The sequence below is a fragment of the Polyodon spathula genome, chromosome 16, assembly GCF_017654505.1.
Source record: "Polyodon spathula isolate WHYD16114869_AA chromosome 16, ASM1765450v1, whole genome shotgun sequence".
Lineage (NCBI taxonomy): Eukaryota > Metazoa > Chordata > Actinopteri > Acipenseriformes > Polyodontidae > Polyodon > Polyodon spathula.
Genome location: NC_054549.1, coordinates 33722028 through 34010385, shown reverse-complemented (window position 1 = coordinate 34010385; position 288358 = coordinate 33722028). Strand labels below are relative to the sequence as shown.

Sequence of the window (288358 nt, the reverse complement as noted above, 5' to 3'; positions counted from 1 at the left end):
TTATTCTGAGCACAGTACTGTTTTCTTCCGCCCATTGGTTTCCTCTGATATCTGAGGACTCCTAATTTCCATTTTGGCTTCAGATCGCTACTGCTTGTGGCTGTGAACACAATGCCGGATGGCTGCTGACCTTGCCCTAGTAAAGCTGCATTTTATATGTCTTCCGATATCATCATCTGCTGCTAGAACAGTGAAATATCAGCTGTAACTGTGTTTCCTTTCCATTAGAGCGAGAAAATGAATTACAAATGCTTATGTATTCAACTCAAAGAACAAACCTTCATTGTGACAGTTTGATACCACTCCTCCAACACTGGAAAAAACAACAAGAAGATGCTTATGGCTACAGGGAAGTCAAAATGACAATAAGAAATCTAATTAGACACATATATATATATATATATGTATAATTATTACTCAAATTAAATATTTGATATTATAATTTATATTATAAATACATTTAAACACTGCTTATTGTACTGTTCACACAATAAAAACAATTACTGATCAAAACATTTCACTTGTAATGGGTTAAGGTTTTACTGCTAGTGTTTTTTGTGTGCCAAGCGCTACTCTATCAGTTAGTAATTCTTTGTTTTGTGTTACAGTCCCTCTAAGAATATACAGAAGTTCATCTGTCGATAGGTTCTGAACAGTTCACACTCAACAGGAAGGAGTGTGATTACCACTCACACAATCCCAATCCTTTATTCCAGACGATGAGACCAAGGGATCAATCAAAAATAGAAAGAAGCCACTTTTAGGCCTCTCCAGAAGAGTTTGCTGCCTCTTACACGGATTTAAAAAAAATCCACACTGGAGACAAGAAGAGCCTGGTTTATAAAGCTTTCACTCTGGAGTGGAACAGGGTGCAGGCTGGGTGTGAACCAGCGATCCCACACACTGCACGCTAGCATCTTACCCACAATACAAAAGGCTCATCTGCATAGAGCTTTTTACCTTATCCCGCTACATAAGTTTTCACCACTTTTTTTTTTCCTCAAGAAACCATGATGACAATTTTATTTAATAAATAACCAGAATAAGGCATTTGTTTAAGAAATCATAAAGATAAACTTAGGAGTATGTTTTACAAGCAAAACCGTTTTATTTTCTCGAAGAACTAAGAAAAAGCTGTCCATACCTACCGCTTTTTATATATAAAAATTCATAGCTAGCTGCTTTTATTTTGTACATTAATAATGTATAAGAAGGTTGCTAACCCTAACCCTAACCCTAACCCTTCACCACAATATAAATCAAAACCTGTTACTTTTGTGTCCCGAAAGGCAAGCATGAGATATGTTCCTTGACAAAAAAAAAAAGAAAAACAAACTTTAATTATTTTTTGTTGCATATTTACAAAAGGTAAACTTTCCAACCATTGCTGCTTTAATGACCATAGTGGGACTTTATGTTCATGAGTAATGTCTCAGGAATGAGATGCCAGGATTCTTGTCTGGGTGCCCAACATCCTTAAGTGGAAAGTCTAGTTTTTTGGCCTTTAACTGCTGTCTGCAAAGCTGGATGGCTCCCAGCTGGCTGGGAATCAGTTCTTTTCAAATCTATTAGACACAGAACAAGTTTCTCTATTTTTTACCTTCCTTTTTCTAACAGGCCTATTGAAAATGGAAACCAAAGGATGGCTTTGAGAATAACAAGAAGAGCAACTGTCAAAGGTGAATAGAAGGCTTTATCCTGTTCCGAATCCTCTATTCCTGTCAGCTATCCCTTAGCCCCAGTCCACTAGAAACAGTCCTGTTTCAGTATTTTACTTAAAACCTATGCTGAGTACTATAGACATGGTTTAGAGAACCTACCTACGTTTTAATAATGTATAACAAGTAAAGGTTTAGAAATAATAAACATAACCACACAGACACCTTAACTCATGACTTTATTAAGAACCCAAATAACCGCTGGATTAGTCTGATAATATCAAGAGAACAATATGCAAGCCTATGAACTAATGCATTCAGTCCAAACGTGTAGCCCATTAAATCTATTAGCTGAGTTACAGAGAGCAAAGCTCATTATGTTTCTAATTAGACGCAAAGCCTGTTGACATTTCACTCAAAAAACATTTCTTTTCATTTCATTTCATCGGCGCAGAATAGATTGGCTAGACCTTATTAATGCAAACCCCACGGTATTATTCAATTGAGTTTTCCTGTCATTTGCTCATTGTATTCTACTCCTCAGATCAAGAAAAGCACTGTCAGCTGCTTTTTCACACTTCTCTTTTGGGGGCCCAATCTTACAAGCGCTACTCAGACCAGCTCATGGTTAATGGAAGACATAGGAGTAAAATATGACTTTTGTACTGGCTCTGAAGAGACGCTGGAATTGTGGTCTTGCTGTGCCATCTTTTCCAGGCAACAGTGAAGACAGAGCGAGGATGGAGACAAAGTGTGCATGTCACTTCCTTTGGCACAGGAAATGGAGAAATAAAAAACACAGAATGTGGCGGACACAGGAGCAAATGTAAATATTTACTAATCAATGACAAGCCATTCCTCCAATTGACTAGCGGGAATAAAGCCAACCTCTGTTCCTATTCTTTAAGAAAACTACTGATGCTGTACCTGGATTAATGTATTCTTGCCTCCCCCATCCCTCCCTCAGCATGGTAGCGGTAGTAAAAATCTCACATACTACAGAGCTTACTACCTTTACAGCCCTCTCCCTCCCAAACCTTCTCAATTTTAAGAGAGGAAAAACAAGTTTGCGTGTGTGTACGCGTGAGAGGAAGACAGAAGAATGACACTACACCACAGGCAGGCATTCTACAAGTACATCTCGAGAGATTACAGGTGCGTTTTTCATGAAGATGAGTGGCAGAGCGACATAATCACACAGGCGTCAGGACCCCTGTTGACTGCAGCCTGGTAGCCTCTGGGTGCCAATGTGTTAATTGGTCAATTTGAATTCTTGTCTTCTAGCTGCCTGACTAGCTGCCTTGCCCTGGGAGGATGTTGTTGTAACATATTAAAAGGTATTAAAGGGATTCGTCATCTCATCTCCATGCTCTTAATATTACATTTCCTACCTGTGAAATGCTGTAGTTTCTAATACAGTTAACAATTTTTTTTATTGAGCACTGCATCTTCATCCTGGAAAATTACATTCACTCAATTTAAGTCAACATCATCACAGCGGCCATTAAAAAAAAAAAAAAAAATCAGAAACAAAATCAAAACAAAATTTGCGGTTATTAAAAGGGCAAAAGTTGACTCAATAAAATGTGTTTCCAAATTCTATGAATTGTGATCCAGGTACGTTTGTCTTGTAATCATGTAAGGAATGAATCGGTATGGAGCATAATAAAGTGTTTACATCAGTCTTCTTAATGCATTCCTCGTTATCTGGCAATCAGCATATGTTACTGTTGAAAATGCCTTAATAGCCACAACATCCTGTGTACCATTAGATATGTAAGGTTGAATTGTATATGTTTACTAAAACCATTGTGAACCCTCTCCTCCAAGTAAGGAGCCAAGAGCAACAAAATATGTGATGTATAGTGAAATAAAATGCCAAAACCAGGCACTCTGGCAATGTAAACATTTTTACAGAATTAGATTATGCCATCATGAGAAAACTGAATTCAGTACATACTCTGTTTATTGTTGCTGAGCAGAGTTTAAAATGGCAGTTTCATGGAACGTGTGACTTGCTGTAGCATTGCATACTGGGATACTAAACCATGTCCAGAACCAACCCTGTCAGTTTTTTGCAAAAATATATGACGCAAGAATGGATGTGCTGAACAGTATGACTGTGGTGGGGTTCACCCTGCCCCTGTAAGCATTTTGTTTGTTTTCCATTTGTGTCGTGTTATTATTATGGAAATGTATGTTATGGTGGCACTGTTGTTTTGGATTGCCAACGAAAGGTTAATTACCTTACCTGCCAAATCACCTGTGCTGACTGTGCCAGGGCTTGAATTATTAATAAGCACTCGAGCTCAGGCACAGCTGTATAAACGAGCAGTTCGACCGCTCATCAAGGTTAAGTGTTCAGAGTGGAGAACGTGAGAGAGATAGTAAGATTTGTAAAAGTAAACAACTGCTAGTCGTGCTGGCTTTAAACCAATACCATACTTGTTTGTTTTGGCCATCATGCCATTTATTTTGTATTCAGTGTTTTGTTTTGTTTAAACATTTTATTTAATAATTACTCGCACCAGCTATTCACCCGCAGTAGTTGTCAATTTCTTCCTGGTCTGACGTCACTACAAAGTCTATCTGTGACAATGACTGAGACTGAATGTTATATGTATATCACTGACTACCAAGAGGAAGTGCAATTCTTATTTTATAATGACACTTCTTGTGAGATGTTTTTGCGACACTAGTCTATACAGTTTTGTACTGTATAAGGAAGCAAAACAGCCAGGAAATGATTAGATTGGGTTAAATTGCACATGGTTGCAGCTACCTACAAATATATTATAATGCAGATTGTGAGAAAGAGGCAAACCCCAAGCTGCTAGTAAGATGCCATGATGAACCATACCGAAAGGGTAACCCTTAGCATGTTGAAGATGCATTGCACCAGCCCTTGTAAAGAGTTTCTTAATAGGTTGGCTTTTCACAATGTCATCCATTTTGACTTCCAGATTTTCGATAGCTCAGAAATATTTTCCGACTTCTGCAAAACTTGACTCCAGCCGCAGGGCAGCAGCTGCCTTCACTCTTGTGAAATAAGGTGAGCAATGAATGTGTAACAAAAATAGGATGCTTGTGGTTTTTACAGCAAAGTGTGCGGTTATTACTGCACAAGTCTGATGAAGAGGAAGCGGTGCAGTGGCAGCTACTAGCTTATGCCTTTGGGTCCTTTAATATTGTATACTTGACATAACGTTAGCAATGTCCTTATCAGTCTTCTCAGAAAAACGAAAAACACCACCTTCTGATTTGCTTATACTGAAACTACAACAAAGTCATGCAATTGAGGTCACAGATAAATATAGTAATCTATTTTAATATATAGGCTAAAAACTTCTGATTTGTGTTTGACATAAAAGGAGTGGATGGTAAGAAGGAGATGTGCTTGCAATGACTGTCAACTGGTCCGTCTGAAATCAAAAGGCAATACAATCACAAGACAAAGTAAAATCCCCAAACCAACTAAATTTGAAGGTATTTGTAAACATTGGGATCGTAAGGAGAGAGAGACATTTAAATGTGAGAGTAGCTTAATTATGCCAACTGTCATACTAGTAAGCCAACAAACAACACCCAACACCAATTCGTTTCCACGTGTTCTACTAACCCTGTTTTAACTATATCAGCTTCCTTGTCATCATCATCAAAGGGAATAATCAACAGGAAGGGCCAACTTCATTATAAGTAAAAATAATATGTATTCTGCTTTAGATGTCAATATAACTGGGTTAAGGCAGGCATTAAAAGTGCTAGTTAAAACCAGGTAGTTACTAATATTACCTACAAACCCACTCATTCTTTTTATTTTATCTGAACTGAGAAGTCTTGTGCAGTAGAATCTAATGTACATAATGTTATCTCTGAAGCCAGAATGGGGGAAGCATTTTGACAGATAAGTAAAGCATGGGTATTAAATGCACTGTGACTTATGCACCTGCAGTGTGAGGGTTAAATGCTTTCAACTGGACCCTGTGGATCCTCTGATACACCCCATTGATCTCTCTCATGTACCCTTTCTATGCTGCTGTATCAGCAGGTCATTATATGTTTCTTATTCTGTAGGTGCAAGTAAACCCAGTTCATACATATTTGACTATCTAACATGTTGCAGATTAAGTGGAAGTCTATGTTTTCAACCCTTGTCCACCAGTTTTGTTTCAACCCAGACCTAAATATTTGTTTCAAATTGTGTAAATAATGGGGTTTGTTTAATTATTTTGAATTTAGGCTTGGCAGGGTTGGGGTTAATGGCAAATACAGGTGTGGAATGTGGGTGTGTCTTGATTGAGTAATTGGTCATCAATCAAGCCCCAGCCACATGGTATATAAAGGGATCCAGCTCCCTTGTTTGGGAGATTAGTTTATGAAAAGGCTAAGAGCAGCAGGGTGTGCTCTCAGTCCAAGCACCGAGAGCTTGGGTGTGATTTGGGTTTTGTTTTGTGTGTTTGTTTAAACCTTTTGTTTTATCTTTATTGTTCTTATTGAAAGTGCACATCGGCGCTCAAACTGCAGCTTTTTTGACTGGGTCTACTTTCTGCCGTTGGTCAGCCTTGGCCACATAACGCTGTTCTTTCAAGCAAACATGTATTGTTTCCCAGTGCACATAAAAGACAGCACTTAAGCTGTGTGTGATTACAGAGATGGCTCTTCATCAGATATTAATACAAATAAAAATGAAACAAAAACCTTGGTTGTTATGGAGACTTGAGGACCTGGGTTGCAAACCACTAAACATATAAAGTATAACTACTATGATATGTATTTACTTTTTTAATGGAATTGAGTGAAATGAAACAGATGACATCTTTTTCCTTTCTTTACAACAAGGAAAAAAAATAAGTTTAGAAAAAGGCTAATGCTGGGAAGTAACTGGGAATTTACATGTCCATTTAACCCATGAATAACAGTAGCAACTCGTTCACCTTTAAGGAAATGCTCTGTTAATATGGTTTCAATTACTCAATCACTGTCCTTGCCAACACACCCAACAGCCTCTTCCATAGCTAAAGCTAGTAGAATGTAAAAACAAAAATGTGTGATTCAATGTCTGTGCCTCTAGGTTAGTACACCTGAAACAGGTGTTAAATTCCAATTCATTGAGCTCTGTGGATCATAAATAACACTTAGTCTAAAGGAAGGTATTTAGCCTAAGGCCTTCATTACCTGGAGCATTCTAATTAACCTTATACTTATCTACTGAAACTTGAATTTTCCTGCTTAAGTTCATTACAGACCTCCCCCCTCAATAAACACATATCTAGAGCAGAAAAATAACTGGGCTGAAATTCAACCCTCTAATTAACTTGACTAGATCAAGGAAGCTTTTTATAACAGGGCCAAGCAAAAAAAAGAAAGAGTTCAGAATGCTTGTGCTTGCAATCTATGTGTGATTTTAAACTGCGTCCTAAATGAAATTACTAAACAACTAGCACACATTACAGGTCTGGCTGGTGAGTTACTTATATGGTTAATGGAAAGCAAACATACATTCATGAAACATTCCACAGTTGCACTTTTCTTTTTTTTTTTTTTGTCTTGTTTCAGGAGGACTGAAGAAAACTTGGCCAGTGCAGCATTCCCTGTGGGTCCCCAGCCAATCAGCAACTCAGCAGAACCAGGATTCTAACCAGTGAGCTCCTGACTGCATGACTCACCCTGCACCCTGCACTGGCTGGATGATAAATAGCAACATATCTACCAGCTTATTTGACACCCACTGGTTTTATAATACTTTTATTCTTAGAACGCCTCAGCACTTCTTTTTAACGAAAGCATTAACACACCTGTAAACTGTTGGGTTTTAGGTTTGTTTGCTTCTCATTTACTAAAAACAGAAACAATAATAATAATAGGTCAGCATGACATGGAGCACATCTCTCAGCCACTACATTAAAAACCAAACCTGCTGCTGACTGTGCAAACAAACTTCATCTGACACATGTTTCTACTCAAGTTACTTTATTTTACTTTACCAGTCTGTTCTTCATCTCATGTACTGTACTGTAGGTTACGTACATTACATATCCAAGTGATATATGGAGACATAGTCACTCCCAATGGTAAAAACATGATTTACATTTAGCTGTCTTCATCGTCGTTAGTTTCATAACTTTTAAAGTAGAGTGCCCCTCCCTTTAAAAAGCTTAGCAGTTGGGCAGGCTGAAACACCCAACTAGTTGTATAACCAATGTACTGAATTGACATGCTGAAATAGTTTTGCACAATTAGAACAACTGGCTGTTAGGAAAATCACCTTTCTTGGCTACCAGCCCAAGGACAAAAGAACTCCCCTACTAACACTGTACTGGTGCGTGAAATAACATGCCTGGTAACACCTCCTACACTATATAGGTTGGGCACGGGCAAGCTCCTGGCTTGGCAGAACCTGATCGGCCACATAACTTACAGACAGAAGAGGAACTCTGTGTTTAAAGAAAGGCTTTAATTTCTGGTTACAATACAAGTAGTAAAGAGGTATTGCGTGCAAGATAAGTGCAGCGCTGTCAGCTACTTTAAAGTGATGGGGCTGACAAGACAGGTACAGACTGTAAGTGAAATCATGGAGCACAGGGGGCCCTGATGATCGTGAAAAGAGGTCAACATCCCCCGGCTCAGCGTTGCAGCTCTCCAGATAGTGATCTGATCCCGATCAAAAAAAACCAAAACAACAAACATCATTCATAATCATTGGCTGTGGAAATTCCATTAAGTACTTTCTACAGGAACAGAACAGGAAAAGTCAACCAGAGGCAAACCCCTTTCCGGTTGCCCACTGACACATTTTTGCTTTCCTTCAAGCAAAACTTAATTCTGAATATTGATGTAGTGTACATATGAAATTTAAAAACAGGTGCTGATAACTACAACTACTTTTCAACAATTAAATTGTTCTGCAATATCTTTTCTAGTTTCCCAGTGAGATAGTGACAGCTCAATCTATTCAAGATTAGACCTCCTGACTTTCTACCCACATGGGGTGATCTTTACTTTTAAAGTCATTGTACACACAGTACAAATTATATATATGGCTATAGGTTAAAGATATGGAAAGGGCCAAATGCTAAATGCTAAAAATGATGTCACATGCAGCAACCTATATTTATTAAACAGTTGGTTGGTCTTTAAGTCTTTATATTAATGTATTGAACTAGTGAGGGAGAGAAATAAGCAGTGATCCCAGTCAGGCTGAAATAGCAGATCTATGAATCCAGCACGTACGCAGACTTCAGCCGCAGAGGGTCATAGAGTACGTTATGGCCTCATGTCATAAGAAGATTCAATACAGCACGGACCTCTCAAAAACTACATGTGGTAGGCACTATGCATTTTCTATTTACTTCATGAGAAAAAAAAAAAATAATCAAAAACCTGAGGTTTAAAACCAGCAGCAACAACAAAAAAAACTTGTAAGAGAATTGATGGCGGTAAATACACAAATGGGCTTTAATGTTTCCGTTCATCCTGCTGAGTGCCTTTTTACAGAATGCCCAGTGACACTAAAGGTAATGATATGATTGCACCTCTTGAGAGTGACATTGCAATGAGTAACAGGCAGCTATAAAATCGCATTTCCCTTCAAGAAACCACCACAGCTGTTACTGTGTGGAATTTATGATTATAGCAGACTGTCAAATCATTCTTGGACCTTGAGTTCTGAAATATCTATCGATGCAATTTGGAGCTTTCAAATGTAACTAGGCTCAAGAAAAATCTAAAATTAGTACCCCACACACACCAGGTAGCAGGGCCTTCAATTAAAATTTCACGTGTGTGTGCGTAAGCTTGTATGTACTGTACTGTATGTAAGTCTGCATGTTTATCAAATCACGTGTTTTCAAAAACATTATACTTAGGAAGTCATTCTTGTTAATAAAGCTACGGTTATTGTTTTATTTTGTTGGCTGGAAAAGTAATGGAAAATGCAGCATCAGCACAACCTATATCATGATGATTACCCTGCAATGTTCTGGACTTTGTATTTGTGGCGTGGACAACAATCAAGCAGACAATCTTACAACCTTATCTTATAAACTTTGTCCTTTCAGGAAGAGCCACTTGGCAGTGGAGTAACATAATAAAAAAAAGTCTACTAAACATTTGGCTTGTGTCTCGATTCCCTTTTCAGCAGTTCCTTTGTGTGTATCTTTTTTCTCTTGTCAGTTTTTTAATAATCTTGAAAATATTTAAAAGGAGGAAATCTTTCAGGTTTGAATTGCAGTATCTAGCAAATTAAATAAGCACTGGTGTTTGAACGTGACTGCCACTCTTATTATATTTGACCAAAGAACATGGTGTTTGCTCTCACTTTATTGGACTTTCTTTGTGTCAAAGTCGTGCTGTTCTTTTTTACAATGCACTTTCACCACTATACCTTCTCGTGCACATGTTTTAAGAATATATAAACCAAGTGAGGGAGGGTGATGGGTTAAACAAGTGCAACAAAGGTGCCCCCTCCTGTCAGCTGTGAGCAGTTATCCTTACCAAACCGGAGATAATAATCTCTGCATTTTTTGTCTTACACTTCAGCTATAATACTTTATGTACTGAGTTTTGATCAGAAGGAATTCCTGAAGTACACTGCTCATCCCAAAGCGGCTACAGCAGCTTTAAGCTGCTACAAACCGCTACAAAGTCATGAGCAGCACTCACCAGATTCATGAGATTCAGCTCTGAGCTTTTGCAACAGGGAGTGATAGCTGCTGACAGCCCAGCCTCTGACCTTCTTCAAGATCCTTGGTTGTAACACAATGTTCTGTATCGCTCTAAGACCCTTGAAATGTACTGAAACTGTGAAACAACAAAAATAATGTAGAGTGAGTAATCAGAGCTCAGCTGCGATCAGTTCAATTGGGTTTCACTCATTCTATACAGCAGATCTACCCCTCTCATGCTTATTGGGGTATGAAAGGTATTGCATGTTGGTTCATTACCAAGTGGAGTGGTTTGGTGTTTTTTTCTGTTTTGAAGTGCTCTGAACAACAAAGGAAACACAAACGTGTGTCTGTAAGGCATGAAGAAGACACTGCAAACCCCTTGAGAGATCACTACAAAACAGTTTAGCTCTTAACAGTGCACAAGCTGCAGGATGATGTAAAGATGTAAAGATGTTTTGTGCTATACAGTAGGCACCGCTTATTATTTTCTGGCCGTGGTCTTATGTGACTTACTGAAATGGATTGGATGGGAAATCATAGCAAACTGTATTTAGTAGTGGGGTGTGAAAAGAGGCCCTGTCACTAAAAGGCCAGCAATTGATTGTATAAAGCTGAAATATGAGGTGTTTCCATGTTATTATTGGGATTTGACCTGTAGTTTATTATTTTTCTTTAATTCTTATTCTTTTTCTTTAGTAACACATTATCCTTCGGTGCAACTTTTGACCTTGTTTGGCTCTTCGGATGTGCTCCAGATTGATTCTTGTCACAGATTTTTAATGTTTTTTTTTTTTTACTTGCCTGCATATACAGGAATAGGTGCACAATAAAAGTCTAGCAGGGTTAATATTCTCCCACACTCAAATAAACAAAGCTTACTCGTTTATCTGGAGGGGCTCTGAAATGTTTTCACAGTTAGCATAGTTAATCATTACTCCAGACACTCGTGAGTTTGACTTGGTCTGTTATGTGTTGAGTCTCATTAAACCTGTCAGGCCAGACTTGCTTTTGCTTTATGTAACGAGACTGGATGAGGCTGGACGCTATTCACGACAATATTTTATATTTCTTACATTTAAGAAAATGTATTCATGTATTTATAATTTCGACAAGAATAAAGAACACTTATTTTTCTCATATGCGTAAATATTACTGATGATATACATTACTGTATTATGCAGTTTTTAAATCTATCTGGGCAATGCATGCTCTGTTTATTTTGTGCAATGTAACTAGATCGCACATACCTTTACAAAAGCCACCTTGGCACTGTTAGCTAAGCTACTAATGTGCCATCTTGGTATTGTGGTGCTTGTAAACGTGAAGAATAAATCTTTGTGTCGGGCAATAAGTACCTTAATTAGGCATATGTTCGTATGCTATGAAAAAAATAGTAAGTTCTAACACAAGTTACAAAGTGTGTTATACAGTCGTTATACTTTAAACATTCTTTGGCTTTTATGCACTCCAAATACACAGCTCTGTCATTCTAAAAAAAGTTTTCATTGCACCACAGTCCAGAAAAGACAGCTTGCAACAGGAACTCCTTCACGACTTTGGCTGCCTTTGGGTGCCAAGTGCAGGCATTCCTATTCAAATTAAAAACAGGGACCTCTGCTGTTGATGTAAATTACATATTGTGTTATGCAAGAATAACTGTTAAGGGTGCACTGAAGTGACATCAAATACTAAAGTTTTTTTTTTTTCCATTTTAAATATCAGCACAAGCAAAATATAACCCAGAAAACCAAATGTGATAGCTATCAGTATCATGTTTGAGTTAAGTAGTATGACCTACAGCTGTGTACATAATCTGCAAGAGAATGTAAGTGAGGCATATGGAAGGATGGACAGAATCGCTCCTCCTCATATTTTGATACTCTCAATAGCATAGTAATGCTATTAATGCTATGATATACGCGACTATGAATTGTATGCAGATCAATCCTTTTATGTTGTTTTCCAGGCCTAATGAAAATTAATTTTGTTCTTATAAAATCGCAACTCTATTCCTGCTCAGTTACCCTTACCTCTTCTTGGGTAATTGGCAAGGCTTTCTGTACCGCTCACCCATCAGGGTCAGTGTGCTAGGGTCCCCATCCGTGAGATAGACAGTTTTATTAGATGATAACGTGCTATCCTTTGGAAAACGATTGTGTAAAGAGACCAGCTGGGGTGATGATAAGAGCTGGAACATCCGACAGTTGGTTATACAGTAACAGGTTATTACACAAACCAAAAGCACCTTTGGCTAAACTTTAACAAGGAGTAAAATGAGGAAACAAAGCCATTTCGAATGGCTATTTAGTTCATCTCAAAAGAGCTGTTTAACTATTTATCAATGAACCCAATGAAACTGTGAACTAGTGAAAGGTACTGGTATCAGAATTATTATCTTGAGATATGTTTCCTCTATAGAGAACAAACACATTTCAAAATGTGAAGCCACATAAAAACTCAGAACTACCACAAGCACACTGTAATAAAAGAGACAAGGAAATGTAAAAAAAAAAAAAAAAACAAAGAACAAACTTGTTCAATTGACACAGCTTAATTAAAGGTGTGCATTTTCTAAGAATCTGATTTCACTAAAATTATTGCTTTTTGTTTTCAATGTACAATATATAAAAAAACTCCTTTCACACAGATGAAAGATCAGTAATAGATAACATCTGTTTTTAGAAGTTCTGTTCTTTTGAACATGAAACACTGTAAGATATCTGTATAGTAGTTCAGTTGAAAGTGTGGCTTTATCAAGAGTGCAGTACCAGCTGATAATCATCAGGCGCTTGGCATAGAGAGTTACAATGTGGTGGAACCACTTCTGAGTTCTCTCAAGCACAGCTATAAATGCTGAACTTTTAACTAAAAACTAAATGATGAAAAAAAAAAACTTTTATTGAAGTGTGCTGCCACTGGGTTAGTTTGAGGTGTAGCGAACTCTATCCATTTGGAAAGATGAAATACTGCGAGACGAAGAAAAACTCTGATTCCACCTATATATGAAAGATAAGTTGATAGCTATAACTGCCTCAGCTAGCCAAGTTATATAAAGCACAGCACAATATTGAGTATATATACATATATATACTATACTTTATATTTGAATTTTCTATAAAGTCAGTCACAGATCCACTTTTAACACATCATATGAAATGTGTCAGCGTCTTGCACTCTGAAAAAATACTAATTGCTGCATTAGTCACTTAGGAAACCGACATGTTCATTTGACAGTCCGACTGCAGAACAAAAACTCCAGAACAACAAATATTTATCTATGAGGAGAGTTCCTAAGCAAAGGCTTCTTCAAGAACAGGGAATGTTTTAATGGAGATACACCTCGCAAGCACCCAGCCTTCTATCACATGCATTTTACTGTATAACATATTTCAGGGATTTCAATTAGACAATTTTTTCTCAAATGCCAATAGAGTCAAATTTCATTCCTCGCCAAAAAATACCAAATTAGTGTTATTTAGATATTAATGTACCCCATTATGTGGTGGTTTTGTGATGTGGACTATTGTCCACTGGGGGCTAAGTGAGCAGTGGTGTAGTCTAATATGTTGGCTGACATCAGCAGCAAACTAAAACCAGACCTGGCAGAACTGCTGATCTACATAGAAGATAGATACTCTGTGAAATCATTCCAGCATTTTATTTCCTGCTTCACAGGCAATTTACACACTTATGATGGATTTATGAGGATTTTATCAGCATGACTTTTTAATCATTAGTTCCTGGATAGATGCATCATACCGAATAGGTATGATTGGGGGAAGGGAAGCCGGCTGGACAGAGCTAAGGGCAAGGAGCCCAGATATTCTAATGAGTTTCAATCCCGACTCCTTACATTGTTTTTTCATTGAGCAGAAATGCACCGGAAACAATACAGTAGGTGCCATTACTATTATTAGTTAAAGAACAATGGCAAAAGTGAAATTCTCCAGGTAGGGACAAGGGGAAAGGTGTTGCTGAAATTTAAGAGCTTATCATATTTAATTAGATTAATAACTATCATTTCATGCAACAAGCCATTAGTGTTATATTAGCTAGCTATACATGACATACCCAGTAGAGCAAGGAATACTCTTCAGTTTGGAAGTTGGTTAGGCCCTGGCACTATTGGAATGATGTCCCCTTCATTTAACTCAAGCAGTGTCGATTACATGGTGTAATTAGAGTGTCTGTAAGTGACAAGGAGGTTTCACTGATTATTCATCTCCTTGAGTAATAATGAGGCCACAAGAACAGAACAAGTGCATGAGGATAAAGTGTAGTATATTAATAAGGCGCTAACAGAATGATGAGCTCCAGCAATTGTATATACTGCATTGGTGCATCAAAATGTGTTAAATTCATTTATTGTTTTTCTTTTGAAATAAAGGTCCATCAAAAGCAGTGCCAGATATTATAACTTTGATTTGTAGATTGTCAAGCATTATTATGAACATCCCTTGGGAATCTTAATTTTACTAGTACAATAAATAACTTTTAAAACCACATTGTCATTTCTGAATATGCAATCTGCTATTGGTAAACAAGTTGACCTTGGTTTGTTTGTTTTTTACAGTAATGTTCACAGTTTATTTATTTTCCTTTAATGGAGTATTTTTAAAATTAGTTTTGTAATAATTTATTTAAAAAAATATAAACACATATAAACACTAGTGATGACTTCATAGATTACTAGAATTCTATTTCCCAAAATAATTGTGATAAATCTTCCCATATTAAATAGAATCTAATCAGATCATGAGTTGATGGATGTTACTTACCAGTATTGCATCAGGATTATGTAATATCCAAAACAAATTATTTCTTTGAATATAAAATTAATTTGTTTTCAAATAAATGTTAGGTCAAGAATTGTTTTTGCAGTTCTGTTGAATTACACAAGCCCAGAGATATGTTTTATTGAGTAATTCACATTCATTGCAGTGCAGTCTTTTCCATATGGGGTCTGATCATTTATGTTATTGTTATCTTCCAGCATTATTTTTACTTTGCCTGGGATAAAAATACATTTATTCTTCCTATTTCCTGTAACACAGGATGTTTTAGCTTAGCTGAGTAAAATTAAGTTCTGAAAAACATATGATTCATGATGGGATTTCAAGCAACCCTTTCATTTTCTCTTGTTTTCCAGCAGTCAAGCACCCAAACATGGGCTACAGAGTACTACTAATTAAAAACTCCCTGCTTTTTACAAAGCAGACGGGCCTTTATACCAAAAGTGCTCCCGGTGGAAGTCTCTTCAAGTTCTCTTCACACACAGTTAATTAATAATTCTTCACATTCAGTGTAAATGTAAACTCGGAACAACCCTGTCTCTTGTGTAATTCAAACTGCACCACTGAAGGCAGGCTACATTGACTGATTCTATACATTAAAGGAGTTAAAGGCATGACAATAACCAATGTTTTAAAACAAATTTGTTCTCTTTTATTAAAAGCTGAAACCTTATTACTGTTTAATGGTGGTCTGTCAGAATGAGAGCCATGGGGGAGGTAACAGAACATGGACCTGCACCACAAATAGAAGAGTAACAGGAAGCAATGTCTTAAACTTTATGAACCTATACTGTGTATCTGAAACATCTACATCTCCCCAGTCAAAGTAAAAAACTAAACCAAAAAAAACATCTTTGGCACATCAATACAGGGACAGTGACAATGCTACTCTGGCTAATAAGACATCAAGGCAAGAGAGCAAGGAAATTAGGAGCAGCAGGGCACCATTTCCTTTTTGAAATCTCTGCGACTTAACTGCTCCACTGCTGCATGTGCGTTTGCAGCCCAACAGCAAGTCAGATGGTTTGCAAATTCATATTTTTCTTTGCCAATGAATCCCCTGTGCAGAGCTTTATGTGGCAATGTACGAGATGGTGAAATTGTACGCTCAGGAATAGGTCATAGTTAACCTTGCGTGATTGTTGAGTGAGTGAGTGAGTGAGACATAGCGGTAACACTTTACATTAAATGTCTCTAATTACTGTGTATTTACCTGGCAGTTAGTAAATAATGTGTACTTACACACGATTATAATCTTATTACAATGTATTAAATGTGTAAATCTTTTTACATGCTACAAGCCTAACCTTAAACATTTTCTGATACAAATAGTTACATATATTGTGCAAAAAAATATGCACATTAAGTAGTACATGATGTAGCTATGCATATTAACCTTGTACTTGTGTGTAAGTACACATGTATGTACTGAGTAACTACTATATAAATACACAGTAATTAGAGGCACTTTGTGTAAAGTGTTACCCAATGTACTCTGTTGTTGTATGCCTTGCTTCACTATTGTTACTAGAGTGATTCAACTCAAGAGCCTATGTCTCCAGCTCTCATTTCCTGATAGCGTTTGGGATAAGTTGAAGGTGATTTATCATGATTGAGAAACAAAAAATCTCTCCTCAGTCTTTCTTCTCAGTGTCTATAAGACAGAGGTATATGGGGGTTAGTTTCATAACTGTGGAGACAAACACTGTCCCCATTCTCATCTTCAATTTATAAAAGACAGAGTTCAAGGGTTGACTAATGTGTAGTTGTCAATTGCTGGTAACAGCCGGATAAAGACAGAGATGCCAAGGATCATTCATTAAACAGTTGGTTTTGGTTTATGGTTTGTTTTTTAAAGCTTTTCCCAGAACACCAAGTCCTAAACACCGCGAGGGGAAGTTAAGAATGACTATTATCATAGTACCGGTATTATACATTTTCCATTCAGCCTAATTGAGGAATAGATAAAGAATATAACTACTGTATATAAAGGTTATTGTAGGGTTTTGTAATATGCACCTGGTGCCAACAGCATTGGAAACGAGCCATGAGTCGAGCCATTACAACACAGAGATGTCTTGCAATGTTTGTGGGTGTGAGCCTGATCTATCAATTTTCCACAATCATCAATAAACAGAATGTCAAGGACAAACTTTTGGAAGCTTTCATAACCAAATATATCAGAAGAGTATACAACAATATGAAAACTTCATTACTGTTCAATTTAGACACAAAATCCAGAAGAAGAGAAAATACATTGTGAGCAGACAGAGGGTTAATTTCCTCCCTGTTAGAAAAAAAAAAAAAACATGTGCGGGTGCACATTTGGGTTTGTTTAAGGGTTTAATTAATGATATTTGTGTTAATTGTTTTATTGTTAATTATCCCCTGCACCTGGCTATCATTGTAAATTAGAGCCAGGTGCAGGATATTTAAGAATTACAGCCAGTCTGTTCATGGCTGCTGTGAAGAGAGAAGCAGGAAGGCGTGTGCCCTGTTTTTGAGCAGTCACAATGGGTAGGACTCTGTGTTAAACTGTGTTTTTGTGTACTGGTAAATAGCTTAGCTGTTATATATATATATATATATAACAATCTGAAAAGGACATCCAACAATGTAAAATGTTAGATGAACATACTAAACACCAAGGTGGATTAGATATTGCTTAGTTTTATATTTTGCAATCAATCTTAACACATTGTACACCTGCAATATTGTTGAACTGTTATAATTGGAGCCAACAGTGCAAGTATACTGTCACCTGAAGTTATCTAAAATTTCATGCTGCATAAAATCTTCCAAGAAGCATTTACAGTAGCTGTTCAGAGCTAAAACTTTTGAAACTTTTTCTGTGAAAAGAAATTGGAGCTTATCAAGTACTTTTCATGTTATGATGGCTTTAATTGTTATATATATATATATATATATATATATATATATATATATATATATATATATATATATATATATTATATATATATATATTATAGTAATTTATTTTTTCTAAAATGAAACCATGCATAGATACTATCTCCAATCAATGAAGTGGTGTCCAAAAGTGTTCAGCAACCAAAAAAAGTTAATAAGCATGGCAAAGATTGCTTCTTGGCCCTGGATTGGCACAGAGGCAATAAGAGAGTGGATTTCCTCCATTATCCACTAATGGAGCAATTGCAGATTCTGGAAAACTACTACTAAAAAATAACTACAGTTTAGCCATTAACCTTGGACTATTTTTGTTGAAACACAAATTTGTTAATAACTAATGCAGTTTATAAGCTCAAAGGCCCCCGCTCATTGAAAAATGTTGATCATGCAAAACATTTTTGTGAGACTGTGATCAATTCTGTACTGGACGTTTAAGATACGTCTAGAATAAAGTCTATAGTAATCTACATTGACACATGAATATGTTTAACAAAACACCTTCTTTAAAATGTGGGTGGGGGTATACAGTATAGAGTGGTTTCATGAATAATTACTTTTGAGTAATGGAACGCTCATGCACAGGGGAATTACAGTCAAAAATCAATACCTGAAACAAACAACCACACAGGCATTACATTTCTTGATACTAAGCAACAATCACTGATGATGACATCATTGTGGCATTGATCGTGGTCAAGATGCACATGTAGACCACGTACTAATGTATTTATGAATCATGCCGTCATCTCTAGACAATGAAGGCACTGCACATAATTCCATAACAGCATCTGATGAACCCACAAAGCCCCTGTAAATTCTAAATTCCATTATAGCAACTGAGAGGAAAGATCAGACATATTAGACAGGGCAGCGGAGAGGCACACTTTTAACATAGCTCTGTGAGCTGGACCAAGAAAGACCGACAGTAAACGACTTGGCAGACTTGCCCTTTTGTTAATGAGAGGAAATTAAATGAAAAAGCTTTTTTTCCCCCTTTTAAAACTTGTCTTGATCTGGAAATGTTCTGTACACCTTCACACTGCAAATCCGCCCAATTTGTACACCCACCTCTTCCACTGGAGACTAAGATGCCATGTTCTAGTTAATTGGTTCCCATTTACCTCAATTGACCTCCAAAAATTGCCTCGGAGAACCTTGCTTCGATGATCTCATGCAAAACTCTCAAGGGGGAGATTAATGTCCATTAGTGAGATTGCATTAGCCAAGCACTTTTGGTAGCTTCTTCATTGCTATGCTGTCATGTATATCCAGCATACCACTGGGAGTCCACAGAAAGCCATATAGTAATTATCCTTGGAAAATTGTAAGAGATACCCAGGTTCTTTATTTGTACAAGATGTCATTGTTACAACAGAGCAGAGGCTGTTCACTGGTTATCTGCATCTAACTTGAGTTTAGTACTCTTCAGGGGTGAAAACCTCATAGCAGTAGACATAGGAGCCTCCCAGACTAGATCCTAGTGTGGTGAATAAGGTAGCCACGTTCAAATATTAAGGTTCACAGTTTAGCTAGTTCAGGATCGGCAGACATCCTCCCCACACATTTCTGCTATTTTTGGCTATAGTAAATTGTAAGCTTTTGTCAATTAAATTGATAGACAGATAGACACAGCAGATAAATTATGTATGTACTGAACAACATGAATCCAGTTTCAAACATTGAGTCAAATCCTCACCTTTTATTAGTTTGACTACTTTTCTACTGCTTCATGTGTTCCCAATGCTTAGCAAAATGTATGCCTTTCAATCAATTTTTGTTTAGTCATGCCCGTAATCATATAAGCCAACCATAAAAAAGCATATTTAATCGTTTTATCAAGCAGAGTCATGGAGCCGCTGCGAACAAAGCATATTCAGGAAACCATGGAGTGCAGCTAGAAAGGAGAAGACTGTGTTAGGAGCTGGCATTGCTGCCATGTGGAAGTGGATGAATAGAGATTATATTTGGGATCAGCAATTGGAAACTTCTGCAATAATGTGTAGGGTACCCAAGGATGCACATCTGCTATAGTTACATATAGATGCAGGAAGTGGGTGGACGTACTGTACCAAAACAATCATTGTTCTTCTTGGCATGCCACATTTCCTGTATGCTGAGAAGGTTGAGCGCAATGTCAAATATTAGCAATCAAAGGTTGCTCAAAAAAGGGTGATATTTAAATGCATTTGTATGCTGTTGATTGTATTGGAAGTAAACTATAGAATCACAACTAAATAAAACAAATAAATGAATAAATAAATACACAAATAAATAACATATACACACCCCAGTTAACAAATATTTCATTTGAGAAAAGGCTTTTTCAGAAAATTTAAATTAAGGTCATAAACAATCGTTACTTTGATTTTCAATTCCATCTTCAGTGCTTTCTTCCCAGCTGTTAAAATTGGAACAGTTGGTCACTGAGCTCTGAGATGTTTCTAAGTTAAAAACAACAATAAGAAGTGAAAAGTTGAAGTAAACATACACAAGGCACTGGAAAGCATGCAGAACTGAATGCAGGACTCTTTATAAAACTGCTCAAAGATTAAATGGACATTTTCAATCTCGCAGTATGTATAGGCACAAATGTCATTCACTTCTCAGAGGAACAGTTGCAGAGCAGGTATAGGTTAGACAAACAAAGCATTTGAGCCAAGCATTGTCTAGGGATTTCAAAAGTGCTGCTCAAAATAGCTCATGCTTCTTTTCAGGCAACAACTGGAATTAATCACAGTCTTCTGTGAGTTAGAAGGAACAATCTTTAGAGGGTTTGGTTGGAAAGTAGGACTAAAGATTATATTAATATTCCCTCCACCACGCAGAAGAAACAGAAATTCAAGCATAAGATAAAAAACAGTATGGCAAGATATATTTTGAAAAAAGTAAGAATGAAACATTTATAATAAAATATATATATATATATATATATATATATATATATATATATATATATATATATATATATATATATATATACACACACACACACACACACACAGTGTATATAAAATCTGAAAGAATAGAATCAATAAAAAACTAAAAATCTGTGAAAATTGAAAATCAATGGTCTTGAGGGTACAGTACACTCAGTATTACTACAACAATAGAACAATATGTTACTACAACAATAGAACAATATGTTGCCATTTCCATGAGACATACTTCTCATTCTGAGAGGAATTTTGTTTTTTGGGATTTTTATAGGGCACCACAATCAGATTAATCTGACACTTTGATGCCTTATTTTTGACAAATTGGGTAGTCAAAAATGCTTGGCTAAGGAAAACATCATATGAAAAATCGTATGTGTAGACTTGTTGCTAAGACAAAGACAACGCACAGAAACGCAGCTGCTTATTATAGCGGTCTCTAAAAACTACAGCCATTGTTCTATACTGGTGTACATCATAATTTATTTACATATCTGAAATCCTTTTTGTCAGACATGCCTCAGCCCAGTCACGATAGGGCCTTCCTACTGCATTGTGGAAGAGAAAGGGTCATTCAGACCATCAGTAGTTCTCTGTCAAGGGCATTCAGCCATGCAAATGTATGTTGTGGGGTCTTAACATTTTTACTTCAGTCAAGTAGGGATTGAGATTCAATGAATCGAAACCTAATTTCCACCCGTACTGATTTTGCATCCAGAACAGAAATCCGTCAGCATCTTCCACAGTTTATTCAAGGTATTGTTACCATGGTTTCCAAGTTAAAGGAAATGCTTTAACTATTTCCATTTGATCGGTATGGAATATATCCAATGAAAGTAATTGTCCATTTGCTACATAGGCCTACAGTGTGCAGTTTTGAAAGAAACACATGCTATAGCACACATCTTTCAATTTAAAACAGGACTTCAGCTTTTACTTTAAATATATTCTCATTTTCTATGCTTTTTTTTTTTTTATAGACTTTTGCACTTCTTGGGTCAGTTCACCCCAGCAGTGTCTTCTGGGTCATATTACTGGCTGACAGTACTGTATGTCAGTCAATAGGGAAAGCAGCTGGTTGGTTTATGACAGGAAAGAAGCCATTGAAGGGGTGGTGACAATTTCACCCTCTAGGTGAAATGACCATGCAAGTGCAACGCTGACTGAAAGCATGGCTTGAAAACAGATTTCATTAATAAAGTGTAGTACTGTGTATTACTGTAACATGTGCTTATTTTGAAACTGGACTTTGGACACCTACAGTATTTAGCAAATAGAAGTGTACAACAGGTAATATTTATGGAATTACTGTGTTCGTTAGATGACTTTAAATTGAATCTTCAGTTATATCTACATTTCTATCTAAATGTATTGATGCACATAGACTTTTAGATTCTCCTTATGACCAGATGTCAAACAAAAAAGATTGAATTTTAAATTAATCTGATCTGACTTCAGTCATGTCTATGAGGCTGCACCTATCTATACGGAGTTCAATAATCCCTGCAATGAAATTCTGGCAAAACCCCACATACTGCTGGACAGGGGAACTAGCTGTACCCATGCATTTTCACAGGGAGACTTGGATTCTATCCTGGTATCAGAAAGAACCTGTGGCAGAGCAGGGCAACGGATTTCTTTCCTTGGATTTCTTTTCCACCCAGTTGTAGGATTGGGTTTCAGTACTCATCTCCCTATTACTAATCTGGGTTTTAAATAAAAATAACAAAAACACAAAGTACTGGATCTCAGAATCAAAAGCACAAAATAAGAGCCATGCCCATGCTAAAATTCCATTTATGGTCAGTACTTGTTTTTAGATACCCCCAGTGCCATTCAATCAGTAGCATTATGTGTTTCTCAGCTGACAACCATTAATAGCAACTCATTTTTTCTGTATACCCGACCTGCTTTATTGGAAGCACTGCATGAAACCTGGACAGTGTGTTCCAGTTCCCACAACTCAGAATACACAGAAGCAATACGCAGTTTAAAGCTTAAACTGTAGATCAAATAATTGGTCTGTGAGAGGTGGAAGAAATACAGCTCTGTGACTGCTGAGTTAAATTCATGCTGCTAACCCGGGTTGGAAGATTGAAAGGCATTGGCATTGAAAGAGAGGGCTCACAGCTTCTCTCCTCTGTCAGCTTCCTCCTGAATCCCTTTGAGTACCGAATAAAGGGGGTTTAGGGGGAATTACAAGGTCCAAAAAAGACTTACTAAAAGATGCAGTGCCTATGGTTGCCATACAGCGGACAAATTGTCTCATTTTCACTCTCTGCTTTCAATTTCCAGCGGAAAATATGAGTTGCTGTATTAATTTCCCTGCGTTTTCGCTCAGCCACTTGCAGCTGTTAAATGTATTACACGTCTGTATTGTTCAGCTCCTGATTTCATTTCCTGTTGTTGAGGGATTACAGTTTAATCCCATGAATCACTGCTGTAGCCATTAGCATTGTCACTCTGAGTAATGGATGGAGGGAAACTGATAATACGGGATTAGCATTAATTCTCTAACACAGCTGGAGGAAGGAAGAGCAAAGGCTGATCCAAGGGGAGGGGGGTGCATTTCTCTGGACACAATGACTTGTCAATAGGCAAGCACTTTTTTTTCTTGATTTCTCCACTTGGCTGTTGAATGAGAGGGTAATACAGCTATAGTGAATATTGATTCTTGCTCCATAGAGGTAAGATTCATGGATTCCTTTACATAAATTTGTTGTGCCATGGTAAAAGCATACCAATGCATAGAAAAGCAGGGTAAAAGTACAGTACAGCATATGTAAGCAAAGTACATACATGACAAAGCAGTAAAGCATGCGTATGGAAAAGTAACTTTAAATTGATGTTCTATTCCCTTTGAAGGTTTGCATGAAAAATTGAGTTACATTAGGACAAACCATGCATGATGAACCATCAAGTATTCAGAGCTGGATGATCAGTTCTACTGGTCTCAGCCCAATTCCTAACAGACAGGTAGAAATTGGCAATATGAGTGGCTAAGCATGCAGATTCTCCCGCTATGGACTTGAGCAGGAAAAGCGAATGAACTCTCACTACTACTTTCTCACTACAGTATATCGAAGCTGTGAGATTTTAAGAGGCTCCATTTTCGTAAGAAACCAATACAAAGCAATGGAATGGAAATGTATAAATAGCAATTGGCTACAGTCCATTGATCTGATTTGTGTTTATATTGTGTTTCATTTACACAGTATTGTCAAACGGAGATTAATCAAGCAGTTTTGCTGATTTACAGCAATGTGTGGAGCTGCAGCAGGAGGTTCAATAAAGCTGTCATGATTTTGTATGGAACCTGCCACTTCACTACTGCCTTCCAGTTTGTAATGGTCTCTGTAAGAATGTTTTGTAACTAGCATGAAGGATAGAGCTGATGCTGTCACACCTTATCATGAGATGCTAACCCCAGACTGGACTGTGACGTCTCTGGCACAACACTGCAGTGTAACTAGAATATTCATGTGAACAGGCAGGCTATATCATTGCTTCTACTTGGCCCTTGTTAACCTCAAAGGCAAGAGCAATGACTAACTAAACCTCTACAGTAATCTTATAGATACAGTAACTTGATATGTCTGTCTTTCCTACAGAAATCTGAGACCTTGTTTTCTTTTACAGCATGTTGTTACAATTTGTATTGTATTACAAGACATTTGCTACGACTAAACACAGTTGGTTTCTGTGATACGTTTTTAACCAGGATAGATTTCATGGATTTCATGGGCGGATGAATCTAGAGCCCTCTTTTTGAAAAAGAAGCTGCTTGTTTGCTACCGAGGACAGCCACTTGTAAGGGAGCTGGATTAGAATTGTGATATTCAGGGAACACAAGTGCCAAAGGACCAGCTGGTTTCAATAGCACATTACACATAAACATTGACTGCTTGCTGTTTATTAACATTTACTGTCAGGGGGACCCTGCTAGGAATTAGTGAGCTCATTTCATATTGGGATTTTCCTGGAAACTAAATTAAATCCTAATTAAAAAAATTAAAAAAAAAGTCTGGCTAAATTGTGTATGGCTTTTACAGGAAGATCTTCAAAAACCCAGAGCAAAATGTATTTCATATTTTGAAGGAAAATATTTATTTTAGAACAAAAAGATAGATGTTTCTGTAAAATGTTATCATTTTATCAAGATTTTTTAAATGTACATTTGCTCGATAAAACACACTTTGAAACAAAGTAGCTGGAGCCTGCCAGTTTGGCAGTTGTTGCTAGCAGGTTTAATTGTAGATCAGTTGCCTGCATGTTTGACTTACCCTTTAATAAAAATTAGAATTCTTGAAGACCTGTAGATTGAGAGTTCTGACATCAACCTGGTATTTGTCAATGACTGCCTCCCCCTTCCTGCCTCCCTCCCTCCTCTCCTCCCCTCCTCATCTCTTTCTCACACATACTCTCCCTCATTCTGAGAAAACACCTGATTTATGAATGTGAATCTTGGGCTCATTCACACTCTGCGGACAGCCAGTGTGAATAATTGATAAGCCTCATAAAGCTGCTTCACTCGAGAGATTTCTGGAAATCCTGCTTTGCCTCAAAGCTCAGTGGCTCACTGCCATGTGTGATACGCAGACAGACATACACACATACAGTACATACAAACATACACATATACAGTATGGTGTACTGTTAGAATATAAGTAAGGTTGTACATGCAGGTTGCCAGATCATGGACACAGTGTTGACACTGATATACACAGCCTGTTGTATGGCTACATCAGCTCCAGGTTTGTCTGTTTATTCCATGTGCGTTTTATGCCTCTTTTTAAAGCTATATTTAAAGCACAGGTAGTGAGGACAGCTGCTGTTCAAGACATGCTTCTTTCTATGCACAGAACAGTCTCTGTTTGTGGAACAGTACAGCTGAGCTCAGTCTACTCAATGAGCTTTATAGTGCATCTTTGCCATGATTCCTTCTCAGGGACGTGGCACATGAATTGATATAATAATACATCGATTTAGCAGATCCTGCGTTGAAAACGCAGATATTCCTTCTCCTCTGATTTCCTGGCTGTAAGGATTACAAAATGAGGCTAAGAGTAAAACAACCCTTCCTTCTACGAAGCTGTTGATACAAATCGAATGCTCCTTTCTCTGAAATGTGGTTCTTTCAAAGCCAGTAAAAGATAGACATGCTAAATTAATGTATAAGCTTTATGTCCTTTAATGACCATAAGTGCTTTATATTGGTATATTTATATACGGTATACTGGCAACCTCTCATGGGCAATTTTAAGTATAGTCCATTAAAGGTGCAATTATAAAAGCATCTCAGTCCCTTCATCATGCCTCGTTATTATATTTAATCATTACCTCATTGCAGTCTGTGATTACAGAGGCTGGTAATACATTACCTTTGAAGACAAAATCTCATTTTGCACTGCCTCTCAGTGCCATGGCACTTGTACTCTCATGCTTTAGTTTGATTAATTGTTGATGTCTTCAGCCACTGATAAAATCCTGAGGGCTACCCTTCTGTGGTAATGAGGCATCTGGAACAAACTGTTTAATAAATGCACCAGTATAGTGGGTACTGTGGCTGCTTCAGCCTTTCCAGTAGCAATAAGTTACAATTACGCACATTGTAAACTGTTAACTGTAGTTTAGTTGAAATAGTATTACTGCAGACTGATGTGTGTGTGTGTGTGTGTGTGTATATATATATATATATATATATATATATATATATATATATATATATATATATATATATACTGGTCCATGTATTTTTTTATGTCATTCCGCGTACAACCATGTACCACACTGCTAGGGCTTGGGAATTAGTCATTTCCTGTGAAAATCATCACTATTGTATTTAGTGCCAAAGTGACATGTTAGGCTGTGTTAATGCATGATTCACTTCAAGGTCAAAACAAGATGTCCATTCATTCAACATGAGGGGCTTGTTTACCACTGCATAGTTACAATGTACTTAATGTGTAAATCTTTTTGTACAATATAACCCTAACCCCCTAACCTTTTTATATGTACATAAATTGTGCAAAAAGATTTACACAATAAGTACATTGTAACTAATAGCATTGTAATTATACGCAAATACTAAGTAACTACTATGTTTGTTGTTTGAGGTTTATCAAGTAATAAATACTATAAATGTTAAGTTGGCTAAAGCCTTATATTGTTGATAAAATAATATTGTTTATACAGCATTTTTATAAGAAACGTAGTCAAGCACAGAAACATTTTGACTAGGCTAGTGCCTTCATCAGTGTAAAAGAAAGTTTTCAAATGTTTTGGGGGTTTTTTGTGCTGGAGCAGTTCCTCTCCTCTTGTCACAGTTGCAATCTCTGCCATGGTTGTCATGGTATCAAGTCCTAAAACTGCTAGTGATACCCTTTAATGAAGATACTGTTTCTAAAAGAAGACACAACTCTACAACAAGTGAACACTGGCGGAATTGTTATTACGAATCCTTGTCGTCCCCCCCCCCCCCTCGTACTCACTACTTCCTTCCTTCAAATCTGCTGTCTAACAACAGTATCAAATTCTCTGGAGAGAAAAAATAGCAGCATCTTTAAAATTTAGGATGTCAACAAGTCACCTCCTAGCTCTAAGGTTACAGTAAATTATATGGTGGGAGCACAGGGGTTGTATTCATGCTCATTTAATGAGCTACAAATCCTTTCATCGCTGTGAGACGAAGACTGTACAGAAGCACTGGATCCCATCGATTTAGACATTAAGATGATGCTAGAAATGGCTACACTTATGCCAAAATGTTTTGATTTTTTTAAGGACATGAATAATTTAAATGAGAAGCGTGATTTACTGAGAATTGATCCTGTAGGATCAAGACTTTTCAGACATATTACAGACCACATAACTTGATGATGTTTCAAGGTAATTATGATTTTCCTTTGAGAATAGAGACTCACTAAGTGTGCTGTACTTTACGGTACAGGAGAAACAAATAGTCACCAAAATGACAATGGTTAACACTGTTACTAATACAGTATTTTGTTTGTACACACAGGTTTAAATATGTACTTTCACTTTCTCTGAGTTTTTTGGAATGCGAAACTTCCAGTGTTGTAATGTGACATTTATCAAGTTATTGCTTCTTCACAAAATTGCAACTCCTGTACTGGAAATGGTGTGCAATAAAGTTAAAAATACTGCTAATGTGATATCATGGTTTATTAGTAAAAGGAAAACCAAGGTACAGTATGCAACTGTTAGCACAAGACGTGGCAAGTCTTTGTTTAAACAATGACAGCATTTTATGACAGCGCTCTTGCCTACATTATCCACCAACAAATCCACCAATCAACCCACATATACATTCACAAATAAACTGTTGAACACCCAGTGCACACCTATGCTGTATTTCTTATTTGAAACTTTTTATGGTGTAATGATCTTTGTTTTGCTAAGACACAGACTCCCCAGCCGCCCTGATTGCCCAGAGGATAACTGATAAAGCTTGAACCTGTTGCATGCATGCTTCCTCTGTGCAGTACATGCACTAGATAGTGACACATTCTGCAGAAGGTAACACTCTTGCTTCCTGAAAGCAGCTGAGCAGGGGAGTTGGGTTGCAGCTCTGAACCTGAAAATAGTCGCCGCATCGAAACTTCACATGTCAACAAGCCGTTTCCTGCTGGTGAAAACCCCAGTTCTAAGGTTACAGTATCAGATCCCTTGTTGAGGTCGAAAGCCTTGATTGGAGGATTTCAGTGACGCTTCTTATTCTTCAGATTGACGTTTTTTTTTTTATCGGCCTGCTTCTCGATTGCTTTTATTTACACTTGGCGAACAACTTTTTTAAAAGTTAAAAAAAAAAGATAAAAATACACCTTTAACGAATTTCGGAATCTCTTTTTTTTAAGTAGTTCAGAACTACAGTGTTTTGGGTTTTTTTTTGTCAGAACTGATAGTACACTTTTCCACATGTATTGTACTGTATATGTGTTTACATTGAGGTCCTAGGGTCACTTCATCAACATCTTTAAAAATGATTCAGCATGTAAATTCAGCAAATAAAGTTTGCACAGAAAGCGTATGTAGCTGTGAAAGAACACAGTATATATCTATACTCATCCAGGATTATTCACATGATGATGCATACAGCACATGGCTTGCCAGATCACCGTGTGGTTTTATATTGAATCACAAGGGGTGGAAGGCTGTTTCATTATTCCTATTATTACACTTTAAAAGGAACTTGGTAAGACTCTAAAATATCAGAGTTAACTTATGTATTCATCTTGGACCATTAAAAAAGATATAGTAATGTGATCTATTTAATCATTATCACTGGTGTTTGGGCATTTTTATTGAGACTGAGAACCACTTTTGAGCTAAAACTGTAAAACATTTTGCTGTGTTTTACAGATTATAATTTAAAGCGGGTGTATTGTACAAAGAACTACTTAAACTTCAAAACCAGATCCTACTGTAGCTCTCCCATGTATGTTGTTCATTAAGTTCATATTTTATCAGCAATGATCTGTCTAGTGTCCCAAGATGTACAGTTATACCAGTGGCAATGGACCAAGCAGCTGTGTAGACAGCGGTGCCTCATTAGCTCACAGACACCACAAGGCTATTAGAGTCTAAGTTCGAAGAATCCACACCAACAGTAAGTCAAATTCTCTAAGGAAAATAAATTAACACAATCATTGCCTAGATCACATTTTAATTTGAATATATAACTTATACCAGGAACACCTGGTTCTCAGCACAGCGTATCACCCAAGGTATGAAGCTGCATTACAATGTCTAATTACAGCACCTTTAATTATGTCCTGAACACAGACTTATTACTATAGTCTGCTATTAATAACCATGTTCTTTTGGAGTGTATGCATCAGATACAGTAATGCTTGTCAGCTTTTAGCAACACGTTTTCTTTGGCTGCAATACCATAGGGTTTGGACTAGTTTTATATTTTTAAATCTATTTAAATGAACATGGCATGTTGATAACATTCATATCCACCACCAAATACATGAGCAGTTTTAAAAAAAGTGTCCTCATTAGCTCATTGCAATTGGATATGTGGGTCTTAGGATTATTGTATAAGTGAGACCTATCACTATGAAGTCTGAATCCCCAATGGAGATTAATTAAAGCCTGCCAAAGTCATCTTTATACTCCACGGGAGCCAGGTGTATCTTTCATTTTCTGCATTCATGTTGGAAACCTGAGCTCTACCAAAGCTTGTTGATTTTTGCCAATTTGGAATCCTCCTTTGTCCTTTATCTGACATATTAGTTACACTGAAACATGTATTAATTGAAAAGCAAGAGGTGTTTCTATGAAAGTAAGCCCTATTCAACTGAATGAATTCAATAATTGCTGGGCCTCCTCCAGAAGGTCTGTGCTTCACAATCTCCTCATTACTAGGGCTCTGCAATGTCCTTTGACCCATCTTCTGAGTTTTTCCAGAAGGCTCTCTTTCGCAGCCTTGTATTTAGGTTTAGTCAGGAAAACTCATGCGATAGAAAACAATATTTATTAAAGCTTACACAACCAATACTAAGTTATACATATTTCCATATTTGGTCTTTGGCCTCACCTTTCGAATTACCCCTGCCCATAATTTAGTTTGCTGATAGTGGAGAGGCTGACTGTAGGGAAGCCATGGGCCAGGGGGCAGGATAGCTGCCCTCCCCCTTAGACAAGGCCAAAAAAACATGTGGAGACTGGGGAGGAGGAGGCAAGCTCTGACGTTCAGCGGTGACAAATGGCTTGAGGTAATATATAAAGCCCTTTCTAGCTGATCATTGGATGTGTGGTTTATCGAATGAGCCATTTGACTGACGAATGTTCTGGTAATGATGGTGTCTAATATGCTTGATGTTTTCGATTTTAATCTAGCTTAGAAAGTGAGTTCCCTGTCTGAACCACTGCTTTGCAAAATTTAAATAAATTCCCACTAGCTGGTGTCATTTAATCTAATCTCAAACATCTGCAAGCAAATGCTTAATGATAGGTCCAGCATCTTTTCTTGACAAACACTGGTAGCACAAAACGTTTGCCCAGCTGGGTTTCACATGTGTAGCCTTGCCTAGGGGCATATACAAATAATTTTCTTATTGAAACTCTAACAAAGGAATACAACATTACTGCTATTTGCATAGAACGAGAGAACAGGTGTTTGGCTTGCTATTGATTTTAATCATTGAAATAAAAAAAATTGGGTCAAGACATAACAAGGCCATGTACATCCAATTAAGTCAGCAGCAAACTCAATACAATAGCAAGTTATTCAAGAAGAAAACAGTACCAGTATACTTTGCTTAAATTTGCATGTTGGCGATAATGCCCACCTGCAACAAGCCTCAATTCAAATTTAGGTTATGTATATGGGTGCCCGACCATCACTGAAAGCTTCCTACTTTAGTTTTTTTTTTACTGTGTTCAACAAACCAAAAAACATTCGAGCAGTAGATTAGCATTGGTCTAAAAGCTGTGAAAATCTTTGACTTTGATATATGCAATGTTTTTTTTTCTTTCCAGCTGCTTCTTGAATAGTCTCTTGTGCAGGTTAATGTAAGTTCTCTGTTAGAGTTCAGAATTGAGTGAAATCCATTCCAAAATGGTAGTCTATTTTTAAGGCCTAAAGTTATATACGATGTTTGCAATGGAAGCCCTGCCGATGCACGGGTGTGTGTGGGGGAATATTGGGTGGCAGGGAGGGGGTTAAAATCCTCCCTACAGAAACATGTGGGGATGTGGCTGGGGCTGTCAATTGAATACACAATGAAATGATTAATTAGGCTCCATCCACAAGTGTATTTAAAGGGTGATCACGGGAGTTGGAGATTAGCGACGGTGAGGGAACGGTGCTGGTTTTTGTATGGTAAATGTAAAAAGCACGTTATCGCTTAAACTGTAGTGTTTCTGGTCTCCTTGCTGACGCCACCCCGTCACACACCCACTTAAATTTTAACACATGGAGAATGCACATTCTGTGAATCCTATGAAGAGTGATACTGCAAATCAAATAGAGCACAAGCGAGTCACCAGAGGGTGTGGGAGTGCATGGACAGAGCAGTAAATAGAAGTGTATTTCAAAACAGATTTGGCAAAACAGTTTGAAAACGTTCACTCAGAAAGAAATACCCCTCAGAAATAACCCTTGGACAGATAACCCCCAGGCCCCATACTGGGTCTTTCCAGGTAAAAGAGAATCTACCCACAGTGCTTTACCAAATTCGTTTGAGTTGCTCGTAAAAGGGAACGCTTCACATGAAAAATACTTTCTGAAACTGAAATTTTGAGATCATCAATTCACCATATTTCAGCCCCTTTACTAAACATAAATAGACATATTACAGTATATTGTGGCTCTTTACATTGTAATAGGTATACTGCTACCCCACCGCTGCCTGTGTTTGTTATTACAACTTTACTTCTGTCTGACGGTTTAGCAAAGGAATTAAATCCCTGTCATTGAACTAACAGTTGAATCTCATTATGGTGAAGGCCACTGAAATATTCTAAGCCGGTGACCTCATCCCTCAGGTAGCTAATCAGTGTGGAAGCAGCCTAGGGATTAACACTACCTGCTCCCTATGTGCAGTATATACAGCCATGGCTAAAAGTTTGGCATCACCTAGAATTTTAGAATTGAGACATAGTTCAACAAAAAAAAAAACTATATGAACATAATTTAGATATTTTATTTAACATTGCGTGATCAAAGAAACTACAAAACGATATCGCAAAGGTCTACCAGAAACTATAACAGTAGTTCAGTAGTTTTTGTATTTTATTTATTTATTTATTTTTGATAAGTATATGGAAAACTACAAAGCGGTATGCAATTTAATATGTTAACGTAACATTATTCAGCAGGGTTCATTTGACTTTATGAAGCAAAATGAGTTCATTCTATAGCGTGATGCTAAACTTCTGGCCATAGCTGTACATTACATTGCACCTTGTATGTAACATGCATTCTGCATTACGAGTTGTCTGATTACTGGCACTTTAGGGGTTAATATATATATATATATATATATATATATATATATATATATATATATATATATATATATATATAAGACTTTATTGTATGCAATAAGACTTTATATACACGTGACCATCTTTCTGCCGCCTAAGACACGTCACACATCTTTTATTCACCACTGGAAACATCTTTTTTTATATGGCAGCGGTCGGTGATATCCTGCCTTTAACTTCCAGCGACCGGGAGATCTGCCTTTTTGATTAGAAGAGGAAAGTAAATGTATAATTCAAAGCCTACAAATGAATTGAAAAAAAAAAAAAAATTAAACTGGGTTACATGTTATCAAATTGGAGCAGAATGACGCAGGTTAATATAACCGTTAACTATCTTAAGGTCATTTTCTAATACCTGCTGAAGTAACAATTTTTTCCACTGCGCAAAAGTGTGATAAGCGTAACTTGAAAAAATTGCTTGAAATTGCAACTAACACTGTTGCTTCAATAGTTACCAGTAAAGTCTTATTGCCTAAAGAGGTGCTGTCTTTCAGAATAGATTTAAAACCAAGCAGCTATGTTTACACCAGTGAAGATACAACAGATCACACAGTACAAGATCAACGGTCCTTTTTTATCTCAGCATTCAAGAACAAACTATATGAATGATAAAATTGTTGCACTTCATAGACCATTTCAATCAATCTAGCTGTGAAGTTGCCATGGAAATACATGTGCTTGCATACTGAAACTCTCTAACTAGGCTTCTACCATTCATGTGAGGTGGTCTTTACTGGGTTATTAATCTCTGTCTTTAGCTCTCTGATTTATTCAATGAGAAAACAGGAAGCATATTTCCTGATCAATTGCCTCCCTGCAGTGATGTAATTATACTTGAGCGCACGATCAATTGAGGACTAAACAGCACTATATCACAACCTTGAATATACATATATATATATATATATATATATATATATATATATATATATATATATACACACACACACACACACACACACACACACACAGAGTATTTTTTTATTATGTTGCTAGATACAAAACTCAAAGGAAATTTTGATTTAAATTTTATCAGAAACTAATTAAAAAGTGTTTGAAACACATTACCATACTGTATGCCATTGCTTTGTTCTGCATGCTCTGAGTGATAATGGGGCAAAAAAGTACTTTGTTGAAGGGGGGTTTATTAATAAAAAACAAAAAAAACATTAAAGCAGTTATACAAATCTCCCCCGAGTTCCTCTTTCTCTATGGGTTCACTATCTGCATCACCGCTTGTCATGGAAGACCTTTTGTTTTTAACAGAAGAGGTACAATGTCCAGCTGTGGCATCTCTTTTTCCACTCCAGCTCTTACGCAGAGGCACTTCTTTGCTCAAACGAAATCTTCCTTCTTTTTAGGTTGTCACTGCCCCCTTGATAGCAGACCTGGTCAGATCAATAAGGTTGTGTTGGGTCACCTCCAAGGAACTGTGTTTGTTTCTACCCAATATTTCTGTTGGAGGAATGCACAATGCATGCAGTGTAACAATTTCTTTTGTTTCTGATAAAGTTTAAATAGCAGGATCTTAGAATGTCAGCATAACTTGTTTTCAAGAATGTAGATATAATTGACATACTGTACTGGTACCTTATAGTACAAAAACTGAAATAGACAATGACGTAAAGGACCATTGAAGCCAAGGGCCTAAAACTAACCATGACGTACCTTTTTTTCTATTTCTATCTATTTGATGCAAATCAACTGGAAAGGTGGGTAGAGGTATTTTAATATGTAAAATGAATATTTAAATAGGATTTTTACCTATGTGCACTTTAAAATTATCTTTCCTTACCATGGCTCAATTACATGAAAATATTGAAGCTTGATTGACTGTAGGACTGTGTTAATCTGGTGGCATGCTATCTATACTCACACACCCCCACACACCCCCACACCCACCCCCCCCCCCCCCCCCCCCCCCCCCCCCAGCTTCTAGCAGTGTCCTCATTCACATTCTTAATTGAACAGAATCCCTGAAGTGGGTAAGCCGTCAGACTGCACTGCCTCTTACTCTGGTGTTGGACAGTATGTCCATTCAGGATTGGAGAATATGGTGTCACAGAGGTCTGACTTGCTCTCTAAAGCTAAGCCAATCTGAACCATGGGCTGGTTTAAAGCATCTCATTCAGTCCACAGCTAATGATGTTGTTTTTATGGTACTTGAGAATGGAACCTGTAGGTGGATGTGCAGTTGTACATAGCCTACAGTGTTTTTAAGGTTAAAAATACACATGGAATATCTCATTATACTACTGACTAAGAATATGGGCTGTACCATCAGAATTCTTGCAGTACTGCCATTCATTCAGATGAGTTAGAGAAAACTTAACTACAGCTGAAAAAATACACAGCAACTATAGTTAAGTAGTCTATTTTCTACAATACTAAGAGTGAAACAATTGAATTACCGGCAGTTGCTTTTAATTGGGGTCTAAGCAAGTGGAACTAAATCATGGGATTCTAGTGTGACATCTGAAAATACTTAGATAAAATTACCATTTGAACATGAAATATTTGATATTACTGGGGCTAAACCTAGACTTTATGGTCTGGAAGTTTGAACCTATTGGATCTTTGCTATAGGGCCAGCCCTGGAATAAAATACAATGCAAACAAAAACAAAGGCCACTGGGTTGGCCAGCAAGTTCAAGGAACTCAGAAAGAAAAACAATACAATGTTGCTATCCAGTTCTCTCAATGTATTTATCGTACATGGGAGAATTGTACAACTATCAGATCTCACTCTCATCTATATGCCCAATGTCATACCTGGCACAGTGGAATGACTGCTGTCAACAGATTAAAGGATTGTGCCATATGCCTGCAGTTTCTTGTTCGGGCCAAGTATGAAGAGGTTCTTGAGGATTTGAGAGACGGCATTCAAAACAACAAAATGAAGTTGTCAGTGCAAATGAGGAGAATGTAATTGAAAGCAAATAAATGAGTCAGAGCAAGTTAAATAATAGTTTAATAGTGACTCACCATGGTCCTCAGTTTTAAACAATGTGAATGAAACTGGGAAATAAGGAAGTGAAAACTTACTTTTTACTTAATGTCAAGGGTTCTTGATTTAACAGTCAATCTCATTGTAGGACCGGTTCAAACAGACCCCCCCCCCCCCACTAGGACATAAAAGTGGTTATCCACAGTTCAGTTTATCTTCCTATTAAAGTATAAAATTAGCGGACCTCATCTTTGGCAGGTAACATTAGCTGGATGTTTCCTATATTTAAAAGGTGATGCAGTTGCATTTGGCAGGTATTGTAGCAACAGCAGACCACGGTGCTAGTATAATTAATGCCTTGCGTCCTAGGAGTCGCTGTCATACCACCATTCACTGGTAACCTATTAAACAGCTGGGAACACATCCTAGGAATTATTCATTGGTTGACAGAAAAAGTCTGTCTCCACCCTTTTGAACTCAAACCTTAGGTCAAGGTACAGTAACTATACAGCCCTGTAACCATTAAGATAAAGCAGAAAGAAATACTATGACTCTTTTGTACAGTGGTTAAGCCGCTCACTTGAGGAGCGAATGGTTCCAGTTTGTACCCGCTCTTAGCTTTGTAACAATATCTAACAATTTGTATTGCTCTGCAGGGCTTACTTTGCTTACTTTGTGAACTGGTTACTAGTTTAAAACCATCCTGTACATTTTACAACATTCTTATATCTTTGTATTGGCTGCATTATTAGTATTGGCACAGTGTTGGGGTTAGTGTGTGGACAGTAATATAATAGTAATTGAATTTTCTTCTGCATTTCCATTTCCTGCTGACAGTCCTACCACAGTTTACAGCGTTGCCATGCCAACTGTTCCACACAGGGTGAGTTCTGTGGGTGTGGCGGTATTGATTTCTCAGACAAGGAGGTGATGGTGCCAAGTTCAGACAAGCTCATACAAAAGGCCGGGTGAGAGATGGGTAATCCTAGCCCAAGCTGCAAAATGTAACCACTGTAAAGACGTTTGCATTGTCTTTGTTACATTTTGCAATTATCTACATCAACCATCTCCACATGATTATATTACACAATGTACTATGATAAAAGAAGGACCATTTAAATGCACAGCACAGTTCCGTTTTAGGTACTGTAAAGGCTTAGTTTATTTTTTAAAACAGACCACACAGTCTAGTACTTTTAATAATAAAAAAGAGTGTTTTATTGAATTGAATATCAACTGTTTCTTTAGAATAAGGTTCATTGGTCCAGAACATGGGTCTTATTTCCACATCCAACATCTTTCCAGAATACCCTAAACTGCTGCAAGATCATCTGGAATGAACATTCTGTGAGTTCTTGTGCCAAGGCTCCAACCTCTTTAAACTTGAATTGCAGCACAGTTCTTCAATAAGCATGCATGTTCTAATATTATATTCCTCCTGTAAAGATCCCTTTGCCCTTTGGATGCAGTGTACTGTTTTCTGGGAAACAATAGTGCTTAATCATTAGAGTATTTCACATTAATTCATCCACTCTCTCTATCTAGAGATGCAGTACTGCACGCATTTTATTGGCTGCCGCCACCACCGTGATCACAACTCTCTGTATTTGTTAACTTTGATTTAACCTAGGTGGGACTATTGAGCCTAGAAAGGGGACAGTAATGATCAGGATCATGGGGTGCTCTCCAGCATTTACAGCAGCTCATTGACATTTTAGTTTCCGCAGCAGGCAGAAGAGAATTGATAAAGAGCAGATGAAGGAAACGAAACCGAGAGAGGGGGTGCTTAAAATATCAGAAGCTTTTGCAGTGATAAATACTGCTAGTTTCGTGAATCTCATGAGCTGTGTAATCAAAGACTATGATTAATGCATGTTTTAAATTAAATAGATAAACAGGTGTTGATGCTGCTTCGTTCTAGGGACATGTTTCAACATAATAGCAACCAAATGTATGGCTTCCATCATATACAAGGGTTACAATTTTGTTCAATAGCTTTCAACACCCCCCCCTATAAAAATTGTTACAGCGTCACTGCAAGAGATGAAACGTCAACAGATTGAACAAGCTAGGCACTACTGTAGATTAATTAGAAAGCATTACAGCCAGTTGAGGAACTCTACAGAACAGCAGGTTTGATGTCTCAGGAGAAGATACGGGAGAGAAGGAGGAAGCTATTCCGGTCTCTTATCTCTATCTAATCCCACTGGGAAGCGTACTCCCAGCGTTTATGATGTTGAAACACACATAAGAGTCTTCCTGGTGTCTCTTCAAAGCTTTGCAAACTCCCAATCCGCCTCCCTCCCTGTTACAATGCAACTTGGTGGCTAAGGGGCGCTTTCTTTTGAGCAGGGACTAGACGTCATGTTGATCTGCAGATAAACAAAGGCGTATAGTGCCAGGAATTATATAAGAGAAAGCATTAGAAACTACTCAATTATAAACTTTTATAAGGCTGAAGGAACCACAGTGTATGAATAATGAACAGGTTTTTCATTGCCAAACCGATTTGATGCTGAACTTGTCAAGTTATGAAATCTGTAGTGGTGTGTGCAAGTGCAATCAACACAAAATTAATTATCAGCTCCACATGAATTCATGGGAAACACAGCAGTGAGGTGGAAGGTGAGAAGCTTCTGAGAAATAGCACGTGCGACCCAGGACTGTGCAGTCTACCTCTTTCACAGCAAAACTTTCAAGATTATAAAGCCATTTTATATACAGAGAGCATGTCCCATTTGAATATGGCCAGTCTGGAAAATTAATTATCTGAAGCGATTCATGAGTTTTAGAAATTATATCTGATGCTGTTCAAACTAAGGTTTATTAAGATATATGATTAATGTTTGACATTCTTTATTTGGAAAGGAGTGTAAATAAATCTAGCTGTATACATTTAAATATTAATAGCAAGCTCCTACTTGAAAAATGAATGACATCACAATATTAATTCAAGTTACTAGTAATACATAAACATGGACTTTTATCTCTTTCTTGTTTTTGAGGACTGGTACATCATTTTTTGTTTATTCTTTTTATGGGTGATGTTACTATGGTGATTATGTTAATACTGATGTAAATGTGGATTCAATAATTAGAAAAATTGTTTATCTGTGCAAATAGATAACTACACCTGGAAACATGTAGACATATCTGTTTTATTGGTATGGACAAATGTTTAATACCATCAATGCAAAATTAGCAGTCTATACCAGCTGTACGCCAGCCCTGTACATCTTTACAACATAGACTCCACACCTCAGTACGAATAAACATTTCTGAGTAGGATTAAAAGTTAACATGGTGACCAATTCAGGCTTGAATAAAACAGTGTGTCCAAAAGCTGTGTTTGTTAAAACTCTTTTTCATCCTGTATTGTCTCTTTGTATTGCCCGTTAGGTAAACTTCATTTCCTTCCCCACATTGAGTGGCAAGTAAGTGTGGAAGCCACCACAACTGGGTGTAAATTAAAACTGGAAGCTGCAGTGAAACTCGAAAGGTCATTATGACAAAGGCTGCAGAAGTACACTGCTAGTGCAATTAACTGTGGTGCCATAAGGGGAATGGCAGAAATAAATACAATGTATCCCATCTGAAGGCTATCAAGTCAAGTGTAAAACTGTAGTGCCTAATGGTGCCATTTCCAGCAGAAGCCTGAAATCTGAAGTCCATAAAGCTACTTGCTTAGGGTTGTACTGGTTAATTTTTCTGAATGATTTCAATGTTCCAAGTATGAGCAGATGGGAAGCTTGCAGACAGACAGAACTCAGCTAAACATAGCATGTTTGTTGCAATCTTCCACTCACTGACTGCTAGCTTATCTTTGCTTCATATGTACAATATAATAAATATTTATCTAGCCAAGGACTCAACTGCTCTGTGAAAAACAGCACACAAACGTACAGAGGACAGTTAATCTGACACTAATCTCTAAACTGCCGCACACTCTCTACATTCTATTCATTTTAAATGTATATGAGGTTAGATAACTATACAATATTGCACATAATAGTTATATTAATCTCTAGAACACCAGCTTTAAAAAAAATAGATTTAACAACATTGTAATTACTAACAACAGCTGTTGCCGCTAAAGCTGTAAAATGGTACAGAACATAATTCATACAATGAAAGATTTAGCTTTAGATAACCAGGCATACACAACTGTATAAGAACATGATAATAACCAGGTAACTACCAAGGGTTCCTGCTCTTAAATTGTAACTAGTGGTGGAATAAGCGTGTTATTACATCAGAATGGTTTGTTTCATGGTTTTAATATGGAACTACATTAGGTAACAATATTTTAAGAGGACAAATTCCCATGTAATTACACAGTATTTACCAATAAGAGCAAGAACCATTGGTAATTTCATAATTATAACAATGGAATTACGTGATTACGCCATGCTCTGTAAAAAGTGCCACAGATAAAATAAGAAAGTATACCCACATTTAATATAAAACTACTTAATTAGACGTGTATGATTAAAGTTGATAGCAGATGCAAATTCAAGGCACTTACCAAGTTCAATATTTAAGCTGTGACAGATCGAATGATGGCCCTAACTTGAAACTTAACTTTGCTGTTGTAAAAAACAAGACTCTATAAATCAGTCTTTACATAAACTAGTATTTGTGGTTGGTTAATTGCCTGTTGCTTTTAAGACCTTAAGCCTGAGACATCTTAATGTGATAACTTCTCAGTCATGCATATTTTATATGGGCCAGTATTTGTTGTGCCTGTTCACAGCTTATATTTTTCATTCTCAAGGTGCTGTTATTGAGAAAAGTAAATCATGTAACTAGGATTAGTGAGCTTTGTCAAAGAAGATTAATAAATAATTCCACTTTTAAAAAGTCTCTCAACTGTTTTGAAAACAAAGTTAGATTTATTTAGCATGAGACAATACCTGACACAATGCTTTCAAGTCAGAATAATTATTGTCAAATCATATACAATATTTTGTAACACCACTTACAGTATAATAGGTGGATCGGTATTTGGCCGAAGCATTCATATGCAATACAGCGTTGTTCCAGAAAGCCTACCCAATTTGTAATAACAATTACCGGTATTATAATGCTTTGTTAAAGTAACTGCTGGAAAGAGACATTTCCTTAATCATCAGCAATATAAAGGATATGAAGCATTATAAATTCATGGAGAGCCCAGTTTTTGTTTTAAAGAGTAAATGCCAAGAAGTCAGGGAAGGTTTGCACCAAATACATTGACCTTTGTAAAAGTAGGAAGCACCTTTTTATGTGCCATGAAATTATAGATGATATCTCAAATCACAGCTGAAGCACAGGCACCAAGAATTTTTATTTTTTTTTAAAGCGACTGTAAGGTTTGAGAATATTGTTTCTAGATCAACAACTGCACTGTACCCTTGACTAGCAAATTATAGGTTTTAACTAATGCAGGATTTGACTATTTGACTATGTATATCATTATCTGTTTTGAGGTACTTTCAAAGCAATGCGTTGGATTATTTCCACTGACAGCAGGAGTTACACTACGGTGTCATGTTAGAAATGCAGTAGACTAATCTGAACTGTATAGTTGCTCATGGACCTGTTTAAGCTTGTGATTTGTCTGGAGTACTGGTAGCTCCATACAAAAGCTACCTTGTCTAGTCTTTATTAATCAAGATCAGTTATAACACTTTGGTTAAACTTACAGAGACATACTTATGATACTGAAGTTTTGTTTCTACAGCTGCTATCTGCATGCATTTCTTGAGATAGCATGACTATAGGTACATTTTAACTGCCAGGCCTTGGATGAGCAAAAGTGTAACATCACTGAGGGGGCTAAACAATGGGGATTTAAAAAGAAACATTTTGCAGCTGGTTGACCCAAACTGTGTTTTAAAAGAGTTACATTCCAGCCATTCCCCATCTGACTGATTAGAACTCACTGAATCCCTCTCGGCTGTTTAGTCTGTGGTATATATGGTTCTCTGTTCCAAAACATGTTAGTTATCATGCCATTGGCAGGGACGTAGCGAGCATCAGCCAGAGGTTTCATATGGTACTTAAGGTGCTGCACTACAAACAGGACCATTTTCATCGAATATGTTACTTAACCAGCAACTGTGTTTAGGGGACCATGTATTCCTTTTTTAATCTGACAAATTTGTAGCACTGTAACTGTTGTGAACCTGTGAAAGAATATTGGCATTATTATCTTTTTTACTGCCTGTAACTGGATTGAGTTCTTTTTAACAATATTTTTGGTTGATATTTTAAAGCCATAAAACTCCAGCACTATTTCAAATAGTACCAAATATATGCTCATATTTCAGAAGCATTTTTTGCCTGAGTTGATGAACCAGAAAGAGAAGTTGCAAAGGCTCCAGGAGGCTTCTAGTCATTCAAAAAGCATGTGTTCCCTTTTCCGGTTGGTGTAGGAAATGGCTGGAGGGTTGTTTCTCAGTTCTGCTCCGCACTACCTTGGCTACCTTTTCTGCAGGAATCTAATCATTTCTAAAGTAAATTACATTCCCCCTGTGACCTAATTTGTTTCTATTGTAACCTACAGACACTGGCAGATGTACAGGAACCTGTTGTACTCTGTGTGTGTGTGTGTGTGTGTGTGTGTGTGTGTGTATAAAAAAAATATTTTATCTGTGTTACCATTACCACAGTATAAAACATATTAAACTAACAGGCCATTATAACAAACAGCACATAAAACCTTTTTAGAAACTTGTATGTGAGTGCTTTTTCAGTGACATTATTATCTGTTTTGTACACATCAATACTTGGTCACATTAACCCAATATTTCTAACTGTTATAATATTGCGTTTTACTTTTTCTTCCTGCAAATACCAATGTACATCAGAACCCTGTATGAACCATCTGAATTAATCTACCATGATAAACTGGATAAGAAAGGGAAATGGCTTTTAAGTGAAGGGAGCATTTATTTACTTTTTTTTAACTTCTGTTTCTTGATTTTTGTCTTTTCCCCCTTGGAAACCATTTCAGCGTTGTTCTGGGCAGATCAGATTGGATTTTCACATGTCACAGAATTCCCTCATGTTAACAGCTGTCTGGGTCTTTGTAATTGTTCTTTTATCTAATCAGCATGTGCCTCAAAACTCATAACTCAGTAGCTTAACCCCTTCAAACCACAATATTCCCTTGTCTTCTCTATGCCTAAAAACATGTGTGTAAACTACTGTTTCAGTTGTCTGTTGAGATTTGTGTATTATTAACAATAACTAAGCACTGACTTTCGCTTGATCAGTAGCCCAGTGAGGTAGATGTGATTTTTAGACAGTACAGGTAATGTGCATTACTCATTTGTGAACACCAGCAGATACTATTACAATTATACCTCAGAGGATCCACAGATTGATGTGTTACAGCAATATAAAGAACAGCAGGGGCATTATTAATGCACACGCTGATGCGTTACAACAGCACACTGTCCGCTCAAGGGAACTCAAATTCCACTACACAGGTAAAACTTGAGACCAACAGTTCTCGAAAAACACTTAAATCTCCTCTTTGGTTTTTTGGGGGTTTTTTTCTTTTTTTTTAAGCACCAGTGGTGGAATAGGATTACATGCTGAGGTCAGGTCTGTTCAATTAAATAGCGCCTTTAAAGGATAAAATGTTTTCCAGCCAACATTGTGTCTGACTTTTATGACCGACGCCTATTTCAAAACGTACCGAGGTTTGATCACATTCAAAAGGAATTCTGCAGGAACCAAACCAACCAATGTCTGGTTGATTACTATTTTTGCATATAGTAATTAATTTGAGTTCATGCATTTTATGAAAGAAGCCACTGTACTGTATATAAATGACCATTTTGGTCCTGTACATTCCATCATTATCAAAGCTCAAAAAACAAACCATATGCTTGGTATTTATTACATATTGCTTTTTAAAGATCAGAATTGTATTCCAGTGACAGTAATATGCAAGAAGTCATTTTGATGTGGAACAGCTGGTAAGGAAGAGAGCATACTAAAGGCATTCTCAATTAGTGGGAATGCAGATTACAGGTACAATGTGTAAAACAGAAAAGAAGCTGTTCTCTGCAACAACGACTATTCAGATATCATCTACTGCCTGTGTATCCTCCTTAGTGAATCCTATACTTTTCATCAAGATTGCCTGGTTTTCTACAGGCATGAAACTGGATATGACTGAAGGAGTTGATTCTGACCAGCAAGATTGCCCAAGTCTGAATACGTTCAGACCCCACCCAGGTATTTTTACTATGATTTGATTTTCTGAGGTACAGACATGTTATTAAATAATTTAGCAGTGTTACGTGGTCAAAAACACAGTCTCCGTTTCACCCACAAGGCTTTTCTATGGAAGCCACTAACAACTGTACTGTGGCACGTACAATTTCATTTCTGTGATTTTACATCCTCACCACATTGCTTGTGTGCTGCTTTTTTTTAAAAAGACAGACTCTTGGACACCAGCACTTAAAACAGACAGCCTGAAATCCTAAGCCTGCTTTTAGTCATATGGTCAACATTGTGATTAACTTTGCAAAGAACACACACACACACATATATATATATATAGAGGATGGTATTAAACACATGTATTCTAAACTACCATTAGCACAATACTAATGCTGATTTCAGATTCCAATGAAGAAATATTATACTGACATAAATATAATAGTTTTTGTAATATACAGACCCAGTGCATAACCTGCACTCTGTGCTTTCCACTTTTGTTACACCCCTTGCATAACCTATACCTCTTGTATAGCTCACAGCCTAGTATTTAAAAATACACAATTTTATTGAAATTCCGTGAAATTTTTGTTTTGTGACGTATAACCCACATAGCACGTATATAACATGTAGTCTGGGGAAGTTCTGCTGTAAAAAAGGCGGTGTGTTATATTTAGAAAATGACGGTAATTTTGTCATATCTGATAGCAGAATGGAAAACTCGTGGAAGACAAAGTTTAAACACTAAGCAGGTTTATGCCCTTAAATGCTAACAATCAGCAGTTTACTCTCTAATTATACAACGCAATGGAAACAGGTCAATGTGAAGGTATTGTGCCTACACATGCAATGGGCTCCATGGTTTAGACTTGAACTGATTTTTTCCATTCGGTAAACTGTGTTTTTAAATGCATCACTAAGTTTTATGCACAGAAATCCACACAAACAAATAACCTGTTAACCATTTTTGTACTTTTCCACTGGAGAGTACTGTACATAACAGTAATTTATTTCACTAAATTATCATTCACGTGTTAAAGGAGTGCTAACCAATGCTTGCAAATCTATTTTCCATTAAAATGTTATTAACAGCATTGTATTTATCTTTTTATTGAGGTACGACCATTAAGGTTATTATTTTGTTGTTGTTTTCTTTTACATTAATTTGGGATATTCACGCATTTTAAATGCAATAGATAGATTGCTGCATCCGAGTACCTTTGCTATGGGCCACGTTTTCTAGAGACCACTGGTCTGAACTATACCACAATGGGGTAATAGGCCCCAGGAGGCAACCACAGCATAGCATCAACAGAGTCGCCTTTGAAAGATCTTCATATGCAAAACTGAAATAGAAAATTGAAACAAAGAACCAAAAGATTTTTAACAGAAGAAAAAGAGGACCAGTGAATTGCTTTTGTTAATAAGAGGTAAGGAATTGAATTAAATTATTGAAGATAAAATAATGTCCAGTGTGACATTGATGTAACTGAAGGAAAAAAAAAAAATCTTCAGGGTCTAAATTCTTGAGCTTCATTATTAATTCCTATTTTTAATTTTGTTCAAAGCTAATATATACTGTCCTTGCCACATTCAACTCAATCCTGAGTTCAATCCTGGTATATATAACATCTCAGGGAGGTAGTGTATGTTCGTCTTGTTTTCATGATTTAATTAAATGGTTTTGGAGTGGAAGCACAAGCTTCATGTGATTACCAGTATAAAAATGTGTATGTAACAATGGAGTTACTGTTTAGATTTTCTGCAGGGAAATCTAACTTTATCTGCACATAAAAAATAAAATAAAAAAACAGCCCACCGGTTTAATTAACAGACTTAATAAGCTCTGGCTCAAACACAGGGCTGTATTCATGAAGCAGTATGGTACAGACGATCACATTGCAGCTCTATGGATTTACCCACAAGCACATATAGATAAAATACGCAGATAACACGTTTCGATCAATTAAAGTGAGCGCTTATAGATATTCTGATTAACACTTTATATTAAAGTGCTGCTTATTAACATTTATAACCCGCTCATCACCGACAGCACAGCATTACAACAATATAATCTGATCCCTCATCTGGTTCGAACCTATGGCTTTCAATATGGGGATTCGGGCTTGGTTTAAACAATCAGGTGATCGAGTAGCTGAACGTGGAGTTTAATGTCAAGGTTCAGCCCTGTAGGCAAGGGTGGTTATTAACACTATGATAATATAGTCTCCACATGGAGGCAATTGTCACATGTAGCTGAAGTAGAGCTTATTACTACGTGCCAGTCATCGCAATTTATTTACGTGCGAATATTGTCTTTATGTATCTAACTTATTGAAATTGTTGTAATATTCTTCCCAATGAGTGTAACAAATCTGGATCTTCTGTAATCGCCAGGTGATTGCGATCTGATCCTCCGACCCCATCGCGAAAATCAATATCCACGTGTGAGATTGCAATGGCAAAATGGTCCAGTTGAATATGCTGATCGTTTTATGATTTTAGTGTTGGATAGACGCGATACCCAGGACGGTGGTAGCCACAATGGCCCGAGAACAGATCTTATAGGGGCTAAAATTGAGCGCCACGGCCGGCAGCCTCGCGGCATTCTCGACCTGCTGAGGGATGGGTGGAGCAAAAAGGCTCGTCATGTGACTAAGAGATCGCCTATATTTGGTTGTCGTTTGGCCCAGGACAACTTCAGATTGGCTCAGCACCGACAACAGCAGCATTCCAACAAAAATGCACGGATTCGAACCTTTGCCAGGGGACAAGGTAGTGCTGCTACTTCCCTCATCTGAATCGAAACTGTGTGCTAAATGGCAGGGGCGTAAAGGTGATTCGGGATAGGGAAAGATATGTGGATCGCCAAAATTAACGTGAAATTTATCATGTCAATTTACTAAAGCCCTGGGCAAGGGAGGCATATTTATAGCCCCAAGCTAGAGGGTTAGGCCCCTGTCAAGAGACCCCGAGCCGATTTCTATGTGGGAACAGGATCAGCAAAGAGAGCTGTGGCTTATTCAGTTCCGTTTTTCTGACTTGCCCAGCCAGACTAACTTGGTTGAATATGACGTTATCTCTCCACCAGGTGTCGCTGTGCAAGAGAGAACGTACCGGTTCCCGGAAAGTCGACAGTGGCTCCAAAGAGGTATGTGATATGCTCGAGCTTGGGGGATTTCCAGGAAGTGGTGAATCGTCATAGTGGCTAAGAAAGACTGCTTCTGTGTGGATTTCAGAAAGGTGACCGCTATTGCTAAGTTCGATGCATATCCCATGCCTCTGGTCGACGAACTTTTGACAGACGAACGAGGTTTATTCTGTAACACTTTTATTGCCACGCTGCCTTCAGATACTGATGGACCCGCCCACTTCATGAATACAGCAGCCGTTTATATTGATGAGGTGCTACCTTGTTAGCCGTTCTTTTATAACTGCAAGACTCATGTGAGGTCACTACGTTATGGATTGTTAATAAATCATTATAGATGGTTTAAAACCATGCAATAGCCATAGATGGGATTACGTTTAAACATCACATAGTAGAATAGGTGGCTAAAAACTGTCCCCTTTATAAAACTGTAATTCCATCTATGGCTATTGCGTGGTTATAAACAATCTGTAATGCGTTATTAACACTATATAATATAGTTATTAACCATCTGTTATATCCATAAAACATTCATAAAACATTAATAAGCAGCACCTTAATATAAAGTGTTACCGATATTCTTTAGACTAGAAGACATCCAGCCTGTAGTTTCTGCTCGATTTAGGAGCACACTGCTGAAGGTCACTTTTACTTTAGGACTTCCACACAAACAACTTTTCTGGCCATCTGTTACGACTTATGTAGACAATCATATTCCTTTTCCTGTACCTCCTGTTCACTGAAAAATAACAATGAAGTGCTTTAAGTGATACAGTGAGCATCTGTGTTTGGACAGCATTGTTACATTTAGTACCAAAAGAAATCAAAATGCAATATACAGTAATAGAGGCTATTCTTGGTGCAAAGACACACATTACACTCTTTATTTCAATAACTTTATAGACAGAAGGAGTTCAAATAGTATGATCAAGTGAAAAAAGCATGGTGAGCTTTTGGTAGTTAGTACATTAACATTAAGTACAGTAACTATGCATAATAACACACTAATTATGTGTAAGAACACATGTATTTACTAAGTAACTACAAATACACAGTAATTAAAGACACTTAATGTAATGTGTTTCCTGTATATGTAAATATAATCATTATCAATCAATGACCCCATGAAAAGCTAACTATAAATGATTCTAAAGATTCTGCTCAAATAATGCTATGAATAGTCTATTGATTTATTAATATAAAGGGAATACTGGTTCTTTAATCGCAAACAGACAGATCCATACAATGACCAGACAGCTTCAGGTAGAAGCAATTGATTGGCAGCAGGAGAAAACCAACCCAGATGACAACAAGGACCCTTGTGGCAGACATAGATATTCATTAACCTCCTACTGATGTCCTACTGCAGGGCACTGTACACCACAACTGAGGGCTAGAGTTTTATGTTGTTCCCATAATTTACTAAGTTTTTCTATGTTTTGCCATACTTTCACCCTATTTTTACAGCAGTGAAATACATTATATTGCGCGAAGTACCATGAGAATATATTACTGCATCAATGACAGAGAGCATATTTCAGAATTTTTTTTTATTTTTTTTAATAAGCCTTCGGCAAGCAAAGATTAATGTCACGCTTACTGTTTGTCCACATAGCTGAAAAAAACAAAAACAAAAGAACCACTTCCTGTTTTTTTAATGCAAATGCCATAAATATCATCTATAATCATTTCCCTCAGGCAAACACCACACCACAGCCCCACACATTGAATAGCATTGTAATTTGCTGACATTTACCCAGCCTTATCTTTGTGCAGTACCGTAGGTGTACCAGACAGGTGATACCCTGGGGAACCCTTTGGCTGATGTTCAGCAGAGCTGTCAACTCTCCCTTATTTACTGACAGTCTCCCTTATTTTGGGCCCTTCTCCCTGACAGCTCCCGGGACAGATTTTCTCCCATATTTTAAACACCTTTTTTTTTTTTTTTGCAAAAGTAATTTTCCTCCTTAACATTTCAGTTTATAAAACCATGGTTTACCCAGCATAATTCTATCTGGATTTGTCCCTCTTTAGGACCCAGGGGAATTCAGGCTTTTCAACTCACACCATAGTGCATTCTGGTACATTTTACCTGTCTCAGGTATCTCACAGCAGGACTACACTTGCCAGAACACATTTGGGCATGAAAGGCCTGAACTATCCCAAAACTGTCCTAGTGCACATACAATCATATGGTAACCCTTCCAGTGGTCTGTTTTTCGGAGCTCTGAGCTGTTCACCACCTAGTCTCCCTTACTTTGAAAGCTCAGTGTCGACAGATATGATTCAGCAACCCAACAAGTAGCATAACATGGCTCTTAAATAATGAAGCTCATTAAACTCCATGGTTAACCTGAATGGGCACATATGTTATTATGTCAGGACAACAGGTCCTTTCATGCCAGTAATGATCCCAGTGGAAGACCTTCAATTTACAGCATCCAGCTTACAACATATATTTCCCCTTTAAAAGTAATGTAAGACAGAATTGACAATAATTAACTCCAATTATCTTTTGTTTCTTGCCTGACTTCCAGACTCAGTGGAACAGAGCACAGCACATTGGAAAAATATACTCTTTGTCAATTTCTATTCAGCATGCTTCTTATTGTTGAACAAGAGTCGTTACAGAAGCACGCAGACACTGCCTGGACTGTTCAACAACAACAACAAATGAGTTATTAAGGAAACAGGATGGATCCCAACAACGTTGGTGTAATATATGCAGGAATTATGGACTTTGCCACAAAAGAAAATCCCTGGAAGTTTTTGACACACATATTCAGACATCACTGTTATACTAACACTGCTATTCCTTTTTTTTGTGCTCATATTGAAAACTGAAAGAGCAAAAAAAAAAAAAAAAATTGAAAATTAACAAGATATGACAGCTTAGTGTGAAGATTTTCACCCCATGCTCTTCTTGTTTTATTGTCTTTACCACAGTCTGCATTAGTTACAATCATGATCACATTTCCTTGCTGTTATAACAATTAGCTTCTTCGAACTGGCTTTGTAAATTCCCAGAAGATGCGTTACATTACTCTTTGTGTTAACAAAGTGAGATTTTAAACACATTCCACCTCACCTCAGGGTTAGTATTACATACCGTTTTCCATTATTCACTCATAACGTCTAATATCACATTTCTTTCTTGCATACAAACATTCTCGTTAACTAGCATGCCATTAAAGAGTGGATATTTTCAGACATTTTGGCTCCATTAGAATATATTCAAAGTGAACTGATGCCAACAAACCTAACCAAGCCACCTACACATTGTAACGGTGTCTATCTTAAATATAATCTTATCCTGGTAGGATTAATGCTGCTGGTGTGTTCTTTACCTGCTGGCATATTTAGAGGAGAGACTTTAAGTGTAAAAAGTTGCCAGGATGTTAATAATGAAAAGAAAAAATACAGGTACACTATTTAAACAGTTGTAGGAACACATGGGTACGTGTAACGCTATATTTTTCGGGGAAACCACTAGTTATTCTTAATGCCACAGCAATCCCAATGCTAATTTTTGTCATACTCCACAGATTAATACCATGTGGAATTTTATAATTCTATAATGGCCACAGATAAGATATAGCATAAATGAACAAAGGAAACCCAACCTGAAATATTGTTATTGTAGTTTTTAAACAACAGCAAGATTGCATGCGACTTCCTGGTAGTTGGCATGTAATTCGAGGAAGAAGGGCATCAATCATTTTAAATATCCTCCTTCCTCTAGCGTTGGCTGTTGCAACGCCAGGCGTCAGGTAAGGTTTCAGCTATGAGAAGATGATGTAAACGAGACAGACGATCAATAAGAGTGCTAGCTACAGGCTGCTGTCCCCAGCTCATAAATGATGAGTGTGTTTAGAGAAAATAACTTTTTTTATTGACTGTCATTAGATGTTGATAGCAACAATCAATGAAGATATATGTTACTTTGGAATACTAAAAAATATATTCCTGATTGCGCAGTGTTTCTGTCTCATGGCAAGACTGAACTTGATAAGATTTACTGTATGACACATTTGACCATACAGTGTAGTAGTTATAAGGCCAAACTGCAGTGCCCCATTGGTGCCACACATGATCTGCAATCCACAAATAAAAAACCTTCTCTAATGGTACTAGAGCTCTGTGCATGTGGACCTTTGTGCAGCTGGCTTTTGTTTTATTGAAGTTCTTGTGGTATCGTGATATCATAGTTTGACTATGGCTTGATATACCACTAAAGGTAGATTCTTACTCACTAAACCACAAAGAATTTCACCTTTGATGAATGGCAGGTGTGGTTTAAACATGTGACCTGCTTGTCTAGTCTAGTTTGTCACCTCTGCAATGACCAGAATATTAATAATGTAATAAAACAGTCATACTTTAGTCATACTTGTATCTATTGTTGTATTTTTTTTTTTAATTACAATAAATCAATTAATTGATAATATTTAATTTAATGTATGCCAATAACACATGTTTGGGGAGCAAAGGGTTATAATGCATATTTAATTAAATGACTATCCTTTTAAGCACTAATACTTAAAAAAGAATGCTGTTTTCCTGTACTAATTTATTTTAAGCAACTGAAACGCTGATGCCCTTAATCCTAGTCATAAAATTCCCAACACTACTATAGTGTTTACCAGGAATGCTGTGGGTAGTGATAATATTTTAATAATCCATTCTTTATTTCCTATTCACCAATTGGGTATCTCTAGAAACGAATGCTCCTCTGCCCTTTCTCTCTCTCTCTCTTTCTCTCTCGCAATTTGAAATTTACAATCTGGATTCACTCAAAACCGCCAACAATGCATGCTACACTATTTTTCTTGTTTCATAACACCATAGTGTGTTCCTCTACGAAAAAAAAAACAAAAAAACAATGAAACTTCGCCTACTGCTCTGAATGGTTTCAAACGCCCACAAAACAGAAGTCTGGAGAGAAGGAAGGAAGAAAATAAATCATGTACTGTGCAGTACACAGCCCTGGTAAATTTACTGTACACTGGAATACTGTGTCTCTTCTCTGCCACAGGAGTGTGGCTCCAGCCCAGCAGCTTCATTGGGTTCTTTTAAATAAAGCTATTAAACCTTATAATTAGAGTAAACTGAATCATCTGTGACTGGGGGCTGTGTAACAGAAAAGGTAAACAAAAATGCTCCTGAGGAATCAGTCAGCAAGTGGTTTTAATCATGTGCTTCTGGAGACAAACTGGTATTTCTGTAAAAAGAAAAGTGATTCAAACTGACAATATTTGTTCTTCTCTTTATATCCTTGATTAACAGCTGTTGGTGGGAGGAAATTAATCATTAAGAGTCACGCTTATCATATGCATTTTATTATGAAAGGTGATCAGATTAAAGGTGGTATCCCACCCATTCCCCTGTGACTTGGTATAGTGGGTTTAGTGTCTTAGAAACTGCACCCTTAAAATTGTAAATATCTTTTCATGGACCTTTTTTCATTGTATTTGTTGCTATGTTAAGAGAAGGTACAGTTGCAGGAAGTCCTCGTGTGTTAGATTTGTTACAATTCGGCTGTGTAGCCTTTTTTCTTCCAAAATAGGCTGATAATAAAAAGGACTATGATTATCCATTTGTGAGTCTCAAGGCTTCACCAGCCTGCCAGGAAATCACAATTTCTGTTGTATCTGAATCTGTCACAGACACAATACATGGAGAGTAAATCATGTGAACTATAGGTATTAGTCAATACATGCCAAACCTAAAACCATAGATAAAATAAAGACAACACAAAGATCTCCATTAACATACATGGGCTTCAATAAAATGCTAATGTTTCATATCACAAAATGAGGTTTGTGATGCTTTTGTCCAATTTAACTATACTTTTAGTATTTTATTCAGAAAGCAAAACTAGTTCTATGCTTTGACAGTAACACCTACAACACTCTTAATATAATAATAATAAAAAAAAACACTTCTGTGAGCAAAAACAAAGCATCACTAGTGGGATAATGTAGGGAAATGGAATATCTTAAAGATTCGTTTCTCAACATGAAGAAATATGGAAAATATCTGAAATGTCTTAAAGAATATGGACACATGTTAAAACAATGTGGCAGTGGAAATTAATAATACATAGGAACAATAATTTTTTTTATAAAACTTTCGTGTTTTACCATATTGTTATACATGGTGGTGGCGCAAGACCAGTGTATAATAAGATTGCCTGTGTATAATAAGGTTGATGATAAAACTGCTGACCTTTTTTAAAACAAATTCTACCACCAGTACATGAACGCACAGAGAATACCAAAACAAGCAACAATGGCCTGCAGACTTAACGTTTTATCTGCAGAAGACTGGGAGAAATTTGTGGAAGAGCAGACTAATGCAATTACTCATACAAAATCAATAAGTGACATCAGTTTTGTAGGACAAATGGCAGACTGTAGTCAAACATCCTGTTTGACCGGAGTCCTCTGTACACGGGAGGTACTCTACAATCCGGATGTCGTCTGACTACCAGAAGTTTTTGTGTCTCCGAGAACTCGGTACGTTTCGATTTGTGTAAAAAATGAGACTAAGATCATTATTATGTATCAAAAGTTTTAAAAAAACCATTGTACTATTTTGGTTAGTCCAATCACGAGAGTATAAATATATAGTGGTCTTTGGGCACTATCTTAATGTCGGATAATACATGTCAACCCACATGTAATAAATAATCATAATAAACACTTATTAACATAATTTTAAAATTTAATAATTAATATATAATTATATAATATATATATATATATATATATATATATATATATATATATATATATATATATATATATATATATATAGTAATAGTGGCAGGGAGGGGGTTAAAATCCTTCCCTGCCTGAAACATGTGAGAATGCAGATTTGGGTGTTTAATAGTTTTATTGTTTAATTATGAGTCCCCTGCATCTGGTGTGTATTGTAAATTAGAGCCAGGTGCAGGGTATTTAAAGAAAGCAGTCAGACTGCTCAGGGCTGCTGGTGTGTGAGGAGCCTGATTGAAGGTGTGCTCAATTGTAGTTTAAAAAAAAAAAAAAAAAAAAAAAAGGTAAGTTACACACTTTTTCGGACTCTTTGTCCAATGTGTGTTACGAAAAACACCAAAACAGTACAACACAGTATAGTCCATTGTGTCGAATCGAGAGGACTCATCAATCAAAGAATACACATTATCAATCGAGTTCATTAAAAGTGCGCTTTCTCGATCCAACAAACACAAATTTCCTTTCACGCGCATTCGCAATTGTTTTAGGTCAGACCCAGGACCTTTGATTCCCAGTTGCTTGGAACTCTCAACCCCTCCTAGATATTATATAGCTAGAGAGATATATAATATATATATAAAATATATTATATAGTTTTAAAAAATAATTATATTATATAATATAAAATATAAAAAAAAAAAATGAACAGTAAAATAAAAAGGAATCAGTGTTATTTTGACCCTATTCGGAACACCTGAGATAGCTTCTCTGGTTTTTTTTATGTTTTAAAGTTTTGCTGATACAGTGCGAATCAAGCTGGCCTGCATGCTGCAAAGATTCTCAATTTCTGCCCTGCAGTGTAAATTGAACACGCTTGCTGTTTTAGATGATCTGTCTGAAAAGCTTGTGAGCAGGTCCTATAAATAATTTGCTAGAAGCTGACAGAAGTCACACACTCTGATTTAGCTGCTGCTTGAGTCTGGGTAAAAGCACAATCCCAGACACAGTTATATCGATCCCACATGGTCAGAAACTCATTGGGGGGGACAAGCCTCACAAAATCATAACAAAATCCTGCAGCTCATTGCCAACACTATCTCTACAGCAGGGGTCTCCAACCCTGGTCCTGGAGAGCTACTGTGGCTGCTGGTTTTTGTTTTAACCGATCTTTGTTACTTAATTAATCCAGTTATTGACTTAATCAGTCAAGATTAACAGGTGTTCCAGATCTTTAGCCACTGATTTAATGTAAAGACACCTATAAAACCTGCTGGATACGGCCTCCCCAGGACCAGGGTTGGAGAACCCTCCTATAGATAGTCATGAGAGAGCTTTGGACTCTGAAACAATGCATTGATGCGACTGTTTCATTTAGTCACGGTAAACAGCCATTTGCAATGATTTCCATGTGAAAGACATCTCACAGAAATACAGTCATGGGAGTCAGATAATGGTTTTAGGGCTAAATTAAACGGTAATTGTTTTGTTTTTTGTTTTGTTTTTTCAAAGAAAAATGTGTAGGTTTGATTGCTGTAAGTCGTCTGGTTTTACAGTGTTGCCTGAATAGTGTACAGGCGTTGCCAAGCTATATAAAATATCGCCTCATATCTGAACTCTGAAGTCTGAAAAGGAAACCTCAAGTCAAGAGGATAAGGCTGGTCCACTGAAGCATACTGAAGGTTAAGCAGCTGGTTTGTCAGGCAGGAAATGACTTGATAGTTTTACTGATACAAAATATTTATTACAGGCATATACCCCGAGGACAAAGGTGTCCCCCTGGGTAATTATAGGCTTCCTCATCAAGCTGTATAAATCTTCTACTGAAAAACACGAGACACTCAAGAAAAAACTCCTCTCAAACCAGTCCACTGGGTGCCAAAGTGCTCCGCCTTCAGGATCACCTCTGGTCCGGTCATTATTTTGTAGCTTTACATTCACAATAACAAATTTGGCATAGTATTTTTAGCTTGTGATATTGCCAGTCACCAATTCACAATACTGCATTTGAATCACTTGCGATTGTTCGATTTTAAACATTTAAAAAATGCTAGAGATTATAGTAATAATAATTTTAACAAATCTTACAAAAAGGGGTATAATAAAATCAAAGACAAATATAGTCACATATAAAACCGGGTATGAATTCAATAAACATGTTTTTACGCTGAAAGTTTCAATGTTACTAAACCCGCTTTAGCTTGGAATGGAAAGCATCTACCACAGCATGATGGTAACCTGATAACAGCAAGGGTTATAGTTATTCTTCATCTCTCTATTGTTATATTGTATGGTTATATTCATGATAAACATTTCTTCTTGAGAACACTGGTTTGATCTTAATGCTTGATCCCCCCGGACATGTCTGTTACAGTATGTCTCTCAAATTTATTGTTGTTGTTGTTGTTGTTAAAAGATACATGCGCAAATAGACATTTCCAGGCAGTCTGTTTGGTAGTGTGATGCATTAAAGTGAAGGAGAATGGAGCTATGATCAGACTGTCTTATTATAAACAGTAGCGAGCATAGTCTCCTAATGCACTGAAGACATATTGTTCAGTACATTTTCACCCCAGCCCTGTGTTTGAAACAGTGATTATACTGTAATTGAGGCTTCATTTCAGTTCAGCTTGGGTCATTATTTGCACAAGCCCTGCTTTGAATCTCCCTCGCTATACAGAAATGACACCTTCATTTTGGTGGTCAGTTTTTCATGGCTGTTCCATTACATTGCTGAATGTAAATGTCATTTTCAAATGCATATTTTTTGTGTGTTTCCCATGTCTCTTGCTTATTGCTGCTCTTGCCTACAGTTGAATGGAAAAATTAGGAATTGATAGAGTAAAATGTAGGAATTGCTTTATACCTTGCTACTGTGCACTACAAATGGAACTTAACTTTACAACCTTTATTATTTTGTCACTACTTCGATATAAAATGTACAGAATAACAAGGTAATTATTTTTTTTCTAATTAGATGTATTATAATTTATTTTGGTCATATATATAATAAATAATCACAAATAATTACTAATATCTAATAATATTATTATATTATAATATTAATAATTATTATTAAATAATATATAATAAAATATTTTCATATCACAGGCATCAATAAGATTGACGATATTCTTTGCTCTCTGCCTCTGAAGTTGATAGTGCCACGGTTAGTGAGATAATTATTATTATTATTATTATTATTATTATTATTATTATTATTATTATTATTATTATAAACATATATACCACCTTTCATCGTGAATGGTCTCAAGGCACTTCACAGTAAAACCATGAAAAATAATAAAACAATATCATGGTGGTCGTAATAGAGAATGGATATATATACATGATAACGGTTTCTGCATACTGAACAACCCTCTAATGCAATAAAGGCAAAAGTCAATTCAAATTGCTGTGTAGGTCACAGTGAAATCAGTTTGACAGTTTCAACTTAACCCCAATTACACTTTTGTCCAGATCACAAACCCATCACACAATTTGGCACAATTGTCAATTTTAGCTTAGTACTGATTGCCAGGATTGAGGTGTCCTCACAGATGCCTGACAGAATTGTGCCTGCCTGTCCATAACAAACCTTTTTCAATTACTCCTGTAAAATAAAATTAAGTTCCAGTAGGTGACTTAAACATGCTCTAATGAAGTTTCTGATTTTTTGTCACACTGCTGGTGTAGGTCAGACAGGCCCTATGTCACTCACAGTAAGAAGGACTGTAATTACAAGACAATTACATGACAAGGGAGGTAACTGGAATAACTCAGCCTTGATTAAACTTAGCATGCTTCAAACATACCAACTGGATAGGCACTTTCATGTCACAAAATGAAATCCGATCTGAGAGATTTGATCTTCTTGCACCTGCTCTCCTTTTGAGCGTTAACTTTAAAAGGACATCCCTGTCTTTTCATGCAGCTTGAGGCCCTTGTGTTTGAATTTTTCATTATGCTAGAAGCAAGTCATCATGTGCCTTCTCTTTCAAAACTGACAAATTATTGATTATCATATTAACAGATTTCTTGTGCTGACATGCAATAATTTACTTTCTTTTTGAAATGATTGCTACCTTTGATTAGTTTTTTTATACAAGAAAAAAAAAACATTGCAGAGCACTGCCATATATATATATAGACTTATATCTATATGTAGAATTATAGCTCTAGTAATATAAATATTGTCCTATTTATTTGTCTGGGATTTATTTGGATCCAGTAACACTTTAAAATAATGGCCTCAAATTCATAATGAATACCATCTGAATATCATAAGCACTGTGGCAGAGCAAGAGCCCTACCTGTAAATAGTGTTCATGTTTCTATGTGTTTTGGTGGTGGTTGGCAGGGAAGGGATTAATTCCTGTCCCCACCAAAACATGTGAGAATGTGGCTGTTCCCGAATGGAATAATTGGTGTTAATTGGGAACAGCCACATCCTATAAAAATAAAACCCAAAGCTTGATTAGAGAGAGCCGCTCAGGGAGCTGGAGTAAAGAGAAGGGACAGTGTTTTGATCCACTTGTAAAAGTATATGGGTTGTTGTGACTGGTAGGCTGCTTAGCTGTCCAGTATAGCTTATAACTGAAAAGTTGGAAGGAGTTTTTGGTTTTGTTTATTTTGTTTTGTGTTTAAAATAAAAAAAAAAATACAGGCCTGCCATGTTTAAAAACCCACCTGTGCTTTTGGAGTGCTGTTCCTTTTTATACAAAAAGATTCATTTATGCATGAATGTGTGCCTTATACATGTGATCAACATCATTTGCTACAAAGAAACATGGAAGGATGTGCATAAGATATATGTGTGTTATTCCTGTGCCATTCAGCTGGAATTCATTCTGAATTTGCAACTATTGTTACCTTGGGTTGCCTCTAAATAGATCTGCTTGAGCTTCACAAGAAGTCAGTTCTCTCCACAGGCTGGACAGGGTTGGACCATGACAGACCCTCTAGCGGTGCTGGAACAAACAGGACATGTGTTATAAGCCATAGCTGCGTCTGAAGGGTAAAACAAATAAAAAGAATACTTAAATGGGTCAATGTGCAATCGGATTACAAACCCGCCTAACTTATTCTGACAACAGAAACCAGTAATGATGAGTGATGGAAAAAGGCACATTCAATTTGTTTTCCATGTTAGAAATAAGACAAATGTTTAACAGATCCATATACAACAGAACAAAGTCATTTGCCATTGAACAGAGTACCTATTGATGTTTATAATACAACATTCAAATAACTAGTAACCGCTAATTATTAATAGAACTGTTCTGCCAGTTCATGTTTATTTTAAAATTGAATTGTATTTTCTTTTTTTTTTTATGAGCACACTATGACTGTATCTTCTGCTGGAAGGACAGCAATATCCTGGATTAACCTAGTTAATATAGAAACTTGTCTCCTACTCACAAAAGGTCAATACATAAGACAGATTTTTAACACCTTTGCAGCTACATGAATCCTGAATTCATGAGGAATGCAGCATAGATAATTAGACAAACACAATTACTTCTTAAAATGGTGTTTATGGAAAGTAATCAATATGTTTAATTATATTACACCATGTGTTCAAAAAATCCAGAAGAATCACCAATTTAAAGAAGATAAATAGAATGATATAATAACTGACAGTCTAAGGGGGCTTCAATAAAAAAAAAAAAAAAAAAAAAAAAATTCAAACATTGTAGCTGTTGGTTTAATAGCTGCTTTGCTAAAATGTATCATTTTACCTGGAGGCATCGTTCCAAACCTTAATTAAAACTACTTTTCATAGGTTAGTTTGTGTTCCAGGCCAAACATCAGTTATCCAAAGCATTATTTTGGTTGTTTAGTATCAATTTGTGTATCATTTTTGAAACTTGAAACCTGATTTCAGGAGACCTAGTTTGAGGCAACTTTGCAGCATCAAACCCCAAATCTCCCCAAGGGTGCCATGTAGTGGCCTGAAACCTAATCTCTAAGCCCCAAACTGCATCTCTGCCTCCACAAAGCTGCTCCCTCTTTCTTGTTCAGTCTGACAATGGGGGACTGTCTGAGGTTTTGAAGTGTGAACGCTTTCAAGCCACATCAAAGCAATAACAGGGACATCTTCTGAAAGATATGGTGCAGTAAAAATAGGTCACAGCAAAATGTCACTGCTAACTTGAGGTATATCATTAAAATAACTTGACATTTACTGTATTTTCTGGACAAACTATAAATATACAGCATGTATATTTTGCATTCACTGCAAATATGTCACCCAGTATTCTTGTTATCCTGCATCACAGCTCCTGTGTCTGAAACACGGTGGTGCTCTACCCTTGCAAGATGTTTAGACTTTAATGCTGCATGGGCCCATTCACATGAGTTGCACTGAACTACTTGCCTCAAATCTGGTAGGCAAGGGGTTAAGATGAGTGCTTGCTGCTCGACTGCCTTCTGCACACACATCTCACAGCTGACTCACCTTGTGCAGTGAAACAAGCCTGAGAGTCCCACAAAGTCACCTCCTCAGTTAGCGTACTGACCACATCCTCCTGGGCCCGCTGGGTTGGCAGCGCAGCTCATGCATGGAAACCCAGGGCTGTCAAATCTCTCAATCAACCGCCTAAAAATACTTTGAACCTCAGAACAGGTGCCTTGGTGTGGTAATCACGACAAGACAGAAATACAATAATCAAGTCCTGTGTGTACGCTGTGTGCTTCATTTCAAAACAGTTTTAGTGCTTTTGGTTCTAAGGTCCGTAAGAAATACAATATGTCTAAATGTTTGAGCTGTCGATTGATTGCGTGCTTATTTAATTAGAAACGCATAAATCAGCTGTACGAGTTTTCCGCAGTGAAAGATGGTGCAAGCTATTTAGAACTGAAAATATATGCAAGCATACTGAATAATCAAGAATTATGAGCACAGCCTCAGAAATAAACGTAGTCTAGTGTGCAAGGGGTCCCTGTTTACTCAGCAAGCAGGCACAAACAGAAGAGATTTTCAAAACTGCCCACATACTTTTATAAACCATGTCTTTCTCATATGTTTATCCACATCTAGCTAAAAATACCATTTACAACAAAGGGTTTTTTTTTTTTTTTTTTGGGGGGGGGGGGGGGGGGGGGGGGGGGGGGGGGGGAGTGATACCTTTTAATAGGATTATGAGTGTGCAATAATGCTTTTGCTTTTGAAGGTCTTCTGATGAGATGTGGAAAGTGAAGGATAAGAATGTTTCTGCTACAGGTTAGTGCTGCCCCAGAAAGTAATATAAAACTCTGTGGCCTCGAAAGCTAGTGTATTTTAGGCATTGGTGCAGAAAGACAGGCTACGCTCTTTAACTGGTACAGAAAGACAGGCCAGTGTAAAACTGGACTACATCCTTTCGAACAAATGACAAATTCTCTTTGAGCCGTTGTCCTAACCATAACCCTAACCCTAATCCTTACTCGTCCCTAACCCTAGCCCTAATCCTTACCCATCCCTAACCCTAACCCTAACCCAAATATAAGAACTTAGTTAAATCTTAAGCTCAGTATTTGAATTATCAGCTGGCCTGTCGCTGAAAAACCTTGCCCATCTTTCTGCACATATGCCTTATTTTATATACATATTCAGCAGATGCTATTAAAAGGCTGTACTTTACTTATAGTATGTGGACCAGAGCATCTTATCCAGTTCTATATGAATACCACTTGAATTTTAGCCAGGCACAGTTGACTCAGAGGAATACATGTGCAACTCTTACCCACATCTAAAGTTAAACACCCTTTCATGAATATGTCACATTATTACATACATAATAAATGTATAAAAAGAGTTACATGCATTAGAATTCCAAAATGTTATCATCGCAGTACATCCAATTTGATAATCCTATGCTTGTCTCTCATGTTATTTATAACTTTTCTGTCAGTTCAGTTGGTGCAGTCTTGTTAGCTCTCGAGAAATGCAAAGCAGCTGGGTGACACCCAACATTCTTGTTTCTCATCGGTTTGCATTATTAATGCTTTCTGCGGTTTCTGATGTCTGCATCACATAGTCACGAAGTACTGATACACTGAAGTTTTAATGGAGCGCATCTGTCAGTACAGGTCAGAGAAGGACTGCATAGTTTTGTTCATCGGATTTGCTAGCCACAAGATGAACAATATATCACTTCCCATTTTTAACATTTCCAGTGCCAATCATGCCATTTTGCTTATCATGGATTTGACACAGAAGAGGTTAATAGCACATATTATGTGTTCTAGCAGCTGTTTCTGACATGTGCATGTATATTGTGTATGTTAAAATAATAAATATAATTAAATTTAAAAAAAAAAATGCTTGCTACACTTCTGCAGTAAACTACATGGTACTATCAGCCTTCGATAAAAGTTAAAATATAGAATTATATGTAATTATTTTTGGAAAATCTGCTGGTTGCAACTGCCACTCCGAAAGCATCATGACATGAGAGAATGTAGCACACCGTTCTCCTGCTTGCATTTGAATACAGTATTTGAAAACAGCTCCTGTAGCAACCCATGGATGTTGTTTCCAAATCTCAATTCAGTTTATTAATGTATTTTTAATGTATGAAGCGAAAGGGGAAAAGAAGAATGAAGGGCCAGATTTGTGTATTACAGCAGGAGGTTCTAATAACTTTTAATTTTGCTCTTATCTATTTTAGATACATCTAAAATAATCCAAGGCTCAACAGCATTCACTTTTCCTGTGACTTTGGGAAAGAACGATTGCCAGTAAATTATCTGGTATTTTAAAGCACGTGCGCTCACCCTCCCTCCGCCACACGCACACGCACACGCACAAGCACACGCACACACTCTATATTGCTATTACAATGGAATGCACTTAAAAAAAATTAAATAAATCTTACCGGGGGTCAGTGACCAGTACAACCAAATAACAATTGTGACAGCTCACTGTGGTAAGTAAAGCCGCCTAAAGAGATTTCAATAAATCACCTTCCTACTTAACTGTCATGCTGTGTATTTCCCAGGCTATGCTTGCTCTTAATCTGAAGAGAGAGGTGGTGGTTTACAGACTTTCTCAGGAAGCTCAAGGTGGATTCTGTAATTATTAATCAGCTTGTGCCACAGAGGAAATTTGCATTAATGTTTTAACACTTATTAGCAAGCCGAGACTGTCAGATCAGAAAACGTATGGCTTTGTCGCGAGGAAGGTTCTCACACTTCGAAGGCAGGTCATTTCCCAGCCTGCTCAGTTTTATAGAACACGTCACTCTTTTCTGCTTTCTCACAGTTTTTTTCTTTTTGTTCCTATAACAAATATATAATTATCGTGTTGGGCGTGTTATCCAATTAGTCAGTACTGAATGGATTGTGTTTGCATGCAGCCACATGACAGACGTTCAGTAATTCTAAATCCCTCGCCCCTGCATTTAAATCGTCTAAATCTAATTTGGTTTCTAGCTTCAATTGTAGCAAACAGTGGATACAGTTTTTACTTACAGTATGTGCTGTTAACTTGCATTAACTCTAAAGCAATGCGTTAAGTATGGCAAAATACATTGAATTTGAGGCCAGTTTAGTTCCTAGTATGGCTGACTCTGGCATTTCAGTTTGGCTACATTTATAAAATAATAGATAACAAGCCATGTATTACCACAATGTAAACCATTATTTATTTTTTCATTCTCATCAGACCCTGAGATGGATTTACAGTGTTAAACACATGCCAGACACTTCATCAAAGTGTTACCGGGTTTTGGATATTGATTGAAAAGAATAATTTCTTCTGTATTGATTGTGTCAGGAAATTGCTGATTAATCTTGGCCAACATGGGCAGGTTGTCTCTAATGAAATGCACAAAAGTAAATTCCATCTAACTTGTAGTTGCTATAAAATAGCCTCACTGTTGACAAGCCCAGGACCTAGAGTAAAGGTCCATTTTTACTGCTGCTGGTCCTCCTTCTCCGTCCTTGAGCAGCAAATGAAAAACGCACATGCACCTTGTGTCCTGCCTCATAAAATATCTTCACATGTGGCTGTACTTGACGATTGAGGTTTTGAGAGCAGATGCTACCCTAACTTCAAAATGCTTTTCGAACTTGTAAAATCCTGATGTCCGAGGCTTCCAGTTTACACGCATCATCTGGAGTTGACTTTAATTTAAACCCTCCTTCCCAAAGCTCACATGTTTTACTTGCGCCTCATTGACTCTTTCAGTAGATACACACAGTTAAATATAGAATTACATATGTACGATGGTGAATAAGTCAGCAGGAAGGAATAGGCGGGATTTAACCTGAAATTAAAACCGACATTGAAAACTATGACTATCTTAGAGAAAAATCATACCCTTAAGTCCCAAGCAACCATAGAATAAATACTCACAGATATAAATGCATTTGCTGTTTAATAACTTAACACCTGGATGGGAGAAATGCAAAAACCCTAATAAAGTACTCAGAGCTGCAGGGGAAAGAAGCATTCAATTCATTTTTCTTTATCCTTAACAAAAAAAAAAAAAAAAAAAAAAAAAAAAGTTGGGCTGGTGACACTACACTCTCCCAGCCAGAGTGCCTAATGCTACGGTAGCCTAACGGAAACAAGGCATATTAAAAACACGTTCTAACAGAAGCTGTGCTCATCTTCCACTGGATATCGGTCATGAGAAAGAGTTCTGGCCCTTGGTTCTATCTTGCTAGAAGCAGCAAAGACTACAGAACTATTCAGTGAAAAACTCTGGTTGAACACAGGAATTCTGCACTGTGTATGAATTGTGTCAAAGCTGATAAAACTATCAACATCAATTGTTTCTGGTTTGAGGCATTACAGGAAAAGCCTAACTTAAAGTCACGCCTCCCTACCCCTTGCAACTTAACCCCTGTCGACGCATGGCTACCACTGACTGTGCTGTGATCACATTTGGTATCTATGACCTTTCAGCCCCAACAGTTCCCATAAACACTGCTAGTCGGCTCTTTCCACAAAACATCAGGATATGTACAGAGTGGGACCAAAATCAATCCAAACTTATTTTTCTACAAATTTCCGGTGACTCACCAATGTGAAACTGTACATATCCACAATCTTTTAATTTGACATGCCGGTGCTGCTGATAGTCAGCTTACAGCAGATGGAGGATTTTCCACGGCTGCACTGTACTGTGCTGTACCTGCCAGTCTCTCTCCCTCTCATCACGCTGACTTTGACAGATTTTGAGGAGAATTAACGGAAGTTAGCTATTTTTGTGATGAGTAGGAAGGGGAAGTTTGCATTAGATTAATTTTTCACACTTACCAAATAATTGTCTGAGTGGGTGGAGGATATTGGATCCCAGATTAAGGAACTATAACAAGAGTATGTGTGAGTCATGTTGGCCTCTTCTAAGTTGAACATGAAAGGTGAGGTCTGTGGTGAATGAAAGCAATAATAGCAGAAGCAGGCAGACATGTGATTCACCTGTCAGTGGTCCCTTGTGGTTGACTCCAGAGAGATGCTTTTAAACACCTGGTATCTGTTACTAGAAATCCAGTTAGGGCATTTACATTACAACCAGCAAATAATGAAGTAGCTTCTTCCATTTTGGTGCCTTTTTTTTTTACCAATTTTTTTAAATGATAAATAATGACAACAAGGTTTGATTTTCTTGATTTATTTCCCCAACTGCTTTAAAAAAAGTTTAGAACTATTTACAAACATCTGAGCAAAAATATAGGGCCCAGAGTTCTTTACAAACATACACACACAGAAGAATAACTTAATTTCTCTTGAAAAGCTTTTACTTAATTCATTAAGGCATGTGAACAAATGTTGAAATGTTTCAACCGCCCAACACACTTGCAGTGTCGTGAACATCAGTCACCAACCAATTCAAAGCGATTCGTGTTTCTATTTTAAGTTTCACAATGCATATTATAGGAGGCACTAAACCAGTTGTATCTGTTTCTCAGTAATGTAATTCAGTATTTCAGACTGACTTGTGTTTTCTCTCATCACTGGCAGCCATGATACTCCTTGTCTTAAGACAAAGTCGTGAGTCATGCTGGGAGAGACAGGGATGTATATCCAGCCTCTACATGAGATTAAGGCTATTGAAGCACCATATTCTACTTTGGCTGTTTTGTTTTTAATATTGTAAACACACCTGAATCTCACATACCCTTACATATGTCTAGTTTGTATTTGGCCTTGCATGGCTTGCATACCTACTGAATTCCAAAGATTGTCCAGGTGTTTATCCCCAAATCACAGTACCAGGTTTGCTTCCCTATAACAAAAGGGAATTTGCTTAACTCACAAAAACAGGCAGGGTTATATAAACTACATTAAGTGCAGATATGTTAAAACTACTGCATGAAACAGCTTGATCCAGACGGTCATTAACAAACCTAATGTTTGTTTCTTTCAGTTCCTACTGTAAAAAAAGAATTGTGGTGTGTGCGAGGGCAGCTTGGGACAGATTCTTTTCTGTATACAAGCTGAAATCCAATTCCCTGAGCCATATTTATTATGCGTTCTTGGCTCTTGAAAATATGTATGTTAGTCTGGCTGGGAGGTTGTAACATATAATTACAGCTTTAAATATTCAGGTGGAGGAGCACCTTCTCCAGTGATGGAAGCTACACACAGTGCTGTAAACCTCCCAATATAATGCAGGGTGTTTTGTGACAACTAAAACGTTGAGAGATTTGGCATGCAAATCCTGCATTTGGCGGAACAGTACACAAAATCCCTAAAATACTATAATTCACCAGCTTGTGTTTTTATTTTAGTTATCAGTTCCTCAAAATGGAAGGTGCACCTTTTAAATCCAATGTTATTCAAGAATTACATAAAACAAAACAAAAAAATGATCTTTTTCCAGGACAAATGTGTAAGAAATCTGCCTAATTCTGTTCCATTTTACTCCACTGTCCTGACAATGACATCCCTCCCAGGCAAAAACTGGTTAGATCTAGTTCCTATTAAGCCATCTTATCTGTAGCTGGGCAGGCTTTTTGTCACAAACCCAGAAACTTGATTGCTACATAATGACATTGGGCTACACTCCAAGTGCTGCTGCTGCTACTGCTGCCACTGCCTGTGGTGCTGCAGAGCTTACTCTGGTCATGTGACCTTCCTCGGTGCTCCATTCATACTGGAGCAATCAATGGAATAATTAATGTATGCTGTTCATGGAGCCTCTCCCCACGGCAGACTCGCTTTCTTTAGATGAATGATAAACAGCGGTGGATGCAGCTGAATGAGAACAACTCTTTCCCTTGCTCTAATCAGCAACACTATTTCAATAAATGTGTTACAGAGGGAATGATCAAAGGGAGCACTAATCTTTCCTGTGCACACTTCAGCTTTCACTGATGCGCTAAAACCATCAAAGCTGTCAGCCTCTCAGCATTTGCTCAGGGTAGAACTAACGTGCTTCTCCCTAGCCTGGGGGTTTGATTTTGTTTCTTTATGCTGGAATTTATTTATTTATTTTTTTAATAGGTTCTTGATGACTGAGAAACAGAATAGCTAGTTAAACCAACCAGCGTGTCTGTGTGAGTGTGCTTGTATTTGGAGAGAGGGGTAGCTTTCAACACAGTGAAGTTAGAAAGCACAATGCTGTTTTTATCACATGGCTTCTCTGCAGGAGCACACGAAATACTGCAGGAGTTATGTGACCCCGGCATGTCAAGTTTATGCAAATAGCTGCGGAAGAGTAAAGTAAAGAAAGATAGTACTTCTCTGAAACCCATCTCGGTTTCTCAGGCTGCATTCTCCAGCTTTTGATTACAACACATCTCAAACAGTTAAACAGAGCTATAAGGCATGTTACTGCCTTTAGGTCAATAACCCACTGGATTATTTTGCAGTCAGTTTTACTACAAATGTTATTTTTACAATAGGCTCTCTTAACCCTATACTGTACTCCTATATGGTTGTCTACAGCAACGTGTTGCATAAGACATTTTTACAGCCTATATTCCTGAAATGAAAAACAATGCAACCTTGTGCACAGTGAAATAACATGCTACAGATATGAATGGCCCAGGTAAATGAAGCGTGAAAGTACAGTTAGTTTGGCTAAGTTACTGGAATAATTATGTGTGCCTGTGAACAAATGCGTGATCAAACACTGGTGTCAAACCATCTCTCTCCTTTCTGTTGCTGTGAAACAGTGTTAACTCTTCATATTCAGAATAGTCGTTTTGATTGGATTTATGTTTCTGAGTTAGATCTGTACAAGCCTTCAGCTTTAATGTGGGCTTTTCCACCACTGCCTCTGCTCCCTGTTTAAAGGGATCAAGTCTCAAGCTCAGCAGACATCAATCTTTTTGTGAGATATTAGTACGCAGTCACAACAGCATATTAAAATGTGTATTTTGTACAGTGTACAATGAAAAATCTAGTTACAAAATCAAGTACAGTTTGAACATTACTGTGCTCGAAGTCATGGCTGTTGCTGTTGTCTCCCAGGTGTTTATGTCACCTGATTATCTAGTTAAAGCCTGAGGTATGTGTTGGGCCTACTATCCTGATCACATACGAAAACAACTTCGGGAGAAAAAACAACTTTTAGAGGCAAAAATATGCAAAAAGATTTTGATATTGTAACTTTTGAATATAGTCACTGATACTTACTGATTCTAAACACAGCAATAGCTTTATATTTGACAGGCAGTATGGGCTAGGAACATTGTAAGCTCCTTTACAAAATCCCGTTGCTCTGAGTCACCCTGGGGGGGGCAGTGATGCTTGATGATGCCATCTAGCAAGAGCTGAGCTAAGTGAATTCAACAGCTTTGTGTTATATTGCTAGGCTCACTAATGATAAAAAACATGAACTACCCGTTTCTTTTGATTGTTTGTTTGTACATAGCGCATGCAATTTAACAGTGTCTGCATCACTTATTCCAAATGGGACAAATATCGTCACTCTGTTAATAATACATAAAGGGTTTAAGGATCTAAACAGCGGTGGAGTTCTTATCCCTCTCACTGGTCTCAACAGGCTTAGGGGTTTTACAGTGGGAGCTTTAAGACTGCTTAAACACTGTGTAGATAATTAAAAAAGAACTCCAGGGAGTCAACTGGAATACATGGGGTGGGGTGGGGGGGAATCATTACATCTGCACATCAAACAGGAATTAGATACCCCACATCATGCCTTCATTTTACAGCATCAAAATAAAACCTACTGTGGTTGTCAAACAGATTCTGCCTCGGTGTTTGGGTGTTTTCTTCATGAAACAGTTTGTTCCTTCCACAGCTTTTGAATCTAGTTCTGCTGCAAATTCAAACTGTGGTAATGCACAAAATGGTCCAGATATAGATATTTGCAGCCCACAAGCTCCTTGTGAGCGTTGGCTGTGAGAAAAACATTGTAATCAAGACAGTGCAGATTGATGGGTTTAAATGAGTCACCCTTCCTAGAAGAGGCTCAAAATCACAGGGTCAGATCGGCATATTGAATGACGGCATTATCCAAAGCGTTTGAATTGACTTCATTTAAACCATTTCATTGCAGGAATTCCATCAAATGATACATCTTGCAGAAGCTTAGCTAGACGAAAACCTGTTCCAGCAATCTTACTGATAGTGAAGCATATCTGCTGTCTACTGATTGTGAAGCAACTACTTCTGTGCACCTGGTTCATTAGCTCAAAAACTTCCCTCATGTTGTCTCCTGGTCAATAATAAAATATACATAGTGATGCCATTGTGCTTTGCCTGTCTAACACAGATATACCAGTTTTATCCTGTTATTATTCTGTCATACACATTTTTAAGCTATAGGCTGTTTGCCCAAGTTACATAAAACAATGTGTGTCATGTGATGTTATCCACAGATCTAAAAAAACACATTATACTGCAGTATAATTTCATCATTCAAAAGATACACAAATACAACGCATGCAAAGTAATTACAATTATTTAAAGCAATAGAGTAAACAGTGTATTTCTGAACTGGCATCTCAATCTGTGTAGGCTGTTCAAAAGCCTGTTCAGAAAAGCTGATTGGCAGTGTGTTACCTTTGTTTGTGTTAATAATTTGAATGGTTTGGCACATTTTGTACTTTAGGTAAATGTAATTAATCTAATTTCCTTATGCACACAAAACCTTAGACAGTTACCAACTGCTGCTTAGGACCTGGTGTTGCTGGTGTAACCGATGAATTGTTATGCTTCCTTTATGTGATATATCGTATTGCAGTAGAGGCATATATATTGTGATACAAGACCAAAAGAATAGCATAGCTCCTTGCAGTTCACCAAGTGGTTCTTTGAATAATAAGTGGGTTTCATAATTGGTATGATGAATAGATACTCTCCCTAACTCATTTAATATTTGTCTTTTAACAAAATAGTTAATCATTAAATGATCATTTGATTTTATAACGCATAATAGTAACCCATCAGGACCGTGACTTGTATTGTGCTGCGATATGCATCACGACCTGCATATCGTGATACATATCGTATCGTGACATTAGCATATCGTTATACCCCTGGCACTGAAACTAATTGAATGATTATCCCAGTCCAGGCCCTTCAGTGGTGGAAAGGAAGTGGGTGGTTTTGGACACCCGAGTGTTAAAGCAGAATAGTTGAAGCGTTTTTGTGACTCTAGATGATCTTTGGCTTGCAACCTGTGTAACAGGATATATGCAGACTAAATCCAGCATACAGAGTTAAGCCTTCCGCACTGCTGGCAACAATATGATTAAAATAGCAGGCTATATGAAAGCCTCAGTGTTGTGACAGGACCTCACATCCTCTAATCTCCAGTAAATAATCTGCTACTTCCTAGTGGTTTCTCCAATCTGCCCCGCCATCTCTGCTGGAACTTCTCGTAAACAGTGTGACTCTTAAAGCCAAGTGGGCACTTGCAGGCTTTTTCTAAATCAAGCACTACATGACCACATAGAAGGATACAATGAGGACGAGGAGGAATGCAGCTCCTCTTTTAGACGAAAATAAAACAGTCCTTTGTGCAAGAAAACAAAGCAGATTCCGCGCCAACACATTGCACTGCTCAAATTGGTAAACAACAAAGACACATTTCCTAACTTCTATAACAGAACATTTTATTTGACGGTTGTTAATGTATTCTTCTTTATGAAGTTTGCTTTTTTTTTTTGTTTGGAAAAGTGTTATTATTTGTAACTGGTAGAGCTCTGTAGGACAGAAAGGTCTCCCTTCCTGGAATCATGTTATGAAGGCTCAATTAACAAATAACTTTTTTTTGTGTGTTATATTCCAATAAAAGTCCATTGAATTGCCAGACAGAATTGTCCAAAAATATTTATATATTTATATATATATATGATCTGCATGTGCTACATTCTGCTTAAGTCCCTTTCACACTGGCATGTTCTACCCGGGTCAGAACCTACCCGGGCAGGACCCGATATTATGCAGGTCCCTTATGGAACGAAAATATATTTAAATAAAACATTTTGTAATATACTACATTATATTTCTCAATATATTTAAATTCATTTTCATTTCATAAGGGGCGATTTCACACTGCTTTTGATAAAGCAGGGTTGACCCGGGTGACAGATGCAAGTACACTATGCCCCGGAAGCAGCTTGTTACAGACTCTTTCATCCATGCTTCTCTGGATTGAACCGTCAGCCCAATTGTTGATTAGAAGAAATGTTTCTTCATCCCTGCTGCAGTCTGGCTCATGATATGTCTCAAACAACACCAATCTGGATAAACAAAATAAACAGAAACGTTCCTTGCAGAAGTGAAACCTTCACAGAGGCGTGGCTGTTTGTTATTGCATCGGCTCAAGAACGGCCGTCAAGCATTTTGTCTCACTCAGCCCAGGTCATAGCGTGTCAGCCCACATCCAGGTGGGTCACTGGGACCCGGGCCAACCCTGGTGTAGGGCAATATGAAAGGTGTATTAAAGTTTTAATTAAACCTGACTCATAACAGGGAGGTTTATCTTTTAAAGTACATATTCAATTTGCACAAAAGTGTGCGCTACAGATGTCTGACTTGTACTGTATGTGCATAAAGGCTGGTTACTCCTGTATCATTCTTAAAGACATCAAGGCTATAATTACAGCAATTAAAGCTGTTAACTTTCAGAACCGCAGTTCATTGCAGACTGGCAATAAGCCAAATCAGGGAAACTGTCTGGCCGTTTCATCATTTTCTCATAGCTGCTCATTTCAAACAATTTAATAATCCAATGAATCTGCATTGTTTAAACTGAGCTGAGAGGAAGATGACTTCATTTGACTGTCCCTGTCACTTAGTTTAACCCAAATTCTGCCAAGGCTCTGGAATAAATGGTAAGGAGAAAAAAAGAATGAGTTTCTTGTCCCGAACAAGCGTAGTCTTCAGCAGTATTACACAGGTAGAAAAAGTCATTTACAAAATCGGAACTACACAACACACAAAAAACAGAATGCTTTCATTTAATGTCATGTTTTCATAACATATGGCTCCTGAGTAGTCCATTTTAGAACAGTCTAGTGAAGAAAGTAAAAAAAAAAAAACTGATTTAAACCTATGTTATTTTAAAAAAGAAACAAAAGTGTTAAATCTGGCTTGCTGTGATTCCTCTGTAAGGTAATACTGGACATAACCTTCACAAGGTCATTATGATAATACACACCAGTACAGCAGGAGCTGACAGAGAGCAGGTCCAATATTATACACCCCCCCCCCAGCCATCCCTGAGACGTGAGATCTCAGTGCCATGTTCTAAATACAAGGCTGTCGTTTTTCTTTTTCTGTGACACGATCAATGAGTCACCATGGCGATCTTACATAACATACACTGATTGTGCAGTAACATTTCTGCAGCCCTCTTTTAAGCTGTTGTTGTGACATACCATGGTAACTCTAATGTCCTAATCAGAGCACAGATCCCCACAGAGAGACGAGTGATAAGGGGTGGCTGCTGCCTTATAGCAGCTATTAGTGGACTATAATGATAACAATACACCTTATCATTTGGGGCAACGTAGTCCAGTGGTGTTTTTCATTCTGTTCAGGCCTACCTGCATAACATAGCCAGACTGATAAGATGGACAAAATACATGTTTTTTTAAACATATATGTGTTTTCCCTTATCCTGTTAGTGCATCAAGTCTTTTCTCATTGAATACTCATGCAAAGCTGGTGTTAATGCTATTTTGGATAAATAAGGTACCGAACAAGTTATCAGTGTTATCCAACAAATAACCGAATGTTTTCCTTTTTGCTTTAGTGTATATTACAGTGTAAGAAATAAATGCTGGTAAGCAAGATAGATCTATGGCATTCCAAAACTAACCCAGAAATCAGCCAATTGCTCATCTCCCTCGACGGTTCAGTACCAACCCTGTCAAAGGCAGCACACTGTACACTGTAGTGTGGAACAATGCTGTGAAAAAATAAAACCAAGGTATATCAATGATCCCTTTCCAGAGCCACTGAAGCAGACACTCTGCCAGCTGACAGTGCGCGCTCATTTAGGCAGTCGTCAGACAACCCGCACACCGGCAGGGCTCTGCGAGTGACTCATCTCTTGCTGCAGATCTTGCTGGATGCCTTCAGAGGTCTCGGTGACTCGAGCTCCTGATGCGCAGTGACAGCTGGCAGCAATCCAGGTCACTGAGATTTCATTCACTTCCTCTGCCAGCCAATGGAAAGGCATTAAAACACAAAAGCGCTTCATCTGTTCTATTCTTTTTTTTTTGCTCATTCTACACTGTAGTAACTCGCTTGCCTGCAGGTTTCCACGAGTGCTTCTTACAACACATGCATACGCTATGGAGCCTATCACTAACTCAGAGCTCTGGACTGAGGCACTTAAACTGGGATGAGACCATTTGCATTGTAATGATACACTTGGCCTGCTTGAAGCAGCTTAAACACTGGGCTGGAATTTATAATTTTTTTATGTGGATACCACACCTCATTTTTAAGGAGGAACTTGATGACAGGAATAACAGTTACAATTCTAATAAAAACTGATAGAACCATCTGTGTAGTTGGTTATAGAATGTTTGTGCTTTTTAAACAGGACAACATTTTTTCTGAAAGCTTGTCTTTATAGGTGTTCTGGAAAGCGCAAGAGTAAAACATAAAAAAAGAGGCTTTGGACTAACAATACCCCCCCAAAAAACATTTAATTCCTAAATTCTTTCACACTTTGCAATGGGGTTTCACATTGTAGGGTAGTGAAACTCTGCTGTGTGGTGAAGATCTGAAGCCTCATCACAATACTGCCTGTTAACAGGCTTAACATGCAGAGCTGGGTATGGTTGAGTGTATGTGAACACAGGGAAGATTAGGAATAGTAAATGGAGCAATCTGCTGAAACAAGATGGTTAACAAAGTCTGTCTTTGAAAAGCCCTTACCAACTTTCTCATCTCTGGAATCACCGGCGGTTTATATTTTTTATATTCACAACATAAGACAACATATGATCCATGCCTTGACTTCCCCATGCCATGTGTCACAACCCTGCTGAAGACTGAAATCTGTATTTTTTATTTAAGCTTTACTCTGTGGGTACAGTGTAATGGCTGTACTTACAGTATAAAGTGTGGGTGGGTATGGATCTGTTTTTGATACACATTTTATATCTATGTTAGCCTGACTGCAACATCTGCATCTCATTTTCTTGGGCGACAGCAGCAATAATAGAGTGCAGTCTTTTGGTACCATTGGTACACAGATACAGTACGTCATTATTAGTGACAGGAACTGATGTAATCCTATAGCTGAAAAGATGCTAACATTCAAAAAAGACTCTTCCCAAACATCCTAGCAATATCCAAAAGCATGCAGGAAGAAGTGTTGAATTATTAATCGCAATATCTGTTGCCAGTGAAAAAAATATCAATGAAAAAGCCTTATGGCACTTCAATGCAATGCCGCTGATGTTCAAAGCAGACTATCCCACTCGTATGCGAAAAATCTACCTCCTGTTTGTGAATGGACTAGCTCACTACTCTATTAATCTGTTTGTCAAAGCATGTATTCCAGTAGCATGCGGATACAGTAGCACTCGGCTGGTTGGTTACAGAATTAGTAGATTTGTTTGTCAAATGTGTAGAATATATCAACACTTTCTTTGCAGATAGGCATGACAGTGTGTCGATGCATTTGCATAATACTGTCTCACTATCAGTGAAATGTGACACAACCCTGCAAGCTTGAACTCTGCCATGTTTTTTTGCCATCTCTGTGTATTGTCAACAAAGAGTGCTGCTGCTTGTCCAGTAATGAGAGACAGAGAGCAAAAGAGAAAGATAACGACAGAGAGATTAAGAGAAAGAGAAAGGCTGGTCTTCGTTATCAAAAACGTTCATTCCCTGACCATTGGAAGCTAACCACAGGCCGTTCTAAATCTGCTTTGTGTCCTCATGCAGTCAGAGATTAACAAAGAAAAACATTTCATAGCAGACTGCTCATTGAGGCTTCTGAAATCCTGTAATGCCAGTGAATCCCCTTCTGGCGGATTTACTTTTTATTTTACACAGGGGGGTGGGGGATACCTGGTCTTGTGAAAGCTGAGGTTTAGCACGGACATCAGAAAGAAACTTTCTCAATGAAATGCAATTACATGGGGATTTAGCTTTTGTAAAATGACCGTAGAACAAACACAGCTGACTGTTGTTGTTAAACAGTAAAATGATGGAAGTGAAAGGAGTCAAACCACAGGCGATTGGGTGGGATACTGAACAGCACAGCAGCGTGGTTCTTGAGGTCAGGAGTAACGCTTTGGGAGAAAGCAGGTGGAGCCCCTGTATTGCTGACTATTAATCACAATGTATCGCCAAGACTCAAAGGTGGCTGCTAACGTTCAACAAAATTAGGCAACCCCCTGGAGAATGTATTCCATGCATGGAATATCATCCATTCACATCTTAAAGGAGAGTGCATTTGGCAGAGATTGACCTTTAAAAAAGGACTGAAGAGGAACATCTGTATGTTGCTTTGTACCACTTTCATGGTGCATGAAATGCATAGAAATGCATAGCACAGCACTAAAGGACATGTTGTAGAAAGTGGATTGAAATTGAAACTCTAATGTCTTCTGATAAGCTAAAGGCAATTTCCATTGCTGATGTTGACTATGTACACAAACTCATAATCTTTTTTGCACACTAACAGGACTGCCAGCAGGGCTGTTAATGGCCTCCAGTCTTATGTGTTACCATGGGCTGATTTCTCATCAATATAAAAACAAGACCAGCAGGGGAAGAACTTTAAAAACAGCTTGAGGTGTTTTGAAATAGATAGCAAATGTGCTCTATTCAATTTTTCTTCTCTCTAATACAAATAATTTCTGCTTTATATTATAACATCTGAATAAATTATTCTAATAAAGGATTTTAAAAATAGATCCAGTTGGATGAAAAAAAAAGTTTTTGCAATGAAATGTAGTAGCACTCCACTTGTAATCAAAGTAACCAGTGACACGTTTAAAAGACCACAGACATATTTAGGTGGATGGAGGAAGTTCTGGGGTTCCTTTCAGGGAAATAACACAGCACAATCTTATTTTAATCTTAAGCAATTATTATATTCAACGGGTTGTATGGTGTCGTGGTGGTTAGCGCTGCTGCCTCACAGCGCCAGGGTCCTGGGTTTGAGTCCAGCTTCAGGGGTCAGTCTTTGTGGAGTTTGCATGTTCTCACTGTGTACAAGTGGGTTTCCCATGGGTGCTCTAGTTTCCTCTCACAGTTCAAAGACATACTGGATAGGTGGATTGGCCTCTCTTAGTTGCCCTGGAATGGACTGGCATCCCATCCAGGGTGTAGTCTCGCCTTGTGCCCTATGTCTGCCAGGTTAGGCTCCAGCTCACCACGACCCTCTATAGGATTAACACTTACAGATAATGGATGGACTATATTCAGCCACCAGATGGTGCACTATATGCCTTATAGAGGAACAGCAACCATTAAATACTGTATGCAAATCAAAAGATTTCTTTGTGCGTTTATGGTTTTAAAATGATTTTTTATTTGTCTTTTCTAAAAGTTACCTGTAGTATGCAGTATTATGAAAATACACAGTAAAGCCTTGTAAAGTAATGAAAAAACATAGAGAAAGCATTGTAAACTGTAGTGCTATTAGGCAAAAGGACTGAAACTGGTATCTGAAATTGGAGGCTTTGACAGTGCAGAGATGGCAGCTTTGTAAAGTAAAGGGTTATTATCTGGACTAGGCAATTCTTTAATTACAATTGTGTACCACATATGAAACCAGATACATTTTAAAATTTCGTAACAAACTATACACAACATGGTGTGTGTAAATGAGATTAAACCGTTTCAGCTGTCAACTAATTCCTGTTTTTCAAACATTCAGAATACATCTCTGTGTATTTATGCTTCTCAATGCATCCTCGTTTTTAAAATGCAGACTGGGGTGAAACAGTAGTTTTTAGCCTGCTTTGCCCAACAGCATGAACAGTATCTACCCTGTAATTAAACTAAATGTTTAATATACAAAAAGCAACAGTTAGAGGCCGCTTTTGTACATTAAATCTGTTTTACAATAAAAAGTTTTTTTTTATTTGTTATATAAGCAACAGTAAAGAATTTAGACAATGAGGATTATATTACTCTGCTGACGCTGTGTGCCCTAAAGAAGATGTTTCGTCTCTGCTTTGTTTCCAGAACAACGATGAATCTAGTAAAACCAGAGTGACTATATTACTCGATATGTATATATATATTTTGGTATATGATATAAATATATATATATATATATATATATATATATATATATATATATATATATATATATATATATATATATATATATATAAGCTCAAAGAGCCAGCTGCCCAAGTATATACATAGGATGGTGATCGCACCATTTATGTAGATTATACGCAGAGATTCCTGGGAAATGCAAAAGTTAGTGAATGAAGTTGATAATTGGTTCTGTTTCAAGTCAAATGTACTTCTACTCTAGTACTGTAAAACCACTGTCCTAGGCAGTATAATATTGCCAACTATGAGGGGCTGAGTTTAATCAAAGGTAATTACATTTTTCCTACTGTAATTATTGCTAAACCAGAAGCTCATCATAAATGTAATCTGACTTTGTGTGTTAGCTGTTCTAATTTTTTCGCAATATGTGATGCAAAGATCAAAGGTTGAAAAGAACATGCCATCTTTCCTACAAGACTCACCTATGGTCATTATCACACTGCAGATATGGGAAAATGTATGGTGGTTATATATAATGAGGAAGGTGATTTGAATCACTCAGACTCTATGAAACCTTTAGAAGAACACATTTAACTTTAGCATTTACTTTATATTTGTTGCTTAAGATGCTTATTGTAATAGACATTTTATATGGCTCTTACACATACACTATGAGAAAGGTGATACAGTCGTTTTATATCACCCCTTGTGCTTGTATTAGTGTGTGTGTGTGTGTGTGTGTGTGTGTGTGTGTGTGTGTACACACACACACACACACACACACACACACATATATATATATATATATATATATATATATATATATATATATATATATATATATATAGATAGATAGATAGATAGATAGATAGATAGATAGATAGATAGATAGATAGATAGATAGATAGATAGATATGCAATAGGGTGGCTAGGGAGGTTGTATTAATAGTTGGGCTAGGGTACATATATGTTACAGTCTTATAAGGCCTGAACAAAAGTTCTAAAAACAAATCTTTGTGGTTTGGCAACACTTTACATACATTATCAAAATGTGAAAGAGTTGTTTTGTTATAAAGAATTGAAGACCAGTATTTCCCACTTTTAATTCCTTCCACATCACAGGGCTACTCCAAAACCACTGACGAGTACTGACACCTACTGGAGATAATGGAGTATTGCAGCATAGACTCCCACCAGAGCACCTGCCTAACCCGTCATTGTTGCTGATTTCATTTTCACTCATTATACAAAATGTAGCCATTTCTTTAACAGTTTCTATAAAATACATAATAATGGCATTTATGAATGACTATCAAAAAAAATATCATATAAAAGAAACTAATACATGATGATGTCTAAAATAAATAACCTATTCTCCACGGCATCATCTCAAGTGTTTCTAAAGGTCATCACACTCTATTACTAAAGATACTAAAGCAGCAGTGCATCAGACACTCCAGATAAGATATCACACTGTTTACCCCATGGGCACTTCGGCAGTGCGCGCCTTCTAAGATAATACGGTTGCATAGGACAAGATCTTGTTTACTTATATGTCATGGAAATAATGTTTCAGGCCTCGCAACTAAGGCATTCTTTGTATCAATATCAGATTCAACCAACAGAAATCATATCAAACCTAAAGCTTACTTCAAAGAAATGTGGATGTTCCTATCCCCAACAATAATATAAATAACACATTACAGGTGACAATGCATTGTGACTCATCACAGTTTTTATAATAGCATTTCATAACAAATGTATATGTACATTTTTCATTAGCTGAGAAAATTGTATGTCATAACCATTAAAAAACAACAACAATTATACAGCTATACAGGTAAGTCCTTGTAAAAAATAAAATCCTGCAGTATACAATAGTAAAAGTTTTGTGAATAAAGTAACGCATGATAACGCACAGGCAATCCCGTTAAATCACAATTATACAACTGACAAAATTAAAGCATTGTCAAAACCTGGTTATACCACAACAAAAAGCATAGCTAAGCACAGTAAAAGCATGGAAAACTGCAAAATTGACTTATTATATGGTAAACTTTGCAGGGGTGTCCCTGCTGTGCAACAATACATGTTCTAAGTAACTGAGCCTCTTAGAGTGAGAATCCTCAGCAAGCTCGGTCACCCAGTTCACTGATGAAAGCTGCTTAGTAGTGATCTGAGCTTCAAAGGAAGAGCGACTCAGTTACTGTACTTAATGCATCTAATGTAATTTAAATCCACTTATGACAGCATGGTGCAGTGACTTCAAGCCATGACATCACCGTTGAGTATAACTGAATCCATGGCGGTCGCTGAAAATGTGACATCATGGTTATTCAACTCAATAGAGACACAGCTACCATGTACACTCCACTGGTGTTACTGCACCTCACCATTGAATCTACTTCCCAGTAGCACAGGATAACAGACCAGTGTGAAGTGTGCTTTCCTTTCATTAAGCATGATCTGATTATATTAGAAACAATACACCATGCACACCCGTTCATTGTCTCAAATGTGTAGTTTTGAAAGTAACACATGTTATAGCAAATATGTATTTTCATTTTAAAACATAATAGTTTGCAAGCCATGTTTTTAGACTGTCTTGTACCTCCTGGGTCATTTTACCTGGAGAGTGAAATTGTCCCCACCCCTTTCCTGGCTTCTTTCCTGTCAATAACCAATTAGTTACTTCTCCTATTGACTGATATGCTTTCAGCCAGTAACATGCTTTCACCCAGAAACTGCTGAGGTCAAATGATGCCAACAAGTAAAGTGTGAACAGGTAACACAAGAATAAGGAATAGAAAGTGAGAGTGTCCGTTAACCAAAAAGTAGTGCCAGATATCACGTTAGAAAATGAAAAAAAAAGCATGTGTGCTTTAACAAGTGTTTCTGTAAAACTACTCCAGATTTATCTAGCTAATGGAAGTGTAAAATGGCTTCGATTTGTTGAATTATTTTGTTAGCTCCAATTACTTTGACTTAGTTTAATAGAAGAGTAAAGAAAACTCTTAATTACAGATCACGGTTAAAAAAAAAATTAAAAATCCATGTTATGAAACAAAAAAAGCAAAAAAAAAAAAAAAAACTTTTGCAGACAGTTACTGTTTCTTGCAGCCATGGATAAGAATACAAATATGAGATTATTATTGATTAAACTGGGCTTAGTAGCGATTGTTTTCAGTGTACTGCAGGTGGTGTAGCCTGTGTGTGCTACACTATGTTAGAACACAGGCAGATTCTTGTTTTAGCTGTACATCAGTGGGAAGGGTTGACTGCACAGTGAGTGTGCACTAACCTGTAATTCTGAGCCCAGTGTGATGTCTGCCTGTGGTTCTGCACATGATAAAAAGTGTCTGTATACCTATCCTGATCATACAGCACATACCACAGGAACCTGCACAGTTTCACACTGTGCCATGGTCAGCCCTTTTCCATTACTCAGTCTGCCTTCGTGCACCAAACCATCATTGCCATTATAGTTCAGGAGAAGCACATTTCCCCGAGATTAGGGAATGGCTGTTTCAATGTGCTACTGCAGTTGCAATAGGCTGTCTTATCTGTTACATTGAAAGCAAACTGTCCAAGCGCCCTCAAGTGGTGAATTGAGATATTTATTTTACTCTTCTTAAAAATGTATTTTGCAAATACACGGACACAGATCATACAAGTACTGATATTAATTTCTGGCCGCACAAATTATGTTGTTGTTTTCATAACAAGTAAAATTCAGAAGCTAAATGTCACCAGTTTAAATGTTTCTGAGTGTTGTAATAATGTGTTAGATAGGCGATAATGGACCTTATTCTCAAAACTTTGGACTGTTTCTGAGAAACATTTTGGTACGGACTCTTTGAAGCCCATTTGTATTAATTATGCAACATAATGTTGATTAGAAGTAAACAAAATACAACATTTTGCAGTGGAACCTTTCTTCTACAGACGAGAACTATGTATTGCATGTAACCGAGTTGAGTGGGGAGGGTTTTAGATGTCGTTCCGTGTCTGTATATTCCCATGGTTCCTTGCAGTCGCCCTTTCTCTTCCTGTTGAAGCTCTTCTTAGGTAGAAGGTAGAGAATGTGTTCATAATTAAACTGTCTATCTGTAACAATCCTCTGATTTAACCAACACAAACGAAAATCTGAAAGCGGAGTAATCACAATTGAAGCCCACCAAAACTACTCGGTTTTAAATTGAACATAACAAAAGCAGATGTAGTGTAGTTTATTTCTCATGTGTTTTTCAGCAGGCAGTGATAATTTCGCTGTAGTTAGCATTCATAATTGAATACCATCTTTGAGCGTTTTTGGACTTGTGTTGCGATAGAAAAGTAATATCTATATCTCTCTATGTCTTGTTTTTCAGTGTCCGTATTCTAACCTTTTTTTTTTTTGTTTGTTTGTTTTTTGGTTTGTGCTTTTTCTTTCATACGCCGGTGTGGTTACGGGATGTATGACTGGTTGCATGTTTACTTTTATGTATCGAAAATAAAGCGTTATTGTGTATTATGCGACCAAGATATTTAGAATGTAATACTGTAGTGGTATTTAAGAAGGGCGCATTCCAGTACCGCTTTATAGAATTGAAACTCCTAATTGTGTGTTTTGATTCTTGCTGTACTAACCAGACCTTTCTCTCTTCAGACTTCAGCAAAACTAGAAAATGGCAAAGTCCAAGAATCACACCAGCCACAACCAGGGTAAGTGTTCATTTCCAAAACATACCTGCATTATAATATATTGATACCAACTAACTTACTGTTTTAAAATTGCTTTTGGTGCCAAACAACTTATGTTGACGTTTCAACTTTCCCCAGCCCGCAAAGCTCACAGGAATGGCATCAAGAAGCCAAAGTCCCAAAGATACGAGTCCTTGAAGGGTGTAAGTGGAGTATATTACTTTTATATATAATTGTTCACTAAGTGTAATAAAAACATTTTGTACCAGAAAGGGGTTATTACCAGTTTAGGCACATATGGTTGTATGAAGTTTGGTATATTTAAGGACAAAGTGGAAAATTGAGCTCGAATTTAACATTTTGCCTGCAGATTGGGTTTGCTTTCCCACAACATGTCTTATGCATAAGCTGCTAAATTTATTCTGTTTCTTTATTAAAACAGTTGATTTTGGTGTTTGGTTGTTGCAGTTGCATGCCTTCAAACGTTTGGACATGCATGTTTTGTAATGACTCTCAATTACAATCATTTTTAATAAGGATGTTTATTATATAATCATGACGTGATCGCACTTTTAGATACAGTAAGGAGTTAGACATTTAAACGTCTTTCATAATGTCTTCAGTGATGAATCAACACTTCAGGCTAAAGCTTTTCTTCGGACTTCATCCATAAAGGGTGATTTCTTTGCATTTTTAGATGGCTGGCTTGCAGTGGTTATGAAAGTCTCTAAGCCTGCGATAGCAGTAGTTTAGTGTACTATGTATTGAAAGAAATGCTGTGACATTCAATTCATTATAATGTAAAGATCTTATTTGTGCTAAGTATTTTAAATGGGAACAGGCTTTTTTTTTTCAGTCACCTGTCCAATAGGTTGCAAACACTGTTAATGCCGTGTTTGTCTTTTCAGGTGGATCCCAAATTCTTGAAGAACATGCGTTTCGCTAAGAAGCATAACAAGAAAGGAATGAAGAAAGTTAGGGCCAGAGAGAATGCAGCGAAATAAACTGGAATACATTCCTGAGATGAAACAACCAGTGTGCCGTCTTCAACCCGTTGATATTCTTGTTGGACTGTGTAGCGTTAATACCACCTGAAGCTATTTTTCTAATACAATAAAACAGTGGGATATTGAAGTCGCAGAACTTGTGTTTTGAATTATTTTTCACTCCATCCTGAGGTGTTCTGAACAACCAATGTAGAATGTTTAGAGCTGTGAAGCAGAATCTGACACATCTCCAAATTTCTGTAGAAAGGAGGCAGGGTAGTGCTATATGTAACACTTGTGTTAAATTGTGCCTTTATTACAAGGGAGTCTATTCCATGAGTGAAAGTGCTGCGTTTTAGTAGTTGAAAAATATAATTTATGGAAATATTTGTTTATTGCAACACCTATGGTAATATCACAAAAAAAGGTTATTTCCAAGCTCAAATTAACTGAACGAGGTTTGAACCTGTGAAATCAAAGCAAAGCAAGAATATTAACTGATTGAGTGTCACACTGTGGAAGAAACCTTAAGAAAATGTGCAGATCTGCAGACAATATGAACCAGAAACAGGTCAAACAGTTTGAATGACAAACATGACCAAACTTGTTTACATAGCCACTTCTTTATCTGTAAACTTGGAACTTCCATATACAGTACAGGCGTTCAAAAGCATCTTACAAATACTGAATCACTGAGCAAGCACTGAAGTAAAGTGGATGACTACATTACCACAGCTTCCTTTTTTCCTCAGAATCTCACAGATGAAAAGTGTTTTAAGTACTACCTATTTTATGGTTGTGACAACAGCAATGATCTGTCGTCTGCAACAGCAACCTACTGTGTTTGAATACTGTAAGGGAGCACTAATGCTTTTAGCAAATCAAGGAAACGAGTTTCAAAACAAGGGCATGCGTGTTGAAAAACAAAGCCGTCTTACGATGGCTAGCATGTAGTCATGATGTGAAGGAGCGCTATAATGTTTGCTTGGGGTTGTGTGTTTTTGGTGCTTCCTCTGGAGGGGTGTATCCTGTTTTTTTTTTTTTATTGTGTGATCCGGTTTTGACTTGAATTTTCTTCTTGCACGCAGCTAGCACCTGAGACAGCTGACCGAAGTAATGAGCTGATCACGATATTAACAAAAAGAAGGAACAAAATTAAGATTTCCTTTTCATTTAGTTGCAATTAGAAATCTGTGATTTATAATCTCTGAATGCGAGGAAGAAAATATAAAGCGTAGTATAAATACAATACATAGATATAGATGAGAGGGTTGTAGGTCTGACCTGTTTTGGCCATGTGCTTGGAAATGCTTTGTACCCTCCGATCAATCTTGGTCTCGGCACAGTACCTTAGTCAGGGCGAACAAAGCATATTGCATTCAACTGAAGAGGAAGGCCAGTATGATAATAACGACTGTCTTGGTCACCTATTCAGCTCTCTGGGTGGTCACACAGCACGAGACCAGATTAGGAGACCTGCAAAATCAGGGCAAAAACAATTACGACGAGCTCTAAGGTAGTTGAAGAAAATGCTCTATTTTCTGGTCTTTTTTGTCCTATTTTTGGCGTGTTACGTTATAGTCTCCTGCATAGTTTTTATTCACTTCACGGAGTTTAAATGTATTGCACCCAAAAGCCTGCCATATGCTTTAGAAGGCAGGGTGGTATACATTGCTTCCCCACCAGTGCACTTAACCATGTTAGTTGGTTCCAAGCTTGGATTTATTCCTGTGTGTTGTCTAGATCAGGGCGGCAGTGAAAACCAATTTCATGCTGCCCTGTTACTGTAAAGCTTCTTGTCAGGCTTTAGGGAGAGATACATTAAAAAGACAAGGTGAGAGTCTGAACTATAACATACAGGGATGGGAACTAAATGGAAGTGCATGCCCCATGCAGTACACACCTTTGTGTAAATGGAAATGCATTCCCCATGCAGTACACACCTTTGTGTAAATGGGGTGACTGTTGCATTTAAAATGCAAACATAAGCTGCTTTTCCTTGTTACAAGTCATTTTAAGGCACAGAAGCTAAATGACCTTTCTTTTGGCTCGTTATCAGAATTACCAGTCAGATTGAGAGGATTAGTTTAGTATGTTGTTACAGTACAACTTTCCATCCTGTGTAGCCCAGAGCTGCATATTCTGACAGCTGAATCCTCTTGCTAATTTAATCCGTCTTTTTTTTTTTTTTTTTTTTTAATGACCCAAAGAAAATCTTCCCCATATAACAGCAATGAATCGATGCTTACAGATTTTTTTTTTCTTAGCAAAAATACAAATTGCTGTATAGATGTAGAATTACTGTTTTAATGACTGGATCTGTCCTTTTCAAGTATTTCTGGGATCTGGTGCAGTCATATACCTGGCTGTCAAACAACAGGCAACAAATCTCTTCTAATACATTCAAAGTAGATTGAAGCTATGAAGATATTTTTGTTGGATAACGTTTTCATCAACGTTTAATGTTATCGCATTGAAATGACTGAAGTAACTTCAGAACTGGTTCAAGCAATGCCACCAATACACATTGCAATCGCTCGAAATCTATACAATAGTTTGGTAGCACTTCCACATAAAATCAAAATGAATTGCATCTTATCACATGATACACATAAAGAAACACATAAATATACAATGCTGGCAAATTCTTAGAATGTTCCCAGCAATCCTAATACACTCACATATCACTTAAAACCTAGAGTAGCCATAAAGCATATGATACTGTAATCACTTCCTGCACTTAGTTATTGTCTGTGGGGTGGTGATATTTGACTGTCACAGAAGCCTCATTTAGCTGTGTTATTTCCTTCTGTCGATTCCATGCATCTTTTTCGCAGAGAGTGGTACGTTTGAATCTTATCTGCTTGAGAGTGTAATTGAACAAGAAGCAGTAACTGCGGCTCTTCCAGTCCTGCCGGTGCCTGGCGGGGGCACAGTTCAGGTTCTCGCCCTCCTGGACATACTCACAGAGGCTGAAGAGGGGAGGAACGATCAGACCCAGGTGAAGAGCAGGGCGAACACTGCATGCTTCTTCCCAGACCAAAGAGCCTTGAATGGGCAGCACACCACTAGATACCTCCAACAACACAGATCATGACAGACCACAGGGCCCACTAGCCCTGCAAAGAGACAGCTGGTCAGAAACACAAATATTATCTCACACGTATAAGTCTATCGTTTGAAATAAGACATTTGTAATGTAATTTCCACATGTGGCTTCAAGGTTTTTTACATTGTAAATTAACAGTCGCAGGTGTAAATACAGTGTAGTTACAAACGACAGCAACTGTCAACAGTTTTGTAATTAAACGTGTGTAGTTGTATTGTAACGACACCGTCATTTTATATAATTACTGTGGTGTTGAAAGAAAATTGTACCCACTCCTTTGGTATTTCTTGAACTGCAATGGGCTATGCTATACTTTCCATTGGAATTTTCTGATGAGGGTCAATTCATATATACTTTCCTAGTGTTCACTCAGGCAGGGGTGATTTCTCAAGGTAACAGGATTGCTGAACCTTTGCTATTATAGTCTTTTTTTCTCTGGCACTTTCTGACAACGTAAAAGAACTATCAGCAGACGATGGAACTGCTGGTGTTATTTCAATATGTGAAGGAAGCTTTCATCCATTCTCATTATCAGAGACTCGATGATACATGCCAGAAATGGTGGGATTAGTGTGGAACATTGCAATACATGAGTGCAGCCCAGTAGGTTATGCTGGCTTGTTATCACCTGCTCTATTCATAGTTCACAACGACTGTGCTAAACACAGTAAAGAAAAAAATATTGCAAATGAGTCTGGTGGAGGTATTCCTTGGGTGCGCAGGTGAAGGGAGAGTTATTGGGATGCATTGTTGCTACGTAGATTTAAACTGTTGATCCAAATCTTTTTGAAAGTGAACAGAACAGGCCAGTGCAAAAGCTCAGAAGTAAAAGATCAAAGCCTATGCAACCAGTGGTTTGAAACTGGTTTCTAAGATATTTACTCCAAATTATCATCATCCCATAAAACTACCAAATCAGAAATAAACAACACAGGATGTGAATAAAGATCATACTTACTATAGTTGTATACAGGGGGGATTGTGGATACTAGGGTATTGGGAATACAGGTATTCAGAATATGCTTTCCGGATGTGGGGTTTACATGATGGCAGAAGATGTCGTGTTTTTCAGTTCCTCCTTTTACAGTACCTTTGGAATGTGTGCACAGGTGAGCATGGGCTTGAGGTCCTATTGGCAGTACCAGAATTCTGAATACTATTCTGAAGAACTTAGAATTAGAGTGTTTGACATACACTGCACACAATACTGGTATCTTAAATACAGTGTCACAATGTGGCTACCCAGTATATTCTATATTATGCTGTTATGCTATAATGCTAAAAATGACCATGAAAATTGCATTGGTAAACTTTAACATTATCCCTATTAATTTACCACTAGGTTACTTATAGAGTAGTTTCCCAACACACACACACATTTTATTATTACATCTGTTTGAAACAGATGTATATATATATATATATATATATATATATATATATATATATATATATATATCCCATATAATATATATATATATATAATATATATATATATATATATATATATATATATTATTTATAGGTAAATTATATCTTGCTATGAAATCAGGAAACCTACTGTAGGAAAGAGAGATAAAAAATTAACTTTAGCCCACAACTGTTCCTATTGATTCCCTTTTTATTTTACTGACACAAACATTGTTAATTTCTGTTTGCACCACACGTAGATAACATTAAAAGTGATTGAAAACGTACAGAACAGGAAGAGAAGACTATCAAAATATTACAGACGCAGACCCACTAATCAAGATTCCTGGCCTGAAAGCTGCAGTGTCTCAGTCATGTTTAGTTTTATATTCTAATTATATTTTACCATTTTACCTTATTCAAAGGTGCAGCAGTTTTGTCTTTAGGGACTGTACAGCTTTCCTATGTCAACCTGTGTGCCAGATAGCCTTGCTATATTGCAACAGCAAATCGGAAAGGGTATTAATCTTTTTTCTAATGGTGCTTTTGTTATGCAGATGCATGTATTTCTATTTTAATATTTAATCTGTCACCTATGTGGTGTATAACATAAAGTTTCTAGAGAATATGCTTGAAGAAGAGCCTCAATACTTTCACCTACATCTCACGCTGTAGCAACTTTCAGGATTCATAGCCATTATTCATGCCAACAAGTTCCTGATCAGCAGCCAGTAGGGTTGTTTACTGCAAAGATTGTTGAATAATTTCCTCTTTCAACCGCACATCCCTAGCGGGAAGTAAGATTCTATCACTGGGGAAGGCAGCTTCCTCAGCTGTGCATGCTCAAGACTTGGCAGTTTCATAGTGGAACAAAGCTCGAGAGATGGGAGTCATACCCTTGACCTTCTGGACGCCTCTGCATTTTTAAAAACAGACTGTCCATTCAGCAGCGCAACATCACCTGCAGAGTAAGGAAACCCTTTGACATCTAAAAAAAACAGGATTAGAACTTGCAATGCAAACCGGTCACTGGTATGAATTCCACTGTGGCCGACGTCGTTCCACAATTTTAGATATGGTTGTGAATAATGTGGTTGAAACTCTGAATACCTGGTTTCAGTGACTGGGATAATCTTGGATACAAATTCAGTAACTGAAATGAATACAGTATTGTTAATCCTAATTAATAAGAATAGGAGAATCTGGAAAATATTATAAACTGGTAGTTAATTTAGGCAGGTATTTCTATACCAATACTGCTGATTATTTCAAAGCTAGAGGGTAAGTTGAAAACTCAAGAATACACTTTTGAAAGTAATATGACTAATGTTATTTAATTTAAGAAAATATGGGTATTTATTTTAAATGCAGTTTAGGTTTTGTAAATAAGGCCCCTGTATTTAAAGTTTTGAAACTATGGACCCATTGATAAAGCTTTAAGCCAAACTCATCTCTGGATTGAAAATGCTTGAAATTCATAAAATTGTTGTTGCCTTCTTAATCAATAAGTTTAATGAATTTAATCTATCAAAAAACAATCTTTTTATTGTTCAATCTTCTTTTAGCAAAAAGCACTAGTGTTGTTTAATGAAGTAAAATTGCATTTAATTAAAATCTTTTAAGATTTTCAGGAAATTATCAATACAAAACTGTGTTATAAAATCATTGGGAAATAAAATATCAATACATTTTACTGACAGAGGTATTGTATTATGATATGTAATGGTGGGCATTGATAGTTATCTTTAAATATATTAAATTATCGGTGGAATAGCCACCTTTATATATATATATATATATATATATATATAATATATATATATATAGAGATATAATATATATACTATATTTGGTATAAACCATCAAAACATTAGCATCATTAGAGTATCATTTTTCTTAAATACTAAAGGCTATATCCTGGTATTTCAAATAACACCTATACACAAGTATCCTATACAGCATTTACAATATCATATTGAAATAATATAGTGGGTTAGCTGGTTTCAGAAAGTACAGTTCATCACAGTTCAAAGGGCGGGCACAGCGTTGGCATCATAGAACAATCCTTTTGCTTCACAGCCGTTCTCTTCTCCTTTGCTTGATGTTTATTCCACTCCCTTCATGAACTCAAGGAACTCTAGAATTAAAGAACAGAATACAGAATGAGTGATGTAGAACAGTGTCAGAGATGCATTGAATACCATTAGAAACAACATTTCCGCAATAGAATGTGACTGACTTTAAAATACAAGAGGAACAGAAGGCTTTCTTACATCTGGTTCCTGACTGAAAGATTTATATTTAGCACATTCCATGTATAGGAAATGGCTTATTAAGCTGTGTGTGGTATTGTTCAATTAATAAACAATGCTACACACAAAGAGATATACATAGAAGTGTGTCATTGTCTGTGGTATACAGTGTCTTACTGCATATAAAAAAGGACACAAAAGCAGCATCTTATTATTGACATTACAGGCTGGCAGGATTAAAAAAAATGAAACAAGAAGTGGTTGCGATAAGATAAGACTTAAGACTGCAGATTTCCCTCTCTATGTGTAACAGCATCAAGTATTCATTCATTTAAATGGGGTATTAAAATTTAAATGTTTCCAGAAACACTCCTTAAAGTTTTGTCAAGAGGGGCCTATATTTGTCATGCACATTGCATTACCATCGTAATCAATCTTTCCATCATTGTTTTTGTCACCATCTTTCATCAGCTCTTCTATATCATCTTCGGTAATAGTTTCTCCCGTAGTATCCAGCATGAACTTCAGCTCCTCAAGGTCAATGTATCCGTCTGTATTTCTGTAACCCCAAGGATAAGAAAAGGAGTTACAGAACTAGATTATTACAGAGCGCTTGCAAAGAAACCCCATTGCAGTTCCTTGCTAATTTACAAATGTAAACATATATAATATACATAATAGTTTTTCATCTTATCAAAGTTAACTTTAGGCAAAGAAAACATAACATCCATAACTATTAAGCATTCAACATTGCTGAATTTCTAAACAAAGCTAACATAAATACAGTTGCTGTTTGTTATACAGTAGTATTGCAGCACTCTATATCGCCCAGAGAATGGCTTCAAATGTATTCACGTTGTTTTGCTCCGGATGCATAGTGACTTACTTATCAAACATTCTGAAGAGTTCTGCCAGTTCCTCTTCTGATTTTCCTTTGTTGTCATCTTTCATACACATCACCATCATGACCAAAAACTCGTCAAAGTCAACTGTGCCACTGCCTGAAACACAAACGGATAGGCTAATTTAGTAGTAGCTTAAAAACTTGCTGTGGGATGTCTTATTCACTCCTTTTTGTGTATTTTGCTTAAAGCTTTTATTTTGTCCCTTGTACCGTGTTTGTTTGTTCCTGTTTGTTTGTTTAATAAAGTGTGCAACAGTGCTTTCTGTCTGCTTTCTGTGTTTAATTCCTGCCGACAACTAGCCCGGGCGGCAAGGCTACCCAGTCACAGTATAGAACTAAAGTTTCATTTGATAAGATAGCAAACCCATCAGTGCAGTATTTAAGTTACCTAGCCAGAGTAAGGACCTGTTAAAAACAATTACAATCACGGACCACCAGAAACTTCAAAAAGGTTTTCTTGGTATTTAATAGATTATGGCTTAAATGATTACTTTCTAAGATACTTTCTAGTACATAATAAATAGTGAGTGGAACTAAGTAGAGCATGTTGGTGCTTTAAACAAAGAGTATGAACTAAATAGAAATATAGTTTCCAGTGATTTTGAGGGCATATACACACTGGAGAACAATTTATAGCCACAAGCAATTATCAAGTAGCAGCCTTAAACCTCATGAGACTAGTAGAAGATCCGTGCTCGGCTACATTGTCAAAATAACTTGCCATCTTCATCCACCTCGTCGATCATCTCCTGCAGCTCCTCTGGGGTAGGGCTCTGCCCCAGCATCCTCATCACCTTCCCCAGCTCCTTGGTACTGATGCAGCCGTCCTCCGCATCCTGCACGAAGATGTCGAAGGCTGCCCTAAACTCTGTAATAAAGGGGGGTTATAAGGATGACAACACTGAACACACAGGGTGAGGTTTGATGTAGCAGATTAGTAACGAGGTGACTTGAGCAAGACTGCATGCAAGGTTGCCCCTGAAACTCCACAGTAGCTGTACCCCACTGCTGTTTGTAACAAAGGAACCTGTGTTATAATGGAGTGACTGACATTAGCCAAGCATTTGGTTAATGCTGATAATTTACCAGTATTGGAAAAATAAACTATTTAGGATTGGCTAGTCAGTGTGAAAATAATGTTTGTTCCCCTTTCTGTGAATTGAAGTTGTTATTATTCTTCAGTTTATCCCAAATGATAGCAGAGGTGGAAGACTGTGGTACGGTAAGACATTAATCTTTCATAGAGAATACAACATGTATATCAAAGCATTGCATTTGGGAACATTGAATACAATGTGTGTAATAGCAAACTGGATTACTCACCATTTTTTTGTTCCTCTGTGAGCTGCTCAACCTGCAGAACAGAAAGAGATCAAGTATTTATGCCTAACAAAAACATATAAGCTATAGGCTGTTTATCTCTTGTTTCTGCTATACAGTTTTTGTTTTGCAGTCAGACTTGCACATTAAAATTAGCCAAGGAGCCTACTGAACTGTGTAAAATACTTGTAGGAATTTGCCATCAGCATGTACTAGCCTTGAATTAACTACATTTGTGAGGGAGCACTGTTGTTTGTTGAGTCTGGTCACTTTACAAGCACAATTGATGCTATTTCAATATGGTTGTGTTCAATAGAATGCACCTCTTATCAAGTGACCAATTAAAAACAGAATTAAGTATAATTTGTATCCACTAGTGTAAACCGCTCTCTCCAGCAGAAAAGCCAGCCACTCGTAAATATGAATCTATTTTAAAAATGAAATGTAAATCCAAGAACAACTGTGGGGGAAAAAACAAACAAACAGAAACAGCTGTGTTTTTTTTTTTTTTTTTTTTAAACTTCATTGTCCGGGCTCTTGCTTGGACAGACTGGAAACTCCGGAGATAAAATACATGGCAGAGTAACAAGCCCTGCGGTGGTCCTTATGTGCCTTGTTAAAAATCTGATTGTCCTGCGTGTGGCTGTTATTTTTAACCCAAAGCGCTTGAGTGAAAGATAAATAGTTTGGTTGCCCCCTGATGATAGCACTGGAATTCAGCCTTGAAGTTTTTATCTAAACCACGGGCTCTTCTCACTGGCACCAATCTTAACAAGTGATAGCTGTAGGAAAGACTTACCAAAATTAGCCACTGGAAGTGAGAGAGCCATTTGTAGGCATGAATAGAAGCCCACACTTCAGCTCATTGGTCACGATGCTTAGATTTTCCACAACCTCTTTCATCAGATGTGTTCAATTAAAGTGAACATGCAAAGCTGATCTCTTTTCCCAGAATAGATTATATAGATATATCACATGTTATTAGAGAAGGAAGGCTAGGAGTGTCGGTGGGCCCTATCCACAAAGCTTTACTTACTGAAAGAATGCTTTGATCAAAGCCTTTTTTAATGAATACAATAACGCCTGATATTAGATTAGCCATTGAATTAATTTTTCAGAAGCATCAATTCAATTGTATTCTTACTTGCACCTATTGGTGACACTTATTCTAAGTGTCTATTCAGTTCATGTTAGAGTTAAGGATCAACATAAAGACTGTATATCTATTTATTTTAATTAAATAACAATTCTAGGTATAGAAAATGTTGTCCTAGTAGCCATTAATTAGCAAAATACTCTTACAGAAAATACAATTAGATATCCCAGGAGGATGCTTCTATTTTACTATCTGACATTTGAAGATTAAATTAAATATCAGTGGTTGTTGTCTGAATGGTGTTGCATTTGCATTTCTTCAAGATGAGTTTTTAAGCACAAACACAAGTCTTTACAACCCGCAACAAGGAGCTTTTAAAACTATTCTGTTCAAAGTTAACCCTATTCTCAGGTGTTTGTCCACCTGACAGCAAAGTGAACTGCATCTGCTAATATAAATCATCTCCACACTGTTACCCTTTTTCAGGTCATTTCCTGTAAACAGTTGGATCTTATTATGGGATTTAAAGCATTTAAAGCAGTCTTCTTGAACCTTTTTCTAGTAGCATTTTAAAAGGCTAGAAAAGTGAGCCAAATGTACATGCTTATATACAGACATTTGAAGCCTTCTTTTCAGTTGTGAATAATTTTTTGTAATAAAATTTAAGAACATTTTGCCTTTAGCTTTAATGATACATCACAATCTCACTTACCGCTGCTTTGTAAATGTCACCCATAGCTGGTGGCTGTCAGTTGAGCCGAGGTGCAGCAGAGAGAGAGAGAGAAAGAGAGAGAGAGGTGTTCCAAACACAGAGAGCAACAGAGCGAGACTCCCCCCAGCCAGAGCTTTTATGTGAGCCCCTCAGTCACAGCCTGTCACTTACTCCTGACTACTGCACTCAGCTCAGATAAGAACACGTTGGCTCTTGGACAGCATACTTCAGAATGGAATGATCAGCATGGGGGGCAGTTCTTATCCTCTTTATCCTAATCGTGACTAAATGATCTGGGGACACACACTCAGCATTCCATTGCACGAGCAATATGTGAACTGTGAGGATACAGAACCCCCTGCTAAAAATACGTCTTACTAGTCTTTATTAATAGAGCTAATTGACATTTCTACCCAGATGCATCAGAGCTATTTTACAACTGAGCATTATTCGGACACATGACGCTAACTCTTTCTTTCTCTCAGCAATAATATTTTATACGGTCTAGCTGACATCCAATGATTGGGTTGGCTAAGGTTACGGTATCCTGCCAGTGCCCAGAATTCAAATATGAATTGGAAAAGTAACTGTGTTATAGGTGACCCTTTCTGATTGATTACATCCTACAGAGCGGTTTGGATAGCTGCGTCAAAGTCTGTTCTCCGGAATGTACCATTACTTTTCAGACTGTTCTTCTGTAACATCAGTGCTGTATGTGATGTTTCCATCAGCCCATATATGTCTATCAGATCTGCTGTCTTGCCCATTGTGACTGAAACTCACTGGCTACAGAGAGATAGACATTTTATTTATTTTATTTATTAACAAGTTCTTGTGTTATAAGTTATTAGTTATAAGTTGCACATAAATCTGCCATCTGCATTAGTCAGGTCTATAAACAGATGGGCAAGGTACTGTAGAAGCAACAGTGACTCCACATATCATGCAAAGAGCTTCTGTTGTGGTATTTTTTTTATGAATGTTTGTGAATCAAGCAGTGCATGCATCACTCACATAATCATTTGTATGGACATTTGTTATTCAGCTACCACTGATTGGCATGCTGTTAACAGTTATATCTGGAGGCCCATGTATCTGGTTTCAATTAAACTGTGCATGGCCCTGGGTATTATATGATGCAATTCTAAATACTGTGCATGCTGTAGGTTATGGTAGTTTTGGTGGTACTTTGCATGGTTCTGCTTTCGGTTTTACTGTTTTCAAATTTATAGAATTGCATATCTATTAAAAAAAGTCTATTTCAAGGTATTTTGTTACTCGTACACTTGAACTTAAATCACATGCTTCCAGTTTAGCTAACTAAAACGGTTGTGCAATAACTACACTGTACTCTATTCTCCTGACGATGATTATCTTCCAAAACGAACAGGACTGCTGTGGGCAGACGGTTTGAATAAAGTTTAACCAGTTTGAATCGATCTCCTTGCAGCTGTGAAGAAAAACAAAAACAAAGATGGAGATCGGAGGTCTGGGAGGAGATGTTTACGCGACAAGGAGGGTCGGAATAAGCAATGTGGTGTATTAAATAGCACACAGCATCGTATTTTATATTATTTGTTGTTGATTTTAATTTAATTTATACAAAATGGAATGTGCGGTGTTTCCTGAAGAGGCAAACGAAAGGAAGGAAATCTGCATTGTGGGATCTGAGCTCGTCGTAGAAAACTACACGGTATGTTTAAATGTAATGAGTGGTGGTTGGGTTTTATCATTATTCTACCGTCTGATAATCTATTTGCTAGAAATGTCTGTGTTTGACTGTGAGACGTGACACTAAGCCTGCTGCAGTGTCTGATGTGAAGTAAGCCTATTCTTGCAGGAAGGTTGTGAACGCGGGTTGCGAGGATTTCCTCTCTAAAGACAAACAGGGAGTTAACTTTCTTCGATTATTGTTTCCGATGGCTGTAATTGCTTTTATTTGAAAGGTACATGTATTTAAATGTCCATTTTAAAACTTAAATGTTATACTTTACTTTGCGTCTAGATCCAGATTTATAGACTGTTATTAGACTCCAAAAATAATACCATACTAACTAGGTGATGGTTACAGTATATTCTAATCTCACTTGTCAATGGCAATGTCAAACGGGAGGAAGGATCTACAGTAACTGAAGTTGCAGATGCGCTGTGCGCTTATTATGGGGCTTGCTGGTTCCAGTCTTTTGCCACAAGTTAAAATGTATTATGCAGTCAACTGTAGCACCATACTGTACTAAATCATTTGTGCGTTTGCATGCAATTTTCGAATTATTACTTATTGCTGTTGCCTAACTTACAAATTACGGGCAGTATCACGCATACTGTAATTAAGTAATATTGTATGCCTATTTTTGCTGACTGAAAACTTATGACTTATTCAGAAAATATTTATAAACCGTGTACAGCATGGGTTATAATCTGTAAGCTTCCTGCTTTATAATAAGTTTATTGATTCACTTTTTTTATTATTATTATTCAGGTTTACATAATAGAGGTGAAAGTTGGAAACCACAAGTGGACTGTCAAGCACCGCTATAGTGATTTTCATGATCTGCATGAAAAGGTGATCTTTGAAGAAGCATTAACATATGCTGATAGAATTCTTTTTTTCTACCGCCTCCCATTTACACTTGCAAGCTGTTCCAATAGCAGTTTCATGCACTACAGTCTACCCGGCATGGTGTGATCAAGGGGAAAGATTACATTATTTTCTCACTGCTTATAAGTACTGTGAAAGCAGAATGTTTAGTGCAATGACGTGCTTAAATTGTAGGCAAAAACTCATTATATAAGAGTCTAAAGTCCTTGCTGAGTGCAGACAAACAGTGCCCAAAACACCATGTACTCTGACTGCTTTAGACTTACCCTGATCTTATAAAACCATTTTAGAGGAACAAGGTTCAGGAGAAGGTTGATGTTATTGTTTGAACTTAGGATCTTCTGTATTGCAGTCAGTGTCTGAACCACTGGACACTGGGAAAAAATTTAAACTGCTGCTGTGATACGTTAAAGCTAGGATATTGCACAATTGTTTCCACTGACACAAATGGTGCAAAAAGTAAAGCACTCTCAGACTGTCAATCTTTTGCATCCAGCTCACCGCGGAGAAGAAGATCGACAAGAACCTGCTTCCACCAAAGAAAATCATTGGTAAAAACTCTAAAAGCCTGGTGGAAAAGAGACAAAAGGAACTCGAAGTATACCTGCAAACTCTGCTGGCCAAATTCCCTCTGGCTGCACCCAAAGTCTTGTCTTGTTTTCTGAATTTTCATCTATATGTAAGTTCACTTTAGTTCCTTAATACTTTTCTTTCACTTCTATGTATTGTTAGGCAACAAGGCCAAAGCTTAGAATTGTGTTAATCATTCTTTCTTGAAGATCTCTTTTCATTTGAAATGAAATCAACACTTCTACAGCAAAACTACCCACACAGAGTTTTTGCATATCTGTATGAGCATAAAAACTTAAGTACCTGACCATAAATGTCTGTGGCCACTGTGCTGACAAATGAGACACATACTGCTTTGTGCCACTGTGGAATTACATTTATTGCCCTTATACATGCAGGTATGGGTGGAATAAATTGCTTAAGAGTTGTTTATGTTCTGTCAGGGACAAATAATGTACAGTGTGTTAGTGAGAGGCATTGGCAGTACATAGTATTATAATCTAGGGACCTCTATAATGTGTATGAAATATTTATCATTACCAGGAGTGTCTTAAATCTGTCTATTAAAAGTAGTTATCAGTTATGACCTGTTTCTTGCGACACCTTTCACAAATACGAATGCATCAGTATTGCTAAATTGAGACTAAACTAAATTTAGAAACTACACTGATAAGTGCTAAGTCTGCGGTAACGTCTTATGATTTTAAGGAGACCTTAAAATTGGTTTTTTTTTCCACATTCATTGTAGGTTTTCCAGCATGGCAGGGTTTGCCTGCTCTTTGCCAGATGAGCACTCATTATAGTAGACATGCTGAGGCCTTGCTTTTCCTGCATTGTGACAAGGTTCTCTGTCCTTGGACAACTCCCAGTTTTGCAAGCCAGCATCTGCCTCGACTTGAGGCAATTTTTGTTTCTTAAGTTGAGTCGGACATGTATCTACAGTAAATACCTAATTTGTATAAACTTTAAAGTTCAATGTCTGTTTGTAGCGTGACCATGGAACATGTGACAGACAGCACTGGAATTCTGTGCATTGTTTAGATAATTGTAGAACATGGTTTATTAAACAGAATTGCATCCTAGACTTTGTATTTTAAGTAATGTTACGTTTCTTTTCTGTATTTGTTCAGTAGGTTTAAGTGTTTAGTTTGGGCTGATTTGCAAGGTTACAGAGGTGTTGATTTGTTGGTTGGCTTTAACTCTTAACCCAAGGGAAAGCTTAAAATGTGTCATGCATCATATATATGTTGACTTGAAAGCTGTCAGCAAGCTCTGTAATTCTAGGGATAGCCGCAGTGGAATAGTGTTGGACTTATCGTTAATTAAACACTGTGGAAAATATCAGTACTGCGAAAACCTGTCACTGTTTAAATTATTAAATGTGTTTGTCAGGTTCCTGCAAGTTAAATCACATGCAGACTTGTATTGCTCTCTCTCTCGCTCTCTCTCTCGCTCTCTCTCTCGCTCTCTCTCTCGCTCTCTCTACCTGTATATAGGTAAACCTGGGCCATTCTTTTGCCTCTGATTTGGTATGTAGGGGTACAGCAAAAAAAAAAATGTCTACTGAAGGGAAATACGCAAACACAAAGTGGACTTGTTATACTTGCTTTGCTTTATAATCCTGTATTCGTATGTAAGGCTAGTCTTTTAATGGAATGGCAGTTACTGCCTTTTCATGAAAGTGTAATTCATAGCTCAAAAAAGTGTTTGTTTTATGTTAGCCAAGCCCTTAATCTTCCATCCTCAGTAATGTGTGCTGAAATGTAGACTTACCACATTTAGTAGCACAGTACAAAGTAAAGAATCAAGTTGTTTTACCTGCTGTGCTTAATTCATTATTAAAGCCTTTCTCTCTGCTTTGCAGGAAATAAATGGAATTACAGCATCACTGGCTGAAGATCTGTTTAATAAAGGTACTGTATTAAAATTGCTCTGATCTCTCAGTAGACAATTAAAATAAAAAAGATACACGTGAAAATGCAGGCTTAATATAAGATGATGCTTTTTTGATAATTAATTTCTAATTAAATATCTGAACAAACTTGTATTTGAATTGACTGTATTTTATTTTATTTTTTACTTTAGGAGAGCAACTTCTTGTGGCCGGACAGGTATTCTGTCTCCGGCCTTTGCAGTTATATGCAATCACCCAGCAGCTCCGACTGGCCAAACCCACCTGTGCTAATGGGGATGCTAAGGCAGACCTGGGGCACATTCTAGATTTTACCTGTAGGCTCAAATATTTGAAGGTAAACTTTTGTAGAAGTTGAATTATTCTAACTAGTAAGAAATATAAATGTTCAGGACTACCTGCAGAAAGGAAAAATAAGAACGTATTTTTTTCTCTCCAGGTCAGTGGCACCTCTCAAGGTTCTGTGGGCAGCAGCAATATCCAGGAGCATCTCCTCCCATTTGACTTATCAGTATTCAAGTCACTTCTTCAGATAGAGGTATTGCAGACTATCAGCAATCACAAAAATATTAAGACTAGTTTGATTTAACAATTATTATATTCTGCAGTAAACAAATTGGCTTTTTATTAGCCTACTTCAAGGCTTGCTAATACATCTTTTATAATAAAAATAAATCATATACAGGTTTTGTGTGTAAATCCTGTTGTAATGCCCATGCTTTTATATTGTTCTTTTACAGATTAGTCACTGTGAAGCAAAACAGATACAAGGACTTCCTTCTTTAAAGCCAACCTTGGCTACAATGGGTGTGTGCTATTCAGCATCATCAATGAAGGTATAGCATCTGGATATATGGCATGTATAAGTATTTAATCATTTTGAATAACCATGTAGTTGCACAGTTCTATTGCTGATTAATTTGCTATGGATTTCAGAAAATCAAAAAAGGTTCCCAGAGTGTAGTTAGCATTGACATTTCCATGGATCAGTAGTGTGTGTATGTTTACTACGAATTTATATTCCTGTGCCATGATGCTTCATATTTAGGGTTTTAATTTTTCTGTTTAATACTGTAATAAATCACTCACCTTTTAGAGGATAGACATGTAGCTACACAGTTTTGTTTGGATCTGACTCTGGTTCATTATCAGTGCGTTTTACATGACATGAAGTAATCAGATTTCCCCTGAAGTCAGATCCCACACAGTCAGATAAGGAAATCTGAAAAGCATTTAAGTGAAGGAACTTCAAAATCTGATTGTATTCCCTGTTCGTATGAAAATTCCCTTTATCAGATCTCAGTAAGCTTTTGCTGTATTCCTTACATTTTTTTATAGTGATGTTTTGCCTTTTTTTTTTTTTTTTTTTTTTTTTTTTTTTTTATAAATGTCTGGCGAGTTTAGAAGTTTCAAGAGGCAAGGTAAATTATTACTGTCCGCATTCATACAAAACATAATTTACAGGACAAATCAATGTTCATATTTGTAATTCTACAAAGCGACACCTCCTGTTGAAAAGGAAAATACTGCATTCATGTGCTGTAATGTGCCAGTTAAACATACTGACTGACAGAGGGTAGGCGCTTGTTCTTGGAGTTACACATGATGTGTTCTAACAGCGGCATACCAGGTGTAGCTTTAATTTTTGTGGAGAAAAAAAAAAAAGAAGTGGAGCGTGATCTTCCCCCAACAATAGGTTTCTGGAGCACCATCAGGTAAACGAAAGAATATGCATTGTTCATTGTTAGACACAGACTCTGATAGGCTCCTCCCTTACATTTCCCCAAGCTGTTTTTACATATTAATACTTCTATCCCCTGCTTTCATTCACAGGATATATTGGTACCAGAATCCTCTGAATTCGATCACTGGATTGCTGAGGGAGTGTCATCAGACTGTCCAGTCACAGCCGTCATTCCAACTTGGAAGAACTTAACAACACTTGACATGAGTCATAATCACATAATGTGCATTGATGAGTCCGTGGTAAGCAGCCACAAAAAAAAAAGCAGTTCGTTTTTAAATGGGTGTTCGCTTATATTTTAATAATCCGTAAATGTGATTTACTTTTTCATTTCCATATTGAAGAGTAGTTTTCAGTTTTTTGTTTGATTCTGTTCTGGATATTCTTTCATTGTATTTGTGGTCATAGACAGACTGATTTGATAAAGCTAACTAACTGTGTAGCTATTTTTTGAATGTAGTATGATACTAATTTATTTTACAGAAATTGATACCAAAAGTTGAATTCCTGGACCTCAGTCACAACGAACTGTCTCTTGTAGAGAACTTGCAGGTAAGAGCATAACCTTGTTTATTTGAGCTAAATATATATTCTGTTAGTAGGGGGCTCATCTGTTGAATGAGAAATCCCTACAAATATAATATTTCTTGTCTTGTTACAGCATCTGTATAACCTGGTTCACCTGGATCTGTCCTACAATAAACTTGCAGTATTAGAAGGTGTTCACACAAAGCTTGGAAACATCAAAACGCTCAATTTGGCAGGAAATCTTCTGGAAAGTCTTTCTGGTCTTAATAAACTTTATTCTCTTGTAAACTTGGATTTAAGCAACAATAAACTAGCCCAGGTAATGTATTTTCTCAAAGCAAATATGCATTCGTACACTAAAGTATGTAACGTCTTGTTTTACCCATCACAAAATAAAGGGTATCTTTTCTATTGTCTAGAACTTCCAGTGCTGTTTTTTTTTTTATTATTCTCTGGCTCTACATTACAGATTCACTGCAGGTATATGTAAACGTATACTGTAAAATATGATCAAATATACTGATGGATTTTCATTTGGTTTGGTCTGTATACCTTTAACAGGGATTTGTGTGCCAGTTACATACATGTTATTTTCCCCCCCCCCATAAAAGACTATTTTGTTAGTTTTAGTAAGGTTCTCTTTTTACCAAATTTATTTAATGAAATAAATATATAAATAGATAATTGAGAATAATAAAATATAGTGTTAACATAAATTTCACGTATATGTTACTATGATGTTGTTTTTTAATCTTTCAGTTAGAGGAAATTAAACACATTGGAAGTTTACCCTGTTTGGAAAAACTGAATCTGTCCAACAACCCCTTGAGCATCATTCCTGATTACAGAACCAAGGTGCTTGCACAGTTTTGGGACAGAGCATCAGAGGTATGTGTCATCAGAGCAGAATGGTGAATGGGCAGTGCTCTGCTTTATAATACTGATACAGGTAACTGATGTAGCTGTGATTTTGTGCACTATAGGTATGCTTAGACAGCACTGCTCCAACAGAGAAGGAGATGGACACTGTGGAAGTGTTAAAAGCCATTCAGAAAGCCAAAGCAGCAAAGGACAGGATGAATAATACAGAGAAAAAGGTGAGGCAGACAAAGAAACTAAAATACTAAAAAAATCCATCTGCTTTTACACTGTTCATGCTGTAGTAGCATTAATAGATTTCCAGGGTGATGGTACAAGAATCTCATTTTTCCAGAGATTATACTTCCTCTCAACACGTATAGAAATATAACAAAAAATTCCATCATCTGTTGTGTATGCATGCATAAACAAGCCCAGGAAGAAGATTCTTTCATAGATCATTCTGTTTTCCTAAACCTAAGTAGAATGCTTGAGTCAACTTATTTATGAATTCCTGCTTCATTTCTGTGTGCTGTTGGTATAGTTACCAGTAGGCTTTAAAGCATTACTCTTGTCACAGGAGATTAGTTTTAGCATGTATTACAGTACACATACCCCTTGTGCATTCATCAGTACAATCTTCGTGCGTGCTTCAAAGGCGCTTCTTGTACTGTGCAGATGCTTTGTAATATCAGTGTTGCCTGTCAGTGTTTTACCATGTCCACGATCTCTTTGTCAGATCAGTGAGGACTCCAAGCTTTCTGCTGCCAGTTCCAAAGTCAACTACTCCTCTTTCACTGCTCCACCCTCCTCTCCCTCTCTGCCCCATCCTGCCAGCTCCAGCCAAGGTAATCATGTATGTATCAGGCTGCTGGGGCTGGGCTCTTTCCTGGGTCTGCTCTTCTGCGCTACCCTGGTGCTTGCTAGGGAAATAGATGTTAGAAGTACTCAAGTTTGTAAAAGAATAAAGATTTGTTTAGTTTGTTTAAAGATTTAGAATACGTTCTAAGCTTAATCAATTTACTGATCAGTACATGATGTGTATTAAAAAGTTGCCCAATATATTTAAAGATTACTAGAATGGATAGGCACTTGTGTATGAAGTATAAACTATTTTTGTGATATATAGACAGTGTATTTGGTAAATTTGCCTGCAGTTGACTGGTTTGTGTACTGTTTAACAAAGCATGTTTCTAATAAGCTGGCAAAGATTTTCTTATGAATTAGATCATGGTGTTGTATGCATTTTCCAACTTGCATGCCACGCTGAGCTATTTGAGCGTAATTTGTTATTGTTTTGAAGACTGATTCTTTCTTTTCTATCACTTAGTAGAAACTGTTGTTTGTTACAGATGGAGTAAACAGTTTTGTTGTGTAAAAACTGCAGTATTTTTTATTTTATTTATTTATTTATTTTTTTTAACCTCAGAAGTAGTTTGTAAAAACACAGCCCTAGTTAGCAATGATATATCGACTCCTATGGATTCTGCAATTACCCAGAGATGCACCAACATACAAAATTCTGCTTGTGAGGACACAGTACAGGTAATTTCTCATATGCCTTCATAATATATTAATCGTGTACAATAAATGTAATTATTTAATCTAAAGCGTTGTCTTTTTTAAATTTATCATGTATGCTTAATCTTGTTAAATATGATTGCTTTGCTTTTTAAAAAGGTAAATACTGAATTTGATACTTTTTTTTTTTTTTGGTTTGATTTAACTGCAGACTTGTGTTGTAGTATTGACTGGTCCTGCAGTATTTGTAATGGGGATAGAACCAATTTCACTAAAAAGAAGTGTATATTCTAAGTGTTGCTGTTCAGCTATCTTTTTCTTCTTTCCTCTGTACAGGTTAAACATACATATGGATCCAGTTTGTTACCCATAAATGTGACTGAACAGCACTTCAGGTACAGAGAATATATTACATTTGATGATGAAAATTGTAAAAATTAGGGACATTTACTTTTAGTTGCAGCATTTTAAAGAATTTTCTAGTACTTTGATTGTAGGGGCTGTCAATATTTGTTACATTATTTTTAGAAATTATCGCTCTTGATTATGTGTAATTATACTTCATTATTTGCTCAACAGAAATGCTTTCCACAACCCTAAATGTTAATGCTCTTGATTTCAACTGGCTTGCTTGCTTGTTGGTGTTTTTTTTTTTTTTTTTTTTTTAGCCCCCCCCCCCGCCCCAGTAGTTTTTAGTAGCATTTTAAACAGCATGAGTGCATACAACCAGATTAATACTTAAATATATGAACTCTAGAGGGCAGAACCTTACAACTAAACAGTTTCTGCATGCATTAATCTGAATATAGTAATGTGCTTGGTATAGTTTACTCATTTTTTAATAAGTAGCACATTAAAATGTAATTACATTCTTGTTAGATTTAGTAAACCCCTCTATATATAAGTTTTACAGGATTAAGTTTGTGTGGGTAAAAAAAAAAAAAAAAACACAAAAATGGTTATATAGTACAAGTTGTTAGTGATTTGGATGACTGCAGTTACTTATTCACTAAACCTATTATTTTTTTCAGTTACAGTTGCCACTGTGCAAAAGACGAAGACAGCATGTGGACCAATTGGAAAAAGACCCAAGTGCTACCTTATTCTTGTGTCTCTTACACTGCTACTAACCTGGACTTTACTTCACATTTAACTGGACTTATTAGGAATGCCATGTGGGAGGAACATTTCAAAGCATCCAAGACCAGCACGCATGTAGATACAGTCCATGAATCATTGAGCCAGGCTTCAGGGGATGGCTATTTCGAAATGGGACTTGATGAGGGGGAGCATGGTTCAGGTTGCACTGCCTCTCCAGATGCTACGGCTGAAAGTTGTGAAGATGCAGGTGAAGAGCTTATCCGAATTAAGAAAGTCTTTTGGGTTTACTGCATTCAGGTGAGCAAAGATTTAAGCCAGTTTGCATCTTGTGTTGTGTTGACTGACAATCTGCTGGCTGTGTTCCAAATTACTCATCAAGAACTGACTGGAAACATGCACAGTGTCACGGGAAACATTGAAAACGTCTTGACCGTCCCATTCGTAGAGATAGAAGCAGTTAGCTTTGATGTTCCAGAAACCTGTCTTTCATTGAAATTGAAGACAAGTGATACTTACTGGTACTTTCTTTCGGATTCCCAGAATTTGAAAGAGATCTACTCTTGTTTAAACATGTTTAATTCGGTTGTGAAAAATTCCAATTCAGCACAGGATTTTATCAATCAACTTTTGGAGTCCCATCAGCTAACAGATGGTGACACTGTTGTTAAAGGTGCCTTTGCCGCTCATCTTCTTAACATTGCAGAGATTGCCCCCTGTAATCAGCAAAGCCACAGCTTCCCCACTGACTCTTCAAATGAGGCGAAGAACTCTCCGTGTCCGAATATCCTCTCATTCACGCGGCAGTCGGAGACACACCAAGACTCTGATTATGTGCCCTGCCTGCTCTTCTTAACACCCAGTCGGCTGTCTATTATAAAAGTGGACTTTGTTTCACTCGCAAAAAAAGCCAGGACACTTGAAGAGAAGAGATGGGTGGAGTTCATTCAGATCCCTCTTGCTTCTGTGCTTCTCCATCCCAAACAAGGCTGCAGTAGCAGCACCCAGCCAGCTGGTGCCTTCAGGGATGGCCATGTCCTGGAACTTGTGACCCGGTACAAGTTTGTCACTGCTGTCTTTGTCCTGCCAAATGACAAGTTCTTGTTTCTGAGTCTGTTCAGGCAGCTTAGAGCCAGCCTGCAGGATGTGAAGACCATTGCTTTCTTCAAGGTGAAAAAATGTCACAGTTCAACAAAGAGCTGTCCCTTGAGCCCCACAGTGACCCAAAGAACTCTTAAGAGCAGGTACAGTGAAGCTACTGTGTATTCACACCATGATAACTGAATGCTAGAAAACTTTTAACTGCACATCTAAAGCTTGTAAGTGACCAACACCTAAAATTCTAATAATCATATTTAAAGTTTATGGAAATATTCCTTTTGACACTTTTATGGAATGATACACTGTACTGATGTTACTATGTATTTGCCAACATGAAAATCAAGAAAATAAACATCTCATGGTCAGTTTTTGCATTTTAAATATTGTGTGACGTTAGGCCCTATATATTGTATCTTTTTGGCTCTGTATTGGTTACAGTTGTAAGATTGTAACTTACTAGTTTATTGTATTGTGTGTACATGATATTTGTTGGTTCATATTGCAAGATGTTTCATTAACTTTTTTTTTCTTCTATTTTTTGTTCCTGCAGCCCTCAGGGTCTCCAAAGGCCTCATTTAACCCTGTCCTTGCTGTATCCTTCAGACCCTTTGATACAGAAACTGACTGATGAAAACCAATGTCCATTTCACCTGTCTGTTTCCCCATCTCTTCGCTTCTTAACAGGACTGAAAGGGAATGATTTGGTGGAGTTTTTCTATAACAGTGTTGCTGAGGTAACTTTTTTTTTCTTGACACATAAAAAAAATGATAGACCAGTATGGCTCCATAGTATATTGTCTGTTGGTTTCTAAACAAACTGAAGTTGGGCTGCTTTTTTGCTGGGGTGTCCCAGCCTGATCTTTTGCTGAGGAGCCCGGAGAGGGAGAGGGAGAGAGAGGCCGAATTCATTACTTTAATTATGCTACTGAAAAAGGTCATCCAGTTAAAATACTGTACCCTTTATTTATCTTATTTTATTACATCAACTAAAAGCATGACTAACAGCTTCCATTATTACGTCATGGCTAACTGTTGCAGCACCATTATAAAGAATCTGATGATTCTATTTTCGAAACACATTTATGTTCCAAAACTTTGGAGGATATCTTATGATTTTTTAGCTCCAATCCACAGTTCTGGAGGGTCAAAGGTTTGAATCCTAACCAACACCATTGGTAGCATTTTATGGTTGGAAATTATGTGTGCTTTGGATACAACTTACAGTTCATCCTATACCTTGTCTTAATAATCTGGCTAATGAACAGTGGGGGGGAGAGATCTCAATGTGTTATAACTGCCGAAGGTATTTCTGACAAACTAAAGAGTTTTATGTTGGTCCCCTTTTATTGCAGATGGGGAATGAAGAGATAAAGCACATCTTATGGTCCTCTGTGGTGTTTTATAAAGCTTCTGATGTGGAAATCACTGCCTGCATTATGCTGTCTACAAAAGCGGTTTATTTTGTTCTTCATGATTCTGCTGCTCAACTTGGTGATCAATCATGTAAGCATTCTCCCATTCTCCAATTTTGCACAATCAAAGAATGCCTGATAAAAGATGCACATCACCTGGAACAAGTGGACTTGTCTAATTATTTTAATGCACAGTTTAAATACAGATATGTTTGCATTCCAAAATTTGAGTGCCCTATACATACCACTTCCTTGAAAAAGAGGCTTGTTTCTAAAGGTGACTTCGTATCCGTGCTTGCCTTTTGATTTGATTTGAAATGCTTTGTCTTTATTTTTTACAGTAGTTTGGGATTGGAAGCCCTCTGATCATGAAAAAAGAGACTTTCACCATTCTTACTGCTTCACAATAAAGCTGAATGACCTGCAATCAGTAAAGGTTGGGCTTTTTGATCAGTACTTCAGAGTAGCGGGTGAGTAATGCAAGAAGTGCTAAATAACAGTCTACACTGAACTGGCAGTAAGCAAACAATTGTAACCTTGTAGTTTTAGTACAAAGGTTTTTGTACATTTTGTTACATTTTTCTTTAATGTACCACATCCACATGATTGTAAGTATTCTTAAAAGACAGTTTGCAACAGCTTATGATTTATATTTGAAATTGATTGAAATACTGTTTTTGTAAATCTAAGTGTTTATTAATTGAATATAAGGTAATTTAATTAATTAGTTGAATATACTTTTTTTTTTTTCAGGACCTTCAGCAGATCACATCATCTCCTGTCTGACAAGAGACAGCTACGGTACTCATGCCTTTATACAACAGCTCATGTCTGTCCTGTCCTTCCTAGCAAAGACACCATCTCCAGAGCCAGTTGAACAAGATTTCTACACTGAATTTGGAAACAAAAGCACAGGTAGGGAGGGGTCACTGGCTCTGTCGTACTGACGTACTATCTTATTGATGCACAAACTAAAATGTTTGTTCTTCTCAAAATAACTTCTGAGTCTCTGCTATTGGCTGCACACTTCTGTTAAGTGTTTTGATCTCCATTCCCAATAGGCAAAATGGAAAACTATGAGCTTGTTCATTCTAGTCGAGTGAAGTTCATATACCCAAGTGAGGAAGAGATCGCGGACCTGACCTATATTGTTGCAGAGAAAATGGGAGACCTGGCTAATCTGCACGCGTATAACATCCTTCTGTACGTACTAGCCTTTCAAGTGTGTCACTCCAAAAGCACAACATCAGAGGACCAGCATCTTCTTCATCCCAAAACACTAATTCTCACCGGCTCGGACATGTTCCTGTTTGATGAGGATTATGTCAGCTACCCATTGCCTGATTTTGCTAAGGAACCCCCTCGGAGAGACAAATACCGCTTGACCGATGCCAGGAGAATCCGTGACCTTGATCGGGTGTTGATGGGCTATCAGACGTACCCGCAAGCACTTACCTTTGTGTTTGATGATGTTGAAAGTCCTGATTTATTATGCAACTTGACAATGGACCATTTTGCCAATGAGTTTAATACTTCAGGCATAAAAACAAGAACGGGCAGTGTTGACAAGGAGATCCAGTGGTGCATTTTTGTGCCTGGTTCAGACAGCCGAGAAAAGCTTGTTTCCTTGTTGGCTCGCCAGTGGGAGCTACTCTGCAGCAGGGAGCTACCACTGGAGCTCACTGGCTAAAGCTTAAAAGCACATTTAAGTGTTTACTTATTAATGAGCAGACCGCAGAAAGTTTACTGACTGTCTAAGATACTTTTGCTGTATATAGTTTCTTCACTGTGCATCCTGGGAAATATGTACATAAACCAAAGGAGTCTTGAGCTAATTAACTTATTTTCTTTATCTGTGTGTCATGATTGTCTTACTATTTACAATAAGTATTGTGAATTGTATATAATAGTTAAAGCATGTTATGTGTCCGTGTGCACGCTGTATTCATGTCAAATGCGCTATTTTATTTAGAAATCTGCAGATGTGTTATTTAATATGTGGGGGAACTGCCTTGTAGACCCTTTTGAACCTTTTATTGTTAAATATTGTTAAACTTGTATGCTGTGTTATTTCTGTGTGAGGTATTTAATCATGTAGGGTATTAAAAATAAGTCATACTCCATACCAATTGGTAGATGTTTGTTCTGCAGGTCTTTTTTAGGTTAGTGTTAAACTCTAGAACGCTTAACAGGAGAATTAAGTTTCATTTTGTTTTAAAACTCGTGCATGACTGGGATCTCTTTGATAGAGGCAGTGCATATTCCCTGTCTCTGGCTTTCTGATTCTTTGCAGAACTGTCTGTATGTAAATATTATGAGGAATGTCCAATTGGAAAATGTGCTGGAGGGTGTATTTAAAATATATATACTTGGTCATAGCACTGTTTTGCAAATTGCATACACCCTTTGCACAGAGATGTGTATAAAAAAAATATTAAGCAAGAGTACAAAACATAGCATATTTCCATTATGTATTGAACAATACTACAATTGAGTAAATAATCTTGATACAAGTATCATTTATAGCACATGACTTTAAATGTGACTTACATTGTTTTAAAAACTTTATAACTGCAACATTGTATATAATATAGTATAAAACAGCTGCTAAAATTCTCATACAGAAGTTCAGTTTACTATTAAAAACGAAACTACTGTACATACAATAATCATCACCACATCATTTCAGGGAACTGAAATCCTGCGGCACAATTAATGAATGCACACCTCAGGAGACTGCTTATTCACATTCTTGGCATTCATCAGATAATTAGTTTTGAAAAGTTGCTACAAAAAATAAAGAATTTTAACCAACCACTTTTTTCATCGTACGAGAAAAGAATTAAGGTTCAAGAATGAATCTTTCTACGGCTTGCATGTCCATTTCTTTTCTGTTCCCTCCTATTCTGTTGTCGGCTCTGAATGATGCGGAGGTCAGCCGTGCTGCCAGCATTCAAAATCTCCTCCTGAGCTCCAACGCTGGGGATGAGGTGTTTCTCCACATCGTTCTGTTTGAAGCCCAACCTTCTTGTTACTCCCACCTTGGGATCCCAGACGAACCCGGTCACTCTGATCAGGTACTTGTAGCTCGTGTAAGACCAGCCAGGGCACTGAATTTCTGGTTTGTCTGTTCTCACTATTGTGTAATTGCAACCTACTCTCACTCTCTCACAGCCCATTGGCCAGGCAGATGGTCTCATTGGACTGCAGTGGAAGAAAGAAAACATTTCAGAACAGGAATAATATTTTTTTTCTTCACATTCCTGTGGACCTCATGATAATGATGGGAAACTGGAATGTGTTTTACATCTACCACAGACAAGTACAGGTTATTAGACACAGTCTAACAGTAATCAATGCAGATGCAAAAGTAGGCAGACAACAAAGACAATTCAATTAGATTATCTATTGGTCTAATGTTGTCTTTGTACTAGGGCAGGTAAACATATTGCATAATATTTAAGATGCAATATTTAATATGGCAACCTATAATATATATGTTTAGCATAAATAAGTACATCTCTAAAATAAAATAAAAAGAATGACTTAAGTACTTGAATCCTGAAGTTGGTAAAGAACAGGCACGCAGGTATTTTGGGGATAAATTCACAGCTTTTTAACACATGCTAATATTAGTCTGATTGTGCTCAGTTCACATGTCATAGTTTCAAAAGTAACTTGCAACGAACAACCACTACAAATGAATTGTTTTGCAATAAGCAAATGTGTTGTACTCTGGAGAAAAATTACTTCAAAGACATTTTTATATTATTTACAAATCACTCACGTTTCGCATTCCTGAAAGATGTCTCTCTGAATCTCCACGCAGCGACATGCTTTGCAGCCTTGGGACTGTGACTCGAGCCAGGTATTTCCTAGAAGTCTTGAGGAACAACGACCTGAAATACCAAAACAGGTACAAATGCATTTCAACTGTTGTGAATCAAAGGTGCACAACTAGTGGCTGCAACATTTTCTTTTATAAGAGGCAGCCACTGCAGCTGGTGTCCAATCCTGTTCACCTCCAGTGCATGTCTCATTTAATGCAATATGGGGTATAATGAAAGATAAAGGTGTTCTACTTAAAAACAACCGCAGCTTGTGCTCTTTATGGGAGGGGAATATGCTGTCTCTCTTAAATCTTTAAAAAAACGTTTTTCTTAATTTTTCTCCTATATTATATAACATTTTATTTGATTATATTATACTTTATTTGATTTATATTCGGTTATAACAAAAAGGCACTTACTTAAATCAGAACGAAGCAGCATTCCCTCTGTGGTCCATGACAGTGAAACAGCAGTTAAAAAGCAGATTAAATTAATCTTGTAATATTTTATTATCAAAGGTAAATAACTTAGCACACAAATAAACCCCATGTTATTGGGCTTTGAATCGCTTTGCTGGAAATGAATACACAGCTGAGGTTTGGTGGTATTTAAGCTCTCCAATTATTACCTCACTGGAATGCGTAGTGTTTTATAACAGAGGGGCAGCAAGTTCTCTTTACATATGTGTTGGGCTAAAGCCATAAACAGTTTGACTATGTCTAAGAACGTATAATGCTCATGTAAAGAACATTAGCATCTGTTGTTTTCTGTAATGTTAAGATCCCAAATACAGACGCAAGGAAGCACATCATTTCTGTACAGTATATTGTAACCCAACTGGGTCCAATGGAGTGGACCATGTTTACCAATCATTACACAGAATCGTAATTCTGTGACATTTATTCTTTCAGATGATACTACTGTGTTCCAAATATTTTTTTTTTTTTTTTTTTTTTTTTTTAATTAAACAGCAAATTGTTCTCTTATTAATTGTCTATCAAACACAATTCTCCAAGAGACACATACACTCGACTTGACCCCAAGGACTGTTTGGACATCCCTGGGCCCTGATGCTTTTACTGAATTTACTTTTTTTCATGGGGGACCATTTCAAAAACACAAGCAATTTAGAATACACTTAACAAAACCACAAGGAAGTTTTATTTTACTGCTGGAACAATGGCAAACAGACAAAATAAATACTAATCCAGAACTAAATGTTGACCATGCTTCAATTCTAAATCGATAATGTTACAGTTGGAGAACTGTTTTATTTATAGTTTTATTTGTTGAACAAAAGCAAAGAAGTAAAATGTTCCTATTCATTTTTTTTAAAAATGAAGGCTTACATGACATTGGTTTTATCTAAACACTATTGACTGAATGTGTTTAACTTAAAAACCGTTTTTACAAGACCTGAACATACAATTTATTCCCATACATTTAGCATTGCCTGTAAAAGTATGTCGTACATGCATTATCCAAAGCATTATTTTCCTTTTAAACTTTATGTGATGGCCTAGTGTAATATGAAAGAAAATTGTAATTGGACTACTATTTTTTTTTGTAGTGATTGTTGTTTACATAACCTTAATTATTTTTTCTTCTCCATTTTATATTTTGATATCATCCACTGTACAGATAGTATTCACAGAGTAAAAAAAAAAAACAGCTTGAAAATAATGTAAACTTTTTAAACGAACTACCAATAATCAAACTTCAATGTTAGTGAATATAGTTTAACTGCTCCACCAATAAAATCCTGCTGTGTTTCACATTTCTGTATGCCACATATAGAAACACACAGTAATACAACCAAATGACATGTCTGATGAATTCCATTTCCATTTTGAATCTGGCGTATTCCAAATGGATATTTAATTGTACTTACGGTATTAGTGGGCCCAAAAAGAAACCTGGTAGCAATTTAGAGAGACATTCCAATGGCTTTATCAGTGTATTCATTAGAAAATGGCTAAAGATTTTCTTGCCAATGTTTAAATTCTATCACCGATGTGAGTTGAAAATGTGTATAGATTATGTAATAAGGGATTCCACTCAAGGGTTAAAACATGGTTGCTTGTGAAAGATTTCAACTAGTGTTTGTTTATGTTTTGTTGTTGTTGTTGTTGTTGTTTTTTAATCAAAATGGAATTTGAGAAATGAATAACAGGAAAGAGAAGAGAGCATCTTGGCAGTGTCTTTGGGTTTTAAAAGTTGTTTTGGATCTTTCCATCAAAGTGCAAGCGAGAAACACCCACCCCCCCGCTTTTACTATACATTTGTGTTACATGCTTTGTTGAGTCGTACTCATTTTGTCAATGTCAATGCATCATGCATTTTGAATTACTTTGCCTGTAAACAAGGTTGAAGAGCATTCACATTTCCATGTAAACACCAATTCGCAATACTTTAAATGTCAGAACATTGGCGGTTTGTCTGAACTGCTCCAAGTAACATTACCCTTAGCATTCCAGACAAACCATCACTTGTCTGTGGAACCATCATTACATTAACTTCCTGGTGGTTTATTTGTTTACATCTGTGTAATACCGCCAGCAAAATATCATAAATCTCATGACACCTAGAGGCAGCTTTTACTCCTTAAGTGTTTCCTATAAACATTCATTCGCATGGAATAAACAACTGCCTGTTCCTGGAAACACTTTTTCAGTGTTGTGGTCTTTGCTTAATGTTGGGTCATACCTGCAGTTGTTTATACTTGACTAGATAACATAGGACAGATGAACAGTAATTATTTCTGCATTCTGTGATGGACTCATAAACTTCTCAACTTGTCATAAATGCTGGGGACATATTAATTCAAGCACAAAACTGATTGCCAGTTTTACTATTCTAGATACTAGTTTCATTATTCTCATTTCCTAATGCTGCTCATATATAGACATATAACGCTGAAGGGCTCAGATTGGTGTTTTAGCAAACCAATCCAATATTCAGCCTTAAATTCACTGAAACTTGAATTCCTGGCTGAAACTCCTGAACCAAACCTCTAGATATTCCTCTGTCTTCTGATTCCCAGGTCCGCTGGTATTCCTGGCTTTGTTCTTGCCTGATTTTGTATTGGATCAATCAAACTCTCTTCTGTGGTGATCAAATTAACAGTCATTGGGTCAGTGACTTTTGGTTCCTGGAAACAGGAAAATGTGATTTAGTTAACTTGTAGTAAGCCTCTGGTTCAGCTGCTCACATAATGTTTTTACAAGCTCAAATTCTGTTGCAGGCAATGGCCATGGCAGATGGTTCAAACTCAAGTTGGATATGGCAAACATCTTTTACAGAACACGAGACTGGGTGTTTAATTGGGCCTTAAGCTACTAATGTTTGTAAAAGTGGCTTTGAAGAGGGGAAATTTGGCACAAGTAATGTATCGTATTAATGCTGTTTTAATGAAGGCAGACAGGTCTCATTAGTAACCTTCTGAATTAATGACCTTGACATTAAATATGGTACTCTGTCTATGGTTTCAGATACAGTTAAGCAACTGGAGGCTACCTTTTACTAACCTTTTCATGTATGTTCTATGCCAAAAGAAACATGGTCATTAGCGAGCTGAGCAGGTTGTAAACTATTAAAATACCGCCGATATAAAAACCAGTATGAAAACTGATTAAAAACACATATTGTTTTCTTTTTCTTTTTTAGCTCTAGCCATGCTTCAAATCATACTTTTTCAAGGTTGCCATAGTATGTCAGCCAATCACAGTTGTCACTGAACATTTCCATTGGTTTGCACTTTTTATTATCTGGCTGACAAAACGGACACTTGCATTTCAAAGGCAGTAAGTGGGACACATGTCAAAGCATTGGGTCCCATGTTGCCACTTGACCTCTATGAGTGTCATCTTCACTGTGTTGGTTAGTAAACCCTCCTTTAATGGAAATCTCAAATCAGTGCTGTTTTAACAGGATGGTGGCTGGGCACAAACTAGGTGACCCCATGTACTGCAAGCAGGCTCGTCTGCATTCGTGGTTAGAGCTTTTAACCTCACTGACAGGGAAGGGAATCTGTAATGGCAGTGTATCACACCGCATTGCCAGTTACACTGCTCTCTAGGACATTGAAAAAGAACAGTACATTCTATTCTTTTGTTGTCAGACGAATACATGATGTATCTTTGAAAAAAAAGACAATCTTAAATCTTCTGATAAGAAAAAATGTCAAGACCTGTTTGCTTCTTGTTTTTGTTTGATTTATTGCTTGTCAAGGGTAAATTGGTCTTTGAAGGAAAACTTAAACATCTTTCCTAGTCCTGTTTGTTAATGTTGTTGCCAGTTTTATGCTGATGTTGTATAAAAGCCGGAAATTTTGCTCCTTTCCCAGGGGTGTGTTTGAAGCATTCTGAAGTTCTTGTAGGCTGTGGCCTTGACCCTAAGTTCCTGTTATTCTTTTCTGCTGTAGCAAAAATACTATAAAAGCTGTGTCACATTCAGTGCATTAGGGGGTGTAATTTTTATTTTTTTAATTATTACATTTTCTGCACCAGTTAACAATGTTCAGTGACGCTGTTGTGGACATCATATAGTATTGTACATATGGTGTGGTAAATAAGCAATCCATTTTCAGTGCTGGTTCCTATATAGGTGGAAAAACTACAAAAGGAAATTTCTTATTTGTGTTTGTTTTGGCAAATAATTCTACATGCTGGATTCGTAACTACTAAAGATGTTATATTTTTAATGTTGGCTGCTGCTCAGTTGTCTGAAATAATGGATTATCCAAATAATTTAATGTTTTCTTATATTAAGTATATAATCAATACAACCGAAACACGTGATTATCCATCAGGGACTTGAACTAGTCTTGTACTATTATGAGTGATCGTGCAGTTGGAATAATATATTTAACATTGAGTAACTTTCCTGGCTCTTGGTCATTTAAATAATATAGTTTGAAGGTAATTCTAAATTCCAGGACTGGTTGCAGGACTGGTGTGAGTTTCTAACCCAGTTATCCCTGTTAACCCTGTGTGTGTCTATAGAGAACTTTAGATAATTGTCAAAACAATATCTCCATATTATTTTGAAACTATGGTTCTGACAAAGATCCAAAATAGTAGTGTGTGTGTGTGTGTATTATATGTATAGTGGCAGAGCAAGAGCTCTGAGTGTAAATAAAGCGTGGGTGTTGTATGTGTTTTGGTGGTGGTTGGCAGGGACTGGGTTAATTCCTGTCCTGTGCCAAAAACATATGAAAATGTGGCTGTTCCCAAACAAGATAATTGATGTCAATTGGGAATAGCCACATACTATAAAAAGAGAACTTGCAGGTCCATTAAGAGAGATTACCAGGGAGCTGGAATGAGAGGAAAACCACTGTGTTTAATGAGAGAAAGGTATTGTGTAAAGGTTGCACTTGTCTAAGAACGTGTTGGGCTGGTAAATGGCTTAGCTGTCCAGTGAGTAGTCAGGGTAGTTAGGTAGGCTCTACATACGAGCTAGGCTTGGTTTTGTTTGTTTTATATTGTTTGTGCAAATAAGTGTGCGAAAGTGCTTGGAACTGCAAGCTCTGTAGCTGGGTCTGCTGCTTCAGGGTGAAAAGGTGCCTGAGTACAGCGAGGCTATGTTACAATATTTATATCTTTTGGTCTCCCCAGTGCTGTTTTCCTATCTTCTACACGGGCATCACAAACATTACTGGACATGAACGCCATTATTCACTGGACTAGAAAGAGTTAAAGATGTGCATTTTTGTTATCAGTAAAATCCACACACTTTTTTGCTGACTGGGGGGAAGGGGGGGGGGGGACAACTAATTTCACAGGAAATCACATTGTGTGCCAGACACAGAGACACTGATACACCTGGTGGCAATGCTTTCTGGGAAATTTCTTGTGAAATGGTTTCCTTTTATGTTCTTGGTATTCATCTGTGTGCTTGCTATCACAGGAGCACTGAATAACCCTTTAGGTCTGAAGTGCATCAGGCACTGTGAATGCTAGAAGAGGCAGCGATATGGTTAAAAAAACAAACAAAACAAGAATAGCATGTGTTTAACATCTTTCCTGGAGAGAAATGATGTAGGATTTTAATGTTGTTTTCAGCATGGCTTGCCTCCCATGTCAAAACACAAAAAACTATACAGTATGTATTAACCCATCAGTTTAGGAATATTAAAATAGTTTATATAGGTTCCTATGATGCAAACAGGGGGTTCTATTTTCAGTCCTGGTTGCAATATAACACATATCTAGCTCTCTAAACATATAAATAGAGCTATTTTATGTTTTGTCTTTATTACATTTATCAACAAACACACCTTTAGCAGGAGAGACACTTCTCTAGTACATAGTTTACAGCCTTTTAGCTTAACGAAATGAACTTCACCTTAACTCTTATACCTCCCCAAGAACACCCTCCTGGAGTCTCAGATTGTCAAGACAAGACGTCTGTGTCAGTAATTGTCAAAACTGAAATGAAGCTTTCTGATTTCACTGAGCTCTATGAGGGTGACACAGCATTCTATCCACCTACACACCAATTGTCTTGCAAAATAAAAATAAATTCCCATTCCATTTATTTCCTCTTATTCAAAAGATTATTAGTTGAGAAATCACTACCTTGGCAATTTCAGATACACTATAATAAGGAAACTGAGGTTGCAGAAATGGTGAGTTGCACATAGTTTACTGTAAGGAGTTTAAGACATTTAGCAGTTCCTCTTTTTTTATTTGAAATAGATACTTGGAAACCGTACCAGTCTTGTGTTTTTATCAGACAGATATCTTTCTCTCACACTTGACTGGAAACAATAAATTGCGTGCAAATTCAATAGAAGGAAATGGGCATCAGCAGCTTTGTTCAAGAACTGATGATGGGACATTTTTTCTTTTGTTTAAAAAACATTCCAGCCGTTGAATTCCGTATGTAACTTTAATTTTGAACAGGCGATGGAACATTGCAATCTTTTGGCAAGAACAGTCAGGACCCAGTTGAAAAACTGTTGACTATCTGCTATGAATCCTTAACTCTACAAAGCAGTCTGAAAACACTTGATCGAATTTCTCTGTGTTATTGTCCCAGAGCCTAGACTTGCTATACTATAGGAAAGCTAAAACCTTAACAATCAGTTTTGAAAGGGATTTCTTTCCTCACTCATATAGGTTTGTAAGGGTCTTAAAAGTTCAGACAACAGAACTTAAGAATTCTTTATATATATATATATATATATATATATATATATATTATATATATATATACACACACACACACACACACACACACACACACACACACACACACACAACACACACACACACACACACACAGTGTACAAAACATTAGGAACACCTACTCTTTCCATGAAATAGACTGATGAGGTGAATCCAGGTGAAAGCTGTGATCCCTTATTGATGTAACCTGTTAAATCCACTTCAATCAGTGTAGATGAAGGGGAGACAGGTTAAAGAAGGATTTTTAAGCCTTGACACAATTGAGACATGGATTGTGTATGTGTGCCATTCAGAGGGTAAATGGGCAAGACAAAAGATTTAAGTGCCTGTGACAGGCTGGTCAAGGTAAGGAGACTCGGAGTCAGGAAATGCAGGGAAAATAAAGGACTTTAATTAAAAAAATACACAAAACAAAAGGCACAATGGCCAAATAAAAAGAACAAATACAAAACACTATTAACAACAAATTCTAAACACAAAATACACACCAATAAACCACCCCCTCTCTCACACAGGTCTTCTCACTTTCACAAACACTCACCAACTAATACTCCCAACCACTTCCTTTTATACAGGTGCTGCAGTAATTGGGCAATTCGCACAGTCAACTGACAGTCCAGTACAACATTGGTGCCGAAAGACCCATAAAAGAATGCATAACTCGTTGTATCTTGACACGAATGAGGTATGGCAGCTGACGACCTAACAGAGTTCCATTTCTTTCAGAAAACACAAGAAACTGTGGTTGCAGTGGGCTAAGGAATGAAAACACTGGACACTGGAGAATTAGAAAAATATTGCCTGGTCTGATGAATCCTGGTTCCTGCTGTTTCATGCTGATGGGAGGAATAGGGTATGGAGCAAATCACATGAGTACATGCATCCATCGGTGGCGGTGTGATGGTGTGGGGTGTGTTTAAATGGCACACATTGGGCCCCTTGATAAAAGTGGAGCAACTTTTGAATGCCACAGGATATCTGAACATCATTGCCAATCAGGTGCATCCCTTCATGGTGCATGTTTCCATATGTTAATGGATTTTTTCAGCAGGATAGTGCCCCATACCACAAGACTAGGAATGTCCAGGAATGGTTCCACGAACATGACAGTGAATTCAGTTTATTGCAGTGGTCTGCCCAGTCACCAGATCTCAATCCAATTGAGCATCTGTGGGATGAGATGGAACAAGCTATTCGGAGTAGAGATCCACTAAAAGCCAACTTGACACAACTGTGGGAATCATTAGAGTCAACATGGGCCAGCATCCCTGTGGAACGCTTTCGACACCTTGTAAAGTCCATATATATTAGTAATATTAGTATTACTAATATATATTAGTAATCAAGGAAAGAACTTGAGTGGTATAGTTTTGTATAAGCCATGCTTACCATTAAGATTTGCCTTCTAATGCAAATCTTCTACTTTTAAAATGTCTAACTTTTAATGCATTTTTTGGTATGCATTAATAAAAAGACACGTCACATAAAGGAATGCTGCTATTGCGACTGCAGGATATATATTCTTGCTCACAAAGATATACTGGAGGCCCGTGTCTGCCTGTTTTCTCTGAGTGTCACACTTGTATCAATGGAAGGCATTACACTGTGATCTAGGCTGTATTGACATTTTATAAAGGGCTAAGACCTGATTGTCTGACCAGTTAAAGGGTATGTGTTGGAACGTTCAGTGGATATTTGCTACACAAACTCTTACATATACCATGTTGTTGTGATATTGTTTTCTTCCATTTTTATTAACCCCATATGATTGGTTGCACTGTTGAAGGCTATAATTTGAAATCTGCTTCTCAGGATTTTAAATGAGAAATTGTCATGCTAAAAACATTGAAGTACTGTTGTGTGCTGGTGCTCACCAAAAATGTGGCTTATTTTTAGGTGGTGCAGCGTGCCAATAAACTTTCTTGTGATTGGAATGACTGCTCTGTTTTGTTTTTCACAAAAGCAGACCAAGTTCATTAAGGCAAACTATTAAATATGGTGACATCAGATCTAAAAAGTTGGCATTGTTAATTAATTTGTAATACGTTCTTTCTTGTGTAAAGATGCAGGATCTTGCCATCCAATCAGCTGACAAAAAAGGGCTTCCTTCCAGTGCTGCGAGTTGATTTAGGAAAGGAAATCCGTAGTTTTTCCTGTTTTTTGTTCGTTTTTTGTTTCACCCTTTTCTGCTATTAAATGTAAATCAGATCCCTTCGATGAAGGTTGTTTGTGAAATCTGAAGTGTTTTTTCATTCACTGAGGAGTCTTTCTGCATGCAAATATTTGTTTGTGTCCCTGAGGATCTCAGACTGAGCCATACAGGCTTATCTTGAGAAGTTTTTTTTTTTTCCTGCAAGTTTTAGGTGGGGTTGGGGGGGGGGGGGGGTGGCTTATCAGTTTCAAGATGGTTTTCCTTTTGGTTATATGTTTGATACTCTCAGCTGAGGCACAAGAGAAAACGGTAAGATGAGCAATAATTTCTAACTTTTTTTTCCCCAACAGTTCTTGAAAGGAAATGTGCTAATCTGCAGCTGTTTAGCAAAGAACAAAGGGGATTCATTTCAGTAAATGATGTCTTATTAATGTGATTTAAGTATGCCTAAACTGTCATATTGTTGATTTTGTGTTTTTTTGTTTTGTTTATTTATTGTTATTTTTTTCATTGGGATTTTCTGTTTGGTTTAAACATAAAATAATGTTACAAAAATGAAAGCTTTGAAAATGAAGAGGGTCTTCTAGCAGAATATATTTTATAGATTGAAATAGGACCCACAGTAATGTTAAGATTGAAATTTGTATACAGTAGATTACTGTCGTCTTAACAATTGCATATTATATTGGAGTACACTTCAGATGTATGCACTGATGAAGACATCTTATTGAAAAGTGCTATCAAAATGAAATGTTGAAATGCAATTTAAAAAGTCAATACTATGTTACTTTTAAGCACCACTATTCAACATAAAAATATTTCTTAAAAAATGAACAGTTTGTTTTTTTTTTTTTTTTTTAACTGTTCTTAACAAAGAATTAGCAGCTGGACTGGATTCAGTAAGTGTTTAAAGTTATAGACGAGTGAATAAAACAGACGGCTCCAGACACACTTTGTATGTTTCACAATGGTAGGTAAAGGTCACAGACAGCCATGTTTGCGTTTTGCTTTCTTCAGAGACCCTCTAATACAAGAGTGGCCAACCCATGTTCCTGGAGATCCTCAATCCTATAGGTTTTGTAGGTAGCTCTAAATCAATCACTAAATACCTGGAACAAACAGTAATTCTGACCAGTTAAGCCCAATCATTAAGTCAGTTACATCATTAAGAGGTTGGGGTAAAACAAAAACAAGGACACCCTGAGGCTCTCCAGGACCACCTCTGCTCTAATACAATTAAATGTAAGACTTTTAAAAAGATACAGTGAACACTGCTGTGATTACAGTATAGCTCTGCAAAATTCACGCAACACAGGAGCAAACCAATACATGCAATATCTGACCAGGTTTAATCATTTCAGCACAATGTGAACTCAATACTACCAATCGAAGTTAAGGTCAAATGGTACACTACACACAGCTCACATGCACCAAAGTAGCTGTATGATATGCTATTTTAACATTAGAAAAAGCACTATGACTTATTTGATCTGGTGCTGAACCAAGTTGCACGGTTTTGTGTTTAGTATTCCTTCTTAGTTATTGAAATGGGTTTGGATGGGGCGTGAAGTGAAATGATGCACTGTGATTGAGTAACCCAGACCAAGCTGTTTCCCCAGGCACAGGACAGTCGGTGTGATGCACACAATACTCTCCAGTTCAGCACAGTGTGCACCTCTTGCGCAGCCATTTCTAGAGCATGGTGTCCCCCAGGTTCCAGGAGGACCACCCAGATCACTGGAGTCAAAGGCTGCAGGTAAATGTACATCTAAGGGGATGTGTTTGCACTGTTGCTGATGGTAGACATTAATTCATTTTTTATTTCATTTTCTTTTTCATTTATTATCATGCATTTATGTTTGGAATTCCTTATAACCAGGGTTGGGATCAATTCCTGTTTTTCAATTCCAATTCCTTTTTAAAATCAATTCCCAATTCCAAATCCCTGTTCCCTTTTAATGAATTCCAACGCACTATTGATCAAAATTTCAATTATGTTAAAAACAAGCTTCTAACACTTGCAACAGATTGCTTAAATTGAAATCCTTGTTAGTCAAATAAATTGGCTGCAAAGCAGTTAAACAATCAAAACAATTATTATGTCTCTAAAATATCAAAGGAATTGGAATTGGAATTCAGAATCGATTTTAAAAAGGAATTGGAATTGGAATTCAGAATCGATTTTAAAAAGGAATTGGAATTGGAATTCAGAATTGATTTTAAAAAGGAATTGGATTTAAAAACAAGAAATTGACCCCAGCCCTGATTATAACCTGGGTATGTCTTCACGTTTAAGTTACCTTGTAGACATGGGAGAAGAGACCCTGACCCTGTCCGGTTGCAGTCATATGTGTGAAAAAGATATCATTGAACACAAGTGCTGCCCTGGGTTCTGGGGACCTGACTGCATGCGTAAGTGTTATTATTTTATTTATTTTTTACTTGTGTTTAACATTGATATGATAGGAAGGCATCTGTATCTGTGTCTGTAACTGTAACTGTGACTCTGCCTTATCAGCTTGTCCCAGCATGTCAGGCAAGCCCTGCAATTGGAAAGGTACCTGCATGGATGGAGTGACTGGGAATGGAACTTGCATTTGTGAGGTAATTATCATACTTGTTTATTCATAATTAAAGATGGAATTTTGTTAACTTGAACACCAACTTGTATTCAGTGGTCTTAAAACGGAAAATGTGTTCGTTTTTGTTTCTGTAATAAAATCTCCAGAAAATATTTTCCTGGTTGTTTTTTTGTACCTTAGGCTGGGTTTAGTGGCTTTGCATGTCAGGAGTGTAAAGATGAAAATGTATATGGGCCAGACTGCCAATTAGGTAAGCAGGCTTTTCACCATATTTATATTTAGTTTTTATACTTGTGTAGCATAACGAGTCTGTGTTTGGCTTTGTTAGAAAGTTCCCTGCTGTTGCCACTGTATAAAACTATTATTTTCAGTTTTGCGAATATGTAGACATCAATTAAAATCAATCAAATGTAATGTTTTTATCAATAAAATGTAATGTTTTGTCTTCAACGTTTGATATTAATTGTGAATCTGTCTATCAGCAAGGCTTCCTCATAAGCTCAAGCATGAAATAAGTTACAGTATATAGGTCTACAGTATATAGGTCAGGTACTATTTTACTACAATTATTTTTTTTTTTTTTAACTTTTACAACATTTAAAAATGCAATCATTGAGCACACCTGTCCGCTTCCTGTGTGTTTAGTTTGGGAAGGGTGGTGTCCTATGACTTATGTTAATTGAAAGTACCTGTGTCCACTGTGTGTTCCCTCTGTTGTAGAGTGTGACTGTGTTAATGGAATATGCAGCTCTGGCATTGGAGGAAATGGAAGCTGCATTTGTGAGACAGGATACACTGGAGTAAGGTGTGACCAAGGTATTTGGAGATTACTGTCGGCATTCAGGACTTTTGAAGTTAATTTGCATACTGTGCAACAATACATTACTTTAAATGGTATGGCCCCAGTCCTCACCCATGTAACATAATATATAATGACTATCTCTGTACTTAGCAATGTTTGCAGTGTGTTATGCATATGCACTGTATTGTCTTTTCTTACTGCAGAATCTCAACTTTGTCATGGTATGGCCTGTGGGGAGAATTCTGTTTGCAGTGAAGGTGCTGGAGGGACTACTGCCTGTGGCTGCATGCCTGGCTTCCAGAAAAGCGGACAGCAATGCCTGCGTAAGACATTTTCTAAAAGCACCACATTACTCAACTATACAGTAAGAAAAAAAGAAAACAAAAAGGCAGTGCGGTAACTAGGCCTGCAGAAGTTTTCATTCATTATTTGTAAACTTTGTCCTTATTGTTTTTATCCTGCTGGTTGTGATAGTTGTTGGTTGTGTGTTTATATAGTTCTGCTGTGCTTAATACTGTACAAAACCTTCTTGGCTATGAACTTCTAAATTAAGTATTTTATCAAAGACTTGATTCTGCTTGTTGTTACTGACTCACCCATTGATACCAGTGAAGAAGACAGGACAGGCTTTTTTATCAGAAATTCTCCCAAAGAATGTGTTTACTGCTTTTTTTTTTTTTTTTTTTTTGCTGACGGCACAATTTGTACTCTCTGAAGGGGAAGATAAATTGGAAATCGCACTGGAAATAAATTCTAATCCATGTTCTAATCTTGTATTAATGTCGCAACAGTAGAACACATCCCTTTTTTTCTTGTGTAGGAGATCCTTTCTTGGTGGTTTTTTTTTGGGGGGGGGATATGCAGGTATTTCAAGGACAGTGATGTTGCTTCCTGTGCAATACTTCAGTATGCTAGTCGATATGTGGTGATGTCACCTTCTGTATAAGAGGTGATCAGAAAGCAGGTAGAAACAGTTTGCCTGCCTTGAACTGTACAACATATCCGGACTTGCAGTGTACAAAAACAACAAATAGCCAAAAGACAAGGCAGACCAGTGGATAATGCTGCTACTACTGTTTTTATAGGATTAAAGAGAGCACAATTATATCACATTAGTAGCGTAATTTGTTGCATGTTAATGGGTGTTTTGTGTAGCTCAATAACAGTGTTTATTTTTATTAGTCTTCCGTTTGTATTTATTTTCTACACCAATAAATCATTTGCTTTTAGCTCAAGATCCTTGTGCCCAGAATGTCTGTGATCACAATGCTGACTGTGTAAACCACGGACAAAAGAAATATGATTGCAGATGTAAAGAAGGCTACCAAGGAGATGGGAAAGTGTGTGTTCCAGTAAACCCATGCTTGACTGACAATGGAGGCTGTCCTACAAACTCAACAAACTGTGTATATGAAAGTGTAGGAAAGGTATATTTCCCTATCCTTTGTGTTTTATGGAAATAAACAGGCTTACATTATGCATAAGCATCATCATTTATTATTTAGCATAGGTGTCAAAAAACAGAAATAAATATAAGTAATGTTTTCTGGCCCAGATAAAACAAACTTTCAAATCTGTATGTGTACCCTACTTTGTTAGCAAGAGGATGTTTTATTTTGAAAGCTGTGCTCTGGAAATTAATTTTGAAACTTCAGCACGTTTATCATTTTATTTCAAAGGCAAAGTGTGTGTGTAAGAGTGGGATGGAAGGAGCCAACCCCTCAGCTGGCTGTACAATAAAAGATGTGTGCAAGAAAGACAGCTGCGATAAAAGTGCAAAATGTGTAACTGGACTGGATGGGATGGCTAGGTAAGAGTCCTGTGGGTTTTAGGCACAACACATTTCAGAAACAGTATAATTGTTTCTGTGGAATTCAGAAGGGAAAGGGTTAAACCATGTGTGTAATGTAATTGCCAGATATATCAAGTATATATCAGTAACAGGTTATTATTATTATTATTATTATTTATTATTATTATTATTATTTTTTAGCTGGCCGGTAATATGATGTGAACATCTTACAGTATATTCAGTTTGGGTGTTTCTTTTTTTTAAGCTGTGTTTGCCAGAAGGGACAGATTTCTGATGGTACGTTTTGCTATGGGAACATCATTGAAAGGATTTTGGAGCTGAACACTGAGTCGAGACATAAAGGAAAACTTACCAGTGCGATTAATATGTTCGGTATGTCACTGTCTTCTTAATAGTCTTAAACATGTTAGCACAGTAACTGATTGCAGAGTGACTAAAACAAGGACACAGCTGTCTGTCTTAAAGCTGGAAATTCATTCATTGTTTTGTTACAGTTAGGGGTACAAAATAAAAATGTGTAGTATCTAATATGGATGTTTCATGAATGGTTTTGTTTGCATATTTTATTGCAGAAAAGGGATGTGAACTTGCCTTGAGCAAAAGACTGTTTACAGTGTTTGTTCCAGCCTCAAAGTTCACAGTAACTGTAAGTATGTGTCAAATAAAAACAGCAATTCTAAGCATTAAGATTTTGTCTACATTTGAACTGCAGTTAATAGTGAAACAGCTATATCTTTGTCTACTGTAAAACATTTGTTTACCTTGTAAAAGCGTCCATAGTAAATCTATAATATGTATGTATTTTCATAAGGAAGGAAATACTTTAAACTTTTTTTTTTTGTGTCTCCTGTACTTTGGTGCATTTTTCAGGGGATGTCAGAAAAATACTTATGCAAACTCCACATGATTATTGGCCTGCATGTGTTCAGTGATTTACAAGACAAAGTGTTCTGGACACTGGGGGGGGAGCCAGTTCATTTCGTGGCAGACAAGGTAACAACAACAAACTGATATGTGCCCATGCTTCCTCATCACTTGCTTTTGGTTTAACTTGGTATAACCCTACAGTGTGTTAGGCTGCCTGTCCAGGTAATTTGAGCAATGTGGCCTATCATTACTACAAATTAAAAATGAGCTTTCTGTGTCCCTGTATAATAATAATAATAATAATTTATTTTTTATAAGCGCCTTTCATAGTGGAGCACCACCACAAAGCGCTTTGCAAGATACGAGACTAGGGTATGTGAACTATCCATCAGCTACAAAGGAGGTGTAGTGACTTGCTCAGGGTCACACAATGAGTCAGTGGCTGAACTGGGATTTGAACCTGGGACCTCCTGGTTATAAGCCTGTTTTTTAACCACTGGACCACACAGCCTCCTATAATGTTTCTAACAGGTCTAAAAGCAGCATTAACACTAATAGTACAGTATGCAAAAATATACCCGAGCTACACTTATGAACTTTAGTTGAGCTTTAAGTCACCAGTCATTTTGTGAATTGCTATTAGTGAATTTATTTTCTAACTGCTTTCTTTGTATTGTTATTTCCTGTGTTGGGGCAGAGCTTTAGCTTCCAAAGAGATCAAAATAAAACTTATCGTATACTGCAGAGTGACCTTGTCGCAGCCAATGGGATAATTCACATTATCAACCAGCCAGTAACCAACATCAGTCCAGAGCATGCAGAAGATGAGCAGGTAACAACAGACAGTTAACACCACCCCTCATTGTCAAATCACTCCACCCTACCCCCACTCCTTCTCATTTCTCATTCTTCCACCTGTAACACTTTCCTTAGCATGTGGTAACTATTGAGCACGTTGATGGAGTATATGATTCTCTGCAGCGTGTGGGTAACAGGTTGGATGGTTTAGACACATATTTATTGCGGGTTTGATCAAGGAAGTGTCTTATTTGCAGGTGCAGTGCTCATCTACATTTTGGTAAGGAGGTGTTTCTGTGGGACAGCAGAAAATAGTGGCTCAGCGCTCATGCACTTGCATTGGGCAAGAACAGAGACCCGTTTCACCTGCTGGGATAGTCATTATTGAATTGAAAACACAAATCAGTAGACTGGGTTGTTGTACTTTGTATTAGCAAAAACTATATATATATATATATATATATATATTTTTTTTTTTTATAGGATTCAAAGAAAACAATTGAAGAAATCATAGCAAATCAACATATGTTCAATAGATATCGAACACTGTTAGAGGTATGTATCATTTTTATTGATGATATTCTGACAGAGTGGTGTTACAAGACTCTGCAATTCATTTTGTGAAGGTTTTGTATGGAGACTGTATAACTAATCTCTTTTCATAGCAAGGCATTAGTAAGAGGCAGGAGTGCTTGTTGATATGTGTGCTTAATGTTTTATAGAACTCTGAAATGTCTCAGATATTGGAAGGTCCCGGTCCTTTCACAGTATTTGTACCTACCAACGAGGCAGTGGATCAGCACAGAGATGGCACTATCATATATCTACTTACAGATGTAAGTATGATCGTTGCTCTCACACCCCACTTACACACATTCAGGAGAGCTGCAATGATAGCAAATAATCATTTTTAAAAATACATTGCCAAATACTTCCAAAGCACATGTTGGGGTTTTTTTTAAAACATTTTTTTTTTTTTAATAAAGACTTGAAATTCTGTAAGAAAAGGTCCACTCCACTACAGTCAGTTCTGCTGTCTTTTTTCACTGCTTTTTGAAAATGAACGGAATATAATTGTACAGTTTTTATAAGCATTCTTTTTTTGTTTGGTCTTTTAGGGAAAGAAAAAACTTCAAGAGCTTGTGAAACATCACATTTATACATCAGCCTCGGTAATGGGTTAACACTTTGATCCCCAGCTTCGTAAACTGACAGCATTGTTTGTTTTAAAAACAGTATTCACATTGCAAAACTATCTAAAGGAAACAATCAGAACATGGTTTTATATTAAAGGTCCAGCATTGTTCTCAAACAAAGAATTTAAAATGTTGTATTTTGCATTAACACTTCTGTCTTTTGGGCTAAACTTAATTGAAATGCCATCAGAGCAATTTCATCTGACCTTTTTCATCATTTTGGAATCAAGGGTTAAGACTTATTGTCATTTGTATTTAACGATCCCTTGCATTTCAGAATATCCGTAATATATTTTACACTTCATGGATACTCTATTACATTTCCTGTGCACATCCTTTTTCCTTCTCGCTCTTCTTTGGTAAACCTCTCTATTACTGAGCTACTATAGATATGTTCTCTTTATTTGCACATGATGGTTATGTTGACAAGATTTGCTGGTCATTAAGGAGTAATGATTTCATACCTTTTGATTTAAATCCAGGTACGGAATTATTATGGGAATTTGGGAATGAGTCCTTTTATTTGTTGCTGCTCGAGGGGGGTTTGGTTTACAGCCTCTTTCAAATCCCGTTATTAGCAGCTTCCTTTTGATTCCCTGCCATAATGACATGCTGATCTGTAATTGTGTTTCTTTTTGTAGGTTACTGTAGACAGGCTGGCTGCCATGCCCCAGATCCTCTCCATGGCAAATCAAATAATCACTGTTAATGTTACCAGTGATGTAAGTTCTTCAGTTTGGTTGACCTTCACCAAAGAGTAGTTGGTACAAAACTGCTACGGTAATTTGTTAGAGAAGCATGTTTTCCTTGCACAGGCACATTCATATGATTTTCTTATGCCTGGTGGGATGATATAGTAGAAAAAAAAGAACTAAAAAAAACACAATAATTCATAGAAACTGAAACAACACGAACGTCTTAGTTTCTTGGTCTATTTAAAAAATATACTGCATGTCTTCTAAGTCATTTGGGATAGAAAAATCCTGTGTTAAAATTAACGGTCTTAATGCCTTAATATTGTGTTGTATTTTGCTTTTGAACAGGGCAGAATTGTATTGGGCGACAAAGCAGTGGTTTTAAATAAGCAGGACATTGTTGCATCGAATGGAATCATTCACGTCATTGATGGAATTTTAATTCCTCCTTCAATTGTCCCAATCCTGCCCAACAGATGTGATGTGACCGAATATAACATCATAATGGTAAGATGTTTTTATCTCCTTCTGTATGACACGCCACAGTGCCAAACCATGTTAGCGATATCTAATTGAAAGTGACAGTAAAAGTACTTGCTACTTTCACTAATAACACTTTCACCTTTTGTAACTGGATTATTGCTCCAAACTAGTATCAATTATTATCCTAGCCTGGCACGGGTCCTACATGCGAACAAAATCAAGGGCACTTAATGAATCAGCACCATGGTTCCTATCTATTTTTTCAGTAATTTTTGCGCAGCCAGGGCCTTTAAACAGCAGGTACTGTTCAGTGGTTCCAATCACTCCTATTAAGTGACAATGCACACCCCATTTCCCACTTGAAGGATGGGAGCTGTGGACAGCTTCTCGGGGTTTTAGGCTTCTAAGACAGTATTGGAGAGAGATGACTTGTCCTTATGTTTATATCACTGCTGTCTACCTCTGGAATACCCTTCTTGTTTTTTGTTTACTCAATCTGAGAGTCTCTGTTTTAATGAGTTTTGTTTTTTTTCACAGGGTCAGTGTGTGGATTGCAGTTCATTGGACACCACGAGCTGTCCTTCAGGAAGCACAGAGCTGGTAAACCTTGTTGTTTACTATTGTGCCAGCTTTAAATAATTCTTACAGGATGTCAAATATTGACAAGAAATTTTAATAAAGCAATTAGTCAAGCATGCTTTTGTCAAGCACCCGTTTTTGTGGAACATTTAATAGCAGGGGAGACGTCACATTTCTTTCTCCTGTGTGTTTTTAATGAAAGAGGAGGAGCTTTAACCTTCAGCCAAACTCAGGCTGCATGTGAAGAAAGCTATGAAAAGCATGCATCACAGCCACATCAAAGATGAGAATTTGAAGCTCAGTGAGCTTGTTGGCATGGTGTTTTACTGCATAAGTGTGTAATTTTTTTGTTTAATATTTTTGTAAAGAATTTTAAATGCTTTAAAACCTCAATTGAATTGTATGAACAGGATAAAAACACAATTCCATTAATATTCACTGAATTTGTAATAAAAATAATTTAAATATAATAAGTCAAAAAGCACTTGCTATAAGCTTTATACTGTAGGCTGAACAGATGCACAGCCAGGCAAAAGGATGAACATGTAGTTAACATGAGGCAACACAATTCAAGAAGTTGCAGATTGCAGGGCTCTCACGTCCAGGAGGCAGCTGACCATTCTCCATGTGAAAGGTCTGCGCTCAACCCTTCTGGCAGGCAGGCAGACAGGCAGGCAGCTTCTCTTAAACTGAGGGAACACAAAGACACTGTTTCAGGAACATTTGCTTGAAACCTGGTTCCAGGAGACCTAGTTTGCGACAACTTTGCTGTATCAAACCTCAAGTCTCCCTGATGTGCCTTGCAGCGGCTTGAAACCTAGTCTCATGAGTTCCAAGTGGCTTCATGTTCCCTCAGCTTCAGAGATGGGGTTATTGTCCAACGTGCTTGTAAATAAAGTATGTTTTTTTTATTCACAGGACAAGTTTCATAAGGGCTGTGAATATATCTCCTCTGTTATGAACACAATCACTAACAGGAGAGGTTGTGCCAAATACTGCAACAGGACTGTTGTGGTAAGTATTAATATTGATAATTGAGAGACCCATAGTATTGATAATTGAGAGGCCCATAGTATTGATAATTGAGAGGCCCATAACACCTTACGCATTCAATGCAAGCTCATTTTAAATACAGTTAGTAAATAGTTAACTGTTTGGAGAAAAACAAAACAAATACAAATTAAATGAATCTCAGCAGCATGTTTTTTTTTTGTTTGTGTTTGTGTGGGGCGGGTAGGGGTAGGGGGTGGGGTGGGATTGAGTGATATAACTATTTTTAAAAATGAATTGTAACTAACAAAGATTTCCTCTGATATATATATACATATATCGAATATATATATATATATATATATATATATATATATATATATATATATATATATATATATATATATATATATATTTATATTTTTTGTCCCCAGAGACATGATTGCTGTAAGGGCTTTTATGGCCCCGACTGTAAAGCTTGCCTGGGCGGATTTCAAAATCCGTGTTACGAACATGGAACAGTAAGTAACAGGCATATTCTTCACACATGCAAAGTCTGTGTGTTCGATGGTCGTCTGAGTTGTCACTTCAACTGTTTCCTCTATGTTGCAGTGCAATGATGGGATTCAAGGCAATGGCACCTGTAGCTGTTTTCCAGATTTCAAAGGCATTGCCTGTCACATTTGTTCCAACCCAAACAAACATGGTGAAATGTGTGATGAAGGTAGATAATGTATTATAAAAAAAATGTTAAAAAAAGATTCCTTGCATAACATTAAATGTACACTCAATGAATGTAATCATTTTCCAAATAATAAGTTGTTATCAAGTTGCATTTTTTATATAAATGAAAAGGGGGGTGGGGGGAATTCAAATCTGTCGCGCCTCAATCAAGTCGTTGTCACTTCAGGTGCTGTTGGCAGAGGTTTTGCAGGGTAGTACTCAGACTTGGTGGGAAGGTTGTATCTGAAGATGTGGCGCACTGTGCTTATCTTGCTGATATCAGTGATTATTTATTCGGATTTCAGATTGCCAGTGCTTGCATGGTGTTTGTGATAACAGGCCTGGAAGCAAAGGGGTGTGCAGGATCAATACCTGTGCAGAAGGTTACACAGGAGAGTTGTGCGACAGAGTAACAAAGCCTTGTGGCCCATCTGGTTTGTCTCAGTATTGCCATGTAAACGCTGTCTGTGATTACAGTGATGATACAAGGTAATGTATTTCCTCTTCTTCATGTATGTATGTATGTATGTAATACTCAGTGATAATATCTACAAAATATATTGACAAAGACTTTTAGCTGCAAAGTCAGTTTAAATATATTATTTTTCTGTTTAATACCACCGTGTGTGTGTGTGTGTGTGTGTGTGTGTGTGTGTGTGTGTGTGCGTATTGGACTTGTGTTTTTAAACAATCTTGTGTCTTGAAGGTGTGTTTGCCAGAATGGGTTTGAAGGAGATGGCTTTTCGTGTCTGGAAATTAACCCCTGTCAAAAGGCTGACCGGGGTGGCTGTTCTGCAAATGTGAGCATCTACTTTCTTGTTATGAAGCTCGTTTCCAATATTGTCACATTTATGTCAGCATTCATTTATGTATCCGTGTGATGTTGTGCTGTAGAATCTTTTTATTATTCAAAAGTATTCACCTAACAGTAGTGTCCATCTAGTGGTCAAATCTAAGTACAACATAATGGACTTTTATTGTTGTCTGCAGTAAATGTCCATTGTGTATTCTTTTCTGTAGTGGTGTATGATTTCATTCTTTTCAGTAAACAAGTGGATAATGCTTATTGGATTAATTATGATATGCAAACACTAGCTTTCAAGGGTTTAAAAGTCTCCCATGCAGGTGTAAGTGGAAATGAAAAGTTCTTGTCGTTTATTTTATTTGTCTTTTTATCTGTTTTTGAAGGCAAGGTGCATCTACATAAGCCCAGGCAATGCCACCTGCATTTGTAATGAAGGCTGGTCAGGGGATGGGCAAGCCTGTGTGGAGATTGACAACTGTTTACTTGAAAACAGAGGAGGCTGCCACGACAACGCAGACTGTATAAGCAAGGGTCCTGGACAGGTACCTGTGCATTTCTGTAATAATAAAAAAAGAACTGACTGTTTTTTGTAGTAGTGTGGAACACTTAAACTTGTTCAGATGGATCGATACGTAAAGAAACGTAAAGATTTTGAAGGAAACACACATTTACCTCAGCAATCTAGATATTTGGTGAAGGGCCTTTATTTGTTTTGACAGATAAAGCCAAGGAAATGTGTTGTTTTTTTGTGCTAATTGCTGCCTTACAACACTACCAGTAATATTGAAGGGCAGGTTTTTAAAGCATTCTGGGTATTTTTTCATTAGCTCCATTCTTTGCTACAAATCCCAATGTTTTTAAAAGGAGAACATTTCATGCTGCCAATTAACTTAGAAGAGACCAGCGTTGCATTCTGTATGTATTTTTTATATGTTTAGTTTTAATTAAATATGTTTTGATTACTTAATAAAGATTCATATTCATGGGAACTTTCTTGACTGTTGTGTGAAGATAAATGTCCCTTGTAGTTGATTCCGTTTTTTTTTTTTTCTTTTCAGAGCGAGTGTGTGTGTAAGAAGAACTATATGGGAGACGGTTATAACTGTGACATAGTAAATCTCTGTTTGCAAAGCAACGGAGGCTGTCATTCTTTGGTTCGTTCAACCGTTTATTTTTTTGTGCTGTTGCCCAGCTTGTTTTATATCTGTAGTATAGTTCTTAAGTGGTAGGGTTATGGAATGGGCTACCTAGGCATGTTGCCTAGGCAGAATCGCTTGGATCCAACTAGGAACCGGACAAACTTTCATGGGTTGAATGGTCTCCTCTCATTCATAAATGTTTTCCTTCAGCCTACAAAATATACATTACTGTATAATAAGAATACATTAAAACAGTCCTAATAATTGTTTTCTCCCCACGGCAGGCTAAGTGCAAGCCTCTTGGAGATGGTGAACGAGAGTGTCTTTGCCCAGAGGACTATGGAGGGGATGGAGTTATATGCTACGGAAACATTTTAACAGTAGAACTGATTTTTATATCTCTTTTTCATTGATGTTGTTTTTCATGTTTAATAAACTAATTACTTAATTAAAAAAAAAAAAAAAAAAACATGCTGCTAAATGTTGTAAATCCTTCTGAGGATTAATTACATTTTGCTGTTTTATTGATCAGTAATTAATATTGATAATACAAGTGTTGCTTCGACCAAGCCATCACTGAGAATGAGCTGATTTGTCTGTTTTAAAGAACTGAATTTAAATAACTGCATTTCTAACTTGTGCACGTCTGCTTAGTGCACACATTCCCTAATGTATTGCTGTTGTGTCATTTAGGAACTGGCAAGCAATTCCAACTTCTTCAGTTTTTTTCAGTGGATTAAGGTATGCTGTCTCATGGGTTCTGAAATAGATTCTTAATTGAAAATGGTGATGATTCGATAATTTAGTATAGACCATTCACTTTTTTGATGTACAGGTTGATAGGGAAATAATGAGGGAGCATTGTATGTTATGTCGATACCATTTCCATGCTAAAGAAAAGAGAATTAGGACGAATTTAGGCTCAGCAAATTGTGTTTGTAAGATAACAAAAAAACTCTAAACTAACAGTAAAGCTTATCAAGAACAACAGCGTGACACGTTTGTTTAAAATGTAATTGCTAGATCTGAACTACTGCATATCTTGTCAAAAGCTGTTGTTAAATCAGGCTGGTATATTATGTAAGGCAGCATGATAATGCAGGTTGGGAAGATACATTGAGGGATTTTTTTTTTGGCTTTCTGCTCAACACAGAGCTCCTCATTGTCTAACCCAGAAGGCAATGTAACTGTCCTGGTGCCATCTGAAAGTGCCATAAAAGGTTTGAAAGAAGAACTTCGACAATTCTGGATGAGGCCTTACATGCTGCCGTTTCTAGTCCGGTAAGCGAACCAATAGTCACCCTCTGTCAGATTTCCCATGCCAATATACCACATTCCAGCTGTGGCCTTACTTCCCGTAAGGCCATCTTTAATTTTCATTGGACAGGGACTTCTGTTGTAACTAAATATGCATTACAATGCATATCTGTTTGTTGTATAGGCAGGTGGTTTTAAGCAAAATTATTTTTTACTATAGAAATGTGAAGCAGTTGTTTTGCTGTCTTGTCAGAGTGCACTTTCTGGAAGGCGCCTTTACCATTGATGATCTAAAGCAGCGTGGAGCTGTGGAGCTGTCCACACTGAACCCACGCACGAAGTGGGAAATAAAGAACACCAGTGGGGTAGGAGAAGAGTGTTGTATGCTTGCATGTGAAGCTGTACACTTTGATTGTGACGTGCTTTCTAATCACACACAAAGACACACATGCACAGAAACCCCATACAGTATCTGCAGGATTTTATCAGGTACTGCAATTGAGTTATTGAAGGAGATTTACCAGGCTGCAGAGAGACCACTGCAGTTCAAGTTCAAAACTGGTGCTTCTGTTTGTTATAACCAGACCTAGTTTTTATAACATTGTTCTTCTTTTCACAGACTGTGATGATAGAGAATGCCACTGTCCTCATTTCTGACATTCCTGCGGTGAACGGTTTTATTAACATCATTGACAAGGTACAATTCAACACCTCTCTACAACATAGATTGTGATTCAGTGATTCGATGTGCAATGATATTCAACGCTTGTAAATACGTCTCTCTCTATAGGTTTTAATACCCTCGCTGGCAGATATTCCCCCACCACCCCCAGATCTAATGCAAGTCCTGAATCAAACCACCTCCTTCAGCTTGTTCAAGGAGGCTTTACTGGTAAGGTTGTAGCACTGCAGGAGATTGGATCCTTAACACACCACACTTATTACAGGAATGGAAATACAACTCCCATTGCATAGCAGATCCATTCCTGGTTTTACTATGAGTTTAATAAGACACACCTGAGCTTGTTACCTATACACTGGGGCTAATCAAGCACATATTAAAACCTGGAATGGGTGAACATGGCTATATAATACGAGTCTATATGTATTCTACATTCCTAAAATATAACTTCTGTGATAATGAATATTTTTTTTCTCCATAAAGCCTTTACTCTGCAGTTTCCAATGATATGTAGAAACACAGATTACAATAATTTTCAATGTTTAATACTATTTTTGTCTTTTTTTTTTTTATTTAGTGTATTTAGTGCATGTTTTTTCAAAGCCACCTAAAACCTGATCTGTTTCGCTTGTCTCCCTTTTAGCATTACAACCTGACACAGAAAATTGACTCATCACAAAAGTACACCATTCTTATTCCTTTCAATAAAGCAATAGAAGACCATTTCAATGCAACAGGTTCAGAAGAGCTGGTATGAATTTATTTTATAACAGTGTGTTAGCAGACGATATCACAGAATTTACATTGTAATTGCCCTTTTCTTGGTTTATTTATTAGTGAGACTGGAAACATATTAAAATGCATACAAATTAGGCAACCTGTGAACAGATTCTTCCTGTTTTCATCAAAATAATGTATGCTGCTTCTATTTTCATTTAATTTAATTTTATTACCAGTTGCCATTCAGTTTTAGAACAACATGTGCTTACTGTGATGTTGTTTTTATTTAAATTATTTCATGTATTACTTTCAGTTGAAACTCAATTGATTTTTTAAACTTTACTTTGCAATACATGCGGTTCGTGATAAATGTTTGTTGTATTTATTTGATTTTTTTTAAATTGATGACATTGATTTTGATATTTTTCATGCAACACCATGTCACTAAAATTAGTGTTCAGTCATACTTTTGTTCAGCTTCATGCATTAAAGATTCACATATGCATGCTTCTTGATTAATTGTGGCTCAGTAATTAAAATAAAATACATGTAATATTTATTTATTTATTTACAAATATGTTATTAAGGTAGGGATTATCAGGATACCTTTTTTTTTTCAGCTGGCTATCAATAACACAACATTTCATTATCTTTTAACCCTATTCTCTGACCCTTCCTCTACATTGATTGACAGGATGAAGACTTGGTAAGGTATCATGTTATAGTGGAAGAAAAGCTGCTGCCTGGGAATCTGAGGAACGGGATTCACAAAAGCACTATGTTGGGATCCTCTTATCAAATAATGTTTCACAATAACAATGAAAACCAGGTAAGATGTGGCACAAACTGAGAGGGTCTTGACTAACAAACTGAGAATGAAAGGAGGCAGATAGTGTAGAACACTGTAGGTAGTTGGGTTCAGAACAGAACAAATAACTTGCTGGAGTACTATTTAGTCTTGGCTGATATCATCTTAAGCAAGACCAAAAAAAAAAGGGGAATGTTTGTCTGTCTTTGTCTTGTTTTCTAGACCTATGCCAATGAAGTGCCACTGAATGGGGTATTTTATAATACTAGAAATGGGATGTTGATGGGCATTTCTCAGCTTTTACACATTCATAAGAACCGGTGTGACAGAAACGTGACAGTTCTAACAAAGGTAAATGTGGTAATAAAGTTCCTACAATTTAATGTTGTTCGTCCTAAAGCAACTTTGCAAATAGACTAATCAAACTACAAGTAAACAGTTTATTACTTTTTGTTTTGTAATGTCACAATTGAATATAGTGGCTATTTTCTCAGTGTGTGTGTGTTTTTTTTTTACATGCGGTTGCATTATGAGAGTGTGACTTTGTGCCTAATACCGTCCTCATACTGTGCTCTAACTCATGCTTCTTTGTATAAGGGGTTCTGTGGACGTTGTGATGGAAACCACAGGTGTCCTAAGGGAGCAATCCCAGTAAGTTGTTTTTGATCTCATATGATTTTTTAAGAATTGTAACATAGATTCTGTATTGTGCGTATTTTAAGTTATACTAGCATTGAGTTACTTCTGACCAAAAAAAAAAAAAAAGATCCACAGGTTACTGATTGACAAAACTAATTATAATATTTTGCTTTTCATGTGAAGCTTACTCATGTAGCAGATATGGCAGCTCTGAAATCGAACTGCAAATACAGAAAAAAGAAGACAGGGAAAAGTAGAGCAGTGAGCGGGTGTTCCTACCAGTGTTTGAGTGTGACTGAGGTAAGCAGGGGCCAACAATCATGCTGTAACAACGTTCTACTGTATTTGGAATGTGTGTGTGTCTGAAAGGAGGTACAACTGCAGTTCACTGTACTGTCTTTACTTTACATAGCTGAAGAAAGGATTTTGTCCTAAACAATTTTTTTAATCATTTAAATTAAAAAAGTTTTGTGTGTGTGTATGTGTCTATATATGTATGTCTGTAGCCAACTTCCCCAGCGTTTCGTTATGCATAACAAGGGAAAGTGTGTTTTGAAACAGACAGTGGAGGTGCTTGTAGGCTTTTGATGCCACATAATATCAATTAGTATTTGTATTGCTCTTGTATTTAAAAGGACCATAATTGTTGTCCGGGCTATTTTGGACTACATTGCTTTAAGTGCCCAGGAAAGCCAGGGAACTGGTGTTCCAACAACGGCATCTGTCAGGATGGTGTTTTGGGCTCAGGGGTTTGCCTGTGCAAAGAAGGGTTCCACGGTAGCGCCTGTGAAGATTGTGAGCCTGGACGACATGGAACCAGCTGTGAATCAGGTGATCACAGCATACACACAGCACACGCGTTCCCTTGACGTGACATGGTGTATAAGTGGTTGAGAGTAAGAACATGCCATGGATTTGTGCGCTTTTGTTGTCAGTCTAAACTTGTTGAGATCACAAAGTGGTTGTTTTCAGCTTCACGTTAATGTGTCTAAGATATGCTGTAATACCGGTAAACCTAGCACAATGCATGTTCACGCCTTTGTCTGTGTTTGCATTGATCTGGAGATGTCCTGTAGAGAATTACAGTGTGACTCATCTGTTCATGCTTAGAATGTACATGCATCCATGGGAAATGTCTCGATGGAACAGGAGGCGATGGGAAGTGTGTCTGCTACAAAGGGTGGAAAGGAGAAAACTGCACTGTGGGTAAGTCACAACTAACTTAGTGTGATCAAATAAACATTGGGGTATTTTGCCCTATTTGCTTACAAATGGTATTCTTGCTCAGTTTTCCAATTAAGAGGTATTGAAATCGCTGAAAGAAAGTAGAGCTACTGTACTGGTTTTGCCTGCATTATACATGCCAAAGATCAATGTAACTAATTGTTTTTTTGTTATCAATCCATACATTATTTCTGGCAAAATTTTACAAAAAATATGGTTGTAATTTAATGGTAAAGAGTTATTTTGAGTAATTATTATTATTATTATTATTATTATTATTATTATTATTATTATTATTATTATTATTATTATCTTTTTTTCAGAAATTGTCGCTGATCCATGCAATGACACATGTGACCCTAACGCCAAGTAAGTGCCAATGCTTAATGCCAAAAAGAAGTACAAACAGGTTTATTTGGAATGTATACCATGTGTAGTTGCTTGATTACTGGGTTAGGCAAATGGGCAGGAAAAAAAATCTCTTTTCCTACAAACCATTTTCAAACTAAAGCAATGGTGATTACGTTTTCTTGGGATTATGGTTCGGGGGTGCAGGATTGGAAGCCTCCAGCTGTGGTTTTGTATTTACTGTAGTAACTAGAAGTATCCTTCTTCCTGTAATATTAATAAACCTGGCAATGTTTTGCAGCTGCTTAACGGGCCTCCCTGGGTCGCTCCCGACTTGCTCTTGCTCTGCTGGATACGCTGGGAACGGAAGCTTCTGCTCAGGTCCACTCGATCTTTCGGTTCTATGAAAAATCTCCTGCACTTTTTTCCAAACATATTGACACAGTCTCCATTGACCCAGATATGATCTGCTTTAAAATAATAGGACATCACTTTAAACAACCACGTGCTACCATGCCATTCTACCAGGTACAGGGACACATAACCTCTCTGTGTGTTTATAGGGTTTATTTATCACCAACAATAATGGAAAACCAGGAGGAGGCTGTGCACTTAATTAAAATGTCTGCAGGTGACAAGCATATGTGTATAAAATGCAATACCATCACTTTGTTTTAAATTGAGAAAGCATAGTAACTTATTCTGTGGATGTTGTCTGCAGAGATGAATCCATGCGATAGTGCTAATGGGGGATGCTCAGAGCATGCAAACTGCACTAAGATCTCCCCTGGGGAGAGGAGCTGCACATGTACTGAAGGCTACTTTGGTGATGGGGTGGTGTGTATAGGTAAGTGCTAACGCATTCAAATACAGCAGCTTATTTTGAAGCATTCATTCTATCTGGGTGTGATACATGGAGGATGTCTGTGTGTTGTAATCTTTTGTAGTGATATATCAAATGCATGAATTGTTATTAGAAGGTTGAAGAGGGTACCAGAGCTGTAATGGAGGAACATTATAAAATGAACTGTATGTTTATTAGAAGGACCAAGAGGGTTTATTGGAAAATGGTTACAAAATAAATAATTGTTAAAGAATGATGTAACCACAGGTTTGGTATAAAAAGGCTTGTATAGAGCGTATTTGTTGGACCAGAGTAATGAAGCGTGCACACTCTGTCATCCCCGAAATTGGTAACAATGTTATGTTATGCTCCACTTTGCAGAGAAAGACGGCTGTCTAGTAGACAACGGAGGGTGTCATCCTCTAGCTGAATGCATCAAAACAGGGCCTAATTTAGTAAGGTTTTTTTTATTTTCTCATTATTCCAACTGAGGAATGCTTGCTGCATAATTCACTCATACTGATTTCTGTGTGTTTTAAAAGCACTAAGCAGTTGGTGTTGACTTTAAAGCAAAGGACCGTCACCATCTGACCTCCTCCATAACATTCCCCTCCTAACTCAGCAATACGTAACAGTGACAATGTAAAATACCCGAGAATCCGGGCTTGCTTCACTGTCCTTTCACCTCTACACCAGCTATCAGATGGCCCTCATCTCATCATTATACTTCAATGAAGATAGATGAAGCCCAGGTCGTCTCTTTCTCTACGGGGACAATTATTCCAAAATTGTCGTTTTTTTCTTTTTTCTTTTCTTACAGGTTGGTTGTAACTGTCCCCCAGGCTACAGTGGGGATGGTAAATTCTGTTTTCCAATCAATCCTTGCAAAACGGTATGCTGCTTTTATATTCCATAAGTCATTAATCAAGTATGTGTGGGTGAATTGCATGATAAGAATACATTTATGTAAACTACACACTTTTAGCATTATACATTAATTGATGCTGTTTGAAATAATAATGTTGTGTGTTTCTTTTTTTAATTTTATCATATATTTTTTCCTTTTTATTTTTACAAAATCATTTACATTACAAATAGAGTCAGTGTCAGCTACAGTATATCTGTAATCCTTCATATATTGATGCAACAGAATAGGCATTTGGAAATGATAAAACCTGTAGTATATTGCAAATTTGATTTGTTCAAATGCTTAGCTTGGATGAAGTACAGGAGTGTTAAGAATATTCTTTCTGTTGACTGTTTATGCCCGATTGATTTACCTGCTATTCTTCATGTGTTGCAGAACAATGGAGGCTGCAGTAATTTTGCCTGGTGTATATACACTGAGCCAGGGTCCCGCAATTGCTCCTGTAGGTTTAGCTATGTTGGAGATGGTGTGACATGCAGAGGCAGGTTACATCGGGTAGGTGTTTCTTCTTTTGTTGCTGGGGGGGGGGGGGGGTTGGGTAGGTTGGCTGAGTTGTGCTTATTGATCAGCTTGTATTGCTATACATTTCTATGACTTAAAAGCAATGAAAAGTATTGTTAACTAAGGCCTTATAGCTTGTTCCTAACACAGTTTTAATTTCCTAGGAACTAGACAGAGAACCAGCAGCTTCATGGTTTAACAAAAAGGCACAGGTATGTGACACCTAGAGAGAAGCTATATGCAGTACGTATATCCTGAAAGGCAGAACAGCTCAATTGGGTGCTTTGTGGTTGTTGCTGTTATACTTTTTGTGACAGAGAAGGACAGCTGATGAAGTATGTTGTACTGTTCATTTGGAATAACATTTGTTGACACACAACAAAAATAAAGCTTTCACGACTGTTCTTTGCTTGAGCCTTTAGTCTTACTAGCTACTGAGCTGAGAGCACCACACTCAACACCTATTTAACACAATCCTCGATGACAAATAATCCTTCAGAAATTGAGGTAAATCCTATAAGAAAAAGTATATAGGAATCCATTACAAAGGTCATGTAGGATTTTTTTCACCAGGGAAAGCCAATAGTTATCCTTTTTTTTTTTACTTTACAGATGCACATTTTGAAGGAGTTAAATGGAGAAGGGCTTTTCACTGTCTTTGTTCCCCATCAGGATTACATTAGCAATGACATGGTAATGCCTTTCATTTACTTCGGAGCGGGTCCTGTCCTGTTCACTTGGTTTGTGTAACCTGATGTGAAGTTAAAGTAAAACAAATCCTACAACATCGACAGTGAGAGATGTACAGATTAAGACAGTTTGTTAGGATTAAAGGCTAGTTTTCCACAAAGCATTACAGCTGACCATCTTGTATGATTTCATGTATTTCTTTTTTCTTGGTATCCTTATGCTTCTACAGTAGCCATGTGTTTCTCTTCAGGAACATCATTGGACATAAAGCCCATATTATTGGGAGTTGTGGAACCCTGAAAGGGAGATCAGTAAAGGAAAATCTATATATATATATATATATATATTTAAGCGTTTACTGCAACATGCTGATCATCACACAAGCTAATCATTGTTAAGTGTAGGGAAAGAGCAGAGGATAATACAGTAATGAAAAGCACCTTATGTAAAACTAGAAGAAACCTAGTCAAGCAGAACAACAACTCAGCTAGTGCCTTCTTCAGGGTCCTTATTTAATTGAAACCACGTGCTCAGTTAGCTTCAGTGGCTGAAGGATTCATTTCAACAGCTGATATCTCTTCGAGCAGACAGAGGAGTGGAAGACCAAGAGTCTGACTGGTCACATGGTGCGCTATCACATTGTCGGCTGCCAGATGCTGCTGCTCTCTGATATTCAGTCCCTCAGAACACTGGTCACCCTGTCTGGAAGCTCTCTGCAGATCACGGTGGAAGAGGTACGTGTCATCAGCTTGCATATTATGATGAACCTGCTCTCCTGTCCTTGTGCCAGTATCATTAAACCATCCAGGACCTGTTTGAACCTGAGAGAGAGAGACATTTATATACTAACGTTCTCTAGACCATGAAAAAGGGAATGTCAGGGATGGTCCAAAATGACCTGCGGACGGCTGCATAAAATTCATCAAGTAAAGTTTCCCTTATTGTTCAGTTTCAGGTTGTTTCAGTAAGTAGTTAATACACTGGATTTATCCTTTAGGAGTTGTACTTCATTTTACTGAATGTAATTGTTAAGGAGTCTTCGGCAACTGGACCCAGGTCAGTATATGTAAGTCATAATGTATTTCACAGTTGAAGCTAATGCCTGTTGTGTGTGACTATAAAGACAGAGCTGACCACGAAGGTGTATGTCAATATGTTTCTTTTTTAATTTTATGTAGGACACCGTTTACCTAAACAAAGAAGTGAAAATCATCAGCAGTGACTTTGTGGCCTCCAATGGGGTTATTCATTTTATTGACAAGGTTTTAGTCCCCAGTGATCTGCAGAACAAAAGTGACTTACATCAACCTAAGGTATGTGACCATGAATAGGCAACCATTCCCATGTGACTGAATTATATTTTGGGTCAAAAGTTTTTTTTTGTTTTTTTGGGGGTTTTTTTTTCTGTCAAGTGTAAATCATATTGTGATGTTTTCCATTTCAGAAAAATGTTACTGAAACAGCAGAGTCTCACGGATATACTATATTCAGCAAGCTGCTGCAGGTAACGCTTGGATTCTTAAAATACTGTTTTGGTTACATTAATGATTAATGCTCAGTGGTGTTGTCCTGAATCTCAAGGTTCCTGGAACACCACTCCAATATAGGTTTTTCTTAAGCAAGAATTATACCAATTCACATTGTCTTCTATATTGAACTTCAAGTAACAAGGTAATGCATTAATCTTATTTCTACAAGGATTTCCACAAAGTGTCTTTCTCCATCTTGTCAGAATGCTTCACTTGGCGTGTCTGTGTGTCCGTGGCTTCGTTTGTATTGGTTTCCACAGTCATAGTCCAAGTCGATGTACCGTGCTGTCGTCTTCGTCAGCATTTTTAACCTCCTTAGAAGTAGTTTATAATAAAATAAGTTTCTAATACTCTTTTTATTGCATCAAGAGGACTACTGTCTCAATCAGTTGTGTGGGAGATGTGATTCATGTGACTTGGCTAATATGCGAGTTTCAGCTTGACTACACCACTGCTATTGCTTGGATAAACGATGAAATATGGCATATATTGGAAAGCCAAGTATTACTGACTATGCTGTGTCTCTTTACCAAGACATGATGATGGGATAATGACCTTATCTGGGGTTTTAGCAGTACGCATACCTGTTCTAAAAAATGTATTAAGGCTTATCCTGTAAATAAGAATGCATGATCAAAAGATATGGTGAAGTTTGAAATATACATACGTTGTTGCCTTGTGTAAGATACATAAAAAAAGGACTACTTTGCTTTTTTTGTAGGATGCTGGCTTGCTGTCGATGGTACAAAATAGTCTCCATCACCCTTTCACAATGCTGTGGCCTACTGATAAGGTTTTTGATTCTCTTCCTGATGAAAGAAAGAAATGGCTCTACAGTGAAGATCACAGAGATAAGCTGGCAGCGTATATCAAAGCTCATATCATAAGGGATAACAGGGTAAGGGCAGCAGCACTGAGAACACAGATTACGGTCATTAGACTACCTGCTTAATCTGTTTTCATTTCAACAAAGGATTCTGTGTTTGTGTGCTTTCTCGTGGTTTTATCAATAACCTTGTATTACTTTATATTTTAGATTGTGGCTGCTGATCTGCCAAATCAGAAATTCCTGAGAACGATGTACGGGTCACTAATCTCTTTTGCCTGCAGCAAAAACATAACTGTAAGTGGAATGTTAGGCATCGGGCATGAATAGATTTAGTACAAATTTGACAAATATATATGTTGTGCGACACACTGCTGTTACAGGTTCTGTCCTGCCGGTGAGATGAGGTTAAAAGCTCTAAAAACCACAAGAGCAGATGAGCCCGGCTCTTTTCCATTGTGGTTAAGATGCTTGTTGCCGGTTCACGCCCAGCCTCAGCCCTGTAATATAATCAATCAATCTTTATTTTACATAGCGCCTTTCATAGTGAACCACCATCACAAAGTGCTTTACAAGATGCAGTAACAACAACATAATTAATAATACTTTAAATATAGAGAAAATGCATAATACATGATATACAGTAAAAAAAAAAAAAAATTAAATAAAAAAATCATAATATATTAAATACAGTGGAAAGTGCACAATACATGATAGTAGCATAATACATGAAATAGTAGCAGCAACACAGCAGCTATCAGCCTTAAAGAACATGGAAGGCAAGCGAGAACATGTGGGTCTTGAGAGTTGATTTAAAGCGAGCGACGGTGGGAGTATCACGCACCAGAGCTGGGAGAGAGTTGCTAACATGCTGTTGTTTTTCTTGTAAGGGTGACATTTTTGTGGATGATGGGAATGCTAAAATAGTTGACCGGATGATAGAGTTTGATGTTGGGATTGCTTATGGGATAGACCAGCTCCTGGAACCTCCGAACATGGGGGCCCGCTGCGACGATTTTGTAAACACAACGATTTCTGTGAGTACTTACATTAGTAAAAGCCATGTACTGCATGTTCGCAAGGCTGACAGGTAACTAAGGAAAGCAGATTAGCACAAAGGGGGAAGGACGGGGTTAGAGAAAATGAGGCCTGCATGGAAAATACTAGTTCAAAATAGGAAAGGATAACATCTGCAATAGGTATATAAGGAAGGAACCCAAGTAAGGGATATTGTTTGAGCCTAAATTAAGTTTTACAGCATGTTTAACTTTATTAATCATTCCCTGAGGGGAAAATGATTTTTAAATACACCTTCGTGACTTGTGTAAACTGAATTGTCTTTATCTCGGTATTCTTTTCTCTTTCAGGGTAGGTGCGGGAGCTGCAGCTTTACACCTCCATGTCCTATTGGATCGATTATGGTTGTAAGTTTTGTAAGATTTTCAGAATAATGTCTGTAAGCCTGTGCCGAGTCTTCAGTCTGTCTTCTTGAGAGTATCTTGAGGTACAGTTTTATTAGGTAATACTAAGAGCTAAGTAGCCAAACTAATTAACCAAAAACACTGTTGCTGATTAGTAGTTTTAATACCAGTTCTGAAACATTAGCAGTTCTAGCAGACACTGTGATAATGCTTTGTTAAAAAGTCCCTGGGATTTTCACAATGTGTAAGTTGCTCCAGTTTCCTGTGTTAACCTGTGAATAAGTCACTTCTCTTGTTTTTATTACAGAGTATTAAGCCGTGTTCAAATCCTTACTATTATAGTTCTGGCTTGTTTCACTCACCTTTTGGGTACCGTAGAAGATACCATCATTTGATGAATCCCTTCCACCATCAGCTTTCAATTGGTTGTATGAAGGAATGCATTTCTACACAGTGGGCTGCAAAGTGTTGTAAAAATCATTATGGAAGGGATTGCCAAGGTAAGCTCTTTAACACATCAATATGATTAGTATTATTTTGTTTTACTTTATCGCAATAAGATTTTGATGTGTGATACAATACTGTAATGCTTGACCAGAACATTCGTATATAAACAAAAACAAAGAAAAGCTCAACAATAAACCAGGATATCAATACTAGTAAACAACAATAAGTTACAGAGTTGCAAATATAATTTTTATTTTATTATTTATTTTTTTATGTGTTTCAGTGTGTCCTGGTGGTCTGGAGGCTCCCTGCAGTAACCATGGTGTTTGTAATGATGGGATGGCTGAACAAGGCCAATGCAACTGCTCATTGGGGTTCTCTGGGACAACATGTGGACAGTGCGCTCCCAACCGATATGGACCAGACTGTAGGGGTGTGTAGCATTCACAATTGCACTTTCAAGTCTATGACTCAAGGTGAATCGATTGGCTGACAGGACTGTGCACATCTATGTATCCCATGATACCGAGCCTGTGTGCGTAGAATGGAAGTTGAAATCGGGTTAAAAAGTGTGTTGGCGAACAGGCATGCTTCCTTGTTTGATGTGTACAGTGTTATGTTTCCCTTTCAGAATGCAATTGCACTGCGCATGGGAAGTGCGCTGAAGGGGTTGATGGGGATGGAAGCTGCTTCTGCAAAGAGGGCTGGATAGGAGAGAACTGTGAACTCCAGCTTGGTGAGGCACAAGACAGTTAAATGCATCTAACACTAGCACTAACTGATCAAGCTGTGAGATTCATGTCTTGCCAGTTTCATTATATTTGACTTTACATTTCTGTCAGCTTCAACAGTAGTCTGAAAAGTGATTCTGCACTGTGTGAATGTAAAAGTAATGCCAAGTTGAAATGAAAGCTGCACCAAGGTGACAGGTGTCAAATTCTTTGTCTTTTTTTTTTTTTTTTTTTTTTTTTTTTTTTTTTGTTACTGGTTCTTAAGGCGTGAAGCCTGTTTGTACACCTGGATGTGATCCCAATGCTGTATGCCAACCTAACAACATATGCGAGTGTGATACACTGTATGAGGGGGATGGGAGAAACTGTACAGGTAACAATTATTGTTTTTCTTCAAAAAATGTATTGTAACTATCAATGCTGTGAAACGACACGCAGTGAAGGAAAGAAACCGCTTCTTCCTTCGTTTCTGCACCGCGGATAGCTCTGGAGATGAAATGGGTCTATTTTGTCTCAACAGTTGTGGATTTGTGCATGGATTCCAATGGAGGATGTCATGAGCACGCAACATGCACTCAGAACGGTGTCAATCGCACCTGTACGTGTTTGCCTGCCTATACGGGAGATGGCTACTCTTGTACAGCAATAAACCGCTGTGTATCTGATAATGGGGGATGTAGTGAATTTGCCACGTGTATCTTCACTGGCCCAGTAAGTAGCCTACAATATTGGGTTATGGTACGTCAGTCTGTAAAATAATGGGTTTTAGAGGTAGTTGTTTTAGAACAATACGTTTTACTTGAACTCAGCACAGTTACAGTGCTGTTGCTTCAGTGTCTGACTGGAACATAACATCAGAGTCAGTGAATTAGGGTCCTCACAAAGTAAAGCAGGGCCTGTGAAGTAAACAGAGACTATTGGAAAATGTACATAGTGATCCCAAGGCACAATCAGATGAATATGATTAGGCCATAATATGTACAAGTATGTTTCAGCTTTTATTTGTGATATTTGGGCCTGTTCCACTTTGTTTCACAGAATGAACGAAGGTGTGAATGCAATGAGGGCTTTGTGGGTAATGGAGTGCAGTGCCTAGAAAAAGCAATTCCTCCACTAGATCGCTGTTTAGAGGAGAACGGAGGCTGCCATCCACAGGCTGTTTGCACAGACCTTCACTTTGAAGGTGAGAAATCACTAACCGTCCTAATATATACTAACACGTTGGTGCCCAAGATTTAGCGAAGACACAAATCACGAGGCAGCGGCTTCTGCCTCATACAGACAGCAGGGAGGACAGTTGTGGTTCACTGAAATGAAAAATGGAACAGACGGATTTATATCTGGAAATGTTGGTCAGGCTGTTTTTTTTTTTTTTCTCCTAATTTGGCATTTGCTGTACAGTTTTAAGCAAGTCATTTCTAAACACATTTCAGTACCTTTTTTTTCATACTCGCAGGGTTTCTTTTAAGCTTGGGTTAATGTGTTACAGAGAAAACGGCCGGAGTGTTCCATGTGCAGTCGCTGAAAGGGAAATACAAGCTAACTTACAGCGATGCGCAGGCAGCCTGCCAGGCTGAAGGAGCTACCATGGCAACCATTGCTCAGCTGTCCGCAGCACAACAGGTACCATTTGTAATGCCATGTTAAAAACGTATTATTATTCAATTCAGCCTTGCACACAGATGAGCCCCCTGTGTTTATACAATATGTGTAAACTAATTGAGACCCCAATCCATTTCAGTACTGACTCTTCTTTCTTTTTCTTGTCTAGCTTGGTTACCATTCCTGTGCAGCAGGCTGGCTGGATTCTGAAAAGGTCGGGTATCCAACCACAAACCCCTCACTCAACTGCGGCTCCAATCATGTTGGAGTTGTACTCTATAATAAGCCAGGGAGCCTTTATGATGTTTACTGCTACAGAATTAAAGGTATCTTGACAAACGGAGCTGGTTTTCATGAATCGCAAGTTTACACAATAGCTACATATTCAATCTGAATGCTGCCTAAACCTTCAGGTAATCAACAAATAGTTACCAGTTAGTGGCAGGGTTTTCAGATATGGGTTTGTGTATTCAGAGAAACTTAATTAAAGCGTAACTAGGGCCTCCCTTTTTATTTAGCAATTTTGTTTTAAAATTAGAAGAGGGGGGTGAATTGGAGAGTGCCTGTCCACAAGGCTCTAAACTGTGTAATGTTTCATTTACCACCAGTTTGTACACTTAAAGTTTTATACTGTATTTGTATATTAGAATACTAAGTAATGGCCAGTAAACGATATAGATTTCAAGTTCCACATATCTGTAGTTAGAGAAGCATTGACTGCGTATAACTACATCAGTCTCTGTGGTCATTGGCTAATGTTTGTTGTTTGTAGATGTCAGTTGCATCTGTCGAGACGGATATGTAGGGGATGGGGATTTCTGCAATGGAAACCTGCTGGATGTCGTAGCTTCCAATGCTAACTTCTCAGTGTTTTACTCTGTGAGTACGGTCAATCTACGTTTTATGAACAGCACAGACAACAACACCTTTGTAATTGTGTAGCAGAACTCAAACTCAACTGAACAATGCTAGCATTGATTTCTTCATTTATTTAGGGGGTTGAAATAACAAGCAAACTGGTCAGCAGCCTACAGTGTTTCTTTGTTTCAATCCCACACAGTTATGTTGACAGTACATTACACTTTACACAGCCTGTCACGATTTTGTAAATGTAAGTTAGATTGCTAGTCAGATTATTGAATAGTCCACAATATTTTTTTTTTTTAAAGCTGAGAAGTGAAGTAACATTTTTCATCTTTTGCTTCCCTAGACATTACTACAGTATGCAAACTGTTCAAGGGGAGTAGAACTCATGGATTTTCTCTCTGATGAGACCACATACGAGACCCTGTTTGTGCCCGTAGACACTGGATTTGGAGAGAACGAGGTAAGCTCAATCAATGGTGTGTCTTTTTTTGTTTATTTTTTATTAAACTGATCTAAAACTGATTTAAGAGTTTGCTAAAATGTAAAAACATCTGGAAAGTGGTGTTTTCAGTACTTCTAAGGTTTGTTGTGAAACGATATTTTGTTCTATAGACTTTATCCTTGAGAGACCTTGAGTACCACATCTCTGTCAATGACAGCTTTGTCTTCTACGACGAACTGTCTCATGGTACAGTTATACCATCCAGACTGGGCTACAACCTCTCGGTGACTGTATCCTCATTTAAGAGATGGAAGCTAACCAATGTAAGTAACACAATGGAAAGTATGTGTGTTTGCTTGCAATTATTTAAGTATCCTCTTTCAAAACTGCACAGAAAGGTTACCTCTTAACACTAGGTGGCTTCAAGAAATATAAAACCTCGATTTGTATAGGAACTAAGCAGTACACATTTCAAGACACATTTAGTCACAATTAGGTGCACTCTTCTCAAAGTTTAATATATTTTAAACTGTATATTTAAATCATACCGCTATTAGAATGCAGTGATATGAAAAGCAATAATCAATGTTCAAATGTTTTGGGGTTTTTTTTGTAACAGGGTTCCAAACTAATAAACGACCATCTGATTGTACAGTGGGATATCCCTGCTTCCAATGGAATTCTCCACGTCATTGAAAGACCTTTGAAGGCCCCGCCTCCTCCGGTAAGTGCTCACAAAGTTGAATGAAGTCATGGTTTCCTTTTTGGAACTCTGAAACTTAGAAATGCAACAAGAAAGCTTGCTGTGTGTTTCCAGGTCCTGTCTGCTGTGGCTCCTGCCTCTCCTCACAGCTCTGCTGCAGTCGCTTCCACTGTCCTCATGGCGTGTTTGCTGGCTGTGGCTCTTGGCGGGGTGCTGTGCTACTGCTTCAAACGCAAGAACGAGGGCTTTCACTTCCGTTACTTCAAGGTGTGTGCGCTTCTTAGAATAATCCTCATCACAAAGTTCAATTTGCAGCCTCTAAGATAGTGGTATACATCTTATTCAAGATTAGTTATTCGTAAATGCTTTTCTTGCACTGCCATTTCATCGCCAAACATCAGCAGCCCACATTGCAAAGGCACCTGATTATTGGTGTGCTTGGCGTCTGTGAGGCTGTCACAAAAAAGAAGTAATTAATTGGATGGGCATGGATACAGAACCATTCTCCAGCCCGTTAATTTACTGGCAAAAGAAAATCCAAGCAGGAGGGCAGCAGGATGAGTAATTATTTATTTTTTCTCCTGGTGTAAATCCTAAATGTGTCTCCCTAAGTATTTACCCCCCAACTGCCTCTTGTTCAGGCGGACGAAGATGAAGACGATGGAATGCCTTCGCCAGCAGAAGGGAGATCTTCATTGGTTTCAGTACCAAATCCACTGTTCAGTGGTTACAGTGCATTTACAGAACCTTTTGAAGTAAGTCCTCTTCCAAGAACAACTTTTGAGGTGCACAAACAAATAATTCAGATCCAGCTTTCCACAGCAAACAGGTGGGGACACCCAGGTGAGGGATAATGGGGTTGATTTGAGCTGGTTTTCCATTCTAGATAAAACAATGGAAGGAACAACTGCTCTGTGGAGATTTGTGTAAGCAAGCAGCTGTTTCTTCAATATATTGGCACATGAGCCCAATCAACAGCATGGCCTCTCATCAGATCAACAGGGGTGTCTGCCAGGATGGTGTGCTCAGTTTAGTTTTTTTATACAGTACAGTAAGCCTGAAATCTACCTGCAGATGACTGTTTCATTTATTTTACAGTAAATGTTGATTGGGGCTCTAAAAAAATCCAGCCTTTTACAATTTTACTGAAATGTAATTGTCTCTACAAAATAACTGTAAGAAGCTGGTTACCAAGAATGCTGACATGCATATTTTTGTTTGCTTTCAGGAAACCACAGACGTTGATTATTCAGACACTCGGAGCATTCTCGGTTAACCCAAACGATGCAGGAAAATCTCAAATCACTGCCCGATGGCCTGTTGTTAGATCAGTTTATAGTCTCAAGGCCTGGGTGGTGGGAACACGGAGTGCACATACGGGTATTTAAAAAAAAAACTAATTAGGACATGACTACTAATACTACTATTTCAAGAGAGATCTGAGGATCGAAGGGAAAGCTACACTACTGTTAAGTGATTACAAACAGCTTTGAAAAACTGTTTACACTCAAAACATTAAGCACTTTTACTTATTATATTCTGTGCATTTTCATAAGACATTACAAATTAATTAAAACTGGAACGTTGTTATTCTGGTGAAATTAATATACAATTTTGTTGGTCGTTTTGTTTGAGCAAATGCATTATTAAAAGTTTGATGGACTAATAAAAGTATTAAAGCTGTAGAAGTTGTGTTTGCTAATGCTTTTTCTTTTCTTCCATATATTGCAGAAATTAAGATTCTCTTTCTCAGTGTGCAGCACCTACCTTGTTTCTCCAAATACTGTCTCAGATTCTTTCAATAATTATTGGACTTCAGCTTCTTACAGGTACTAGGTTTTAGAAAGTTGTTCTTAGGAGTTAAAAGCAGTTGTCATTGACTGAAACACAAACTTGTTTGATGTTTTTAATTCAGTTAATGTTCTCCAGTGCACATGAACATGACTGACGGCATCCATGAGGTGTTGCACTGTAGTGTTAGCAGAGAACAATATCCATTACACAAAGAGATGAACCAGAGCTTCCACGATACAGAGCACACGCAGAGCTTACCAGCAGCAAGAGAGCACCTGTTTGTGCATCTACAACTGATTAACGATCGATCACCATATAAATACATCATATTAAAACAAGAAGCACGACAGCGATGACTGTCTATCTCAGTGCAGCGCACAGCACATGACAAGGAGAGAGAGAATGCAAAATACGTGCTTCTTAATGTAACCTGGTTTTAAATAGATTTTTTTTTAACAGTACTGGGCATGTGATAAACGTTTCTGTTGCCAACTCAAAGGCTAGAAAAGGGTAAATCAAAACTGACAGATGATTGAAGTAGAAGAGATTTAAATAGGGGTCAAGATACAGTCACTGGAATAAGTTTCACGTTTCAAAACCTATAGCTTGTCATGGCAGGTGACTAAGCGTACCTCAGTATGGGGGAGTTCTGTCCATGCAGCAGGCAGCTTTGTTAAATGAAAATAAACAGCAATTCATTAGAGGCCAGTTCATTTCTTCAACTTTTGAACTTTCTTTCTCTCTGGTTCAAAACTACTAGATGTGTAACATCTGGCACAACCTTAGCATACGGTCACTTTCACACGGGAACAACATAACAAGTAAAACATGTTACTCACATGAATACATCATTATACAACACTGCTGAAGAAAAACAGCAAACATTAGGATATTCAACAATGAAGCTATTGGAGTCCGAGTTACAGGTGTCATGCTGTCATTTACTTTCTGTACTGACATACTGGAGTTATTTTATTGGACACATTTTCTAGAAATCTCAATAAATAGGTTTCAAGACTATTAAAGATGCTGTGGTTTTATCTTAAATTATACATTATCAAACCCATAGTTTGCATAAAAGAAATGTCATGGAGCAGATGGAAACACAAGTAGAAAAGGAAATCATACACATTATGAGTGTGTGGGAGTATATACTATCAACAGGAAGTCCTTCAAATGTCTTTATGTCCCACGGGTAATACAGAGTCTAAACAATGTACAGCACCCTCTTACAGACCAGACCCTTGACTGTGGAGACATTCGCATCCTTACAGACTGGTCAAGGACAGTGAGGGGATGAGTATTATACGCTGAAACTACATCTTCATTCTCAAAGGCGTGTGATGATACAGGAACACAGAGCACTCATACTGAAACTGTCTTGCATTCGCATAGGCTTGTCAAGGTAGAAGAACACACACGCAATCAGAGAACAGCGATGGGATGAGGGTTAATATTTACTGGAGCTGCTTCAGATGCATGAGAGTAGGTGTTAAAACTTCATGCTGATATTGGACTCCGCCCTCACCAAGACAAGCACCAACTAAAACAAAGCTTATTTTACTGTACTCGGAAGCGCTTGGCCATTTAACTCCAGGCTTGAGGTTCTTTAGGTATAGCATAATAGCTTTTTAATGTGTTGCTTGTAAAAGTTGATTTGCAGATTGAAAAAAAATAAAAATAAAAATGAAATTCCTTTGTGAGCAAATCAGGAGTCCGATACTTAATGTAGCTTGTTTTTGTCAAATCGGATTGTTGAAGGCAGTTTCACTTCCTCACCACAGGATTGGGATTTTGATATATAATATATATTGCACGGAGAGTTAAAGTTAATCTGAGTCATTTCAAAAGGATACTAAACTGTCTTCAGAATATAAATAAATAAATCCATCTATCAATCCATCCATCCATACATACACACATACATAAAGTTCTACGGATTGGCCACACGATGGCAGCATTGGATAAGAAATGAAAGCTAAAGCCAAGTCTGTCTCAATGGAGTTCACTACCTGCACTATTTACGTGTTTTCTGAATCAACAAGTCGCTCATGGCAGGTCTTTGTCTCGTTTTATTTCTTCTTCAGTAGGTGTTTTTGTATTTTTTTACATCGCACTCCCCCCACATGCTTTATTTGATTACATTTTGGTAAAATATAACATCAGCGAACTTGCTGTGTGGTCCAGTGGTTAAAGAAACAGTGATTTTTGTCCACTCCTTGTCCTGAGAACCCATTTGTTCTCATTTATTTACGTGTTTTCTGAATCAACAGGCTCATGGCAGGTCTTTGTCTCGTTTTATTTCTTCTTCAGTAGGTGTTTTTGTATTTTTTTCAGCCACTGACTCACTGTGTTGCTGTGTAGCAAGTCACTTGTGCTCCGTCTTTCGGATGAGACTTTATTGTAAGTGTCTATGCATAGTTCACACACCCTTAGTGCTTTAGGAAATATCTTTTTCATGATTTATGAATTGTGAAGAATGTTCTACACAATGTAGTATTATTAGATTTTATATTATTAATATCATCAGGCAGGGTTGCTCCAGTAGTTGAAGTTTGGCACTGTTAGTTGGGGGGGCGTCCTGCACTTTTATCTCTATTTGGACCTGTCATGTATTGATACTTCAGCATTATGCTTATCTCAGTTTGGACCTGTCATGTATTGATACTTCAGCATTGTGCTTATCTCAGTTTGGACCTGTCATGTATTGATACTTCAGCATTGTGCTTATCTCAGTTTGGACCTGTCATGTATTGATACTTCAGCATTGTGCATTGCAACTCCAGTGAATATGTTTTTCTGTTTTTATTTCACAGGTTGCTGTTCATTCCAGAGCCGATGCAGCGCTCCGTGTGGAATCCCTAGTAAAGACTGGTGACTTCGCACAGCAAGGATGTGACCCTGCACCCTGGTGACTGTACTACGCCCCCTCACACAGGCACAGCACTGGTGCACTCTCCTTCAAAGATTTTATTTAAAAATATATAGATTTGTAACACTAGAGTTGTGTGATAAAACTATTATCCAGTCTCAACCTGCTCCTACACATTGTACAAATAACGAATTCAAGTACTAGTTAGAATTTTACCAAGAAGCAAGCATCTTTGGTAGAACCTTGCACTCTGAACAGCAGCATTGTTGGGTCAAGTCCCACATGAGGCACAAGTGTTAATCCCTAATTTTCAAAAATATTGTTTAATTTACATTAAATAAAATTTACATCCCCATGTTAGTGGATTCAAACCCTGTGTCAGGAGCATGTTTTTCTTTGTCCTTTTTGGTAGACTCAGTTTTACAGAATGGGACAAGGTGTCAGTGGTCTTAAGCATAAAAATAATAATATAAAGAGGTTGCATTGGCAGATTTACACATGGAACCACTGGTGCAGTTTTATCACTCACTAGTGCTGTTCCTCCTTGGGTTAATTGGTTAATTCCCTGTATGTTCAATGAAAAAGCAAATTCTACAGAAGTGAGATGGTGCAGTGGGCTAATTCATTGCTAGGTTGTGCGTTTTTTTCAACCTTTGGGGGAACGGGGTTCAAATCCAGTGTTGTTCTTTATTTCCAAATGATTGTTTAATTGACCTTATATTCAGTGTGAAACAGCTATTTCCTGTGGGAGCTGGTGGTGCAGTGGGCTAAGCCCATGGCCTCCTCTCCCTGAAGACAGCAGTTCAAATCCAGCTCTGGGTAAGTTCCTCAGGTGAGTAATGATTGTTGGTTGTAAGTAATGATGTTGGTTGTGTTTCCACAGGTGGAGGAGGCAGCAGTGGTGGAGCCAGGAGAGGATAAAAAAGGGGGGGGTCTGGCCCCCCCACCTGGGAGGAGAATGCCACGTTGGGGTGTTGCTACCTGAGAAAATAGAAGTGTGCCAAACTGTAGCTTTTAGATAGTCTCAGCTGGTAAATCAAGCTCAATGTGTGGTCTATCATCTTACTGGCAATAATGTGCATACTAATCAACTGTCATTCTAGTAAAAGAGACCACACATTGAGGATCTTTACCAGCTATCTAAAAGCTACAGTTTAGCACACTTCTATTTTCTCAGGTAGCAACACCCCAACCTGGCATTCTCCTCCCAGGTGGGGGGGCCAAACCCCCCCCTTTTCTATCCTCTCCCACTACCACTGCTGCTGCTACCGCTACCTCCTTCTCTCACCATCTGTGGAAACACAACCAACATCATTACTTACAACCAACAATCATTACTCACCTCAGGAACTTACCCAGAGCTGGATTTGAACTGCTGTCTTCAGGGAGAGGAGGCCATGGGCTTAGCCCACTGCACCACCAGCTCCCACAGATAATTTCTCTTTCACACTGAATATAAAGTCAATTAAACAATTATTAGAAAAGAAAAAAACCCTTTAGATTTGAACCCAGTTCCCCAAGATCAAACAGCACAGCATGCTAGTGAATTAGCCCACTGCACCACCAGGCTCCCCATGATCATCTAGTAATCTAAGTTTGTATATGATATTAACTTCCCTTTTCAGAGCACAAACCTGCAGTTGAGAATCGTGTATCTTTTTGCAGAGATGCAGTGTTTCATGCCACTGAAGAGGAGGGATTATCAAACCCAAACCTATTACACAGTAGGTCTATGATGTAAATACCATATATATATATATATATATATATATATATATATATATATATATATATATATATATATATATATATATAATATTATATATGAATAAACTGTGCTGACTTCCATAGGAAAACCATTTTTGTATATTGTGTCCCTGCTCAAGCAGTGGAATCTGACACTACGCAGCAGAAATAATTGTACTTCTAGCAGGTTGACTTAGTTGAAAGTTTCTTCGTGCTGAAACTGTACAAGCTGGATGCTTTTCTTGCTATTCCATTATGAAGTCAACTTTCATATCCCCTACTACTGTACTGCCTCCACTTTGACTTCATTATTACTGATGAAACAGCAGGAGTGACAGTCCTTCCTAAACAGGCAAAGTGAGCACTGCTGTTTAGTTGTCAACATGCCTTAGCACTACCAGCAACCACTGGTGACCAAAGCAGGAAAATAACCTTGATTTATTGACTTTGCGCGAGTGAAGTGAGCTCTGTTAACACTTTCCTTTCTGCAGAAGTGGACCTGGAAAGAGACAAAGTGGATTGAGAAAGGAGAAAAGGAAGATTATCATGGAAAACTACCCCTTTAGAGTAAGAGCAGCTGTTATGATCAAGGACAGGTGAAGGCCCATGAAAAAGGCTTAAGCTAGTTTAAAGTAACAGTTTGAATAAAGAAGTTATATAGTGTGTTTGTACCTGCGATTATTGGTTGGTTATTTAGAATAAACAGAGTAAGCATGCTGGTATGTCTTGTTTATGTTTACCCTTTTAGGGCGTGTTACTGTTATTATTACTGTTACTGTTTTATTAAACATAAATATTTAAAGAAATATACATTTTGTTTGAACACATGCATTATTAAATGACAGACTAATAAAAGTATTAAAGTTGTGCAAGTTGTGTTTCTTAATGCTTTTTAAAATTTCATATATTGCAGAAATTAAGATTCTCTTTCTCAGTGTGCAGCACCTACCTTGTTTCTCCAAATACTGTCTCAGATTCTTTCAATAATTATTGGACTTCTGCTTCTTACAGGTACTAGGTTTTAGAAAGTTGTTCTTAGGAGTTAAAAGCAGTTGTCATTGACTGAAACACAAACTTGTTTGATGTTTTTAATTCAGTTAATGTTCTCCAGTGCACATGAACATGACTGACAGCATCCATGAGGTGTTGCACTGTAGTGTTAGCAGAGAACAATATCCATTACACAAAGAGATGAACCAGAGCTTCCACGACACAGAGCACACGCAGAGCTTACCAGCAGCAAGAGAGCACCTGTTTGTGCATCTACAACTGATTAACGATCGATCACCATATAAATACATCATATTAAAACAAGAAGCACGACAGCGATGACTGTCTATCTCAGTGCAGCGCACAGCACATGACAAGGAGAGTGAGAATGCAAAATACGTGCTTCTTAATGTAACCTGTCTTTAGGTTATGTATTTTTACAGTATTATGCACGTAACACATATTTCTAAAGGGCTAAAAAAATAAAAAAAAAAGGTAAAACTTTTACGGCACCAAATATGTGGTTAACTTACTTGTTAGGATACACATCATCAAATCTGAACAGCTGAGTCAGGGAACTCAGGATGAAGTTTAAATTTGTGACAGCGGTAGGACTTTTATTGAAAAACAAAAATTAAAACAGCTCTCAGAAATCTGCACAACAGCATGCTTTAAATTTTAAATAACTGGTATTTATAAATAACAGTACTCTCCGGCTAAGAGAACAGCCCTCGGGAAGCAAGTGAAGTGTTCTCTTAGACGAACTGTTCTTTAAGGTTGAGTTGACCACCAGACACAATATGGAATGTATGAATGAATAAATAAATAATAAATAAATAAATATGTATTACTTGTCTGTCATTTGAAAACATTGAATAAACCATTTGAATTTCATTATGATGACGATGAGTTATCAGGTTACAACACGGTACTGTATCAGTTGTGGACGAATCGCTAGCTGTGGCAAAAAGGTGTTATTTTAAATGAAATTCCTGTTCCTTTAGGCAGATCATTTCCAATGGGAGAAATCAGTTACACCACAAGGGTGTTCTCTAAGGCGAAGTGTTCTCTTCGGAGGTGTTCCTATACATGGAGACTACTGTACAGAAAATGCTTGATAATTACGAACTATTAACTGACTATTGACTCACAATACTAACACGCAGAGCGAGCTTTATATATATATATATATATATATATATATATATATATATATATATATATATATATATATATATATATATAGTATAAATATATATATATATATGTGTAGCATTTTGTGCTAAGTACAGTACTCGCCCCACTCAATTTACAGAATTGGCCAGACTAAGACAATAAGTGCTGGTAGAAGAGTCTTCTGACTCTTCCCTCTCCTGTAAGTCTTCAGATTGGCAGCACCAATGTGCAGAAACTAGATTATTCCAGTGAAGGGATCTAGTCAAATATATTGTAGTGTGGTCACTCTTTTCCCTTTTCTGAAAACAATTATTTTCTAATAAACTGTCATTTGATTTAACTCATTTAAATTGTTTGGTTTAAATTACAAAAACAAATCCTATTCAAATTAGACATTTTATAAAACCATGGTGCAAAACCAACCATGTTACAGTACTAGTTTATATCAGCATTAAATGCATGGCAATTCATGATTTGAAAGTGGCACTAAATTTCAATTATATATATAAAATATACAGTATATTTAAAAAAAAAAACTGACATAATTATCATAAAGTAGCTGAAAATATAACTTCCAAAAAAGAACAATCTTTGGAAACACTGCTGTTAGGACTGGACTGATGCAAGGATCATGCGTATCTCCTACGGTTTCTGTCATCATACAGTAACATACAACTCTCCCTGTTCTTTAAGATTTAACAGTAAAGAGCTGTAAGAAGCTGCCTTCAGTCTCTAGAAAGAGGAGGCAGGAGAGACATTCACAGTCATTCCCTATCCATATTGACTGGTTTACACTGATCTGAATGCCTGCCTCTTGCACACCTTTACCGGATTTGTCCCATCTCTTCCAGGAAGGGCGTTTTCATGCAGCCAGTGCACAGCTGGTCTATCCAGAGGGGGGCCTCATGCTGCAGGGGGGTGCGCCGGGGGTAGAAGGTGAACTGCAGGTCGTAGTTGAGCAGGCAGCTGATGGAGGCCATGTAGAGGTCTGAGAAGCGGCATAGCCTCCGGGAGAAATAGGTGGGGTTGTGGTAGGTCCTGAAAATACTTCCAAACTGAGGATTGAACAGGTTCTTTGTCACAGACCTGTTGGATCGAAGAGGGTCATTGTAACTAGTGAACGCGTTAAGACTTTCTATTTAAAAATAGAGGAGAAGCCATTCTTTTTTTTTTTTTTTTTTTTTTAGTAATTATAATTAACAGCCTGCGTAACACACATACAACAGGAGTGATGGTAGCAGTCTTGAGATCTATAGGCCTGTGGCTTACCTCAGCTCATGTCTCTCCTTCATCCATTCCTTCAAAATTGTTTGCGATTCAGCATCCTGATGCACCTGAAGGAATAAACCACGCTTAAAAAATAACAAAGACAGCACAGAGCTTTCTCTCAAGCAGGGCAATCAAGATTTTTTTGTAGCCTGCAGTTTGCATTAAATCCCATCACCTGTCTCTAAATCAAAACTGACAGGCGATTGAAGTAGACACTGTACAGGTGTGTAAAGACACAGTAATGCGAGCTAGCCTGACTCTCTTCAATACCCATAGCTTGTTGTGATGTGTGTTCTGGGGTCTCTTCCTCGTGTACCTGCATCCTCTCAAGCAGGCCGGTGAGGGCTTGCAGCCAGGTCAGGGTGTGCAGGTACTGCTCAGTGTTTACAATCCGGACCTCTGTGTGCAGCTCAGGGACGATCGCTCCAGTTCTCCAGCCATGTCGAAGCATCAGATCCTGCACCAAACAAAGAGTCAAGCTCTCGTTTCAGTCTGACTTTGACATCTAAGAAGCGGTAGTGCTTGAAAGTGAATGTAAAAACTGTGAATGTAGCGGAGTCGACTATTTATCTTTTTCCTTTCCACTGTTTATTTGTATTACTAATGTAACAAAAGTCACATTAAATACAATATAATCCAATACAGGGAAGGTACCAAAAAGCTGTTAAATTCGGGTTAGCTGCCAAAATATCCCAGTACAGCTATTTCTGTCTGAAGAAAATTGTACTGCTTGACAGATGAAATAGAGTATTTGTGGAAAACTAATATTTTCCTGAAGGAACTGAAAGGGGATCAAACTCGGAGAAAGAACAGTACCAATCCATATGGAAAACTATGGCGTTGCTATTGGTGACTGACATTAGTTTAAAGGAATTCCATGTTCTCAAGTAGTAATGGATTAATTTATTACAGGAAGACAGGCATGCAGCAGTCAATATGTTGCTTTAGTTATCTGGCTTCCTCAAAAAGGCAAACGTTTGGCAGCAAACCAATTGTAATATATCAATAGAACTGATGTTTACCAGATATATACTGTCCTGTACAATATGGGGGAGCTCTGTCCATGCAAGAGTCAGCTTTGTTAAAGGAAAATAAACAACAATTCATTAGGGGCAAGTTCATTTATTCAACTTTTGAACTTTCTCTCTGGCTTAAAACTACTAGATGTGTAACATCTGGCACAACCTTAGCATACGGTCACTTTCACACGGGAACAACATAACATGTAAAACATGTTACTCACAGGAATACATCATTATACAATACTGCTGAAGAAAAACAGCAAACATTAGGATATTCAACAACGAAGCTATTGGAGTCCGAGTTACAGGTGTCATGCTGTCATTCACTTTCTGTACTGACATACTGGAGTTTTGTTATTAGACATATTTTCTACATTTAGTATTTTTTTATTTTCACTTTAATGATGTGTTACACCTGGCTTTCTGGAAGGAAGAAAGACATGACCAAACAAGGAGGAGCAGAATGCTCTGCAGCAGGTCGTATCCTCCTCCTGTACACCACTGCTAAAATGTGAAAGCACAATACTAAATATCAAACTTAAATTCCATAAATGTAATATTGTATATTTCATTCTCCTTTACTGCTGTTATGCTTGAAGGTCACAACATGCCTGGGAGGCAAGCCTGTTTGAGAAAGATAGGCAGGGAAAACAAAGCGCTCCTTCCCGTAATTCAGTAGTGCAAGGGAGGCATGGACTAAAAGGCACTGAACAGCAACCTGCAAAGTACCTTGCAAAGGCACTGTCCTGTTTAGTTTCAACAATAAAATATGTATGAGTTAATAAATAAGTACAGTGCGCATTGATCCCATTGAACACTTGCTTTACAAGTCTTTTACGGCATAATAATTTTGATTTGTGAGGTATGTTAAACAGTTGCTGAAAACATGCACAATTTATTACACCAGTCTAATCCCAGTATACTCCATAAACAGAAACTCAAGTCCTGTCAGATATCCGTTTTGCACGGTACTGTACTTACTGCCAGATCGCTGTAAAGATGGTCTCCAAAATAAAGCACCTTTGATCCTCTCCAGCCTGTCATCTGGAGGAAATCAAACAGGTTACCCTGCACAGAAAACGAAAGAGTGACTGTGAGAGCAGCCAGATCAGAAACACTCATTCTTCTGCAGCAGGTACAGGACAGAGAGACAGTTCTGTTGATTTTGTATTTTCAAAAGCAACGATCATTGCAGACAGTTGCACATTTTACATCACTATTTATTTTATTCCAATAATTCTTGGCCTAAAATATAGTGATGTGTCTGTGCACAGAAAGGTCTTCCAATGACAAAGACAACATCAATTTTCTCGATGTCACATACAAAAATCAAACAATCCCGATAAATTGCTGTGGAGTTCAAACCGCCATAAGTATTTTAATAATTAAGGCGCTGACCAACACATTTTACAACAGGTTCATACCCCACTAAACCATGCAGACACTTTACCAGCCCCAGCTCTAAAACCATGCCCCCAGAGGATAGCACTGAATATTTGCAGTTGTAGCTATTTCCAGACATGTGTGAGTTAAATGCAACTTGGCCTGCATTTCCACATGATGAGTCATCAGGTCACCTTTGCCAAGTCACACAGACATTTCCAGAAACATTTTGACCAATAAGGAGCGATTCTTTGAGCTTGTCACTTACTGATTGTGTGATTATGCCCATGCTAAGGCTAAAAACCTACATTTGTATTGATACGTCCATAGAAGCTAGCACAATGGAACCACTTGTTGCAATATTAATTAGTGCGTTACTCAATTTCAGACGATAACCGGGAATGATTTACTGGGAAAATATGAAGACAGAGCTTTCCTTGTATGTGAACTGGGCTGTGGTGCATAAGGTCCCTTATGTTAAATACATACTAAACTACCAGCCAGGTTACAGCCTCTTCATGGACAGACAGACTGATTTGCCTGCTGATTATTATTATTTTATTATTAATTAGTCATTTAGCAGACGCTTTTATCCAAAGCAACTTACAGAGACTAGGGGGTGTATGCATCAACAACTGCTGCTGCTGCTGAGGACCTCAGTTTGATGTCTTGTTTGAAGGATGGAGCACAAAGTTAAGTGACTTGCTCAGGGTCACACACAGTGAGTCAGTGGCTGAGCCGGGATTTTAACCAGGAACCTTCTGGTATCAAACCCTTTTCTTTACCACAGTACCACCAAGCTTACATAGCAAGATTTCACAGCTAAACAAAATCCAAATGCAGTTTAAATGAGCTGACCTCAAAACAAAATGAAACAAGTTGTATAAAAGCATTTGCAAAATTAGACTGCATGACTGTGTCTGCTGGCAATCAAAGCAAAATGTGCTTGTTACCTGTGGTGTTCTAAAATCTTTTTAAAATCCATTGTGAACTGCTCCGTTCCAACTGGGGACTATGCAGTCATTTAAATACCAGTTCATCAGATTCCCACGCATAAATGTCAACAACATGGTTACAGTTTCTAAATATTTTATCGTTGCACAAGCACCACTGTAGTTCAGCACAAGCTGGTCTACGGTCAACCGATTCTGAGTTTGTGCGTCCAAGTTTTATATAACTAGAGTTAAACCTTGTTATACCAGCCACTGAAATCAATTACATTCTGACAAAATCCAGTCAAGTACACCTAGCCTACTGTTCTTTCTTGCACACCAGTATCAAAAACACAAACCAGCTCACCACCTTGCTTCTGACACTGGCATCATGCAGTCATGGGAGTTTATTTTACTGTTGTCTTTATTCCCTGCTAAAACCCTTTCAAACTCCCCATAGTCGGTTTGTAAATGAACGACAGTATGTGAAGTGCATTGAGTGGTGCCGCTGTGCATGCAGCTCATGTGTACAAAAATCTCTTCGCTCACCTGTCTATAGATCTGCCCTTTTTCCAACATGCTGATTTTGTCCCAGTGAAGGGATCCATTTTCATTGAGTCTCCTGAATGGTCTGTGAAAAAGGAGAAGCCAAAATGTAAAAATAAAAACTACCGTCTAGGAGGTGGTATGCTGCTTCCTGTAGCACCGCATGTAAAGGGCTGGACTTCATATGCATGTAACATCATAGCAGAGGAAAGGCAAAAACCTAAGTATTCCTAACCCCCAAAACTTTCAACAAATAGTTTAGAGAAAAAGTCACCTACTTGCGTCTGTCTGTGAAGAAGCTGGGCTTCTCAGCCTGGATGATAATCACATCAAAAAGATCCCGCCAGTTCTTCCCAACCATATACTTCATCCCTTTATCACTGTCACAGCACAAAGAAACACGCTGTCACATGTACACCTGCTACAACGGGGCTGTATTCCTATAAATGTAGCCTCTACCATGCATTTCGGTGAACAGATATCACTTCATGTTAACTCATTAGTGTTAACAGATCTTTCAGTGTATACACTGGCCTCTTCAACCTTCTTATCTTTGGTTTCAAATGCAATGTAAAAGCGAGCTGGTCACTCACACAAATCTGAAAGGACTGTTGGTTATGAGAAAGAGCTTCTTCCCGTTATTCACTAGCCTGTTTAGGACAGCGTACGTCTCATCCCCATGAAGAATGTATTTCTCTGAAACACACACAAACACACAATGAAATGACCCCACTGTACTGTAATTATAGACAGCTTGGTAGCTTCCACTCAGTTTCAGAACATGTCTTTTTACAGGACTGGGGGTTCTGTGGCACAATGGGTTCTATTAAGTTATCCTATCCTGAAGATTGGTAATTGAGCTTTTGTATATTATACAAATGTTTTTGGGTTTTTTTTTTTTAAAACAAACTTTCCAATTCCCGCACACTCCCCAGAGACTACAGTGGCCTGGAATTTCACTCTTTGTGTGTAGAAGCAAGTTTGTTTCCTTTTAAATGCAGTGCTGGGTTCCCATAACTGCCACTTGTAACCTAGCCCAAATACAGATAAGCTAGGAGTCATTCTTACACTACTGCAACTAATGCTAACTTTGCAAGCATGAGGAGTCATGTGACTCGTGGCATACAGAAGTCAGAATAGCTGATCAGAGCCATATACAAGTTTCCAGTGTTAAGAGTTTCAACATTTAACTAATGTGGTGACAGGAAACAAGATGACCTGAATGCTTACCCGTTTATTAACTGGGAATCTTAGACACATGCTTTATCAAGTTCTGTATATAGGTCAGAAATAATTTAGAAAAAAATACATAACTTCAAAAAGGAGCTTTTCCATAATGGTACATATAAGGAATAATCTAGTATATTGGGCATCCTACTGAAAGCTGAGCCTTGATAGGTTGAATGCTCCTGGGTATCTTGGCTCTCAGTCAGGAACTTGGGTTGGTTCCTATCTCACAAGAGGAACGAGAGGTCACATACCCATATCCTTCTCTATCCATTTGTACATCAGTCCTTTGATATGAACATCCTGGATTGCATCCTGCAACAACACAAAGACGCCGGTGTAACTGACTGCCATGTTTAACTGTTCTTACATTTATATCAGCCACAACTTCAAGCACTCAGTCATAAAACCTAGAATCAAGGCATCAGCTAAACATCTGTAAAATCTATTTTACTAACACCTCCAAAATGACATTTTAAACATAAAGTAGGCAACAGAACTGTATGATTGGAAATTCTTTCTAAACCAGACTAGAACTTTTACTTATTGTTTAATGGAGTTGTTTCAGTAGAATTTGAAACCTATTGCTGTTGTTGGCTGCATACAATTCAATCTGGTCGTGATTTGCTCTTTCTTGCCAAGAATATTCCAGTGAAAAAAAAAGCACCTGTATTAACTTGACAGCTCTTCACTGGAGGGCTGAATGAAAAAAATTGATTTGAACCCAGGTGTGTTCTGGGCTCTTCTGTGTTGAATGAATAGCATTTGTATTAGTTTCTATTTTAATTAGGCTCTCAGTCTCTCTGAATTACTCTCCACAGCTCAGTCCAGCTGACTTTATTAACTCTGACAGCTGACAGCCAGGACAAATCACAAGCCTTTCTGCAAGTCCAGCACAGACACAATGTGTCCTAATCATTGAAGACCTGACTTTGCATGCTACTGTGTACAGCTTTGGCCAAAGGTTCTGGAATTAACTAATTTTGCTTCATAAAGTCATGATGTTAAATAAAATATCTAAATTACGATCTCATATAAAGAGCCAGCTGCCCAACGTTTTGATATGTTGCACAAATCTTTCTCAAATCTTTCTAAAATTCTCAGTGATGCAAAACTTTTGGCCATACCTGTATATTGTTAAATGAAAAATAAAATAAATAAATAAATAAATCGCTTGTTCTCTTTCAATAAAACGGATTTAATTACCTCGACACAATACAAATACAACTGAAACTAGACTGTAAAAATATTCACACGTAAATTCAAAGACTCTGTGGTTGTTGAGATTCGGATATAGCCTTTTTATTGTTCATTTGAACTGATCAAGCATGAGAACACTCTGTGTACCTCAAGACATTTCATTCCGTTCGCGCTTATCAAGCTGCTTTTTAGAACATGTTATCTACATAACGCGTGCCTTTGTTTGAATGCTGCCTCTGTCTTAGCTTAGTTCTATTCAGGCTGCTTTTCGACACTATTAATAAACAAAGTGAGCTCATTGCAGTTTAACCAAGACGGCCTGTTGTGAAAGAAAATCTCTGTCAATAAGAGACCGTGTCTGCAGAGGATCAACTTTCTCCCAGCAACGGGAGGAAAAGCAAGCTTTATTTTGTCATTACCAATTCATTAATTTAATGTTCTGACAGCATCACAAAAGAAAACAGCTTTCAGTGTCTAGCCTGCTATGCTACTGTACAGCTGCTGGCTGTCATTTAAAGAAAGGGGAGTGAGATTAAATACGATTTTTCTTAAAGGGAATGCCTAACTCGCCCTTTCTCCAAAGCTCTTGCTGTCAAGGTGGTGGCTTATTGGTGCGTTTTAACAAAATAGTCTGTTCACTTTGAATTAGCATCCAAGTCATTTAAGCAAAACTGTATTGCTACTTAGAAGATCTAAAAGATGTGTACATGCAAAATTAAGTGGAGTGGTTTATATTGGGTAATACGGTGTAGTCATTCACAGAACTCTTATCACCAATATACTGCAGCAAGCAACACTCACAGTAACGTCTTTGTAGAGATGCCCCTGGTCAAACTCAATGTTGCGGGCGATGAAATAATCGTTCACAGAGGACAGTAGAGTCATTTCGGGGAGAGAGAAAATATCCATGAACTGCTTAATGGTGGGACCCTAAAATACCAAAACACAACACACATCTGAGACGTCCACGCCAGCCTGGGATTAGTACTGGCGTCAGAGGAGATGGTCTTCCCTGGTCCTTCAGGTGGCATACAGATTACAAAAATACATACATTTCTGTTCATAAGAATGGTAGTTTTGGCACAATGAATCAAATATACACAAACTGAACAAGAAATAAAAGCTGTACAGTACCTTGCCATAAAAGTCACTCATTTGGTATAGAGGGATGTGCTGGGTGCCCCCATACATTTCAATGACCTCCTCGTCCGCCACTGGTGTGAACCCTCTGCATTAAAAAAAAAGAGAAAAGACAAGACATGGCTTGAATAACCTGGCTCTGTGGTTTACAGGGAAGTCACACACATTAATATATACAATCACAATTCCTTTCAAACAAGACCTCCAGGATCACTGTGTCCCCCTGGCATGGGCAGATCAAATCATCCCCAGGTTTAGAGTTATTGCTTTTGGCCAGTAGATGAATAGAGGCTTTGAAGAACTATTGAAAAGGGTCAAGCTGAAGCACTACCACAGGTAAGTCTGTAGGTGGGACAAGTGCAAACCAGAAAGGCAGTTATAAGTAATTTTTTTTTTTTTTTTTTTTAACCTATATGCTGTTCCAGACTGCACATAGTGGAAGGCGTCAATCTTCATCAGAAGGCCCTGTTGAGAAGGCTATTGTCATTAATATATATATATATATATATATATATATATATATATATATATATATATATATATATTGTATGTCTGTCAAAATATACACAAATAAAAAAACCAGGATCAAGCCAGACCTGTGACGGTGTATTCTTAACAAAGCTAACGGACCCTTCTCAATATGAATATTAACCTCGTTCCACTTTCTTAATTGCTCAGACAACACCACCAAAGAAAAACCTGAATATATATTTGGTACAATTACCTTCTGCACATCATAGTGAAGACCCCTAATAGCGAAACTGGGAATATATTCATAGCTCCTAATGCCTTCTGGATACTGCAAAGGAAAAACATTACAAAACATCAAAACAAGACATATTTGACATGACCTGACACAAAGTATAACAAGCTGATAGAACGTATTGGGCTAGTTCTAGGATCTCTGCCCTACCTTGTACTGTTCAATGAGGATTTCTCTGGCTGTGTTGAAGATCATTGTATGTAAGGAACTAGAATACTGGGCCAGTGTGTAATCGTAGTCAAAGCCATAGATCTCAATGTCTTGCAGACTGATCTCATTGTTTGCATATATTGAAGCTGGATTGAGGAGGTTACAGACACCAGGAGGAAGAAGATCTGAAACACAACACACACCCATTCTGAGGTTACACTTGACACTTCAAATAAACACAAGCATACATTTTAAAATCCACAAAACAGACCGTGCTACTTGTAGTGCCAGCCAGCTCTCCATATTGAAAATGACAGCGGTTTAGAAAATCAAATCTAGTGTTTAAACCTAAACCATACTCATGCCTGTTTTTTTTTCAACAGCTGTTCACACACATTGATTTTTGTTAGATTTACAGCAATAGGTGTTGATTAACTCAGCTACAGTAACTACAGGGAGTCTAGCACCTTCTTATCAAACCTTGCTTACAAAAAGAGGGTCGCTTTGGGTTGTAGATGGATTGGAATGTTTTCTATATTTATTCCATTATAATAAAACAATATTTATGCACCTGGACAGTACTGAAGTGACTCCTGCTGTCACTTTGCAATTTGCCAGACAAACGTGACAAATCCATACACCTATATATAAAACTAACTGTTACGTGTTTGGTTAGAAAATGTGTCATACAATTAAATCTAGAAGCCAGGTTTTGCTCGACGTTGCCTTTTCTTTAATCATTTCCATAAATACAAATTGCCATTAGCCTGCTGTGTTTATATAGAAATTAAAAACTTCCTAAAGTGTTCATTACAAAACGAATTAATATGCTAACTGCTTTATACTTTTTTTGGCTATGGTACGGTAATTATTGTAATTAAATTACAAATGTCATTGTAATAATAATAATAATAATAATAATAATAATAATAATAATAATAATAATAATAATATCATTCGTTAAAGATGGCAATAAAAAAACACTAATAATACAAATATATAAAACTGTTACTCAAAGCATTTATTTTGTGCTATAAAAATTATATCTTCTGAGCAATTCCTCTTACCGTACACAAGCCTTTTTGTCTCATTGTACCTTGCCCAGAGGTACGTTTTGTTGTCTGATTTCTCAAAGGCTGAGCCCTTGCCAGAGACGCTCAGGTCCGAAGCTCTCGCCTGCTGATGCTGGTGGCAAGTACTACCACCAGTGTCCTTCCCTTCAGCACTTGTGCAGCAGACATTCGTGCAGCATTGGCAGGCAGACACAAGCTGCACACGCGAATATGCCACCGCTTTCTGCTGCAAACCAAGACACTTAAAAACTACAGCTGCCATTCGCTCTATCAGTACGAACACAATTGTCAGCTCAGCAGCGCAATACACAGCATGGCACTCCCTTGACACCTCCCACCCCTCTCAAAGTATTTGGCTTGATAAGATACCCAGCCGCGGTTCGTTTACAGCTCATCAACCAATCAAAATGCGACTCTTATCTTTCATCACCCAAACTGGATTTTAATTTTGCTGATAAAGTGCCACCTCCAACTCAGTCTGGAAGTTGTGGTCGCGTAATGTCTTTACATTATTAACTATTACGGGCAATGCATTACAAAAAACTACAGTCCCCAAAAGCCATCTCGACTGGGATATTTAAAAGGTGCACCAAGTGTCGTTATTATTTAACATATTTTAAAATAATCTATAGTTTGTTATCCTGGCAATGTAAACATATTTTAAAGTAACAATATATGTTGCCCCCCCCCGAAGCCAGGCTATAAAAATACTACAAATCAAAGGGCAGTGGTCTACAGAGGTTTTTTTTTTTTTTTTTTTTTTTTGAACAATATTAATCCGAAAAAGTTTTAAACAGTGAGACTTTACAGTGTGAAATGTTACCCTCATATGATCGCATTGAATCCTTCGTTGGTTCTATCTGTGCCATGTCTTTATTTTTTCAGTTACGAAGCCAGTGAAAATAAATAAATAAATAAATAAATAAAAATACTGGTGATTACCTGAAATCTGATTGGGTTTGTGAATACACACTGGAGCCAGACTTGGGTTGCAGGTCGATGACAACTCAAATTCGTAAGATCAACTTTCATTTAAAGATTGAAATAGAACAGAATAAAAAGTTTATAAATAAAAATAAAAATATAAAAGAATAACAAATATTTTTTAGAACACGTCTTTATTTTCCATAGACTTGTTTAGAAAACATTCAGAAACTAAACAGATTAAACAGATTGTTGTGGCTTGAACACGAAACTTAAATATGCTTGAACCACATAGATCTGTAGAACAGTAACATATCACAGATTAGTCCGTTCATTTATTTGTTTCCCCAGTTGGAGCAATCAGTCCATCCTCCAATCTCTGCTGGTATCCCCTCTCTGCTTGTTTTCTTCGGTAAACATCATCTAGGAGGAAAAATAAAACACACTTTCAGTTTTCAAATTCAATTTGGACTGAATATCCATATAGCCCTACTATTGTATTAGCATGTTGCCTTGTTGCATCACACCAGTGTATTTCTGTAACAGCACAGGGCAGCCTGTTACTTCTTGTAATGTTAAACAGACTGTACCGAAGACAGAAGCGGTTACATTTATTTTATAAATCCAGTGGCATGCGGTTTGTATGCTTGTGGTCAATTCGAGCAGCAGCGTTTTCTGATATTGTTAACATATTGTTCTAAAATATTTGACTTTTTATTTCTTAAATAAGGTTCGTCTCGCAATGACACCTGCAGGTGTCGGAATTGATTGGGCGTACAAAAGTCTCAATAGGTTCCAGCTTCTCTCTGTCGCGTTCAATCAGAACAAAGCTTGGTGACAAATGTACTATAAACATTATATTTTACCACTAAAACTTACAAAAAGTTTCTTTCCCAATTCTGACATTGATCATGATCCACTCCATCGTTCCTCCCAACACAAAAAAGAATGGAAGAAATCTGTATATCCCAAAACGCCTTCTCCCGGGAACCAAATCAAGAAGCTGTTTAACCCCCCGGTTGAACAGCATTTTTTATGTTCTTCTGTATACTAATATGAAGAAAATGTTACATTCTTTGCATAGTGGGTCATTTCAAAACGCACAACAGGATTCAAACACAAAGTTCAATTCCTGTGCCTTACCAAGGATAATATCCTTGAACCTTACTTTACGTCCTCTGTCAAACGCTGACACTCACGTTGAAAAGAAATAAACGCAGCGCTTCTTCCTGGAAGCATTTTCTCCTGACGGCAGCTCAAAGGGGACAAACCCCTTCGTTCACAATGCATGAACTCTATTGCGCAAACGATATTCTCCTGAAATTCCCTTTTTTTTTGTGCAAATTTGCTTTATACTTGCTTCTTTGAGTATACGTGTATATATTGCACGTGTATTAATGCATCCAAATTCCTAATATACATTATAATTGCTTGCTTCTACCAATGATTACAATGTGTCCCAGTCAGCTTTATAATAGCCCCAACTATTTTGATTAAAATTCACCTTAAATATGTTTGATCAATACAGTAATATCCAGCATAAATAAAAGACAGCTGGAAAGATATATAGAATGCTCCTGGGTGCTACAGTAACCCCTAGTTGTGCCAAGGTGTTCTTTAAAGCCCTCTTGTGCATGACCCACTTACATTGTGTATATATTTTTAGCTCTTATCCAATTGTGATAAAAGGGTGTTGGGGTATTCTTTAGTTAAGGAGAGCATCAAAATCTAGAGATGTTTATCACACTTACCCATACGTTTGATGGGTATATGCAACTAATGACAGCTCTAACTGTGTATTTACAACTGTAGTAACATTTACACATTTTAAATGACCGAGTTATTATCTAACTTGGGCTTTTTTTTGCTTCACATTTTTGGTTGGATCACCATCCACCCCAACACTTTCAATGCAAAGTAACTACTGAAAAGTCTACCCTTGGATAACTAATGAAATAGTTCCAGGGTCTTATACTGAAGAACACACCGAGGTATAGTTGATTAGTTTACTGGTTTGACTGGAGGCCCCCTTCCTTTACCACTAGAGCGGTCTGCAGCTTTGAGTGCATTTATCTTTCATAGACCTGTACACAACTGAGCAGCGTTGAGTATAAAGCATCACAGAGACAGAAGTGGCTTTTCTCATCAAGCTTTTTATAGGAAAGTGTTCAGATGAGGTTCAATACAACAAATACAGAGTATTTCCACAAAGTTAACCAGGTAAGAACCATAACAACAATTAAAAAAAATTAAATTAAAAGGTCATTGCCTTAGCAAACTTGGGAAAAACAAAAACAAAACAAAGCCAAAATAAAAATGTCAAAACCAAGCTTATTTTTTGGGCATCTCATATAAAAAACCTCACATAATTGTTTTTATAATATACAATAAAATGACTGCCTTCTGTCACATTTCTACACATGTATGAAGCTTGAATTGAATAAGACATGTGTTAAGCATGTTCTATGTTGTAAGCATGGCGGATATTCAAAGTATCTCGTAGCATCAGGTCTCGTAGACGCCACAGTGCATCGGCCATGGTCGTGTGAGCCCCCTTACTCTTTAACCAATGAGCTGGCAGACGGCTCTCCTGCTCTTTCGTCAGATGGACGTCTTTTCTTTGTGCTGCAAGACAGACGGAACGCAACATTACACTCGCTAAATTATATTTAGAGTTTGATAAACAAGGAACATAAGTCATAGCCATATTGTAAACAAAATGCAAAATAAAGATATGCAAGTCTTTTGCATTCACAATATTTCATTCTGTGCAATGTAGTTGCCAATTTGTATATACATCTTGACCATATATATTTAATTTTACTTAATTTTAACATTTACCTTTTTTCAGTTCCTCTTTGTGTCCTGTTTTTTTTTCTTCTTTCTATTTGCTGCAGCACCTTAGACATTCTAAAACAAACAAATCCTTACCTGTAAGTGTCTGGTCCCATTTGCTAACAGTCCCAGTCTCAGAATGAAGCCCCTCGATGTACTTCAGATAGGCCTCCGAGTGCAGTAAGCGCTGTGTCTTTGGAGGAGGTGCCACAAACATTGGTGTGGACGGCTGCTGCAGTGCTGGCTGCCCTGTCTGACCTGGGTAGGGAGGTGGAGCTGTCTGGCCCTGCCCATGCATGCCCATCTGAAAACCACCACAAGCATATTGCATCAGAAATAAGCAGACGGTTTATTTTCATACACTCCATGTTTGTTTTGAAATGTACTATAAACTGCAAGTCTATGTTTATTAATAATAATAATAATAATAATAATAATAATATAATAATAATAATAATAATAATAATAATAAATCAAATACAACAACAAAGGGTTTAACAATTTTGCAGGTCTATTACAAATTAAAACACGGTAACTATTAAAAATAAAGGTACAATCATTTTTGTATTTAGGTACTCTATGCTCCTAGGTAGAATTACCTGTCCATATGCACCTGCGGGACCTCCCCCCATGGAGTTTACACCTACAAACACATCGACAAGGAAGAAGGTTAATGGTTACATTTATTATGGAAATTTATTATGGAAACCCTTACTGGACAACTGCATTTATTAATTCAGCTTAGGTCAACTATTTAAAAGAACAACAACAACAAAAAAAAAAACCTTGTGGGGCATCACCCAGATATAAACTTTTAGGAGATGGAAATTAGATGATTCTTGGAGTGGACACCTCAATAAACACACACACTAACAGAATCACAGGACAGTTAGAACTTTGGGATATGGGCCCAAATAATCCACTGAAGTCTTTGTTGCACAGCAAGGTCTTCAGACCCTGAATCTCACACCAGAAGGATGAAGAGACTGCACGGTGACAATGAGGATGTTCTTACCCGAATAAGACAGGTCCGGTATGCCTGGCATACCTGGCTGAAGATGATGGGGTAAAGGAGACACCCCAAGGTGATGTGGCTGCATGCTGCCCATGCTGAGCATGCCATCAACTGGGCCTTGTAAGGGTTGCATGGGCAGCCCATAGCCACCCATCATGCCTTAAAGGACAACACAACAAAGGTCATGCATCAGTAACATGCAACACTACCAGTTAAAAAAAAAATAGAATACATGCAATAGAAATGGATAATCTACTTATTGTTAGTATGTAAGATTTGTTAGCAGTAAAACTAAAAAAAATTAGGAAAAGAAAAGTTGATGATTATTTTAATGAACATGCTGTTGACAGGAATCTAAATCTTGGTCCAAACCTGCATTATTCGGAAGCGCAACTTGTTGCTACCAAACAAATGGGTCAGTGTTAGCATCAGCGCAAGACACTTGTAGGGAGCGGTCCCGATTCCTGACTTTCCCCTCCAATTTCACCTTTTCATTAGATGCAATAAGGTGGCAGATGCACGGTTGCACAAAAAGTCGCTTAAGCATTGGCTTGTATTTTTTTTACTTATATCAAGATTAAATAACTATTACAAGTTTTATTTTATTATCTCTTATTTTAAGTCCTGTTTATACCCAAGCAAAGTTTGGACACTTTCGCACCTAGTTCACTTGCAAGTGAGTTGAATCGCACTTGCAAACAAGTTTGCTTCGGTTCGTTTCACACCAGAAAAATTCAAGTGAACTGGAGTGTCTTTTAAAGTGCTTCAGATACGTTTGTTTGATTCACTTGCAGCTTTATCCAGGCTAGAGTTCTGTTGGTTTCACGCTGCACTTTCCAAACGCACTCGGCTCTGTTGCTAATTGCGGAAGTTCTCTCTGGAAAAACTTTTTCCATCATGCCCAACATGGAGAATTCTTAACGTGATGTGGTTGTGCTGCTATCCGTGTTATTTTGGTTTATTTGGTGCTAACGTCAAATCACTGCCGAAGTAACGTAACATGCCGAAAGAGTATTTGTTGGAAAAACACTTATTTTGGAGGAAATGCCAAAGACAATCATGATTAAGAAAAAGATGGACAATGAACCAACTGCAATTTAGCTGTTATTGATAATAATAATAATAATAATAATAATAATAATAATAGCTTCTTGTAAATGTTGTACATGTGACAGTGTGGCAAGATAAAGTTGCAGCAGGAGCTGGTTTACTAAACTGAGGTGTTTGGAGCAGTTTGCTGTTTGGAGTGGTTTATTTCCAAGTGAACTGGAACAAGTTTTGTTTCACTTTGCAAAAAGCTGAAACAGAGCAAAGTGGTAAACGTCCCCTTATATGCGAACTGAGACCACTGTTTCAAGTGATCTCAGTTCACTAGGTTTGATGCGCATCCTGGTGCGATTCCATGGTTCTCAGAGGTTTCAACACACCAACCGAACCGAACCTCAATCCGCATCAAAGGATCAAATGAACTAGGTATGAAAGTGCCCTTAAACACTTTTCAAGTAGGAAGCTGTTCAACAGAATCTTGGAATGCGAAACGTGCTAGAGGTAGCAAGGGTCAAAGCAAAATACCTATAAGATTTTCATTCTCTTAAACCTTTGAGCCTCATGAGAAATGTGTTTGTCAGTTCAAAGGTTTTCCAAGTGTTACCTGACACAGGATTTTGATTTAGCATTCCCATGGGGGTTGGGGGAGGCACCACCCCCATTAATGCACTGACTGGGGTACCTGCCCGAGGAGAACCAGACTGCTGCTGCTGAGCTGCGCGCTCTCTCTCTTGCTGCTCTGCCACCTTTGCTGCCCGCTCTGTAAAATAAAATGGAACAGCTTGAAAAGACTCGTCAAATGTTTTCATACAGCTCCATAACACTATCCTTCACATCAGAGTCTCGGTGAGAGTGGTGCTACTGTTGTTCCTTTCACTACCTTCATAGTCTGCCTTCTTGGTTGCTTCCAGATTTCTCCATTCAGTCCCCACCAGTCGACTGAGCTCACCGAAAGAAAAGTCCGGGTTCTGGGATTTTATAACTGCCCTCATCTCGCTGCTGAACAGAATGTAACCACTCATGTTGATCTTCCTCTTGGAGCCTTCCTTCTTACTGGTGCCTTTAATGGATTTCGGAGTGGACTGCAACACACACAAAATAAACGGTATTCAAAATGACATCCTACCACTTCAGTAAGTGTTCTAGGACTACATGCTGCTTTTAATAAATTCAAAATTGAAGAGAGTTATGCTTAGGTTTCCTTGAGTGCATCCTAATTAATTAGTCCCTCACATGCAACAGTTATCCTGGAATGATTTATATTGATTGACAATATATTTTATTTTAAAGTTGAAGCAAGGCAACTTTGACCGCTCACCTGGGGTGGAGTATATGGCATTATGTCCAGTTCGCTGGCCATAGGAGTTTGTAGCTGAGGCAGAGTTGGAGTTTCAATAACCTCTCCCTCCTCTTCCCCAATCTCCATGTCATCGTCAGCTCCTTGCTCAGCAAACTTTGCCTCCAGCTCTTGAATCTTCTTCTCCAGCAGTGGAGAAGGCTCCTTCTGAGGTACAACTGGCTTTCTAAAAGAGGAGAGGAGAGGAGACAAGACCAGGTTTTTTTTATAAGGTCTGGACAAAATATTTATTTGAGATACACATGTAAAACTGTATGCCCAACCTGAAGTAATATATTTCATCATCTATGACTTTTGCAGACAGGGAGAAGCGTTTCAAGCCTTTAAACTTCTTCATCTGCTTGTCGCTTTCATTGTAGCGACTCTCACAGAGCAGTACATCATCTTCCGGCACTTCAGTGGGCCGGCAGGAGAGATAGTCCTTAAACGAGGACACGGCACACTTCCCTATAGAACAGACAGGCGACAGTGGTAAATCGCTGCCTAAACTAAAGGGATTTGTTTTAAAAAGTTTGCTTTTAGAAAGTGAAAATGCAAAATAAAAATAAAAAAACTGTTGACTTTTTACCTAGTACACAGTTCATAGGGCAGGTTTCTTCAAGGTTACTCAGAAACACTTCTTTCTTGTAGAACATTTTGGTTGGCTCATGCTCAGTCTCCTCTGGGTGGATAAAGATAGGGCCAAAGAAGTAAGCAGCACCGTCTCGAACCCACATCTTCTCAATCCTTGAAAAATAAAGAAAACACAAAACCGTATTTGAAAAATTTGAAATGTGTTCTCAATCCTACATTACATTAGACTATGGAAACGCAGTACCGAGGATACATCATTTCCCATACCTTCCCACTCTACGACGTACTAAGCCATGGGACTTAATAAAGACACAATCTCCCACCTTCATCCACATGTCATTGTAATGGAGCTGTTCATAATATATACAGCCAGGCTCCCCATTGGGCATGTCAACGGGTACATCTTCTTTCTCCTACACATAAACAGTATGGTTATTTCACATAGAAGAATATATTCCTACAGATTTTTCCATCATCAGAAACTCATACTGCAAAAGGAACAGTTACATTTCCACTATGTGTCATCCCTCTACACACTTGTACCTTATCAATGATGCTGCTGGAATCCACACCTTTGGTTTCGTCTGTCATGTCAGAAGGCTTTTCCGCTTCATGTTTAGTAGCACTGGCGAACACTGAAGCAACCCGAACCACTGGCAACGGCACGTCACGAGGGACAAACTTCACGGAACTTAGGGGCATGGTCCACATTTTGATTTTCTTGAAAGACTTGGTCTTGGCTGAATAACGTGACTCGCAAACAAACACATCCTCACCCCTAAACCCTTCAGGATGAAGCTTAAAGTATTCCTGTCAAAGAAACAAAATATAATAAATGAAATGCATCATTTAGCATAAGGTTCTGTGGTTTAAATAATTTAGTGGTAGTTAAACAAAGGTAGTACTAGACTATTTATGAACTTATTTAATATGTACTATGTTTAATACCTTGTTCTTTATGTATTAAAGTGAAGAACAATTACCTTTACAAACATAACCACACACTTTCCAAGTATTTTGCTGACAGGGACTTTGCTGTAGTAATCACTCTTAAATACTTCTTTCTCCAAGAACTTGCGTGTTGCCAGGTGGAACGTTTCATTAGGTCTGTAAAACCAGCAGCCATACAACCACTTCTCACCTGCAAGATAAATAAAAAGAACATTAGTACAAACCCTGCAATGCTTCCGATTTCGACACGTTTCACCAAACAATACAATCAGATGCATTACCAACAATTATATTGCATACCAGTATCGTCCTGCCAGAGCCTCTCAATGCAGACTATATGAGGCTGCAGGTTTGGCTCTGCTGGTTCCACGTACACATAGTCTCCTACATGGTACATGCTGTTCTTAAAGCTGCAGTCCTGGCTGTATGTGCGCTGAAGCCCAGACTGCCAAGCACCTCCAGCATGATCATCGCTCTTCTCAGCTTCTGTTATGATTAAAAGAAACATTTTTAAAAATCTGAATATAACTTTACATAGTGTAGCACTGGAAACAGCATACATTTATATTACTTATTTGATAGAAATGGTTCAGTTAATGAAACTGTAAAGTACTCTGCCCATCTACAAATACAGCCGTTTCCAAAATGCTTTAAAGTAAAAAAACAGAATGAATGTAATTCTCGAATAGATGTTTAACTGAAACACCTTTCTTTTCTTCTTCCCTCTTCAGTTTATCTTCTTCCATCTCTTTTGGTAGTTTTTCCTTCTTCTCCTTCTCTGCGTCACTGTGGAGGTGCTTGGTTGTATAGCTGAGTGCTGGAGTCAGCAGGATCTCCCCGTTCTTGCACAGTTCATCGCGGATTTTAATGAAGAAGTGCTGCAGCTCTAAGGCATCCTCGTAAATTTCTGAATCCGTTCTAAATTACAAAGGATAACCAAATCAGAATTGCTTTATTAAACTGAATGCACAATAATAGTTTTTGAAAAGTAATCTTTATTACTTGTACTCCCCTAAGGAAAAGTTTTTACAGCACTAGTTGCTTAATCCATAGTGTAGACATGATTACTAAAAAGCAATTCTGGACATTTATGGTTGATCACAGACCCTGAGCACCACTTATCTTGGACTATCTCATCTAGGTGGTAATCAGCATCTTTTTTTTTCTGAGGTCTCTTACCTGTTTAGTCTTCTTGCTTTCTCCAGAACTTCAAACATATGTTCCTGGAACACATCAAGCCTCCTGTAACGGTTGTTGTCAATGTTCCTTCTGATGATTTCAAAGTTTAAGGGTGGCTGGCTGGGGTTAGCAGGGTCTCTTCCTGGAATCTCTGCCAGAGAGTCACTGTAGCAGCGCCCTTCATCATCCTGGTGGTTCAGCACAGACACAAACAGGTTATGGACCAGCTCCTGTATCAAAAGGGACACATTGGGGACATGATATTCTTCCCCTCCTTCCAGGTCTCTTCTAGTCTCCAACAGGACCTTGTGGAGCACAAGAGCATCTTTATAAATCAGAGATTCTGGCTCATTGTAGGTACAAGCGTTATTAAACATCAGCACAAAGTCTTCCACCAACGAGTCTACATCTTGGAACTTGTTGGCCATCATGTGGCTCTTGATCTTCTCCATGTCAACTGGCTTTTTGATGGTGACATAGTAGTCAGGGAGCTCCGCTCGGGACGGTAGCCTCAAGAAGATTGCGCTCAGGCGACGGCCCCTCTTGTCTGTGTAGTTCTTCACAGCTTCATACAACTCATTTAGTTTCTGCTGCAAAGGAGTCAGGTATTTTGACTTTTTGGGAGAAACACCAGTTTTTCTGCCTATGAAAATGAAACAGAAATTAATTAAAAGATTTTTACAGAGGCTTAAATTCAAACCATTTTAAATGATACTGCTCAATATATTGTATTAGCATAAACGTGGATATCCTTATGCTATGCAATACAAAGCAAATATTTCAAAACACATTTTTAAAAATCGACCTTTAAGGCCAATAGAGAAACCTTTAGTCATTTCCTTCAGCTCATTTTTGAACAGCAATAGTGTTGCATTTACTCACATGTAAATAGAGTAAACAAGCCTTTTTAAAGAGGCAATACACAAGTGCCTATATCTGTATACTGATCATAGTATTAAGAACATAAAAAAGTTTACAAGAGAGGAGGCCATTCGGCCCATCTTGCTCGTTTGGTTGTTAGTAGCTTATTGATCCCAGAATCTCATCAAGCAGCTTCTTGAAGGATCCCAGTGTGTCAGCTTCAACAACATTACTAGGGAGTTGATTCCAGACCCTCACAATTCTCTGTGTAAAAAAAGTGCCTCCTATTTTCTGTTCTGAATGCCCCTTTGTCTAATCTCCATTTGTGACCCCTGGTCCTTGTTTCTTTTTTCATGTCGAAAAAGTCCCTTGGGTCAACACTGTCAATACCTTTTTTGAATGCTGGAAATCAGGTCGCCGCATAGTCATCTTTGTTCAAGACTGAATCAATTCATTTATTTTAGCCTGTCTGTATATGACAAGCCTTTTAAACCCAGAATAATTCTGGTCTCTCTTCTTTGCACTCTTTCTAGAGCAGCAATATCCTTTTTGTAGCGAGGTAACCACAACCAAACACAATATTCTAGATGAGGTCTTACCAATGCATTGTACAGTTTTACATTACTTCCCTTGATTTAAATTCAACACTTTTCACAATATATCTGAGCATCTTGTTGGGCTTTTTTACTGTTCAAAACTAACCTCAATAAGGTATTCAAAGGAAACAGAATATTTCTATAAACAAGCGTACTTATTTTCAGTTTTGGGGAAGCCATTTCATCATCTTCAGGTAATGATCCCAGTTCTTTTCTCTTGTCCTTCAATAATTTTTCCAGAATGATGGCATCATTGTATACCTTTAAGACACCACATAAAATAACTACTTACAGGGGTAAACTCACATTACAGTGTAATTTAAAGCTTGCTTAAAACCACCAAGATATTAGAATCTGTGCTGAAAATGCAGGCATAGGGGGATTTAAAACATACAACAGATTAAACAGTTTACCACCTGCGAAGGGCAATCTGTTTGATAAAAGTGATCACTAACAGTACAATGGCATTACACTGAAATTCCCAACATACCTGGGAGCCTTCCTCATTATAGTGCCGTGCATTCCGGAACATCCGCTTCATATCCTCGATCAAGGCCTCCTCACTAAGGTATTTATCTGAGCGAATGTTGTGCTCAATTGTTTTTAGGTCCACGGGCTCTAGGATGATTTTATAGTAATCCGGATAGTCCTTCTTGGAGGGCTTGACCATGAAAAGATCACACAGCCGCCTGCCTGAGCCAGGCTCACGGGCCTCTGTAACTGAACTGTACAGGATTTTCATCCGATGCTTCTTTGCATTTTTCTTGATGCTGACAAAGAGATAGAATTTTTTTTTTTTTTTTATAGTTACAACTTAGTTAGTTGTTCTTCTTGACTTAGTAGATATTCTTGTGCTGGACCGGGTCTTTGTCTTTAGCTAAACTGAAGCGGTATAATAAATTAAGATGTAAACTGTAGAAGTGTAAGTCCTACACTGTGCTTTAATCTCTAAACATCTACCATTCTAAATATTATACTATACTTTAAAACTATCTAAACAAGTTCTTAAGTTAGTACAAGACAGGTGAGTCTACAAAGAAACTGAGCACCCATTTAAAATGGAGTTACTCAAACACTGTGCAGAGTGTGGTTTGTTTGTTTTTCCATCCTTGCTTCTAGCACAAAGTAGATTATTGCATTTTAACAGCCAGCAATTCTATTTTCATCCCTACATGAAATCCAAAGGCTATGGCCTATATTGTTGTTGGTAAAAAGGGAATCACCGCAGTTAGCTGGAAGCATAGCGTTTTTATTATTTTTTGTTCTTTAGGAAGCAGACAGGACTCTGTTTAAATCCTTTAACAAGGTGATTATACCTCTTCCTCTTTGCGCTGCCCGTGTCGGATGTGGCTGAAGAGAGCATGCTGTCTCCATCCTCAGTCTCGTCTCTCCTCACAAGCTCCTTTTTCTTCGCCTTAAAAGACAGCAAATCCCAGGAGTTAAGCTTGCTCTGCCAACCACTTCCAGAACACATTAATATTAAAATGGCACAACAGATCTGCTGCACTCAGGCAGAGAGGCTCAGCATACATGGATATTAAAACATGTTTGCTCACAAGCAGTACAAGCACAAAGAAATCCTCAACCTGACTTTAAATTAATTGAATACACAAGTGACCTTTAAACACTCCTTGTCCGTAACCTTCAGTGCAAGTGATGCACATCTATCCCAGAATAGAGCAACGTACCTGCAGGAGCTGCTGTAGCTTCATGACTCGCTTGTAGATGGCAGAGTTAGGAACATTGTAGCGCTTGGCATTTTCAAACATGAGATTCAGATCTGCATCTACTTGATCCAGATTCTCGTATTCATTGTTCTTCATCTTGTTTCTATGGAGTAGAAACAATAACGACTGCATGTTTCTCTAATTAAAATGATATATTTTTATTAGCACAGTACCATGCATATAACGCCTTTCAAGTACCAAATGGCAATGTTATATTGTCCACCCTTGAGCAGTCAATAGGGTATATATATATATCATCCCATTAAAAGAATAACTTCTCAGCACTTAACATCCTTTGATCTTCCAATTAAATTATTCCACAATTCAACTGATGAAACCACAGTAGCCACAAAAATAACCAAGAAACTAAAGTTCATGCCATTGTTGTTATTTTCACATTGCACTGCCAAAAACCATGTGTCCTGATTGTCTTACCTTATTTGCTGAAGGGAGATTGGCTGTTTGATTTGTTGGTAGTAATCTGGATATTCCTTCCTGGAAGGTAACTGGAGAAAGGGCTCTGCTACTAGCTGTCCTTGGCTGTTGCGACCACCTCGGACTGCCTCATATAGCTGGAAGATGGGGTTGGACATCTCCATGCAGGAACTCATGCTCTCTACTTCGGACTCCCCTTCATCATAACGGACAGCTCCTGTACAAATGTGGAAGATTATAATGCAAATACAATGGATAAGCAAACAAGCACCACGCAGTTACAAGTTACAAACCTTAAATGATAGACTGCAGATTGCCACAATGCATCGGAGTCCCAGATGTTTTCATTCATTCAGTGTTTTCATTCATAAAAAAAGGTTAATGGAATTCTGGGTTAAGCTGTTTTAACACACAGCACGGGATTGCCAAATTGAGAAAACTAAATGTAATTCAGGTTGGATTTGGAAGACTGTAAAAACGAATCCTGCTTCTTACCAGCTAGAAGCGCATCCTCGTCACTCTCAGAACCGTACTGTAAAGCCATGGTTATAGCGGACAGGCGGTCCCCTTGAGCAGATCTCCTGTTTCTGCCAAAAACAAGAGATTAGTCATTCCTAGAAAACAGTGGGCATTTATAGAGAGAAACAGTATATCCAACACCTCCTGAATGCAGACCTCTTTTGTTGGATTATATTAATGATCTGTCCACCACCCCCCCCCCACTTTGCTCCTTTTACGTGTTATATAAACGTCATTTAAAATACTAGTGGATACCTCCTTTCTGCATACAAAAAACATAACCAAACTTACACCAACAGAACTCCAGTAGAAATGTATTCTGGTCAAAACAATCCATTAAAAAATTATACCTGATTCGAAGACTTGACTTAGTGGGCTCTGCATGCTCAATTTCAGTTTTCTTCTGAATAAAAATTTTCTTGATGGTGTTTGCATCCTTTAAATTAAAATTAAAAACAAAAATAAACAGGATTCACAAAGCCGTTTTAGTATGTTACAAAGTCTAGTGCTGCCTGGATGCACATAGTATAAGGGTTCTAGGATATCCTTCATTTAACCCTTTCATTAAGATTATTGCTGCTTTTATGGATAATAGCATTGAAAATCACCAATAACCTTCAATGCATCGCATCATTACTAACATTTTTTCCTAATATTTATTTACTTAAGGTTGTTTTTACAGGACAATTAAAATTATTACTTTTTTTTTTTTTAAATCAAGGTGAATATGCTGTAGAAGACTGATATTAAATTGATCCCATTCCCTTAATTCAGTCTCTGCGTATGGTACATACCTTAAAAACCTGGGATCCTGGCTCATTGTATGTTTTTGCATTTTTTACTAAAAGATCAATGTCCTTGGCCATTGCAGTCACGCTTTTATAAAAACCACCCTGGAAACAAAAGACATTATGTCAGTATACATTGTACACTACTCACTCAGCTACACAAAATAGTCCCTCTGAAAGTTCTTACATACCTGTATCCTCTGAGCAATTGTTTTAAGATCTATTGGCTCTTTAATGATTGCGTAATAGTCTGGGTAATGCTGAAAAATAAGCAGAGTTTAATGACATTTATTGAAATATGGTTAATATTTATTGAAACCTTGGAGTGAGATTCAGTTTTTACAATAGTGTCAATAAAATAGCTACCGTTGTATGTTTTAATACACAGAGACAGAAAACCGCTGTTTAATAAACTACAGGTAGCAATTATAATAAATCCTCTAATATTGGCACAGCAAATGATCAACGAAAACTGCATAAAGCAGCAAGTTCTGTACCAAAATGGTATTAAATGGGAACCAATGAAGACTATATTTCATTCTCTTCAATACTTAACTACTACAAAATGGGCCTCTCATATTCAGACAATTAACGGCGTAATGTCTCTTACCACTTTGGAGGGCAGTTTCTGAAACAACTCGCTGATCAAGCGTCCAGAAGGCTCAGCACTAGTAACCACAGCTTCAAGAAGCTGCTCCAGAATCTCTTTTAAACAGCTTGGCGGAGCCTGGTGTTTAAAATGACACAATTACGTATGGGATGATACAGAATGATATAACTCAGTGTTTGTTTTGTGGTATTTGTTTCATTATAAAATAACTGGATGTTCCAAAGATACAGCGATCACCTTGATAGAAGATTGAACAGCACTAGTTTACGCTATCAGCACATTCCCTTTTCACAGCATTTATGGAACAGAATAGATTTTCTAAGAAAATCACAAGTGCGTTTCTCACCTCCTCCTCAGTAGACGTTCCAGGGTTTTCCTGTGTGTCTTCCCCATCCTCATTATCCTCCTCATAATCTCCTCGCTGAACAAACTCATTCTTTGTTCTCAGGTACAGATCCCACAGTCTGCAGGCTGCTTTGTACTCCGGGCTGTCCGACTAAACACAAGAAATATATTAAAGAGGTTTTAAAGATTGCATACACACTGTATGTATTCCTATTGCAGATTATCTGGTCTGTGGGCCCTTGGGTATAAAATATCAAACGCATGCTAAAAAACACTTTTGTACCTTGTAGTAGCTCTTTGCATTGTTGAACAACAACTGAAAGTCTGCAGTCAGCTGATCAACGTCATCATATTCCTCCGTTTTCAATTTTTGTTGTATTTTCATCAAGTCAATGGGCTGAGTGACAATTTCATAATAGTCGGGCTGGTTCCTTAAACAAAGACAATGAAACCGATGAGTGAAATAAACATTACGGTATTTAAAAAAGGACACTAGACTAGCAAAATATATGAAACCGTAGACTAGTCTACCTTCGTTTTGGAGCTCTTATAAAGAGTTCACATAGAAGTCTTCCGTGGTCATCTTTGTAATCTCTGATGGTATTATAAAGTTCGTGGCAAACTGCAATCTATCAGCACAAAAGCAAGTGATTAACATCTCTTAAGACTTGATATCACAAAATAATATTTATTATATAACAAATAATTTTTTTTGTAAAACAAAGCTTCAGATGTTTTAAAAAGGCTATAGGACATATTCTGTTAATTATTTCTGATAATACCTTAAAATACACTTAGTTTTCAATTCAGATTTAAGATTGATAAACATGTGACAAATAATCCTAGAATATAAATAGCATTTCAACACTATCAAACGTTAACAGTAGTCATGATGTAACAACAGCCATACCCATCTAAGTGCTATATTATAATAAACAGTGCCAACATACTTAGATAGGGGTTTTTAATAAGCACTAGAGGTTAACATAATAATATCTTAAAATGAAAAGTTAAGCTGTAGAATAAGAGACACACCTTTTTCCGTCCGCTGTGCTCATTGTCTCTTTGTAAAGGCGGTACAATACTGTGAAATCCACTTACTGGATCGACAGTTGGGATATTAGATGCTCTTCTCCTCTTTCTGCCACTCACTGGGGTTGAGGTTGAAGTCTGTCCTTCATCAAAGTCCCCCCCACTTACACTGCTGGAAGGGGATGTTGCCCTTCTCCTTTTGGAACCCATAGAAGCAACACCTTTGGATCGATGCATAATACAACCCTGTATCAAACATTACAGGCAGACACGTTCTTTAAGTATAAAAAAAACTATTTTGTTCAGATCCACAGCAACATTCCCTCTTTCACTTACGTGCACGTTTACGTATCTGAGAGGCAATAACAAAACGTATTATTTGTTTAAGACCAGTGGGCATAAAGAAAGTTCACCGAGATGCAGTAACTGCATTTAGTGACAAATGGGAACCGTGAAACGTAAGCGTCACCTGTTAGGTGCATATACTGGACAAAACGCAAGAACCATAAAGTAGCGCAACTTCTACAAGTCCATTTAAAATACAACGTGTCACAGAGAGGTTGTATGGTTAACAGGTGCTTATTTGACCGAACTCTCTATGTTTTAAGTTTGGTATTATTAACCTCCAATGGTGAAAGATACGTGGTATAAACAGGTTAATATTATATTATTTATTGTTCAAAATGTTAACATGAAGGGGTTTCAAGAGTTTTAGCATGTACCCAGATCATACTGTACTTTGACAACTCAACGTGTATACGTCACTGTAACGATGTTATTCTGATCATTAAAAACAGTTAACCAGTACACAAGTGATACAGGCTTTACTGTCCAAAATAGTTTTAAAAAAGGGTAAATGATAGCGCATGGGAATGGTTTTAGTTTAATGACATTGTGATGCATTTGTCAACATACAACAATGCCGCTTCAGTTTGAAAAGAGTACAATACAACTAGACCCACTGGTGCCTGGGTTATAAACTTGGGTTTACTCGAGTCAAAGACAATAGTAACATATCAGGAGATGCAGATAACAAAGAAAGGCGGCCTTTCACCCACACATCAATAAGAATGATACGAGATAGCTGTACAACTGAGCCTGAAAACATGAGAAACAAAGCATTAACATAAAAAAGGCCGTCTAAACTTACCTATTTCAAGAGGGGTAATAAAATCAAGTGAATTTAGAAATGTAATGTAAAACCAAGCAGTTTGACGCACTAGACGCACACAGAAAAGCCGCCTGTTGTTATTCCCCCACTTCCGGCTAGAACTGCAAACCGGATGAGGAAGTTAGAATTTTTTTTTTTTTCTTTACTGCAGATGAGTTTTTACACGTGGTGACCAGTGATCGTTAAGAGACTGCAGCGAACAGGAGGGCAAGAATGAAGAGGCCAAGTAAGTGTGCGACGGTTCTTTTTAAACTAAAATGTTATGTTTCGCTTATGGATTTATTTTGATCGTAGTATAAGGTTCGTAATCCGTGATGAATGTTTTGATTGTCTTTTGTAGTTGATGGAAAGTTTGGTTCTATGGTTTGAGAAAATGACGGCCCTTCCATTTGAATAACATTCTGATGGAAAATGATTTGACATAAATAAGTTTTGAGATGTTAATACAAAAATATTAACAACCCATGACATGTTTTTTCTTTTTAAAATATAGAGTTAAAGAAAGCAAGCAAACGTGTGACATGCTCCAAACGTTATAAAATACAGAAAAAGGTAAGACTTGTGCATTCAAGTTTTATTTTGTTATATGTTAGAAAAAGGTCTTCGTATATTATTTAGCTGTTTAGTGTCTGATAACGTACTGTATACCGTGTGTAAGCTGTTTTTTAAGAGTCCGAGAATTACATGTGCTACGCAGTTTAAGTTACACAGTCGCCTATAACAACGTGATGCACAGCAATGACTCCAGTCTTTCGCAGTGCAGGTTATGCTATGGAGTAATCACGACAGTTTCTTATACAATGTTGTTCCCTCTTTATATTTCTCATACACATCAGAGATAGCACTACCTATTTTATAGCGACCTGTCTAAAAATCCCTTGGCGGTAGACATAGTTTCTCTGTTTGACTCTCCAGTCTGTAGTAAAGACCCGTTCAAAGTTGGAACTTCAGAATATGTGTACACGGTGCTTTCCAGGAACGATGTAGCTTGATAACTTTATTTCGTGCCGACAGGTCCGTGAGCACAACAAGAAGCTCAGAAAAGAATCAAAAAAGCAAAAGATACGGAAGGTGAAGAAAGATCCAGGAATACCCAATGCCGCTCCTTTTAAAGAAGAGATCCTCAGAGAAGCAGAGCACAGAAAGTTACAGGTAACTTTCACTATAGAACAAATATAGTAAAGACAGCCTATTGAAAGTGCGGTGAATGAAACGGTTACACAAGTACCTGAACTGTTTTGTTCCCTGTAGCTCGAAGAACTGAAAGAAAAACAGAAGCTCGCCAAACAGAAGCAACGGGCAAAGAAAAGAAAACTTGAAGCTGAAAATAAAGACCCAGCAACTAAAGCTAAAAAAGCAAAAAAGGTAAAAAAATAAATATGTTTAACACTAATGGGCCATTGTTTATACAGTACTGAACTTAAAAATATTTAAACTAAAAAATCCCATAATATTCACTATGTTGTATAACATTGACAGGAACAAACTGTCAAGAAACAGCTGAAGTCTACCAGCAATAAAGATAAAAACTCAAAAACATTATTCTGCAGTGAACTGAAAAAGGTAAGTCGGTTTCATGATTTCTTTAAACTAAGACTAGAATTGATTGACAATGCTCCAACTTGTATTGGGGGATCACCAGTCTATTATATCCCTGCCAGTATAAAATTAGTTTAGTTTTTTGACAATACACCCAACCCTTCTGTTTTTAAACCCCCTAAAAGCATTGTGAGGAAAGACACAAAGCACACGGCGGGCCCCTATTGCCCTATCCACGCTACCTAAATAATGCACAGTCATGACACTTTGAAAACGTCATTGCGAATGGTTATCGTGTATTATGTATGTCAAGTGGATTGGGTACGTGTTGTACGAATGTGCTTGAGTGAAAATGTTCCAAGTATTTAGTCCTGCTGTGTTTTCTATAGGTCATTGAAGCCTCAGATGTCATCCTTGAGGTTCTGGATGCCAGGGACCCTCTCGGTTGTCGTTGTCCACAGTTGGAAGAGACAATCTTGAACTTGGAAGGAAAAAAGAAACTCATTTTGGTTTTAAATAAAATTGGTAAGGAGTAGTGCGTTTTGTTTAACTCCACAGCTTCAGTAAGAAAGTTCATATGTTAAAGGGCAGTTGCCCAGGTGAAGGACAAACGTTTCACTTGGTACATTGTTTCTTCTAAGTTTTGATTCCAAACCTGCTTGGGAGGGAGTGAGAAATGAAGAGAACAGATAACCACCTGATATCCTAATGAAGACTGTTCTAATCCAACTCTGATCTCACGCTCTGAATATGTGGCAGGAGTTACACCTGAGGCTCTATATCTTTGGTCCTGTTGAGGGGTGCAGCTTTTTAAGGGATAATTTGACTGGCATGCTGGTTAAGGGGGTTCATTGGGTTTAACTGTAAAATAAAAATAAATATAATTTCATTTTTTGTATTTGCTAACAGTACCTTTTTACATTCTTCTATCTGTTAGATTTGGTGCCCAAGGACAATGTGGAGAAATGGCTGAAGTATCTTCAGAATGAATTTCCAACTGTGGCCTTCAAAGCATCGACACAGCTTCAGGACAAAACCGTGGTGTGTTTTTGCTTGACGCTTGTGACTTTTTTTTTTTTTTTTGTGCAGGGTAAAGGGGTTGGCTTAGTTAAAACCAAAAATGAACTGAATGTATTGAGGCTGTTCCATGAAAATCATAAGTGTGTTGGACTGATCAGACCAATGACAACCTGATGTTTTTGTGTTGTCAGGTCTATCCCAATGAACTAAAGTTTAACCGTCAGAAATTGGTGATGCTGTATACAGTATAACTAACATGGAATGTTTGTTTTCATGGAATGGCCTTTGGCTTTCTTTTTGATAAGTACAAGATCTAACTAGGATTTCACTATATTGGTATGTATACATATTTTAAATGTGGTGTGTTTTTTTGTTTTGTTTTCATTTCATTTATAGCAACAAAAGAAGCGTAGAGCTGCAAGTGGAGCTGTTGATTTAAGTAAAGGTGTGACATGTCTTGGGAGTGACGTCCTCTTGCAGCTACTGGGAGACTACTACCGGTCTCGAGGGACAGACGATGCCATAAAGGTTGGAGTTGTGGGTAAGAACCATCACAAACACTGGGAGACCACAGACTAAATCATTACTGTCTGTTTGCTGAGCAGTTCAAAAAATGTAAATATGTGTTCAGCTACCACTTCAATGTTCTATTAATCTGTCTTGTTTGCAAGTAGATGTTTAGCATAGTGCAAAGCAAATACCTACTGAATGTGCTGTCTATACACTGTTTGGGTGTAAGTATGATACAAGGTCTTTTACATGTTATACTGTATCAGACCTTTTATCAAAGGTCAGGCTGCATGGGTCATGGTTAGGGACCTTGTTTGAGGTGAGAAATGATGACTGTTGTTTAAACTGAGCATTTTGATGACTTAAATAATCCAACTCTGAACTCGCCTGTTGATTTATTTATTTTTTTAGCAGCATGTATTACCCATCAGTTTTTGTGGCTGATAAGTTTCTTTTCTTCAGGCTTTCCAAATGTGGGGAAAAGCAGCTTAATAAACAGTATGAAAAAAGTGAGAGCTTGTCATGTGGGAATATCAAGATGTACTACAAGGTAAGCACATGTTATTACTGTCGTCTTCAAATCTTGTGTTGATTAGCAATGTGTACAGAGTGAATTGTGAAGCATGATTGAATAAATTGCTCTGACCCAACCATGCAGTCTACATTCAATCCAACACTGAAAGCTTCAAAACACTTAAACAATCTGCATTAGCAGGAGAGAGACTGGAATTTCAGTATATACCTTTTCTGTTTATTGTTTCCTGTTTCTGGTGCTGTTGCTTGAATTTCGTGACACATCCTAGCTAGTCTATTGAAATGTGCTGTACACTTTGCCCTGATGTTGATTTACAGTGGCAATGTGTTTGTTTCATGCAGGTGTATGCAGCTGGTGCACGTTGATAAAAGTGTGAAGATGCTCGATAGCCCCGGTATCATAGCGGGTTCATTAAACTCTGCGGTTTCTTTGGCGTTAAGAAGTGCATCAGAGATGGAGAAGTTGGGAGAGCCGCTAGAGGCAGTCCATGCCCTACTGAAACACTGCAATAAGCAGCAGGTAACTGTGACATATGTTGGCGGTGTGCTTTTTTTTTTTTTTTTTTTTTTTTATTGAACCTGTCTTTGTCTAGAAAAGCAAGTGATCACAGTATACATGACTCATTCATACACAGCAGATCTTAACTACCAAGTTAGACTAAAGTGAATACCATAGTGAAAAAATATCAGTCCTTAAAAGAACATGTTTACTCAGATGAAATATGAAGATGACAATAAGGGCAGTCAAATGATTAAGATTTGCTCTTTAGTTACCGGGGCAGCAAAGACCATTTATTAGGCAAACTAAATTAAATCTTCTTTGCAATGTAGTAAAAGGAATACATAAAATGTCATATGGATATGGTTTAAATTATCTAACCTTTTTATTTGTATTCTTGAAATATGTTTCATTCCACATAGGTAATGCTGCAGTATAATATTCCTAACTACAGAAATTCCCTGGAATTTTTAACACTGTTTGCCATGAAGCGGGGTTCTCTGAAAAAAGGTGGTGTTCCTGACACACAGAAAGCTGCAGAGACCCTGTTGAATGACTGGACTGGGTAAGCCGTATTTTTCACAGCGAGGTCTAGCAGCCCATTTACAGGAATTGTATGTCTGCAGCAGCAGTGAAAAATGAGGATAATTAATGGTCTTAAGTTATTAATGAAGATTTCAGATTCAACTCTGATCTCACTGCAGTGGCACATAGTGATCATTTCCTCAAAACCAAATGACTAGTTGGAAGATTCTGAGGGTGGAATGTACTTCATACTTCATGTTCCGGACAGGATGATGTTACGTTGCTGTCGTTGATCCAGCTCTTTTCCAGTTGCCTTATTTAATTAGACGATCGAGACACGTTGACTTCCTTTGTTGTGTTATATTTAAGCCCATTCGTTCAAGCCTTCAAAGTACATTTTCAAAAAGTTGTGTATCTTTTCTTGGTACCAGACATACATTTTCATCAATTCATTTTGTTTTCCTAGGGCTAAACTGAGCTACCATTCTAAACCCCCTGAGCAACACAAATTTCCCTCTCGCCTCTCTGAAACTGATGTAGCAGAAAGGCTGAAGGAATGGGGGATGGAAAAGCTAGAACAAGGCAACTTGAACACCATCAAAAGTAAGTTGAAATGCCAGAACAGAGTTTCCATGATAGAGGTTGATTTCTTAATAACTAGCTAGCAGCAATCACTAGACTGTTGGACATTTATAAAACCTTCCACCTCCTTCCCCACAGATGTGAAGTGTCCCAACATGGCGAGCAGCATCGTATTTCATTCTACAGGCCCAACTGATGGAGTTCTGGAAGAGGGAGAGGTGAAGGAGCCAGATGAAGGGGAAGATGAAGATGTGGAGCTTGGTAGTGAGGAGGACGTTGAGGAGGAGGAGGAGGAGGAGGAGGAGGAGGAGGTATGTTCACAGCATTTAAGGTTTGATACTAAAGGAACCCTCTGACATGTTGCAGCGAAGTGGCCTGTTCTCCAGAATTCTAGAACTCCAGTCTGTCATAATGCTATCCTGTACAAAACAGTTTTGGTACATGCTTTAAAGACCTAAGTTTAAACAGCTTTGCACTGAGTGAGAAATGAGGATAATCAATCAGTTCTGAGTTACCGATGAGGACTTCAGATCCAACTCTGATCTCACTACAGTGTTACACATCTATGATGGTTTGCCAGAATTGAAAAATTAATTGGCTTTTTCATGAGTATTCATCAGTCAAAGCTGTTTTTGTTTTAGCTGGAGCTGGATGAAATCAAACCCAATGTCAAGAAAGTGGAGAAACCATCAAATGGTAAATTAGAAGAAAAGAAAACTGGTATGTATTGTAGTTAACATACACAACTTGTATACACAATTATGTACAGTATGATTTAACAGATCGTAAGAGATTTTACTCAAGTGAGAAATGAGGAAAATTTAATTGAGTCTTGAGTTACCAGTGACGACTTCAGATCCAACTCCGATCTCACTCCAGCAGCAAACATCTACAGTATGGTAGATTTAAGATGTTTCTGCAACACAACAACTAATTTTGAAAAGCATTCCTGGTGCAGCAGCATGCATCAGAATATTTGTTCTGCTTAGTAAATGTTTATTTTACAAACACTTTTTAAAGTATTAGACTGTCAATACCTGCACACATCCAAAGGGCGCAATATGTACAGTTGTCTTATTTTAGTTTCTTTTTGTTTTGACAGGGGAGCAGTCAAGACTGCAGTCACAGGTGGTATCCATTAGCATAGACTTTTCTTCATCCAAGAAAGATGATGATGCATATGACTTTAACACAGACTTCAATTAAATTCGCGTTTACCAGAGAGCTTCCTTCATTGGAAGCAAACGCTAGTGAAACAACAAACTGTCCCAGTTCTTCCATGGCCTGTATACTCACCAGACATGTCACCCATTAAGCATGTTTTGGGATGCTCTGGATCGACGTGTACGACAGCGTGTTCCAGTTCCCGCCAATATCCATCAACTTCGCACAGCCATTGAAGAGGAGTGGGACAACATTCCACAGGCCACAATCAACAGCCTGATCAACTCTATGCGAGGGAGATGTGTCGCGTTGCATGAGGCAAATGGTGGTCACACCAGATACTGACTGGTATTCTGAACCACGCCCCTATCTTTTTTTTTTTTTTTTTTTTTTTAAGGTATCTGTGACCAACAGATGCATATCTGTATTCCCAGTCATGTGAAATCCATAGATTAGGGCCTAATCAATTTATTTCAGTTGACTGATTTCCGTATATGAACTGTAATTCAGTCAGATCTTTGAAATTGTCACGTTGCGTTTATATTTTTGTTCAGTGTACACTGTTTCATGTAAAAACAGTATTGTGCCAATGTAACTTCAATGCACAGAAATTAAAGGAACTGTTCATGTTGAAAATAACGTTTTGTTCATTCTAAAGCAAAATTGAATGTAGCTCTAGAAAACAGATTGACAACTGCAAGTACATGAAAGTGCTCATTTATTTTTATTATGTGTACAGAACAGTTAAGTGGGCGTAATAAGAAAATGCTAGTGTCAGTAAAATATATTAATACTGGTTTGTAACTTTATTGTAATCAACACTACCACAGGACAAAAGATGGTTTAACTTCAAATTTTCAACAACCGATATTTGTTCATTTGCAATTTTTCAGATTTCTTGCTACTTTTGCATTATTTTCCTAATCAATTGAGGGGGAAAAAATGTTATTCTCTTTGTGTTTGTTTAACTTTAAGTATCTAACGCCACGTTAAACATAAAACAGTAAGAAAATGTCATGTGTTGTGTTTTTTTATTTAGTAAATCAACAATTATTTTATTATTTTCTCCCAATTTAGCATATCTGTTTATTATCCCAATACAATACGGGCAGCAATACAATAGCCTGGACTTGAACCAGCAACCTCCAGGCAATAGGGCGCATCCTGCACTCGACTCAGAACGCCTTCACCAGATGCGCCACGTGGGAGCCTCTATGCATTGTTTTACTGGGTTAAATAAATAGACAGTAAAAAAAAAAAATTATAAAAACCTTGCCCAAGAGGTTGCTTGTGTTAATTATTCAAATAATCAGAAAGGTATAACTTATTTTTATTAACGACATTACTTACATTTCATGTAAAGGTAAAGTAACAATTAAGACATTTTTTGTACTGGAGCAGCAAAAACAGACTGCATCATCAAAAATGCTGCATCTTAAATGGTGATGGCTATGAAATGCATCAATTACAAACGTACTGCAAATGACTTACCACAAATTCCTTAACTGCTACTGGTTAGTATACCACCAAAAGTATAAAAGGTGAAAGTGCAAGACATGTTTATCTATCACACAGGATCTCGGCAAACACCTTAACGCAGGAGTAAGAATGATTTCACACCCCTCGTGTACCTGCAAACGAGCAGACTGTGGCCTCTGCTGCATGCACAATACAGCACATATAAAAAGATGTTATAAACAATACCAACTCCCACTGTAGTCATCCTGCTCAAGTGTAACAAGCTGTCCTGAGAAGTCGCTAATAACACATCGGAAGGAAAGAAGTAATCTCAAATCGTGTAAGCTTATTTGTCTTCAGTGTGTTTCCGTACTGGGTGGAATTTGCCTGTTGGATCTGGGATGTACCATTTGTCCCAAATGTCTGTGTATGAAGATGTCCTCCCCCAGGGTTTGTAATGACCATTCCAATGAAGCAGTTTGGCTGCTTTCACAAATCGAGATGAATAGCGGTTTCCAGCACCAGTGGAACCTTTAAAAAGCGACAATAGCGTTAAATTCTAACTTTGCTGCACAACGTGGTGAGAGAAAGCTGCATAGGTACAAGCATCAATCATGACATGATTTCAGACCTTGGCACCATAAATAAAAACAGCCACCTCTAAAACAGTATCCTCTAGCACACCACCTGCATTGCAAATTGCCTTACCGAGATGCCGCACATGCCACATTGGATCAATGCTGGAGTGCTTCTTATAGAACACAATAAGTAAAGGTGGTGTAGTAATACTGCCAGCGAGGGTCCGACTGTAAAGATCCTCTCTGCAAAATAAAATAAATACAAAAGATAAAATGAACATTACATTGCAGGCAGCTATGGCTTTATATTTGCACACTTACGCTACATTAAGTTCCATCCATTTTTCAAGCTGCTTTGTGATATTCTGTCGTTTCCATTCAGTCAGGTTAGCCACAAACACTCCAGGATTGAAAGAACAGGTGGTGGCCTTCATTCCCAGTTTCCTTATGGAATCCTTTTTATAATCCAGGAAACCAATGTAGTTGTACTGAGGAACAGAACAGAAATGTTACTTGCTCATCTGCATGGCCATTAGAGGGAATTACTGTTTATGTTCAATCCCTACTTACAATTTTGGTAACTGTTCAGGTTATATGTTTAAAGTTAAGCAATTTAATTGATGATTAAAAGAAACATTTTAGGAACAAAAAAAAACTGGTTGAACAACACTTAAGTTACTGGGCAAGTCAGTTAAGAAATATAGTACAGATGCCTCCATTTCAGAGTGGATCAATATTTATTGGTTTGGTTTTACTCCTGTCCAGGGGGATACGTTTCAATGAAATCAATAGTACCTGGTTACCTGCTCCCCTGACTAGTCCTTTCAGAGATGCACTGTCACAGTCATCAGAAAAAGCAACAGCATGGCCTGCCTTCAGCTTGGTATTATACAGCTCCTGGATGTCACCTAAAACACAGACAGCATATTCAACAGTGTTAAAGTAAAAAAGAAACAGCTTTTTTATTTGTAAATACAGTAGAAGCTCAAGCTTACATGTATAGTGTTATTATGACCAGGACTCTAGGTCATCAATGCGGCAAAAGAGGACCAGACCACTGTATTTTTAGGGGTCAGCGTCCTAATATAATATTCAAGGAGTGTATATTGCATTGTTCCATACAAATATTCACCAGGAACTGTACTGTAAGTGTAGTTTTAATATAATTCACTTCGCTCTACCAGTAATTTCTCATTTTTATAATGTACATTACCTTGCACAATGACATCATCATCCAAATAAATTGCCTTATTTCCATCTGGAACAAAAGTAGGTAGAAAAAATCTGGCAAAGGTTAGCTGTCAAAAAACAGGAGACAGTTATTAGTAATTTTATCTCAAGAGTACAGCATGCTGTTAGATCAGAAAGCAATGAACAAAAGTATATTAGTTAAAAAAAAAAAAAAAAAAATGACAGTACAGTACATGTTTAATACACACCATAGAAGCAGTTAATTTATAATTAAAATTCAAGTTACCTGTACAACAGTCAGTAGGACAACATTTATGAGAATATAAATGGAAAGATTTAACCTGACAACGGGGGACCAAACTACTTGCATGATTTGATCACTTTCTCAGTGGTGATTCGGGATTCAATAAAATAAATATATATATATTTAATTAACTACAGAAAACAAGAAAATTTGCATCTATGTACCGGTTTAACAGGTTCTGATTCTGCAGGATTGTGTTGAATTTTCCCCTCTAAAACCTGTGGATCAAACTGTACAATTCGGTACTTCACATCCTTCAGCCTAGTTTTACTGAGCCAGTTTCTGAAATTGAATACAAGTGGTTTTAAATCAGATAAACCAATTTATATAAACTGCAGACATAAAAAAAACATTTACATCAGACACCGGTAAAAAAAGCTTTTATAGTAAATCTCCGACGTAGTTTAAAACCAGACATTTCTCCTCATGTCAAGTATAAAAACACTATTGTGTATACTTCTACAGATCTTGCTTCTGTCCACTAGCTATAAAATCATTTGTGACTATATCAAACTATTGTACCCATATGGCACTTACTTTAAGTGATCTATCGTGTCATTCATTGTGATTATGTGGAAGACAACGTTGGACTTAGTGTTGCTGTATATGCTGTTCATAGCTGCTATTAAAGCTCCTAGTCTCTCTCCTGCAGCAGTGATAACCACAGGAACCTCTTCACCTGTCCTAGCAACTTCAAAACTCTGAGGTGCTTCAATCAGAAAGTCATTTGGCTGTAATCCCATATTGCGAGAGTCTGGAAATAAAATTATAATGCAATGAAATCATACCACTTCTTCAGAATAATAGCACATCAACGAAGAAGATATTTTTTGTTATTCAAGCAAGGATTGCTGTTAACTAATACTCACAACAAACAAATTGGTTCTTGAAATCAGTTTACACTTTAAACCATGTCCTCAAAAAAATTCAAGTGCACTTACCAGAACTTACACTCCTCAGAAAGTCATTCAAACTTATAAGATTGCGATGCACAATTATTAAAAATGCTACAGCAATCAGCAGCAGAATAACAACATTAACTGAAAAGAAAAGAAAAAGAAATGAAATGCGTTCACAACAAATTACTCACAAAAAAACATTACATATGGTTATCTTTCAAACAAAAACACCTACTTTTTCTAAATGCCATTGTTTTCTTCCTCCAGTTCTGTTTTAAACCTAAAACACACATATAAAAAACAATAACAACAAGAATACATAATCACACGTGGATGAAGAGCTTTTTTGGAGCGCACAGCACACCTTTATGGTACTGGTACATACTTTTATGTAGTTTGGAGTTACTTCAAAATAGATGTATTGGTTTTTCTTATACCTGACTAAGTTTTGGGGCCACATTATTATTATTTGGGCTATTATTAAATCAAGTTTTGTTTGCATTTTGTTTGCTTGAAACCAACACGCAAGTGCGTGTGCATGTACTCTATTTTTTAAGGCACACAAACTGACTCTCTGGAATCGGGAATCATAAATCCATCACCAAAGAACGTTTAAAGTAAGTTAGCGAACTTGTACAGAGAAGAAACACAGATATTGAAGCAACAAAACGAAGAACCGCTCGAGTCGACATTTGAACAAAGGGACTTGGGGGGAGGGGGGCGCTGAAGTAGGCTATCCTTTAAATCTTGAAAGTGACAACTGAAGTGTAGTTCTAAATGGTAAAGGTTGATTTGCACAATTATTTCACCATGCACACGACTTGGGCGAGGTATAGGTAGTCCATGTCCAATCTACCCCTGCAACGAAAATTACAAGCCGACGGCCCCATCTTTAATTCTACTACATAATTTATGTTTATGCACGCTAGGTAATACCACGTGTTATCGATATAGTACTACTCATTGAAATAACTTCACCTTCTAAATTGTAATGAAAAATTACGAACAAGTTACTGTGCTTGCCAAAAAATACATAGACTACTGCTTTACTAAAAATGAACGCAGAACAGAGAAGCCCGGGAACTAATGATGTCTACCAGTTCAGAAACTTAATTATAATTTATCAAATCCAATTACCTTTCAAATCATAAGGTAAACTTACTACAGCAAACGTGCCAACTCGACATCAACACACCTCCTTCTTGAGCCCGTTAGCGTGTGTACTGTACACTGTCTGATATATGGGTGTTCAGAGAGTGCCTACATTTTTTCATAATAGCAATACTGTCGATCTAAATTTTACTTCACACGCTATTTATATAATTTAATATAATTTCATTGTTATGATTATGTATTTAATATATTTACAAGAAACTGAGTAAGTGTACTTTACATTTTATAAAGCAGTATTTTTTTTTTTTTTTTAATAAACACACGGAATAGGGTCCTCTTTTCAATACGTATCCTAAAAGCTGAAACAGGAGGTAGGCGGTGTTTCATAGGAGTTATTCTACGGTCTGTTGTTGCAGGGTTTTTGGGGTGAAACAATATTGACTTGCTATTTTCAGAATGCTGCCGTTTTTAGAGTCACTTTCCACACATATGGTAAGAATTAACGGTTCACGTGTTGGGTGGATGTTTTTCTCGTTTGGCAAAAAAAAAGTATTTAACAGGAAAGAAGATGGAAAATACCAAATCTTCCCTAAAACTCGAAAGCAGCCTGCAGGACATTAGAATGTGGCTTGGACACTGCGTCCTATTAAAAAAAAACAAACAAAAAAAAAAAAAAAAACAGAACAAAAAACGATTATGTAATGTTTATTATTATTACTATTGTTAAAGCGGAAGTGTTCTCTAATATACTGTAATGTAATTCTAAGTAGCGGTAGGATGCAGGATGCACCAGCAGTGCCTAAGACCCAATACTATATTGATTAGTGAACCGATGAGCTGATTGTTGCAGGGTAAAAACATTTCTGAACTGCGCAAACAGCACGCAACATGTTCTGTGCATCGTGTTCCATATGGTCTGTAGAATATATGAGATATATAGATCTTTAGAAGATAAGTTTCATTGACGTCTTCTGGTGTTCAAACTGTATAGTTTGATTGACAGCAGTGCGCTTTTGTGTCTTTTCAGGATTACAAGGGACAAAAGCTAGCAGAACATATTTTCCAGGGAATCATACTCGTCTCTGCTGTAAGTACATACATGCTGCTTGTATATGTTATTTCAGGTAATAATGTTGGATAACACATATGCTATTTATATTTACAGGTTATTGGGTTCATTTACGGGTTTATCACTGAGCAGTTTGGATGGACGATTTACATAGTCTTGGCCGGGTTTGCAGTTTCGTGTTTGGTAAGTTTGCACAACAACACAGTACCAGAGAAGCAGGACCTTCCGTATACAGCATATCTGTCTCTACTAGTTGCACTTGGGACATTCGGTAGGTAACAAAGCAGCAGTGAAGCGGGGCGAAAAGCCCATGGACTGGCTGCATGCATCACTAATTTAAATGGACTGGCTGCATGCATCACTAATTTACATCAGTTGTTGTATAAACTCTTATTTCATTAACCGGTAAACCAACAACAGACCACAAGAGCAACTCTATGCTGTTATTTGAAGCAAAATGAATTAAAGTTAAAGGCATATACTATAACCCCTGAACGATCGAAAACTTCTGGATAAGTGGAACCTGTAACAAAGTAGAGAATGAGAACCTAGCAAATGTTAGTGCCTTGTGAATATTATTAGTACCATTTCTGTTTTGTGCATAGCAGTTGTTTAATTGAATGCAAAAGAAAACATGCTTTCCTAAATACGTTTTTTACATTTTTTTTTTCTTTTAAGCTTACTCTGCCACCTTGGCCTATGTACCGCAGAAACCCACTGAAATGGCAGTCTGTGCAATCTGAGATATCAGCACCAGAGATGATCATCAAGGAGAAGCCAGTAGAAAACACAAAGAAATCGAAAAAGCACAAGTAGAACAGCAAACTTTGCATTTTCACGCACGCAAATGTTTTAGATTATACTTATTGTGTGATGGTGCAGACAGGGCTAGAAAATTCACATGGTTTTATTGTGTGAATTTTGAAAGCAGACTGCTGTACAAAGCAGCATTGTTCAGAGGTTAAAATAAATACATCAACATTGTAAAATTGCATGTTTTTTATTGTTCAGTATTGTGTTCAACTAAGCCAATAACCTTGTTTTATTTGAATATTGTTCTATTCTTAGTTTAAGAAACAGGAGGACAAGCCAAAAAGCACAACAAAAACACAATTTCTGAGTTTCAGGCAGTTGATAATGTTATGTTTGAATATAGAACATTTTTGTGACCCATGGTTCCATTTTGGCTTTTCATGTTTGATTTTTGAGCAGTGCCAAAAATGCTACAGCAAATCACTTGTCTTTGGGAGGAACATATTTGTTTTAGGCTCGGTAATAATGTATTTTATATAATCATAATTTAATAATAATTTATATAGTTCTGCCTTTTCTTAGGGAGTGTGGCAGAAACTGGGCCAGAAGTTTTGGTCCATCAGGGGATCAAGCCAGCTTTCTAAGCCCAAAAGTAAAAGATAAGCCAAAGTAACTTTTCAGACTGAACAAAATGACAGGCACATTTAATATATGACTTTTAAATACAAGCCAGAACCACATTAAAAGGGATTTTCTCTAGAAACAAACAACCATCCAAATATAAATAAAATCACCATAAGTGCATATAAATAAAATAAATACAGGCTTATTAGTTTGTGTTAAACATGAATCCAATTCTGACAGCTGTTTAGTTTAGATGTGTACTTTGATATAAACCAATAGGTATTTTGTATGCATATTGATTATTATTTAACACACATTGGGGACCTACACCAAATGAACATAATCTGATTTACAGTTCTAAACCTACAGTATACTTAACATTGTCACAACTTGCTGTGTCCACACTCTGCATACTCTTGCAATATATTATTAAACACAATGATGATAGTTGTAATAAACTGGTGTCCAACCTGTACGGTAGCTCTTTTAAACTGGAGTCTCCTGCAATCTAAATGTCACACATGTGTGCAATTAGGTCTTAATAATAATCCCTTACTATTACTATTGAGAACAAAATAACAAATATATAAACACACAAATTGGAGAATTTATTCAAACATAAGCGCAGAAACATTTACGACTGGTTTCTAAAGACCTTGTAGCATTAGTTACGCTAAGATTAGTGGTAATCATGGTATATGAAGGCAACTAAAAGACTGCAACACTGTAATGCATATATATATATATATATATATATATATATACACACACATACACACACACACACACACACACACACACACACACACACACACAATATTTATACATTGCGGCACTGGCAAGCTATACAGATGTGAACTGTCAGGTGAAGTACAAAAAAATGCTACACTATGCAACATTACTATTAAATATACTGAATAAAGAACAGGATTTAATCTATATACAGTAGTCCAACATATAACCTGAACTGGTAAATGTGTTGCTATAAGTCTGACCATTCATAATCCATTCAGGAAAAGCATGTACAATTGGCTAAATATAAAATAAATAGGTCAGATTATAACATGTTTGGGTTGAGTTTAGCATATATCATTAAATCATTAATGTATGTTCAGTCATTTATGAAAGTTACCATAATTACATTGATGATAACTGCAAAAATAATGAGGTTTGTTTTTCTTTGACTATTAAAACTTATTTTCTACTGTACGTTAAGTGTGAATAAAATGCTAGGAAGCGTGAGTCAGTAATATGAAAGCATATATATATATTTTTTATATATATATTTTTTTTATCTGAACTCCAAAATCAGAAAACAGTAATCCCTGGATTGGAAACCTGGTTGGAAAAAAAAAATCTACTTTTGTATTCTTGATATACAACATTCATAAAAGTATTCACATTGGAATGGATATCATATAGAAGAAAAAAATGTCTACAATATTATATTGAACAATAACCTCTACATATTTACAAAATATATCTGTTTTGCAACCATGCATTACACCAAAGTCCAGCTGTTTGATTAATGCCATAAACACACAAAAAGGCACATGTCCATCCATTACTAGCACATGGAAGGGTATTCTTGAGAGGCTGTTACACTTTCAATGCAACATCTTCAAAGAATTTGAGCTGTCGGACCATCACAGCGTATTCCCTGTATTTGTGTTCCCCCATGTGTTCTCGCAGGCACAGCTGAAAACAGAGTGGAAACATCAACCACAGATGTTGCATCACACTTCTCAAAACTCTACTGGTGAAGTACGCCAATTAATTATTTATTTAAACTCATTTAATATTTACCATGAATTTACTGTTACTTCATTCATTTTTAATAATTTTTCCCGCTACCCATAAAGACAACACAATACAAGAGTAAAACTTTGAAAGACACATGCAGTGTGGTTTTATTTCTACTTGCCTCCCTTCTGTGTTCATCATCTTCTTCCATTATTTCAAGAACTTTGTCTAAAAGCTCTACTCCCAGTCCCTTTACTGCATTAGTCCTCACAGATTCAATTGTCCTCCTGATCTTTGCAGTTACAGAAGTATCTTCTATGTGAAAATCAAAACGGTACTTAACAATTTGTAACGATCCATTACCCTACAACAGTTGAATTGTCTGCTTTCTTGACAGTAACAGGCTATATGTTTATTACCAAGTGCTAATTCATAAACATTAACCTTTAAATGCAGAGGAGTTACAAAAAGATTGTAGCTTTCCAAAAAAGGTATTTTGTAATCTCAACAATCTGCAGTATTAATACAGGAGTGAACATAATGTATTCTTCTCACTGTCCAGTATCCCTGACTCACATTTATATTTCACTATTAAGAACGTTACAGACCTGAAGGAAATTCACTAAATTGGAAGTCCTGCTGCTCCTCTTTGGCCTTCCCATGGAGTATCAGTGTGTCTCTGTATTTCCTATTCAGTTTAAACTCAGGTATTGGTGGGGGAGCCACATGTGGGCCCACATCATGGGGATCTTTGGAATCCATTTTTAATGTCTGGGTCATCAGTTGTACTAGATCCTGCATTTCATTGGAATCGTTCTTTCTAAAAAAAAAAAAAAAAAATACAAATAAAAACATATTTAACAAAATGTATTTTGTAATTAAAATCTAAACATAGCCTGATCCAATATTAAACTTGCAAGAGTTAAATATTTTGTATTACTCAATGGAAATGAATGAAAGTCTTTTTTATAAATGGATAGTAAATACCCTAGGTGTTGTATCAGTGGACAGACTACTAAGCTAGTATACATATAAAGAAGCCTGTTGAACGGAGCCTACCCTTCTCTGCCCTCTCCTTCAGACCGGTCAGTGGAGCTGGTGGACGAGCTGCATTCATCCTCATCAGACAAGCGCTGTGCTGCTCCAACGTGCTGCTCAGAAAAGTGACAAAAGGTTGAGTAAACTTCTGCACCGAATGACTTAAATAGAGACTGTTACCAGTATTGTACAGTAAAAACTAAATAAAATACACTGGGCTGGTCTATAAAAAGGTACTTTACCTTCTCTTTGTGAGAAGCAAGATCTGATGATGACCGGCTGATTGCAACATGTTGATTCTTTGACTGTGTCTTTGCATCCAAGACTACACTATGAGATGCCCGTCTTCCTTCAGGAACAGCTACAAAAAAATTAAGAGTAGTAAACTACTGTCTTAATTTCAACCCCTTTTCAATTTGGTAATATTCAATGGTTTCCTCATACCAGTAAAATTATGCTGTTAAAGCAACAAGTGCAGTGTCAATAAAATATCAGGCCCAGCTATGTGAATAGATATTTTTACAACTGAAGATTCAACTGAAATATACCACTGAATGCTTTATGTCTTCATCACAAGCACAAAATGTAATTTCCAATTTATATATAACTTAATTTAAATAACTTATTTAACAAAATTTGTAAAATGGATTTATTATACCTGGTGAACAAAAGTCCTCTTGAGACTGTTTTAACCTTCTTCGTTCTCTAGCAGACAGTGGTCGTTCCTTAAATATATACAAATATTTCAGGAATAGGCTGTTATTGTCATTACCGAGGTGGATAATAATGTAAATATACTAACACAGATTATGCATTATAGAGAAATCTTTGGTTCCCCCAAAAAAACAAAAACAAATTAAACATAAAACTGTATTTTAATGTAAACAGTATTCTCACTATTTGTTACCAGGTTAAAAAAAAATGTATTGGGTTCAAAATTCAACCATAAAGACATGAGAGAATGCATGACAACAGCTAAAAAGAAATAAGAAGCAAGCAAACCTGTGATGCTGCCGTTTCACTGTCTTTAGAGTTACACAGTGACTTGGATATTCCACTGTGTTGTTTCTCTTGGTTACTGCGGCTCTTCTTGACAGCTAACTGGTTAACATTTCGAGGGGGAGATGGCAATGGTCGGGGAGGTACCATTTTAAACTGAAGAAAGAGAGAGAATTGATAAAGTGTTTAGACATTCCAATATATCAGTGCAAATTGAACAGTAAGATATGTAAATGATGTGCTCTTTACAAAAGGTAGCCACATCTTAGGATTTACTGTTTGTCGTCTTGTGTAACTCTATGTTTTCAAACCTGCAAAGGTTAATAATATGCACACACACTATAAATGTATTTCAATTTTCTTTTGGTAGTAATACATCAATTATTAACAAAAAAAGTATTATACCGACCCTGTCTTCATTCTCCTCTGCCTTGTTCCTGTGCTTTTGTCTCCGCAGTCGGGACAAAGAAGGCTCTGAGGATGAACTGGAAGGCTGTAAATGAGGGCAGTCTTTATCTGGAGGTGGTGGAGCTTCTTGAGGGGGGTCATCCTATGATTCGGATTAAAGAAAAATGCAAAAAACAGAACAGCAGAGGGCAAGAAATCAGGTTTAATATTTGGCATTTAAAAATGTGATTAATTTCTGTGCCAGATGCATAAACAGTATTTTACACAAATTTTACAGAAAGCAGTTGTGGAAAGAAAAAAAAAATCTGCAATAAATGGAACCCGTGTGGCAGTTGCATTCGCTGACTTCTAATACCATTATTTCAAAACTGAACCATACTGATCCTGCCCACACTACCACCAACCTTTCTCTGAAAGCAAGACAACATGGAACTTACACAGCAATTTAATTCAAATAACAAACTATTAACCAGTTTCACAGCAGTCTGCCTTGTGTAACCTGCATACTTACAGGAGCTGGAACTGGAATAAACGGCTCAAGCAGCTTTTCTGTAGAATCTAAACTCTCCTAGAAAGAAAGACATTAAATTAAACTTTGCAGATCTGCAAGTGTCTTATAAATCAATTAGGCAGAGGGCTAAGTGCAACACTGCACATACATACAGAGGGTCCTCATAAATTTCAACTGCATTAATCTTATAGGTTAGAAATGTGTTCATCCAATTTTACCAAAATGCAATGCAAAAGTTTGGAGAACATCCACGCTGGAATTAAAAGGTTTGTTAATTTATTTTCTTAGTAAGTAGATAGAAAAAGAAAGACTTCTCTACAGTCTATATAGGTATTCAAAGTTTGTACTGTATTGATTACATTAAACTGTACAACAAACAGGACGGAATGCATCCATTTCACTGACCGAACATTTCTATGTACATTCTGAAACATTAGGGCACCTTTCTTACCTTAAGCTCAGGTAATGTTTTTTTTGGGGGGATGCCATGAAGAAGTTTCATAGTGTCATCCATATCACCCATGTCCTCTATATCTGTCAGTTTTCCCAGCTGAGTTCTTGTTCTGGTAACAAGCTTTGATCCATGCTGTAACCGATAGTCCTGTGCTTCAGAACCATTAGATACTGGTAACCCTGTTAAATCTTCAGAATTACTGACACCCGAGAGTCTCCCTGCCTCCTGATCATGTGTCAAGTAATCCCCCTTGTCTTTTCTTTCTATATCGGCACAGATATCAATATCCACTTTACTAATGGTTGCTAAGGATGTTCCTGTACCATTGAGAATGTTTTCACCAAGGCCATGTGGAGGTGATATTATTTCCAAGGCAGGATCACTTTCCATAACTTTTCTCAAATGTTTTTCCTCATCCTGGGAAAGAAAAATATATATAATCCACACAATAGGACTAAACTGCAGCTATTAATTTTTAAATAACCAAAAAAACCCTACAAAATGTAAAATATCCCATTAGCATCTAAACCAGATCTGGGATAACCCCTAATATGGATCCAGAGGTTATAGGCTTCAAAAACATTCCACCCTCTTATCACTGTTTTCCAGAGTTCACCACACTGTATCATATATTCTCTCCCTGTGCACAAAACTCTTTTTGCGGCACAAAGGACTTCCAAGTTGAGTCTGGTAGGATCCTAATGTGCTTCTCAGGGGGTGAATCTAGATGATACACGTGCTTCATCCAATTTAAAGTGAAAATAAAGTCTATAAAATTCAACAAAAGAAAGCTACATAAACATGAAATAAGATACTTGTAAGAAAGTTACTAAGAACATGTTTTTTTTTTAATCCTTAGTTATTTTTCCTTTAACAGCCTCTAATATATATATATTTTTTATTTAATCAGAAAAAACATCAAGTGTGCATCTGGGTTATGTCATGCTGTCTTACAAGTCCTTGATCTCCCTGACATTTAATTTTACATGAATGAATAACAAAATAGTATAAAGAGACTGATACTTGTTATATTTTGAACTCAGTGATATAACTTTCAATAAAAAACAAAGTTTGGGTCTAAAACGCAACCTGCAGTGTTGTGCCACCTTCGGTATTATACACTCACCCCTTTGTTGTTCTTGATAGCGTCGCTGGGTTTCCAAGGAAACGCATTCTCCTGTTTTACAGGCACATTTGATGACACAGGAGGAGAATTATTAGGCCTGGAATTTAAAATCTTCTTACGTGATTTGGCAGTTTTCCTTGGAAAAACAAAAACACAGAAATTGTGTTAGCCAAGGAGAGCTGCCTCTCAAGAATATATATATATATATATATATATATATATATATATATATATATATATTTTTTTTTTAAAGGAAGTTCTTCAAATACAATGTAAAGGTTGTAATCTTTCAGAAGGATTGAGAAACGCAATACAATAGAAGTGGCTTTCTTCTAGATATCTGTTTAAACCAAATCGTCCCTTTGTTTCTTAGCTGCACTTCAGCATCTGAAGCACACAGCACAATGTGTTTCAGGGTTAAAAAGTCAGTATACATACGCCTTTGTGGCTTCCAAAAACACTGAGATTTGGCGCTTGATGTAAGGTTGTCTCAGAATGTGTTTTACATCAGGTCGGTCTTCAGGTTTGTTAGAAAGCATTCTCCTTATTAGCTCTCCAAGCAGGGGATTGTAGTCTTTTGGCATTGGAGGCAACTGCAAAAAACAGATGGTTAAATAAGTCAGAACATCAACCTACCTTCTCCTATGTCACTGTAGCTAATTTATAAAAGCATGTACAAGAACGGTGTTTACAATCTGTTTAGTTATCACCTTAATAGAAACATTTGTTGTAAAGTGGTTGTACTATAGCTAGAAAAATAATTCCACAAATCTTGTCTGTCATGCACTTCCATTCAATATTTAGTTCTCAATTTTGCAGCTAAAAGGTTCATAGCAATTTTTTAAATAAGTGGATTTGAATATAACTGTCACACACTGTTAGAGAAACAACTTCATCAGTACATATTTAGAACTATACATTATTATCTGTTTTAATTTGTATTCTGCCATTCCATGCTGGATATTTTTATTAGGTGCTATTTAGCTCTACAGATTTCTATATACATGTTTTAAATATCCTAGGCACACAATTAAACTTTTTTTTTTTTACCTTTCCTTCAACAATACGGTAAACTAAAGAGTTCATATCCTTGGCGTTGAAGGCATGCTTCAGTGTGGCCATCTCATAAGCACAGCAACCCAAGGCCCAGACATCGGACTACAACAAAACAAAAAACTGAGTTATTTTTTCCTCCAGAGTAGGCATCATAATATAATATATTTGAATTATTAAATGTCTATAACTTACATCAACACCCACTGTACTGTACACCAGGCAAGTATGATAAATCAGCTGGTGTACAGGGCTTGTTTCGTACATTTCATAATTTTGCATTAGTGTATATTTGTGGATTGTACTACATGTAGATTGAGATACCTTAGAGAGATTTCGTCACTGAAATGGTGACCTTAGAGCCATCTGCTGATTGGTATGGAATGGCCCTATAGGCATGTGTTTTTTAAATGGAGGGAGTCTTTTTCATACAGGGTTGACCGTACTGTAATTGTAAGATCATTACATCATGCATTACCTTATGGTTGTAGGGTTTGTTGGAAAAAAGTTCAGGACTCATGTAATAGGGTGTTCCAATGAGAGTGCTTGCCATGTCATTTTGGTTCTCCAGCACCCGTGCAATTCCCAGGTCACCAACTTTGATTATATTTGTTCTGGTCAGGAAGATATTCTGGGTTTTAAGATCTCTATGCAAGATGTTTTTCTCATGCAAATACTACAAAGAAATAAGAACACACACATTTTTTTTTATTAAAAAGAGTACATTAAAAACAGCAACAAATACACATTTGTTAAAAAAAATATATATTAGTCCTATGTATATTAATATGTAATGAACAGTAGAATAAATATGTCTACAATAATCTAGTTTTCAGACTTTCTATAATAATAATAATAATAATAATAATAATAATAATAATAATAATAATAATAATGGTTCCCATATTTGCTTGGAGGTTCCACCCTTTTAAGACTGATTCAAAACCTCTGTACAAGAGACTAGCCAATCCAGTACATGCTGTTGGTACTAAATTTAATAGTAATGCAACACAATGCAGGAACAAAGATGAATTACAGTATTAAAGTACCTGTAATGCCATGGCGATCTGGACAAACCACTCGACAACCTGGCTCTCTGCAAGGAGCTTGCCTTTCTGTTCTTTCAGTTTGTGGTACAGATCTCCGCCCTCACAGAATCCCATGGCAATGTACAGCTGGCAGTCCTCTCCCTCCCAGGACTCCCTGTAAGTCACTATGTTGGGGTGCTTCAGCTGGGACAAGAGCTGGGCCTCCTGCTCTGCAGCCTTCCGCTCTCGCTTTGAAGAGGTGCAGAGATTCAGCTTCTTTATGACATACTAGGAATGCAAAGAAGACAATTAAAAAAGATTATCACAAAGGATTTTTGAAGTTTACAAGTTGCATTACAGACTTTAGGGGTGACTATCAAAACTTTCTTTAAAAAGGGTCAAAAGGTTCAAATTCAGCTTGGTTCATGAAGTTGCATTTTTCAGGAAAATAGGAGTTCATGCAATATAGGGAACAAATGAAAATTTCTTTTTTTTTTTTTTTTTTTTTTTTTGTTGTTTCCAAATAGCTTTTCCCCCTGGGAAGTGTCAGCTGGAATATTGTTTCTTATCCTAGGAATGAAGAAATATGGAATGTTATGTATATGTGCTGCAAATCCACTGATGGTTTCTATTTTGTTCCAATTCCAATACTGTATTGTCTCTTATGGTTGTAGGGTTTGTTTAAATGTGAGAACCAAATCCTGTCTAACCACTGGTTGTAGTGATTTTAACCAACATGTACGTACCTATGTTGATTCCAAGTTTTCGGTATAACTTAATATGTATCTTTAATTTAGAATTATCTGTACATAGAAAATGAATATCACAACCTACTTTAAAGTTTTAAAAAACTGGAAAAATAAATTATTATCTCAAGCAAAATTCTTGTGAAAACTGTTTACTTTCTCTAGAGGCTAGATACTAGACAAAAACTGCCCGCGTAAGTTATGTAAAAGTCAGTGTAAATTATGTACCTTACTGCAGAATGCTTTACTATTTACTGTGAAACATGCAGACCCCACATCGGAGTGAAGACCAGATGATACAAATGGACTGTTTTTTGTTTCTTTGTTTTGTTTACCTGCTTTCCTTCTGTTCTGTGTTTGACCAGGTTCACCTCTCCGTAGCTCCCTTTTCCGACCACTCTGATAAAAGCGTAATTCTCCATCTTGTTTCATGAAATCGTTTATTTAATCCTCTGTCTCCATTAGGGAACAAGCGCTCACTTTGAGATATAATAAAATCTTCACTCATTGCATATTTGACGCAAGGAGAAGGCCTAAACGCTTGTTTACAATGCAACAGAATAATAATTTCCGCCGCTTCTTCGTCACCAGGCAACCAAGACTGCTGACTCAACTATAGGGTCTGAGTCTGAAGCGAAGCTCCATTGCCATATTTACATCTCGATCAACAAAGCCCGTTGAATGATTGCACAGCGACATCTACTGGCATATACTAAACGTTCGAATCTGTTAAATCGTAGACCTTGCCGGTGGTGCGCCGTGGTTGCCTATGCGCGCATGGGGTTGTGGCTCTCCATAGGCGTGGCATTTCAGACGGAAATAAAAACTACAGCAGCACGCGATGTTGTTCAGACCAACTGCAGAAGACAAGTGTGATGTATGCAAGTTTAAATTATCCCCATGTGTTTATTAATGCACATTATTAATTAAGAAAATAGCTGTGAACGACCTCAAAGGCCTAATTTGAGAAACGTTTAATGTAAGGACAAATAATCGTATGTAAATCCTGTTTGTATTCGTGCACAACCGAAAATATAATTTACTAATAATAATAAAAAAGAACCTAAATGTGTTTGTAAAAATGCACAACAGCAAAACAGTTTGTGTCACAGCATATGCCACCACAGCTAAGCACAGGCCACAAAGAGCAACGTCTCTGAGCCTGCAGTTATACACTTGTAACTGTCAACATTTACCAGGCAAGGTGGTAAATGTCGGTAATTATAAGATATATTGCTTTTGGGAAATTTACCGGTTAATCTTATGGTTTAATCTCTGCAGGTTGTATATATTGTCGTTTATATTTTTTGATTTTTAGGTGGGGATTTGTTACGCATATGTACACATGATTTTCTATCCCCTGTTAGTACAATGAATTACACATAGAAGTCCGTGCAATTTAAAAAAAAAAAGAGTAATTGTGACCCTACCTGCAGAGGATGAGACAAGCTATTAGAGGGGCAAAATGTACTTTTTTTTTTTTTTTTTTTTTTTTTTTAACAAAAAAGATGCCAGCGTGTGCGTTTGTAGGTATAGGTGACGCACAAAAAATATTCCAGTTAAACAAATGACACATTTAAATGGTTTCAAATAAGAACACAATACATTATTGCATCACATATGTATTTTCTACCAGTTTAGAAGTGCATTATCCATTGGACGAACTAAAACAGACCCTTTTGATTACACCGTGTAACAATTTTTTTTTTTTTTTGTTCCTGGGTAGTAAGTGTTATTTCCTAATTGCTTATGCCTCAAAAGTATAGAAAATGGCTGTTATTCCCCACAAACTTTGCTTTTGTGACCAGGACAGTGATATTTTGAAATATCACTATTTCCAATGAGAAAATGGGAGCTTTTGTGTCTTTTTGTTCACATAAAGTCAGAAAAAAACAACATATGAATCCAAATTAACATGTATTTATACTAAAGTAATACAAAAATGACTACAAAAGATTTAGAAGTGAGTAGTTTTTCGAGATTTATGATTATACCGGCAAAAATGTACTTTTAACAGCCTCATAACATTAAGTACTGTATTGCTACTTTTCCACGCTATAAAAATATGTTTTATGTGGTTGAGAATTATAATCAAAACTAAAATTACTGCTACATGTATCTGATCTAAACATTTTACAAAAGCAATCTTGTGTGTATTGATTGTGTATGCATGAACTGGTAAATTGTTGAAAGTGATAACATGTAAATCCACTTCAAATCAGTAGAGAACCTGGGAGGCTGAAGCCCTATTTCCTTGTCTTTGAAAAATCCTGCATGTTGTTAATGTCAGCAATTCTGAATCTTTGTCGGGTTAGACATTTCTGTTCCAGGACTAACTGGTTTCGGATTAGCGAGTCAGATGTATATCCCAGTCTATTTATTTTACAAATCTCATCTTGCTTATCCAGGACTAAAAAATCTTCTGATATGTTGTTTTGTTGCACCTCCTAGGGCCTGGATTCATAAGACTACTTTATTCTATGTTGTTCATTGCCTTGCTTTTAAAGATGCCGTTACCCATGGATAGCATTGTCAGAAAGTGAAACGGGTGTGGTGGTTTTAAGCTACTGCAGGCCCTATTCAAGACTGGACTGAAAAATTGCTTCATGTGCGACTGGCACTATCTTGGAGCTAATTGTTTAATTCCTTACCTTGGCATCAATCCGATCCAGGCTCGAGAGTTTTCCTTCTCCAAATATGCCAAATGTAAAATAAATAAAATAATGCTTTGTTTACTGCTAGTTTTAACGAATGCTAACCAGTGCTTTAAAAACTTGACTTTAAAAACAGATGAAAAGAACCAGTGATTATATTGTTAGTGCTGATATGAGATAAGAACATGGCTTTTAAAAAGGGTGTGTTTTCTGCATGTGCTTGTTTAAGTGACAAGTGTATGTTCTGCACATGTTTTTTTTTTTTTTTTTTTTGTATTACTTGCATAAACTGTTGCATTTCTTGGTGTTTTGTTAATCATTTGGAGATGAGATTGGCCATTGTGTCTATACAGTATGTCCACTGAAGCACTCGGGGGTATTTGTTCTTGATGCCACCAGGGGGCAATCACTAGATATGAAAGTGAATTAACTTTTCAATATATCTGTATATCTATATCTATCTATCTATCTATATCTATATATCTATATCTATATCTATATCTATATATATATATATATATATATATATATATATGTGTGTGTGTGTGTGTGTGTATGTGTGTGTGTGTGTGTAACACATATTGGTCAATGGAATTAAAAGATGACACATTTGACATGTATATTTGTTTAATTAAACGTGACAACTCTTTCTAACTAGCCACCCATTTTTAGTATATTAGGCCTTTTGTTTCTAGCCACAGTGTACTACATTTTACTGTATTATACAAAAACAAATAATTGATATTGTATTTGAGGTACACACCCCATGTACTTGCAGATCAGTACAAAAGTTTATGTTCATAGCAAGATAGTAATCTCTTTGGATTAATTATAATCCTTTGCATAGCACCGCCACTGAGCCACTCAAACCTCATGCCCATGTACCACTACTGCATGTTGTACAATTTCAGAGGCATGGGGGTAGTTTTTCAAAGTAAAATGTATTTATAAAAATGAGTACTGTAGTATGACACATTGATATATACTATTTCTTTTTAATTACATTCGCAAATAGATGCAAACGTCGTACAAGTTCCAAGTTTACAACGGTTTTCTGTATCAAAACAGGTGTTTCACACTTTATTATCGGAGAGCTATAAAGATAACGACACATTGAAAGGGAGAAGTTATCCTATCAACTCGACCTTAATGACAATGAATAGCAGGGCTGTTAATGATGCCAGATGCCCTGAAGCACACCTTTAGAAAAGCACGCCCTGGGTTTATAACAACCGTAATGTACCAATCACCTGGCTCCTCCGTTACCTGTTCAATTTACACCCTGCTCTGAATGGCTTACTGCACGGCAAACCACGCCTTCTTCAAAGCACTCGCTCTCCTCTCCCCGCCCCGTGTCACTGAGCTCAGTGACGTCAAACTGTGCTGGAGGTTGGAATTTCAGTTTTCTGAGGACAGTGAAAAAAGCGCTCTGGACACTAACTGCGAGACGTGACAATAGAGACCTTCGAGCGCAAGCAATCGCAGGCAGGTAGGACCGTATCTGAATATTCTGCGTCAGATTGCTTTTGCATAATGTAATGGATTATTTTGGCGGCAAATAGCTGGAGCGACCGAGGGATTGGTTTTTAAATGATGAAAATGCCTAATAAAACCATGTTTTATATAAAGGTTTATGTAGCTAATACATTAAGTGCATTGCGTAACTTCATAGCCAGAGGGTTATTATTTATGAGCTGCATTTCATAACATGTATTTCTAGACAATTGACTAGTATTCAGATAAAATGTGCCGTTTATGGATTCAGATGTTAATATTGAGGTTGTATGGGGCATTAATGATAAAACATGTTCAGTTATTATTATTTAAAATTGTTAACGCCTTGTGACATCTTATTATATATCCAGAAACGACGTTTAAATTAATTATAAAACGGATGCTGATTTATTACCATATTCCCATTACCGTCTATATAGATCTAACGTGTCGAAGGCATAAAAAATAAAAATACTTTCAATAATATATATATATATATATATATATATATATATATATATATATATATATATATATGCGCACACACACACACACACACACACACACACATTGTGTTTGTTTTGTGACCTACTACAATACGGTATGCAGACTGAGAGCAATGCACAACGCAACAGGAGTGGGTGATGAAAGAAAGCCTGCTGTAAGCGATACAAGTGCTGTAGGGTTATATAATAAAGCAATGTTGTGCTACATGGTTCAGGTGCAACACAAAGACAAAGCCAGAGACACACAGCGTCTGTCATTTAAAGATTATTATTATTGTTATTACTCACCCACTGAAAAAAAAAAAAAATTCTTTAAATAGTGACTTTTGATCAGGAGCTCTGCACTAGATGAGGCTTGCTGTTAGCTTTGCTAGGTGTTTTCTATGTTAACACAATGTTTGAGTGTAACATTTTGTATATTTTTAATTTAAAAAATCAGTAGTGTTTTGTTTATTAAAGCAGACAGACAATCAGGCATACACATGTACTATACTGCCACACACATCAATGATAATTACATGAAACAAAACTCATCTCTCAATTACATTAGCATAACAATCCAGTTGTCTTTAGTCTCTCTCCCTCTAATTCTCTTTTATCTCTCTTAGTCTCCCTGTCTTAATCTCACTTTCTCTGGGAATTTTTGCAGCTTGCAATATCTGGACTCAGTGTATATCTGACATCACGAACACCAGCTGACAACACAATCCACAACAATGAGATCTTTTATACTTAATAAAATATTATAGTTGTGTGGATAGCTTGTGTCTTTGCCACTGTGTGTGTGTGTGTGTGCCAACTGGATCTGCACGACAAACTCACACACACGCGCACACGTACGCGTGTGGGTTGTGTGTGCGCGTGTGTGCATGCATGGGTGTGGTGGTGTGTGTGTGTGTCTACGTGCGTTTGAGTGTGTGCGCGTGTGTGCATGCATGGGTGTGGGTGTGTGTGTGTGTGTCTACGTGCGTTTGAGTGTGTACGCGTGTGTGCATGCATGGGTGTGTGTGTGTGTGTGTGTGTCTACGTGCGTTTGAGTGTGTGCGCGTGTGTGCATGCATGGGTGTGTGTGTGTGTGTGTGTCTACGTGCGTTTGTGTGTGTGCGCGTGTGTGCATGCATGGGTGTGGGTGTGTGTGTGTGTGTGTGTGTGCGTACGTGCATGGGTGTGTGTGTGTGTGTGTGCGTGTGTGCATGCATGGGTGTGTGTGTGTGTGTGTGTGTGTGTCTACGTGCGTTTGAGTGTGTGCGCGTGTGTGCATGCATGGGTGTGTGTGTGTGTGTGTGTCTACGTGCGTTTGAGTGTGTGCGCGTGTGTGCATGCATGTGTGTGTGTGTGTGTGTGTGTCTACGTGCGTTTGAGTGTGTGCGCGTGTGTGCATGCATGGGTGTGGGTGTGTGTGTGTGTCTACGTGCGTTTGAGTGTGTGCGCGTGTGTGCATGCATGGGTGTGGGTGTGTGTGTGTGTGTCTACGTGCGTTTGAGTGTGCGCGTGTGTGCATGCATGGGTGTGGGTGTGTGTGTGTGTGCAGTATCAGTCAGAACATGAAAAAGGACTGTTTCCCATTCAAGAAAACATATGGGATTGTGAATGTCAGATATTTGTTCCCATCTGTGTTGAAAAGTAACTCTTAATGGTTTTAATTCTGGTTAACAACCAATAAACTAAATTCGGTTTTGCCAACGGAGCTCTGATTAATTGTTTGAATACTTTATGGGGCCCATCGTTTTTCGGTGTTTGTGTTGTTTAAAAAATACTATGCTTGTGTATTGCAATTGCATGCACGCTCCTGTTGACTCTTTGCTGGGTTTTGGTGTTGGCCAGCATGTAACATGATTATGCAGCTAAAATACTGCAATTATACCCAGTGCTGCCATGTGGATATTCTGGGCTCAGCATCTTATAGTTCCCAACATCATCTTCTTTGCCTTGGTATTGAGTCACTGGATACTTGGTATATCAGATTGAGTATGTTAGTGCCCTTCGTTCACCTGAAATCAGATCCAAATACGTGTTCAGATTTTTTGTCTGTGCAGAATGACAGTTTTGGAATTCTTGTACTCGTTCCAAGATTGAAAAAGCATACTTTGGGCTCAGTGTACCTGTTTTTCAAAACTTGCATATCATCATAACAGACTGTAATCAATTGGTATTTACTTCACATAAATTTGATGTCTTGTTTATTAAAAATAAACAGCAAATAGTCATGTGGCTGGTTACATACAGTCACTGTGTAATAGTGAAAGAAAGGTTTGCCAGTATGCAAATTTAAGGCATGTTTTCTCTTGTCTAGGGAATGTTGAACCCAGGAAAACATTATTTTCTCCAGACAAAAATTTGCATACAAATTCCTTAAGAGATTCCTGAGATATTCTCTTACAGCAGGATGATGTGTAGTATTTTGGTGTAGAACCTTTAACAGTAAAACAATTTTGAGGGCCATGTAGAAAAAGGTGTGTCTTGAAATTAATTCAGCCAGAAAGCATGTCAATGAGATGTATATGACTCTTTTCCAAGATTGTCCTGGACATCCATTTGCACCATCACCATCTGCTACACAACAGACACGGAAGTCAGAATAAATAGAGACGTTGCATAGGGTGGGGAAATTGTGACAGAGTAGGAAAGAAGTGAAAGTAAGAGGGAGGTACCAGAGGAGGAAGTACTGTAAATGTAGTGTTTCTTCAGATATTTGGGATTAAGAATTTTTTGGCCACACAAAGTTTTAATAAAAGTCTTAAATAGGTAATCATGTAGGGATATCAGTTGTATCCATACTGGTTTACAAAAATAACAGGTGGTGCTAGTTTTTGTTTAGAAGATTAAAATAACTGCCATAACCACTGTGCAGTCACCCAGTATATGTTCTGACTTGTCACAGATATATTTACATTAAGGCTCAACGGAACTGAGTGCTGTTTTTTGGTGGGGGTAGGTTTAGAAAACGTGTTGTTGTTCTTGAAGATAACAGTGGTATGTGTGAAATTGTGTGGGTTAAAAATGAGCTGCTCAAAACGTCAATGAAGTTAGCTCTCAGGCCACAGCGCCTCTCTCGCTTCTGAAAATAGAAAACAAAAAGATATGTAGCAGAGGTTATGAACCCACTTCCTATCGGCACAGCACTGCTCCCAGGGGGGACACCTGACCCTTCCTCTAATTAACAATGCACAGAGATGTTCAATATAAAATAAATTGCAGGTCGCAATCCACCATTATTGTTGCTCTAGAGTGTGATGTCACCCTGCCTCTGCTGCAGAAAAGACATTATGACCAGTCTGCCGGAATGTGGAAAGCAGTAATTCCCCTCTTAAAACTTCTGTTTACTTTATTAAAGAAATATCCAAAACACAATTTTAATAAAATACAGGACAATACATTGATGGTTCTGGGGATACTGAATTTATTTTACTCTTTTAATTGTTGTATATTAGGTAGTAAGACTGACAATAAAAAAAGCCTTGAGCTGTTGGCTGCCTTTGACTAAATTGAATCATAGGTAAAAAACAAACAAACAAACAAACAAACAAAAAAAAAACCCACCCACCCCCCTTATTAAGCAAGGATTTAAAAAAGAAAAAAAGATCAAAAGTTGGTTTTGTCTATTGTGTTTGGATTGCAGTGAGCTGCAATTTCACACAGTCAGGCTCATCTTATAGAAGCAGAATTTTGTTTCTTATTTTCCAGTTCTTATTTTGTCAGCACATGTTGCTGTTATTAAACTCTTCAGGTTTAATTCTGGTATTTTCTACTCTGTGCTCATTTTATGCCTCAGAGTGGTTTTTTTTAGGGTGATGCTGTTTGTGCTACATGTAGGAATATGTAGGATAACAAATAGTAATGGCACATAAACAGCATTTCAGCTTCTGCCTATTAAGGTAGGCCTAGTCGTACCGCATTAAAACTGTACGTAGGGTCATTGCCCTGCTGTTCAGTGAAATCCCATCCAAGAAGGCACATTCCTGGTATAAAAATTGCAGCTCAATATTTGCTGTTACTTGGCAGTGTCAGAGTACCATCAGTTTCCATCTAAACAATCCCACTGCTCTCCCATCTGAATGCATATTTTATACATCCACCACATCTGTTACAGTGCGTATCACAGGCATCTGCTACCCACATTCCACTTCATCATCTAAAATAAAAAGTGTACTACAATCCTAGGATTACATGACAGACTTGCAGGCTTTCATTGCTCTCAATTTTAGACTTCTCTGCACATGTTTTATTTGAATTGGTACAGCGTGCGCTCTTGGTACTGTAACAGGTGACACTGACTTTCCTCCTTCTGCTAGAAAGTTGAATAGTTTACAGTTTCACAAAAATATCTGAGCCATCTATAATGTTACATATATATATATATATATATTATAATATCTTGATATATATATATATATATTATATATATATATATAATATATATATATATACTATATATATATATATACATATACATACATGCATAACCCTTCTATGATTACGGAGACAGAGTAACAAACAAACCCTTCTCTTGTTTACAGTGGTTTTAATTTTTGTTATAGTTGGTTGTGGTTTTATCTCATACCGGGTGATTGCTTCCTGCAATAATTTCTGTTTGATTAACAATCAATTCTAGTGCTTCCCTTTGTGTAAATATTATTTTATCTTTTAGATAAACATTAATAAAAAAAATTCAGAAAGGATAAAAACGGAAGGTTTGTTTCATTTAGGAAAAAAAGAAAAAAAAAGTCTTTGTAAATCTGGCCCAGTTTCTTTTGAGCAAAGATGGGCTGAAAACAAACTGTTGGCCTATTTCCTTGTGCTTCTTACCTTTCAGAGCGGAAAAAAAAGACTACAGCGTCAAACATCTGGAACAGTTTAGCTTCTATTTTTTATTGTGTGACTTTTTGGGACACGTATGCAAAGTTTGTCTTTGCATATTGACTGCATTGTATATGGAATTGCTGACTGGATTATCCACATTTCCCCTGATCAACTTCCCCTGCTGTTAAATGTTTTGCAAGCGAGCATGCCTTCTGTTACTTACCCTATATTTGCTTAAAGCCCTCTAAATAAATATCTTCACATCAACAGAACAGTGGTGAACCCATTTGAAAACAAGGGTCCATGCTCGGAAAGGGCTGTCAAATATATTGATATTTACAGGAAGTTAACTGACTAAAAATGAACATTGTCGCTGTAGCTTTAAAAATGGGGTGCAGTTCGGTTTTAGCTGTTGCCATTATTCTAATTTGGTTTCCATGTCAACATGTGCAGTAGTTACAACAGACAATGGGAATAAAAATAACTCCAAGAGAGGATGGCCTTCACAGCAGCTTTTCAACACTTAGCTGTATTCAGCCTGAAGTCATGGCAAGATTGCTATGCTGTTCTGAGGTATAATATAGGGGTCTTAAAGGTGAAGTGAATAATTTGGATACACCCCAAATGCGTCATAGCACTAAGATGACTGGACAAAAAAATTCATGTTGTGGGTTATCCATTTTGTGGTAAATACCCAGTAAAAAATTGAATACCATTTCATCCTTTACAGAGAAGTTTACAAGCTACCAGTGGGGTACCAATAACTGTACTTCCATTAGCAGACCAAAGCATTACCATTAATGGGAACACAGTGATTTTAGACTATATAGTAGATTGATTGGGATACTAGACCCCTGGTTCTTGTATGGTGCTATGTCGTGGCACTGCAGTAGATCTGTGGTTTGTATTGATTCATATTATTGTGAAACTAAAGGTCTCTACACAGTGGATGTGAAGCGACAAGCGAATGTGTCGTATGACACACCACACCACGATGATATAAAAAAAAAAACACATATTTTTTGATACGAGACGTGTGGCACTGAAGCGATAGGATCAGCGTCTGTTTTTACGATTTTGTAGCGCGGTAGCTAGGGAACTGACCAATGAGAAACAGCTTTCCGTGTGCACCTTCAGTAAACAATGGCGTAACTAAAGATAATTCTTACAGTGTCAAAATACCCGGAGCTGTACAATAAAGGACACAAAAATTATGAAGACACTGCAATGACGGAGAACATCTGGCAGTCCATTTCCAAGGAACTGGATATAGCTGATGTGTATGACTTGTTTACCTTTACGGAAATAAGTATTCTGAAAAGCTATTATGTATTTTACGTGCAATTTTTTCCAGCTGATGAAACAATCAGAGGAGAGTCGCTTATCACATTGTGCACGCCTGTCACCACTGGTGTGAATGGTAGTGGCGTAGCAAAAGTACCATTTTATCACAGGACAAATCCCACCACGCCTGGTGTGTGGAGACCTTAAGTATAAAAATACTACCATTGTGTTTCTAGTCTACCAACGTCTCATCCATTTGTTGCTGCTGTTAGGTTGCCATTGTCCCTTAGTACAGAACCATTGCATTGCCGTTTTTTTGTGACACCAGGAGAGGATTCAGAGCTCAACAAGGAGTTCAGTGACTCTTCTCGGATGACGGGACAGCCCTGAAGTGATCTCTATGTTCCAGTGCTGCTGTCTGAATTCTGTCTTTGCGTAGAGAAATCCGTGTCGCTCATTTCACAGAGTAAGCAGATTATGCAATGGTTTAAGAAGATTTACAATCCCATTTTGTCTGAATTGTGCCCCTTGCCTCTTTAATTCTGGTTAAAAGCCAGAATTAAATAAATCTAGATCGAAATCGCTGAGTGGTAGTACTCGTGAATATTACTAAAATAAAGGAATTAAATAAAATTGCGATTCAAGAGTTAGCGTGCCTGCAGAGAAGACTAATTAGTATCACCTAAACATGGTTTTGCTTTAGTATAAAACAGCCTCACAAAAGCTGTGGTTTTGAGCTGGAGTGAAAAAGGAAGATCTGTAAAAAAAAAAAAAAAGAGTGTGTAGCTCAGCATGATTAAATATAAACCTTTATAGTTTAATTCACAGGCCTGTGTGAAACCGGATATGATAAGCTTAGTGTCGGTTGCACAGCTGTAAGGAGGTTTCCCCCATTTTACATTTGGTAGCTGTGGAAGAGTTTAAAAATGAAATGTATAATTCACAGCTGTGGAACACCTATCATGCCATCCTCGTTAGTGATTTCCAAAATTTGGTGAAGTCATTGTGATTTCCTTTGTGCTCATACAGTATTCTCTTTAAGTGAAAACAATAATTTTATTTGCTTTTTAAGCAGTGTGGGTGCCTTTAAGCGAATTAATGCTTTCCATTTTTATGAAGTTGTGTGCATTTATTCTAAATAGCTTGAGCTATTGCAGGTTACTATGGCCAGCATCCTGGTACTGTACACAACAGTGCAATATAACGACATTCTATCCTATTACTGTGGATGCTGCTGTCTACAATGCTTATGCTGGGCAGGAAGAGGACTGCGCTCAAAATTAAGGATTGTGTCTCAGCAGGGCTACAGAGTGTATAACAGACCTCCCGAAGCAGCCACAGTGTCAAGTGTGTGACTGTCCAATTCTGGCAGCCTGTCCTGTCGTCGCATTAATCAGTAAAAGCACTTACCAACTTTCCTGGGAGCTTGTAATGGGATCCCAGTCCAGCCCAGAGAATATAAGCGTGCAGAAACCAGAAAAGATTATGGCTGAGCCATGTAGCAAACTATCTCTTTCTCTTCACAGGCCTGGCACAATTCAAAAGCCAATAGTTGAAGTGTAGTTATATAATTATGACCTATAGATGTTTAGAAACCATTTGGGAAGTTCAATTGTAAAATTGGATGTAACAACATTTGAGTACAAGCATTAGCATATAGAAAGTTGTGCAACAGAGTTGAAACTGTGTGGCTATGTGGTTCTGTGGAACAACCCTAGGGACCCACCAGATAGGCTTTGAGTGGAAGGCAGACTGAATTCACTACTCAATCATTTACTTTAGAAAGATCTAGGGCTCAATGTACAAAACTTTTGCCCTGATGCAAAGTTTGTTTATCTTTAGGTCTGAATGAATTACTTTTTTTTCTGAAATTACTGTCTGGACTTGAACACTAGGGCTGGGTACAATGTGTTTATCTAGTCTTTACTTACATTTGAAAGGAACATTGAATATGCTTGATAAGACATAATGTAGAAACCAGATTCAGAGCATTTGAGTGTAGCACTCAGCTTCCAGACCAGTATTGTGACAATTGTCTAGCTGTAGCTGGTAAAATATCAGCTGCTTACTGAACAGTATCATGGAATCACAAGAGTCTGTATCTCACTCTGGTATCTGTTGCAGTAGAGCTTTTTAGTCTTTCAACTGCAATTACATTTTTTTTAAAGTAAATCACAATTTCCTTTAGCAAAGCTGCTGCCAAGAAAAAGGAAGAAAAAACAGTCAAAAAACACCTTTAATTAATTTGTTTTCTTTAAATGTGTGTTGCATTGCAGAAGTACCTTATAGTGGTATTTAAAGTCCATGGTTTTTTCACAGTAAGGAAATTTAGTGGCCCTGCTAGCAGCTGAACTAAAAATGAATCCCACAAACTAATTTAATCTCAAACATTTTAACTTCACCAAATAATCTAGTTGTCTTGGCGCAGTGGTGAAGGTTCTTGATCTGGTTGCAATTAAGGTCTAAGATACAGATGCATGGCACCCACTCATGTCCCTTTCAAACTCTGCTTAATCTTTTTATGGCCAACCAGTTACCAGCTAACTGCTCAAGGTCTTTTCTACTGCACAGTCCATCACATGATGTGACACGTGGCTCTTCTCCCTTGAATTTATCCTTAAGATGAGTTGCAGCAAGCCAACTGCCAGGATGTGTACTGAAGTTGTTTACGCAGATGACAGACTTTTTTTTTCTTCATGCAAATTAGGCTAAAGTATACAATATAAAAACAATTGAACAGGATGGGTTAAATTTCTGTCTGTTGTAAGAGAATAATGTGTATGCCATGGATAACTGCCAGCCAGCAGATAAGCCGACAGTGGGAGGCTGTCTCCAAGAGTATAATTTCTGTTATTTTAAGTTTGTTTTAGAGGCTATGCAGTATCTTTATTAAGGAATTTATTAATACCTAGGTTTTGTGAAGGTTGACCAGGAATGGGACAGTTTTGCCTGGACACAGCTGTTCATTGAAACAAGTTTGTGAGTGCTTTCATGTCCACAAATTGTAATAGGACCTTTCGGTTTAGATTTTCAGACAAATCCAACAGCCACTCCCTTATAAAAGTTTCCTATAGTAAAAACATAGCAAAGTGTGAAAGCATGGTAAAGCAATGGTGGGCATTGTAAATAATAGTTATAGTAAAGCATAATGATAAACACAGCAAAAAAGGGTAAACTATGGTAAATGCATGAGGAAAACGGCCAAAAATACTGTGTACAAATGCTGTTGTAAACATTTATAAGGGCTTCCCAACGGCATGCCTCATCAGGGTTTGAGTTGCATTACAGCTTCTAGAACTGCTTGAGCTACATTACAGCTTCTAGAATTGCTTAAGTTACAGCTTCTAGAACTGCTTAAGTTACATTACAGCTTCTAGAACTGCTGAAGCTACATTACAGCTTCTAGAACTGCCTGAGTTACATTACAGCTTCTAGAACTGCTGGAGCTACATTACAGCTTCCAGAACTGCTTGAGTTACATTACAGCTTCTAGAACTGCTTGAGCTACAGTACAGCTTCTAGAACTGCCGGTTTTCATTGGAGGTGCTCATACTTATAGGGATAGCCATTTTTATTTTGTTCAGCTTAGTTATATATAAAGTACATAATATTTAAATGCCTTCCACAGCCATTCCTTTTGATGTTTCACCTGGGGAACTGTTCCTTCAGATTTGCGTCCTGTTACTGGAAAACATTTTCTGAGAAGCTTGGTCCGCTGGTTAAAAGCCAACTTATTGGCAAACACAGTTTCTGTTAATATTCCGTTAATGGATTGACTTGCCCTTCTTGTAACGTTAAGTGATTGTAGAACTTAAACACTTTTCCTTTAGAATTTATTTGTATTTTTCCTTCTATACTGTAAAAATATCTCAAGTCATTATATAAAACTATGGTGTTGTGGAAAATAGTACAATTAAACGTAGTTAGGGAATGGGTGAAGCCAAACATGATTTTAAAAATCTGTTAAGATTGGAGTGCAGTTTACATTTGTTTGCTTTTGAAGCTATCCAATCACAGTCACTGTATTGAAACCCACGAGACACATCTGAAGTTTAATATTGGATGCGTAGCTCTTTTCTCTTGACTGTTGACAGAACATGCATCAGAATATAATGATGTTGCATTAAAGTCTACCAGCCTGTTGTTGTTGCTTTTGAAACAAAACAATGTAAAATAAAAAAATCCCCAAGATTTGTTTTTCTTGTTCTGTAAATTTTTACTAATCCCATTGCATTCTTCCCACAGTTTAACCGTGGTGGATTGTAACAGCAGTAAAATGCCTTTAGGAGAAGATGGCAATGACTGGAAAAAGAAAACTGCAGATATTAAAGAGATTTACAATTTCAAGGATGTCCTGGGGACGTAAGTACCAGCTCCATGAACTGAACTGTGTCTCGCACTGATGACCATGTATGTACAGTAGCTTAGTAGTCTAAATGGCTGTACTTGACTTTGTTCTGAAATGTAGAAAAGTACAGGGGTGTGTGTTGCTTTACCACAAGTTTACAAAGAGGATGACAATTCAAGATTACGCCCTGAGCGCTAGATTTCCTCATAATCTGTTCTGGGTAGTACTTTGGAAAACAGGAAATCCACAGTTTTACTGATACTAAGCAGTGGCAAAAAATATATTTTTTAAAAAGCATACAAGATATTATAATTAGTTTCGTCCTTTTTTTTTTTTTTTTTATATAGGTTTAACAGTTTTATCCCACATAAAAATTTGCTGTGTTTAAATAACAATGTCAAGCAGACTTTTAAACATATTCAAATCATTCTACATTTAAGTTAATGTTACTGAATGAAAAACCTGAAATGGTAATGCGTACCTAAATGCTACTGATTTTAGTTTCAAGACTTATTAATGTTATTATTATAAGCTGTGGTTCTGAAGCTTTGTCTAGTATCAATCAATTTGTGCTCCTGATCAAAACCTATTGAAGGGTGGGGGCAAACATGCTGAAAAATCATATAATCAACTTGTTTTTATTGCAAGCATGCAGGTTCATTTGACAGAATGCCAAGACACAAGGAAGAGAGTTACAGTATTGACCGAACCAGGCTGTACTAGGAAATTATTCCTTCAGTATGTCAAACAAGCCAATCATCTTATTGCTTATTTATTGCCCCCCTATCCACAGCATATTCTGTCATATTTATAGAACAGGTTTAGAGAACATGATTTTAATATAACAACCCATTGAAGAATGGAAGGATGCCAGCTCTGAGATTTTGAGTATTTGACATCAAATGTATACCATCAGTTGCCTGAACTAAAAGTCCAGATATTGCTATGTTATAGGTAGTAACAATAGCACTGTTTGTTATTTTTAGAAATGTTTTGAAATAATCATTGAGATACTACAGTACATTGCTCTGAAAAAATCCTTAACAGCAGTGGCAACTCAGTGGATTTGAAGCTTTTTATTTTTTTCTTCACAGAAGTCTTGATCATGTTGCTCACTGGTAATAATGGTACTGCTATGGTTTACCAGTATCTATTGTTCCATATCATTTTGATGTCACAATCCTGACCCACGTTTCCACTGTGGTACCATTTGTTTCATATAGCTGCCCTTGTGCTGTTGCACTTGTCAGTGCCATTGAAGATCATTCAACAAGTGCTGTGCTGCCACTCTTTCCCACTGAGGAAACTATTGTCTTAAAATACTTTGTGGTTAAATTCCTTTTGAAGGAAGGCAGTAGGTGAAAGTGTGTTGAAGTGTTAAAAGAGCTTTGATAGAATGGCTGGGCAAATTTCACAGGTTTATGTTTTAATTTTTTAATTTTTTTACATAATGCCACTTTACTAAATGGGCCTTGAGTTAATGAAAGTAATTCCCCCACATTCAAACAAAATAGTCTTTGAGTTCTGTGTTTATTTCACTCTTGAAGATCGCTGTAAATAAGCCACTAGGCCCCTTTGAGGGCTTGACAGTCAGCCTTACAAGTGGATAACAACAACACTCCATCAGTGTTCATTGAGTGTGTCCTACTGACGTACGCCAACCAAAACAAAAACACATTTGTTTTATCTTTTGTTTTGCTTAATGGGGTGACATTAGCATTGGTTTCATTATTCATTTGTGGACCGTGAACTACACTGATGGTGGTATTTCTCCTTCTTAACTAGATAAGATCCTGGTGATTCCTAGGTATTCCTTTTATCTCCTTTTTAGCGGCAAACAAAGCCATACATGGGGACCACTGAACTCCCCATCCCAAAAAAAAAACTCCCTTCCTCTGGACCTCCATAACTTGATCAGATTGAAAGGTTTAATTTACAAACTCAAGCATTTCCAGTCAGGAGTTTAAACCGTGTCTCCCTGAGGCTTATAAACATTTGCCACTGGAACTGTGCCTAAATTCAGCATTAGATTAAGGATAAAATACCCCATGTCGACCAGAGAACGACTGATCTTAGCTGTGGTTTTTTTTTTGTCTGTTCAACCCCTCCCCCACCACACACAAAGCAGTTTATAGAAAAACAGTTAACCAAAATGTGCAAAGCAGGAACACAAGGTAATAGCACATTGAATAAATGGCTGCTGTACCTTTCTATATATCTCTTTCCCCACATTAGAAAATATCTGCTCTCTTTTCATGATTTTTTTCAAATGATTTCCTGTAAAGAAATGCTGTATCATACTGTCATGACAATGATACAAAGATACTAAGAATTCAAAATCAGATTAGCGAACGTTATTTTGCCTGTGTATTTAATAGAAAGGCTTTTGTTTGCAAGTTCAGCAGAGGATAGAATAAGAGATTAAGAACTGTGAGACTCTTGGTTCCGATCCCAGCTCATCTGCTGACAAGAAACTTGTGTGTTTGTATAACCTTAGACAATATTTTCCATATTGTAGACCCAGAGTTTTAAAACATTTACACAAGAGTGCAAAAAATAAAAGAAGAAACACGTAATTTCCCTGCTTTTAGTTTTGCTTTATAATCTTTTCAAGTTGTATATGCTGGCCCAAGTTCAACTCGCTGCAATTGCTCCAGCTGAATTATCTTAATGATGGCGAGCTGAGATTTAAGTAGTGCGACCCTGTTACTCCGCTCTCCCAGCCCGCTATAATTACAGCACAGTGAGTGAGATGAGCTTTGGCAGGGAGAGGGAGTCTGCCCGCGTCTCTTAGAGGGATTCTGCCTTCTCGTCCAGACAAAGTATCTAGTTTTACTGAGGCTTTTGAAACACAGGATATGAAGAGGGAAAAGCTAATTTTATTTATACCACTCTGACCTGCTGCATTTTCCCTGTGAATGTATTTAATCGTATTAATGCCGTAAGCTTACTTTTGTTGTTGTTAAGCAGAGATGGTAAGTAAGCCGTGATGACAAATCACACAACATTTCCTGTTGACTGTAGTAGTTTTAGTGGCTCAGAAATGGGATGATTTGGCTTTGATTAAAGCTGATTACGACCACCCTATTTATGTACAGCAATGGCATTTCTAGTAAAAGATAACTAGTAGTCAACTCATTACAATTGTAGGTATAAATTAATTTTATTTTTCTTTGATTACTCATAATAACCTTGTGAGGTTGATGCAATATCTCGTTTCTACCAGTCTCCCAGGGGACAACAGACACTCAAGAATTGCAACATATAAATAGCACATCACATACTGCACTATGTAAAACTTAGCAAAAGCTGAACACAATTAAATCTGCAAGGTTCCTTTAAGTAGTCCTCTTGCAAGTCTGCCTTTTCTTAATTGGCTTGCTTAATTTCACCTGGTGTGTGGGATAAGAGTCTATGTTCCTGCAGGTTTTTAAATCCCATATAGGCGTGTTGTTTATGACAGGTAGTACAAAGAACAGGCAGCCCAGCTTTACTGACAGGGAATGAACTCAATGAAGCATTCCTTTTCTGGTCCCAGTCTCAAGTCTGTCTGGAATAAAATGGGCACATGAGTAAGTTTATTAGGTTGTATTCTGCATGGTCTAGTTTTTCAAAAGTAGTTATAACACAGGAGAAAATCCCTGATAAAAATGTCCCATAGTAAAAGCATAGTAAAATGTAATACACATAGTGGAATGCATGGTAAAGCATAGGTAAGCATTGCTAAAACCAGAAAGGCATGGTAATTCATATTTAAAAACATCACAGAAGGGAAATAACAGGAGCATAGGAGGCGGTGTAGACCAGTGGTTAAAGAAACAGCCTTGAACCAGGAGGTCCCTGGTTCAAATCTCAGCCACTGACTCATTGTGTGACCCTGAGCAAGTCACTTAACTTCTTGGAAGTAGCTAGCGGGTGTTCTGTGTCTCTTTAAGTATGGTTTCTTTTTCTGGTAGATCTATAAATACATTATTAGAGGCTGTCCACATTACTGATAAGGGATTTTTTTTTTCTTTTTCGACAGTATGTAACTTGCTCAACCTCCTCTACTTCCCTTTTGCTTTTAGTGCCATGCTATTAGGGTATCCCTTCTAACAGTTTAGCACAGTATTTCTGCACAGTAGTGTTACAGTTTGACCATGTTTTTTAAACATGGTTACACTGTGAATTTACTATAGCTTACCATGGTTTGCCCTGTTTTTTTTTTTTTTATATTCTTTACTAAATCTTGTTAGTCTTACATTGCTTGCCTATGCTTTGTCATTCTTTGACGATGCTATATTACACTTTGCTATGATTTTACTATGGGAAACTTTTATACTGTAAGCTATTTCTTATGGTATTTTTGCCAGCCCACCAAGAGTTTGCCTCAGTGTGTTTGCTTGCAAACTGCATATTGCATGTAGGTGTTGGCAGGTATGTGGATCACACATGTATTTACATATTTGTTTTCCATTAGCAGTAGAATCAATTTCAAACTGATCTATTCCAATTGTTTGACAATTACCTTCACTGTTATTTGTGTTATTTATATTTATTTCATAGATAAAGTATTGATACATAGGCTAATGTTTGTTCTTATTGTAATGTTTATTCTTATTATTAAATTATTGCTATAGATGGCATTACTTTGACATCTTCTTCGATCAAAATGTACAATTGGCATTGTAACGGCAATGGTTTAAAATTAAAACTCAAATATTATGTCCAGCCTCATCAAACAGCTTATTTTTAAACGTGTTTACTTTAGAGCTACAGACATTGGGCTATTGTACTTTAGATCAAAACTGATATGAAAACTAGGGCAATTATATCTTTATTAGTTCTGAGCCAATATTCAATTTCAAAAGCTGAATAAAAAATCTGTTTGTGTTTCAAGGCTGGATCAAAATTGTTTTTTGAACATGAACAGTACTTCAGCCTGTTACATTAAATATGAGATTTTATCATGGGGGGAAAAAAAAAAAAAAAACAAACCAAAACAAGAAGCAATTGCAAATTCACATTATTCTTTCCTTTGTAGAGGTCTGTTTTAACTGCTTTATTTTTTTTCTAATAGACCATTTAAAATGTTTATTTGAAGTATTCCTGCAGTCCTGCATTTATTATGAAACTAACAATGGCTCAGCACATAGCAGTGTTGTGAGTTAACAGTGGGCTGGTTGCCATGACAACATGAAGGGACTGTTACCATATGGACTTTCCTGTAGCTATGGAAACAAAGTTTTTTTTTTTTTTATTTTCCTCTATATTTTTAGGTCTGGCGAATCCATAATCTTGTTATTATAACAGATGGAGTGCTTATTTTGGTGTTGGAATTTTACGAATATTTCTTGGGGATACCGTAGTCGTAGATAGATGAAATGGTAGCTGTATTAGTCCAGAGATGATAGACAAAGAGAAGGAGAAGTGATACCTTTTATTGGACTAACTAAATAATAATTCTTCACCTGCTTTCAAGACCTCAAAGGTTACTTCTTCAGGCGAAAGTAGGAAAGAGAGATTGATGTTTGATTGGGATACCAACATTTGTAGGGCCCTGTTTAGGAAGATCTGTAACAAAACTGTTTGTTAGTATTTTTCTCCTTCACGATTGCTGGCAAGCTATGAAGACAGCAATACAAATGTTTTATTCCATCCCCTTTATTTTAGACAGAAGAGGCAGTGTGTGCTGTGTGGTCAGTATGAGGGTTTCGGGGCTCAGAAATCCAGCCTCTGCCAGTTCATACACCACCCTGTGTTCAAGAGAACTTTCCAGCGTTTCTTTCCCCTGCCACCTGTATCATCTGTGACAATTGCTGTAATTGAAGCAAATTGTTTGGCAGTTTCAATGGAGCATGGACTCAGTCATTTAACCAAATGGGCCGTTGCTGAGTTCCAAGTCTGTTTATTTATTTAAACATATTTGCTATTTTGTAAATTCATTAACAGTGGAGTCCTGCGCAGTCTCGTGTGATCTGCTGATGGAGGTCATATCGACGGCTCTTACTCTTAAACCTTTGCTCTTTAAGAAGTAATTTATGCCCACTTTGTAAGCAGCGGGTATGGAATCTAGGAAGTAGGTACCTTCTGAAAAATACCAGGGTATCCAGGTACCCATTTGGTTCATTTCAAGAGCCAGCACTGCAGCAACAGTAAAACTCTGAAAGATAACAGTACAGGCACAAAAGGCTGTTAAAGAGCTAATATTAATAGGACAGGAACAAGAGATCTGTGGTTTTACAATAGGTGGCTATTTGTGTTGATGACAGGGATGGTGATAAGAAATTGATTTTTTTTTTTAACCGTAATGAAGTACTTCCTTATACACTACTTGAAGTTATTAATGTGATCCCTGCTGCCCCCCCCCCCCCCCCCCCCCCGTTATCCCTGTCAATGAGAAGACAGACCTCTGGTGCAGTTTTAATATACTAGTTAGTAACATAGACACTATAAAAAAGCTAAATTAATTAAAAATATAAAGTGTTGCGCAATGTCTCTCTGTTAGGAAATAGAAGGTCATGTTTTAAGAGTGATGTCATTTTGACTCTAGCTATAAATGGTTAACTTATTGATAGCTGTGTGTATTTCTGTGACTTGATAACGCTTCCTGAGAAGCCAATTCTTTGCTGGGTGCTTGCCAAAATGTTTAAGGTGTTTATAAAGAATGAATAATCACTAACATTTTCGATTTCTGTCTGCCACCTCTGATCTGTGGAGTATCTTGATGCATAAACATTTTGCAAAGTTTCCAAAAGTTTTTGTTTGAATAACTTTTCCCTGACATGTAGTAAAGTAGTCAAGTTAGTGTTTGCTAGAAACAATAAAACAAAACAACCTGAGTTATAAATATAAATGTGTGAGCCAAAATGAATGATATGTCTATTTTTTTGTTTGTTTGTTTGTTTTTTTTTGTCAAAATACACAGATGTCATTGATTTACATACTGTTGTGATACCATTGTGGGGTGGTATGATTGCTACACAAAGATCTGGTTTCTGTAGACTTTCTCTCTTGGTTGCTGTCCAGTATAAAGGCAGCTGCCTCACTTTTGTGTATTTCTGTGTATTCTGGGGTTATTTATGATTTCAGAATTGCAAACATATTGACTGTTTTGTTGAACTTGAAGGAGTTAATGGAGCAGACCACTGGTTTTTGTACAAGAAAGCATTCTGTGGGAATGTACAGACTTAGGCTGGCCCTCTTGTTTTACACACTGTTCAATAATCTCTCTCTCTCTCTCTCTCTCTCTCTCTCTCTCTCTCTCTCTCTCTCTCTCTCTCTCTCTCTCTCTCTCTTTCTCACACACACACTCACACACACCCAACATACACTTTTCATCCATGCTTGTGATAGTGAAATGTCACAGTGCCAGTTTACTTACCTATTGATAGAGTTGGCTCTTGCAAACCTGTATGGGTGAACTCAATTTGCCATAAAAAGCCAACACATTTTATGGGAATTGTGGAAAAAAGCGTGTGTATGTGTGTGGGCAGGTATTACTGTCAGTGTGCGGACAAAATTTGAGAAAATGTCCCCACAAAGATAGTAACTCCTGACAAAACAGCATTGTGGGGACATCCCCACTTTGTAAAACAATTTTTAAGAACTAAATTTAAAATAAAAAAACAAAAAAAAACAACTAAATTGCCAAATATTTAGTTTGTTGTCGACTTTCACCCTGTGTGGAGTTATGTCTAACTGGATTTAAAAATAGTAAATAAAAATATAGTGAGAGTTAATAAGAAGTCCCCACAAAAATAGGAATGCAAACATATGAGTGCCGTTGTTGGTGTCTGTTTGCACTCTTGGTTACTAATAAGCGGAAAAAAGGTTCACACACTTAACAATAGCGCTGATGCATTTTTGATTGTTTCATTTCATACTGTGTGCAAGAGGTGCCCGTATTTGCGTAGTAAATGAGACAGAAGTGGAGGGGGATGTTACTGCTCATGCAGTTCACTGTGAAAGCTTTTCATTTGCATACCATTGAGATTTTAATCACAGGGCTTTTTACAGTTCTGTTTCTGGTATATTCACAGTCCATTTTCCTTATTTGCAGTGTAAAGTTTATGGGGAGAAACACGTCTATTGTTTTATATATATATATATATTATATATATATATATATATATATATATATATATATATATATAATATATATATATATATATATTGTAAATTGCAATATTGTCTAGAAAATAACTAATAAAACCAGAAGTTACGTGTCATTTAAAATATCGGAGTAATTTACAGGTGACAGCTTAATAAAAAATATTCAGTGCTCTTTTGTTTTTTTGTTGTTGAATACAAGATCTTACTACACTGCATAGACACAAGCAGTGTAATCTGAATGGTAATGTCTAAGGGTCGAAGCCATTTCAGATGAGCCCACAGCAAGTACTGCAGGAAAGCATACAGCGAAAGAAACTGGCAGCAATACAGTGTCGGCGCAGATTTGTGAAGTATTGCTAAGATGCGACACTCCCAGTCAGGGGGGCTTGAGACCTGAGATCCCCAACACTGTGTGGGTGGGAGGTGTGCACAAAACGGAGACGTGGGCACTGTCTTTGTTCCTTCGTGACAGTCTCTCCTGGAGCTCTGGGCTGAGAGTAGGCGGTAGGGGTTGCCTGACAATTAAGTCAATTAAGAAATATACCACTCTTGACCTGAGAGCCACACCAACTGAGGTTTATAAAGGAAGCATTTTAATATAGCTCTCCTTTAGTGAGAGAGCTGGTGGTAATGAATGTTGGTGAATAGAAATTACATCTTTCCCTGTAATTGTGGGCTGCAGCAGCGCGTTTTGTTTAAAATGTGTTTAGATGTAGCTACATCCCTGTGCTTTAGTGCCTGCCTCTGTGCTGCAAGGCAGAATTGAAGTGTAAGTGTTTGAATAATCCAAAATCAATGACAATGACAAGGCCAATGACACCAGCCATTGTGTTTTTATATAGCCAACACAGCAAACATCCATCAAGTGAAGGGCTGTAAGATTGCTATGTTAATTGCAGAAAGTGAAGAGTTGTGCAGATGGCAGTTCAATCTCACTGGTGCAGTGCTTTAGTCAGTGCAGCACAGTAGAATGTATTCAGGATAGATCTGCAGAAATGCAATTTCTTGTCATTGGGAAGTGAAGACTTGCAATTGAATTAGGCAGGGCAGAAGAATTTAGCCTGGCTAGAATAGATCTGATTTGTACTAGAATTTAGTTCAGCCACCTGCTTTCACACTTACAGGAACTTTACCATCTGCATATACAGTAGTAGTGCCCCCTACTGGTGAAAGTGTCCCCCAGTAAACCACTAACCTTCTGCTGCACCTTGTGCTTCTGAGGTCCTGCATGCCCAAGGATAATATGTATCACTTCAACCCAGCTTAGCTTCTAAGATAGTGAGAACAGAAACTATTGGCCCATACAGCTGGAATTTATTGAAACAATCATCAGTAAAAGGCCACCAGTTAAGACCATCAACCATCTGTGCAATCTCATGTTGTCTTCCCAGTAAATGGCTCACTAAATGATAGTGGTACTTAGCCAGAGTAAGAACCTATTGCTGACTCCTATTACAATGACAAAGTGATAAGTATTCGTTATCAAAGACTTGCACAGATGGTTTGAGAGTCTATTATCCTCAGTGTTTGTTATGCTATTGTACACATGTGCAAGGTCTTGGTTACACAAGTTAATACAAAAACAACAAAATATAAAATCCAAATATCTGTTCTATTGAACTCATCAAGGGTCTTCAATCGTCACTGTTTGTCATGAGAGGAAGTTCCAACTGGAGCTCTGCACAGTTTGTAGTGGCCTCTACAGTGGAGTGCATACAGGTGTAAATGCCATTGCAGTGAAATATTGCTCTATACTCCAGCACTCTTGTACTCGCAGCTTCTGCCAGGATTGAAAGCCATTCTGTGCCCCGCATTCTCATCCAACTTGGAGTTTAAATGTTTTATGGAGTGGGAGGTCGGAAGCAGCTGTCTTGATCAGCCCTGTAAATATGGAGAGGTGTCTAACCTGATCAATAATTCAACTGCACCTTTCATCTCAAATGAATTCATATTGATTTAGCTGTTGAAGAGCTACATGCCTGTAATTTCCGTCCCCCTTTGAGCACACAGGGGAGAGTCGGTGAATTACACCCAGTGATAACATTAGTGGAGTAATTGGAATGGGTCCTAATGAGGGAAGAGAGGTTTTTGGGGTTTTCTGATGCTGTGCGTGCAGATTTGTATTTGATTTATTTTGTTGTTGAGCAGCACAGGTTCTGAAATGCTTCAAAAGTTTGCGACTAATTCCCCATGAGCCTTCTGTACACTTGGCAGATTAAGTTCCTTCTTCCATTTGCTGCTTTTATGATCCCATTTCTGAATTACTTTTGGAACATAATTTCTTGGCTTTGCTATCTCTTTTTTTATAAGGAATCCTACTGAAATTTTTCACCAGGGATGCTGGCTCTAGTACACTAGTGAAGGGGTTCAGTGCCTGGCACTTCATTGCAACCAAGCGTCCTTTTGTTGGATAAATTCCATAACACACAGACCGAGTTACCATGACACACCGACTACATATAAATTCACCCTCTTTACTCTTCAGCACTGTACTCTTTTGCAGCAGATTGCTCTGGTGTTGTTTGTAGGTAGCAGCTTTTGCTTTAGTAACTGGAACGGTCAGTGAGTCTGCCTCCTCACAGCACCAGAAGATCATCCTTGAGGACAGCTGGATCTTACCACAGCTGCTTCTGGAAACAAGAGGGCAACTGATCTAACATGTACATTTAAAGCCCTCTTCTTGGGTAATGATTTACTAATGTTATACATCACCCATTGACCAATGAAGCTCTAATCCTTCATTGGATTACCACAATTACACTAAAAAATTAAACCCCAGGGCTGTACAACAGCCATTTGAGCAGACACTGCAGACCTCTGCAGTGTTCAAATGCAAGACTGTCAGGTCTCGTAAGAGAGAAAAACGTACTTGTAAACATCTGAATTTTTTTTTTTTTTCTACTTTTTGACCCAGTTTGTTTCAAAAGCTCTGTGCCACACACAACAGCTTATCACTTTCTAGCACTGATAGTTGATCGCTTCTGCTTGGCAGTCACCACAAGAATTGATAAATGAGATGTATGTTTTTCAGAAAATGTCTTTTTGATTAGAAAGAGTGACCCATGCCAACTCCTGTGTTAAAGTGTATTCTGTAATAAAGGGTAACGGGGCTCCTGTATAGCAAAGGCCACCAAGGTGGGCTCCAGTGCAGAAGTTCCAGTCAAAGAACAGGTCACTGGTTATATCAGGCACTACTGAGCACTGTGACACACAGCTCTAATTGTGCCCGTCCTATGATTCTGCATGGCTGGGGAGAGGGGGAAATGATCTAAGATGATATTAAATGTGCAAGAAATGGTCTCCACTCTGTTCTTGAAGTGAGTTAGTAATAAGACTGGAAAAACAGAAATGTACAATGAAGAGCTCAAAAGGGATGTGATTTTCCACCAAGTACTTCTATATCTCCCCATCATCAGTTTGCACCAAGATGTGTTTAAAATGGGTGAATTCAACACAATAGAACCACGAAACTGTGAAATTTGCAGCATCCAAATGTACAAAAAATACACTTTGGGAAATCACTCTTTCAGCTGCAACAACCTCACCCAATGTGGATAAGGACACCTGCAGTAGGCAAGGAGAATTCCGTGAAAAACAGAATGCATTATCCATGTAAAACAGACTAGCACTTTTTTTTTTCTGAAAAAGAAAATAAAGCCCAGAACAGCTTTATGAATATGTACAACATGTATTTAATGTATAAAAATAAACATTGTTTTATAGACTCCTGAGTAAAAGCTTTGTAAATTGGACCCATAATGTTTACTGGAGAATGTTGATACCCAAGGGAACTAGACCTATAGTGAGATTTATTTAATGTGCCTGTGGCCACTGTCAGTTTTCCAGCATTTGTTTCATTTTGTTTTGGTGTCCCTGGAAGTGGGGGAAGAGAGATTGCTTTGTTTTCTATAGATAATTGCCAGGGTGGGAAACTGATATAACAATGCATTTACTGGATAGAGGCAGGGCTACTGGAACATTACCAAGGTGGGTACGTAACACAAATCCACGTACAGTGGCTGTTCACCCAAATGCTTTCTAAATATAACATGAGCCACGGTTCTGAAGACCCATTTAAATGTGTGCTGTTAGAAACATATGCTATTCTTTTGGCTGCATAACCTTTCATTCAGGGCAGCTGCATTAAGTACATGGTATTATAGAATGTGTTCATTTAGCTGTGGGAATGGCTGGCAGGGGATACCCTCTGGGTCTCCTTGAAGTTCTATCTGCTTGAAATCAAAGATGAGGAAAATGGGAATGTAATACTGTATGCAAAGCTCTGTTTTGGCACTATTTGTTCAGTGAAGTGAATACTGAACACCATGGATGCAATCGTTAGTTCTTTTCCAGTGGTTGTTTTTAAGTTATTTTTGAGGTTGAGTGTGCGGGGCAGTTGCTTGTGACGGGATCCTGTTGATAGAAGCTTCTCATGAGGTACTGCTGGATTCAGGAAATAACCTTGTTAATTGCTTTTTCTGCTATGCTATGAGTACGTTTAATTTAGTGTGTTTCTGTATACGTGACTATTGGGGTTGATAACTGTCATAATTGCTAAGACTTGGGGGGATACACCCCTGTCGGTAATTGTTTTAGAATGTATGTGATCTAGTTATGTTTTTGATAAATCACCCCAACAAATCCTTAATATGCCTTTTCATGTAGCGCACAGTTTTATGACTTATAGTGCCCTGTTGATGGCTTTACATAATTACACACTTCTGTTTTGGAGCTTAATTGCTCTGCTCAGCTGCCAGCAACGTGAGGTTGACTGTCAACCGGCAAGGGACAGCTGACTTTGCTTGCTGTTGTTTGTTGTATTGCGATAAGTGTTGTGCTAGTGAAAGGTGCAGGAATGACTGCACTTAGCACTCAAGGCCTCTGCTTGTGGAGTAGCCATGGCAACTGAGACAGGATGCAGTTTACTGAAGTACCTGGGCTGGGTGAGCTAGTCCAGGCTGCACCGTAATCCATATGGTCCGTTACAATCCAAACCGGTGTCATGTGAAAGAAAAACTCTTGAGATCTAATTTTCAAAAGGATCACAAAGGACTCTAGATGTAAATACAATACAATAGACATTGGAATATAATACTGTACTAAGGAGAAATCGTTAAGTGATCGGCACAGACCAATGTTAAGTATTGTAAGGTTTATTTATGTGATTTAAAGTAATTGCAGCTAACAAAGTAGTTCCATATATTTTCTCATCCATGCACACCCATTCATCATATATGTCCGTAGTTTTGAAACAAACACACGTTTTAACGAACATGTTTTTTTCATTTTAGAAAATGGTATCTGGTATAACTCTAGGTAAAAAAACAAATCTCTGTTTACAAGCTGTGCTTTTTGACTGTCTTGCACTTTCTGAGTCATTTCACCAAATTGTCCCGAATCTTTAACTGGCTTCTATATTAAATCGTATTAAAACTTTATCCTTTTCACCATACACCGGGCAAACCAAATCACATGCCTTATGATGTAACTTAACATACCTGTCATTGTACCTTGTGCCTTTGCTTACTAAAGCCACATCATTTTTGTTGGAACATTTTATTTAGAGAAAAATTAATTGTTAGGTCTTAGAATACAACTCATAAATTGAGCATAGGTTCTGGTTAAATTTCTGATGAGACTACGGATCTGATTAACATCTTTTAGTCTCCTGAATTCTGGTTAGAACCAGGGAAGCTGATTGTATCCTGGCTTTTTTAGAACAAAAGACTGACCAACAGGACATTGTTGTAAAAACAAATCCTTGGATGTCCAGCCCTAACATGAAGTGTATTTGCCTTTTCGGCAGATCGCTGTTTTGTGTCAGAGCTACAAACCTATTGATAAATATCTTCCCAAATAGTAAACTAAACAATAAATAAATAAATGTCTGTTCAAGTACAACTGCAGGTTCCCAGTGTGGACAGTCTCTGGCATGCTTGTGTGGAATTCTACCAATATCTTTTAAAAATGTGCAGGTTATATTCTGGAAATGTGTACAATACATGTGAAGTCGCTTTTGCTGGTTTTGGTATTGGTTGCTGTGCCATTACCAAACCCCAACCATTGGAGAAAGTTTGTAAGCAAACATTCTATTAAGTCAGTGATAGAGTAGCAGTTCTTGGTCTGGTCTGAAGTCTATTTATCCTGCATTGTGTTGCTGTGAAGCTCTTGAGCTCTTCTCAAGAGATTTATTTCCAAAGCACTGAAGCTGCTGCATTAGGAAGCAACCATTTGCAAACATTTTGGGGGGCGTACCCAAGATAACTGTTCATCAAAATAACAAAACAGGTTCTGCTGTAAACTAATCTGTTAGGCTGTGTTGACAGTCATTGTGTATGATGTTTATAGGTCATATTTCCAATGCACAAGAAGCCAGAAATGCATTACTATGCAGCATTATAGGTACACTTTTATTTCTTTGGTTTATGTGCTAAATTCTAGAAACTGGTAAGTTTGGGACATGCAAATTTTATTGTTTGATCAATAAAGCTGTACCAGGATGCACCAGACTTCCTTCTTGGAAAGACAGGGTTTTCGTCAGACCGTTTTCTGTAAATGCGTCATGCTTCAGTGCTTGCTACATCCTTGTGCCAGGTAAACAAAGTTTTCTAAATACAGACGTCCAGGGGGACATCTGTAAATACGCCTGGAGATTAGTTAATTTTTAAAGCAACACAGCGCTTACAAACACAAAATATGCTACCTTTATTTTATTCTGCCGTTGTCATGACTGCAGTCCCCACCATCCAGATAGTTATAGTAGGGAACTGGAATTTTAACCCTTTCTGATCATTTGTTGCTTAGGAGTGCCAAGTCATTATTATTATTATTATTATTATTATTATTATTATTATTATTATTATTATTATTATTATTATTATTATCTAAAAGTGTTTGATTAGTAGCACTGAAGACTTTAAGTTTAGGTCATTTTTTAGGCACAATTCACAATTCAAGTTATGACCTGAACGGCGATCACTGTTTATTACATTCATAATTTCAGAGATATTTCTATACATTGATCACCTCAATTACATACACTCACGTGTCACTGTACAGCCAGCCTGGTTAAAGAAATGAGTGAAGTTGATTCAAACGAACTGGAAACTAGGCTTTAATTGTTATCACAGAAAAGTGTTCAATATTTCAATATAATGTTCCAGGCAAAATGAAAAGCCTTAGCAAAAACATTTCTAATATATAAACATCCTAAAGTTTCAGAAGCACTAGGGGATTCAGAGCTCAGTTAATCAGGGTCAGTCCAGAGTTCTGCTAAACCATGTTGGCCTGTTTGCAGGAATACACAAAAAGGGCTTAGTGTGTGTGGATGATGATGATGAGAGTTAGAGTAGGGATGCCAATGAGTTACAGTCTGCAGCAAAGCCACGCTGTGACTTAAACTATTTATTACTGATGCTTTTATTTCAGGTCCTTGATTTATTCTCTATCTGCCCTACAGTCCCTTTCAATTACAGATTTATTAACCAAGGTTGTGCTTGCATTGGAAATACAACATTCCCTGGCTGAGCCTTACCCTAATCTGACCCGCCCCTTTCACTGCCCTGGACTAAAAGTGTCCTCACTATTCACGAGACTCATTTATTTTATTGCTGATTTGGAGCTTGTAGCTAAGTGGTTTGACTCTGTTTATGAAATAAAACCATTTAAATTTTATTAATCAGTATGGTGTATGTATGATAAAAGAGTGGGATATTGAGCCCCTTTTTAAAATACTTTTATAATTTGGAAATGAGTAGATCCTGGTGTGTTCTAGATTTTCAAAAGCTATCTACCAAGCTAAACACTAATATAGCCCCTCCTGCTGAGCCAAAACATGTATTACTTGACTTGATATCTTACCTCACTGAGCTTTTTGAAGTGAAGGATGATCTCATGTTAGTACATGAAACCTCATACCTGAGAGTGCAGGTTTTAGAATTTGTGATAATTTGCTCTAATATTAGTTTGTACGATCATTCGACTGTTTTCCGTAAGAGAATGACTTGCACCTCATGCATATAGGCAGTCATAGTTCACTTAAACTGTGTTTGAGATACACTATCTTGGTATAGTATGACTTTGTTTGACTTAGGTAACCGTAGTCGCTTTAAACACCAGGCAAATGACTTTACAGAAAACATCAATGCAGGAATGAAATCTTTCAGTAAATGTAGAATATACAGGCACATTTACAGAAGGACTGCTGTTTGTTGGTGAAACCAAGATTAAAAGACCATTATAAAAATACAGGTAAAGATTTAAATACGCCCAAAGCCTGAGAATTCAGTAAATAGTAGAGCGCCAAGTACTGAATAAATTGTAGTATTTAGAATATTTAGCAATTGGCAAATTCCTATCTAATAAAAATTAAATGAATACTTTGAAAGGTAATAAAACTGACAAACTAATTAACAAAGCACCCCCACATAAGGTAAAAAAGCACCAGTGGCTCTAACAGTAATAAATCAATAATTAATTTCAACAATGGTTATTAGCACAGCACCCCTACACACTTTTTTGAGTTTGATGGTGATTGGTTATCCAGTTACAAAACAGTACAGTTTTGAGTCGGTCAGCAACCAGTCGTTATCCGTGCCAAAAAGGTGTTCTTTTAAGCAAAATTCCTTTAGGCAGAGCATTTGCAATAGGAAAATTCAGTTTCACCACAAGGGTGTTCCTGAAGTGATGTGTTTAAACTGGTTGGGTGTGTTGTGTTTATTGGCTGGCTTCCACACGCTCTGGCTACCTGCAGCCTAACTAAATGCATATTTTGTGTCATTTGTTATGCTGTGTGCTAGGTAAAATAATTTCTTTGGGAAATCGTGTACAAAAAAGCCAGTTATTGTAAAACTTCATGTGTACTCATAAGCCACCATGACTGGAAAAAATATTCCGTATATACAGTATTTAGAATTAAAGGTGGACAAGCCAGGGGTGTGGGGCTCTATGCCAGCCTTTTCTCCAGCCTTTTCTTAGAAGTGGTTGAGCAGATTATTCTCAGAGACAGCGGGATTATCGCAGGTGGAATTGTCTTCCAGTGACCAGAATCCCCTGCCCTGTGAATATCCCCCACTGATTCTGCCATTTACTCACAGAGATTAGCTCACGCGAATCAACCACTGGATTTTCCACTTATTATGTATTTATTTTTTCTTAGTTTATTTGTTTAGTCTTCCTACAATATTAGGTTTACAGTGATCCTACAGAGAACTGTGGTAATAATGCTGTGCGTTTTGTTCCAACTTCCACACTGAATTCAAAGCTCAGCGAATATCTGTTTGTCTTTGCTGCACTGTATTCAGTCTGAGGAATATCTTCTGATGCTACAGAATTTGGCGCAGAGCAACAGCAGAGCTCTGAAAAGGACTCGAAATGGGGGCTCAAACTGTCTTTTACACTGTAATTTCTATGAAATGTCAGCCCACGCTTTTTCCAACCTGTCTGTGTGGATCAGAAATGCTTCCATCACTGGCAGAGGCTTGCATAGCTGCCGCAGATTGACTCTGTTTCTGTAATTCCGTTTTCTACGGTTGGTTTGTTTTTAGTCCCCCTCTTTCTTCCCACCAAATTAAGGTGAAGGTGTCATGCTCAGTGTGAAGCTCAGCCTAGGGGAGAGGGGTGGATGACATCAGGTAGCAGGTCTGAACACAGGGTACCGCCACAGGCTGCTTATGCAAAATAAGTGAAATGTTAGGCAATTGGGTAGGATACTGGTTTTGTCACTCGGTTTATCATGTTCTGATTATAAATACTGTAAACAATTCTACATTTTCCATTAAAGTAAATGGCCATGAAGTGGTAGAGCGAAAGATTGTGAGCTGTCTGGCAAGTTATTTATAGGGAGGTACAGAGGGACATAGAGTGAGGGGGAGTCGGGGGCTTCTGAAGTCATTTATACAGAGCTACAGAGGAAGTGAGGGTTTGGGACTCTGTCATAATGAGGTGCAGAGGGAAGAGCTGGGGAAAAGCTTCCTTTTAGTTTACCTTCCTTCAGTGTGTAACTTCTCTGTGTTCTGGCTTGTTATCTTTACAGGCAAATAGATCTGCTATGTACATACTAACAAAGGGTTACTGTAGCAGATGTTAAGTAGGAAATTGTTGGAATTATTTATTTTTATTTGATCTGAATGTTACATTCTGTCCTCCTCTGTCTGGTTTGTGTTTCTTATGTGTCTCAGAGTTGCAGCTGCTTTAAAAAAAAAAAAAAAAGTAGGTTAGAATGACTGAGAAAGAAAATCTGGCAGGAAATGTGTACATATCTAACAGCAATGCCGTGCTTTACAACAGAAAATCAATGAAAATAATAAGGAAACTTTAATAAGGATTTTGTTTGTTATCTTATTCTCAGTGGATTATATTCTACTGTATGTGGTTATATGAACTAGCATGCAGCTATGGTAATAATTATTCCATGCAGGAGTTATAAATACCAGCAACCTTGTAAAAAGACAACAGAATAACACATGTTCTTACTGGTATTCCTTCCTTACTGCCCTATTTTGAAGTGCTTTATTATGAATGGTGCTCTGATTAATTGTCATGGATCTGGAGCCTGTTTGTACTCCTAACATTATTTGCAGTGCATTGTTGTAGGGAGGCTGCATTCTTATGGCAAACTTTACTGGTGTGGATGCTCCTCTTTTAGTAAATGAGCAAAAAAGTGATCTGAAAACATTTCCCTGTTACTGACATCATGAAATGAGGGCTGTCTGCAAGCAAGCTTTCACAAAAAGATTTTTTTCTGGGGGGTAAAAAATGACCAGTTCAAGAACTATTTCCACTTCTAGCTTACAAGGGTGGTGACTGTTCATCTCAATGCTAGTAATGTTTACTGACAGAAGAGACCATACCTAAACCAAAGATAACTCACAAGCACAGTTACTAGATAGAGATTTTTAATTTTTTTTTTTTTTTTTTACAAAGCCCTCATATTTACATTTTATAAAAGATGGCTTGATTTCTGATGCTGTTTAGTTCAGTTGGATAGACCCCATGCATGCTCCAAGGAAGAAATGGTACAGCCTTCAGTTATCAATCAATCAATTAGACACAAGCCACATTGCCTGCAGCCAGTTACATGGAGGTCATCTGATATATGCCAGTATACGTGCTTGAGGCAGGATCCCCTGAGTAAAGCGCTTGTCTAGCAGTGAAAGCAGCCTCCTGTCTGTACCTCAGTTACCTCCAGCCCGACCTTTCATTCTCACAGACAGGCCACCCTCTTATTTATTTGTCTTTTTTTTATTACCATTATTATTTTGCATTGATTTAATGCACCGAATGTCTTTTTCTTGGTAGAGTCGTTAATGAGATAGCAGATGCAATACTGGAGGAAGGCAGCTGTCTAGCCACAGGTTGCTGTTAGCGACATGAACCATGCAACATAGATTTTACATTTTAAATAGCTGCTACGCTTGTGGAAGGTATATTTTCTTTTTTGTTTATTTTGTACCACAAATCTATCCTAAATATTATTGAATAAGGTATGCATTTGGTACAGTTTTAAGAAACTTCATGCTGCCTTAGGCATATGATAACCTTTATAACTATCTGTAGCTCAGAATGGAAGGAACCCCCTTAAGCTTACTTCTTGGGAAGTATGACTTATTTGTGTAAAAAGAACTAGACCAAGTGGGAACACGTCCCATTTTAAGAATATTCTGTTGGCACTGGCATCAACGGAATAAACACTGTTTAGATAACACAGCATTGTGTAGATTAAATACAAAGAACCAGAGTTGTCAAAGTCTTTACTTCAAAGTTCATTTTGCACCAAGGAAATTAAACTGCTAATGTTAAAAACTAGTGAAAGTAGCTTTTGAATTGACTGTACAATAAATCCAGGGGTGCTCAATTCCTGGAGAGCCATTGCTGTTCAAGATGAATATACACAATTCAGTTTTATAAAATAGTTCAATACTTTAGAACCTGGATGAAGGTTAAATTGGTTCAAATAAATCATTTTGAACACAGTTGGAATAAAGAGCTGGAATGGAAGAGCCAACTTCAAACCTGTGCTACGATTCATTAAAAACTAAGACAGCCTGATATCCAGACGAGGGGCTGCAGCAAGAAAAGCCACAGGCAACTTGTGGCTTTGTGGGCTGCTTCTGATCATGCCTAGCCCACTGATCTCGTGGGGCAGCCTATTTCCCTCCTACTCTGGGAAAGAGTCCCCATCCTGTAAGCAGAAATGTTCCAGAATATTGTTGATGAACAGTTGGCTGGATGCATGCAGAGGCAGGTCTGCGTAAGTTAAAACCAAAATCTAAATTCCATGTGCCATAGTATAACAGCCACACAAATTCAGCAATACAAGCCTGTTCAACTGTCATATCCTAAACCATTAAGTAAGCAAATTCAATTAAAAAATCAGTACTCTGTGTCTTTTTATTCCTTCAGTTTGTTTTAGTGTCGCCCTGACAATTTGAAATCTTTTGAAGTCATGCAACAACCATTATAATAGAGAAGTGCAATATATACGTATATATGTGTATGTATATAGAGTCGATTTTTTTTTGTTTATTTTTTGTATAGCAGCTCACATAGATTCTGCTGGTGTGGAGAGAATGATGTGGCAACTGCTTCATTTCATAACACGTTGACAGAGACGAAATGTTTTCTTTTTCCTTTTTATTCCTACTTTTTTTGTTCTTTGCTGTATCTTTTCTGCAGTCTTAATTGACAGAAAAATTAAAAATGTGTATACCAAATAGCCAGATGCAAATCCACTGTTTCATGTTTTAAATTAGAAAAAAAAAAAAAAAAACTCCTGCAGGCTACTGTGTGCTACTACTGCACTGAAATAGCACCCCTCTACTTCAGATTAAGCAAGCATGAGCATTGTGTGTTCAGAGGATGCCCAAGATGAGTGCTGTAAATTCCAAACTGTTCAGATGCTTTTCTACACTGCTCCCTCTTGTCCCTCCTCCCTTCCATAATTGGAATTATCTCGGAATCTTACTGTCACAGAATATTCCAGGAATCCTGGCATCCCTTCCTGGAAACCTGGGCCCCATATGGGAATAAGAGGAACTGACCCCCAGTACATTCTTTCTTTGTCTTGAACTCTGAAAGGACCCCTGGGATAAAACTGAATGCATTTCCATTACCTGTTGCTGAAATGATACATATGGTAGATATGTTCTATAAGCTTTTCTGTTCTCTTCAATTGCAGTCTTTTCACTATAGTCTACTTCTTCTTAAAACATTAAAAACAAAAAAAAAATATAGAGGTCTATTTTATTGTCCAGAAACAAAAAAACTAACAAAAATAAATAAATGTTATATATAATTTATTTATTTATTTGTTTGTTTTTTTGTTTCTGGACAATAAAGTAGACCTCTTATTCAAATCTAGAAGTCTAAGAGATTTAAGTCCAGGCCCCCCTTTTAATGGTTCAAATATTTTTTTGCTAGCCCCTCGCTCTCTGTCTCTCATGGTCTCTTTCTGTTAGACTCTCTCTCTCTCTCTCTCTCTCTCTCTCTCTCTCTCTCTCTCTCTCTCTCTCTCTCTCTTTCTCTCTCTCTCTCTCTCTCTCTCTCTCTCACTGTGCCTGTCTTGCTCAGTGCAAATGGTTAGCTTCACTGGATAGAAATTCAATTCCATATATGAAGGAGGTGACAGGCACAGGGACACTGCCTGGTGCTCTGTTGTCGGGGCTAATTAGTTGGAGGCTGTCACAGTCGAATTGATCACTAGGCCAGACGAGTAATGGTTCAGTCTCCTGTAATAGCAGTGTAGCAAAAAATAAATAAATACTGCAAAGAACGAGCTCCAACCAATTTAAAGAAGACGACTTGTGTTTTCCTGGCTGGTTCACTTACACTTTGCTGACAATTAATATAGCTTCAGTACCAGTAATTATTTGTGAGCTTTTATTTTTATAGTTTTGAGACATTGCTCTGACCATGTTAACCTATGGTTATCTATGACCTCTAACAGTGGGCTCTGTGTTTCAGGGGTGCCTTCTCGGAGGTTGTTCTAGCAGAGGAGAAGCGAACAAATAGGCTTGTTGCCATCAAGTGTATCACCAAGAAAGCCCTGGAGGGCAAAGGGAACAACATCGAGAACGAGATCGCCGTCCTTCACAAGTGAGTATACACCCGGAATATCAGTACAGGACTTTTGATTTGCATTTCCTACTTGAATTGGCTCCAGCTTTGCAGAAGGAGGAAATGACATGCCAAGTTATTGCAATTGCAAAGCTCCGTGAGGAACATGGTTCTCGATTTCTCCTCCCACAGAGTAGCACACTGATATTAATTAAAGGGCACGGTTACCAGGGCAGCAAGAAGTCAGATATATCCCAGACACATCCTGTCTGCAACGAGGGGAAACAGAAATATAAATGGAAAAAGCCTGTTTTCAATTTTTTTGAGGTTAAACCAGTGTACCAAAGTAAAATAAGGATATTTGACATCATAACTTCACAATCCTTGCCAAAATAAATAATAACAGCAATCAAGCCAAATAATATAATAATATCTGTTATTAAAGTGTCAGATCTACAGAGATATTCCTATTTTTAGTTAGTTGCACTGTTTCCATAGATACAGCAAAATACATAGGCCTTGAGGCAGCAGCTCTACCCTACCACTGTGTTGAGTGTGAATGAGAAGAGACAGTTTCTTGTAAATAGTGTGGTGTGTGCTCTGCGTTAGTTACGCTGGGGTCTTGTAATGGTAACGCATTTTAGTTGCAGTTTCATACTAAACCTGGCATTCATATAATGACTTTAATACAATAAATACACCCACCTCAAACAGTTACTGCGACTTAGGGGATTGGCTTTCCCTCTGCGGTCCATCAGCTAAAAAGAGTTGCAGCTTCGTCCTCCTTCCAGGCAAGTTATCTTGTCCTCACTCGAGAGAAGAATTTCCCCAAAAAGCTAATGCTGTCAGTTGAAGGCTACAAGTCATAACTGTTATGTAATATAAATACATTAGTTGCCAGTATATTGCTCCCACATATTGTTTACTTTTAGTGGTGTGGAGCTTTTATTTATTTATTTATTTATGTATGTGTTTATTTATTCATGTATGTATTTTTCATTTTATTTTGGCAATTAAATTCAAAGAGCTTCTCTACCAAGGGAAAGTGAAGTAGCCAGCTTTTGTATCTGTTTTATGCTCTGCGCTGTGTTGGAATTTGTCCAGTATTTAAATGATTCATTTCTGGAGTTCAGTCAAGCAGTGAAGACACACAATCGATAAACATATTATTTATAAGCAGGCTGCTGTTTTTTTCTTTCTTTTTTTGTGTGCTAAGCAACTTTTAGCCAACTTCCTAAATCATCAGCCCACTCCATACACACACACGCACACACACACACAGGGCCACACAGTATATAGAATACCAGTTTGTCTATATGAAGGATTTATTTTTTACTGGCTCCATGACTAAGAAGTAGTGATATTATTTAATAAGCATGGATCTGATACTACTGAGTATCCCAGTGGGAGGGATATTGTCTGTCATTCTTCGAGCCTCAGTCCCAGTCTGATTTAAGAATTAGAAATAATCAGAACATTCATGGCTATGACTGCATTCTTTTGGGTATGCTGACCAGGGTTTCAGTCAACATATGTTAACCTATACCACTACAGGTGTAGGCTCCAGTGTATTTCTAATTAAAATTAGACTGCAGCACAATCCCATCATATATGTCTACTAATGGGCATCCAGGTTCAGTCTCTGCTTCTAATCAGATAATTAAGAAGTTGACCAGGACACTGTATTAAAGTGAGAATTAAAAATGGTACAGCTCTATTTGGTGGAGTTCAAACCTAAATTTAAAAAAAAAAGTTAAGTTTAAGTTTCCAAATGAACTGTAGTGGCCAGATCAGTTGCTAAGGTGACAACAGGGAGCTGAAGGTGAAACTAACGTAGGGCCTAGAGATTTGAGCAGGCTGTGTGCCCTCAATGTCAGTGTTTTTAATAAAAGCAAAGTAAAGAGCACTTTAAGTACCACAGTTAATGTTCTTTTTCGATCTCCTGGGCTTCTCTTTAGGGCTGTTAACCATTCAGAAAGAGGTACTGAGGCACTGCTGAGCACAAACAGGCTTTATTAAAAAAACACTTCTCACATTAAAAGGATTTTCAGATTAGACAAGAAACAGGCCCCACCTATAATAGCCACTAAAAAAACAATGGTGCATGTTTATCCTCGAAGTATATTAGTCTTGGCAGCTACAGTATCTGTCTTGATTTATAGTATCATGTAACATGGGATAATGCAATAATACAATAATGCCTCTTTTATTTGTATTAGATTAAATGATGGTCATAACTTAAATCATCTGATATTCTGAGGTTTATATATATATATGTGTGTGTGTGTGTGTGTGTATATATATATATATATATATATACATATACTTTATATATATATATATATATATATATATATATATATATATATATATATATATATATATATATATATATTTTTTTTTTCTAGTTAAAAAAAGCTTGTGTACAAGTATGTGTCATCTTTCTATTAAACGACCCAAGGCATTCCTCACCAGGTGTTAGTGTATACTTTGTTGGGTGCTATTGCGTTGGTAGTTAGGTTGATTTGAAGCATGGTGTTGTGGACACCTGTCACCTAGGTGCTAGGCTAAGCCTTTTTTTATAAACTCCTTTTACGTTGACTTCCAAATATTAGTGTAAATATAGTGGCATGAATATGTTCACAGGGGTGATTTTGACAGCAATAGAAAAGGCTGACAGGGTGTGCTTGTTCATTGCTCCATATTTTCTGTTGTAAAAAGTCTTCTGATGGAGTGATTGTGACACATGGTGGCCAGACTGGGGATTGTCTGTTCTTTCTGCAATACAAGGGATCCATATATAAATTGAGCAATTGAAAAACACAGGCTCAGACTTTCCTTTTGATGTGGCTCCCAATCACACCACTAAATCAGCAGTGTGTTTTATATCGAGGGAACAATCTGCCATATCAGACATTTAACCTCTGCTCATTTTCTGTTTAATTAATTAATTGATTCCTTCATTCATTGATTCATTCGTTTTCTAGCTTGTGAAGTTCAGTAATCAGAACTATGTAATTGCTGTCTGTCAGTAATAAGCATTCAGGACAGATATTCCGATCACCCTGTAGATGCCGAAATTATGATCTAACTTGCTGTAACAAGTTTAGCAAATGCCTTCATATACCTCAGTGTCTGGCATTATTCATCAAAAAACATATACTGTTTTTATATTGTAGAGGCGTATCACTTCCTTCGATCGTTAACAATTGTCATTTCAACTAAAAGCTATACTTACATTTCTGCCATCTGTAATATATATATATATATATATATATATATATATATATATATATATATATATATATATATATATATATATAATATATATATATATATAAAGGTTCATACTGCTTTTTGTAAAGCACCACCCTCTCTCCCTATGTTGCATCGACTGCTTTTTGATTGTAACTTATTCGCAATAAGGAGACATTTTTGTCAGGGATTAAGAGCAGAGGACCAAGAGTGTTTAGTGTCATTTAAGCCACTGACCAGCTTTGTGCCCCAATACAACCCTTCTTTCACATTTTCCAGTGATTTTATTGTTTTTTTTATTTTAAACTATGGGTAAACAATATTCTAACTAAGATTTATTACCATAGACAAACAACACTGGCTTATCTAAAGTGTGTGTTGTTTAATAACTGAAACGCATTTGACTAAACAGAGAAGAATGCTAAACAGATTGACTTTCTTTTTCTCTGGACAACATCACTGTTTCCAATGTGGCACTGTTTCATTCACTGAGTCATGGAGAGTGCTCCCTTGGTCTCAGTCACTATGCACCACTGTCTTATCTGCTTGGGTATTGTCTGTCTGTGTAACGTTCATCCAATAACCTTTTTAACGAGGCGTTTCTGTCACTATCTGGAATTGCATTGTCTGTTTTTGCAGATGAATACGAATGCTCTCTAGAAGATGTGTTACAAATGTATCTCTTTTATTTTGATGTTCTCTGTAATTCATCCACTAAATCAAACAAAATAAACTGAAGATCAGACAAACTTCTAAACAAGGAATCTTTCTCTATAGTCTACTCAGCCCTGAGACTAGACCAAACCACTTGCTTTTTCTGTGTTAGTCCTACCTCCGTTTCATCCTACAAACCGGCTTCTCGCGTAGGAGTTGTAAAAGGCGCTGGTATGAACTTCTTTCTTTTCTAAATATCACATAAAACATAAAAAAACCTGAATGCATACAAAAATGGAGAAAGTCTTGCCTTCCAAGGTCAAGCCATTCTTTCAGAACATTGAGGCTTTCTGTAAAATAATAATCACGACACTGCATTTGTGTGGGAGTGGGAGCCTTTTACTTCACACAAAAAAACACCTACATCTGCTGTGACTCAGAAATGCAGCAAAGACTAATTTATTATTTATTTTAAATATATATAGATAGATAGTTTTGGACAGTTGTCCTCTTCAGTTCTTTATGGTTATAGTCTAAGTCTGGTTGTATAACACAGCACTTAATGCAGTGCATCTGAACTAATATTACAAAAATGTATAAATACATGTCTCAGGCCTCGTTGCCAGCAATGGCTTAAACATGCATAGCTTTAACCTCCCTTTATATCCTTGCTCATGGTAATTTCACAGCCACCTAACCCTAAGCCTTACAACTGTTAAACAATTGACCACCAATACAGGATGCAATCAAGTCTGTTGATTATACTGGCAAACGATATATGCGTTTTATGTTATGAAGAGTCACGTATTAAACAAGGACAACTCAGTTGAAACTTCTTAAGAGCACCATTCAGAAGTAATAAGTGTGGGAGGGCAAGTCAATAGTCTGAGATAAATACTGACACCTACAAAAAGCAGTGACTCAACTCTGCAGTAAATCTCAAACACACAAAGCTTGTCTTGCTTTTAGAGGGTGTTACGTTCTTCTTTATTCTCAATTAAGGGCTGAGAATTATCAATCAGAAGAACATTACAGGAGTTTATCTGATTTCTGTAACCTTCATTCCCTCAGTCCCCAAAAACATTGAACCATTTGGGAATTGTGCTCAAAAACATATTCTCAAATACACAGGTAAGGGAATGAAAAGGTTTGTCTGACCATTATTGAGAAATGCATTTGCAAGACCTGATACAGGGAGGGTAAAACACTTTCTAAATTGTTTTATTATTATTTACTGAAGTGGTCCAAGACTATAAAATGGGCCCTATTCAGACTGACTGAGGATGGCAACATATAATCGACTGCACCATTCGTTTTATACAAGTAGCTTATAAGTAAAGAAGCTGCCCCCAGATATAATGACTGCTGTCTCAGAAACATATTTTACTAAAATTCACAGGTGCACTTTTAAGTTTTTGTTGTAAAGTTTAGAAATGGAGAGTCAGTAGTCTCAGAAAAGCTCATGAGATTACAGTACTTAAAGCCAATGATTTTTTAAAAATAATTTACAGTGGTTCTTAACTGTATTATTGAAAATACTTATCATGAATGTACAATTATATTTGTCAGTACTGTACAGTACATTAGTCTTGGCTTCAATTTTGGAAAATCCCATTTTTTATAACAGGGAAGTGGCATCATAAATAAAATGTAATCCTAGCTCTGCTGTGTTTCACCAGGTCACAACGAAGTAAAAACATTTACATAAATTGCTAGCACAACGGCAATACCATCCACGAGTGCTCTTCTTACAATTGCCTCCTATCCCATCTCTCTCGGTTGATCTCCCAGTATTGTCAGGTCAAACTCAATTTCTGAGAATCGTCTGCTGCGTTTTGTTTGAGGAGAGCTGCACAGACGAGTCAAGGAAACAAAAGCCTTGTTTTAAGTGCCATTTAACAACAATGCACCACATAACTGCGCAACACAGATACAGCAATGCAGCTTTCTATTAAAGATGCTCAACACCATTTTAATTTAGAAGCACTTTGCATGTGCATTGAAAATATGTGTTTATTTTTTTCTGTCTTCAACAACAGTTTCATTGATTTGAGCCATGTTTGTAAATTAAATTGAATTAATTAAAATATCACCCAGCTGCTGTTCCACTTTAGAAGTGCAGAAAAACAAATGATTATGTGGGAACTCACCCAGTAAAATGAACTGCCATGTTGTTATAATCTCATTTCTGCTGGCGAAGTCTTATATAATATATATAATTTTGTATTGCTCAACGTTCTCAGACCACCTAGCTTTGCTGGGAAGCCTACGGTCTGTCAGCTATTTGCCCTTCACTCCAAACCTTTAGTTTGTCAAAGTTAAGCATGGTTTTTATGATGCCTCACCATTGGACTCATGGCCACCAGGGTACTTGGCACAGCTGTAGCCGGGTCCTTCAAGTGTGAACTAGAGAAAAACAGTTACCTGGACACCTGTTCCTCTGCTGATGTTTAACATGTGATTAGTGTTTTCATCAGTGACTTAATGTTCTTATTATTTTCTTTTTTGTCTTCCAGAATTAAACATGCAAACATTGTTTCTCTGGAGGATATCTTCGAAAGCAAATCCCACCTGTACCTCGTCATGCAACTGTGAGTCTCGCTGTGCTTTTGTTGTTATTTGTACATTTTCCTGCTGCTCAGAATCTTTTTCTTCAGGTCACCCTACGGTTTGGTTCAAGCAAAGCTGAAATGTAAAGCTGAAGTTGCATTTCCCGAACAGCATTTCGATGTCCTTTTAAATACTGTAAAGCCTATGCTGTTCAAACCAAACCTTTGCCTTTGCTGATTAATATTTGAGAGGACAGAGCAAACACCTTCAGCTCTCATACAGTTCAATATATTCACCTCAGTTTTCACAGTACCTTGTGAAATAAATACAAAAGTGATCAGTTTAAACAGACAGATACAGTAACTTTACCCATAGGAAAATTCATAATGAATCTCCACCAAATAAAGCAAGCAAGGGCAGGGATGAAATGTTAGGTTAATGGGACACACCTGCATTGGGATTGACAAGCACTCTGGTTCACGACCAGATTGGATATGTTGTAGCATATTAAGTTAAGCTTTACTATTAGTCACTATGGTTTTAACAAGTGCAGTAAGTGGGTATAGCCCTCCAGTTTTAACCACAGTATTAAGGCATTTGGCAACACTTTTAATAGTAGTTGGAAAGATGAGGAATTTAAGACTTAAAACCACATGCTGTAGTATTAAGTAAAATTGACGCACAGGATTACCATTATCTAAGGAATTTCGAGTGAGTTGCTTGGCACTTTGTAAATTTGATTTCAATACTGTTGTCTGGTGTGTAAGTTAATGAAAAGAGGTGTCTTAAGTGTGTACAGATAATGTAGGCAGCTGACTACAGGTCAGTACATTACTGCAATAAGATACTGACAGCCTTTATCCTGTAAGATACAACATGGAGGGATCAGCAGGCACTGTGGTAGGCTGCTGTAGATAAGAGTTGCTATTCAAGTTCTAAAAAGGCATGGCATGGAGAGTTAGCTGCAGTTTGCAGCCAGTCTGGTCTGACACAGATGGGTAGGGTGGTCGTGGTTGAGTTGTTCAAGGTGTACTGGGAGCTTTTGATCTCCACCAAGTGTTCTAAAAGAGAAGCGAGGGTTTCTGTTTTTGTTAAACACAAAACAAGTGAGATTAACGGATGTAAACTAGCCATTTCTAGGATTGAAACTCATAACTAACATTACCACCTTTGTTATTTCTGAGACCACCCACATAAATGTAAAAAGAGCGATTTTCCAAATGGTACAAAAAGTGCCTCAACATCATTAGATGAGGCTGCAGATAAGCCCCGAATCTCACAAATCGTGGTGAATCATGAGGTAAAGATTTTATTACAGTACATCAGATTCTGTCCAATGCGGTTAGCTCCTCCTAGAGGCATGCATAACACTTAAACCACATGGGAAGGCAGTGTTCCAAGAATTCTCAGCAGGTAGCTTGTGCATTTCACATTCAGGCTGCAGAGTCTGAGCAATGCAGAGGCTGTGTCCTCTGCTGGTGCTCTGTGGTCCCTGGGGAAAGTGTATAAGCGATTCCTTGAATTAATCACTCTGTCCAGTTAATTAGCCTTCCTCCAGCAGTGATATTTCCAGGAAATCAAAGCAGTGCTGTCCCCTGGGAGCAAGGGGCTGAGCTCTCAGAGAGACTCGCAGAGGGAGTCTCCCAGAGCTCACCAGCTAATGGCTGTTGCTTCTGCTGCTTCTGCTGAATGGGGAGGGGGTGCAGGTTTAGAGGCTGAAAATGTCACCAGTTGTAGGAGCTGCATGCAGATTTGAAACAAATTTGGAGATTGGTAAACCAAGGGTGAAATGATTCGTTTGGTGCCCATCCATGGTATCGTGCAATTGTAAATACAGTATTGTAATTTGCAGGGTATTGAAACCCAGTACAGAAACTGGATATGGGTGCTACCAGATTTATTGAGAACCTTTTTATTTAGCTGAGTGGAGTGAAGTGTAAAGTGACAGAACTGGGTCTCTCGACTCACTACAAAACAGACCACAGCCGCAGAGCTGTCTTGTAGTTTAACTGGAAATGCTCTGGGCCTGGTTTTACTGCATCGAAGGGGGGCAGCCTTTCTGACGCTCTGCTGCTGCTTTCTCTGCAGGGTCTCTGGGGGTGAGCTCTTCGACAGGATTGTGGAGAAGGGCTTCTACACAGAGAAAGATGCCAGCAAATTGATCCAGCAGATCCTGGACGCCGTCAAGTACCTGCACGACATGGGCATCGTGCACCGGGATCTGAAGGTGAGCAGCATCGGCACCACGCTGACGTCACGCTGACACCTTGCTGCTTTGTGTTGCCAACAAGGAAAACAGTTTGCCTTCTCACATTGTGCTTTAGTTATTGAAATGTCACTCGCAAGCCTCATTAAGATGTAGTATCTCGTGTATAAGGGGGTCCAGTGTAAGCAGCTACAGTAAGAAACACATACAAAAGTAAAGAACAAATAATACATACATACATTTATGTATGAAAATAATTTTTGCTGGGATAATAGAAATAAATCACGCTGCAACTCAAGACATCCTGCAGCAATGTTCAGCCATACTGGTGTTAATATGTTTTAACTACAGGTTAAAAAGCAAAAAAAATAAATGACTAGGTGTTTTTTTCTAGTATACCATAACTATATCATAAGTGATATAGAGAATGAGGTCAATGGAGTTACTACACGTTCTTTCCATTTCCTATGACCAATTATAAATTCAAAATGTATTTCTTTAAATCCAACCCCATGTTGAATATATAGCTTGACTGCCACTGCACCTACCTGTAAAGGATTGTACTATAATGGGACTGAAGGAACGATAGCCTGGCCATATTGTCTGTTGTAACTGATTCTCCCCTGCCTAAAATAAGTCCCCTGTAAGTGAGAGGCTGTCTATCAGGTGGCTTGTTAGCCTAAATAAATGATTGAAGTACATTTGATGAAAATGGGACAGTGACCTGCTCACAGTGGGATGTAGCTACAGCTACGGCCAAAAGTTTTGCATCACCCTACAGATTGAACACATTTTGCTTCATAAAGTCTAATGAAACTTGCTGAGTAATGTTACAATAACATATTGAATTACACACCGCTTTGTAGTTTTCCATATATTAACGAAAAACTGAATTTGTGGCTGTTTTTTTAAAGTGTTATTGAAGCTTACAATTTTTAGGATTTGTCTTTGATATATAAAATCAAAATCTTCAACAGAAAAAAAGAGGGACCAGTGATTGTACTGTTAGTGCCAATATAGGAAGTAACACAATGATTATAAAAGTTTGATTAACCAGGTTTTGTCATGCAAAGTAAGACAGCAGAAGGAGTTTTCCCCCCATCCTGGCTCAGTCTGCAGTGTGCAGTCTTAACAGGTCGGCTGCACTGCCCCTCGGTAACATTGCTTGTATTCTCCACGTCTAGCCAGAGAACCTGTTATACTACAGCATGGATGAAGACTCAAAGATCATGATCAGTGACTTTGGATTGTCAAAGATCGAAGGGTCTGGAAGTGTGATGTCCACAGCCTGTGGGACGCCAGGATATGTGGGTATATTATTATTATTATTATTATTATTATTATTATTATTATTATTATTGTTATTAAAAACAAAATATACAGGGAATGTTAAACATTCAGTAGTATATAACATGATGTTGGTGATATTTAGAACAGCCTGTAATGCTCATTTCCCTGTGTTTCGTAGCGCCTGAAGTCTTGGCTCAGAAGCCGTACAGTAAGGCAGTGGATTGCTGGTCTATAGGAGTCATTGCTTATATCCTGTGAGTAGCCTCTCTCTGTCAGAATGTCCCAGCATGATCTCTGAGAATATCTGCATTGAGAACTAACATCCGATGACCACAAGCTGGTAGAAATACAACATCTGCTCTGTTAAATGACCTGAAGTCGCACTAGGTTGCAGAAGAGTCCTACACCCATATGCCAAGACAGGCAAAAAAAATAGTCCTTGAACCTATGACTGTCAAGAAAGAGTGCAAATTCCACTTTTTCTGGTGGTTTAGCAATATGGGAAACGGGACTGAAACCAATAGAATTAAATACATATGTTATAACCTCACCAATAGGTTTGTGGTGCATATCTAATGAGCCACCTAGCCCCTTGTATATTTGGAACACTTAATTTTTAAAATCCATTGTATCTATATGAAACGGAATCTCATCACAGACTTTCCTCCTGCAGTTTGTGTGGTTATCCCCCATTTTATGATGAGAACGATGCCAAGCTTTTCGAGCAGATACTGAAAGCGGAATACGAGTTTGACTCTCCGTACTGGGACGATATCTCAGATTCAGGTAAGTTTGATTTTTAATATGATTGATTTGTTGGTGTAGTTTGTAGTTACTCCCCACAGTATTTCTGCCCTGTCAGTTGCAGTATGAACTGACATTGTCTAATTTAGGAAAGCAGAGTTAATTGCAGTCAAATATTTTCACTGACACTGTCGAGCACTGTGCTATTTTGATAGCTGTAATAATGTAATAAGGTTTAGAAAATGGATTGTAAAAATGTAGTTGCTATATAGAGTATATATTACTTTTAGGGCTTCTGTTTTTCGGTTTTTATTAATTACATTTTTTGGAGTTTATTTTTAGCTATTTTCAAGTTATATGTGAATTGTTTTTTTGGGGGGCTTTCGCTTTTTATATACTGTATTAAATTATTGCTTTCGGTTACTGTAATATCAGTAATATGTATAGTAACTCGACAGTACTTGCACACTTCAGTTGCACCTTCTTTCCTTTGCTATCTTCCACAATGAAATCCTTCTGGTCACGGAGACGGGTTTGGGTGTGTTTAGGCGTTTTTTTTACATTTTGCCACAATTTGCAATCCTGGTTTTAATTTCATTAGCTTGTAAGTACTATCTATAGTACTGTAATATAGCTTTAAATCTTGTCATCAAGAACATCTCGTTTTTAATCTAGCAAATGTGTTACAATCCTCCAATAGAAATATAGGGATTTTCTGCCGCTCAGTAGTTGGGGTGGGTTTAAAGTGTTCAGAAGAAATCAATGCAAGGTACAAGTCAGGAAGGCAGGATGTTGCCTAGCTGCACTTTTGTGGGTATTTTATTTATTTATTTCACAGGGAAAGGGGTCAAGTCAGTGTGAATAGAGTAAACATTTCCAGTGTTTTTCCGGTGTTTATTGGATATACACCAATTTTAGATTTTTTTATTTAAAATTTTTTATTTTTTTATTTGCATCAGTTAAAACTGAAAATCAGATGCCCTAATTACATTATTTATTTTTTTGTTCCCAGCCAAAGACTTCATTGTTCACTTGATGGAGAAGGACCCAAGAAAGCGGTACACTTGTGACCTGGCACTGCAGCACCCCTGGTACGATAGACTGGATTTATTTTTGTGTAACTAAGTAGGTTTTGTTTTAAATCATCACTGAGTTCAATTCAGCCTATGCGCTGCTGCATGCTTGGCATGTGAAAGGGGAACGGTCACAGTGACGTGTGTCTTTGTCTTCTGAAGGATTGCTGGAGACACCGCTCTGGACAAGAACATCCACGAATCTGTCAGTGCTCAGATTAAAAAGAACTTTGCCAAAAGTAAATGGAAGGTCAGTCTTATTAATGAGTTCATTTAACCCATTTCTAACCAGGTTCATGCACTGGGCTGGAAGTTAGTCTGTTTGTTTTTAATCCATTCACAGCCTATTGTGCCCTATATCACTGGCACGTACATTAATATAATATAGCCCCACACTTCATTTATTACATCCATTTGCACAAGTTAAGTGTATTAGGATCATGTTGACCATTTAATGAATACGTTCTGGCTGGTAACTGAATGGGCTAACCAGTTGTTGTATTGAACTTTGCATTTACATGTATTTAAAGAGGTTACAACATCCTGAGAATGAACACGCTTACAGTATTGTGAAATGGCTATGAAAGGATACATCAGTTAGCTTGCATTGTGTGTTTGAGACATTAGATGCAGGAAAACTACCAGTAACCTTTGCTTTGGAGGACTGATAATCCTTTTAATGAAGCTAAACCTTACCGACATTCTTGAGTAAACAAGCCCTATTTCTTAGCCTCGATCAGTTCGCTTCTAGTCATGACGAAATTCCCTCATACACCAATGGTCACAGTTTCCTAACCCTATAATAGAAACCTTTGCTGTTTATGAACTCCTGTCCCAGCTGGTTCTGTAGGTTAAGGAATGAATGGAATGTCTGTCTGTGTTTCTCCTATAGCAAGCGTTTAATGCCACGGCTGTCGTGCGTCACATGAGGCGGCTGCAGCTGGGCACCAGTCAGGAGGGTCCGAGCCAGAACACGCCCAGCAGCCCCAGCCATGGGGAGCTGCTAGTGCCAGAGGGGGTAGAGGACAACGGTGAGTGAACGTGAATCGGACCAAGGTGCCATGGCTATACAGACAGATCATTTGCATTGGGCAAGGGAGATGTTGAGGCATGTTTTTAAACTTTTTTTTTTCTTTTCTCAGTACAAATTATATCCATCCATGAGTCATTCATAATTCATTCAGTAGATTGCAATAAATCTGTTTGACCACTGAGTGCCGCTGTTGTTTTAGCAGATGTATAGTTAGACCTTTTGATTCAAGGCTGCGCGCACCATTCTAACTGGCTCACTGGTGTGAGTCCTATTTTGTGGATTAACCCGGAATGATTCTCTCAAAACAAAAATGAGTCGTTTAATATTAATACTTTATTGAACTTCAAAATCAGCATGCAATACGAAAAAGGCATTACTTGTGCAGAATTACCATTTTATGAGACAAATAAGTGTGCAGTCTTCATTCCTGTAGTCTAAAAGAATCCCTAAACAAGCCTTTTTATATCTAACCTGTGGTTACATCATTCTTCAACAATTCTTTCTTTTGTAACTTTTCTCCGTTACAGCTTTGGTATCCTCTTGATCCTTCTAATAAACGGACATACACCCTGCTAATAAGACATATTACTGTTACAGATTACATCAGGAGAGTACAAGACACTGACAGCCTCCATATATCATACCCAGATAAGAAATGTGTCCGTTATCAGTAACTTTCCACAAGCTTACCTTTACATTGAATTTAAGGAAATACACAAAGCATAGCAATATATAAAATAGAAAACAATATTACAAAAACACCTTTCCTTCTAACAGGTATTTGACATAAAACTATTTCTGTTTGCTTTAAAATTCCAGGGTCACACTGCGATAGGAAGTGTTCAGAGAAGTCAGAGGAGAGCGCAGAGCATGACGTGCTGCCAAACTGCACCTTCCGCTGCCATCAAGCCAGCCGGGTCTGAGCAGAGAATCTGCACTCCCACAATCAGTAAACACTGGAGCCCGGAATCCCAGTCTGGCCAGGAATAGAGTTATATCAGCACCCTCCAGCAGGGGGAGGTGCTGTTAAAAGAATACAGGGTGGGGAGGGACAATTTGCCAATGATGTAAGATGCTGGAGGGAACATTTGTTTAGGTTGGGGTTTGGGGTATAGGGATTGTTTGGTGGAAAGGGTATTGTGGTAAAAAAAAAAAAAAAAGTCTCTGAAAGGTTATGGCTAGGGGTTTATTTTTTTAATTTTTATTTTTTACTTATTACTGTTTGTATTGAATTTTTTGTCCATTAACCAGGATAAGGTAGTGGTAGTAGTGACTAGGATAAATTAGAGATGTATTATACGCGTAAACCTTCATTCCCTCAAATTGGAATGCATTAAAAGACAAAAAATAGAATACAAAGGAAAATAAAATGCTAACAGTGAACCCTGTCCCCAACCTACAGTTCGTGGTCATCTGGTCACCATCAAATAAACAGAGATAGGAGAAGCCACATATACCAGCATAAGCCATCTAATCCTCTTTTTTCATCGCGGCAGTGATAGGGTGATTTCTTATTATAATTGGGATTAATAGTGGGCTAACAGTGGATTTTCTTGCATATGATAAGCTTTCATCGACAATACAGTAATTAAAACAATTTTAAAAATTGCATTTAAAATACTGCAGTTGAATTAAAATCCTAAGTAGTCTGTCATTTTCTCAGTCCTGCTCTCAGTTCCCCAGTGCCTTGCAAACAGCAGTTTTCATGTTGTTGCACTAATAATTGGTCTTCTAACTTAAATAGTTGAGATGATATTGAAAATCTTAAAAATTCAAGAAACGGTGATTATTTATGAACGGTTTTAAAACAGATATGTTTTTGTTTTGTTTTTTTTAATTGAAATGTTTTTTTAAATCAAAGTAATGTAGGTAGGTAGATTTTTGTTAAGAATTCCAGGTGGAGTTGCATCTCAAGTAGGGTGGCCTTTATCGTTTTACATAATCTGATGACAAAAAGAAGACCCATAACATGTACCCTTAGGAAGAATTATTTTGGTCACTGGCATAAAAACCAAATCTGGCACCCATTATCAGATACTACTTCTTCCACTTAACCCCACCGAAGGGCTTCTTAAAAAGCGCAGCCTGGACAAGAGTCCAGCCGTGAGTATCTAGAATGTACTGTATGTCCTTATTGCTAGCTAACCTGAGTTCTTCCATACATTTTCCTCATTTGACACTGGGGTACTCCCTTAGTCATACTACCTTTTCATCAGCCTTCAAGTGTTGACATAAAATAAACAACTTTCTCCGTCACTCACATATCAGTAAGTGTACACATCAGTTTTTCCTTCTGGTCACATAATCCACAGACTGGGGGCCAATCCCACATACACCAAATGGACACTAATGCATTAGGCTGTTTTTTTGAAACTCAGGGCAATTTCAGTTCTAATGCCCATAAATAGGTGTGACGAGATCTGTGAAAAGGAGTTCACAAGTTAACTTGTAATAATCCTGTGAGAGGTTTGGAACTATAGTTGTTTGGCCATTTATTATATTATCCCAAAACTGATAACCTGCTATTTACTTATGAGTTGTTTTCAGTCTTAGACGTCCTCATAAAATATCACGAGCATCAGTCTTTGCCCCCCCCCCCCCGTCATTGCTCATCCTAATGCCCAGTCACTCACCCCACGCTTTTTATTTCAATTTCAAACCACCTTGACCATACGCTGCTTGCATGGTAATGTACTTGTGTGATCTACAGTAATATCAGATCAAGTTTGTACAAAATAGTAATTTTGTAGTACTAATAATAATTAGAATACATTCTATAGTTTGGGTTGATTAAACTTTTTCCAAAATAGTTCCTTTGGTTTGACAGGTACACCACATTAAGGGAGTCTGCTTTTTTTCATAGTACAGAGATCTTCAGTCATACTTGGCCTTGCAAAATTTAAATCTAGTGCGGTACGTCTATGAATTTCTTTGCACTTCAAGCACAAAACGTTTTTGCAGGTTGTTGCTTCTGTAAGCCATTTGAGTACATCGCCAAAAAAGATTTCTCTCAAGTAGGTTATAAATGCTGCTATTCGTGAGCCAAGTACTTAAAATGTAATGTCCACGAATATTAGTCACTCGTTTGTATTTCAGACTGTAGGACTGATTTGCCCAAGTAAAACAGATTCATATTAATCCCCTGTCATTTGTGTGTGTCACCAGATAACTAAACTATTGTTGACGACTGTTAATATTTTTTTTTGTCCTGTGTAAAATAAATAAACAAATAAATACATACTTGCATAAATAAATAAATAAATAACATGTATAACATACTATATTTTAGATTAGTAATACGTTATATCACAATCATTTACATTGGCAAATATATAACTTAGCTTCAGCCAAATTAACTGGAATGTGTTGTATATTACAGGAAAATATGTCATATGCTGAAGGTCTGATTGAAAAGAAGCATCAGGCTTCAAAAGCAAAGCAAAAAAACAGACAAATAACCGGATTACGTGAGGATCATGCATAATAACAGTGATAAATATGCAAAAAATACATTTTTTGTCTTTTTTTTGTTTTTTTTTTTGTTTGTGTTGTTTTTATTTTAAACTCTGAAATGTCATTCCATCTGTAAAGTCACTTTTATTAAAGAATGTTAATGAATGATTTTTAATCCTTATCATTGTATTATTTCATTATTTCACCTTTTTGTTTTTAAATTCCTTTCATGAGTTATTTTTGTTCATTGGGTTCCATGGATGTCAGAGTCTTGAGCCCAAGTTCAATCAGCTCACTAATTGACTACAGCACACCAGAAGCATGTTGCTTCAAAAACAGATATGCCCTTACATTATGGAAACAGTTTTATGTACATATTATGACTGTTTATTAGAGCCCACGGAAGTTGTAATTGTTAATTAGTAAGTTGGAATAATTTTCATTGCAACAAAGTAATTACACATCCACTAAAATTAGCACATAACTTGTCTATAGGATTATATATACAGTACCCAGCTCATATTATTTTAAACATAATTATCCTTTTAAACATAACACATTTGAATTAGTTAACATGACATTGGTGTCAAGAGGTAGTTATTACTGTAAGTCCAACAAGTAAAATACATAAAGCTTGAAAAGGGGTTGTTGATTGAGGTTGATGGTGAGTTAAATATTGACAGAAGTGGATTATCCTACCTATTTCCAACCTTACCAAATTCCCATTGGATCTTAATTAAGAGGATCTTAATATATCTCACATTACATGTACTTTGAACATGTATAGGATTATAACAGTGCTGCATGAAAAGGGTCCAATTGACAGCCTTTGTCTTTTAGCACACACACAGAAGCAAACAATGTGTCCTTCAAGGGTCTCGTATATCTACCTAATTACTTATTTCCGTAAAGCCATTTTTATTTCCACCTTAAACTATTTCAGTTGAGGACAAAACGCTCTTTACTTAGATGTGTGTAGGAACTTTCCTTTCTAGTTCAGTTTTCACGTCAGCGCTTTCTGGCACAACCATGGCATGGTTCAGTTTTACAGATACGGTATCTTAAAAGACATGGTTTCAGATGTGGTGTCTGTCTCTGCAAGCTGTGGCTCGCTCACTGTCGTGCAGGACCTGTATGGTATTACCTGGTGCTGTGATTCCTCCCTTTCCAAGTCCATGTGCCATCCCGTTAGGGCCCTGCCACTCCTGATTGTGCTGGAACACTTGTGGAATGTTCTTCGGTCACGCTCTTTATTCCATGTCAGACTGGGTGCTGAGAGTTCTGATTATCTGCATGTTTTAGCAGGACTTTCAGCAACGAGAAAAAAGAAATCAAAGCTTCTATTTTATGGCCGTTTCTTGTAAAATAAATAAATAAATAAATGAATTTAAAAAAAAAAAAGGAAAATGAGAGATTTCTGCTGCATATCTTGATATTGTATAAAACTCAAACCTCTTGGTTGTGTTGCTTCTGGCGAGTCTGTAGTGGCATGTTTGGCTGAACGCCAGAGAGACCTCCAGAGATAGGCTCTTTCATTGGGAGGGAGGGGGGTGGGGACACAGGGCAGGGGGACATAGGGTAAGATCCACTGCAATCAAGAACCGCTGACACACAGATTTACTCGGATTCCTTCAATGAAAAGGATGTGTGTATATCAATATATGATTGCAGCTACATCTATTTTTGTTTTATTCTTACACCTCCCAGCTAAAGAACAGGCTATTTGAGAAGCCCATGTTTTTTGTTGTTTAAGTGAATCAGAGATTCACACTGTAGATGATTCAATTCAATGTGATTCGCCTGAACAGTGTCTTGTTAATGTACTCAGGAATTTAGTAGATTGAAAACGCATCACAATTCACATGTTTCTTTGTAATTAATATTAATATCTGCTGCCCCCTCCCAGGTTTATAAGCACTAGTTTTGAGAATAAACATATCTAATTCTACTCAGCATTAACTTAAATGATAATATCGGACAATCAGAAATGAGGACAAATAACCAAAAGAGACTGACCAATCTGTACTTCAAAAGGCTACAGAGAGTTCAAACCTCCTTCAGAACAGGCCTGCAACCCTAACCCTCCTAAGCAGGACCCAAATTGTAGAGTTAGAAAAACAAGCAAGATTTTTACCAACAGCTCCCTCCCCACAAAAGAGCCATCTCGTCTCCCTGTGCCACAACTGCAGGGTAATTTCATTTTGTGCTTTTTGTTTGCTAATGCTGTGCACAGTATCTCTCGTGAAAGAAGTGTTAATCTAATGTTTGCATGACCTGTTTTATAGGTGTATATTTATTACAATAAAACAATATGATTATATGTTGTAAAGCAATCTTGAAGCGAGGAATGTTCACATCTCAAGCCTTTTGTTTACTGGAAGATTGCATACACTGGTACCTAGACATAAAATGTCAAAGATTTTTTAGAATAGTTGGGTTATAACTTTTTTTTAGAATATATATATATATATATATATATATATATATATATATATATATATATATATATATATATATCTGCAGTGAATTTTCTAGCATGCTAGTTATTTATACATTCTGGCCATCATTTCTTATGATGGATATGACATTAAAAAAAAAATGGCAAATGTCAGTCCAACTGAAGTACCACATCTCCTTTCCAGCACTGGCTGTACATAGTCTTACTGCTGGGTTGGGACAGAAACAAGGTAGTCAATTACCTTACCTACAGGGTGCAGATAATACATCACTGGCTAACATGGGACAGCTACTGTATTTTTTTTCACCCCCTCTGTCTAGCCTTGGTGCAAACACAGCATCACCTACTGAGATGTTGTTCAAATCAAGGGTCAGTCTTCTGGACCATGATGTCAGCTGTGTCACTGCATCAGTGGTGTGCAATAAGCACTGAAATACTCAACACTGATTAATTTTCTGCTGTGGACACACTTTCTAAAATATGTGAAAACACTGCTACATGTGTGAAAGGATACTGTGCCAGTGCTGCTTTGTGAAAAAAAAAAGTTAGCTGTGAGACTATATACTGTACCAATCGTGAACCCCTTGTAAAAGAGTTTTGACACCTATGTGTTTGTATGTTCTTGTCATGTACTTCTAATCACAGCGAGAGAGGTTTCTTACATGTTTGTTGTTTTTTGTATGACCCACAAAGAATGGTAGAGGAACCATTCTCAACTCAGTTACAGGTATGTGGTAGTCGCACAGAAAGGGGATTATTTCAGCTGCTGATATAGGTTTAAAGATTGTATTAGCAATGTGAATTTTGATATTTTAAGAGGACACAGAGTAGTATAGTTGCCACTCTTACTGTAGTTTTTATTGGGGATTTCCCTCATAATTTTCAATGTAGGGCCTATCATGTTATTGTGGGAAGTATTTTAAATAAATAAAGTCCCAAATATGTTGGGGGGGGGGGGGGGGGGGGGGGGGGAATCATTAAATAATTCAACAAAAGAAACATCAAATGCTACCAGCCCCCCCTCCCCCCAAAAAAGGAAATTGTTTATGCAAAATCTCTGTAAAGGGCTTACTTGTAGAAATAAATAGTGTTAGATATTTCTGAATCTGGCCATTACCTTCTAGAACTTACTTTGGCCATTTTGTCCAGTAAAAAGCTCGGTTTGTGAATGTTCCTCTCTTTAATGGCTTCTCAATCATTTACCTTCCGTTTTTATCTTGCTAATTTTACTGAAAATATATCAGTATAATCTCTTTTTTGTAAAAGCTGTTCTGAGCTACTACTGTATGGATGCAATGCATCGTGGGTTATTGAATATTACTATGAATTACTGCTCAATATTAAAGCCAATCATTTGTACCTTTGAAGATTTGTTATTGGCCAGTAAAATAAAACTTCCTTGTCTATGCACTGTGGTTTTCGTGACTTTTCAAACACGTAATTATTAACATTTTTTACCAGCTCATTTACTTTTCTGTGAGGTTTCCAGTTGTTCAAGCAATCGTAACTTTAAAAATAAATAAATAAATAAAAACCTCTACATTTTCTAGGTCTGTTGAAGTTTTCTGAAGTCTTTGCCTTTCTTGTGGCTTCTCGATTTGCACCGGAATTGTGACTTTGTGCACAGAAAGCTCAGTTTCATCTTTGTAGACTCAGGTTTCTCCGCTTTACATACACGTGTACAATAGAGTCGCGCTCAGTAACGCTGGAGAAAAAAAACTCCAAAAAGCACCTGAAATCATACCAAATACGCGATTTAGACAATATTTGAAGCATTAGAAACAATTCCGAACAAAACTAAAAATGGAAAACTATATACACCGACGCTATGGGCAGAACCTCAAAACCAACAATTTATCAATTAAGAGAACACTGCATTCCTGCGAGCCAGCGCACCTCTAAATATACAGGCAAGCGTTCTCACAGGAAACAAGACGAACCAATTATTTAAACCATCGGGCTGCATAGTTTAATGATAGAAAATCCATTTAGGTTCGCATTGTAGAAGTCTTCGTTCTTTCCATGTAATGTTTATGTTCAATAAACGTTTGTTATTTTGTCTACATAACACCGAAATGTTTGTTTTCAGTAAAAAAAATAAAAATAAATAAGACAAATCATTGCTAAAGCTAAACACAATTGAATTAGCTTTACGTTTATATGCTGTATATTTAAATTGTTTGTTGCACTTTGCAAGGTCACTAGAACCGAACGCAGCGTTCTGTGGCGCTCATGCCTGCATCTTCCTCTTACAACCAATTAAGTTGCTGTTTTAGCCGGCGGGTGGTTTGAATGACTGAAGCTGTAACCAATCAAACTACTGTTTTGGCCTCACGCAGTGTGAATGTAATTGTGTTGTGAGTGGGAAATGTTACTTTCTTGTAGTGGTTAAGACGTGGAACGTTTGCATCAGGTGATAAACACTGCTCCGAAATAAATCAAGTAAGTTGTTTTCTTAAATACCTACTTATATCTATATATCTATATATATATATATATATATCTATATATATATATGATATAATTTATAGTGACGGTTGATATCATATAAAGCAATGCTTGTTTCGTCATTCATTTTTGCATAATACTTGGGTTAGTGCATTGAAATCCTTATGATGTTTTCTCCAAAACCAACAAAAACAAACAAATAAACAAACCAAAAAAAAAAAAACGTAATACAGGTGTACAAGAGATGTGGCAAGGCAAACTGACCTTTGCATCTGTCTTGTGCTGGGTTTTAATATCAAACAACAGAAGGAAGGCTTTTGTATCTTCACTGATCATCATAAGCAGTGCAAGGTCGGTCTAGCTTCCCCACACACTGCCCTTCTATTTGGAAAAACATGGCCCATTTTAAATTTAGTTTGATTACAAAGATGAAAGCATTATTAAAATAATACTAAAATGAATCTAGTTGATTTTTTTTTTTTTTTTTTTTAAATGTTCAACAACAAGACTTCACCCTAATAAAAAGAATATGGGCTTATTAAACAAGCTAGTTTAATAGTCTTAAAACAGCCTGTGGCTGCTATCCCCTAGGGTCACTGCCAGTTATCCCTGTGTTGTTTTTGTACTCCGCACCAAAATCAACCTCAAGTGAGTTATGTCTGCAAACACAACTAAAGTAAATACTGCAGCAGAAGCCAGCCTCAGCTGTCCCTCATCAGAGACTAATGATGGCAAATCACTCGATTTATACCAACAGACCAGATGCAGAGGAACTTTATATAGGCTATATAAAAACAATAATGATAAAGTGAAAAGGGTTTTACATATGTAACCCTAACATAAGTATTATATTATCTGTACCAAGAATGTTTTTACTATTTCTCAGAGCAAATGTATTGAATAATGTAAAGCATAACTTTTAGCTTGTTGTCCCAGTAACCTCTAATACAGTGACAGGGCACCATATTCAGGGGTAAACTGAATCCCACTTATACTATCAAGAATCCCTTTTCTGGTTAACAGACATGAATACAATGAAATCCTTCTATTGTTAAAATCATTAAGATATCCAGCTTGTGAGGAGAAGGGAGTTTAGTATATTCAGAGCCACAGTAATTAAGATATTAACAGCGCTACATCAGTATAGAACATTATTGGCTTTGATAAGCCATTTCATGTTATATTTTTATTGATTTATCTTTTGATATTAGTGGTACAATTTAGCCAAACTAAATTAAGACATGAGTAGGCATGTCCTGCCCTGAATAAACAGCCTCACTTCCTCTGCTAGGCAGAGAGACAAGCAAGCATTCACGCTCTATCGTTACTCTCAAGGAAATGCGGTAAATAGTTAACAACAAAGGCAAGGCTACCTCCGTTACTTTCTCTATCAAAGCCTTATCGCTGCTTGTAAATCTCTGATATGTGTCAGTTTCAAATAAAAGGCTGTTATTCAACAGTAAATTGCTGCCAACTGTAATTATGACAAAGCTGAGCAAACAGAAACCAGCCAGCTACAGTAGTTTTGATTTCCCTGCACATTCCAAAGGATTTCAGCATCCTTTTTGTTTATTTTTGCCCCTGTTTGTGGCACACCTTAACCTTGACCATGAATGCATGTTTGTTGTATACAGTGTATCTGCTTGAATGGTAATTTCAGTACATATTAAACAAAGGTATCTACAGTTTCGCTAAGTTTTCCCTGGTGCAATCACCTGATTATAAAAACTCCAGAGGACTGTAGATATAAAGTCACTTTGTTTGTGTGGTGAAATAACTTTCTAAAGTAAATCTTCAAACTACTGTCCAGAACTGATTTATTTATTTATTTATTATTGACCAATGGTTTGTACTGTACATGCTGGGATTTGTGTGAAGTCTGATTAGATAACATAAATAGTGCATTTCATTTTGCTGTTTTTTTTTTATCTTTCTTTGCCTGCCTGTGACTTTGGTTTATATAGCCAGGAGTAAGGACTTCTCTGTCTCTTCTGTTAACTGGATAATAGATGGAGGGATTGGAACATCTGCACCCTAACACAGGATACTGATGTGCAAGCAGGAACAAGTTGGCTATACAACTCCATTCTTCTGTCTTGTTTCATCTACAGTTAATGACCAAGCCTGGCTCAGTACTTAGGAAATAAGACGTTTACTGCTCCTGTCCTAAGGGCTAAAAAAGACAGGTATCCATTCCGAGGGAAATTTCTTATTTGTTCAGATCTGTCCAACACCCTATAATTATTACTAACCAGTGACCGAAATCTTTCAAGGCGCGTGATCTCACAGTCGCTTTATGTGAAAGCTACAATTCCATGTAAATATTATATACAGAAATTGTCATTTTTAGAAGTCATGAAGTATACATTTTTTGTGTGGTTTTGTTTTGTCTTAAATGTTAATGTCATAGTTACCTTATATAGAAATAAAAATGGTATCTATAGAATGAAAACCAAAACATTTCATATAAATACCTTACTACAGTACTTTGACTGCAGCTGAGGCAAAGCTAGGCAGAGCCTACTGTGCTTAAGCCATATTGAAATGTAGATGTTTAATAAATGAATAGATGCAGTATTTGTAGGATAAGTTGTTTTATTGCAAATTAAATATGTATTCTTTTATTTTGTTCTAATACGGTACTGGTATGCAAACTTGTGTTGTGCCCTAAGTACTGCAGTTAGGGTGGTTACAGTATTCATTGACTCTCTTTAGTAAAGACTATGGTATTTGGTGCTGCCTGTCTACAACTGCAGGCACATCACAACAAAATAACAATTCAAGGCTGTTATTCTTTCTGTTGCTTTACCAGTTGGAAATAGTGTTTGAGTTCACAGTCAAATATCTGTGTCTGAAGTCAATTCTAACCCTATGCATGGCAGTAACCATTAACATATCTGCCGTCTTGATTTAGAAGGAGAAGGTTCGTAAGCGGGGGAGGGGGTTATTTGAGAACATGCAAAAAAAAAAAAAAATCTTATTTTAACTTTAAGAAATGCCAAAGTCATTTCATCCACATGAGCGAGATGTGGGGAAACAAATGGAGTGAGATTTGTGATTTTCCATTAAAATGCATTATTATTTACTTTCTTTCAAGAGTGAGTGAGGTCTAAAATGCATTCTAAAAGTTCCTAAATGAGTGAGTTTCACCCTAAATGGGTAAACCTTGGCATATCTGAATCTGCTCCAAGGAAAATATGTTTGCTTTTATAATAAAAATAAGGGCTGTGTTTTGAAGCAGGGACAAGGAATGTCATTTTAATTGATGCTGCTGGTTCTGGACCGAGAACTGTCAATAGGGTAGGAAGTTAAGAGGTTAAAGAATATCTCATTTGGATACCAGTGTTGTTCCTCTATGGTCTGCACTTCATGTTTTAACAAGATACTGTCGATGCGACAAGCATTCTTACCATCTGTTCAATAAGCTCCTCCTGCCGAAAGAATTTCAGGTACAGTTCAAGGTGATGACCCAGCCCTCCTCACCTTGCCGTTACCTTCATCTCGTAACCTCAGTTCACATCAGTAATTCTCAAGTATCATTTCACACCTGCTTTGAAGTGGCTGTACGTGAACTGGAATGGAATCCACGATATAACTGTTTCTGTGCCATAAGGTTGGGTGATGAACAGGCCTGAATGTACTGTTGCCAGTACTTAAGGATGATGTTACTTATGATAATGTTCCTCATGCCTACATGCCAAAAAAAAAAAAAAAGAAAAAATGTATAACTTATCAAAGTTTCCAGTTTCTAAGTGTGTGAACAATCTTGTGTTGGATCACTCTTTCCATTTAACTTTTGCTATATCTACACTTTGATTTATACAGTAGTTTTTTGTTTTAAATGCAATTCAGTTTTAATTTATTGAGGGTTTTGCTATTGCCACTAATAAAGTACTAGTTAAAGTACGTATTGTTCCATATTCATTTTCCTACCATTTCCTCTTGAAGTTTCTTAAATTGAATCAGTGTGTCACTGCTTTCAGCTCATAACTTGTCACCACTTGCTCCTAATAACCGCATTGTAAATAAAATGTAGAGGTGTGTTAGTGAGTAATAATCCTGGGTTCCAGCTTGTGAAAAAAAAAACGAAATCCTATATATAAAGTCATAAAAGATGCTGGTACTGCCAGTTCCCTAACCCATGCTACTAATGCTTTTATAGACTGATGAATCATCCAGGCTGAGTTAGCCCAGTTTTGCCATCCAGCTACAATGCAAGAACAGCAATGGAATCCATTCAATTGGTCACAATAGTGGTAGATCTGAATGTCGTCATGGACATATTACCCTTCCTCCCTTTTACTACATTAGAGTGAATTGTCCCTCAAAACACCTTTAAATGGCAGAACAATAAAAATCAGCTTTTAATTTTGTGTCAGTTTGGATGCATGGCCAACAAGACAAAATTAGCTTTATAGAAACTATCAGTTTCAATGTAAGTAGTGGGTTTGATGCAGGTCTGTGCACAAGTTAATTCTTATTTTATGATTTCAGCTGCATTCCAATTACATCGCTCTCAAAGTTCTCTGAAATTGTCTCTTGCTGATCGTGATTTACAAATGTACTCCAGTTCAAAAACTTAACTAGATGAGGAATGTGGAGGTGCTATTTATCTTCACTCTGTTTTTGAACAATTTTTCAAATTCTTTAGGGTCATGGGTGAGGGGTGGGGGTTAATGGGGGGGAGGGGGATCTTGATGACCTTGGAAACACATAAATACAACCGCAGTTTTGTATACCAAGTTGAGCAAAGTGAGTGGAAAATGGAGCAAGAAGTTTTGGGTTGAAAGGTCACAGAATCAGCCAGAATAATCGAGGGTAATTTTGACTTTGTCAAAATGTAGTTTCTTAAGAGACTTGCTTGCCTTGCAGCATGTTATTCTACTGCATTAGGTAATGCTTACCATTAATACATCAGGACCCTGACTGTGAGTGACTGGAATGGGGACCGTGCAGCCCTGATTAAGTGAAGGCTCGGGTCAAGTTCCCACAGAGCTCTGAAGAGTGAGTGGGAAGGGGAGGGGTCTGCTGTCACTTTGCTGCAGTAAATCTAATTTCAGAACAGAGGGCACTTTCAGAGCCTTGGTACAACGAAGAGGGGCCCACCTGCAAGTCTTCTGTGGTGGTCTGCTGTTCCCAAGGAGAGCAGAGAAAAGGAGGCAGATCCTAGAAATTTCTGAATGGAAATAAATGGAGCTGTTTCAATAGCAAATTCAAAAATTGATTCGCTAATATGTTAAGCATGTAAAACACTCTAGACCTTTCAGTCTGAGTGGAAGACGGAGATCCTGGAACTAAACCTTGTATCCAACTGATGACTTTGTCGATACACAGGAAGGGGTTGAACAAAAATTAGAAACACCTTCTATAGCAGTAATCGGTGTACAGTAAAGGTTTTAGAATCGTCATTGGGAACTAGGATGAGACACACTGATGCAAAAAGTCTCCAGAGTGTTGTGGAGGAATAGCTGACTGCCTGATTTAAAGTTTCAGTTCCACACATCAATTTGAAGATGTTCCTTGTGAAACAGTCAGAAAGTTCGTTTCTCTGATCCTGAATACATATTTAACTAAGGCTGCAATATTTAATGATATTAAACACTTTTCCAACAAAGCAAGTGGCCCAGATGTTTTGTTTTGACAAATGTTTAGAATTAAAATCCAGCTAAGTGGGAAGGCTGTTTTCCATATAGTTCCAGACTTGTGGAATTCTTCCCTGTGGAGTTAATAAGTTCAAGCAAAAAAGGAAAGAAAATATAGTATGATACTTTTGTTCTATTTTTAAATGTATATATGATCATTCATTGTTTATTGGGAGATACAAACATGTATCATTTTATGACCTCAAATCTCTCCATTGTGTAATTCAGACAGTAAATCTGGCTGACTTTGCTTCCTGGGGTGAGTTGAGTCTTAAATCTCACTTGCCTAAGTGGATCAGGCCGCGTATTGGATTATGTTATCTTACAGCATCCTCAACAAAAACGTAAGCAAACAAATCAATCTTGAAGCAAATTACAATCCCCTGTCGCAGTTTGAAACTATTCAGCCTTGCAAGAGTTTACTTCGGAAATAAATAGTGATATCCAATTTCTGTTCAAAGCAGAACAAACTGTGTATGCAGCACTGTAGAGATGGGAATCTACTTTTTTCTGGTTAAACATACTAAATGCAACACAGATATTTGTACATCCTGCCCAGAAACATTTCATAGCTGAACTACATTGCCTACTTAAGGAAGTTTCAGTAATCTCGGGTGAACCACTGTCCTTAAGTTCCAGTTATTAGAACAAACATTCCTCAGAACATGTGTATGTCAGTTCAACAGTCCCTGCAGTGGCAATAATGAGAAGACTAGTTCCCAAAACTGTATTTGCTGGTACATTATTATTTATTTTTTTTGTATAAGAACCTGTTAGATCGGCTTCACATCCCGATGTTCTCTGTAAGTGATTGATGTGGTGTTGTCAGGAGTTGTCAATCATGCTTGTCAGTTTCTATAGTCAGTACAGCAGGATCCCCAGGTTGTGAGAAGCTTGGAATACCAGACCAGTCTGCAGCAGGCCAACTCAGTTTCCTCACTGGTGGAAGATAAATAAACGTCACAAGAAATATTTAAATAGTTTTCCGCCATCGTACAGTATTATATTTATAGAGTTTATGGAATTGAAATTCTTAGAAATATGCTAGTTAGTTAGGTAAACACACTATGGAAGGCAAATAAGCTTACTATTCATTCAAATGCTTTGTTTTCGTCTCCAACTGGAATATTAATAACATTTTTGGAACTCGGATCACACAAAGTCTTAACACAATATATGGTTCTGTTAAGCACTACTGTCGGATATTTTGTTTGTCACTGTGAGTCATTTGCATGTAAATGCTTGGTATGTCTCTAATTGAGTGACTGTCCCTCTTCCGAACTCAGTCTGTTACCTTTTTTCCCCACACAAAATTAATCTGCTTCTGATGGAGTTTAATATCACGTTAAGTTCGATCTCAGTGGCAGGTGGAAAAGAAGCCTGAAGAAAAACAAAAGGGACAATCGGCCAAAAAAAAAAAAAGAAGTGCTAAAGCAGTATGTTTAGGACAGTCCAGCTGGACAGTATTCTGGAAAAAAAATGTAACATTACAAATCTTGAGATTACTAGTTATTATAAGGTAGACCATGTCACAGTGGATTCAAGCTGTCCAATATAAACTTTAAAAAAGCACTGTTTACAAGAGTGTATAGTAAAAGCAAAATGCTACAGCGTTCCCAGAAGCACCCTGGAAAGGAGACTCTTAAAGGATGCCAGCACATGAGGAAAAACACTTGATGAAGTCCTTGTCTTTAAGATTGTTGTTTTGTTTATTTTTTCCCTGGAAATTCAGAAAGAGATAAATTTCCAACATGACACCAGAACCCAAAGTTACACATATTTGTCATGAATATAATTATTGGATTGTCTTTTAACAGAGTTCTCATGGTAAGCCACGGCTGTATAGCAGGGTGAAGTGTCCCATTAGGCTATCAAAACATATTCATAAAACACTGGCATACAATTTCTCAGACAGTGGAATCAAATCAAAGAGAATACATTATTAAAGGGCTGAGGGAAAAAAAACCCACAAAATTTCTGTATTAGAAGCTCTTTTCCATTGGCTAGATGGCGATGTCAGCAGTTATTGTTCTCAAAATATCACTAATGATTATTTGTAGCATTTAACCCAACTATGGTATCTTTCGAAATCATGAGCATCTAGGTTGGACATACAGATGATGTAGTCAGACTGAACAGTCAGCATTTAAAAACCAGTTAAACATACAGTAGAGTTCCAATGTTTTGCAAATAGTGGATTGAAGCAGGGTATGGCTACGAATGGCAGTGGGATTCTCTGATTTAGGGTAGCCTAACTTAAATTGAAATAAGTGTATGCCTGGAAATATGAAGTGGTTTTTCTTCATCAGTTGGGCCAAAATAACGGAAATAATCATTTGCAGACATGGCCAAGGATATTTGATGTATATTAATTGCCCCTCTTACTGTAGTATGGTTGCTGCTGTCAGTGTGCCACTGTGAACAAAATTAACCTCCTGTAATTGATGCCTTTATTGGAGATGCCCCAAAATCATTTATTAGCTGTAAAGGTAATTTGGCACACACTGTTTGTCTCTGTGCACCCACGATCATGCCTGTTGTGAAGTCATTGAGATTGTTCTACTTTCCCATAATTGTTGCTCAATATATGCACACAGCTTATATAGGTCTAGTGGATCACATCCATTTACATACACTGCAGATTTTATTTTGTGTAGCTTTGAATAAACGAATAAACTTTTATATAGGTGTCACAGGTTAGAGTACAACCTGGATACAAGTTCATAAAAAAGGTGTGTGCTGATAATTGCTTTGAGAATGGACTTCCATAATTGAGTCCTGATACCTCAGCCACACACTGCCTCCTGGTCTGATATGAACAGAAGACATTGGAAGCTATATCTCTAATACTGAAAGACTAGTGCGATATACCATGGCACTGGGTCCCCTTCACAAGGTATGCTTTGTTAAGAGTTCCTTGTCTGAACAGTAGATCAAAGGCGAAGTGAAATTCCGCCATGCTCAGCCACCCGAGCCCCAAGGCTCTGTGCATTAACAGATCTACTGCAGCTCTATATACTGTGGAGGGATTTTCTCTTTCATGAATCCCAAGGTTTTCTATGGTCTATCATCTGTGTCCACTGCCACAGCATACTGTGTGCTGAAGCTGTGCTTTCTTATTTATTATATACAGCAATTTAATATTCTTTTGATAATCCTCTAATATACTAGGGCAAAAAGTTTGTTTAAAGAAAAAAAAAAGAATTGGTATTAATTTGTATAAAACTTGGTTATATATTATTAGTAATCTGACTTAATCATAATGCAAAAGTCCTATTCATGTATGGTACCTGTCTGTACATATCAGCAATTAGATTGTTACATGTCTATGATAAACCTTTAAGATCAATTAGGTTTTATTTAAAGTTTGTAAACTTTTGGTGTGTCTTATTAATGCATACCTGTTTTTTTTTTTCTTAGACTTGCACAGAAAACTGTTCAGTACAGGTCAGTGCAGCAGTGGGGTAGCTATGTAATATTCTGACACAGCTCCCTTACATCCAACAGCAACTTGCATATACATTTTCTCTTCAGTGAATGCATGCATTGTGGAGATGTTTTAAAATAGTAACTAAAGGTACTTAATCAAAACAGTCCATCAGCTATCATTAGAAAAAAACAGCAAGGATATGTGTATTTTATCCAGAACTTGTCTGTCTGGGAGAGAAGGAAACATGCGAGGGAACACTGGCTCTGAAAGTATCACAGCGTGTCCTAGAGTTTGCTGGTTGTCTTTCAAGAAAGAAAAGGGAACCCAGGTTGAGCTTCTTTTTTTTGTCAAACCAACCCTGAAGTTAACATTTATATGGCATTGTGGTCTAATAAATTACAACATATGACAGTTTGTGGAATTGATTTGTAGGCAATGTGAAGTATTTAGTTATTTGGTTTTACTTAGGCTTGGGTTTGGGTAATACGGTGAAGGGGTAGGTTATCATTAAGCTGTAGTGTTGAAAAGATGCTCATCAGTCTGCTATAGCTTTCAGACCTTTCACATGAACCTGTAAGACATGGAAGGTGAGCTCACCAGGAAATTATATTTATAATATCTTTCCTTTCAGATTATGCAAGTAAATTATTTCTTGTCCCCAAGGTGAAAATGGTTGGTCTGTCAAATCTTTGATCTATTGGAGCCTCAAACTTCAACCTTTGACTGCAATTTCATTTCCTTCAGCGCAGAAGAAATTCTCAACAGCTGAACGCATTATCTCAACGTCGGGACAGCAAACTCAGCACACTTTGCCCCATTATTTTGAATGGGTGCTTTGTTTCCTTGAGCTCATGCTTTTGTTATAAACTAAATGTTCAAACTGGCAACACACAGATAAAGTTGATAAAAATATGTCATCCATCTTAAAAAATAAAATGTAATATACAACCCTGTAGCATAAACATCAAGTAGTATAGATAAAGCCATATAACTACAATGACTGATTTCAAAGTATCAGGCAATAACTCAGTTAACGTTCCACAGTTACCAAACAACACTACCGTAACCTGTGCAGAGATAGTGTTCTTTGTTACAAATGTTTCTATTACCAAATGCACCAGCAAATCTCTCAGAATTTAACAACAGATATAACTTCTGGGTTGACCTGAATTTGACATTGCTTCTTTTATTGAACACTTATGAACTTTGAGGTCTCCGGATGGAAATTGCTTTGAAAACCTGCTTATTCTTAGTTTCTGTCTCTAATGCTCCTATTAGTGAAGATTCTGTAAAATGTTGGTTAGGATCTTAGGCTTGGATTTGTACCAGTGATGGTTTGGATTTCATATTATACTGTGTCTTTCCTGGCGGTCTTTGAAACTATCTGGAAGTAAAACAGTCATTTAATTTGAACATGTCATGTTATCTAGTAATACAAATAAATGACTTCTGTCTTCACTTTCTCATGCACACAGGCCATTCTGGCACCCTTTATACTGAAGTAGTTTCTTAACGTAAATGGTAAACACTGTAGTTTTACTGGCTACACATATTGTATGACGTAAAGCAGTCTGCCATGTACAGTGCTACATCTTATAAGTGGTTTTCAACTAATTAGGATGTTCTACTCTTGGATATTTTTTTTTTTTTCCCCACTAAAGCAGGTTTACAGTTCAAATAACTGAGTAATGACAATAACGAGATATTTTAGATTTTGCTGTATTTGGTTGGAAAACTACATTCAGGGAAACTGAAACTAACATATCCTAAACATTATTTGTAGTGGGATACTGTGTTGTAATAAAGGAGAGGGTAATGTAACGACCATTCTGAATTATGGAAAGCCTACTAGCTGGCTGAAGGTCCTTGCTTTGGAACCTAACGATATTTTATTAAACTCCCATGATCCTTTGTTCAAGGGTTCAGGAGCTGACCTCTTACAAGCTGTAAATATATATTTATATAACTGAATACCAAAACAACCGTAAAATCCATTCAAAAGCTTGAGGCTTTGTTTGCAGTGTTTTTCTTTTTTATATGTCTTCATTGTTTTTTAAATGTATAAAGAGAATTGTGTTGGAAACCTTCAACACAATGAAGCTCAGATAGTGAACCGCAAGGCCTTGATCCGCAAAGAGAACATTCTTCCTTTCTTCACCACAAATAAATCAACAGCCAGTTTAAATTAGGACCTAAATCAACAAGAAGCCTAGACAATAGTTTTTCAAGAAGTCTGAACAAAAAAAAAAATAATAATAATTAAGACATTTACTGTGTTCATCTATTTGTTGAGGACATTAGTATAAAAATGTTATACTGTGCTACTAGTATACTTTTATTCAAATACCTGACATGCCTAATAAACACTATTAATAATACCATGGAAATGGGCTCAGCCTTAAATATCACTAATTGTAAAACAAAATGTTACCATGTAGGATTTTTGTAGGTATGGTACTGTAATTGCATCCAAATATACAGAACATTAACCCCATGGATTTTCTAGGTTTAGCTGATTAAATAAGTAGCAGAGGTAGCAGAGTTGTTGAACATAGTACTATGCTACTAACAGAAAACTCGATGTACGAAAAATATAAATAGTTCCTTCCTATTAATAATCAGGTCACTACATGGATCAGATACAGAACAGCAGTTTGGTTCTGGGGGTTTGAGATGGAACAGCCATACCAGAAATACCAAAGCAAACCAATTAATAATATAACACCTTACCTTTCAAACTTTCCACCAAGGATGATTAACCTGTGATCTACACTCTTAGCCAGAACTCCAGCAATATCCAAGCATGTTGTCAGGAGGCATGGAGCTATAGATGGTGCTATCCTTCACATTAGAGATTAAACAAGGTAATTTCTAGAATTATTCTCCTATCCCTATAAATGAGATCAAACAAATATAATATATGGGCTCAAAATGCACTCATCACAAACTTTAAACGGTTGCTTTGTTTGCAAAATGATGCTTTTATTGTTTGTATCATGTATCTTCTACTATTATTTTTAACATGTAATAGTGTCAGCTGGGAAATAGAAGAAAAACAGAACAGCAGTTGTTTGGGGTATGACTGTCAGTAGTGTTGGTTGGCCTAATATTTCTAATGTTCCATTATGAATAAACTAAGCAACCTATTCCATGCTTAATAGGTCAAGGCATAACAGTATTTCTTTGTTCCTGCCATGCTTTTGTTTTTCAAATGCAACGAAGGAAAGTTTTCTCTGTTGTAAAATAATAACAACAATAATAATTTAAGAAAAATGATTGACTGCCGATATTCCGATCCATAGCCTTCCCAAGACGGTCTGCCAAGATATAAGGAAGTGAAGTAATTGACATGTCCCATTGGTTAGTTCTTGGAAACCCAGCAAGTGTAACAGTATAAGGGTCAAGGCATTTGACTTGCAGCATATTCATCTTGCAGAGATTGATGGTGCTCCACAATTGTAATTAAACAGGGCGCTTAATGAAGTAATATTATGTCAGAGAGAAATTGTGTTCCCTGGACCCTCTACATTATTATTACACAACTTGAACCTTAATCCAGCAGCTGGTTAGCCCGCTCTTGCAGAACTGTTTTGATTTGCAGTGTATTGAGAAGCATGGGTACTGTAGCCCTACAGTAAATGATATCAAGAGAGCTGACTTGCACGGTTTGCAGAAAATGGTTAGTTATGGTCAAACACTTTATAAGAGTTTCTTGGCTTCAGTCTCTATATCTCGGTTTATATCTAAAATGGCTGTTTGTTATTATGCAGTTTTCTATTTACTTTACTTTATTATCTCATATTTCATCCATTACTGTCAAATTTCCATTAAAGGCTGAAAATAACAGTGAAAGCACACCCATGTTACTTGTATTATTTTATTTCCCATTTACTCTGTTTATTTGCGAACATATTTAACAAGAATATACCGACATTCATATTAATCAGAGCCTGTTATTAACTCAACCGTGGTTGGTTTTGTTTGGATACATCCCAAGTGAGTTCGAACTCCCAAACTCTGTGATCTCCTACACACTGAAGAGCATATATTTATACAGCTTGCACTGAGCTTGTATGCGTATCATATATTCCCTCTTCAGTTTAGCTAACTGCACCACAAGCACCAATTCTGTTTTTCTTTCTTTTTTTTAAAGAAATGATTTACTAGGAAGGACCTGTGCAGATGTGAATCCAGTTGATGGATTCTCTTATTGGCCGTTTTACTGCTAGGAGAGAGTCTGGCGCAGTTAAACCTGCTAAGGACCTTCTTTAGCAGTAGTTTTACAGTATAAAGTATTGCAATCTGAGAGTATATTGAAGCATGTGTTTGACTGTCCTTCTGTCTTTTATGTCGCCAAACTTTTATGCCAAGTTTTTGTTTCACCTAAAAATGTAATACCACCCTTTGTTGTACAACTTCTGGGACGGTGTGTGTAGCTTGGTCATATAACGGTATGAACCCAGCTGTGTTTGGTGAGATATGTATTGCTAGGAAGTCTTTTTTTTTAACAGGTTTCTGCCTGGGGGCCACATCTGCCCTTAGCCTTGTAAACTCGGAGACACTGCTGCATTTTTAGAGTAAGAATTATTGTACCAGATGTTTCACACCACAGGGCTCCCAGACGTACCTTGCAGGGATTGTCAGACCCCTAAAAATGCAATTAGTGTCTGAAATGAGCACCAGGAGTACATAGTCTTTAAAATATTTACTTTCAGCTTTTTTAAATATCTTGCCACATGCAACTAACAAAAAGATAATGGCCCCCTTAATATACAGGGTTATTTTTTTCCAGTGGAGAACCAGTGATGAATGTTACTGCTAATGCTAATCACTGTTATGGGTTAGGGATTCAGAAACACTTAATATAATGGAAATGAAATTCAAAAGGAATTAATACTTCTTGTTATTTATGCATTGTATACTTTGAAAATGGTCAGACTAATTAATCTCAGGGAAAGCTGTAGATCTTCTGGGTTGGAAAATGCTTGTTATGCTGGTTATTTTTAAGATCATCAAAGCAGATTATTCCTGCCAGAGTGGGCTGTTTGATGACTGCAGGCCACTTTGAAACAGAGCGCTAGCAATGTCTGATTTGGGGAAATGTATTTCTAAACATTGTTAAACACAAGCCCACTATGATACAAGAGTGTCAGAAGATGTTTATCTTGTTAATCGTTTATGCGTCCTCAAAATGAAGCACAGAAGACATTTAAAGAGAACCACTAAAGTACAAGCAAATAAAACTATAGTACAGTTTATTGAATACAGGCTGCAGTTGTAATGGGGGCATTATATTGAAGTCATTTTACATGAACTGTAAATTATACTTTACACTCAAGTGTTGTCTAAGCTATTGTTGCTGTCAGAAATACCGATATATCCGAAGGACAGCAGAGATGGCAAAGTATTTAGAAAAATAAGAAACACATAAAATCACCAAAATCAATTTCCATCTGCATGGTGAAAACAGATCATTGGCTTTCTTATACCGTACCATGCTCTATTACCTAAATGCTTTTGCATAGAAGCAATTTCCGGTTTCAGTCATGATGTTTCTATACTCTTTTTTTATGTGTTGAGTTTGCCATCAGAATGTCATTTGCCCTCTTTTTTGTTCTTTTAATTACTGTATCATAAGCATGGCATGCTGTCAAGATAAGATATTAGTTAAACTCAAATTTGCATTGGATGATTAGACTCCCACTAACGCCCACTAATAATAACTTCACTGTTGACATCAGAAAGCTTCATCTGTCCCATTGCGGAACCACACAGCCACCCTAAACGACATTATTTGCAAGTTTTAATTAAATTATGCATAGAGAATAGGTCTTGTGAGATACAGTGTTTTGTTCTAAGGCACACACTGCAGATACATTTTCATTAGGAAGTAAATTAGAAATGGATGTTAAAAAATCATTAACACATTTGTGCTAATTCAGGAATGCAACAGCTGAGTTCTGAACAGCAATTAATACGATTGGAGAGGCCAAGCCCGCTGAAACTACAAAGACAAAAGTGGTCAGAGTGAATCTGAGAACTCTTAATTTATATCAGCATTAATTAAAAACATAGTATTGCAAATTCCTGTGCAGTGAAGGGAGGCTTGGCTGTCTCAATTCATATTTCAATAATTACTAACAAAACCACATGTGTGTACAACCTGGAGCTTATCTAGTGTGGCTATCTGGCACAATCTTCCAAATTTGTTTTAAACAGTGTATCCCCTCAAGTACTGCAGTTACGAAGAATACATCTGTAGACACGTTAGTGGTTGAGCAGGAACTTTTTCTAAAGTCAAGGCAGGAGTACAGGCTTAGCAGTCCATGTAAGTTTACATATACATGGAATTTCCTTAAACTGCATCCTTCTTTTGCAAAACTAGTTTTTAGTTTTAAAAAAAAATACCACAGAGCATCCCATCTTGGAATTTCCAACTAAATCTTGTCTAATTCCTCAGTACTTTTCTGTCTGTCTACTGTTTTGCAGTTTATTGTCAGTATGTATGTTTGTGTAGACAGTATCCATATCCATTACGATATAGAAGGTTTTACTGTCACACGGTGCAGTAAAATGTTTTTGCAAAAAATGCAAAAAAAGTTCAAATTTTAGTGCATTTTCTTAGGAGAAAAGAATCCTGTAAGCCAGAATCAAAAGCAGTAAATACATTTTACAGTGATCATTTTACGGTTGTTTTGTTTCATCATATTTGCCAAGCTAATTTTTTTTTTTTCTTAAACTGCTACCATATGTTAAATATCAGAAGAAATATATCACACGGAAGCCCCTTATCTGGACAAATATAGAGTATCTGCCAAAGATTTGTGTTTCCAAACAAAACAGTTTTTAGCTCAATCCAGTAAAATGTTGTAGGCATCCTGTTATTAACAGAATTTCAGTGTTGAAGGGAAGGTCAACTGTTTGGATTGTTCAGAAACGGACGGCGATGTCAGCATTTTGGATTTCTAGTACCTTATTACCATACACCTTCCCAAAGCGGTCATGTCTTAAAAATATGTAAACAATTATTATGAGATAAGGATCTCTAGAACAAAATAATAATGTATTATACAACAAGTGAAAGCCTGTCTGGGTGATTTTGGAAAATTGAGAGTGTCAAGTTCCACACTGCATTTTATGGCAAGTGTTTCTAGCTGATTAGTAGAACAATAATCTACAGACAGTGTGCCAGTCTGCTCCACGGTTAATTCATTTTGAATTCCAGCAATCGAGCACCTGGTCTTTTAAAGCCATTGAGTCAGCTAGTTCCCACCATCCTTTGTGATTTTACTCAAAGCTTTGTTCAGTACTTCCCCCTAACTATATTATTTTCATATCTACCAGATATATGAATTACCAGACACTCAATTGTTCAAACTACTCTGACAACACACATGTATGTTTTGATAACACTGAGGGATGTGGATAATTTAATAAGACACACAATTACTTCTCATAATGAGATTAGCAGCTGTACTTTTGACTAAACCTAGCCATGCAAAGTTGCGATAAATTGAAAACATTCACATTTGCAGTAGACAAGAAATAAATAGTTACTAAAGTAACATTCACTTTTTTTAATTCTCATGTGTTTCAAGAATTTCTGATAATTACCAGTAAGATTAACCAAAAGCTGTTGCTTATTTACAAGTCAGACACTAATTAAGTTCAGTTTGCTGTTGCTTACACGAAGCATACTTACAGTTAATTGGTTTTCATTACTGCTATTTATAAATTCTTTACACATGCCTTTTACTACGTTCTTTTGACTTAAAAAAAGAACAGAGCCCCTTCCCAGATTGGTTAAATGAAATCCATACATTCTCTGACATTCCTCATCAACCGGCTTGGTCTTTTTTGATATTACTGAGGGATCTTGACACCCACCAGCAGAACACAACTCTGTTCAACTGGGATGATCTGATCCACAAACACACACAGAGTTCAGCTAAACCCTACACATTGTGAACAACAATGTCTGTTTGGAGTATTTAGCAAATATTGGTTGCATTAGGGTGGTGCATTTTCTGCAGAGTCGAGGAAACATAATTAAGACCATAGTTAAGTATTAAAGTTCCCATGTGTTGCTGCAACTGTTTATGTAAGTTGTGTGTATTGTTTAATTTTTTTTTGTTTACATTTTGACCACTTTTTTAACTTTGAAATTGCATTACCTGCCTCAAGGCGGCTTCACATGGACCTCTCTGAACTGTAGTTCTGAGAAATGTAGTTCTGAGAGGTGCAAAAGTGGTCAAAATGTAAAAGAAACAATACACACACCTTACTTAAACAGTTGTAGCAACACATAGGAACATGTAACAATAAAATAAAAAGGTTGTTATATACCCTTTAATGTCTGTTGCGTTGGTCATCAGTTGGGGATAAGGTGACTGCTCTATTCAGGACCTGACTGGCTGATAAACACACTTGAACACTATCAGTTTAGCCAAAAATGGGCAATACTCACTCTGACAGTCTGCACGTTGAATGTGTTCAGCCATTAAAACAGTCCGTTCTCAGTTGTCCAGTACTCTACCTAGCCAGCAATTGAGCACCTAAGAAAATTTCACATTTCAAACCCAGAGACATTCGTATGTGTTTTAATTTACGGTGATATTACAAGAATGGGATGCCAGTGCAGTGTGGACGGCAATGGGTCAAAATGAAGTTCTGGACAATGAAAGTAAAATATAACTTAAGTGACTCATCTGTATATAATCTTATTAAATTCACTATTTCTAAATTATATAATGGACCACCTTTGAGCAGTTTTTGTCTGACTCAAAAAACTTGCATAGATTCGTGTCCAAGTTATACAGAATATTTGTTGATAGTCAAATGGCCTTT

General features: G+C 37.3%; 13 protein-coding genes, 2 long non-coding RNA genes and 4 other non-coding genes across 37 annotated transcripts in view; 13 read left to right on the top strand and 6 right to left on the bottom strand.

Moving 5' to 3' along the window:
- LOC121328459 (dual specificity protein phosphatase 7-like) overlaps positions 1-7561 on the top strand; it is a 21272-nt gene extending 13711 nt beyond the window's left edge. Inside the window, exon 3 of the mRNA XM_041273135.1 lies at positions 7215-7561. Coding sequence (XP_041129069.1) covers positions 7215-7303 — 89 coding nt within the window. The 3' untranslated portion in view covers positions 7304-7561. The remainder of the gene's footprint in view (positions 1-7214) is intronic.
- On the top strand, positions 1412-3342 carry LOC121328460. Its single transcript, XR_005951689.1, has 2 exons — positions 1412-1679; positions 2203-3342. It is a non-coding gene; the product is annotated as an uncharacterized LOC121328460 (long non-coding RNA).
- Positions 7562-81675: 74114 nt separating the features above from the next.
- Positions 81676-83470, top strand: LOC121328354 (60S ribosomal protein L29-like). Of its 2 annotated transcripts, none has more exons than XM_041272970.1 (4): positions 81676-81728; positions 82302-82357; positions 82475-82539; positions 83245-83470. In XM_041272970.1, exons 2-4 carry the CDS (start codon positions 82321-82323, stop codon positions 83338-83340), a joined length of 198 nt encoding a protein of 65 aa, XP_041128904.1. In that variant the 5' UTR covers positions 81676-81728; positions 82302-82320; the 3' UTR covers positions 83341-83470. The 2 variants fall into 2 exon arrangements, with proteins under 2 accessions (XP_041128904.1, XP_041128905.1); XM_041272971.1 differs by lacking the exon at positions 81676-81728 and adding an exon at positions 81783-81988.
- A 6456-nt stretch (positions 83471-89926) lies between these two features.
- Positions 89927-94231, bottom strand: LOC121328441 (troponin C, slow skeletal and cardiac muscles). The gene is made up of 6 exons (XM_041273099.1): positions 94126-94231; positions 92321-92351; positions 91719-91865; positions 90980-91094; positions 90516-90652; positions 89927-89978 (listed from the first exon to the last, which is right to left on the bottom strand). Exons 1-6 carry the CDS (start codon positions 94147-94149, stop codon positions 89947-89949), a joined length of 486 nt encoding a protein of 161 aa, XP_041129033.1. The 5' UTR covers positions 94150-94231; the 3' UTR covers positions 89927-89946.
- A 1327-nt stretch (positions 94232-95558) lies between these two features.
- On the top strand, positions 95559-109591 carry LOC121328747 (nischarin-like). 6 transcript variants are annotated; one of them, XM_041273775.1, is made up of 21 exons: positions 95565-95818; positions 96605-96688; positions 97221-97403; positions 99159-99207; positions 99380-99543; positions 99646-99744; positions 99947-100042; positions 101040-101192; positions 101434-101502; positions 101612-101797; positions 102238-102366; positions 102462-102575; positions 103076-103184; positions 103769-103881; positions 104194-104252; positions 104889-106199; positions 106607-106790; positions 107409-107559; positions 107810-107938; positions 108222-108383; positions 108530-109591. In XM_041273775.1, exons 1-21 carry the CDS (start codon positions 95732-95734, stop codon positions 109156-109158), a joined length of 4260 nt encoding a protein of 1419 aa, XP_041129709.1. In that variant the 5' UTR covers positions 95565-95731; the 3' UTR covers positions 109159-109591. The 6 variants fall into 6 exon arrangements, with proteins under 6 accessions (XP_041129711.1, XP_041129712.1, XP_041129709.1 ...); XM_041273776.1 differs by having other exon boundaries at positions 95566-95818; positions 103766-103881; positions 104895-106199; XM_041273774.1 differs by having other exon boundaries at positions 95566-95818; positions 103766-103881; positions 107813-107938.
- An 11108-nt stretch (positions 109592-120699) lies between these two features.
- On the top strand, positions 120700-153009 carry stab1 (stabilin 1). Of its 2 annotated transcripts, XM_041273383.1 has the most exons (69): positions 120700-120952; positions 122263-122399; positions 122940-123055; positions 123162-123247; positions 123406-123475; positions 123946-124041; positions 124231-124350; positions 125258-125454; positions 125707-125837; positions 126085-126212; positions 126413-126486; positions 126711-126833; positions 127405-127539; positions 127989-128060; positions 128228-128341; positions 128624-128677; positions 129343-129423; positions 129745-129903; positions 130417-130479; positions 131377-131472; positions 131883-131969; positions 132061-132172; positions 132477-132660; positions 132878-132971; positions 133360-133518; positions 134035-134130; positions 134400-134495; positions 134809-134856; positions 135269-135396; positions 135626-135737; positions 135992-136069; positions 136163-136264; positions 136698-136805; positions 137469-137603; positions 137805-137933; positions 138180-138233; positions 138405-138521; positions 138857-139052; positions 139332-139427; positions 139769-139814; positions 140095-140174; positions 140515-140640; positions 141019-141092; positions 141458-141529; positions 141941-142060; positions 142231-142278; positions 142679-142759; positions 143344-143490; positions 143935-144069; positions 144201-144260; positions 145007-145183; positions 145322-145408; positions 146002-146148; positions 146479-146535; positions 146840-147032; positions 147263-147412; positions 147611-147715; positions 147976-148083; positions 148231-148421; positions 148749-148893; positions 149200-149333; positions 149482-149638; positions 150085-150191; positions 150523-150639; positions 150792-150944; positions 151241-151345; positions 151439-151591; positions 151966-152079; positions 152553-153009. In XM_041273383.1, the coding sequence occupies exons 1-69, from the start codon at positions 120896-120898 to the stop codon at positions 152598-152600; spliced, it is 7677 nt and encodes a 2558-aa protein (XP_041129317.1). In that variant the 5' UTR covers positions 120700-120895; the 3' UTR covers positions 152601-153009. The 2 variants fall into 2 exon arrangements, with proteins under 2 accessions (XP_041129317.1, XP_041129318.1); XM_041273384.1 differs by lacking the exon at positions 142679-142759.
- Positions 153010-155938: 2929 nt separating this feature from the next.
- LOC121329408 lies at positions 155939-158554 on the top strand. The gene is made up of 3 exons (XR_005951772.1): positions 155939-156067; positions 157616-157714; positions 158228-158554. It is a non-coding gene; the product is annotated as an uncharacterized LOC121329408 (long non-coding RNA).
- A 1472-nt stretch (positions 158555-160026) lies between these two features.
- LOC121328325 (5'-nucleotidase domain-containing protein 2-like) lies at positions 160027-170869 on the bottom strand. Its single transcript, XM_041272945.1, has 14 exons — positions 170631-170869; positions 169535-169760; positions 169346-169420; positions 169031-169086; positions 168616-168709; positions 168283-168411; positions 166536-166596; positions 165648-165750; positions 165333-165434; positions 165058-165139; positions 163175-163261; positions 161488-161628; positions 161172-161236; positions 160027-160988 (listed from the first exon to the last, which is right to left on the bottom strand). The coding sequence occupies exons 1-14, from the start codon at positions 170867-170869 to the stop codon at positions 160727-160729; spliced, it is 1722 nt and encodes a 573-aa protein (XP_041128879.1). The 3' UTR covers positions 160027-160726.
- Positions 170870-171706: 837 nt separating this feature from the next.
- LOC121329116 (small integral membrane protein 4) lies at positions 171707-172741 on the bottom strand. The gene is made up of 2 exons (XM_041274477.1): positions 172411-172741; positions 171707-171954 (listed from the first exon to the last, which is right to left on the bottom strand). Exons 1-2 carry the CDS (start codon positions 172559-172561, stop codon positions 171863-171865), a joined length of 243 nt encoding a protein of 80 aa, XP_041130411.1. The 5' UTR covers positions 172562-172741; the 3' UTR covers positions 171707-171862.
- Positions 172742-173664: 923 nt separating this feature from the next.
- On the bottom strand, positions 173665-188645 carry LOC121329048 (protein polybromo-1-like). 8 transcript variants are annotated; one of them, XM_041274320.1, is made up of 30 exons: positions 188552-188645; positions 187405-187647; positions 186901-186998; positions 186653-186800; positions 186371-186520; positions 186025-186141; positions 185606-185674; positions 185421-185519; positions 184977-185062; positions 184603-184694; positions 184108-184324; positions 183634-183775; positions 183262-183359; positions 182436-182715; positions 182101-182206; positions 180489-181131; positions 180016-180227; positions 179610-179795; positions 179342-179499; positions 178902-179168; positions 178626-178771; positions 178354-178511; positions 178049-178232; positions 177747-177951; positions 177309-177510; positions 177033-177188; positions 175382-175540; positions 174966-175009; positions 174463-174670; positions 173665-174156 (listed from the first exon to the last, which is right to left on the bottom strand). In XM_041274320.1, the coding sequence occupies exons 2-30, from the start codon at positions 187636-187638 to the stop codon at positions 173984-173986; spliced, it is 5037 nt and encodes a 1678-aa protein (XP_041130254.1). In that variant the 5' UTR covers positions 187639-187647; positions 188552-188645; the 3' UTR covers positions 173665-173983. The 8 variants fall into 8 exon arrangements, with proteins under 8 accessions (XP_041130254.1, XP_041130258.1, XP_041130255.1 ...); XM_041274324.1 differs by having other exon boundaries at positions 177111-177188; XM_041274321.1 differs by having other exon boundaries at positions 184603-184688.
- An 84-nt stretch (positions 188646-188729) lies between these two features.
- Positions 188730-195122, top strand: LOC121329051 (guanine nucleotide-binding protein-like 3). Of its 3 annotated transcripts, none has more exons than XM_041274332.1 (15): positions 188730-188798; positions 189066-189124; positions 189587-189724; positions 189824-189937; positions 190052-190135; positions 190501-190636; positions 191049-191152; positions 191528-191672; positions 192104-192191; positions 192518-192695; positions 193097-193239; positions 193666-193802; positions 193920-194083; positions 194423-194501; positions 194884-195122. In XM_041274332.1, exons 1-15 carry the CDS (start codon positions 188786-188788, stop codon positions 194985-194987), a joined length of 1686 nt encoding a protein of 561 aa, XP_041130266.1. In that variant the 5' UTR covers positions 188730-188785; the 3' UTR covers positions 194988-195122. The 3 variants fall into 3 exon arrangements, with proteins under 3 accessions (XP_041130266.1, XP_041130265.1, XP_041130264.1); XM_041274331.1 differs by having other exon boundaries at positions 193920-194089; XM_041274330.1 differs by having other exon boundaries at positions 193920-194092.
- Positions 190783-190859, top strand: LOC121329427. Its single transcript, XR_005951787.1, has one exon. It is a non-coding gene; the product is annotated as a small nucleolar RNA SNORD19 (small nucleolar RNA).
- Positions 193308-193380, top strand: LOC121329429. The gene has a single exon (XR_005951789.1). It is a non-coding gene; the product is annotated as a small nucleolar RNA SNORD19 (small nucleolar RNA).
- On the top strand, positions 194263-194336 carry LOC121329428. Its single transcript, XR_005951788.1, has one exon. It is a non-coding gene; the product is annotated as a small nucleolar RNA SNORD19 (small nucleolar RNA).
- Positions 194587-194662, top strand: LOC121329426. Its single transcript, XR_005951786.1, has one exon. It is a non-coding gene; the product is annotated as a small nucleolar RNA SNORD19 (small nucleolar RNA).
- Positions 195123-195358: 236 nt separating the features above from the next.
- Positions 195359-200606, bottom strand: LOC121329052 (glycosyltransferase 8 domain-containing protein 1-like). Its single transcript, XM_041274334.1, has 10 exons — positions 200513-200606; positions 199611-199655; positions 199418-199516; positions 199014-199230; positions 198641-198758; positions 198195-198279; positions 197777-197889; positions 197303-197469; positions 197112-197224; positions 195359-196934 (listed from the first exon to the last, which is right to left on the bottom strand). The coding sequence occupies exons 2-10, from the start codon at positions 199624-199626 to the stop codon at positions 196750-196752; spliced, it is 1113 nt and encodes a 370-aa protein (XP_041130268.1). The 5' UTR covers positions 199627-199655; positions 200513-200606; the 3' UTR covers positions 195359-196749.
- A 239-nt stretch (positions 200607-200845) lies between these two features.
- On the top strand, positions 200846-202546 carry LOC121329053 (signal peptidase complex subunit 1-like). The gene is made up of 4 exons (XM_041274335.1): positions 200846-200980; positions 201516-201575; positions 201654-201740; positions 202236-202546. Exons 1-4 carry the CDS (start codon positions 200945-200947, stop codon positions 202371-202373), a joined length of 321 nt encoding a protein of 106 aa, XP_041130269.1. The 5' UTR covers positions 200846-200944; the 3' UTR covers positions 202374-202546.
- Positions 202547-203738: 1192 nt separating this feature from the next.
- Positions 203739-212692, bottom strand: LOC121329049 (serine/threonine-protein kinase Nek4-like). Of its 2 annotated transcripts, none has more exons than XM_041274328.1 (16): positions 212376-212692; positions 211316-211582; positions 210745-210942; positions 210264-210371; positions 209652-209806; positions 209214-209349; positions 208085-208504; positions 207634-207690; positions 207124-207264; positions 206718-206870; positions 206374-206440; positions 205958-206076; positions 205737-205828; positions 205286-205497; positions 204859-204992; positions 203739-204632 (listed from the first exon to the last, which is right to left on the bottom strand). In XM_041274328.1, the coding sequence occupies exons 1-16, from the start codon at positions 212460-212462 to the stop codon at positions 204534-204536; spliced, it is 2445 nt and encodes an 814-aa protein (XP_041130262.1). In that variant the 5' UTR covers positions 212463-212692; the 3' UTR covers positions 203739-204533. The 2 variants fall into 2 exon arrangements, with proteins under 2 accessions (XP_041130262.1, XP_041130263.1); XM_041274329.1 differs by having other exon boundaries at positions 204859-204989.
- A 3384-nt stretch (positions 212693-216076) lies between these two features.
- On the top strand, positions 216077-265714 carry LOC121328839 (calcium/calmodulin-dependent protein kinase type 1-like). Of its 2 annotated transcripts, none has more exons than XM_041273932.1 (12): positions 216077-216183; positions 227024-227140; positions 249183-249314; positions 255701-255775; positions 257823-257961; positions 259125-259251; positions 259409-259484; positions 259904-260016; positions 260987-261065; positions 261210-261297; positions 261940-262078; positions 262900-265714. In XM_041273932.1, exons 2-12 carry the CDS (start codon positions 227055-227057, stop codon positions 263001-263003), a joined length of 1158 nt encoding a protein of 385 aa, XP_041129866.1. In that variant the 5' UTR covers positions 216077-216183; positions 227024-227054; the 3' UTR covers positions 263004-265714. The 2 variants fall into 2 exon arrangements, with proteins under 2 accessions (XP_041129866.1, XP_041129867.1); XM_041273933.1 differs by having other exon boundaries at positions 216089-216179.
- Positions 265715-288358: the final 22644 nt, after the last annotated feature.

Bases quoted from the DNA above. Each gene is read 5' to 3' on its own strand.
- LOC121328354 (XM_041272970.1), top strand. From the start codon at position 82,321: ATGGCAAAGTCCAAGAATCACACCAGCCACAACCAGG. The intron at 82,358-82,474 runs GTAAGTGTTCAT...AACTTTCCCCAG, and splicing joins TCACACCAGCCACAACCAGG to CCCGCAAAGCTCACAGGAAT. The intron at 82,540-83,244 runs GTAAGTGGAGTA...TTGTCTTTTCAG, and splicing joins GATACGAGTCCTTGAAGGGT to GTGGATCCCAAATTCTTGAA.
- LOC121328441 (XM_041273099.1), bottom strand. From the start codon at position 94,149: ATGGGTGACATTTACAAAGCAGCG. The intron at 92,352-94,125 runs GTAAGTGAGATT...TCTGTTCTGCAG, and splicing joins GTGACATTTACAAAGCAGCG to GTTGAGCAGCTCACAGAGGA. The intron at 91,095-91,718 runs GCAAGTTATTTT...TTTGTGTTTCAG, and splicing joins CGACGAGGTGGATGAAGATG to GCAGTGGCACAGTTGACTTT.
- LOC121328747 (XM_041273773.1), top strand. From the start codon at position 95,732: ATGGAATGTGCGGTGTTTCCTGAAGAGGCAAACGAAAGGAAGGAAATC. The intron at 101,503-101,611 runs GTAAGAGCATAA...GTCTTGTTACAG, and splicing joins CTCTTGTAGAGAACTTGCAG to CATCTGTATAACCTGGTTCA. The intron at 103,185-103,765 runs GTAATCATGTAT...TTTTAACCTCAG, and splicing joins TCCTGCCAGCTCCAGCCAAG to AAGTAGTTTGTAAAAACACA.
- stab1 (XM_041273383.1), top strand. From the start codon at position 120,896: ATGGTTTTCCTTTTGGTTATATGTTTGATACTCTCAGCTGAGGCACAA. The intron at 129,904-130,416 runs GTAAGATGTTTT...TTTTTTTCACAG, and splicing joins CCGAATATAACATCATAATG to GGTCAGTGTGTGGATTGCAG. The intron at 147,413-147,610 runs GTGTGTAGCATT...TTTCCCTTTCAG, and splicing joins ATATGGACCAGACTGTAGGG to AATGCAATTGCACTGCGCAT.
- LOC121328325 (XM_041272945.1), bottom strand. From the start codon at position 170,869: ATGGCAGCTGTAGTTTTTAAGTGTCTTGGTTTGCAGCAGAAAGCGGTG. The intron at 169,087-169,345 runs GTAATTGTACCA...CCTTCTCAACAG, and splicing joins TTCACTATGATGTGCAGAAG to GGCCTTCTGATGAAGATTGA. The intron at 165,751-166,535 runs GTATGTGACCTC...TGTGTGTTTCAG, and splicing joins ATGGATAGAGAAGGATATGG to AGAAATACATTCTTCATGGG.
- LOC121329116 (XM_041274477.1), bottom strand. From the start codon at position 172,561: ATGCTGTTCAACCGGGGGGTTAAACAGCTTCTTGATTTGGTTCCCGGG. The intron at 171,955-172,410 runs GTAAGTTTTAGT...TTTTCCTCCTAG, and splicing joins AATTGGGAAAGAAACTTTTT to ATGATGTTTACCGAAGAAAA.
- LOC121329048 (XM_041274320.1), bottom strand. From the start codon at position 187,638: ATGCATCGATCCAAAGGTGTTGCTTCTATGGGTTCCAAAAGGAGAAGG. The intron at 182,716-183,261 runs GTATAATCACCT...TCTCTTTGTCAG, and splicing joins GGCAGCGCAAAGAGGAAGAG to CATCAAGAAAAATGCAAAGA. The intron at 182,207-182,435 runs GTATGTTGGGAA...GGTGTCTTAAAG, and splicing joins ATAATGAGGAAGGCTCCCAG to GTATACAATGATGCCATCAT.
- LOC121329051 (XM_041274330.1), top strand. The intron at 189,938-190,051 runs GTAAAAAAATAA...TAACATTGACAG, and splicing joins AAGCTAAAAAAGCAAAAAAG to GAACAAACTGTCAAGAAACA. The intron at 191,153-191,527 runs GTGTGTTTTTGC...TTTCATTTATAG, and splicing joins AGCTTCAGGACAAAACCGTG to CAACAAAAGAAGCGTAGAGC.
- LOC121329052 (XM_041274334.1), bottom strand. The intron at 197,470-197,776 runs GTACTATTGATT...TCTGTTCCTCAG, and splicing joins TCAGGGGAGCAGGTAACCAG to TACAACTACATTGGTTTCCT. The intron at 197,225-197,302 runs GTAAGTGTGCAA...TTTATTTTGCAG, and splicing joins TGGATGGAACTTAATGTAGC to AGAGGATCTTTACAGTCGGA.
- LOC121329053 (XM_041274335.1), top strand. From the start codon at position 200,945: ATGCTGCCGTTTTTAGAGTCACTTTCCACACATATG. The intron at 200,981-201,515 runs GTAAGAATTAAC...GTGTCTTTTCAG, and splicing joins AGTCACTTTCCACACATATG to GATTACAAGGGACAAAAGCT. The intron at 201,576-201,653 runs GTAAGTACATAC...TTATATTTACAG, and splicing joins GAATCATACTCGTCTCTGCT to GTTATTGGGTTCATTTACGG.
- LOC121329049 (XM_041274328.1), bottom strand. From the start codon at position 212,462: ATGGAGAATTACGCTTTTATCAGAGTGGTCGGAAAAGGGAGCTACGGA. The intron at 207,265-207,633 runs GTAAGTATGCAG...TCCGAATCATAG, and splicing joins TTATTCCAGTTCCAGCTCCT to GATGACCCCCCTCAAGAAGC. The intron at 204,993-205,285 runs GTCTGTAACGTT...ATTTTCACATAG, and splicing joins ATTTAGTGAATTTCCTTCAG to AAGATACTTCTGTAACTGCA.
- LOC121328839 (XM_041273932.1), top strand. From the start codon at position 227,055: ATGCCTTTAGGAGAAGATGGCAATGACTGGAAAAAGAAAACTGCAGAT. The intron at 260,017-260,986 runs GTAAGTTTGATT...TTTTGTTCCCAG, and splicing joins GGACGATATCTCAGATTCAG to CCAAAGACTTCATTGTTCAC. The intron at 261,298-261,939 runs GTCAGTCTTATT...TTTCTCCTATAG, and splicing joins TTGCCAAAAGTAAATGGAAG to CAAGCGTTTAATGCCACGGC.